The sequence below is a fragment of the Vanellus vanellus genome (genome assembly GCF_965231255.1).
Source record: "Vanellus vanellus genome assembly, chromosome: 2".
NCBI classification, from domain to species: Eukaryota; Metazoa; Chordata; class Aves; order Charadriiformes; family Charadriidae; genus Vanellus; species Vanellus vanellus.
This window is the reverse complement of record NC_138906.1, coordinates 48,884,172-49,172,529: the sequence shown is the minus strand read 5'-3', so window position 1 is coordinate 49,172,529 and position 288,358 is coordinate 48,884,172. Positions and strand designations below refer to the sequence as shown.

The following is a 288,358-nucleotide window of genomic DNA, read 5'->3' as shown; positions in this document are numbered from 1 at the left end:
TATTATATGAATTGCATAGATTCATCTTGATCATCTCGGCAAAAGTCATTCTACGTTGATGAACTGCTTACTGAAACAAAGAATGAGCCTCTTATTGAAACTCATGTAAGAACCTGAACCTTACCTAGAGAGGAAGAGGAAATACTGGGCAATCCGTCTTTCAAGTCACCTAAAAGCTTATTGGGCAAAGAAATGGAAAATATGACACCAGAAATAACTTGATTCATTGCTGTGCCAAAGCAGGATTACCTAAGATCTTTTTCATCATCTGTTGTTGAATAGAAAGACAGTATAAATACACTGTAATTGTTAATTAAAAAAAGACCTGAAGCTACCAGTATTTCATTTAATAGATCAGAACAGATAAGTTATTTTGAAAACAGATTCTGATACTCCTTTTCACACCAAATGCTAAATTGGCCAAAATTCACATAGTGCAATAACTGTAGCAGAATATTTGAGAGTACATTGGCTTAAGTACATAGCTGTCAAACTACATGGCCCTGAGTCAAGTGTACCGGAAAGTTGTCTAGTTTTTAAGGTAGTTTATGATCTTATTAGGCTTTTCTGGGACTCTGCAGTCAGCTATTACATTTTGAATTACGTCTTCACTGAATAAAGGAGAATAAAAATATTAGTAGTTTAATTCTTCCTTCCTATGAAGGCAAAGAAGTAAAGAGAAAAGCTGTGGAGAAGACTAACCAGTACTTGCCATTCATCCCTGATGGTTCAGGAGTGTTCATTATTTTTTTCTGATCTAAAGTAGACTGTAATGCATCAGCCTTCTAAATACACAAAAGCGATGCTGGAACCAATAGATGGTGTTCTTCAGAAGACAATAAAAATATGGTAACATAACACTCATACTACAGAATGACATAAGAAATTCCAAGTTTGGGCAAAATGTAATTCTCTGTAATGCAAAGCATTATTTAGCATATTTGAAAGTAACAGAAGAAATACATAATCACAGAACCACAGAATGGTCAGGGTTGGAAGGGACCTCTGGAGATTGCCTAGTCCAACCCCCAGGAGAATAACAACAATCTCAAAGACAAGAATTACAGCTAAAGACGCTGTACAAAAATGTTACAATTACAACTATGATCATTAATAGCACTGGCCCAAAATCTCTCACATTGACTCATGAGTAAGTAGGAGAGGGAGTATCTGATGCATATTTATTCAAATTCAAACAAAAAAGCTGCTTTACCTCGACGAATGACACCTTCTTGGAAAAGAGCATTTTACAAGTTTATTCACACTTTGGGGTACCACTGTTTTGGAGCTGAGAAACCAGTATCATGCCCAACAAAAGCCCTGCTTACTTCAGTGATCTCTAGGGTCACTGCAGGACCACAGAGTTTCTAATTAACCCTATTTTCTTGCTACCAAATCTTTGTCCTACTCCTGTGATCAGTCCTGTCCAAATCATTGAAAACAATTGCACAAATACACTGAACACAATTTCAACCATTAAGTCAATAGAAATATTACTGTTCATTTCAGTAAGTGATTCCCCATGGTTTTTCAAAAGTATTTATGATATAGCCCGTTTTCTGCAGTCAAGATATAGGGATAAATTACTCAATCTTGCCTTGTACCAAGTAGGAACCAGATTATCCTTTCAGCAGAAAATGCTGTATAAATGGGAGAAAATACCTCTAGGCACACCACCCTTGAGGCGATACCTCCACATCAATAAAAAGAGAAATTAAAAAAAGCCAGTTCAAAATACAGAAGCAGACAGCGAACATAAATTCAGCCATAGGACACCTCCCAGAAACCAGTAGACATTTGTGCAAAGATCCCATACCTCTGTAACATTTTTTCTCCTGCCCACACAGCAGTATGGTATCAGCTAATTTTTCTATTTCTGAACAGTATTTGTGGTGGGTACGTTATTTTGCACGATAGAGATGTTGCAGCAAAGCAGTGAGCAGCCGGCTATTTAATAACAGAAACTGGGCAACCCATCTCAAATTAAACTACGCTTTTGTTAGCTACTTTGCTCATCACATGGAGCATGCCATGATGGAGATCCAACAAGACCCCACCTCCACAGCTACTTACTGTATTTAGAAAGGGTCTGCAGTGCCAGAATGCAAAGTGGTGGATTACTTCTGACCTTTACCTAGTTACATGATTACCCAGCTGTCTGCTACAGGCAGTAAGCTCCAGTGATAAGAAATCAGCTTAAACAGTCATTTGGTGATCATGGTTCACAAGTTTTGCTGCATTTAAAACACAGTAGCAAAAAACCTGTATTAGACCTGACATGATAGTGCCACTGATATATATTAGAGTGGAGTTGTGCAGGCTCTCTAAAGAATGAGAATCTTAGCTTTTAACATCTATAAAAAAAATAGAGAGTGACGAAACAGGGATAGGAGGGAAACAAAAAAAAATAGTGGTTGTGTTTTGGTTGATTTTCAACAAACTAACAACCAACTTGCCTTGCACATCGGTAAGGGCACTCTATTAAAAGGTGCCTGAATGTTGTTAGTTTTCATGCACTGCTGACTCCACAGCAAGAAGCAGTTCAGCATGATTCCTAGTATATCTAACTTAGAAAGAAAGACAATGCCAACCTCCTATGAGAGAGATTTATGATTGCAATTACCTTTCACTTAAGGGTTAATTTAGGGCCAGACGGTTTCTCTGCTACAAAGGTAGAAAGAAGGTAGTTAAAGTAGATACACAGGAGAAGGTCCTAAGGGAGGAAATGCTGCTCAGTGATGCAATCTCTCTCCCAGGAGCTGAGACTCCTGATTTCTATTTTTGGCATTCCTGTTGTCATAGCATTAAGACCTTGGGAGGAGGACATATGATATGTGATGGGGCTAGCTTCCATGATTTTCCCCAACACAATACTTCCAGTCATAAACAGCTGCACTAATTACAATACAACTACTCACGCAGCCCTGCCTAGCATAAGTCAGACACTGCTTTAGAAGATTATTGAAAAGTTTAATTAATGCACACAAAATACTTGGAAAGCCTGAGACTTGCTTGCTGCGTCACTGCAAGGTAGCATGCCACAGCTGCAGAGCACTGTTACTAGTAGTTTGAAGAAAAATAGCAAATGATCCCCTTGTTGTAATAGATCTCAGTATTTGCTATAACCTACTAATGCATTTTACATCAGACAGGGAAAATGAAGGTGATTCAGTACAATGTGAGGTTAAACCAGAGATAAAAAGCATTGAAAAGAACATGTGGAAAAATTTCACAGCTACCCTTCCTGCAATGTTTCAGTAAGTTAACCTCTCCTCCCATAAAAACTTCTTAATTACAGTCTTTGAATATCCCCAGTGGATAGTTACCCATGTCAGATCGCAAGATATTACACAAAGAGCTTATGCTACTTGCTCAGAGCATGAAAATTATTTTCCCACCCCTTCAATGCCTTCCCCAATTCTCTCTCCCAAGCTCCTGCCTCAGAACCAAACTACAATGGCTGCGCTATCAGATTGAGCACCAGACTGGTTTTGTACTATTAGTTGCTAACACCTAAAATCACCTTTTCTTTTAAGAGGTCACTACTGGCAGCCATGCATCCAAACCTAATTCTTAGGGAGCCCTACTGGTACACTGTGCCCAACAGTTCTTGAAAACTAAACACACATTTTGGGAAGTAGCCAATTATTTATTTCTAATCTTAGATATAAACACCTATTCCTTTGACATTCTAACACTTAGTACGTTTCACACATAACGTTCATGTAAATCTCTGTGCAGCAACACTACACCTTTCAAGGTAAATACACCATTATAGACAAGGTGTTAGATTTTTAAGATGTCTTGCCATATTTGATACTGATGTGGATAGGTCCTAATGGTAGCCTTCAAATCAGTCAAGGCTAGCTGCCTAGCCATTCTGATAATTACACTGAGCAACAATATTTTTTTTGTCTGGGGTTGTTGTTGTTTTTTTTCTTGAAGATCCTAAAAGCTTTTAAAATTTGTTAAAACTTGACAGAAATAGCAGAACCATTCTCATCACCTGCATTCAGTTATTCCTTTCACTATGAAGAATTACAAGATCTTAAAAAATGGATCTTTGATACGAACACCAATTTCTCTTGGGGAACTACATTGGTTTAAAAAACATTTTTCCTCAATCCTCTTTGCTGCACTGGAACAGACACACACCTTAATGAGGCTACACCTCCAATATCAGAGTGGTTAGAAATTTTTTGCAGTTTTTTGGGGAAAGATCTGCAGAAAAATAGATAGAACAGCTTCCTCTATACCTGGACACTTCCACTGATCAGTGCAGACAGTCTCCATACTTGAGGGCGAATGCTCTAGGGAAACTTTTAAACAAAATGCCCCCAACAGGTTTCATCATATCACTTTCCTATGCCTTTTCTACTTGTGCAGGGTAAAAAAATCATGACGCTTCTTTCCCAGGAGCTGCTTGCTTATGTGAAGAGAGAGAGAAGGGTTATTTCATTAGGACCGCTTTGCTCTAATCTGCTATGTGTGCAGCACATCCCTCAGGTCATTCTATTTTGGTCTTTTATTCCTGAGGTTACTTTAAAATAAGTGGTGCCACTTACATCAGAGAGGAATCGGGCATTAGGATTTCTCAGCCTATTGCTGGATGAGCTATTGAAAATTACCACCTCTACTTCTTGCCAAAATTTCTTTAATTAAGTTCCAGGCTTGGAGTGAAGGAAATTTGGAAGTCAGGTGTCCTGAAACTTGAATCATGAGAGCAGCAACATTAAATTAGAAAAGATGCTGGATAGAACAAGACTGGAAGCTCTTAAGAGATACCCAGCAGAAAGTCACTGGGAAGTTATGAACAAGCGTGTAAAGAGCACAAAGGACTGTTTTCATATATATACATATAATTGAAGCTGCAAGAGACATGATGTTACACATGCCTGTCTAGTACGTTTAGCACAAGAAAATAGGAATGCTAGCATAATTTGCTTGTAGATGAAGGGACACAGTGTAAATCTATTCGACCTGAAATTAGATAAGATAATAAAATGCTAAAGACCAACATGAAAATGTGTTTGATTTTTTTTGTGACAGAGAAGCATAATATTTCTACTTCTCTACAGAGCAAAAGTTGAAGGGATGACAGCCCCAGGAGAGAAACACAAAGAAGATCCCACTTAATGCAAAGCCGGATAAAACCGGACTGACCACCTGTAAGCAGACAGCTAAAATTAACATGGAAACAACCAGTAAGATGAAGGAAGAATTTCAACAGCCTAAGGGGAAGGGTGAAAGATGTCAAATTCTCCAAAAGGGGAAAATTAAGGCAAGACATAAACATAGGGAGTTTAAAAGATGAAGATGTATGCTACTTTTGAGAAACAGAAAACCGAAGACTACAGTATTATTAAATTGCCAAAGAAAGTCCAAAGTAAGAGTAGTGTGGTAGTCCCTGACAATTGGTACCTGACAACCTCCATTCAGAAAGCTATTAGGTTGTGTTGCAGAATCAGGAAATAAAGTAGACAACGTGTACCTAAGACAACAGCATGTTAAGAAAGATTCTACTCAAGGACATGAAGATTACATCTGAAAAGAAGAAGCAACAACTGCAAATGAATGAGCTTATTGTAACAGGAAAAACATTCTTCAATTTAAAGAAAAGATCTGAGAATAACATTTTACATGCACCATTTTTGGTGAACAGTTGCCTCTGTCATAAGATTACACAAGAGCACCTAACAGACCAAATCAGAGAGAAGAACAGTACGGGTGACTCTCTGAAGTCATTCTGAGCTTTGGAGTCTCTTCTGGAGAATAGTGTGGAAAAGGAAAAAAAGAAAGGCTCAGCATAGAAAGCAGAGTAGCTGAACCACCTGAAGTTTACAGACAATATACCCTACCTCCAAAATTTGACTAAGCTGAGCAAGGAAAGCCAGGAGCGGATGCAGTTAAATGAGCAAAAAGTACAATTCTTCAGAGTATTCAAAAAAAGGACTGGGACAAGAATGTAACTTTCAAAAAAAGCAGACAATCTCTTCTTTGAATAGCTATAAAAGAAAGCAGAAATTACAATGTAATCAAAAGACAACCCCAACAGAGCATTTGGGATATTAAATACTAGTTCACTAGCATGCCTAGACAAAGGTGCCTGCTGATTATGTTGTTCAAACTAGACCAAAGTTATTATATAACAGTACTCTGCATTTTTAACAATCTGGATCTTCATCAACTGCACATGCATTTTTCCCTTCATTTCGTTCCCAAAGTCAAACGAAGCTAGTGCTATTACTCCACTTAACCAAAGGAAAGATTTAAGGTGGATAAATTAGGTCATTTGGCTAAAGCCATGCAAAAGAAAAACCTCAACCTTGTGGGTAAGACCATGCTCAGACCATCATTGTCTCACTTTCTAGCAAAAGAAATCACCGCTCCTTCTTCTGACAGAGTTTATCATACATATCATTTTCCCATGCTTTTTAATACACATTTTGTAAGATGTCAACAATTTAAATTTGGATGCCACACTGAAATGCATGAAAACATGCTCTTGCAGAACATTTAGAAGTCAAAATCTTTCCTGGCTTTTTAAGCACTTTGATTCAGCACTCAGTCAGCTCTTTGCAGCTATAAACAACTCTAAGTGCAAGAGAGGATGCTGGCTTTCGCTTGTGAGACTTCACACGATGTGCTTCTGCCTTCCTACTCACAAGGATTCCTTTGACTTCTTAGCACTGCTGTTGGCATACTAAATTCCAAAAGATACTTGTTTAAAAATTAATTTTATTTCGCATTTGTTTTTACAAAGGCTTGCTTTTAAGCAGTATATATCTAACTAAATCTAAGCAATTAGTATATGCATGTAAGGATGAACAAAAAAAGATGAAAACAGAAACAAAAAAAAAAAAGAGGTTGTATCACAAATAGAGCTTTAAAAATGCACTTTTAGTATTTTAACATGTAACAGAGCACAGATACAGAAATAAATACACAAGTCAGACTGTATACATTTGTAACTTTTGCTATACTGACTTAATCTCCAGTACAAGGATCTTTATTTACAGGGACCTCTTTAGCACAACAAGGTCATGCTGTTTCAGCTGCAACCTCACCTTTGCAGACAGACTAGAGTTCAAAACTTAAGTTTGGCCTCTTTCTTGTGAGAAGTTGAACTCCAAAACTGAGTCTCTCCTGAATTCCTAGAGTTTTCTGTACTCCATTTACGATTTTCAGTTCTATTCCTGAACAGCAAATAGTTGAAATGAAGCATGACTTTTTTTTTTTTTTTTACTCACTTTAAATCTGACCTAGAAATGCACAGCTGAAATTCAACAGACTGATCCTTAATCTAACTGAGGATAGGGGCGTCCTGCTCATTCTGCAGAAAGATCAACCTGCCGGTGTAAAAGTATCAAGTGAATAGCCAGGTCTGGCGCTTAGTTTTAGAAGTGGAATTTAGTTCCCTGTTTTGCATGATCCTGGACTAATCTCAGTGGTCATCTGCATGGGGGGAGGTGGAAGGGCATTTCCCCACCTCACATAGCTGATACGAGGTGGTCCTCAAAACCATGACTTGTTATGGATTGTGAGGAACCTGAGGCTAAATAAGTAGACATCTAAAAGCATCCCAGATTTTGTTTCTATATTTGGCAAGAAACCAGAGGAAGCACTACACATCCTGCATAATCAGGTAACCACTTCTTTCTTTTTTCCAGTACTTACAGACTCTCTTAGATTAGTTTCATAGCAAGTTTACCTTTATATCAGATTTCCCAGTCTGATTTTACACAGTATACCAGTTTACTTTTTATACCAGCTATCACACAAGAGGTCATCCTCACAAACTTCCTCTGCTCACTGACAGATTCCCCACCACGCTTGACTACACTTAACTGCACCCACATGACTTTTTTCATCCACATTGTACCTAACAGTCTCCTACCACCCCAAAAGAAATGTTACTACTTACTATTAGGAATAGTAATCAAACTTGTCAGGGCCAGATGATCAAGTGGAGTGAATGATGTAGATTCAATGGCATCATCATGAACAAAATGTTCAAAAACAACTGTATATTTCACATAGCCATCAGGCCATAAATGTAGCATCTCACACGCTACTTGAGTAGAGGACTATGTAGCAACAAGTGTTTAGCTACTCTTTACTGAATAGACGCTCTCCTTGCAGAAACAAATTAAAAACAAAGTTGTAACAATTCCCACTTGGTGACCCACATCAAAACTAGAAAAATGTTTTATTTTTGATTGTGAAGAGACTGATCTTGCTCCATACCATTTTCCTTCTGAGGGGTTTTAGATATAATATTCTGTGACTGGTGTCCAACATTAGTAGTAGGCAAGTACAAACACACAATATTGTTACTTGGTTCTGTTGTTACTTCTACACCTTAATGTCTGTTTTGGGAGGGCTAACTTCTGAAGCTAACTCCTTCAGGATTCAGCTCATGAAGGATCAATGGCTTTTAGCATGCTCTCAAGTAGCACCAGGGGAAAGAAACCCTTGGATTGCTAGCTGCTATCTCATCTTTTTAGTTCAGGCAGCACTGGGAAACACTGCGATCAGAACTTACCATTGGGGACAAGGGATCAAAAGGGCTGAAATTAGAAAAGACAGCTTGGCTGCTTTCAGTTCAAGTGGAAGTATTATGAAAAAGTGTTTCAAATTATGTCACACAGGGCAAGTGTCACTGCAGTTAGTAAGAACTTAACGTGCCAGCAAATGTCAGGACAAATTACACTGCAGGACAGGAGAGCTGTATGTCACCCTCACTTCCAAAAGGGAAGGCTTCCCCCCACTGCCAAGAAGCTGCTTCCATTTCCAAGTCAATTTAAATCAAATTGCTCTTATTCAAATCAAAACAGCATGGACGGAATACTATAGTGACATTATGGGCAATTCTTCATATCCCTCCCTACTTGCAGGGATGAAACGCTTCGATTCTCCACCACCTTACAACACAATCCCCTCAAAGCTATAGAGTTGCATATGTAAACAGCTGCCTGCAAGTTCCTGACACCACTCCTTACCATGCCTATGAAGAACATCTCACTGTCCCCTGCGCTCCTGGGCCTGTACCCATCTAATCTTTCTTTCCTCTTTGATCATATTTATACTCTTTGCAGAAAGGTACATTTGCAATTTATGCTGGACCCGGAGTGGTACTCGGCACAACTGGGGCCTCATCAACAGCCGGGGTCCCTCAGCACTACCAGTAAGAGTGAAACATGGGAACATCAAGTTCAGTGCACCAGAAAGGAGAAAGACAGAGCTGAGTCATAAACTATAAGGAAATCTTTCACTGAACTGTGCACTCCTAGCAAAATGAACTTGTTTTGGCTCAGCTACCCTGAAGTTTGAAAATAAATGTTTCAATTATAAGTTATCAGGACTTCACTATGGAGAACAAACACATCATTATGCTCTGCAGAGAAAAAAAAAAGCTACAAAATATTTTGCTTAGTTGAAGGAAATTTTTATTCCATTCAGAATTTTTCTAATATGCGAATTCCCAGAAGTTTTCAGGTGCTCTTCCAAAACAATTTTCATTTAAAACAGATTGCTGAAAAGAATTAACCGAAACCTGCATAGCTTCTGTTAATATCAGGATACTTGTCTTGGGTATAAACCTGAAGGTATTCTGTTCCTTGGCTCCCTAAAAGCTTTGTTTGGCATTTCAATAATTTCTCTTCCCAAACAGGATAAAAACACCTAGAAGGCTATCAAGAATAATGTCCACAAATAAATGGCAATATAAGAGTTCAGGGATTTAAGAGTGTCTTAAATCAGAGCCAGACATTACCTCCAGCTATTTATTCTATCCCAGCCACAGGCTATCATCCCAAACAGAAGAGTCTCTATAGTAGACTATCTCAGGTGCTTTAAAGCAGAGAGTAAACAGCAATGAAAGATCAATGGAGGTTTAAGTGAAGACCAAGACCATACTGAGAAGTAGCTGGCTTGCAAGCTCACATTTCCACACGAAAACTCTGCAGGGATGACAGCCTTTGGCAAATGAAAACTAACAAAGCAACTCTGGGGCTGTAACAACATTTTCACTGTGAATAAGTGCCTACAAATCCAGTTAACTAAGACACTGCAGATGCTCTGAACCTGTACATTTTTCTTAGCCCCTAGTACCAGTTCTTTTCAGAAAGGACTCAATTTATGTGCAACTCTGTCTGTCACTGACTCGTGTTCTGAATGGCTGGACTTGAGCTATGTCTGTGTAAGCAGAATTTCCCTCCATGGATTCATTCTCCACCCCCAGAACGGCTGCTGCAGGAATGCAAATCCTATTTGGAAGGATTACTTGCCACGCCACAGCCAGAGTCCCTGTCCAAGGCTGGGCTCCCTCCCATGCCAAGAAGCACAAACTCAGAAGTTCCAATTCAGATGACATGATTAAAGCAGGAAAGGTGGCAACACAAAATGGTATTCTCATTTCACATCTGCAGAACCAAAGCTGTCGCTCCCCCTCCCCTCCAGTATTTTAGGAATTTGCCTGGGGATTTCATAAAATGCAAGTGTAAAGATATTAAAACAAAAAAGCAAAGACCAGGCCAGCATTTATACTTGTGGAAGCTGGCAATAACTGGTGGCAATACAGATTCCACTGGAGCACTTGTACGTGAACACCAAGGGTCAAAGTCATCTGGAAGGGGAAATAAAACTCTTCAGAGAAGTGTCTGCTATCTAGCCCAGATATTACAGGTTTTCAAGGTCTATGTACATTCCTCCGTAACAACAATTATGGAAAACTACTGGAACGTCCCAAGTACTGAAGAGTTTGAATGTGTTCTTCCTTGTAAGTTGTATTTGCTATTGCTTATCTTTGCATTTTTTAACAGGAGTGAAATGTGTGAAGTGTTTATTTCAGCATACAAGGGAGTACCTCCTGTTTCTATAGGATGCAGTGCCACAGTCTGCTACATTCCCCATCTCAGGAAGAGGATTTCTTCAATTAAGGTCTTCCACAAAAGAAGAATGAGGAGTGTATCTCATGCTTGTGAAAATGGCAGACTGGGCACTGGTGGCCAGTATTTCTTTACTGAATAGAAGCAACAGCAGTGCACTGCCCAGACAACAGATGGTTGTCTCACCATTTAACACTGGCCAGCGAAAATGGAGAAATGAAGTGTTACACTGACTTCAGATGAAAGTCCTGCCTGAGTTAAAGCAGACACCAGCTAAGACCAGTTGTAACTGCCCCTTTTTGCAACCACACAGCTGCCTGATTTGTGCTCCTGAGTACCACAGAGCTGGCACTGTGGTTTTGCATTTGCTCTGTAGCAATCTTGTGTTGATCAGAATTGTTAGAATACAAAGCAGCCCCGCATAGCCATCCACTACAGAACTGCATCATCTTGGAAATGATAACTTTTACTTTACAATTAGTTTGTTTCATGCCTTTCTCAAGTGTTTCTACCAGTTTCAAATAAATTTTTGAAAATGTGTTTTGTACCTTCTCTGAAAACAACTTGGTAAAGGAAGCGTTCAGAATAAGTGACAGTATACCCAGGCATCAGGCAAAAGATGCCAAGAAAAACATGTAAGTTCTACACCACCTTCAGCTTTGAGCAATACGCAATTAATTTTTTTTACTAGACAAAAAAAAAAAAAATGCAGTTTTTGTAAACAGGTCATATAACAATCCCGAAAGTGAAAGAACACCAAGACTGTATAAAGAAAATGGCATAACTTGCATCTCCAGTTAGAAGCATTTTCTGGCATCCAGTTTAGAGACATTTTCTCCCGATTAAGATCCTACACTAAGAAGTACAGGTTTCAAGTCTCCTTCAATCTACAGCAATTAATAAGCACATAAAAAAGATGCCTTAGGCGAGTAGGAAGGTCTCCTATTAGCACATACTAAAAATAGACAACCTGTAGAGCTATCTGAACAGATACTTTACACAATAAAACTGAGTTTTACAGGCCCCGAGGATCCGCATTTGTCATTGACTTTTGACAGTTAAGGCCTTTTCAGGCCTGAACATAGTCCAGTTATACACTAATTGTAAGCCACAGTTATCAGCAGTGAGCCACTGGACTGAACAAGCTTTGGAGAACACCTCCATTGCCATCTGGGGCAGTGCCACAAAAGACAGTGCTGCACTGCACTGAAGACAGAACAAACCAACAGAAAAGTCCTTTGTGTGTTACCTTGTAATGGGAAGAGCAGATGCCTTCAAACATATCTATATCCATACAGTCCATTGGTTTGGATCTTCCTGGTAATAGCAACTCTTCCAGCTTTTTGTTTTCTTATTTTTAACCTGCCAGCTGGTGCAACCTGTAAATTTACAGAAGTGGGTGTGTTATTCCAAGATGTTTATTCATCTCATTTTACAAGGCATTCAATTTAAATATATGTGGCTCTGTGCCATGTGGCTCGTATCGCTCTCCAGAGTTTTCAATGTAATGGATTACAGACCACAATATTTCTGTAGGTTATTGGGTTTTGGGAATATAAGTAGAGGACTACCTAGGATGTCTTTGCAGACTTTCCAGAACACCACATTGAGACGTGATGAGAACATGCTTCTACCTTATGAAATTCAAATACTTTACTGTACAAAAAAAACCAAACAAACAAACAAACTTGCATCTCCGAATTGTCAATTTCTTTGTCAATTTATCTGTCAAAGATTGATTCTTGTGGAAAGAGGCTAAGTTACATTTAAATACTAGTTCAGGAACAGGAATGCTACTAATTTGAGAAACTGGAGGTTGACAGATTAGCCAAGATTTATGCTCAGCAAAAAAGGTAACAAAAACCAAAATATGCCTTCCAAAAAGGTGATTTTGAACACTTTTCAAGTTTTTCAGGAGCAGAGTGAGTTAGCGGGACAGTAGGAAAATTCAGTCAGAGGGATTTTTTTTTTTTGGTAGAACTACTCAGGTAATCATAGTGAGATTCCTTGAACGTATCTATAGCTGCAGTGACTTCCAGGTATTTAAATTTGGTCATCCAAACCAAAAAGACCTCTGAAACCCAAGCAACAGGTTCTTTGCTTTGGCACTACAGTTTTCATCAGTGAAAGCTATGAGGGAGTCACACATGCTTGACTCCCCATTGCAGCCTAGACAGCTTCTAGAGCATTACCTGTGTACCTGACAGATACCCCTCCCCACCCCCAATATCTTGATCCCCTATATGCAGGATCCACAAGCAGAACACATTTTCATGGTGGATTTTACAAAAACATATTTTAGTTTCACAAAAGTTCAGTTAAACAATGGAACGCAATCATCTCTTTACTGGCAGATAGACATTCCACATTAGTTCAGATCTGCTTGGCTGAGCTGTGTTCAGCCTCTCAAAGCATTTGACTGTTTCATTATAAGATTTCTTGAGACATCCCTGGCTCCAGCACCATTGCACACAAAATGGGATGTACAACACCTGCTGCTCTCTACATTTTGAATGCTGCTACTTAAAAGTTGCCCCGTTCTCTACACAAACTGTTCAGAAGTATTTAAAAGGTTAGTATAGCTTTGTGTATACACGGTTTGTAATACACACATTGTATCTAGGCTGCTCTCTCCCTTTTTTTTACCATGGAAAATTGAAGATTAACTCGCTTCAGTCAGAATGCCTAAAAATCATCAGCGATGGTATTTTATACTATGTTAACCACTTGTAGCCTTACATCCTGCTGTAAATTCCTACCACAAAAGGTGGTACACGAGGCCACCCTGTCCCTGCATGGCAGAGCTGTCATGTCACACACTGATGGCACAAGGTACATCTGATTTAATTGCCATTTAAACTCAAAACTCCTGATGGAGCCAGAAAAGGCCTTGATCCTGGGAGATGTTTTAAGCGAGCTGTGCCTACTCCTCGATGCAAACAGATCTCATATCTGGAAATTCATAAACAATTACTCTGAAGTCCTTGACTCTGAATATCCAGATAACTCCCAAACTTATGCAGCCTCTCTTCTTCCCTCTGACAACTTTCAGGACTTGATTTCAGTGAAGTACAAGATTTGTCCTTCAGAAGTACTAATGGCTAAAATGGGAGCTGGGACTTAACATGGAAAAAAAAGTACATTCACTCTTACAATTAAACAGAATGCAAACTGCTAGGAAAAAAAGTACTAAGAATGCCTCGTTATGCAGACTATCTGAACATTTCCAGACTATGCTTTTTGTCAATCCATGCTTTGGGACCTCTCCAATTAGGACAAAACCTCCCTCTTTGTGATGGTGGAGCATGTAGAGACTGGCACAGGGAATCGGTTTGCAGTGTGATTCCAGTGTATATTAAAATCATTAGATCATGCTTGTCATGTGATATCATCAAATAAGTAAATCTGGTATTAAAACATTAAACCCTCCTGCCATCTCAGACCTGTTGGATAGACCAGAGCCTCTAGGTCAGGACAGGCAGTCACTAAGTCTCCTCAGCATTATATGACAAACCATCTCAGTGAGGTGATCCATCTCCTTGTCCTGGTAGCACCAAGGACACCTAAAGCAAGGAGGGTCCAGACAGAGGTGAATGGCTGCTGTCCTTGACAGCATGTCCTTGAACCATGGACTAGATCACTTGGAAGGTAGAGGCAGCAGGTTAAGAAAAGGGACATTTGGGACATCGGCTTTGCACATGCCTGGATGCAGATAAAGAGAACTCTGATGGCTTACCAGTCCCACAACACTACTAAAGAACTGATTACAGTTCAAGGGAAAATCGTCACGAGCCAAATTCCTATAGAATAAGGACTCTACATAGGCAATCAGGTCAATTAAGTGACTGCAGGGCTAGATATGAGGTAGCCTGCATTGGAGAATAAAGAACAGCCAGCAGCAGCAAGCAAGTTAAAGAGTGAAAAGACATCTAAACCTGTTTTTTCTTGATTGATCACTAAAATTAATTACCCTCATGATGCACAGGCTGTGCTCAAATGCTGATAGAAATAGAAATGAATAGGAGACCCCCTTGAATCTACCACTATAAATAGAATACTACGGTATTATTTTGTATTCAAACCTTGGGTGTATTCTATTTCCAGTCCTTTGTATATAATACTGATACTATTTTACAGTGTTTTCCTACATAATTATAGATATTACATGAACTACAGAAAGTGCAGGTTAACTAACTAAACTCCTAGAATGTCTTCAAGTGTCTGGTGAAATGATATGTCTTTAACTATTTACTCAGAAGCTAAAGCAAAGGGAGCTGTTTGAGAGATAACATACATCTTGATTAGCTACTGTGCCGATTTCAGTTACACTGTTAATCTACATGGGTATATAAAAAAAAAAGCTGAGCAAAGGAGTATTAGCAACACGTAAAAGTGATTGCATTGCTTTCAGCTCCACTTACAGATGTTAGCTCTACCTCTTAAATTCTTACCATGTGAAAAGCTGACCTTAGTTCTTCTGTGTGCGCTCATGTACAGAGAGTACTCTACCTGCACCTCTCTAATCTGAAGTTGCAGAACACACTTTAAGCCACTGCTTTAACACCTTGGCACAGATCACATGGATCACACCTCTGAAGTCTTTGAAAAGAAACACTATTGGTCAAGCAAAATCCCTCTATTTTATGTGTCTTGGGTGACTTTAAATCTTCTAGAAGGAAAAACATAATAGGCAAGGTACACAAAGGGCAGGCAGGTACTGCTCCATTGATTTTGATTGACATTTACAGTGGATTTGGATATCTGGACCAATGATAAGGACAAAGCTGCAACTATTTCTCAGATATTAAGAACTCCCAATACACCTGTTCTATTTCCAAACATGAAAGAGTTATATGCTCAAATGTACGTGCATACATTTATTATGAAACGCCATAATCAATCCTGTTGTGCAACCTTCATCATGAAGGACTCCTAAATGTAGTTCTGCATCATCTATTCTAGAGGACTACCCCTGGATTATAATCTGAATGCTAGTGATCTTTTAAGTGACCACAGAAGGCTTTTTTCACCGCCAGTTCCCCCATATCTTCCACAATTAACACACTGTACCAGTGTCTTGTCATAAAACTACGTTTGCTCCTTTGAGGCTTTGTGATGCTTTACTTAAAGGTCCTTCCTAGAAAAGTTGGCCTTAACAGGCAGAGCTTCATAAAGCGACCTAAGTTGCCCAGCCAAACTTTTTATTAAATCATACCAAAACTGCCAGAACTATGCCATTGCAAAGACTGTTAGAAAGGGAAAGTGTCCTGGCTGCCCTGGAGGCATATATACACCAACCTCAGAACAAAACCCACACATACTTCATTAATATTAATGTCATTGGTTATAGTTGCAGGATGCATTAAATTCTGCTTAAATTACGAAGCATAGGAGCACTTGTGGACTGATATTCAAGCCTGTGGTCTTCCACCAATAGTGTTATAATGAAGCTGAGGTAAACCGGCCTGCTGCAACCTGCATGCTGGCTCCAGTTGCCTGCATTCCTCTGCACACTCCCACCCCCAAAACCCTGCTCCTACCCCTTTCTCTTCTTCCTCCCTTCTTGTTTTAGTCCTCCCTCTCCTTTTATACTGGTACAGGTTGGAGGCCAACTGGCTGGGTAAACAGCTTTGCAGAGGAAGAGCTAGGAGCCCCGGTGGATAACAAGTTGACCGTATGCCAGAGGGGAGAGTAAAGATGGACCAGACTTTCCTCTTGTTCTCTCCCTGGGCACCCCTGAGAAAACAGGCACAAACTGAAACACAAGCAATTCCATTTAAACGTAAGAAACTCTCACTGTGAGGGTGATCCAACACAGGTACAGATCACCCAGAGAGCCTGTGGAGTCTCCATCCCCAGAAACTAGAAATATTCAAAACCCAGCTGGACACAACCCCATGCAGCCTGCTCTAGATGCTTTGAGTAGAGGGTTAGACCAGATAACCTCCCGAGGTCCCTGCAACCTCAGCCATTCTGTCAGCCTGTAAACAGAGCCCTGTTCCCCAATTTATTCATTTTTTTTTCAAACAAGTATGTTACTGACATGGCTAAGTTGAAAACCTGATCCTGAACAGTGGGACAAGAATGTCATTTGAGGTCTCCACACTTTATGGATAGAATGAACTGACAAAACAATGACTTTGAAAATTAAACCAGATGTTAGAGATGCTCCTTACTCTAAGAATCATAAAACTCTTCTTGTACTTTTCTTAGAAGAAGCAGCTCCAGTGGTCATTGCTGCTTGCAGCAAGATCAGTAGTTCTGCTTGCAGCGTTTAATGCATTGCCCACTTGTGGCATTATGTTTATATCTTGCCCTTTCTATGATGCTCCCAAATGGAGACTGCCAAAGCAATTTTAGTAAGCAAATCTTTTCCTCAGTGTCGCAGCACACTAGATAAAAACCTGCTTTCTGATGCAGAAGGAATGATGAGAGAGCATAGAGAATTAATCTCCATATTAAAGAACAAGCTGAACCCTTACCCAGTGCTCAAGAGACCTTTGCAAAGTAAAACGGGTACGTTTGCCAGCACATACACTTCTTTCAGGGAATGCCATCAGCAAGCCAAAGGCCACAATGAGTGCTTTAACTATGGATTACATATAGTCATCAGTGGCAAGGACTACCTAGTATCAAGCAGAGATGCATCATGTTCTTACCCAAAGAGGTGGCTAAGTGTTCTGCATAATCCAGTTCCTCAATCAGCCAGGAGCAAGAGATAGGTCATTCTTTCCCACACCCATCACTCCTAATTGCAACAGTTAACATACTATCATTAATGATCTATAGGTAACATTTCTAACCTCAACATTCTGAGTTCTGGTGCCTCAAACTCAAGTTTGAAAAGCTTTATTGACAACAGGCTACAAAGTAGATCCAAAATGACAATCTGGTCTCATTCTTATTAATTTTGAAGAATAACTCAGTTTTCAGTCAGACAAGAGAATCAACTTTGAAGCTTTCTTTTTGTGGATGTTAAGTTAGAACTTTAGCAGTAATTCTCATTTTTCCTATTTTGTACATTTACTGTGGCCAGCACATGCCTCCAGCCAAGTTATTTGCAGTTACCCCACAGTAACTCAGTTGTCTAATGGTTTCCTTGGAGTAATTCAGGGAACGACAAGACAGTTTTTTGTTCACTTCAATTTCTACTGATTTTAAGTTAACCATCTTCAATATCACAGTCATAAATTCATATAATCATAGAATGGTTTAGGTTGGAAGGGACCTTGAAGATCATCGAGTTCCAACCCCCCCGCCACAGGCGGGGACACCTCCCACTGGACCAGGTTGCTTAAAGCCCCATCCAGCCTTAAACACCTCCAGGGATGGGGCATCCACAACTTCCCCAGGAAACCTGTTCCTAGGGAAACCTCGCCAACCTCAGAGTGAAAAATTTCTTCCTAATATCTAATATAAATCTACCCTCTTCCAGTTTAAAACCATTACCCCTCATCCTATCACTACATGCCTTTGTAAAACATCCCTTTCCAGCTTTCCTGTAGGCCCCCTTCAGATACTGGAGGCTGCTATAAGGTCTCCCCAGAGCCTTCTCTTCTCCAGACTGAACAACCCCAACTCTCTCAGCCTGTCTTCATAAGATGGCTGGAGCACCTCTCCTATCTTTGCGGCCCTCCTCTGGACCTGCTCCAACAGGTCCATGTCCTTCTTGTGCTGCAGGCTCCAGAGCTGGACGCAGTACTTCAGGTGGGGTCTCACAAGAGCGGAGTAGAAGGGCAGAATCACCTCCCTCGACGTGCTGGCCACACTTTCGCACCCTACCACTCAAAGAAGACCTGTTACAGACACCACATTGTCTTTAGTTGTGCTCCACCACACAGCTGATCTTTGGATGTAAAAACTTAGTATCTATTAATAAACTTGTTGGTTACTTATTCATTTAGTTGTTTAGTAAATAGAGCCAGGCATACCAGTTCCTATATTCCACAAACAAGGATGTCATGAAACAATTCAGTGGAAGTTTTTACACAGATCCATTAGCTCTGACCAGAATAAATAATTTGCAAGTACATATACTAGAATTTATGTGTACATTAATTGCCTCTATTTACCTGGCAATCAATCCAATTCATAGCATTGCCAAAACCTCTGGTCTAATTATAAGCCTCAGAGAAGAGTTTGTTTACTTGCAGTGAGCTAGACTGGAGCATGGGTTGGTTGGGTTTTGTTGATGCAACTGAGGTCTGTTGCACGCCCACTGAGTGATTCGGCTTAGCTAAACTCTTGCTATAGGCAGCTGCAGGCTGTGAAGAAATGCAATCTGTGCTGATTCAGCTTATCTGTTGAGGCAAAACTCAGCACCGGCAAAACCTCCAAGGGAAAGCAGCACCAGAGCAGACACTACAGCACAAGCACTTAGGAATATTGCCTCCTGTTGCCAGGAGAGGAAAGATTGCCCAGTGTTTTCAAACTTTTTAAGATAGTCAGTGTCAATACATAAAATGTTTTTAATGTACGCACACTATTGCGGTTATTTTAGCATTACATTGGCACATCAGTTTTATTAGCAGAAATAAAAGGTTTTGTCAAAAATAAGCTTGAGTTTTATTTTATTATGCTATTGTAACTGCAGATCCTGTATACAATCACATAATTGCATCTCAACCATTCTAACACTTGTAATTGCCTTCCCTCTTCCTTTAATCTCTCCAGCATAAAGACTAAAGTTCAAACTATTCCATATCTGGCATTAATCTAGAGAACATCAGTTTACAAGGGCAGAGTAAATTCCATCAGTCCTAACAGGATTAAAGTTTTTTCTGCAGTTTTCAAATCCTCGGAAGTAACAAATATTTTTTTTAAAGGAATGGTTGGTATTCACACTGTTGATTAGCATGGTCCACCACAATCAGAATAGCGGGTAAGAAAATTACCATAATAATTTCACTGCATCTGCATTAGAGATTACTGTATGATTAGGACCTACAGTAGGTCTGCTACGTAAACTAGAGGATAATAGGTCACACTGGGACAACAGCATAGCAGGCAATACCCAATTGTTCGCATGTGTAGATTTAGGTCTAATTAATATAGTTTACGTAAAGTCACTACAATATTTTCAGATACAGGGAGTGTCACTGTTACTATACTGTTACCTATTCCTGCAATTTATCTAGTTTAAAAAAATTAAATCACTCTGCAAATGTAAGAGTCAGAATTTAATATAGATTTTAACAGTTGGATCTGTTTTCCAGCGGTATTGCTGCAGAGCATTAGGAAAAAAAATTATAGCTTTTTTAAAATTTGCTTTTGAATTGCATTCCTTAATCTACTGTTTTGCCCCCCCCCCCCCCCCCCCAAAAAAAAAAAAAACACCTCATCCAGCTGTAAAATGACAGCCTCATTCATCAGAGGCACACTCCCATTGCTGATTTACCTCCTAAGGCAGTCAAAGGGTCATTTTTAAACATTAAATTGTCAATAGGATAAAGAGGGACTGATCCTACTTGCTTTAATTAGCTGCTTTTTTTCCACAGAAGCCTCTCCATATAAAGAACTCCCTCCACAGACCTTGAACGCCTGCCTGCTCTCTGCAGTTGAGAGGTGGATTTTGTCTGTTATATTATGTATTTTGTAGTTCTGCTGCACTAGCACAGACATTTATTCATAGCATAGTTCAGTTTCCTTCCCAATCTTTCCTGTAGAAGTCAGTCCTATCCTTAATTACTTATCCATAGCTGATTTCTCTCTGTTACAACCCATCTATTCAATCTATGCTTTAAAATATTTTCCCGAAACAGTCATCTGGCCCCTCCTACTATTTGAGAGAAATCTATGAAGGTTATCTCTAGTAAACTGCCTAGATAAAAGGTATCACAGTAATACAACAGGCTTTTTCAATTGTCTATGCTTCAGGACCTGTTTAAAAAAGGATGCCGTCTTTCACATAGTGTTCTACTTCAAATACAACATGCAAGCCACAGGCTCCCGGTTCATTACGATATGGAGCAGTCTCATGCCTTTGGCTGTATGTTACCAACATGCATTTCAGCAAACATATGCTCACTGGTCTTGACAAGCACCTTGTAGTTCCTGCTTTAAAAAAAAAAAAAAACAACAATAAAAAAAAACCAAAAACCAAAACCACATCCTGCCTTCTACAAGACATATGATGCTTTTCATGCAATGATAGACATTAATGTCACCTTCCCTCGCAGCTCCCACCCATTCAAAAAGAGTGGAAATAATCATGGAATACACGATTTTCACTACGTGCCTACCCCTGAAACTGCTTATTCACATACAACCGAGCCCGTTCAGACGCAGGAGGACAGTTACAACGCAATGCTTTTTTCCCCCCCAACTATCAGCGCAAACCCCCGGGCAGTTCCCACTTCAGATCATATTCCATAAAACAAGCCACAAGAAAACCCACAAGCAAACGCACCTCGGAAGCGGAGCCCCATCCTCCCCTCCCACCCCTTACTCCGGGGCTTGTGTCGCCGAACCCAAACCCCGCAGCACCCGCCCCGCCGGCTGAGACCCGACAAGAAGGAGCCGCCGCCGCCGGCTACCGCTACCACTACCGCTGCTTACCTCCGCCGCGGCGCCGGCGGCGGCTCCCCCCGCGCTGCGGAGCGAGCGGCGCTGCTGGCGGGCGGGCGGGCACCGCCGCACGCTGCTGCTCCCCCGGCGGCGCGGGCGGGGCTCCCGCCGGCCCGGCCTCCACGGGAAGGGTCCCCGGCTGCGGCGGCGGGGGGGGGAGGTGAGGGGGGAACGGGGCAGCAAAGCGGGGGAAGCGCGGGCAGCCACGGGAGACGGGGAGCTGGTGTTGCAGCAGCGGGGGGAGCGGCTGAGAGGGTGATTAGGGGCAGGGTTTTACGAGGGCTGTGCTGGATTAGCGTTAATTGCGGCGAAAGGGGAAGTGCGGTGTTTAGGGGGCCAGGCTGGAAAGGTTAAGCGCGCAACAAAAGCAGGTGATGGGAATGCGGCGTTAAAATGAAATTATAGGTGGCTGCTGCAGCTGTTGGCTCCTTCCAGTCCCTTTTGCTACAAGCAGTGGGTCGTTTGAAATCCTGACAGTGTGTTACTGCCCTTTCTTCCACCAGGGTTGGTGTGCTTCCAGGGCAACTCCTAGTTTTGATCCCCAGAGGAAATCTGCCACCACTGAATTAAGACATACCCTGTAGGCAAGGGAAGGTTTCTAGGGGTGTCGATGTGGCTGCTCCAAGAGAAACTGAGCCTCAGAAGTGTAGATTCAGAAACAGTGCCAGCTCCCAACCCAGATCCCTTCCAGTCTACCTTACCCTATGCACTACTGCTTGCTGAAAATTTTAAGCCTTCATTCCTCTTCCTTAATTAACCATAATCATTATTAATTTGTATTTTTCTATATTAACCAATGGAGGGAAAAATCCTACCTTTTTTACTTACCTTTTTGCCCTGGATTTTCTATTGCTATATAAGTACTAACAGCCAATACAAAGCTGCTACATCTGTGTTCTGCCAGCGTAGCCTATCTTGCCTTTCATTTCTTAGCACTTCAATGGAAATGTTGTGTGTCAGGAATCCAGGACTTAAGAGTGGGAAGCGGTACACGCAGTTTGAGACATACTTGGTAGGTCATAGCAATGAGTTGGATCCTGCTGCCTGGTGGCTCGGCATTTCATTCCAAAGGCTTTGCAATCTTTGCAGTCTTCCTTCTGATTAAAGGAAGAGTTGCTGTTGGTAAAATATTACCAACATTGAAACTCTGGATTATTTGAGGAGGCTTTCCTTTGTCAGTGCAAGAGCATCAACTACTGTCTTGTTTTTATGGCTTTCCCTTCTCTTTTCTTCTTTTGTCCAATATTTCCTTTGAGTTGCCACATACTAATAATAAAATGAATGTCTGAGTCCATGTCACACATCAACAACTAACAACATCTGTATTCAGTTATGTTTTCACAGCATAGTACAAATATGAAATAATTAGGCTAAATGCGCTAATTGAGCTGTAATAATGGAGTAACTCATTACTGACTAGGAAGTGTAAGATTCCCAGCCTCCTATATGACAAACATATAGATACAAGGACAGTTTCTCAGATCAACATCCTCAATTATGCCTGCCAGTTTGTGGATACTCCAGTTTATAGTGCCCAAACTAAGTAAGTTGATCGCCAGCTTATAGACTCCGTAACATAGTCAACAGCCCTTAGAGCTATAGAGAAGGAGAGAGAATTAGTGCTCCAATGTTTGGCAACAAAGGGCAACAAATATGTAAAATAAAACTTTCCATCTAAATTAAGTGTACATCTAAGGACTGTGAAAATCCTGGCTGTAAATGCTCAGTTTAGCTTTGCAATAGGCAGTGCTTTCTAGCAATCAGTAGGATCAAAGCTTCCCTGAGGAAGCTTTGCTTGCCACAAAGCTTTTAAAAGTTCCTTTTTCCAGGTTTTTTGCACTTACTGCACCTTTGCTAGCAATGAAGTTGGTAGCAGCAGGAATATTACTGGAGGTGGATAACAGAGGGCTTCATATCCTTTTCTGACAGAGTAGACCTGATGAAGAGACAGTGTTGGAGTAGCTGTTCTTAGCTCAAGAAGAACAGGTTTCTTTCTTGCTAGAAATTAAACTTCAGTCCAGATTCAAAGAGAAAAGGAGCATCAGTTTGCCTAATCTTCCTGCTGCCCTATACAGAATAAGTTAAAAAGCACCTCTGTGCACCACACAGAGGGATTTGTTTGGCAGAATGTCCATCAACTCTGATAACCTTTTAAAATAATTTTGTTCTGTAAAAGCTTTTTCTTCTATAGTTGCCTCATGCAATTCAGGAGGAAATCTCAGCTGCTGAGAAAATATTATCCTGGGGTTCACACAGACCACATAGGAAAACCATATTTGGGAGAAATCACTTGTCTGTCTATGTTTAACATACCTGAGGTTAACCACTTTAAGGCAGCTTAGCCGTTCGTTTTTAACTAGCCAGCATTAGTTATTCACAGGTTAAAAGATGTTTTCTGAAGAAGACTAAGGTTCAGCCTCTTCAGAGGTCTACACTTTAAAAAGAGGTTATGGCTTGTCTCTGGTCAAAAGCCAGAAAGCTTGGCTCCTTCAAGGCACTATAATTCATAAGTAATTATAAAGAACAAATGAGAAGGATTGGAATTTCTTTCTCACTGGAACAAAACTAATTTTGATGTTATAACTATAGTTACAAGAAGTTTTCAAAATCCTCACAGGATTTATAAAAGCACAAGACTTTATTCGTCCTTGTACCTAATGAAAAATAAAAAAGGGAGTTCCAAACCAAAATAAATGGCAATATTCAGTGCATATGGAATCCAAATTGAACTGGTTTAGATACAAAGTAAAATTTGTCTTTGTAAAATGGATGGAAGCTGTAAAGTGAGATGAATGAGAGAAAAATGCCTTTGTCCACAAAGTACTCCTTAGCACACAAGAGAACTGACGCCTGATAGATCTCCACCAGCTTCAAAGGGTCTGGATGAGGTGCCCAAGCAACACTGATCCAGTGTGAGTAAGACATTCATGTAGGAGCCAGGGGAAGTCGGATTTCTCTTCCTGAGCCTGCCACCAAGCTAGCACATTTTTCTGACAAGCCAGGTCATTTCTCAAGCTCTTCTTCTCTCCTGCTTTTGGCCAAATTAACTTCAAGCTTCCTGGGATAGACATGGTCTTTAAAAACAGCATAGAGAATCAAAAAAGTTCCCAATTTCATATAGGAATAGTAGGTACAATGTAAACAAACAACCAAAGTTACAGAACTGGAGCCAGCAAACTAATTAATTCAAAATTTTACAGTGTCCTTTTGAAAATGTGCCCCAGAGAGGTGACTCTCTTGGACAATGCAAGAGTGATTCTATTGACAGCTCTCAGAGCTACAGCCATGAGGAGCCACAGATGGGCCCTCTATGACCGTAACCTTTACTCCTTTCTGTAGACCAGTTACATGGTGGGTTACAAACATCCAGCAGGACCTTATAAACATGCAATTTTAAAAACTGAATCAGTCTGTCACTGGAAGGAAGAAGTATATACAACTTATTACACAGTGTTTTTCCACCCCCTTCATATTCTGGAAGGATTGTAATTATTCCCTGTTGCAGGAGCTGTACAGTAGTAATCCCTCTCCTCCTACATGCTTCATTTACAACTTGAGAGCTAACAGCCTATTAAGTTTTTAATAAATTACACTAAAATATTGTGACACTGTTCTAAAAATAAAACCTGGAGATGAGTTGTTAAGGAATATGTTCCTTCCATGCATAAAACTATCCCTTAGACACATAATTTTTTTACAAAAATGTCTTGGCTTATAAACATCTGTGTCATAAATACTTCTCAGAAAAGCACTGGCAGTGAATTTGTAGTATTAGAGTCACTTTTTTAAAGGAGAAAGCTTTTTCCTTTTCACTATTAATCTCTCACCCTTTTATCTCACATTTAATTCATCTCTAGGTCTTTACAAAGTCATGAAATTATTCATGTGCTAAGAAGGATAAGGTAATATGAAAGAAGAAAAGAACTCACAAAGATTTGATAAATGTAACAGTAAAAATGCTGGGAAGAATATGGAAAATACTGGACTTTCATTCATTCAGGACTGCAACATTGGCCTGAGCCATTTAGAAAGTTTTAAAAATAATACTTCTCGTTTTGTGTTCACAGGACTAATTTTGATGGGGAGCTCAGGTAACAGCGGGAAGTGGAGTGTTCTCTTCCTACCGTCTTTTGTATTTACACTTATGCTTAACATTGGGTGCCCGAATCCACAGTTAAAATATTTAATTAAACTAGTCTACTTTTCAGGCATTTTGAACATTCACCTGCTTCACTGAGAATCATAGAAGCTATAAATACCTAGCAGCTCTAAGTCTGAGCAACATTTACTTCAATCTCTATACATGATCCTGAAAGTCTAACATTACGCCTACATGCTTCAAAAACCTTCATATCTGGGGGTTTTCTATCCTTTTCTGTCTCTCACAATCATCTTATAGCACCGCAGAATTTGTAAAGAAGAGAAAGGGAAGGATAGAAGAATGAGAAGATGATCAGATATGAATGCCAAAGTCACTTACACATAGGACATGCTTACATATTGAATGGCTTGAGGAAAGTGTTTACAGATTTGGTTTTGATGCATATTAATCAAGATGCGCTCTCAAAATGTAGCTGTTAATGGGGGAAAGTTGTTCTTGTGCTGGTTGCATGAACATACCAGAAGTTTCTAAGCATTTAATTAAGTAAATAATATCTTAAAGATTGAAAAGAAGCAATATATTAACAATACAAAATCTTAAACAAAACAAAAAAAAATACTGAAGCTTTAAAAGTTTTCAGAGAGGGAAGAAAAAACCTTAAGTCATACATAAGAATTTGAAAGACTGAGAGTACTGTTCTTTGGGTAAGACTGCAGCTGTTCAGGTATTCTGCTACAGAACACAGAGTATACCATTGAAAAGAGCAAACTAGAATATAAAATTTTCAATGCTTGTCACAGTTCTTTTAGTTCAGTCCTCTAAATATTACATATCAGGCTTCAAAATATGGATGTTTTTCTTACAAATGTGCTGAAGAGACTATTCAAAACCAGGGGTCTTGAGGATATATACATACCTCACCCATATCTTAATGAAACATGTTTCTGAGGATGATCCCTGGTAACTGAAAGTAAAAATAGGGATATTTTGTTCAGCACAGCCATCTGAGAATAGTTTACATGAAGAAAAGCATTTCTTACAACATGTCAACAAAGAAATCTAGTTTAAAGAAGCCCTCAGCCATAAAGAACCTCTACTACTGTTTGAGCAATCACTACTGGCAGGAGCTGTCTCACTGAAGGGTCACTACATCACATGGACACAGTGGAGCCTTAAATTTCCATTTTACCATGTGTCTATCGGAGTCAGGAATAACAACGGTGGCACAGCAGGGAAAAAATGTAGGCACTCTGGACAGCAAGTGTCTGAGAAGACCTCCCCTCATGGCATGCCTAAGCCTTTTCAACAAACCACGCATCTTCGTATGTCCCATGAACTCAGGTTTTGTTGCTGCTGCCTTTTCCTTCATCTTAGGTGTTTCCCTAGTTTATGTACATATGGGTGACAGAACTGTTCCGTGACCACCTTTATGCTGGGGGTTCATACGTGCTTTCCAGCAGTCAAGGACCCTGGTGGTCACCTGGTAAATTTTGCTTTGCAGTGGAAACTGCTTCAGAGCATCTTTGCAGAGCTTCCACGTCACCTTGCACCCTGAAACAGCGGCTTGGGCATTTGTGTATCATTCAGCCATCCTCCATCAGGAGAGGTCTTCGCAAGCAAGTTTTCTTCATGTAAGTTTGAGTGAGTGCTTTCATTAAAAAGATCTGCATGCCTAAAAAACAGCGGACTTTTTAAGCAAGAAAAAGATTTGCTCACTGCAAGAGCTTATCAAAATATTATGTGGCTCAAATAGGTGTCATTTAGTTTTGAATCACTGTGTGGGAGCCAGATGTACACCTTGTGGAAACTTAGTGGTGTCAATTAAATTATTCTCAGAAGTATCATATGCCCAGCTCTTGGAAACAGAGGAAAAAAACATGATTGTAATGGTACAAATAAATGACTGAATAAAACTAAAAGCAACCGCATGAGAAGTTTTTATTAACTATGAAAGAATATGAGATAGAACAGTAGCAAGATCTTCAATGCTTTTCCTGTCTGTTGCTAAATAAATGTTCTTAACTAAGTACTTAATCTTGCAGTTGGGTTTTAATAAACTGGTATTAGGGCTGTTGTTATTGTGTCAGCATTGTGACAAAAAACCAGAGGCCTTTCCAGAGATCATCACCGTAACAACAAAAGGATAGGGTTTGCTATTTTCTTAATAAACAACAGATAAGATACCAACTTCCCTTGTAGTTAGAACCTCCCTCCTGTCCAGAAACTAAACTCATTGCTTCATTATAATTAGGACCCTTGCAGATTTCTTTATAATTGCTAATTACTTTTTAATCTCCCTGGCAATAAATAGCTTTTCTAAACTTAATTGATTTCACTCACAAGGACTAACAGATTACCCAGGATTCTGCTCACCATCTGTCATGTAAACACGGGTAAAGTAAAATTTTCCTTGCTTTTTCCTCCTAAATTACCTCTCTTTTCCTTTGGAATTGTTCTGTCCAGATTTAGAGTAGCACACAGCAGTTTTTGGATGGATGCATTTATTTGTAAAAGATCTTTTCAGAAATGCAACCTACAGTGAACATCAGTGACTTCCAATAAGTTGCAAAGGGTTATATTAAGCTAAAAGTTGCCCTGAAAAGATAGCACAATTCTTATTCTTAAATGTAAAAAACCCTAAAACTACAATCCCGTTCCAAACTAGCAAGGGATTGGATTAATTCATTACTATATTTCTCTGAATGAAGAAAACTAAAATAAGCTATGTTATTTGTCTTCTTCTGAACTGTGCATTTCAGGGAGAGAAGGAAAAGAACAAACTCATGTGTTTCCAAGCTCAAAGGTTGGGACTGCTTTGTAATGAAAATTAATTGTCATGTAACTTACAAGTCTAGGAAGTGAGACTTTTAAAACAGATGTCTAATCAAAATTATTTGCACTGTCCCTGATCCAATTAGAAAATTATCTCCTTGCCATTGTAGCACTATATTTCTGTTTTTATGAAAGTGTAACCAGTTAGAGCCTCCTGGATCTCTTCTTTATAGCTGGATGAAAGCATTTGAACGACTGCCTTAACAAAACAATATAATGGGTCTTTTTCAAGGGCTATTAATTCAGCAATGTAAAAGTCAGCACTTTTTTTAAGTGCATTTGGTTGCAAAACATACTGGAGGATTCTGATTCACTAATGCATTACTTGTCTGCTGGTGAGATTCCTGGAAATCTCCTGGTCAAAGCAGCTTTCCAGAAGGCTTCCACAACATCCTCCAGGTCCTGGCAACAGTATTTTCCCTCACTTTGTCAAGGAAAAGCAAAAGAAGGTCTTTTTTCTAAATATGACTTGCAATAGAAGTGGGGAAGTATTTCAGCCAAATATAAGATATGGCCAAGGTATCTGCCTTTTATTTATTATTTAAAATAAATGTCGAGTGTTGACAAAACAAAAAGAATATGGCTGTTCTGTCTGAAAAAAAGAAAATGTAAAAATATGTATTGCGCTGAAACACCTGAAACCTGGGATGTGAATTCTGTTACAGTATATTGATTTCTTTTGATTGTTTTTGTCCACAGTGTGTTATATTTTTATTTAATAGGATAAAAAATTATTTTCAGAGACAGCTTTTCCTTCTTTTAGTATCTTCCAGGGGGAAAAAACCCTCTTTGTTTTCCATCCAGTTGCCATCCTCCTTTTGCCTACCATTTGCCGCTTTCATCCCTGCTTGCAAAAGGTTTTCAGCCATTTTTACAGGGCCAACCTCCTAAACAACCTCTGCCCATCAGTTTCCTACAGGTTCAGGTGTTTGACTTTCACAGAATCACAGAATCATGGAATTTTCAGAGTTGGAAGGGACCTCTAGAGATCATCTAGTCCAACTCCCCTGCTAAAGCAGGATTGCCCAGAGCACATTACTCAGGACTGCATCCAGGCGGGTCTTGAAAATCTCCAGAGAAGGGGACTCCACAACCTCCCTGGGCAGCCTGTGCCAGTGCTCTGTCACCCTCACCGTAAAGAAGTGTTTCCGTGTATTTGAATGAAACTTCCTGTGTTCTAACTTGTGCCCATTACCCCTCGTCCCGTCACTGGGAACCATTGAAAAGAGCCTGGCTCCATCCTCCTTCAACCCACCCTTTAGATACTTGTACGCCATAATAAGGTCTCCCCTCAGCCTTCTCTTCTCCAGGCTAAAGAGTCCCAGCTCTCTCAGCCTTTCCTCATAAGGCAGATGCTCCAATCCCTTAATCATCTTAGTTGCCCTTCGCTGGACTCGCTCCAGCAGTTCCCTGTCCCTCTTGAACTGGGGAGCCCAAAACTGGACACAGTATTCCAGTTGTGGCCTCACCAGTGCAGAGTAGAGGGGGAGAATGACCTCCCTCGACCTGCTGGCCACACTCTTCCCTATGCAGCCCAGGATTCCATTGGCCTTTTTGGCAACAAAGGCACATTGCTGGGCCATGGATAATTTACTGTCTACCACAACCCCCAGATCCTTCTCCTCTGAGCTACTTCCCAGCAGGTCCGCCCCTAACCTGTACTGGTGCCTAGCATTCTTCCTCCCCATGTGCAGGACCTTGCACTTGCTTTTGTTGAACCTCATTAGGTTCTTCTCTGCCCAGCTCTCCAGCCTGTCCAGGTCACGCTGGACGGCAGCACGGCCCTCTGGGGTGTCAGCCACCCCACCCAGTTTGGTATCATCAGCAAACTTGCTGAGGATACATTCTGTCCCCTCATCCAGGTCATTAATGAATATATTAAACAAAATAGGACCGAGTATTGACCCCTGGAGGACACCACTGGTTACAGGCCTCCAACTACACTCTGTGCCGCTGATCACAACCCTCTGAGTTCTGTCCCGCAGCCAACTCTCAATCCACCTCACTGTCACCTCGTCTAGCCCATACTTCCTCAGCTTCCTAATGAGGATGTCATGGGAGACAGTGTCAAAAGCCTTGCTAAAGTCAAGGTAGATGACATCCACGACTCTCCCCTCATCCAGCCAACCAGTTATAACATCATAGAAAGCTATCAGATTGGTCAAGCATGATTTACCCTTGGTAAATCCATGTTGACCACTTCCAATAACTTCCTGTTCCTCAACGTGTTTGGAGATGACATCCAGAATGAGTCGCTCCATTACCTTCCAAGGGACAGAGGTGAGACTTTCTCCCTTGACTCTTCCAAACTTCTGGAAAGACCAGCCCATAGATCTGCAATACAAATCTCCACCAAATCCTAGATTTGCCTCATCAGTTCTGAAACACAGTAATTCAATTTGGAGGCAATCCAGACTGCACTGTATTTTGTGCTGTGTTTTGTGCAAGAAGCTTCAGATCAGTCAATGCCAGATTTTATTCATCTATTTCTATTACATGTCAATAAAACAAACAAACAAAACCCTCTTAAGCAATGTGCAAATTATGCTGTCTGAGATTGTTAATATTACAGAAGGCAGGAGTTGTTTATGGCAGGGCACGCTGGCATTGGTAGATAGCATTTGTCAAAGTGAAGATGGACTGAGTGGCAAGGAGAGGAGTTTGGTAAAGGAAACATAATAGAAGTTTTAAGCCCCCATTTACATTTTACAGATTATCCCAGATCAGTAACAACTCTAAGACATTGGCTGCTGATCTTTGTTTTGGTAACATTAATAAAAGAGGATGGTGAAAACGGCTGTACTTCTAGTGGATATCTCCTAATGTGTATGAAGCAGCTATATTAATTAACTTTGACATTAATTGCCAGACACAGCATTATGATCAGAGAAACGAGTCTCAAAGAGTGCCATTCCCTGGTTTCACGTTGGGGAGAGCGCTGAGCCCAGGTGATGTACTGCCAGGCCACTCCTCGGGGACTCGTAATAGCCCTCCCACTGTCAACCAGATGCAGCCGCAGGGTGACAGGTTTGCAGATGCCTGTAAGCAGGTCTTTAGCCTATTGGCAAGCTCCATCACCACTGAAGATACGATACAGAAAGCAAGCGCACACCATCCACTTTGTCTCGATTTTAAAGCAAGTACAAGTTACTCAGTGCATTTAGTACAGTTCCTGATATTTGCAAGAGTCATGTAGGGATTTTCCTGGAGAGGACAGATCAGCAAATGCTTTGGCTTCTTATTCACGTCCAGTAAAAAGGGAGGTCCTAAATGCAGGTGATTTTGTTTATAATGTGTCACACTTCAAGGTGTTTGGTTGAACGTTGGTCACACTCTGAAACAAACAGACTCCAATGCGGTCAGATGGCAACAGGGCACTCCTTGGAAAGAAAATAGATGTATTCAGGCTGTGAAATTTGGAGTAATGGTTCACCCAGCCTTGTGGCAGCAGTGTAAGGAGTCAGGCTGGTAGATGCTGAGCCTGGACTGATAGGAGCAGGGCTCCTTTGTCTCAAAACAACCAACCTGAGCGGCACTTGGGAATCTCTCACTAGGGTTGTTGTGCCATGCCTTGAATTCACAGGATAGACAACAAATTATCTCCATGTGTGTATTGCACACATGCAGCAGTAACGAAATGTTGTGATTTGCAGCTCAATTCCAATGTAGCATCTGTGTCCTCTTTCATCAGTGTGCCTGAATCAAGTATTTTTTAAGCATTAGTGGCAAGCTTCTCAGCTCAAAAGCAAGGGATTTTTCTTATGCCATTTAAGAGTTTCCAGTGCTCCCATCTGTCCTGTAACTTCCTCACCGCACGTGGAAAATGGAGGTTTCCAATCTATTTGTCTGGTTCTCTTCCAATACTGAATTCAAGCTTGTTATTAACCACCCTCTAGGAATTCACAGTCCTACAACACATCAACCAAGAGATCCTAATGGTTTTACAGGCCCGTGGCTATATTCTGAGACTTTGAAGTTAATCATTTTGCCTGAATGAGTACTTCAGAAATTTTAAAGTGTTTGGTTAAGAACTGCAGACATAGAAACAAAAAATACAATGTCCCTACATACCCCTTGTTCTCTTGAAGACAAAGTGGAAATACTTGCCTCATTCTTTTCTCTTCCTATGCAAATGTCTGTGGTTTCACGAGGTTTACATTATTAAAAATTATCCTTGGAGGCAAAAGTTGTAGAGCCAACTGAATGCGGCTCATTTTCAAGTCAATGAGTTTCTATTTGAACAGCCAAGTCATACAAGTTAGGATAGTGGAGTAAGAAAGCAATAATCTAGCAATAACAAAGTGGGAAGAAGTATGAGTACTTATGAAACCTCTCTCCCTCAGGACTGCACAATTATGTCCGAGTTTTTAAATATGCTGAGCTTCACCTTAAGTCATATGCATGCAATGGAGCAGGCAAAATTTTAACATTCACACAGTTAACGGTTTACTGAATTTTGCACTTGTGTAAGTAGTACTTCAGTATGTAATTTATTTTTCCTAAGCTGCCATTCAAAAATAAAATTAATTAAGGAAAAAGTACATGCAACACTGTATTCAGTCAAAAAGAATATGTATGTGTTAGTGCTGTTCTTTTTTCAATTTGCTTTGTCTTAAAGGAGGACCATGAGTAGTTTTTCCCACTGTAGTTAATGCTGGAAGGATTAAAGGAAAGAATGAAGAAATGAGCAGAAGACAAAGGACATTTGTAAAAGACCAACTAATATAATCTGTCCATGGAATTTTAGCACTCAGGCAACACATGTTTGTATTCAAAAGTTTAAATTTCCCCTTCTCTTTCTGAATTTATTTTAGGAGACGCTGACCACATTTCAGCTTTAATGTAACCATTCTCAACCTAAACAACTGCCAGCTTTAATTATTTAGTACCTCCCTGTCAGACAGCTGGATCTTTGAAGTTCACCCTCCATTACTTCTTCAATAAGAAATCTCTAAACGCTTTCTTCCTCTACCCTTCTGGCCTCCAGTGGGCCTCCTCAGCCTCACAGACTAAAGTCAAACTTTAGTCATCATCAGTTTCTTCCAACCAGTGATTTTATTTATTTGGTGCCTTTTGATTTATAATGCCATTCAGTGTGGCACCTGCCTCATCTTAACCCTATTCAACCTCCACCAATGGATTGCTGGGTACTTGTTTATTCATCTCCTTCAAGAAATGCTTTACCTAATGGAGAGTTGCAATTCTGCATTTCTTAAAGTAAGGAGTGAAGGAACCCGTTTTTCTTTGTCAGCTGCATGCACATACATATATGCACATAAAGATATTTTCATTACTCACTACAGGTTTTTCCAATCACAAAAGCTTCTCTGTCTGGCTGTCAGGAAAAATTTATGTTCTCACATTACCCATATTAAAGTCAGCTTTGAGTCGTTTGCTACTAATGCAAATGAGAACTGATTCTCTTGTTTCCTCCAGAATTTTATTTCCTATCTCTCCTAGCCAAGGCAAGAAAGAGTAAATGGGGAACAGAGTACACACAGGTAAAAGAAAATTTAGTCTAAAGAGACAAGCTTGGTCAAATGCCTGTCTGAACACCACCAGAAATTAGAAAAAACAAAGAAATTAAAAATTAAAGATACAGTCATGCTTTACGTAATGCTGATCTACCAGTATTTCTCTACTTCCATTGCTGCTACTGGCTGCTACATGACTCCACGGATCAGGAACTTTACTTCAGACATAAGTCAGAATTCTGCTTTCAAAACAATGGTTTTTTTTTCTGTTAGCTTCAAAAGGGGTTTTACCTTCTCTTTACCTGTTGCTTTCTTCCTATCTTTTTCAGTAGAATGACTAAAAATAATTACCTGGTTATTAATAACTAATGCCCCTGAATACAAGCGGAAATGAAATGAAAATTGAGAGATCTTTTGCATTAGAGCAAAACGTGTTAGGGACAGTTTCCTTGGGAGTATAATTGTAACTGGCCAACTTTATGACTTAAGGGCAGGGAAGAAATAAAAGGAAGACTTAAGAAATAAAAGGAATATAAGTCAGGCAGGGAAACACCTCGCTTTAAAGTTCGCATCTCATTTTTAAGTTATGTCTGTTTCCATGAAACAAACAGCCTTGATTAATAACTTCATAGCAGACATACAAATAATCAGGTTTTTTGTCCATAATGTGGAAAAACTGTAGAGAACTGAGCAATGAGAATCTGAGCAAATACTAAAAATAGCATGGAGCTGCTCCAGTCAGTCATGGGACTGACATAAGTGCTAAGTGGTGTACAAAAGAGTACGAAATAATTCCTTCAGTAGATGCAAATTCCCAAAAGTTTTGTAAGGTATCAGACTTTTTTGTCTGGAAGGATGTTATGCCCTTGCAAAAAAAAAAAAAAAAAAAAAGTGTTTGGTACTGGCTTTGAAGCAAACAGCTTCCCCTTGCAGAATTAGTTTTCCTTGCATTTTGCTAAAAATCAAATTTTATTTTCAAGACTTTTGCAAATGAGCAAATGTTTGTGAAACATTAAGGATGTGAATCTTTGTGTAAAAGCAATATTAATGAACAAAGAAGCTACCTAAGAAAGCATATGCTCTAGCAAACACCTTGATTATGGAATTAAATATATAAGATACAGGTCATACTAAGTTTCCTGGTCTTAGCACCACCCTTTCTAGCAACTGGGGTGATTCAAGGGGATGACCATGGAGGGATTTCCTGTTCCACAAGGTACAGTTTCTGCTAGAAGGAGGATTCTATTTCTTCCTACTTAAAAAGCTGCTCAAGTTCACTAAAATATAGATGAGTACACTTGTATTTTTCTGCACATTATTTATGTTTGAATGAATAATGTGAGGGAAGACACAATTGAAAAACAGACCTAGGTTTGTTCGAAACCTGGCCAGATTTACAAACATTGATATGAATGAGGGTTTATTTTAAAGGTTGTAGTACAGCAAGAGGACACAGGGGAGTCTAGAGGCTCAGAGTTGCAGTGTGAGGTTCTGCCTAATCGAATGTACAGTATATACCACTGGAAATAACAGCAATGTGCTGATAAAAAGAGGCGGTCTTTATGCATTTCTATCACAGAAAAATCCAGGTGAGTTACCATTTACTTCACTAGCCAGAAGCAGTTCGATTCCATCTCTCTCATCTTAACTTGTTCAGCCTGGTTGTTAGAACACAATTCTGCCCTCCCAGTCCGCCTTGTTTATGTTGCTTTAAAAGCTGTTCCTCAGAAATCATCTGCGAGGATTTAAATGTTTCTATTACTTGCATGCTTCTGAGAACGCTGCCTATTTGTCATATCTTTTAAAGATCTGGGGCAAAAGAATAGTGATACTAAAGAGAAATGGTAATGAGTTATCTCACAAAAAGGAATGTTTTTTGAAAGGAAAATAATTTCGAGGAATTTTGTATTCAAAAGGAAGATCGTTATATCAGTCATTGCTTGTGTTAATAATTTTGAATTATTTACCACACACAGAGCGCTATTATCAATTTGCTAGCTATCCAGCATGAAAGTAGTGGTAGTGAATTTCAACACATAGAGTTATGAAATCCTACTTTGAATTTACATAAACCTTTATAAAATCAGAGAGGAACTACAATGACCTCCAACTGCACAAAATAGTTCAGATAAAAAGAGGTTGCTATAGCTCAAATCCCTAATTTTCATCCACTTTCCTAAAAGGTTACAATTCTGACACATTTATTCACATTGCAAGTACCAGACTGCACATGTTGCTCTACTGTAGAATAGAAAGGCATAGTCTTGACTGAAGGCCAGATGCTGCAATGAACATCTGGTTACAGGAGAATTTTCACTAAGTCTGCAGGACCATGGTTATAAATAGGTCATGTGCAGCATAAGTCAAGCATGTAGTTTTTGCCCCATCGGGCATAAAAAGAAGTATCGGTTCACTTTATGTTCTCCATCTTTGTTTGGATAACTCACTTGTTAATCTAATACAGGCATCATGCAATTCACTGCATTTCTTCTTCTGCTCTTCTTGCTGTCAGTCCTAATAATAGAAGGCTGTGTTTTGTTGTTTCTTTGGATCATTATGGAAACACTTTTATTCACTGCTGTCTTAAAGTTGACGAACAGGTGTATTCTTAAATCTTAATTTAATTTTCAGTGAATCACTTGGATGCTTCTGAGTTCAGTCTCTCACATCCACTCCTTCATGTCACCCAAATTTCCCCTGTGCTGACGGAACTGCAGTGCCAGATTAATTACTGCATATGAGTTTGCTTTGCTAGTAAGTTATGAGTTGAGGAAACTAGGATGCATAAAAACGTGTTGTTATGGTTGTGATAAAGCAAGGACTGTAGGACAGGCACATCCTTTTATTAGATCAAATTAGCCTAACTGTTTGTCCCAACTGTATTAGCTGATTTAATACCATTCTCCAAAATCTTTGTCTCTTCGTCATACGCAGACACACACAGAGACACACACACACACAGAGTACTTCTTTGTGCCTTGCATGTTTGTTTCAAATGAGGATTTATTGGAAAGGCATTTTTGATTTTTATCTAAAAAATTGGTGGGGGGGAGAATAGGTAAGAAAAATGATCAGGAGGTAACACTGAATTTCCCTGCAACTGAGCAATAGATTTAGTTACTTACCAAGATTGTTATAGAGTAGATATTGGTACACACAACCAGCTGCTAATTTCTTTGTGAAATGACTGTGATTGAGGTCCAAATCTGTAGACCTCTGAGCTTCATAAATTGGGATCATGGCGGATTTTGAGCTGCTCTGTGCTGATTTACATTCTCTCAGGCTATTCTATTGTTGAGATGTTTAGTGCATGAATTTATTGGTATGGTGTGACAGCTGGGGAGAAATACATGGGAAATGTTGGAAATGTTAAGAAACTAGTCTGGGAAAAGACCTGTGAAGAGAGGACAAAATCCAAGGTTCTTTCTGAAGAAGAAAAGCGATAGATTTGATAAACCAAGACAAGAAAGAAGCTTGCTAAAATACTAGAGATAATTAGGGAGGCAGGAGATGGACATCTAATTTAGCTATGATAGACATACATGGCCTATTTCACAACCTCTTGCTCTAAAAGTGCTGTACTCGCAGCTAGAAAAAGACAGTAGGAAAACTGCTAGGAAGACTTGCAGGAATACTGTCTGACTATTGTACTCAGAATAGTTTTCACAGTTTTGAAGAGAAGATCCATAGGTATCTGAACTTTGTTCTGCAGAAAAATGAGAAGGCCAACCTTTGCATAACGAATAATACAAAAAAAAAAAAAAACCCAAGAGGCATATAGCTTTGCAAGGGCAAAATTAATTTCAGCTTATCACATCTGAATGAAATCACACAAGCAGAGTATCTGGGAACACATCATAAAAATAAGTGCTACAGATGTCCTCTGCAGACATTTCCCCACATTTTGTGCCCCTGACTAGGATCTGGTTCCCTGTGTATAACAATGTCCCTAAGTGCCCAGGCCTCTGCCACTAGTTGTTATTGTTTCCTTATTATAAATTCACCCTGATGAATTGTTTCAAAACCCTTTGGCCTGAAGGAACCTCTGGATGCTATATTGTATCATCAAGAGGTAAGATAATTTAAAACATTTTTCTATTAATTCTCAATTAAAAATATACCCTATTTCTGAGTCTGACTATATAAAATTCAAGAAATTTGGCTAATGTCTTACCCTCACAGTCATCAGAGAAGTTGTCACCACTGAAGGCCCACTGCTTTTGAAATGTTGACAAGCCAGTGAAGATTTTTTTGTATTTTTCAGCCTGAGACAGTGTGTCCGATCTCAATCATTATGTTTACCACGCATATTAAAGCAGAGGTCTTACCAAAGGAAGAAGATACTTAGTATGCAAAAGACTAAGATGAGTTGCTGGACCACCGAGCTGGTGGTTCCAAAGTAGGTCCCAGGTTGATAAAATTATAGAACAAAGGGGGATACTCATGATGCTAATGGAAAAAACAAACAAACAAACAAACAAACAAACAAAAAAAAAACAAACAAAAAAAACAACCCCCAACTTGGCTATTATGATCATAGGATCAGGCCAAACTATCAACTGGAAAAAGTAATTCAAAGATAACAGTTACTCTGGGCCCTGGGGAAACCAGTCTGTCTCAACTGCTGCCAGTGCCAAAAGGAAATGGCTCATCTGAGAAAACGAATGCTTTTTGTAACCAAGGTTGACATTGGCAGGGCTTATACCATCCCACAATAATGCAGTGGATATAGCCAAGATTAAAAGGATTAGTAAAGCATGATTTACATGATAGGACAATAGAAAGTGCTATTTACTGCTCACCTATTTAGCCCCATTATTCATTAGAGTAACACATGATGGTTTTTTTGAAGTCCAGAGGAGGAAGAAAGGCTTAGACAGATTTCATCAAACTGTAAACTCCCTGCCTATGTTCCATGCACATCAATGTTGCTTTCAGATCACTTCTGGAAGGCTCTGAGCACACCCTGAAAGGTGTTCCTTCCCTCCTTCCCCAAGCATACTTAGACTCTGCCTTCCTCCTTTTGCCTCAGACCCTACTATATCATTTTCCATTACTAAGTTTGTCTGCTAACTCTATGCCTTGGCAACCTTTGCAAAGTTCTCCATTTATTATTTCCACACAACCTTCTCCTTTGTGTTTATTTCTAATATATGAAGAGGAGTAAGAAGGAAACAATATATACACCATACATTTTCTATATTCTGGTGTGTTTATTGGCGAGATCATGAATTGTTGCTTCTATTCTGACCATGAGGAACTCAGCTCTTTTTTCTGTCCATTAACATCACTGCGTGTGCCTCTCAGGCCATTCATTCTGAGCTATCTGATGCTTCTCTACTTTGGTTGCACTGTTTAATGCTGATTGCAGGTAAGGAATGACAAAATTGTTCCTAAATGCTATGTCTACCGCCACACAGCAATCATCTCTAGGGAGGGACTACTGCTCCTTCATTCTCTATCCTTTTCTCCCATGGCAGACCTGAGACTGTGGTCTTGGTTTTCACAAGCTCAGGAAGATCAGGCCAGCACTGTACTTGACTGTGGGAGCTCCAGCCCAAAGCCACAGGACCTCCAACAGTTGCTGTGCCAACAGCACCTACGCAGTTTCTCACCACTCTGGCGATCAGTGTGATTGTCATCCAGATGATGAAACCAAACTGATCCTTTTGGCCTTTGCAGATCACTGAAAATCCCAATGGTTTTGATGAGATTACTTCCCGTATCATGGAAGCCCCAGTAAGTGATCTGTGCCCAATCTGTGCAACCATATTGTCATGAAGATGATGGCTTTGCATTGATAAACCAGAAATGCTGAGTCATACATGGCCTAAAGATTTTTGGAATCACTTTCCCAGAACCAGTCCACCCTGGATAATTATGTTCTAGGGACTTAAAAGCCCAACAAATTTAAAATGGCTATTTGGTTTTTTTTTTTTCCACTTCATCCTCTAAGCCCCTGTCTCCTTGCTACTCCCTACTAAATAAAAGGCCTCATATTTATGTAAGAAACATACTCAGAGACATTATACACACATGCTACATGTGTACACCTTTTTGATGTGCTTTGAGGTGAAAGGCAGTATATTAATGTGAGATTACTATCTTTTCTTCAATAAGAAATCAAAGGGAAAAAAGATCAAAAGGTAGCGATTTCATATAAAAAACACAATGAGAGGTCTCTGTCTTCATGATTTGTCTACCAAGTTATTTATAAGCTGTAATTATTACTGCCCTTTCCACGGTATAACTAGGTTGCACAGTGTAGATTATTAGAGGGATTATTCCATATTGGTCAAACCTTAAGGTCCTGATTAATTCCTAGTACAAGTGAAATGATTAAAGTCAGTCACAGTTTTATCTACAAATGGAGTAAAACCAGACTGTTTTCTCAGCACCTGGCCTACTGCTTTATTTCACAGTTCTATTGTCATCTTTATCTTCACTGCTTTATCCAACATACAGCATTTCCACTTGCTTTGCATGAGAATGAGACTAACAGAGATGTGTCATCCCTTGGAGCAGCTTTGCCAGGACCAGCTAAGAGATAACACAGACCAGCACTGCCTTTTGGTAACCACACATTGCTCCTTTTTCCAACAGACCTAATTATGAAGTATTGCTTAAATTCCTGCTTGTTTTTATCACACTGATTTCCAGGGAAAGTTGCCTAAGTAAGGGTGAAAAATGAGAACTGACTTCAGGTTCTGATCTGGCTTTCAGCAACCACCAATACTTAAGGAGTAAACTGAGAGATACCATCAACGGCAAAATGCACTGAAGTGAGACTACACAATTTCCCATGCTTTAAATTCAATACCTCTGTAGCAATAGACAAGTTTATCCCTACATTAAATATAAAGTTTCAGTTTGCATTGCAGATTCATTGAAAACGATGATCGGAAGCGAAGCATGAAAAAAATGGAAAGCAGCTAGAGGGAACTGCTTCATTTCTGGGAATCTAACAAGAGGGTACTCAATACCTACATTTCTGAATTGAAAGTTGAGGGAGATGAAGGGAGTTTGACCTGAACCAAAATATCAGATGCAAACTTTGAAACTAAATGTGATGTTTTCCCTCCGTATCCATACTTGCCTTTTACTTACAGAGTGTGCTGTTCCAGAATTCGTGATTCCAGTGTCATCATATTTCTTTGACTCATAAGGAGAGTTGGATGTGTAACCAGATTCAGATTTTTCAACTCAGTCCAACTCACAGTGCATGGCTGGTACAAAATTCCATAGAATTTACCTCTCTATTTTAAATATCTAAACCAACTAAGTTCCACATGTATTATAAGTAAAATAAGAAAGATAAGCAAATAAAATCTCAGAATTTTACTACACAGAAATACTTTGAAAAATAAATTTTCCATCTGCAGACTAGCAGGCAAAAAAAGGAATTAATTTTTACTTCTTTTTCAGTAGACGCCAAGTGTTTCATGCACTGCTGCCTATAAGCTGCCAACTTTCCCTTGGTCTACATACTAAGTGAAATCTGATCACCTTACAGCTCAAAAATATATCACAGGACAGAAATAATAGCTGTAAACCAGGACAGACGTCCTTCTGATGAAGTGATGCCAAATTATAATTCTCTCATCTCATGGTCATACAGACACTAATAAAAAATGCAATGACCCCCACTGCTGTACCCAGTAAAAATTGTAAGATCTGAACAGTCAGCAGTTAATTCTGAGCAATGCCAAGTGCTGTTTTTAGAAGATGATTATATATCGTTCATTTCTCATTCCTTGTTGTATCATTGTGCAGACATCACGGGCATTTTACTGCAACTGCAGGTTTATGCTGGATCTCCCCTAGGGATTAGTTTTAGTTATGGAGGAAGGAACGGAATCTGTGCTGAACATTTGTAACCCACTGATACAACGGATTGAAAAAGTGACTCTAACCATATTGGTTTCATCTCTTGATTAAAGGAGATTGATAGAGAAGCAGAAAAAAATCTTAGTGTATTGCACTCAGAGAAGACAGAACATGTGACTGACAATGTGACAGGAAAAGGGGAAGGATCAGTTACTCTGGAGTGCTGAAGTCATATCATCCCATATTGAACCACTAAAACATATGTATACCATACTGCATATTACATATGCGACATAAATGACAGAAAATATTTTTACATGTTCATTGCATTGTTTAGCAATCTTTTTTGGGGAGTAAAAGATTTCTCTCTAGATGCAGCACTAACTGTAAGGACAATGCTCAGGTCCTGTTCTCCAATAAACTGTAGTATTTTTCACATTCTTAAAAGTAACCTATAATTAAAACCTATTGCCTCTACAAAGGAAGGCCCTTTAATGAATGCTTTTGTACCGCTGGTCAGGAAACCAAAATGCATGAAAAATTCTGAGATTTCAGTCTTTGGCTGCTGTCATTATGACAAATTGCAAACATTATAACAGGAAAATAAGAGACATGCTGAAAGATTACTTAAGTCAAGGCAAACAACACCTTACATGTGAGAGGCACAGTTCCACTGTCCTGCCCTTCTTGAGTTGAAGAGCAACTTGAGTCTCCCATATTCTAAACAAGAGAGAAATCTAACCATTCATCACAAGGGTTCATTACTCTGATGCCAAGAATGGTGGAGTTCTTACACAAAGCAGAGTAACTGCATCTGGAGAGTCTGAGAGACTCTCGTCCTGGAAAAGCCAACCATGTCAGTGTAAGGCACTCATAGGGTATGTCAGTGCTTGCTTGAGTCCTTGCTCCATATTCAACATACCGAACAACCAGATCTATTCTTATGCCAAACATGTGCCTTGGTTAGTGGCTGTTAGCTGCTGTGGGATCTTTCTTCTCCTCATGTGCCCCTGTTGCAGAAGCCCATATCCTGAATTTAAAACACTCCAAATATTTTTTTCATCAAAATTGGCACATTTCTATTTTACTGTTTCTTTCTCCAAAAGTCAGGATTTTTAAAAAAGAACCCCTCCAAAATACAAACTTGTTGACTAATTTCAGTGATGCATTTTCTATAGGGAGGTGAGGAATTCTTTCAGCCCCCCATTTGAGCCTGGTGAGATCAATAGAGATCTAGTTTTTAGTTAGCTGTAACATTTTTAAGAAGAGGAAAACCATGAGCCGCCACTTTAGAATCCTGTTTATCTTCAGCTTTACCCAAATGTGCCTTTTCCGTAGCAGGGAGAACAGATAGTTTAAAATTTGAAGACATACTTATGCCATAATGATCTTTTCCTTAACAAGCAGTTTGAAATAGTAGCACAAATGTGAAGCAGATGCATTAGGGAGGAATAGTAGGCTTGGCACCCTAAGGCCAGCAGCAAATGTATTTCTCACCTAGTGCTAAAATTTGTTGTGCAGATTAGACAGGTAATCCTTGCAAACTTTCAAAGGTACCGGTGTACCATTAGCAAACACCATCCTCATTTTAAGAGGCTGCTTACATATCTGTGCTAGGTATCAGAGGGTTCCTGTTTGTCAGAAACATACATTTTGAAAAACATGAATGGCAGTATAACAGAAGTTAGAAAGGGAAGAGATCTATGAGCTTCTGCAATACATTCTCCTACTGAGGATTCATTTCTTTATTCTAATTTACCTGAAATGTTCAGGTGTGTTCTAATTTTAGCATTTTGAGAAACAACTTTTTAAGAATATTTGAAGAAATTGACTTGCTTTTACAACAGTGAGCTATATGAGAAGTGTTTTTCCTTAGAGACCAAGGAGTCTAAAACATCACCAATCTGTTCCTGTGTTTGGAAATCATTTACCTACCACCTGGGAACATTACAGACTGACATATGGTACTGTCATTGTCTGCCTCCTGGCAGCTAGTGGAGGGTATCTACATGAGAGCAAAGTTTAGCCTAGTTAGCACTAAAGAACTACTATAAAGAAGAGAAACATTTTTTTTTTTTTTTAATGGAAATTGCACTCTTAAATAATTCTTAAAATATTGAAGCAATAATTAGAGACCAGGAGGGATCGAGCTTGGCACTACTATTTTTAAAGCTAGGGACTTAAATAGGAAACAAAAGAGAAGGACAATTTAACACAATAAATAATTCAGCAGTGGAGCTCATGGCCACAAGAGAACACATTTATGGAGAGATTAAAAAAAAAGGACTAGATACATTCATGCAAGAAAAATCCTTAAATGGCTATCAAATATTATTACAGATGCAAACTCCAACCCAAGAGGTGCCCCTAATGTGTTGAACTCACAGAAGTTGCGAGGATGTACTAATAGAAGTGTGACTATATGCTTGTCATTTTTTAGTACTCTCTCTAAAGCATCCACTATTAGACGTTGCCAAAGATACTGGGGAAGGTCACCTTCTTGTCTGACCTGCTGTAGCTGTTCCATATAAGAAATATGATTTACAAAATCACCAGTCATCATGTAAGCTGTTAAGTCTAAAGAAATACCATGTATTTATGTATTTAGTCATGTACTTTTATTTATGTGTCTGAATACAGGTGTAAATGTCAGATTATAGGCAATCACTTTCAAAACTTGTAGCTAAATGACTTTTAAAGTATGATACATCAACTAGTTGTGTAAAAAATGGATATACGGCACCATATATGTGATAGTTATGACATAATTTTATACAGGCTCAAAATGTTATTTCAAGACCTTTTAAACATCCTGCAGTCTGCCTTTTATGTTAATCAGCCTACATCTGCTCTGGTTGCAATAAAGGAAACTTAAAAGGAGAAGGACATTTCCAATCTACAGCAGAATATATTTGCTAAGCAGTAAATATAAGCAAGAGTTCAGCTAATATCCTCTGCATCATCATCTGCAAATCTATGATAGTCACAGATAACCTCGGGGCTTTTTTATTAAACCGATGGAACTAGTTAAGTAACTTGCATACACCTGGGGAAGGAATGACATTGACAACATAGGTTTGAAGTCCAAGTGCATACTAAAGGTTGCAGTTGGTAACCTTGCAGCCAGTCTAAAATTATGCAGATGGATTAAGAATTTACTAACATTTCAAATGCGGGTAGTTTATTGATCGTGAAAGACTGGATAAAATATGAATCTGAAGATTACGTTCCTGGAACTTATGTGATTTTGTTGGTGAACAGCCCCAAGCCATGGGGCAAAAAAATACTAGAATGGAGTCAAACAAACCTTTCTGATGGGAAAGCAACCGGTCCTCATCTTCTCTTCTGTATGGCAACCCTAGGTGTCTTTAGAGATCAGAAGCCTACTAAGGATGCAGGAAAAGCTTAGTCCTACGCAATCCGAGTGATTTTTTTTTTTATTTGTCCTTGGGCTCTCAGCTCTTAGAAGGACTAATGAAATCACCATTCTTTAAAATTTTAGGGAAATTTCATATGCAATTTGCCTAAACAAACCTCTTGGCAGTTATTTTTCATTGCTGCTTCACAGCAGCAGTAAGATGGAAGCAGAAAACATAACTCCCTCCTTGATATGTAATCTCTTATCATGGTTAAACGCTAGACAGTAGTGTAGTATATCTCAGCCATATAACCCTTAATTTCGCCACTCCCCACAACAGCTCTAACTCAGCTGGTAGCTCCATATGCTCTAGTGCCCGGTGGAGATAGAAACAGTTTCTGAAAATCATACAGCAGCATAATATGGCACTGTGCTGCGTTTAAGCTGATGCAGGTCCACAGCGAGGGTGTTGAAGCTTGTATCAGTGGTCTCTGCAGCCCAGGTATGCCCTGCTCTGTTTAGTGCTTCTCACAAAGATGCCTCCATTTTGAACAGTGATCACAAACCATCTCCACTACCAGTGGATTCTGACTAGAAGCCTCTCCACAAGAAAAACCATAGAAAGCAGGGTTACCGGGCCAGTTACCTCATTGGTTTTGATACAAATAGCTCCAGTAGTGTCAGCAGATCAATGACCATTTGCATTACCAGAAGATATAGCCCACTGTGTGGGTGAAGAAGCTAGCAATATTTTCTTGGAGGGACATAGTGCTGCACATAAGGAATTTGTGGTTCCTGAACAAAGACCCAGTTTTCTCCTGCTTGATCTCACTATCCCTCAGTGCAGATATAGCCTTAGCCTGCTCCTTCATGACCATACAACATTGAGTTGGACTGGGATTTAGATTGAGAGCTGCTATTACCCGGCTCCATCAGGAAAGAGATAGGAGTCAATCAGCTAATGAATTCTTCCATTATAGAAGTAGCGCATAGGGAAAAGTATGCAATGGAGTAGAAAAATATCTTCCTGATAATAGTATACTCTTATAGGCAATATCCTGTCAAAAAGAACTAAACGACCCCAGGCTACACTCCTGAGTGTAGCTTCCCTGAGTAAAGCAATAAGGGAAAACACTGAGTTTAGAAATCACTGATGTTTAGAAAACGGGACTTTCTGTTTGAGTTTACATCAGCATCCCCAGAAAGCACTTTGAGATATGCAAGAAGGTCTTTTCCTCTACATTTAACACGTGTATTCAGCCCCTGTGCATGTTTTTTTAAGCTTGATTTTCTGTGCAGACAATAATCCAGAACATGTAAGTGAGATGACTCCAGGGTAGTAGTTAAATGGAAATGCTAGCTCATTTTTTCTAGGGTTAATAGCCTCCAACACATTCAAAAAGTTTTCCTTCTGGATTGTAAATATGGACCATTATATACAGGGTGGTTGCAGGGTGACGGCAACAAGGAAAGCAGCCTGGAGCGCAGTTAAGGGAAGTTGTCCTTATTTCTTTGCAAAAGGATTAATCTTCCTACTATCACTCATGAAACAAGGCTTTAAAAGTGGCACTGGTGGAAGGGGGAACCAAAACCATGAAGGAGTGGGAAAAGAATGTCTCTTCTTGTTAAATAAGAAATCCTTAAAATTTGCCAATGGCAGACAACCACTTTATTGTCACATTTTATTTTCTCCTTTATATTAAAGCACCAGATTTGCAATGGCAGCCGCACAAGCAGCAGATTTTATTGTGGCCTAATATTTAAATGTTGGCAATGGAAAAGCAGGTGCTGCCACAGCGCACAGTGAACAACAAATCCATCAACTATCTTTTACTTTACTAGATTCTTAGTAGAGGGCTTATAGCTGTCAGCAGGTCTCACACCAGGGAAATGTCATTGATTTCAATTAAATTATTCCTTTACTTTGGTGTAATTGAAAGGAGGCTTAGTGCCTATAATTTCCTTCTTCCATCTTGATAGTATACCCAAGCTTTACTTCAGTCTCTTGCAAAACAATGGAGAGTAAATGCATTAACATGTAAGACCAAAAGAGGGAGGTAATCAAAGGGGATGCAGGAAATAAAACCACTTTTATGCCTTTAGAATCTGATGTGTTAAATTGGGAGAGCAGTAAGATTTATTTCTCTGTATCATATCATCTAAAACTAGTGTATCTTTCTCCAAATTTGCAATTTAATGCTAAAGACGATTATTTACTTTCCACCCATCCTCATAAATAATGGACAAGGTCTAATTTCCGGTTCAGATTGCTGATGTTAAGATTAACAGCAGTTTACTTGCTTTGGTATGCGGATGGGGAAAAGCCAAAGGACTCTCGTTAGAAACAGAGATTGTGAAATCTTTTCCCTCTTGCTGTTGTTGCTGCAACCATAGCTTTGGATGCAGCCCTGACACCTGCCATTTTTTAGTTATTTAATAGCCGAACATGTTTAATTGGACACAAGATCAAATTTGACTTCAACTGTTATGGAGAAGGCAGGGAAGCAGGAATACTGGCACATGCACATCTGCTACAGAAATCCATTGCGCACAGTTGCTCTGTCACCTGAGGTGTGCAGGACTAATACTTATTCCTGACTCCAAAAAATGCAAGTAGTTCAAAGGGATTGCATGAAATAAACTGGTAGTCATGTCAGAGGACTTCCACTTATCCTCACCTAGCAAGCCATCCATTGCCAGAGGAAAAAAATTTGCCTGACTTCTTATTTTCTGCAGGAGCGGAAGGTTTCCTTAAACTCTCCTGTTCTTTGTGACACCAGAAAAGCACAGCTTAGGACCTTCAGTGCCAGCCGGTGACACAAGTGTACATTTCCATTTGATTTGTGCTGGTTTATGCAAGGAGGAAAGGGAGAAGAGAATCAAAGTTGTGGGAGGCTTTTCAAATATCTAATACAAGGAAGATGTTTAATTTAATTTAATTTACACCATTTTGAACAGAAAACTAGAGAAACAATGAAGAGTAGAACGCCATCTGCTTTGTTGACAAGACTGAAGGAAAGATCATCATATTTGACTACATTTGATGACAACGTGATTGACAGCCAATATCAAATACTAAAAACCCCAACAAAACCAAATCCTTTTCCCCCTCCCCAAATTAGAAGGCAAGTCAGAACTCTGATTTGCATTACTTTTACAAAAAGCAACGTACATGTATTACTTTCTGCAGGTTTATTTAAATGTATGTATAATGTAACATTATAGATTTGTAGAACCAGAACATAACACTCAGTGCCAACTGAAACCAACTCACTTTAGCTATTGTAAATATTCAAAGTTGGATATATGCATATATGTTCCTATGGAAAATTTCCATCTTCAAGGTTGGAAAAGATATTTCCAGGATATCTTTAGAGAAGACTAGAAATCTCTTCAGCTGGGGCTGAGTTCAGCTTGAAATGCCCCAAACCTTGACTTGAGATGTATAAATAAACTCAGCTTGCTGTAACAAAAGAGCAAATTAAAAAAAAAAAAAAAAAAAGCAAGGAGGCAGGGGGTGTATTGCCAATACACGTTTTCTTCTGACGTGATCAAAAGATTTTCCAAAATTATTGCCCCACTTACTTACATTAATTACTTTGAGAGGATATCGTGGATATCCTTTGTACATTTCAGGTATTTCTAAATAATTGTGTTTATTTTTATACTTAAAAAGAGAACAATTGTTTTCTTTCACTAAAAATAATTTATTCTTTACTTTACTGGAGAGGATTTCCTTCATCATTACGAACGTAAAGTGAACTCATAACTCTCACCAGCACTGAAATTGGTTCAGTGCTCAGTAGATCTTAACATTACTATTTATTTTGAAATGACAACAAATTTAATAACATAGCAAGGAAGAATAAACTACTAGAGGTTTGGTCATCCGACCTTTGTATATAAGAACCATTTTGGAGTTAACAAGAATTGCACAAATCACAAACGTAGTTAATGAAATATCTTCTGCAGAGGAGAATGGAGAAAATCCACCTATGCACTTTTGTCACATGTATTAGCTCAATAAACAGATTATCTGAAGAGTCCTTGTCATCTTTGTGTTCTCTTTCTACCCTCCTCCCATCCATACAAATTTAATTATTCCTAAATTTAGGTATGGACCTGGACTTTCTCATGGAAGTCCTTGGTTTATACTATAATCAAAATGCCTTAAAAATAGAGACCTCTTCCTGACAGGGCAATATGTTTGCTGCTCTTTAGCACTGCTGTGTTCTATAACCATGAAGTAGCAATACTGCAAAGTGAAAGAAAGGACCATCGAAATGATAACACATTATTAAGTGGGCACTGATCTGGACTTCCCAGACAGGTATGTGTCACCTGTCTAATGAGATCAGAGTACAAAGCAGATCCAGAAGGTCACACTGAAGGAGTTGGTCACATCACAAAAAAAAAATTCAAAGTAAGCATCATAAATGCAACAAAATTAGACAAGTGCACTCCAGGGGAACAGCTTCTGTCTGCAATAATGGAAAGATAAAATGAAGGTGAGTCTTTTAATGGGGGAAGGGACCTACATCAATAGAGGGGCGGAAGCAAACAAAACCTCACCATTTGCATTTGTCTGCTGGAGCTGATGCTTAAACCATCCCTTCCGGACTTTGAAAAGAGGCAGCAAAATGCTGATGTGTTTTGCAGTAGCTGCCTTTAGATTTCTTCAAGCTTATCTGACTGTATTCCTTCCCTTCCAAGGATTTTTGAAGTAGGAATTAAGTTTATGTTTACTTATATTTTGATTTGTTGATCTTCTGCCTGTAGCCATGTGTTCTCTTATGACAAACCTGCCCAGTGGTATTTAAACTGGCTTCCTATATTCATTTCTCCAATCTAAAATCCTATTATAATGTTATTTTGGCTTGTTATGGCCATAGAGAGGCCAGAAACTTGTGTTTCAGAAGCTATTGAGTCAGGAAACCTTGATGTCATTGCAGTAAAAGTAAAACACAGGTAGAATGGGAGCTGTCCTCATTTAAAGTTAAGCAGCTTCTCTAGTTCTCTCCTAACAATATTTTTTCCATGATAGCTCCCAGCTATATAGTCTCACCATAATTTAGAACTGCTGTATCTAAGATGTCCACTAAACAGGTGAGGGAGTACATAATGAAAGTGGATTGCTGTTACTTGGTACAAAGTACAGGCTTTTTTATGACCTCTGAGAGCACTACATTTAGAATAACAGACTGGATGGACCCAGAATGTCTCTTCTTGTAGCAACCTTTTGCCTGTTTGAAATTTCATATTACATTGCTTCTGATTACTCTTCTTTAGGCTATTTTTCACATCCTCCTTGTGTAGACTTCAAGGGGGTTTTCTGCTGTATGTATGTGTTTCGCGGGGAGCGGGGGGGAAGCATTTACTTCCATTAATTATGTAGTATTATTGCAAATCCACCCTATTTCAAATTTGTATACATGATATAAAAATATATCAATTGTAATGTACATTTTAATATGGAAATTCTCTGTACCGTGATGCCACCCGCTCAGTGAAAGGATATTGTTAGTTTACTTGTTTCACTGAGGAAAAAGTTGAATCCAACACAAAATGCATTTATTAAGGCTAGGAAATAATATTTTAAAATCCTAGAGTGGATGTTACTCACATGACCCTCCAGATTTACACTACAATCTTCTTTTCAAAATGCAACATTACTAGGTTTCAATCTTTTATATTTAAATTCTGTAATTATAACGAGATGAATATTTTATCCTCTACCATATGATCACCCTAGGCTGTTTAATTTTAGACCATGAACCATATTTTAACTAATACATTAAAATGTAAGATATCATCCAAAATTACTTGGGTTTTTAAATACAGTGATATATGGAGTGTGAACCTTAGAAGGCACTTTCACTGGACCTCCATTTAGTGTGAAATCCCAGTTCTCTCCAAGCTTATCACATTGTAAAGATACGACAAACTGTATCAACATTACATTATCACAGAGAAACCTGCAGAACTAAAAAGGTTTAATCGCTCAGAAAATATGTGCCTGTGTGCAAATGCCGCGTATTCCTGCTTCGATTCTCCTGATGTTGCTAAAATCATGTCTCGCTTTGGCAACCTCCACTATCCAAGGCGGGAAAGATAATGTCATGGAGCTGGTGCTCTTGCATCAAGACATTTAGATGCTCCAGAACACCTCCCACTACTCCGTTTTGTTCCAAGCATTGGGTCTTTTACTTCCCCCACTGTTACTTCTTCTATCTCTTTTTCCATTACAGAGGATGCCAGAAAGATTTGAGCCTCTTTGCTTGTGCAAGCTACAGCTCCGACTGCTTCCATCTCTTGTCATGGCACAGAGGGTCAAGCTCAATGAATGGGAGCATTGCTTTGACAGATAGTAGGACACTAAGGAAGACGACAGTGTGTGTGTCGTGTTCCTGATAGGAATAATTGTTACACACCTCTGCAGCTGATTGCGTTTGACTTGGAAGACTCAATACTTTCTTGCCAAGTGTTTTAAGGACTTAACTTGAGTATGTCTGCAGAGCACAGCCTCTTAGTAGTTTTAGTCTAGTCATCAATATCAGGACCTAGTCTGGATTAGTGCTCAAGGTCATCTCCATGTAGAGCCAGAGACTGCTGAGACCACATCTCACTCTCCAACACTAGTTACTTGTATACTCTCCTTGTTAGATCAGTCCTATCTTATCACTGGCCTCTTTAATCTCTGCACCTTCAGGTGGGACAGATGGTAAAGACCACTGGCACAATGGTATAGGCTTAAAGATGCCTTTCTGTGTCTGGAGTGAATATTGCAGATGCTTTCAAACTTGCCCATTCAGCACATTTAAGTCTGTGACCATGACAGAGAAAGAAAATCTGCATTCTTGTATATATATTCCAGTTGGTGAGGAACCTGGAATGCAGACAGCCAGAGGACAAAGTGCTCTCCTTGATACTGGCACTTGTGTACTTCACTGTACTAAGCTGTTTCAATGGAGTATGGCATATAACCAATATAAATTTACTGCCTGGCTGGTAATACCAGGAAAACTTAATAAAATGTTAATCAACACAATTGAATAGATGCCTTCCTCCTCAAACGCTTGTGAAAATACTTCTCTAGATTAATTTTGGAGGTGTCTCTCTACAACACAAATTTTTCAAGTCTAGACACATAGGTATGTGAAGTAATTCCCTGGGAGCTCTAGGAGCTCTGCTGCAGACTTCTGGCCATATGATCTCTCTTGGAGAGGTATTCTTTGTGCGACCTACTAATGGATTCTCAGAGCTGTGAAGTGCTATATAACACCTTCATTGCTGGCAGCCACAGTCCCCGGAGGAAACACATCTTCGCTTTAAGTTTGGGGTCACTTACACGCAAGTGCAGCCCTCAGTCATGCTTGGGCATTCCCTGCAGAGCAGTCCAGGGTACGAAAACACGTGTAAGCAGGTTATGCATGTCTCTGGGTCATCTCTGAGGTTAATTAATATCCCATAACAAATAAAAAATGGTTATTAGCTGTTCCAAGAATGCTGTCTATTCCTCACTGAAAACCTCCAAGTATGCTGCAAGTATTTGGGGATTTTAGGATAATATCCCCTAATTTCAGAAACATAACTCTGGGCAGCACCTGGAGGTTATTTACGCTGTCTTTTTAACCATTTAGCTAAAGGGTTGGGGTTCCTTACACAGTTGGTGACAATAAGGAGGCAGACTTCTTTAGAGGGAGAATGCATCCCCATGCATGAAGAGCCTTCTGTCCACACAGGTGTCCATACTCTTATGTACCTCTTAACTGAAGTACACAAGAATACTGCTTTTTCTCTTACTTGTGTGAATCAGAAGCCGGTAGTATTAACAAGAGAGAAAGAAATCATGTTCAGCCTTTGAAGTGTTCCTCCTTGCAATTGATTATTTTCTTCCCTTTTGTGTTGTGGTTTGTTTGTTGGGTTTTTTTAGTAAATCATAATCTCTTGGATCAAGATAGGAAGACACTGACTTATAGCATCCCTCTGCTTTGAAGTTCCTTTTAGAATACTACTCCGGCATGGAACAAAGACATAATTCAAAATTCAACTGGGTTTTGCTGTCATATGTTTTTTAAAAACATCCTTTAAAGTGCAATGACAGTTTATTTAAAATGGGGTTTTAAAAATTACTATTAATTTACCCCTTCAGTGTACCTGCGCATAAAATCTTCTTGCAGAGAACCTGAAGAAAAAAAAAAAAAAAAGCCAGACGATTATTTGGATGAATTTGTACGTTCATTTCAGCCTATCCTGTGACACAGCAGCTAGCTAGACTCCATGCTTTTTGCTGTGGGTATTTTTAAATGGCTATCTTCTCCACTCTGCTCTTAGCACATTTGCCCATAATGCCTCCTGTGTCTTCACAGCCACAGCAGTGAGACAGTTTCATTGCAAAGATGTTTCTCAATGCTACATCTGTGTTAGAAAATACAGGGTATTGGATGCAGATATTCCCAAATAGTAAAAATTTAAATTTTCTCATAAGTGTGCTGGTTTTAAAAGACAGGGTAGGAATCGATTGCTCTTCATGGGAACAAACATTTTCTCCTACAAATTCAACTCTATTGGAAACAAATATCAAGTGATGTACAACTAGTGTGCTGTGGTTGTGCTGCAGTTTCGACAGAAAATTTTGCGTATTACATTTCCAAAATAGCCACTAAATCTATTCAATATCAATCCTTAGAAATATAAAAAATCCATCACTGGAAAATGCTTAATAAGGCCTAATATAGGGAGAGTCTCAGAGTAAGAAAGCAATATATAAATAAGAGCCTTTAGATGTCTGTGCTGTAGCCAGTGTAATTGGAATAATAAATGGAGAACAGTATTATTCCGTACTCCATCAGTCTACTCAAAACCCAGAGGTGTTTCATAAGCTTAGCAGAGGTAGTACATACGTTGTCATTAGATTTTTTTTCTCCTGATAAAATGGCTTGGCATCAAACTTCTAATCTAGAAGTCCTTTGCTATCTATGAAATATATGGTATGCAACATAGTTGCAACTGCAACTCATTTTCAGGAGCTTCCCCAAGATCATCCCTCAAAGCTGTAACCCAAAACTCACATCATTACCACTCAGGTTCTGGGAAAATCTAAGTTATTTTAGTACCATGTTTTATATTGAAATTAATGGACCTCTTGCAACAAATAGCTCACTGTATTGGGCTTGTGTTTGCTTGGATAATATTATTAATGATTGTCACCAACATACACTTGAAAAAAGTCAATAATCTGAATAAAATTTGACACTACATAATTGGAATTGCAGATAACAATACAATTATTTTACAGAAAAAGTCCCCCCTCCTTAAGAAACAGATAATATAAAATTCAGATTCCTTAATCCAGTTGTACCAGTTAAACTTCTGACTTTATAATCTCTGTTCACAATGGAAAATTACATTCCCTTGAAAAAACTAATTACCATTTCTGAGCATTTCCCCTAGCTCCTAAGATTTATACCAAACCCTAACAAAGGATGGAATTGCCATAGCAACTGCCAATCTGCTTGCTTTTTATTGCTGTTTTTGTTTTCTCACTCAGAAGCCTACATAATAAAGCTGTTTCATCAAATGACCAGCCACGGGAGAATGAAGTAAATGTTTTTGGAGAAGGAAGTTCTTCTTTACCAGAGTAAGATGTTGAAAGAGAAAACAGCAAATGCAGGTGACCATTACAGCTCACCTGCACTTTGAAATTTTCAACAGGATGAATCTTTGTCATGATCATTGAAGTTTCCAACAACACACTTCTGCCACAAATAAGAAGCATTTCTTAGTATTACTTTTACAAGCTTTACTTTGCATCAGGACATCTTCATCAGTCTACTAGCCACTAATATGTCATGACATTGTGGCTCAGCAAAGCCACAGAATCAAAAAATAGCTTCTTGGCATGGAAGTAAGACCTTTCACCTATATTCACTTCCGCAAGCTATACCCTAAGAACACAGTAAATTCTCATCAAACATAACTGAATGGCAGAACCATATGTAATTTCTGAAAGTAATGAAATAAACTGTAGAAACGAATGAATTGCTAAAAAGGGCTCTTAGGACTCCTTACATACTTTCTTCAATATTAAATAATAGCTCTGAGAAAGCAATTAAATGTTCAAGCTATATGGTACATAACTCTTATTCTGCCTTTATTGCCACTTAGAGTACTTTTGATGAAAATATATTCTTAAATTGTACACACGTTGAGAGACGCAACTCAAAAGTCTGAAGTTTCTGGGGTTTCACTCATGGAAAATCACACTCTTGCCTTTGCATCTGAGAAAAAGGTTCACTGGTCATTTATTCAAAGTCTGTCATTCACCACTCAGAAATGAATGAAACAGTTAAATTCTAAGAATTTTATTGTCTTCATCTGTCTTAAAGTCTGTATAATTTTTCTATGCAGGATTCTTTGCAAACTTTTTTACATTATTTTCTCCCTACAAGCTTGCTCTCTCTCTTTTTTTTATATCGTGCCCAAAAGCATGACTTGTAAGTTTGTTCTTGAGAACAGGACAAATGTGGGACTGCAGAGAAATATTTCAAAAATGTCAGCTGCATATAGCATGCTATCATTTAACTGGCCATATCAATCATCTCTGCAATTTAAAGGCAGTACTGGTTTCAGTTTAGCTGACAACATATAAAAAGTTTCTGTGACCTCTTCCTGAGGTTTTGGCTCATGGTAATAGAATGAGGAGTAAGAACTGAAATACTTGACAGCATATTCATCCTTTGCCAATATTACCTGTAATCAAAGTCACCCAGCACTGCCCACACAGATTGGGTCTGGATCCTTCTAAAGCATGGCCACCCTACCAAGCTTTTGCTATTTCTGTTCTCAAATTCACCATAGTGGTGATAGAGCTTCTGATTAAAAAATAAATAAATCACTTTTAATGTCTCTGAAATTCAGATAAAATGGAATAGAATTCCAAACAACTCCTTGTTTTGTAAGTAGAGCAGCAAGAAAAAAGCACTAGCATATGCCTAACCCATCAAACATTAGTGTCTGGTTCAATATCAGAAGGAGAAAAGGCTTCCATACATATTGAAAAACTTTCCAATGTAGAAGCAATGTGACATTTGTACTTTTCATCCTAAATTTTGTTTCTAGTGTAGCTGCTGGAAATTCCAGAGATCAGCTTAGGTATTTGGGGCAGTGCTATTTAATGGATTTTTTTTTTTTTTTTTTTGTTATAAAGAGGCACATGTCATAAGACGAAAAATTAAACAAGATCTTTTTGACTCCAGAAGGGTCTCAGCTTCATACTTCATCCCTTCTGGTCCTAAAAACACGCACACCAAACTCCAGTTCCTTCTCTTTCCAAAACAGCTTGAAACAACCTCTTCCATCACCTCTCCTTTCTTTGGGAAGAAGGAAAAGCAGTCTCTCAATCCATCTTTCTTCACAGAACAGGTAAAAAATTATCTATGAAATAAAACAAAGCTTAAAAAATATTCACTAGATGTCTCTGCAGTGACCTGACTGGCAAAATCAGCCCCAGCAGCACCAGTGGTTTTCAGCAGCCCTAGTGTTTGTCTTCCTTCCCTTTTTATTTTATTTTTATTTTTATTTTTTTATTATTTTTTAGGATTTAGCATTTAGGATGCTTGAAGCTTTAGTCTAACTTGGGGTTCTATTTGCTCACTGTTGCCTCATGAGTCTGAATGCTGCTGAGGATCCAGGCTGAAAATGAAAGGCTGGATTATAGATTAATAAGCCCTGTCACAAACTGCAAAAATTTCTTTCTCTGCAAACATGGAAAAACTGCATCAAAAGCTTCTACATATACATATGGATGTCTAATTTCCCTTTTTATGTATACTGTATATACTTTTTAGGTACCTGTGTATTGATTAAAAATAGCTTTGTAGTTTCTAGTGTAAATACTCAGAACAAGTATTTTTATAAAATATAACATATTCTATGATTTCTTTCCACAGAGAAGAAATTCCAGCCCTTAAGGGAAAATACAGAACTTCAATAAAATTTACATTTAAAGCTAAATATCCTAATTCTGTAGTTCCTTAAAGTCACTTGGGTAATAGATGCAGAATTTGTTTCACCAAGATCAAACATTCTGCACTGAATCACCTTATTAGGAAATCTGCATGTCTACTTGGTACTTATTTCTTTTTAAAAAATTAAGTAGCATTTACGATAGCTTTTTGCAAATCACACTTGTAGTTGTGTTTCAATTAAGAAATGTAAATATTTTAGATCAGAGATTAATAATTGCATTATACTTCATTCCTAATTTACATGTAAAAGTACTTGCTAGCTATTAGTGAGGTATTTATTACACTAGATAGTACATAAACTACTAAATACACCAAATAATAAAATAATATACTTTTTTTTTTTTAATTCGATTTGCCCTGTGCTTAAGTGGATGGGAAAACTTCATGTACCTCAGTAAATGCAGGACCAGGACCAAACCCTGTTTCTGTTACATACAACAGAAAAAACCCAAACTATCTGAAATAAGCAATGGAATGAAGACTACACTGTATACTGTATATAGTTCAAGAGTAGTGTGATCATTGGCAATGGGTAAAGAGACACTATGATTTCACCTTATACAGTAACCTTTAAAATCACTGTGTTTCTACAGAAGAGAGATCCAATATCTCCTGAGATGCAGTGCTGCCTCCAACAAATGCACTGGCCTCTGAAGACCATGGTGACGGTTTACAATTCCCAAGAAGCCAACTGTCTTGCACCTTGTTCTCACTGAACATGCATTGCTATTCTGGACTGGCACTGCTGAATTAAGTTTGTCCCATGTGTTTTCCACAGAGTCATTAATGAATGTGAGCTGCCTGGAAGCAAAGCCTTTGGGAGCACAAAGCAAACGAAGGAACAAACTTTTAATCAAAGAATCTAGGTATGCTTAGAGCTCGGTTGTGTGAAAGACAGGGGGAGCAGAGGGTTCTCAGCACCCCACAGGAATAAGTAAATACGGTGGAAGGTGAAAAGCTTGCAGCCAGAAAGTCAAAATCACCCACTCTCAAAAATCAGGTTTTATAATGCATACCATGTCGAGAATGATTCACTAATAATAGATAATTTGCAAGAAGAAATTATGTGTGTTTGGAAATTAAAACCCTAGTTAAAACCATATTAAATTTTGAGATGTATAGAGCTGTAGTCTGAACTGTAGCTTTAAAAAGCTAGTTAATAGCTTTCTAATACTTTCCCTTAAAATGATATCAGAAATCATTTTCCCTTCTTCATGTAAAGATTTTAAAAGAAATTACATTTTGCAAATTCAGACAGAAAAATTATCAATGTAAGGGCAACTCTGGAATTTCCCAAAATGTCTGCCAATTCTTCTGTGAATTAATCATTACAAATTACAGTAAAACATGTTTTGAATCCCTATTGCTTAACCAATGTTTTGCAGTTATCGTCTTAGGTTTAAAATATTCATGTGAGAACGTTTCATACATCCAAACCCCATTTTACAATAGTTTTACCGAGGAGAAAAGGAAGGTGTAATTTCTTTCTTATCTGACTATATAATTCAGATGGGGAGGATCGCATACACCGGTGAAAACCTCATAACCCACCTAGATTAGGGTGTAATATCCCCAGGCTATCTTCAGATTTGCAAAACAGTACTCAAAGGTGAGATTTCTGCATCTTTACAGAAGACTTATTTTCACAATAACACTCTGCTGGATAAGATCCATTCAGATAAGAAAACGTTCCCAGATACGGCTCCTAGAAAGGATTATAGATCCACAGCATCATTTATCAAAAGACGTAAGTACCCTTGAAATCAAGGGCACGTGTTCAACTCTGCAGGAGCATGCCTGCTCCAAAGCCAGTTAGCTCTGCAGTACAACGCGAGTACCTAAGTGTTCTGGCGAAGAACTCCTGTGAAACCCTTTGGCACGATTCCGGGTCATGTCAAGGTCTCTGCACCGTCTCATGGACCTATCAAACTAGGCTCTGTGCAAAGCAGAAGGATACCTCTGCACTGTAATGACAGTGATGACATCTTAGGTACATCTGAACGATTGCTTAAACTAATCTGCTAATTTTAAGCTAGGTAGGAAATTTCAAAATGTGTAGCTGTAATAACACGGAGCTCAGTTTGTGCCACAAAAAGGACCCAGTAAATAAAATAAACACCTAATACGTCATTTCAGCGTTGAGCTTGGCAGCCAAACTAGCTCATTTATAACTAATTTCATTGTGTTCACAAGACCATCGCTGCTGCAATGCAAACACAGAACTGGTGCATGACAAATGTCCGCTTAGAAATTGAGTAGGTCCTGGCAAGCAGAACTGTATGGAGGCTGCAAGTGCAACATGCATGTAGCAAAGCTTTACACTGGTAAGAACCCCTGGTGTCTGAGCATCTCCTCTGAGCATCTGTGAGATGGAATCACAATCTCTCCCTTCCAGAAGGGCAAACTAGTTCTATAGCCAAGATTTTAACTCTAACATATGTATTTAAGCTATCCCAAGATTCATGTTGGGACAGGGGAGGGGGAAAGTAGCTTTATATTTGGCTGCCTGACTTAAGACATAATCTGAGGAGGAAAATAGGCCTTGTACAGGTTTTTCCTGTAAACAAGTTTATGATTTTTAATCAACTCATTCTTTTTCATTCCTATTGAAAATGCGGAGATTATGAACATCCATTCTGCTCATGTGATAATACCGTGAATAGTCTTTGCATTCTATTTTTATCAACTCATTGTTTTGGACCATTATTGTGTTTTCTTAAAGTCTAGAAATGAGAACAGGAGATCAGATTTTATTTGTATTTTGTTAAAAAAAAAACTTTAAAATTGAACAGCATAAAGATATATTAAACTAATAACAAAATACAGATATCTTGCTGAGAATTAGTGTTACACAACACCAATTTCTGCATCAGATTATTTTAATAAACATATCAAAGAGAGAAAATAAAATAGCTAATATTTTTGATGCTGAATAATAGTTCTTGTTCACTTTTGTATTTTATTTAATTACTCTGTAGCTCAGAAACTTACAGATATACCATTTTTGAAAATATATCACATGTGGTTAAAATATTAGGGATCTCTCTTATGTATACTCCTAAGATGGGTCTATCTGCCAGAATTCCTAGTTTGTTTATAACACTTACTTGAAATCCAGCATCATCTATTGATTGAAAGTAATGAAGTTTGGAATGTGAGTAGAAAGTCACTTTTCATTGGATACTGTGAACCTGTTCACTTGAAATAAATGTCACTTTCTGTAACAGTTCTAGATCTAACGTTCTAAGATGCCGAGCACCTTCCTTCCCGAGGGCTGTACACAAAATGTTTTTTCCAAAATTGTGTATGTAAACTGTTTTCCACACAAGATGTTTTCTGCTAGCAAGTTACCCCCACTTTAAGAAAGCTGTTGGCGTGGGAGGTGTTGGACCAGATGCCCTCCCAGTCTTTCTGATGTAAAATACTTCATGGTTCTACAATTTTAAAGCCAGCCAAGTTCTGACAGGAAACAGCATACCACTAGATGTGGTGCCACTAGATGCAGCGGTACACGAAAAAACCCAGGATATAAACAATTAATGCCTGGAAGATACATTTCTAAGAACTTATAAAGGCAACAGAGAAGTGATCAGGCTCAGATCTAGAAATAGGCTCTGCTGCAGGGTTCAGATACAGATACAGAATTCCTAAGTGTCAGCATCTCAAAATGCATGTGTTTGGGGTTCATTTGGACACATTTGGATTTCAGAATTATATAATTAAATGGAAGAAAATCCATATGACAAATCACAAATAATCCATGGGAAACCTTTGGTCCACATTCTGTTGGGATTTTGGACCCAATTTTACTTAGCTGTCATTCCTCTTTAGTGTCTACTTTGCAACTGAGACTTAAAGCATCGATTATCATACCACAGTGTTCTGAGGTCTGCATTGCCAGTGATTACAAGAGACTCAAAGGGTAAGGAGAAATTTCTCCATAGACTCGTGTTCTGTGGATTCATGATGACAGATCTGCCTCTCTGGCTCCCGCTTGAAAATACAAATTCAGAAAAACAAAGGACCTGGCTTTAAGCCCATTATTATCAATAGGACAAAGCCTATTAATTGAAGTGCCTGAGAAGACTCGGAGATGTCGATGGGAAATTGCATCTGACTCTGGTTAACGCTACAGAAAAGCAGTAACTAATCATGGGACAGACACTGTAAAAGCCAGGAGCCCTGAGTGCAACTCCTTTCCAGATCCTTAGTTTCTTCCATGGTAACTTTCCCTGACTGTTTTAGGTCAGAGTAATTTTCCATCTTGAACCCCTAATTCTGCTCTTGCCCCTCCCAGTGGAGCACAGAAGCATTTCTGGAAAGTCACTATGAATTTTCTAACTGGAACTGAATTCATAGCTCAGTGTGCAGACTAGATCTCCAAGAAGACATGGCCATATTCACCTGTTTGGAGTTTAGGGTATGAGGACACCTAGCATGTTTGCAGGATCTGCTATTCCACAAGGAAATCCTAACTTAACTTTTGGCCATTCTGTCCACCTACCACGTAAGGGATTATAATGCAGCTCATTGTGGGACCATGTCTTTGCTGAAAGACCATATATTTAAATATGGTACGTGCTATGGAGACAAATAACTTGCCAGCACACACACTACTTTCCAATTAGTTATTCACAGTACTTTCCTCTTTCTAGCAACAGAATGGGAAATTCTAATAAAGTTTATTAGTTAGTCTGTGAATTTCGGTCCCTTGAGAACAAAATAAGCCAGCTGCAGGTTATCTTAATTTTGGTGTGAGTTTAATTTTGTGTCCTCATTCTTAAATAAGAAATTAGTTATAACTAAGTACACTGGTCTGTAATTAAGCTGCCACAGGGAAGATGCTGATGTCTAGGAAACATCTTTACAAGGAGTCATTTGTCTTAATGAAGCCTGCCTTTTATAAACAGATTGTTCCCATTTCAGAAGGACTTAGGAATCCAGAGACTTTAAAAGTGTAGTATGGATGTTCCCAATTAATGTAATTGTGCAGTATCACACTGTTCTAAGAATTAAATATTCTATCCTCTTAAGCTCTGGACTGATATGCCAATGGGGACAATGGTAGTCAGAAGGGTGCTTGGTGACTTTGTGTGGAACAAAAATGACCTATGTAGAACTATTCTATGTCTGCCTTGAAGAAGGAGCTGCAGAGTTTTAATTCTTAATTATGAAGAGCATAATTTATATTGTTTTGAGCTTTCTCTCATCTCTCCAGCTCATCTCAGTCTCTGACAGCTTTCAGAATGAAAGATTTTTGCAACAAACTGTTTCTTTTTAAGCTCTGGCTTTTATTTCCATTCATTTGTGACCATGTTTTCTACAGGATACTGTTTTCTACCAACTGCTGAGGAATATCCTGAACTCTCAAGCACTGAGCATCTGTGTTTGTCCTGGTGTTCTGGTCCGAGATAAAACAGAACCATTTTTCTGTTCAGTAATTTTACTTTTTAGCTACGCTTCTTCCAACCACGACACCTGGTTTGAGCAACACAGGACTAATTGATCTTCTAACGCTTGGGAAAACTGCACTTTTAGAAGACTAGCAACTGAATTTGTGATAATATTTACTTTATAGCCAGCTATAGTATGTGGGTTTCAAGGTCTCAGTGTTTTCGAGTTAGCCAGGTGTGGGGACAAGGAGCAGCGAGACCCGGGCACTTGACCCAAGCTGGCCAACAGAATTATTTCATACCACGCACGTCACATTCTGTATAAATCAGAAAGTTTGCTGAGGAATTCTCTCTCTTCCTTGATGGCTGTGGTCCTGAGAACTTCTTGTCCCAGTGCTGGACCCCTGAGCCCTTCCCTTCCTCCTGAAGCCATAGTGGTCACAGTGTCCGACATTTGCTGTCCACTGCTGGGTGTGCACAGCTTCCTACTGATAGAATTGGCTGAGTATAACGCTCATATATTTTATATTGGTATGGGAATCAATATTGGTTCTTTAGTATTATTAATGTTAAATTTTTAGTCTTATTAAATCTATTTATATTTCAATCCTCAGGTTTCCTTGTTCTTTCCTGATTCCCCTTCCCAGGTGAGGGAGGGATCATCGGGTGATAGCATAATTGTCTAAATGACAATAAAGTGTTGTGGGTTTCTCAAACCGTAACAGGATTCCATCCTAGGCTCAAACGACATGATAGTAGAGTACCATGAAACTTGTTACACATTTTACAATTCAGCTTGATTTTTAATTTTGCACTTACAAAGTCCTAGAAGTTTCCTGTGTTAACGACTACCGCCTTCTAATTTCTCTATGCATGCTTTCTACCTAGGCCCAGATATTAACAATTTCAAAATCTGTTTTAAAAGCTTTCTGGTCCTCCCTTACTCTTTCTCTTTTTGTTGTTTGTTATCTTTTCATTCTCTCTCTTCCCTTTCTTTTCCTATTTTTACTCTTCCAGTAACTCCATTCAGTTCAGTGAACTTCCATTAGTCTAGATACAGGTCAAAATCATACTTCCACAAATCTTAGTTTGATACAACTTTAAATTAATGACTATCCTGCTGTGAATCCAGGTTTGTCTGCCCCCTGCAGTGGACATACCTGCAGTTCATGGCCTCTCCCAGAGCGTGGAACAGTCTATCCAGGGAAATGATAAAAGCAATTTATAATTCAAATGGCTGCAACACTGGTATTTATATGACAAGGTATCATTGTGTCTGGAAAGGGGCAAACTGACTGATCCAATAAGGTATTTCCATTCCTGATTAATATCAGAAAATCTTCCAAATAAATTATTCTCCTTTGCTGAAGTATTATTTATATTATTTTTCAAAACAAAATCTAAGAAATTCTACTACTGTTCTGGGGCTTTTGCACATAGCAACAATAAAAAAGCATGGTGAAATGCAAATAAACAATGCTATAAAATATAGTGCTGGGAAATAGTGAAGTAAGAAGTACGATTTGAATGACAAGCATTGATGCACAGTGAAAGAATAGATCTCTCTATTATCTTTCAGTCTGCCTTGCACTATTATGTCCTATGAAGAAACAGATTGCCAATTTGGCTAATTACTGATCAGTTCCAGGAACTTACCAGTTACAGTTGAAGAGGGCCTCTGACTGTTAATGGCAGGTTCCTGCCTGGATTAATTTTGCAGGAGTTCCTATTGACATTTTTATTGGTCTCATGCTATAGTTATGCTTTAGTGGTCTCAGCAATGGTAATTATCACAGATTTTCTTTTAGGTGAATGCAACTATGTAATTTCTATTATGTGATCTAATGCAGATATCCCTGTACAGTGCTGCTTTATGCTGGGTAGCTGCAGCCTTCTGGCCACTTAGCTAACCCTGGACAAATGCTGAATCTTTTTATCAAACATTACATTTTTCAGAGGACTTCTTTGAAATTTACTGCTTATGGGAGACTTCAATAAGGATAAAAGCCTCCGGAGCAGGTGAATACTAACAGAAGAGAAGCTCCTGTCTGTAGAGGCTTTGAACAATATCACAGAACAATATAATAGAAGAGAAATGAAATTGTAATGTATGGTTTAGTAATGGTCCATCATGTATGCCCCTACACACACACAAACACACACACACACCCTCTCACATACACACTAACCTTTTCAAAATGACTTTGCAGAGATTTTTCTGACCACATGCTAAAAATAAAAGCAAATAAATAAATATAGATTAGCAACTCCAAGAGGTAAAGCCAAGGACAATAGGTAAAAAAAGTGCTTGATCTCGCTAATTGAGTCCTTGAAAATCTTAAGTCTTTGAGCAGTAACTGTTTAATAATAACATTAAAATAAAACAAAATATAGTAAAACCAAAATATCTATGTGAAACAGAGACCTAAGCCATTTTCTTCTATGCTGCGTGTATGATTTGCATTCTGTTTAAAATTATTGGTGGAGGCTCTTCCAGAAAACAACTGTTGAACTAAAGGAAATTGTGAGATTTTAGAGGAATAGACTAAAATACAACCAATAAAATTAAGAAAGAAATGTAGCGCCTGCTTGGACAAGGCAGATATACTAACACAGCTAAGGATGATGTATTAACCCTGTATTAAGGGTATTGTCCTCTTCAGTACCTTGAGCAATTTCAGGGAATTACTATGTTTCCACTAGTTCTACATGGGCAACTGTCTACCATAGGAAAATCACTTATATTTGACAGGTTTCACAAGCACACTGGGACTTGGGCTAAAGTACATTACAATGGGCAAAACAACAATCACTGGGCAGAAAGGATTTCAAGTTCTTTTCTTCTCCGAGCTCTAAAGTCACAGTATATACAAATAACCAAGGGAGAAACTTCCCAGTACCTTTCTTTTTTTTTTTTTTTTTTTCCTGATAAAATGAAAAGCACAGCTATCTTCCTGGATTTTGGTATGTTAGTCACAGAAAGAAAAGTTCATCACTTTCCCCTGGAAAAAGAGGTGGGCTTCTTGCCCAGTGGGTCACAGGTCTACATTTGACCTTTTTTACAGGGCAATCAAATGCAAAATAAACCACACTTTTATCTCCTTTTCCCCTTGGATGCTTTTACATTGTTCAGTTGCTGTATCTTCCAGCAAAATTACTGTTAAACAGATGACAGTTTTAAATGCCTCTCTATAAAATGCCAGCAAAGCCCATCAGCACATCTCCATAGGTTTTAAATGATTTGGAGTTTACAGTCAAAACTGCATTTTCCAGTTCAGTGAATCCTTTAGCTGACTATTGCTCCAACATGCTTGTTGTTTCCCATCACTGAACGGAAAGTCACCATATGACTCATAATAATTTGGATTTAATTGCAAAGATATGACTTTGGTCCAAGTGGATAGTATGGGAAGGAGGGGCTGGGGGATTATTCCCTTTTTCTAAAGCCGTGATAAGATTACTTTGAAACATTTTCAAATCTCCAGCACAACATGTTCACCCCAATTCTGAAGGTCCTTATTAGATTTCTTCAAATCTAAAATATTCCTGGGGTTTCTCTCTTGTGATGTTATTGCCTAATAAATGGTGTGGAAACTTGGAATCTTTCATAAAAGCTTGAACAACATGAAAATAGTTTCCATAATGAATAGATTTCAACCTCTAACTCCCTCTGTAGAAATGTTTTAATCATGAAAGACAGAATGGAGTTCTCATGGGGCTCTTATTTAAAATAGTAAAGAAAAATATTTGCATCTACTACACAACTGTGAAATATGGCTTCGTGCTTTGTTTACAACAGGCAAGCAGACGGTTATTTTACTGAAAAAACTGACTGGCATCTTGCATGGATTTTTGAGAGGGAGTGCATTTGTGCTCTGTCTAATCCTCATTTTTCTGACAGCCTGAAAAATGATATTGTTCTCAGTCTACATCTTGATATTATTTGTAGGGGAATAGCCAGCATTTTGGATAAGAAAGAACCTTTCCATTTAATATTCCTCACGTATAGATGAAGCAAATGAATAGCTTATATGAAAACCAGGATTCTGTCAACTGCAGTGTTCTCCCATAGCTTCATGCTATTGCTGTCTCAAGAATGATGTCAGAGAGGACAGGGCATCAATCTGAATTTCTAATTTTCTACCTCCACGTTTTGAAGCACTGAAATTGGAAGGAATACATAAAGGCAACCAAATTTGCAGATACTGTTAAACATCTAAATAACACGAATCTTGACTCTACCTACAAACAGGACTGCAACAACAAAATTTCACTCCAGCTGCACATCCTGCATTTATTAGCAATTAACACCATTTTGATTTAATTTCTAGCTTCTTCTATTCCTTTTTACATATGCAACATGTACCACACAAGAATTTGAGTTTAATCTTCTAGTGTGAGTGATAAATATGGATGTGACGGGAGGTTCATGACTCCATAAAAAAAAACTTCTGGGATTTGATTTTATGTATAATTAAGTAATGAAAATATTAATAAAAGATATTATATAACTTCGTTACTAATCTGTTATCAGATGCATAAGAAGGGAAAGAGTGACAATAGCCTTACTGACACATATAGTTCCTTGTGATCACAAATGCCCAGAAAAGTACATTGATTCTAAGTGGTTTACTGGATGATAACTTTATTAAACTATAGATAAGCTTGCATGGGAAGAAGTAAATTTACTGCAATATTTACTTAAAACCAGTATTCAATAAAGCCTTCAGTTTGGGTGAATTTTATTTTTCATGTTAGAATAATTTGCCCTGAATACAGCAACACAATTATATTTCAAGGAATTGTTTAAAAAGTTTTCAAGATTCTCCCAAATCAATCAGCAAACAGATCGTAACATGGGGTAAGCAACAACAACAAAAAGAGAATAGATTCAATTTACAATGGAAACCAAGCATTTGCCTGGAAAAAACCCCCGAACACCTTGAAAAACTGTTTAATTCAGAAGTTCAAAATAGAATATACTTGTATCATTAACTAAAAGCTCAGTGAGAGCAGAAGCATTGCCAAATAAATGCAAGTAAGTCAAAATTTAAAAAGTCAACTTTGCTAACCACAGCTAGAAAACCATCAAAAGCCAAGAGCAATAAGGGATTTGATGTGTTACAAAAGATATTTCAAGTATAAGGGTACACATATACTGCAAATGAATCAAGATTAAGACAGCATCTACCAACCCAGGAATCATTCAATACTGTCATCTTCTAGGAATATTTTGTACCCATTTGTCTCTATTAATAGCACTTTTCTAAAATTTATGAACATTTTCTCCTTGATTTTCTCCTTGACAGTACATTTTGTTATTCAAACACATTAATATATTTTAGTGTTGATTGTGACTATATCTTATAGGAGAGACTTATACAATGCCATTTAGAAAAATATAAATTTTCCATGGTGTCTTATCCTTTTAAATTGTTAACTAAAGTTCATCCAAAAATAAAGGGTTATTCTAAGCACAACTTAAAAACCCACAGAAAAAAAAAGTCATGTTTTAATAAGAGAAATATGTTTTTAATAATAACATACGTGGAGGCCTACTGGTTTTATTTCTATTAGCTTGCGTAAGATTTTCCCATTAGGGTAGCATATTGATCTCCTATCTTCTGTTAAAGTGTTGCATGTTACTATATTGACAGAAAAGGCATCGGGATAAAATGCTCAGGAACCTCTGAGCTAACAATTCTGAAGAGCTCCACAAGGACCTATTATAACAAAGCAATTGGATGATATGACGAGCAGATTAAATTGAATGTAGAAAATTGCAAGGTAGTGCACATTGGAAAGAACAATTTAAACTACTCATATGCACTGATAACTTCCGAATTAGTTATAAAATCCTGGTGAAAAAAATGAAGGAGTCATCAAGGAGAACTGAATAAAGACATTTGTTCAATATGCAGCCAGTACCTAAAAATCATGGTAAGACATTAGGTTGCATTAAGAAGGAAATACAGAATACTATTAAAGCTATAATGTTAATATCTAAATCACTGGTGCATCCTCACTTGCAATATTACATGCAGGTGTGTGATCTCATCCCAAAAAATGATATAGTAGAAATAGGATAAAGAAAAAATATGACTATGCCTTAGAGACAGGTAGAGGCTGTCACAGGACCTTTCTTAACAATAAGAACCTCAAGAAAAAAAGAGTTAGGGGTAAAGAAAAATAAGAGTCCAAAATGGTTCCCAAACTTTATAGGAATACTCGAAAGAAAAAGGCCAAAGGGATTTCACTGTATGTAAAGAGCCAGTGTGGGAGGAGGAAAAAGATACAAAGAGACTATGCCAGAAAAATAGAAAATAAGACAAGTAGGAACATCAGCAGATCTTCTAGTCCATCCCTCAGGCCCTAGACATCAAAAAATACTGAGTCTATCCCTCAGCCCCTGAAATGAAGGTTTGTATTTCATGCTTTCCCATGACTTGTATTTCACAGCAGTCCCAAGGGCGCTAACACGATGGTAGCGATGGTTTAGGCCAGAGATGTGCAATCTTCCCATGGAAACCAACATGGGGAGAGGATTCCATTGCTCCTAGTTCTGCAGAATCTACCACGTCTAGATCTTTGGGTAAGGTCATTGTTTGGACATTCAGATACAAGTCAATCAAAAGCAGTATATTAGGTTATCAAATGTTCAAAAAAGTCCCGATTAGTATGTCCCACAATGTCAAAACAAATAGCAGGTGCTTAACAACATTTTAAATGCTTTATTTGTATACACACTGTATTAACTAGTGCTACAAGATATTACCAAAGCAGAGAGTCTGGTAAAACTTTAAAAAACAACCATGGCGAACCAGGTTGTAGTAAATAATCAGCAACTGCAACTTCTCTACTACCTTGGGTGAGCACATCCTATTCCACAAGCCACTTCTCATGCAACTGGCATTTTTTTCCTAGACAAAGCAACACATTGCAGGAAACAAACCCCGGCATATTTCAGTATGCATTGTAGCAAATTGCAGGCTTCTGAGCCAGGAAGAAACTTCTACCCAAGTGTGGAACTTCCTTAGTCACTTTTTGAGGTAGTCTTAAGATACCACAGTGCCAGGTACATAATAAAAGCCTCAGAAAATTAGGTTAACCAAAAGATAGGTCATTTTCTATTAAGAAATATTTTCACAATCACCTGAAGAAAGCTACAATTTCTACTTAATCCCTTCCAAAGAAAACAACTGAATTGTAACAGATCACAAACAGTACAAAGACGACATGATTAGTTATTCTCATCTTGGCATCTTCACTAGGGTTCTGGTTTCCTTTTACCATCATTTCTGGAAATACATGTTGGAAGTAACAGTGTTCCATGTTGTTTTGAGCTGAATGGGAGAACATGATATTGTAATTCCCTTCTGGAATTTATTTTGTGTTGACTGCTGACCAAGCTGTCTGAATCTTAACAATAGAAAGACAGGAATTACTTAGTCACTGTCTCTTTTCTTCTGTGTCTGTTTCAATTCCAGACATCTCTGCATACACTGAAGATGAAAAGACATGCTCATTTTCCTGCCTGGATACAGGCTCACAGTTTGTACCATATTTGTAGACATGTAGACATATGGGTAGTTGATCTGTTTTATAAGGAAAAATAAGCAGCAAATGTCAGATTCATGCCAATTTTATCGATATGGGATTTTAAAAACCCCAAACATAACAACTACAATAAGAAAAGTTTGCTGGAAAAATTATGTCCAGACTCTCATCTGTTGCTCTTGTATCAATGGATTTCTGACAATCCATTGTCAGAGCTTGGGGCTCTGGTCACTTCTATACTACTACTACTTTACAACTCTTCTTTTTCCAGGATTCTTGATTCTCTCTTTTCCTTTGTTTGCAGGTTTCATGTTCACAAAAGGATTTACTTCGCTGTCTGATATGAACAAAAGAGACTGTCAACAAAGAAAATATTAAATGTGATGGAACTCTTAAACTGTCCCTATACTATTGTTAGGGCAGAAACAGCACCTAGGGGAAGGAAAGACCTAGGTGCCACACAGGGAATATCTGTTGATTTATTTCTTCTTTACAAACTGATTTGCATCTGGGCATTTTTTGTCAATTTATTTTATATCTCAAGTATTTCTGAAATAGTAACTTGAAGAGGTGAAAAAAGTGAAGTAGTTTGGGGAGAACTGAAAACACTACATCACTGAAGTTTGACATCTTACAACAAAAAAGGTTGCCACTCTAATGAAGCCCCAGATCCTAAAGGAGTCTGTATAAAAGGGAACAAATATCGAAACGTTGAGGGAGGCAAATGGAAGGCAAAGGTTTGCACAAAAGAAGCAACAAATGTCTAATGCAACTAAATGAGTCATTTCATATTCAGCACTTTTTGGTCTAAGTAAATTTTGGTTTCTATCTATCTTCATTACTTGGTTTATATGTCCCACTTATTTTGACAAATCAGCCTCTTGGTCTTCAATATTAGAGCTTTCTGGATTTCCCAAAAGGCATCTTAATTCTTATTTCCTTTGCTGGCAACCTGGCTAGCAAAAACTTTTGTGCTTTCCTCTAGGCTAGTATAATGCTGGCAGAGAAGGCACTCCTTAACTTTTATTACGCTGAAAATTACAGTTAGATTTGATCTGCGTGAGGCCAAAGAGAACTTTCAGTAGCTATGTTACTTGGTTGACTGGGGAAAAAATGTGAAGATTAGCTCAGAAAGAAGACAGTCGAGTTATCTGTGTTGATGACAGGAAAGCTGACTTGAAAGGCTAACCTGGAATATATTTTCAAAAACTCTCCCTTTCTTTCTGTGGGAAACTGATACTATTGCAACCATGTTTCTACTATCAATCACAGATTCTCTGTCTTCAAGGTATTAAAATTGTGAGTGCTGACTAGCATAGCATCAAAAATAAAGACAACTTCACTCAACTTTAACTCCTTTAACTAAAATAAAGTTTTCCTCAAGCTGGCAAATTACCATCTTAACCATTCAAATATTTGTATAGACAGATTCAACTGAATACAGGAATGAGGTGGCAAAGGGATGGAAGAAATGCAAATAGAAATGACCGTGTACATGAACATGAAGGTAAGGTCACGTTTCCAAACAGCATACCAAAACCTTAACAGTGTAATGATATTTACAGCCAAATTCAATGGCACTGTATTAATTTCGATGGAATTGTACCCATTTACAAGAATAGAAAATTTGATCCATCCATTTACACTGTCAGCATTTTTCAGTTTAAAAGAGAAAACTATAACTAGTTCTGACAGCTGAAAAATGAGACTAGAAAATTAAGACCGGGTTGTTTTCCCCACCCCTTGCTGATGCTGATTAGTTGCAGAGCAGCCTAGAGAGTGTGGAAAGTTCCCCGCTGTTACAAATTTTGACTACAAAATAGCTGGCCTCCTAAACGGACTTAATGCGTGAATTACTAATTGCAGATTTATTATCTCTACTCTGCAGTGCGAACTGTTAGATCATCCAAATGCTCATTTTGACTCCACAGTCTAAGCAGCTAATCCTGGAAGCAAGCCAACAAGTAGATACACACATTTTCAATACGCCCAATACTCCCTTGAATGTAATTTTTTTATGTCTTCTGATGGCTTACTATTCTTGATGGCCTGATCAGCTGAGCTACTAGTAGAAAACTGTCTTGGAATACCTGGTCACCAGCTGGTCAGGGTCTGATTCAGGTTACTGTTGCCCACTTCTTGGATGAAAGAGTTAGACAATTTTGACAGATTTCAGATTAGTCCCTTGGAGAGGAAAAGCTGATAATGGAAGGAAAAGGTCTTTAATGTAAGCTTGTTTATATACAACAAGAGTATAAACTCTGTTTCCCTGAACCCCAGAAAGGAACTCCCTGCCTTCCTGCAGTCAGTACTCAACCCAAGACTGCCTCTCCCTTCATTTCTCAAAGGTCATTGTGATTTTGGCTTCTTTGTTTTTGATTCAGCTGCATTTCCTTTTCCTTCTCCCCCTTCTACAGTCAATCCTAGTTCCTGCAAGTGCTTTATCATTTCCCAAGAAAAGGCTTTAGCCTAAATGTTTTCTGCTCATTCTTATCCAGGCCTGTGTTCAGCTTCTACTATTTTTGCTATGGCTGAACAAAAGGAAATTAACTGCTCCTTCATTTAGACTGAATGGAAGGACAACTGCTTTATACAACAGCTTCAACCCAAACCATAACAAGAATTATTTCTTTGCACACACATAGTTTTCCTTTAAAGTTTTTTTTTAATCCTCTGTTCCATCTATTTTGCACATACTAGATTTTGGAACAGATTGATGACTGATGGAATTATGCAATCCCCATTGTCAGAGTTTAAGAAATGCTTGTATAAGCATATGGTATTATTTATAATAATTCCATCAAGGCCTTGCTTCTAGCATTAACATGCTGCATAACAATAAGGTAAATCTATGCAGGACACATGGCTGCTACTAATGATATTTTCTGTAATAAAAGCAGAGTTATAAAAAGCCAATGTACAGAGCAATACGCAAGTATGAAGTCACACTACGTGATCCATTCTGCACAACATGGATTTCACTGAAGACCAATACTACCTGGCAAAAGAGCCATGGGGAATGAAAAGGATCAACACCAATATGACTCTAAAAAGTGATTTATATAACTAAATAAGAAAATAATCATCTTTACTAGATAGCATGTTTCTCTCTTTCTGCTAAAACAACGCTGTACACATATTACTTCAAAAATAATTCTAATAGGAACTTTCAATGAAGGCAGGATGAAAAAGCTATTTTCTTCATTGCTAGTTTAATTCAGGTAAGGTACATATAATTGTTAGATGTGATTCAAACCAAAACCACTTTGAACTTCTTCAAAGCTTTTCCATTTAATCTTCTAAATACATCCACCACCAAACACATAGCATGACTGTACTTCCGAAGAATGTGAGACATTTATAATGCATTCATTGTTATATGCCAATTAACACCACCAGATAACAGCATGTAGCCTTTCCATACACTGTGATGTTGCTCAATGGAATAGCTTTTGCCAAAATTATTACAATCTTCAAAGTGTTGTCTTCTTACCCCCATAGTACATGGGAGGCAAAGCTGCTGTTATTTCAGATATGTAGATTGTACTCTTCTCATTACAAAAACATTCACATAAAAAGACAAACCTGTGTTCTGAATATAGTCATATATTTATTATTTTTTAAACAGTGACACTAATAAAAATTATAGAAAATATAGGCCAAAATCTTCTGTGCTGCTTACAGAAATTTAAAAAATCTGATAGCGCTTAGGGTGCCATACCTGTGGCTAAATTTCTGAACTTTCATGAAGACATGTATCTATAGCTACATCTTTGCTTTTTGAAAAAATATAAAAGCAGCTCACCAAGTTACACTGAATTTGAAAAGCATGAAAATATTGAACTATTGCTTCACAATTAAAAGTATAGCTAATGTTTTCAGCATTCGTGCAGATACAGTTTTGCTACTGAGTATCAATTCTGTGATGGACAATATAAACCAATAACTTTAAGTATATTTCTTCCACTCTACTTGATCATGTCTCATAATGACAATATATCTCAATTATAACAGCTATTCTACTTTTCAGCATTTTAGCAGAAATCTCTATATTTGAAGGAAAGTGGGAACAGTAGAAATAACAGTAAATAATTTCAGCAGCCTGTTACAGCAATTCTAAGTATATGGCAATCATAAATTTATTTTTAGAAATTACATTTTTGGAAAACAGATACTGGGAGGATACAACAGAAACCACAATAAGCAAAATGCCTCTAGATTAGTCCAACATCGGAACATGAAAATGACAGTCTCACACAGCTGGTTTTACAGACAGCAACTGAAAATACCCTCAAGCCAATTGCACAATAAGAAAAAAAACCCTGCCTGTCTCAAAGAAACCTGTTTTCCCCAAAGGTTCTTGCAATGAAGAAGCAAGGAGTGCTGGAAAAGACAAAAGCGCAAACAAGCTTTACTGTCATACCTTTCAAGAAATCTCAACTAGATGTTCACCTGGCAGTCTTTAACAAGTCAAAAGTGAACTGACCTAAATAAGGGCGAAATAAAAAGACACATGATTTTTTCACTGACAGTGTTTTTCAGTGAAGCTCACTGAATAAAATACTTATGAACCACTGAAAAAATTACTAACAAATTCATTTGGAAATAAAATGATACTTCCAGGCTTATGAAAATACAGAGGACAAGATGATGCATAAGATATTTTGAGTGTCTGACTTCTCTGGAATGAAGGGTGGGAAAACTCAAAATTATCTTGGTTTTCCAACCAAGGAACTACTTGGTGAAACATAGCATCATAATGTGAAAAGAAATGAACACCACTATGGAGACATATTCATGCCTGGTTTCCTACAGAATGCTTGGAGAGTTAATGAGCAACTGGCGTTCTACACCACTGTTCATCCCACCAACTGTAATTATTTTATTATTACCTGGGTATGTGTTGCATCTACTTATCAAATGTTTAGAAAGGAACATCTCTGGACACTGGAAGTCTTCTACATTTTTGTGTAATATGAGTTGTGTCTATCACAAACAAGCCCTGATTAGCAACTAGATCTTCAAGTACCCTGGAATAAAAACTTCCAAAGTAGAAACTCTTCCTTCCCCCCGATCTCTCTTTAATATCCATATCATGTATGGCCAAATTTTCAGCTCAAAAGATAGAGAGAAGGGAAAACTTGTAGCTTTGGGAGCTGGAATCTAACTTGTCAGTAATGTAAGAGCAGGCTTTCCTGTTGCCTAACATTTAACATAGTCAGCTATATCAGTGATGAGACTTGAAAGACTGTATAAACAGAATAGTGTATTTTGTAAAGACATTACTAAAACAGGACCATGGCACACATGCACAAAGAAAAAACAGGCAAAAGGAAGGCTAGCCCAAAATAACTTTGATGCATTGAACAGAAATAGATTCTGTTTATTTTTAAAACAATCATAGATGGTCATGTTCATATGCTATGAAAATGGATGAGAGAAAATGGACTTTGGGGGATTTAAATGTAGAACTTACAAGTAGAAAGAAAAATGTGTGTTCAAGACATAAAGCTCTTTGCGGCCAAGGCCTGCAAACTTTTGGGTACTTGCAAAATCTTGTTTCTATTAACAGTCGTACCAAGTTTGAAGTGTGAAAGCTGAAGATTCGGTATTTGTATCTATAAAGTTTTTAAATGGTTATTAATGTTTTAAGTAATATGATTGAAAAGCAAGAACAAAGAGTTCTCAGCTTAAAGGCACACTTTAAACAGAGGTTTCCAGCGACATGTGTCCCTGCAGAAGAACCATCAGATTGGCAACTATGTAGGCAATTCAGTGTAATTTATGGGAAAAGCTTAAACTTAGTGTTCTATCTGGCCTCAGAAGATCTTTAAAAAAAATGTCTGCAAGACAGACTGAACAAATTATACCCAGCATTTCTGGATAATATTTTTTTGCTATTTAAATTGTTTGTATCAGACCACTTCTCTCAAAGCATGCACAGGCCTTGACCTTACCTCTATGAGTAGTTCTTGAATATGTCAATTATAATGGCACTATTTCAACAGGATTATGATAATGCTAACGAGTTAGTTACTTCCTAGAAACTAAATGGACTAATTTTCTCCCAGCCCATATTTTTCTCCTTTTCCACAGCTTTTGAGAAAGTTGTGAGAAAATTGAGATACACTTACAAGAAGTGTTTTTTCAAAGCTTATATTGTCATTCTTAATCCATCATATAGAGTGCCCAGAGCACTCAGTGGATGGCTGCCGATGGATTTTAAAAAAACTAGAAGAATAACAAAGAATCAGATACCTTCTGTAGGCATTATACATACAGACTATTCATTTTCTATTCTTACTGAGCTGACCTGCTATTAAACTGGGTTAAATATGCTTTTTCAAAAAAATTTTCACCTTGAGCATATACGTCTCATGCATCTGACCCTTCAAGGTCTTTCTAATTAAAGACAGACTATATCATCATTTGCTAAATGCACTCAGTTAATGTAATTTACCATGGCATTTCTAATAAATTACAAGACATTTTACTTGGATTCCAGTATGAAATAGAACTACTACCAACACAATGAAATCATTACAGCAATTAACAAAAACACAGTTGTATAAAATCCTGACCCTCCCTGCAGCAGAAAAACCTGAGTGGGATAGTGGCTAAGACAAAGGAGAGTGAGCACTTTCATCAAAGCGGAGACAGGCACAAACGCAATCTAGCAAACAAATGGTACCAGGGTTAGGGAACTTGGCACTGTCCCAGTCTGCTACAGAGCTTAAGATCACACAAACCTCATCTTCCACAAACTCATTTAAAGTGGTCTCCCTGGGAAAAAAAACTTTAGGGCATTCAACAATCGATATATTTGATATGCTGCCCTATCCTCCACCTATTCCAAATTCCTAAGCTATACCAATCCTGTAAAAACAGCACGGTCAGGAAGAGAAGGAAATGTGCATGTTGACATAACTAAGCAATCATTGGTTGCAGATTTACTAAGCAAGGGAATGGCATACTGCTGTATATGTAGTGTGCTGCTGCAAAGGGATAAACTTGATAGAATGGAAACGTCCTGACTTACTAAAACACTGAGGCTCTCACACTGATTACCCTGAGCAGCTTGCACTCTTCATCTACAGTCATGAGTAAGCCACTGCTCTGCATATTGTGTTCACACCACCATTACCTAAATAATTGCATGAATTCCTTTAAGCATCAACTCTATCCTTGACTGCTTTGAGTCAGTTCATTTCAGATTAGTAAAGTGGTTGTCTAGCTGACTTTGCCACTCATGTCATCTGCTCCCACTAAAGCTAATGCAGTCTGCTGTAGATTTGACCACTGCTAAATACAATGCCTTCTCCCTGTCTATTCCACTTGTAGCAGAGACTGAATGTCAGTGAACACTCTTCTGAAAGTGATGTTGAAAATTCTGATGATGCAGGTGCACAAAACAAAAAATAAAATAACGATGCTTTAATATCAAGCTCTGTTTGAAATGGGAGGTGGTGATTAAAAAAATATTTCTGATAAATATAAAATCATTAGTGAATTCTTTTTTTCTTTCAAGCTCAGAAACCATTTCCACAAATTATCAATCAATAAAAAACTCAAATCCCTTAAAAATTTTTCTCTAGCTATATCCTTTTGATGCTTCCAATACACTTTAAAAATATTCAGACAACTAAGAAAAGCATATTCAGGGCCTTGCATATGCCATGATTCCTGCAGTTTAAGACCAGCTTCCTGGTGAGTAAACAGGTCCTGCATCTAAGTAACTGATTAAAGCCACTAGCTCCTTAGTGCTCCTACTAAGCCACTAAGGCTCCTTAGATGCCTTTTTTACTGTAAGCAATAACTAAACAGCTGAAAACTAGAGGCCGTGAATGTACTGAACCTTTGCTGCATTACACTTGGGGTGTATCTAAAATGCAGTCACTGTGCCTCCACATACGGGAACTAGCTCAGGCACCAATAGTAGCACAAAGTGACTTCATGTGCAGTATTTGGTGAGGAGCTGGGTACACATTTGGGCTTTTAGACAAAAACAGAAACTGCGCTGTCAGTACCAAAATTAGCTAGTATAAAGCTTACTTGTATACGACTGCATGTGCTGTAGCTGACTAAGTGCTGCAGGTACTGCAGCAGACAGCATTGGCCTGGGATGGAAACGGAACAGGTAGGATGAAATGGAAGATGGAGAGAGACCAGAGGAAGAGGCAGAAAGAAACTAAGGGGCTATAAAGACAAAAAGGGAAGCAGGCAAGACAGACCAAGGAAAACAAACGAGGAACAATTAAAGAATTTTTGTCAGATTTCATATAAAAATTATTTATGTGCAATGACTAAATAACCACAATGTCATGTAGAAATAATTTGCAAAGTCTCTGCTACTCTGAACCTATAGCCCTCAAAGTACAGAACCTACACAGAAGGGAATTGCCAGTGATGAAGAGGTGGCTCTACACCAACTTCACGTAACAGTGAGTGGCCAATGAAGAGACATCAGTATAGACACTTCTGGCAACTGAATCATTAGCATGGATGTTAGGCACACAGGTGCAACAAAGAGCAGATAAAATATCCCCCAACACTGTATTTTTATTCTCTTTAGACAGTGAGAAGATTCAGACAGTAGAACATCCTTTCCGATGCACTGCCAGCAAAATAAAGCGGGGGCCAGATAAAATAGATACAGAGCAGATCTAAAGAATGATTTTCTAAGTTGTAGTTTCGATTTCTGCACATGAAAAGCACCTGCATATGTACAGAAAACTGTGGCCATATGAATAGTGACACTATTTTTAGCAGCAAGTATCCAATGGGAAATTCTCACATGATGAATCCTAGATTATTTGAGATAAGGGAATTAGCTCTGAAAACATAATAATTATAAAGCTGCCAGTTTCTAAGGGGATTAATATCAACTCATAGTATTACTGATACATACAGAAACTACATGGAACTATCCCACCACAAGATGATGAAAAAGTACCTAATTCTTGACCATAACCATAGTTTAAACGAACTATCTAGGTGGCTGAGCAGGTATAACAAGCACCAGTACTCTTCAGGAGGACAGTAAGCCGTGCTCCAGTACCTTATAGCATGTGGCAATCTTTAAAATAATCAGATGTAGAAAATCAGACATATGGTCTTGTGTTGATTGCTGAGTAAAAATATCCCCTGATAGATTGTACTAGACTTCTTATTTATAATCTCAATGAGATATTCCTTTGTTTGTGTGAAAAATATGACAAATCTCTTACCAACACATATTAAAACCTGAAAAGCTAAAATAAATTTCAAATTGTTCTACAGTGTCAAATGATTTAAACTGTTGCAATGCTCCATTTTTTTGTTTTCTGCAGGGAACAATTTTCAATATTGGAAGCAAGCCAAAAAGCCCAGCTTGGTCAGATAAAAAACATCTTGAAAAATATCACTTTCTTAATTCGTAAATTAAGGTATGAAAACAAACCTGGAAGACACAGTAAAAAATATTTCAGTCCCTGTATAAGAAACTTTTATGAATCAAGAATTAAATAACAATAGCTAATAGAAAAACAAACAAACAAACCACCCAACTTCTACAGCACCACTTGAGCTGGATGCACATATTGTCTTATGCATCAAAACAAAAGTTTGTGCCACAAGCAATAATTTGTACCTGCAAGAATCTATGCATGTGAAGAGAGGTATATAAAAATATAAGCAGGAAATTTGAGTTCCTGGCCACAGAACCATTGCTTGAACGAGACAGCTAAAGCCTAAGGCTTATATAAAGCCATACAAGCAGAGCATACCTTTGTACAATGTGGATTTCACCTCCAGCTATCTATACCTTGTCCACAGACCCAACTAACACCTGGAGAAGATGCAGCTGAAGGACTAGTTGTCATAAGGCAGGATTTTTTCCTTATTTTGCTCTTTTTTCCCATCCTACTCCCCTAGTAGAGATTTATTCAGCAGTGCTTTGACTGGAAGCATTAATGTCTACCCTGATCCTATACAAAAGGTCCCACTAAGTTATGCAAGTGGAGACGCACATCAAATAGCTTTCATATGACTAGCTAGTGGATGAATTAAGCAAAGGTGTGGACATGACTATGAGTTACACTGCCAGTCACCTATATTAAATGAAGACTAATAAGATAATGTTATTTACTTGCAAAGCTGTAAGAGAGTTTAAAGAAGCATTTCTGCTTTTATTCTTAAATTGCATCAGAAGTATATAGCTGCTGGTTCATTTTCTAAAACTGCAACATTTTCCCTTTACTTGCTGCCATATAATATTTATAAGGTACCCACACCTCCACCCCTGGGGTGCTTCATGAGCAATTAAAACGCAATCATCATAATAAAGAAATAAATAACCTTAATTAAAACATTGCACAGGAACCTTCCTCAGATGCAGAGCCAGTGGGGAGTTGTCTGTCTTCATGAGATTTTACATATCTGCCAGTCAGACTGAGATCCAAATGCAACATCAGGTTTCATGGACTTCATCCGGATTTATTATATTCCCTGAGGGCCATGGATTCATACCCCAACAAACAGATGATACTTAAATGTAGATTACTTATTTGTTAGATAAGATTTTTTAAATTGGTTTGTTTAATTATTTTTTTTTAAAGAGTTTTGAGTTCCTGGACCACATACAATCTCCCCTACTCCCCTGCTACCCCTCTTATCCTCTTTCTTTCAAAAACAAATAGAAAATCTCCAACAATATCTCTTCCTGCTCCTACATTTTCTTTTTCTACTCTGGGCTGTTATATTATAACCTTTGGTACTTCCTTCTGTGTATTGTATCTATCATGCTGTGTTTACCTGGCCCTTGTCATACCAGGCAAGGAAGAAATCTGAAGAATATTCTCCCCCTACCTGTTACCCATCAGCAGGCCTAGATTGTTCCCAGTTAAATTGGTTTAATCCTCAATTTTTCAGTGTAATATTCCCCAGTGGGAGCAGAGGATCACGGCAAAAGAATTCTTCTGGTCTGAAGTACGGTCGCTTTCAAAAGCACTACACAGACCTTTTCTGGTTATTAAAACTTCAGAACTGAAGGAGACGAATAAAAAAGAATTGATTTATTTAAAGTGATTGAACACAGAATCACAATTCTTCCTGGGTCAAAACTCTTATTTGGCAATATAATTTACTCTCCAACTCCAAAGCAATTTTCTGTGCTTTGCTTGGCATTTTGTTTAAAATCTTCACATATCCATCCCTTTTAAATATTTTGATAAGTATTAAGGAAATTCTGAATAGTTTCTGATTCATGATGTCAAGTCTGTGACTTTCACTTTTATACACAAGCTTACCTGCCCCAGAATATGTGTCTCACTCATTCCTTCTAGCATAACACCAGAACATGTAAATGCTCTGCCAATTTTGAAGAGCATGGTGGCAACAACTGTGACTCTAGAATGTCTGTGCTAGAGATACTGACTGTGCTTCCACCCTCTTACACTTTTCATTAAGAGTCCAGGCCCTTAAAGATGGTCACATGCTCTTTTACAGCTGTAGCAATGATGATGTCTCTTTTCAAAGTAATCAGTGTGGCTCTTCCTCCCCGGACCACCCCCTCAACTCCATCACGCAGTTGCAAATTCAATACAAATAGGCAGCTAAGTTCTCATGAAGCCATGGGCCTAGGTGCACTACTGAAACAAAGATATCCCCCGTTTAACACAGAGGCACAGAGATTAGTAGAGATGGCTCTTGCCTCAAGTGGTACATGGTTTCCACAGACACATGGAAAGAGGTGTATGTCACCGTCTTCCCAAGCCTGCCACCTTTCTTTTTGTTTTGATGAAGAGAATCCAGCTAAGAGCTAAAATCATGCTGCTGTGTTCAGCTAATTCCATGTTTACAACTTACTGTAAGGTTGCTAAGCTGTATATATTATACATATTGCCTTTCATATGCTTTGAATATGTTGGTTTTTAATTGTATCTGTACCTACTGGTATTTACTGAGGACCACGTGGACTCATGGCTCCGAAGTTTGGTATTGAAGCATTTAGATTCTGACTGATGTATTTTAATTGCAGGACACCTCTCAAGTTCTAGGTAGGTTTCAGAAGAGTGAAATAACAGGATAACATTTTCTTCTTTTACAGGAGGGATTCAGGATCTCTCCTTGCCTAAGGCATTTACCATTTATTTTCAGTTAATTACTGGAAGGGAGCTTAAACATCAGGCTTCCCCCTGTTATAACTATAGTCAGAACATATTTGCCTTTTCTGAGCTGTCTTTTTATATATTAATTCCTCCTCTTTTGAACTAAAGGGAAAGGAATTATAAATAGCTAAGAAGTGGCAACACACATAAGGACAATATGAATACAGGCAGAACTTTCATCATATTGCTTTGAAACAAAGCAGCTTTGTATGCAGTGATCCACTTAATTTAGTGTAGAAACAACTGTTCCTTTCACAGGTCTTCCTGCAAGACGCTTGTGATCTACCATTGCGCTCAGGTAAATACAGCTAAGAACTACATGCTGCTTTCTAACCGATAGCTGCATTTGGCATCTCCTGACATTGCTCTTAGGACAGTTTTACAAATTAAAATAATATGCTGGATGAATAGAAGGCATTATCATCTCAAGAGGGTGTCACATAACTCTGCATTTCATTTCTGATGTTCACGAGTGCATATGGCACACACTGTCTCAGTGCAGGCTTACTGTCTACATCCCCTCTGAAACAGCAATCCTAAATCCCACCAAACCTCATGTCACCATCATTATTATCTGCAAGCCCTCCTGTCACCTCAACCTGAAGCAGCTGCAAAGGCTGCAAGCAGTAACCAATCCTTCTTTCTTTGTCTTTATTGCAGATACAAACATCCTCCTCTCCTTTCTTTCTGAGAGTGTGTTTGTAAGGATCAAAATCAACACAGTAACACTGATGAATGGACTACAATTGTTTTTATACCATTTCATACTGCACTGTTGTTCATTGTTAGAAATAATCAACGTGGCTGCAAGAAGAAAAAATAGAACTTGTATATTGTGCATCATCTACATAGCCTAGATTATATTTTTTTTCTCTAGAAATTCAGTATGTTAGTAAAAGATGACCTTAAATCCCATAGCTTTTTCTTTAAAATACAGAATTCTTCCAACAATAATTCTAAGTAAGTACAAGAGAGCCACACATTTATGAGAGACTTAGTATTTGTTTATTGCCAACTGAATAAACATTCCTGGGAGAAGAATGTGTTCTGGATTACTAAAAATTATAACCCAGATCACATTAGAATTGAGATTAGACTGAAGATACACGATGTGACTAGATTTTAAAAAAGTCAGACTTTGATAGTAGTTTAGACCAGCCTTTTTGTGTAATTGCCTTTGTGAGAGAATGAAAAGAGAGCTGGAGCTAATTTTGAAATTAAAACATGACTAAAATTGAGCAACTGATACGGACGTACATATATCAAAATGGATTTAATTCTAATGAGAAGGCAGAAATTCTTTTAACATCTTGACATTAGGGAGGAAACATGTTAAAACTTTAAATTATGTCTTCTTGGTATAGATAATATCTTATGTAAATATAAAAGAGTATATATGTGTATATATGCATATTTATATGCGCTATAAATATGGTGTTGGTATACATGATGTGTAATCTATGTGAAAATGGCCAGAATTTTTATAATTACGGTATTTGCATGAACAGAGATGGGTTAAATGAGAGTAGCCATCTTTGTCTTTATTTCTGTGAAAGCTCATGGAGTTGTAGGAAGGAGATGCAAGACTCTTTTGACTTGTAAATTCTATTTTAAAATGCACCTGAAGGTGGGTGTTTTGTTCATCTATAGCCTTGTTTAGATGAGGAAGTTAACAAGTGAATTTTAAATTCAATAGCTAATACAGACTAATTTCCTGTGTTAACACTATTTCCTGTATTAACACTACGTATACAGAATCAGTAGAATAAGTATGCAGGATAATGTTTCACGCAAAGTAAAGAGATGTTCGTACTAGGAGACAGAGTAGAATTACAATTTAAAATTACACTTACTTGTACAAGGGAGAGGGATAAAAAGAAAATTATCCTTTATATATTTTAATGGCAGTCGAGCAAGTTTCAACACAGTATAGTTTCAAGATTGCCATCTCACAGGGATTTATCTCACAGTAGACTGACGAAGAGAGTTTAACTGTAAGAGAAGCTAGAGGCTCTAATCTTATAAGTGATATCTAGATCATTTTAGTGACTGAGCTCTTAAATATCTAAATATTTGGTGTAGGGTTATATTACAAAAATTGTAATGAAGTCTTTATTGCTAATATAATTGTAAAGTAATTACATGGTGACTACATTTATCTCGTACTTTTAAGTCTTAGAGTTCTTTTTAACAGTCATTACTTAATAAAAACATTGTAAAAACATTGCTAAATCCAAATCTAATACTTTTCTGAATTAAAGGCAAATGGAAGTAATAATTTCTATGTTCCCCATTATTTGTATTGTGGAAGCTCCAAGCATACCAATTGGTTTGAAAATACCAAAAATTCTTTCCAGTAGGATAAATGCTCCATTATACCATTATACCATATACAATTTTACTCATGACAGTTTCTTCTCAGCTTAAGTATTCCTTCAATTAAAGAAGTATCTTATAGTTAATACTAAATCAATGTAAATAACAAATAATTGCTTCTTAGATCCGTACACAGCTAAGGCTTTTAATTCACATATGAAAATCAAAATATTGTTGAAAATAAGGTTATATCCTGTTGCTGTCCTGCCTAACATCTACATATACAAGAGAACTCCAAAGGATGAGTAGAATGCCCTTTTCATATTTTACAACTCTCATTTTTTTCCAGAAAGAAGATAAAAAGCATTTTACATTTCATACCATGGTTTGTCATAAGTAATTTATTTCCATAAATTGGGAGAATTGCAAAGATTCATCTAAAGATCATCAGACAAATTATGGGTTTAATTTATGCTGTAATTGAATTACTGCAGCTATAAAGTATATAATGTGAAACGTGAAATAAGAATTCTGAATTTAAGTTTTAGTTCATGTTAATGTCTTAAATTTTGCAATGTAATACTTGAGCCATAGCTAAAGTCCCCATCCAGACAACTATTTTATTAAGGCCACTTGTGATACAGGTATGGTCATTTTTCTCATCTCACCTGCCAAGAGAGATGTTCATAATTTGTTTTACTGAATTCGTCTCCATTGACTTGAAAGTTGCTCTGACTTTCAAAATATATTCTTGCTTAAAACAATAGCTTGTTTACTAACACTAGAACCGAACAATTTTGGTTTTAATTCTCACCAATGAAGCCTATTTTCAAGCATGCATCATAGGAACGTACCAAAGAAATTTTCTTTATCTGTTTCCCTTGTAATAGATTTGAGTTTCAAATCTCAAAGTGCTAAAACGATAGTTTCACATGAGTCTGGAAAATTACTTTTGTGTCTTCATCCTTCCAAGAAGCAAAATGGTGATGAACATAGTTGCAGAAACAGAGCAATAATGGGTTTGCACTCACAACATCATAGGGAGCATATAGCAGTCAGCCTAGAAATATATTATGAACCAAAGTGACGCAGAGGATTAATTTCACCATGCAAGAAAGAAGTCTGATCATTGAGAAGTGGTATTTCCCACCCCACCCCCCAGAAAAAAAATGAACCAAGTTGGATTTTTTTTCTGTTGTAATTAATAGACTGATTTAATTTCACGACTGTCATTAGCTTCAGAAGACAGTAAAATTTAAGGACTAAATTCTGCCTTTACGTTGTTGCTGCAGATGGGTAACTAGTGAAGCAGCTAAGATGTTGATGGCAGTACCCATGATTAAGTTACAATCTGATGATGATTTGCCACACTGCTTGAAAAAGAGGCCTTACATCCACTGCATTTGTAAAACCGCAGTCTACCAAAACACAATCACTGTGTAAGTGAAAACTGCAATTCCATGAGACAATTAAAATAAGTCCTATCGTTCTACCAGAAGCCAGAACATAGGATTCTCTTTTTAAACAGTCAGTGCCATTTTTAAAATGGCTCTCAGAAGGACAAGAATTAAAGTGAGGACTAAATGTAACAACTGACCTTACAAAGAAAATTTGCTGTAAACTCTTGAGCATATAGAAGTTATGGATCACTGTCAGACATGGGGCCAATTTCAGTAGCAATGTAAATTCCTAAGTCAATGCAGTTACAGTCTCTTACTTATATCCAATTATAATAATCTACAAGAGGAGTGAAGCGTTTTATATCAAATGACTCATTTTGTAGTAAAACTGAGATCATCACACAAATTATTTCCTGATGGTTTACAGAAACAGGGAGAACTCTCCCCTGTCTTCCACCAATATAACTCTGTAAGTAGGAGCGCAGCAATTCATTCACTTGCTCACAGGAAACATAAAGGGGTGACAATATATTAACGTGTGTGGGATAGATGGAGAGCTACATGAGGAACTGAATCCTTCCAAACTACAGCTTTGTAGAAACAATCTTTCAAAACAATATACTCTCTTAGATCACAGAGACAAAATATTGCCCCAAATCGGAAAGCAGACAGGGGATGAGGGAGAAGGGAAGAGAAGCTGAAATATAAAACCCTCCAAAATTTAAGCAGTGGTGCAAACATGCTATTTCCTTTAGTTATTACCTAAGAATATACTGGAATGACAGAAAACAAGTAACTGCTTGCTAAAAGTCAATAATCTCCTTTTATAACACACGTACATCACGGAAAATTTCTAGTCCATTTACTTTCTCTCTAAAACCTTTGAACTACATCTCCATATCTATAAATATATGGAGAATATATATAATGAATATCTAAAAGGAGATTTCCTGCACACAAATGAGATAGTGGAATACCAAGTACAGAATAAACATGAATATTTTTTTTTATCTGTTAAAAATTTACTGGCAGTTAAAGTATAAATGAGCAATGAGGATGTCAGATCAAAACAGACATAATATATCTAAGATATGACAAAAAAAAACATTTGGCATGTGTTGTAGACATGGAAAGACAAGGACAGTTTCTTCATAGGAAATATTATAGGATTATATTTGGATTTGATTCTAGTAATTCACTGGATTCTTCAGAAAATACTTATCTGCTGATGCAGAATTCTGTTCATCACTAAGCTTATGAAAAGAAAGCAGAGAGCCTGAAAGACTGACTGTAAGGGAGCAATGCTCTTTAAAAGACATGCGTTCTGAGCAGCTAGATAGCAGTCCACAACAGCCTTTTCACATCTGAACCAGAAGATTAATACATCTGTGATTAATGGGTATTGGTACCCGGAATAAAGATCAGTGAATACTCCGGAATAGTTAACAAAATATTTCTAGAAAGTCAGACAAGAAGCTGGAAATAAAAAGACCACTTCTGCAGTCACAGGAGAATAAATTGTGCCTCTTATTTAAACTATTACAAGAAGCAAGTGCTTTCCCCTTGTGAAACTTAATTATGAATATATATTACATATATAAGTTGTCCTGTACAGGAATACAGGGTATTCAAACTCAGTAGGACACCATTAGAAGAAAGCACTCAGAATGTGAAGGTCAAGGGGAGTGACAAAGATAGAGTTATCCTTGACAGTTATTGGACAGTTGCCTTGAGCCATCCAATAATTATCATTAGTCTACAACAAGGTTCCTGGATGAAGATGAATATCCTCAATAACATTAGCTACAAGGATGTTATTTATCTATAATACTGTTATTATTTTTGAATTTTAGAGAAAATGAAGGTTACTCTGAATATTTGTCTGGAGAGCACTTTCTTTGCAGAAGTACAGGTGAGTCAGACACCTTGTACCGTAATGGCCTAAAAGTGCTCACTAAATACTTTGACCAGAGTTCATCAGTCAAGCAAAGCCTGAAGCAGACTAATCCTAATTGCCAAATCTTTCTGCTCCGACTGGACTTCAATGGGAGCGGAGACCTCACTGCACTCACAGGTATTTGTTTCCAGCCAAACCCCACCTAACTTTGAGAACTAGGAGTCAGATGATTTCATCAGCAATGAAGTCTGACAACACTTAGACTGGATAAAATGGGTTAAATTTCTTTAAGTTGTTTGGGATTCTGATGCCCTGTAATTACTGGGAGTGCTCTCTCAAATGGAAAATGTCCAGCAGCTATTAAAAATAGCCTTATAACAAACTCAATTTAATTGTCTTGTGGATAGCATGAAATTGAATACACTAAGGTCATTAGCCTCCAATACTCAAATTCCGTTTTTCTATAATTATGTTTTCTGATCACAGGAACCCTGCATATCAGAGGCAACAATACATACATTACAATACTAAACAAAAGTTGAGGCCCCAGGGTCAGTTGACCTTCATATTTAACATTCATAGACAAAAATACTTTCTAAAGCAAGCATTTTTTGTTTTAGACTACTTCCCCTGCTGATAGACATAATTCTAAACTTAAGAATTATGCTATTTTCCTTCCTTTGGCATGTTTTGTCCTTAACTATGTAATAAAAACGCTAGTGCAATTCACATTGCATGGTAGATATTAGCCATTTTATTGCTTATGTTACGTTTGGAAATAAATATGTACAAATTCAATTTATTCATCCTATATGTTGCAATCTCACAGGATTATAGCCCTTCATTTAAAATTCTGGATGTAGTTTATAGAGTAATAAATGCTAGAAAGCGTTGTATTCTTCATGATCACACTTTCAGAACATGAGATATCAATTCTCACCATGACTTCCAATGCATTTACATCTAACTTCTTCTTTTGTAATCTTCCTTTACATTACAATCTCAGCACTTGTGGTATTTAGTGACTCCTTATAAACTGTAGTACTTACGGGCTATTTCAGAAGAAAATCTAGTCCATGGAAACAATTTATTTTCTACAAAATATTGTGAGGAATGTGCTGCTCTCCTTCATAATTTGATCTTTCAAAAATCATATTGTAATCCAGTTTTAGTAACAGCTATCCAATGTGATAGGAAAAAGAAATACTCCAGCACAAATGGCTGAAGATGAAATGAGAAGGACAAAAGGAAGAAACGGCACAAATCATTGATCGTCTTAGATGTCTGCATACTAAGGGAAATAACCAAGAGGTGGTAGAAATCTTAAAATATAATCAGGGGTGTGAAATAAATGGCAAAACAGAGATCCAATGGTATAACTCAGTTAGTTGCCCTGCATTTAATTTATTTTGTTTCAGGAAGATAGCAGACAGAAAAGATAGAAGGTGATGTTAGCTTGCACATGAAAGATTTGCTCTGAAGCCTGGAATGTGGATTAACCCACTGAAAGTCTAAGAATGAACAGAAAAAAGAATAGTGGATCTCTTCTGGAAAGCTTACTCATGAAACCAAATCAGCAAAATCAGATAAATCAAGATTTCTGCAGACCTGTTGCAAAATAATTCAAAACAAACTGAGTGGTCGGAATGAGGGATGTTAGTTGTCCAGGTATCTCTTGGGAAGGAACATGTTTTGTCTAGTAAGCTCTTGAAATGCATTGGTCAAAAAATACTCCTCAATATTTGTTTCTAATAATAGGAAGCAGCTGCTGGAGAAGACTGAACTAGAAAGCATCTTAGTCTTCACTAACTTCATAGCAGAATATAAAGGGAAAAAATGTCCCCATGAAGGCAGTCAGACACTGAAAGAGGGTGCTCAAAGAGGCCACAAAATCTCCATTCTTGGAGATACTAAAAGCTGGACAAGGCCATTAGTAACCTGATCTAAGTCGGTGTTGCTTTGAACAGGGGTCTGAAGCAGTGAGACCTCCAAAAGTCCCATCCAAGCTATACTGTTTCTTTGATTCTATGATCCTTTATGAAATGGCAGTGTTCTCAGTCCTCAAAAGGGAAAGGAGAAAGAAATGTAAATATACACTGAAACTGAACCTCAGTAAACTTAAGAACCAGACCAATATATACCCAGTTCAAAATCCCACCTCCATCAGTGGCTGAACTGTTAACTGAAGTAACTATGTTATTTTTGCATGAGAAGAATGGAAGGTGGATAATACAGCACCAATCTTTAAAAAAGGGGTTGAAGGGGATGCTCAACTTGCAGCAAAAACAATTCAGCTTAGGCATTAGGAGCAACATTTTAGCCATAAAGGTAGTGAATCAATAAAAAAGACCAAGTAGATACGTTACAGAAGCTCCAACATTGGAGACTGTTTAAGAATATATTGGACAACTGTATACTTACTAAGTAACATTCACTAACATGAGTTATACTGAACGACTCAAATGCCTCCTGTCTCACAGACATCCACTCATCAGTATGATTAAAACTAAGACACTCTTACATTTTCTTTTGATCTGTACCTTCTGTTTCCTTTACCAATCACCAAATCTCTCTCATCAGTATTCATATACAACATCTGATCCCTACTTTTGAGTTAGACTTCTCTCTAAAATCCTCACACCCACATTACATCTAAATCTCAATCAAGTTAGAAAGCTGCATTCCACCTCTAAGATTCTGTACATGCTATCTAGCTGTAGGATCTGGATTTCATTACCTGTTATTCATAATACTACAACCTCCTTTCTGTTGGTCCTGATCAGCGCAAGATGGCTCTGCTCGTACATATCCAGAGAGCTGCTGAAAAAGTAATTTTCCAAGTTTATACTGCAATGGCTGTCTCCTTGCATCCTTCCACTGCCTCCCCTTTTTTATTGCAAGCAATCAGAAAAGACTGGTATGCATTTTCAGAATGAGCACAGGCATCTCTACCCTATCAAACAATTCTTAATGAGATGGTGATCTGCCAATGCTGAACTCATTCTAGTCTTACTAAACATACAGGCAAGCAAGCAAACAGTAAAATAATTTGTGCTTCCTTCCCTGCTGTACCTGACACTTTGGTCATCTGTTAACATCAACATCTCCACAGATGCCTCGTTATTGTCCTCACATCTGTCTTCGCTCAGGCACCCTTCACAGAATTGCAACGTTAGTTAAATTGCTGGTGTGCTAACCCAATGGGCTATCAGACTGACTGAAACCAGCCCTCCTCCCTTTTCAGCCTTCATTTACATCCATTTTATAATAACCTGATTTGTATTTAAGATTTAATTGGTAGTATAAAAGTACAGTTTTTCTTTTCTGTGTGCACAGTACCTAACAAAATGAGTCCCATAGTGTAACAACATTCTCACTACCACAACCTGGCTTCTCAAAGGTACTTATGTCTGAGGTTCTCAATCTGAAAAGCTATAGTTCCTTTTCTTAGTGTTTAATGTTACACAATAAACATAAGGCCAGCCATTTTCTAAATGCTCCTTTGTATATGGGGAAGCTGCTGACTCTCCATCTCCCCTCTGCAAATAATTACACTCTTCTGTACAAGCTATGGTTTTAAACAAAGGTAATTCAATGTTTCTCTAAGCTTAGGTATTGTAGCTTACTGCTGAATACACATTACTTATGCTATTTGAAGCCTCTTTTTGTAAGAACATTAAAGGCAAGTGTAGATAAACAAGACATCTATGTGGCTGAACCACTGGAGCACAGTAAAGCCAAAATAAACTATTTCTTGAGGCACATGGCAAAGCGCTCAGTATGTCTTCCTTCAAAGAGTAGGGGCACAGTTCTGCTCTTAGGTACAACCTGGTAGATTTCATCTGCCTGCAGATGCAATTGCCTACTAATCATGATGAAGAAAGAATATTGTAAGAATGATCACTTCCCTCTCTCTCTCTCTGCAAGCAGAAAAAGCAACATACGAATGGTGATACTGAAATCAAGCACAGCATTGTTTTAATTTCATTATTGCTTGAACCAAGATTAAAAACTCTGTTTCACACTGACCTTATTTTTTTAACAGGGCTATTTTTGTGATATCAACCCTTTCTTTAACCTGCACTATCTTTGTGAAGTATATCAAGACTAATTTTATTCTGTTAAATTCTTGTGATCTTTTAAAATAAATAGACCAGATTATAATCTGGGACAGAAAAGCACTTAGGTGTGTACCAATGATGTAAAAAGGATTCTTCACAGATACAGAGATCTGAGCTATCATACACCAGTTACGGGTCAAGGCCTCACTTTTGTAATTCCACAGGGATGCAGAACAAACTTTGCATTAACAGCACTTGCCTTACTGGAAAGGCACTGAAAAGAGTTTTGTTTCTCTTTTCTGTGCTGTGTGTGAATGTTAAATTGCAGCTCTCTCTCTAAGTCAGACTATTTTTAAGAAAACTGAAGGCACTGCAATCAAATGGCTGCCAGTCCATCTAATGTATACCGTTATTGAAAGACTCAGCATTTCAAAATATTGTAAAATTGATATTTCTTTTTTTATAATTAAAAAGGTACTTTATTAAAATACTTGATCCCTGTGTATCAAGGGGACATATATAACACGGTAGCATTTTTTATATTTAGCATATATTATTTAAAGTATTAAATTGGACTGTTTATTTCAACTAAAATACTGTGTAGTGAAACATCACAGCTATCATATCAAAACACAGGGCTTCAGTACATGCAGAATAAAAATTAGAAGATGTGCAAAAAATTATTCAGCGTGATAGAAAGCATAAGATTTTTTCTTTTGGTAAACTTTATCTGCCATTCACATCTTTCTCACTATACAATGCCACATTAGGAGGGAAGTATTCAGCCTGAAGCTGTCTCATTGCAAAAGAGGTGCAAATATTCTTCAGAAGTCTTTCAACATCTTCTGATAAACAGCACTACAAGTTTGATACTCTGCATGCCCCTCAAAATTCACTTTTCTTCTCCATTTGAAGCCAGCAGCCAAGATCATTGCGCTTTAGAAAGTGCAGAGGGCTAAAGAACTGTTCATAGGGAAGAGTTCCATAGTTCATTTTTGTCTTTAAACAAATCTGCTTTTAATTTTGTGTTATCCATGGTTGTATGCCATTCCAGGAGGTGACTGCTGCCTAAAATATTTGGTTGGGTTCTTCTTTACTGGCAGTAAAAATCAAAGTAAAATTAGACCTTTTTCCTCCAAAGCTTGTATGCAAATGTTTCATTTTACACACTACAGACAGTCTCTATGTCAACTATTCCTGTCCCCTGGGCAGTTACGTATGTGTATAAACCTGAAGTATAACAGTGCCCTCGTACCTTCTGTTAAATGCTTGCTATTAAATGTCTCAATTGAGTAGAAAAGCTAGAAGCTTCCTGTACGTGGCTGAACTCTTCTTCTTTCCATGCAGTTAAAAAACATAGAAACAAAGTACCTTGACAATCAGTCCCAGAGATTGCTTTTGTTCCACACAGATGGGGAGGAACAGTTTCCAAAAAGGATAAAGTTAGCAGAGTGCAACTGTCAAAACTCTAATATGGTTAACCAGAGATACAAATTTGAATCTATGGAAGTACTTGACAATATTCCTTTAAGTAATACTAGAAAGGTTTGAAAATCACACTGTCCTTGACTGTGGTCAAACACAATTAATCTTAAATTTGAAAAGAAGAAAGATGCCTAAAAATATGATATAATTTTTTATTGCTGGCACTTGGTTATGTAGGGCTATCATTAATATTTAAAGTCTATGCAAATCAGGAAACTTCATTCTCATCAACGAAGAAAAGCTCTCAGTATTCAAACAATTTTAGGACTTTGAGCCATTCTTCTTAACCAATGTAGTGACACAGTTATTTGGTGTCAGTTAGCCTATGCAGTTAAGTTAAGCTGTTTTCTCAGTAGTCGACATTGTTACAAACTACTGCATAGTGGGGCTGCTGGCATGGTCTTCCATGGGTTGAAACGATGGTCTACATCCTCACCTGCCTCCAAGTCGCTGACACCCTAGAAATCAGTAGGACAGGGACACACATGAGAAACTCACTCCTTAGATACCAGCACTTGAAGCCTTTGGAATTATAAGGAGTTTTAAAGAAACTGGTTTTGGGCTGGTTCATCTGCCCCATAAAGAAGCAGCAGTGTGACGGCTTCTCTTTCTTGTCAGTGCCTTCAAATAACTTTTTTTTTAAGTTCTTTTCATCTTTGGGTACCAATTCTAGGGCTGATATAACTTGTAGCTGTTTAACTCATTGCAGTTCATTATTTCTCGCATGATCGGTGATTGTTCATAGGTCTTATCCCAGGTGGATTTGATTCAAAACTCAGAAATATCTGGACAAATTCATAACCAACTGCTACCCAAATTATCAAATAGCCTTTTGATGCTACCTAGAAATCATAAAAACTCCAGATTCCAATTTACTGGAAACTTTGGGAAAAAACAGCAGTTGATATGACTCCAAAAGCAGAAGTTCAAATAATATATCTCTATTCAATTAATATATTTCTATTAATATATGATTGGAAACAGAGTAATTGAACTATTTTGTTGTCATTGTGTAGCTATTAATACTAGAAAAGAAGCCAGCAGATAGTTTTTCTGATTCACTGGACAACTGAATACATTGCCATTCCTTGACACAAAGGAAAACAAAAAAGTATTTGATAGATTTTCCCTCAGTAGAATTAACTTTTACAGAACTCTGTGGTTAGCATACATAAAAGTAAATGAGCTACTCAATAAGATGGAAGCCTCCATCTATGATTTCATAACTTTTTCACTGAGAAATCAGATGAGTGTTTTGTAAAACCAAGATCAGTCAGTCGGTCAGTCACTCACTCACTCACTCACTCACTCATTTTTTTCCCCACATTACTGTTCCTCTTCTTGCCACCATCTGTCAAACTCTTTGGCCAAACCCCCAACTTAAACTGAGACATGGCTGGATTTAAGTCAGTGAAATAATGACATTTTATATCAGCTAGAAATCCCTTTATAGAAATCAATCTGGCACTATGATGTAGCAGTGTTTGCCATCGGAAGAAGTGAAAGAAATCATATGAAATATACAGCTGTTATGTGATCTAATGACAAGATCTATTTATAGCTACATGGCATAGTAACTAAGCTGATAAATTTAATTTTGCTTTGTAGAAGTAACTGCATTATTCAAATGCATTTCATAGCCTGTTGGCCTTCAGAAACTTCTTCATTTTCCTGTCTTTTGATCAGTACCAGGCAAAAGAAAGATGGAACCAATCCAGCTACACTGGATGGAACCAGTGTACCTGAGAAGTTGAAGGCTTGGCTACCGAAATGCAGAGCTTGGTTCTGATGAAAACATGCAATGCAGCAAATTCTTCTTCAGTCAGCTCTGCCCCTTGTGCTTGCTTTTGTGGTCCGTCAGATACATTCTTCTGGCTTTCTTAAACTGCATGCTCATCTACGTCCTCCTTCATCTTGTTTATATTATCCTTTTCTCCTTTCATACCATTCTGTCCTCTGCCTTCATTTAGTTCTAACTTCCATGCCTGCGCCACCTCCCCAGCCCCCTCCCCCTTTTTCAAGATCCACTGTCCATGCAGAGAACAATGAAACATTTCAAGATCTGAAAAGAATTTACAATCATGTAACCTGATACTAAGATTAAAAAACTAAAATAAAATCTTAGGCATTACAGAGCAGTCCTTTAATCTTGCCCAAAATTTTTGGTTGAAAGAAATTAAATGATTAAAAGAAATCTAGTGCTGATTGAAAAATTTGAGTGATGCAGAAGTTGCCATCTTAGGGAACACAGTTCTGATGTATTTATGTTCTTGCTTGCAGGAATAGGGTCCAAGTTTATCATTAGTCACTCTAAAAGAGATTTATAAGCATATACGCTCAAGATGATGAAAAAGAAAGATATACTCACAAGACTTTGGCAAACACAAAGAACCTGACGTATGAAACTTGCAAAAGCTCCTTTTGGAATACTTAAAATAACTGGTGCAAAGTCTCCTTTGCAGAACGTCCTTTTTTTTCTGAGTTTATTCAGGGACATAATAAAACTCCAAAAGAGGTTTTTGGGTTCAAATCAAACCTTGTAATATCAAGTTAAAGAAGCTGCATTAACACAGGATTACACTTTCTTTAGAAAATTTATGATGTGAACTGTGTAACTGAAATAATCTTCCTTTTTCGTTTCGAAGATTTTTATAGGAGAGAATTTTTACTTCTGTTTTCAAAGAAAAGCAGTTCTTTTTGTTTACATCATTTATTGTATTCAGTGATATTTCTAGTGGTTCTAGATATTTTTGCAAAAAGTTCTAAAGTTCTTCACAAATAGCTTTTATTTTTTTTAATCTGCTTTGTTATGAAACATACATTTGTTTGCAAAAGGAGTACATATTTTAGAGGAACATTTAGGAGTCACTTCTTTAAGATTCAACTTTTCTTTTTGGATGTAATCTATATGACTGTATGAATAGTGGGTTTAGAAATGTGATGCAGCACATTTTTCCACAAACATCAGTTTTTTTGAGTCAAAATATGACTAAGCAAAATGGATATTCAGCTATGCTTTTTATCCCAATTCAAATATTTTAACACAGTTTTTCTTGAAAGAAGCAGATAAATAGAAGTATGTGGTTTCCTAAAGAATTTTGAAATTTGATGAAAATGGTGCCATGCATGACACTATACTTTCATTTTCATCCCTCCCCCAGAATATGTAGAAGAGATATTTACATCCAGGCTGTGCTTTTTCTCTGCAAAAGTGGAAACATAAACAGTAGAAAGTCCTTTCCTGTCACAGCCACATTCCAAGGTGACACATCCGTTCTGGTACTGTTTGGGTTTGGTTCTCTCCTCACAGATTTCAGGCTAATTTGGATCTGCATGAATTACTCCTGCATGAAGAAGACAAGAAGGCCTAAAGAGTGAAGGCTGTGGACTGCCAGCACTGCTAACTGTACCAGCTTTGCAGAAAAGACATGGATGAGTGATTCTTACCTATATGCATACACAGATGCTTCGGTAATGTTTGTACTAGATGCAAATGGAGAAAAACAAGAGCTGTTGAAACTACATCTGAAGTGGATGTATTTTGTCTCAGGACCAAAAGCCTGGAATAGCAGCTCAAATCCAAATATTACATAATCTCATAATTTTTTATCACTTTCTTATCCAATATATTCTGCCACCCAGTAAAGACATGTGTCAGCAAACATCTCTTTACTGCATTTAAAATTTCACCATCTTCCTAAAATCTTCCAAATGTATTCCATTTTTCAATTTCAAATCTATTTAATATGTATTATTTAAAAATGATTAGCTAAAGCATTATAGCAAAGTAAAGCAAGAGTGACTGAAGAGAAAGAATAAAAGAAAACCAAGTAGTGCACACACAAAAAAATTTCCTTTCATCAAAAGCACACACAGTATTCACAACAGACATTAGTGAATAGTTAAAAGGTAAGGTTCTGCACTCTAAGTAGCGTAAATTATCATGTAGACTTTTAAGACACAAAAATAAAGAATAGTCGGCTCAGTGGTAGTGTTATGCCTCTAGGAAGGAATCATGTTTTAAGAAAAATCATTCTTCAGGGCACTTAATATCTTCCCCTTTGGTTTCTCCTTTACACTTTTAGTTAATTTCCTACTTGCCTCTGCCAATACTACTGCTTACTATTCAGCTTCACAAACCAGACTGAATGATTTAAGGGAAGAGCGTAACAATAATATTTCTCATTTTCTACCCATCCTAAAAAACGTAAGGATTCTTTAAGATAAAGAAATATGGGTACACTGACTCAAATAGAATTTAAGACCAATTCAATATTGTTCTAAGAAATCTGATGAAAAAGTAAGTTAGACTTCTAAGTCACCTAGAAGCTTTTTTAATATTTTATCTGGTGTTTATTTAAAATATCACAACTCAAGTAGAAAGCAAGGCTTTGCTTCATTATGCTGTGGCCTGGAGTGTATCTCTGAATGAATCAGCTCGAAGCTGTAATAGGAAAACGTGTTTTTGAGAAGAGCAAGCACACAGCTGCTTAACCATATGGAAGTGTAGCTGCATGAAGCTCTGTTAATATCCACTTCTCACCTCCTCACTTACATCCAAACGTGTTGCCCCAGGGCAGGCTCCTACTTCCACCTTCAGTACCCTGGAGCCTCCTACTCTTATCATCCTTTTGTCCTGCCATAATACCTCAGCTGTTCTGAGAGCTCTAGCAGGTCACCCAGCCACATGAACTTGAACAAGCATCCTGCCAAAAATACCAAGTCTTGCACAGCTTATTTTAGATTAATATTAGATGTGTCTGGTAACCAAATATACATGCGTTGCTTACTGGAAAAATCAATCAAAAAATTTCATGTCCTTTCCACACAGCTGGAATCCCACAAAGTGATGATATTGGTTTGCAGGGGTGTTATGGTTTGAGAAACACACAATTTATTGTCGTTTAGACAGTTATTCTATCATCCGATGATCCCTCCCCCACCTGGGAAGAGGAATCGGGAAAGAACAAGGAAACATGAGGGTTGAAATATAAATAGATTTAATAGAATAGCAATAAAAAATTAACATTAATAATACTAAAGAACCAATATTGATCCCCATACCAATATAAAATATATGAGTGTTATACTCAGCCAAGTCCATCAGTAGAAAGCTGTACACACCAAGCAGCGGACAGCAAATGTTGGACACTGTGACCACTACAGCTTCAGGAGAAGGGAAGGCCTCAGCGGTCCAGCACTGGGACAAGAAGTTCTCAGGATCACAGCCATCAAGGAAGAGAGAGAATTCCTCAGCAAACTTTCTAATTTATACAGAATGCGACGTTCATGGTATGAAATAATTCTGTTGGCCAGCTTGGGTCAAGTGCCCGGGTCTCGCTGTACCTCATCCCCACACCTGGCTAACTTGAAAACACTGAGACCTTGAAACCAACATACCATAGCTGGCTATAAAGTAAATATTTTCACAAACACAGACACTAGAGTCTTCTAAAAGTGTGGTTTTCCCTAGCATTAGAAGATATCTTACTGAAAAGTAAGATTACTGAAAGAGAAATTATTCCTGTGTTGCTCAAACCAGGACAAGGGGATATATACTGCTTTTTCAGTCATTTGTTATGTGTAGGTTTATAGATTAATATGATTTGATCCTCTTCATTCTTAAGTTTGCTGTATCAAAACTTTACTGGAAGATAGATGGGGCCCAAGGTACAGAATTCTATGCTTTCAAAAACTAGATCGTAAATTATGCATATGACAGCTAATGAAGAGCAAACCTATAAAAGGAGTTAAACAGCTAGATTAATATCAGAAGCAAGAACATGTCTAAACCAATTATCTTTACCTGATAAACTTACTGATAGGTTTCAAGTTAACAAAGAAATAATTTATGTACCACACACAAGGGCCATTACTTTCACTGTTGAATTTGTCATGGATATAAGTAAATTCCCCATTTATTAGCAAAGAATTGGAGAAGGGAACTTTTTATCACAGACCTGATTGCTTACTATACCCATTTTTCACCAGTTTGTTTTAAATAACTGACAAAAAAGACTCTAATTCTTCTCCCATGGTGATAATAGAAACATACTATAAGAGAGCAAGATACTCAAACATTTAGCATATGAAAATTTCCCTAAGGTGTTACTAACTAAACAGGTAGCTCCTTGAACGTCATCAAAATTCACATGACTGCACTGAAATACAAAATCAGAACCCGCTACCAAGCACATAATCTCTACCCGACCATCATCAAAGAAAATGCATGCTCAATTCTGTTGCTTGTTCCCTGTGGGCTTCAGACACTGCATCCCATCTGTGCTCTCATCATTTTTCCGTGAGCTGTGTTCTTAAACTGGTATTCTGCTTCCACACCCTTCTGAAAGCGCCTGGTGCCTAAGGAGAAACTTCGTATGGAACATAGAATTTCCTATGCTCAGAAAAACAAACCATGCCATTTAAACACCATTCTATATTGCAGTCTGGCCAAAGACACGTTGGCCTTTGAAAAGATGAATCCAAACGCTGCAGCATCTTTTCCAGGGTAGCCACTCACTCTGCATTAATACCATGCCTTAAACAGCAACACAAGGAGGGCAGAGTCACAGCCTCATTTCCTTAGCGCATCCTGCACAGAACATGGCTAAGGATCCTGGAACACAATTCCCAAAAGGCATTGCCACTTTGCCAACAAAAAGAATTTGGAGATTAGTTTCTGAAACCAAGCACTTGAGTTTGCTGTTTACTAGATATGAATACCCACCTCAGTGTTCCTGATGCGCTGAGGAAGCACTGTCACGACACCTCAAAGCAAAGGTACGCCACTTGTGCCCAGTTCATTTGCAAGCTATTCAGGTATTGTGGGGCAAAAGAGAAGCTCATTGCTACCTGAGTTCCTGACACAAGCTGGCCCTCAACCCAGAAACTACAATTAATTTCTTCCATCATTTGTGTACACAATATAAGTGCAGCAGGAAGAATATGGGTTGCCCTTACTCTCAATTTCTCTTCCATGAAGATTAATTTTCAAAGAAAAATCTCAATGTTTCAAGTAGCCTTGGGCTTTTCTTTAGCAGGTGCATGAGAATAAAGTGACAGGCTTTAGGGAGGATGGGGAAAATAACATTTTGAATGTTTCCTTTACTGTTTGATATCAGTAGTGTTTATTCTAACGTATCGCCTAATCTCAAGTCATGTCAATGAAAAGGCTTCACCAGAGACTGCAACAAATTGTTTACTCAATAAAGGTCATTCAATTGATGCTGTTCATCATTTAGTTCCATTGTGAACATAAGCCCAGCTCTGACATTTAACAATTTAAAGCTAGATAGGGTTACTGTTTCCAAGACTAGTCTCATTGCCAGACAGAATTCTAGTAAAATTGTTTTGAAGATGCAATGTGAAATGTTTCTTCTGATTTAAAGGCAGTATGGTTTTTGACATGTTTAAGCCATGCATTTAGTGGCTTTATTTACCTTGTTTAAGAATAAAGTGACAATTTGCTGTTTATAAATACATTGAAAATGTGTTTTGTAGCATATTTGTCCTCTGAAGTCAATATAAAAGGTCTTTAAAAAACAAGTAGAAAAATGCAGAAAAGACTTTGCCTGCTTTGTTTTTGTTAGAAACTGCTCTGGGGAGTTAGGTCTGTCTTCTCATTGCAGCATGCTCTCTTTGTACAGAGCAGAAGCTTTATAAAAGAAGTTTAGCCCTTGTGACTGCAAAGACAGCTCTCTAATGTACTTGAGATACCGCAGGTATTAAAGATTGTAGCTCACACCAAGTACTTTGCATTGTCTTTTCCCAGTGATTTGTAGCACCTATGCTCTGCTTCCTGCCACAGAGGAGATAATAAGAGAGACTGCAGTCTTCCAGTTGCTAGAAGATACTTTCATCTATGTTGGCCCCAAACCAAAAAGATATTTCTTATCTTTTTCCTCTTCCTTTACCATACGTAATGTATCCTCACACAGCACAGTTGTGGGTTTTCTTTAAAAAGAAAAAAATAAAGAGAGGCAGAAGACTGAACTAGGAGCCAAGGGGATGAAGTGCAGACAGCAGTCAGATTTGTCGAGCAGAGCAATACCTAAAGGAATGCAGAGAAATGTCTGTCTGTTGCAACGCTTGTACTTGAGTAGCAGGAGTGAAGAGTCCCTGCTCATAGCTATCTGGTTGTCTTACTATTCCTGTGGCATGCGCTGAAAGATGGTGAAAGGTGGAGTGGGATGGGAATGAAGCCTGGCAGAGAGAGAAAAAATGAGTTTGTGGAAGGAAAAGGACAGCATGGCAAAAAAAACTTTTCAGAAATGAAGTAACAATTATGCAGTATGTCCCATCTTTTGAGGTCTTCAAGATATCTTCAGTAATGTCTACTTGTAATATCTTATGCCATTGTGAAATGCCTCTATATGTACTGCAGAGGAGCTGTGGCTCCTGGTACAGAGCACATACAAATAGAATTGCTATGTAAAAATGGAGTTGCCATGTTTCCAAGACACAAGTACTATGGACACACTGTGCCTTGTAGAGCATGTTCTGTAAATCCAGTATGTATCATATGGATCAGATCCACTGCACTTGAGCAGAGAGAATCATAGAATCATAGAATAATTTAGGTTGGAAACGACCCTTAAGATCATTGAGTTCAACCATAAAACTAACACTGTCAAGTCCACCACTAAACCATGTCCCTAAGTGCCACATCTACACATCTTTTAAATACCTCCAGATATGGTGACTAAACCACTTCCCTGGGCAGCCTGTTCCAATGCTTCACAACCCTTTTGCTGAAGAAATTTTTTGCTGAAGAAATTTTTCCTAATATCCAATTTAAACCTCCCCTGGTGCAACTTCAGGCTATGTCTGCTCATCCTATCACTTGTTACTCAAGAGAAGAGACTGACACCCACCTTGCTGCAACCTCCTTTCAGGTAGTTGTAGAGAGTGATAAGGTCTGCCCTCAGCCTCCATTTCATCAGACTAAACAATGGCAGTTCCCTCAGCTGCTACTCATAAGACTTGTGCTTTAGACCCTTCACCAGCTTTGTTGCTCTTCAGATGCACTCCAGCACCCCTGTGTCTTTCTTGTAGTGAGGGGCCCAAAACTGATAATCTGTACAATGGATGCATGTTGAGTTGACACTTCCTACAACATCAAACAGTTCACAGGCACAGTGGAGCTGATTAGCATGTGCACGTGTCCTCAGCACGCCTTGCTATACAACAACTGGTCGGACCTACCTGATAAGAACTTTTACCACTTGACACTGCAGAGATACTCCCCAGATACTCTCCAGAAGCTCACAAGATTACAACCACATTTCCTATCCAATAATGAATATGCTCTGTTTCCAGATACATATTCATAACTCATAGACTGAAGCCACTCCAAATGTGGAGACACAAGGTAGCAATTAACATACCACAAAAAACTCCACAGGTGCACATTTCTGCTGTATGCACTACAGACAAGTCTTTTTTCCTTCCTCTCATTCTCTCTGGTCACAGTTCATTGCTACAAAACTCCTGAAGTAAGATGAGTTGTGGCATGAACCTGGAATGTAATCACAGACCTTTACACCTTCAATCTAAAGTACTCCCTGAAGAGTTAGGGTAATGGCATGCCTCACATGTTTCAGAGAAAAATTATCTAGACCTTTTGCCATATTATAGCCCATTGTTCTAATTTCAGCAATGCCACAACATAGCTTCTGTGTGATAAAATAAGCTGTAGCTTAATTTAATATATATCTCACCACAAAGCCTTTCTTCATTCAAGTCACATTTTTTAAATGACATATCTTTAAAGGAGTATTTGCAGCTCCACTGTTCTCCAGCAATTCCTATAACGCACTGGTTATCTAATCTCTCTGTGTGCCAGTCAGTTATAGCCTCAGGACATTCAGAATCTGCTGCAGTTATAAAAAGAAAAACTTCATTTGGTTTCAATACACGTCTCATATATAGAATTTAAACACAATAAACAATGAAGTACTGAAAAACCTGCTAGCCCAATAGCCCAAGAAATTTTTTTAGTAAACTACATAAACTGACTCCACAAATATGCCACATAATGGGTTAGAGATAAAATTCTACATCATGTGGTTGCCAGATTCAGCTCATACATGCAGAATTAATGCAGCACACAAGTAACTACACAATCTTTTTAACAACACATACTCCATGGAAAATACCTAAGCTTCTTGATTCCAAACTCTTAAGTCTCTTGCCCTGATAGTGTAATCCGTGACTTTAAATGTTCTCTAGACACTGCAGGGCAAGAGTCACACTTGACCACAGACAGAATACTGAAGGACAGAGATAATAGCTACCTAAAGGAATGATGAAGAATAGGTATGTTTTATACCTGGTCACTCTTGAGGTCTCATGTGCCTCCCTGAATCGGACATCTAAAATGAAGTAAGAGTTCATTTCAACCTCATCTGGGTATAGCTGAGTACATCTGGAGACAGAAGACTTTTTTTTTAGTATGCTGGAGGGGAGGAGTCCTAATGACTAAATTAGAGAATCATGACCCTTATAGTTCTTCCTCTCTGGCCCCATAAACCATGCAGTCTCTGCTGTATGACATTCTAGTTCTGCCCAGACAGTTGCAGAAGGTCCAAGCCCAGTCCTCCCTACAGCCTCACGGTCAGGGCACCCTTCTGGGAAACAAAAGATGCAGGCAAGTTCTAATTGTTGTAGGCTAAAGAAGCCAGTGAGCCCAGTTAGCTATCAACCTTTTGGATTGGGTGGCAGCACCATTTCCACATGTTTTGAAAAAAAATTTGTTCAGATTTGCCTAATTTGCAAATCCAGATCAGGATAAGCTATTGGGGACACTCAACTCTGCCAAGAAGGCAGATGTTCTGGGTATGATCAATACAACATGAAAGTAATCAGGAAATTTCACTTGGGTCCTATTGAATTTCACATTCCCACTAGCACAGGGAGGTTTTGTAAAGGGCACTCATAAGTGATCTTAAAAATTATAAGGTGCGATCTTCAGCATATTTCTTCTATATTCATCCCTTGTTATGCACCAGTGTGGTTTTGTGGCTCTAGGCTGAAGCAATAAAGAGCTGGGCAGCAGCAATTGCTTGTCATCAGTATCTCTCAGTTTTGCTGTTTAGTTGGACATTTCTCTCCCTTTCACCTCACTTTTCTGGTGAAGAAGGTAAATTGTTCCTCAGCATTGTAACCACACACAATATTAATCCAAATGGCCTGGGATGAAATGTCCATGAGACTGCAAAATCTGAGATGTCCTTCTCAGTTCAGTGATGATTCAGTAGTGATAAAATGGATGTTCAAGAGCTCTCTTCTTGTTAGGATTATAACTCATTGTGGAATTTTCAGTTAAAACCCAATTCCAACTTATGACAAACTAAGGTAGCTTCAAAGCCTTGTTTGAACTTTTAATGGAGAAATATCACCAAGTGACTTGCCATAAAGATTAAAGAAGTTTATCTTGTCTGACATACTGAAGCCATGAAGGTGAAAAGTTTGGTTCTGATTATGAATTGCATTGTTCTGAATCCATTTCCTATAGCTTATGTTGAAACATTTAATGAGTCCTTGCATTATAAATTACAAAGATAAATACGGTTAAAGTAATAGATAGGTGAGGTGGCAGAAGATCATTTTCCAGTGGTTTCAGACTATTATTTCGATTCTAAATAAAGGACTGTAACAACCTTCCTACATAAAGGTATCTAATCCCTTCAACAAAAATCAGAACACCTACCAGTTATTTAAGATTGCAAAATAAAGCCCTATTCCTACTGAAATCAATACAAAACTATTCGTGAATTTAATGGAAACAGTATATGGCTCTCAAAACTAGTTAGCATTGTGCTTTTCAAATTACATTATCTATGACTGATAGGCAAACCATTACATTGAAACTTCAGCTTTTATTTATCCGTTTCCTCTGTATTTTATCTTGAAACACCTTCCAAAATTGTCTCACTTCTTTAAAAAGCTTGATCATAGCTAGAAGCATGTAACTTAACTAACACTTTCTTAACTCTTGCATAAGCAATTTCTCTCCTTTTCTTCAGCCTCCTCACACAACCCCATTTTCCTGAGGTCTTGCTGTCCTCTAGTGGCAAAGGGCTATGACATGTAAAGTTATGGGAGCATTTAAAAGTAGATATCCCCCCCTTCATTATGATTTTCATCATCTCTGCTCCGGGTAATTTTCAGGTCTCTCAGCAAATGGATTCTTAAAAGAAGCCAATGATCTCAGCTTGGCAGACTGTAATAAAATTACTGAGTGAAACATAGTAAATTCAATAGCTATTTGAGCTTAGAACTATAACCCGAGGTTGAATTTGTTAGGTAGTTTACAATTAACCACCTGTATGTTCTATTATTTTTAGCTTGAAAAGAAAAAGCAGATGCATTAGAGACTCTCATAAAAACGCCTATAAAAATAAATTATCTTCAAGACTTAACATGGGGTTTTCAGCACATTTCTTCAGACTTCAATTGTACAGTCTTACTTCTAAGTTCATGACAAAGTCTTGCTTATGAATGTAAACTTCTAACTTGTTGATCTAATGATCAACTATAATCAGTTTCTGAATTATTCTGTCTCCTACACTCACTAACAACACCTCAAATTACTCAAATCTCAGGTACGCAACTTTATGTCGCACCACAGAAAGACTGAGCATAGTTTAAGTCAGTCATAATGATGGATATAGCCCCAGCCATGATGGGTCACACGAAAAAGGGAAGACCACCTCTACCTCCCCACCATCTAGAAGACATTCCCTCACTTGCACACAGCTCCAGAACCCTACACACCAGCCATAGTGGCTGGTGAATCATGGAACTGCTGCCACTTAGCATGAAGGTCTCGGAGGAGGACAGAGACATATGGCTTTCAGGCAGATGAACGAAATGCAGATGTCACAACAGAGCAGAGACAACAAAGTGATTCTCCTGCTCAGAGCTAAGATCTGCCAGGTTTTTTGATTCTCCTGCTCAGAGCTAAGATCTGCCAGGCTTTTTGGAACAACTAGAGTGCCAGATTCAAAACGTATCATCTCAATTCCCCATGACTTCATTGTGGTTTACATCAGGCTTCGTGTTATATAAAAGAAAATAGCTAAGTAGATCAGTCATTTGGCTTATTCAGGCTTGCACTTACTGCACAGGGTAGGGTTATTGGGAAAAGCCAACAAATTAATAAAGAACAGCCCAATAGCAAGCAACCTTTTAGAGCAAAGCCTTCATCATCACTAAAAAGAGGGAAGTAGAATCATATATAATCCAGGACAAAACTGATCTTTTAAAAATTACCCCACTAGATCTTCTCATTGCATGTCCTCAGTGGAGCTCTCTTAATCATATTCCATCAGACACAGACATTTTTGAATAATTAATGAGATAATAAAAAATTATCAACTTGATTCAGTCCAGGCACAAACAATATAATAGTGTTTTGTGAAGGACTTCCAACACACTTTGCTTATGCCTGTGGTATACAGCTTTAAAAGTCACTCCAGCATCTGAGATAACAAAAAGGACATTGTGTAGAAGTTTGTTCAGCTTCCTTTCATTTAAAGCATCTTCTGGTTTCAGGTCATTATCAACATTCATTCTAATCATAGCAACTCTTATTTTTAATGGGTAGTCAATCTGTGGCAGCCCATAATCACCAAGTCTTCCTCAGCTTGCTACATCCTGACTTTGTACGCTAAATTTTACAGGGATAGATAGGTAATAACGTATCAGCTATATTATTTTGTAAAATTAACATCTGTTAACTTGAAGCTGAACCAAATAATGCACGTAAAAAAACAACCTTCTTTCAGAAGGCTAGCTCATGCAGCTGTACTTTTCCCTATGGGACAGATATTTAGACCATAGATTTTGCTCGTTAACCGTCACCAATAACTCCTAAAATGAAATAAACTCAAGAGTACGAACCTTCAACAATAAGTCATGTAGTAATACAGTGGATATATTAAAGACAAAAGCAATACCTCTACAGATGCCACACGAATGTTTTTAAACTGTAGCCCAGCAGATTTTAAGTAAAAGCAAATAAAATATTTAGAATGTTTGCACAAAATTGTCTAAGCCATAAAGCACAAAAGTCTATGGGCTTATAAGTAACACACACAACAAAACCCCCCCATAGCCTCAGTAGGAGAAGAACATTGGCAGAGTAGTTGTTCCATTGTGGATCAGGAGTACACATTGCGTACTGACCCCAAAGGGGTATTTACAAGAGTAAATTTGTCAGAGGACCAGCCAATGTACGGCATTCCTCATTATGTAGATTCAGGGATGGAAAGTAGTCTGGTTCTGCAACAGCTGAAGTCATGAAGAAGCTTTACAAAGCGCAGGTCCTCATCTGACAAATACATCTGTACTATGTCTGGCTGAGATAGAGCTAATTTTCTTCATAGCAGCCTGTACAGTGCTGTATTTTAGATTTGTGAGTAAAACAGTGCTGATAACACACCAGTGTTTTAGGTATTGCAGCACAGTGCTTGCTCAGCATCAGGGCCCTCTTTGCTTCTCACTCTGCCTGCCAGTGAGTAGGCTGGGGATGGGAGAAAGTCTGGGAGGAGACCCAGCCAGGACTGCTGACCCCAGCTGAGAAAAGGGATATTCTGTGCCATATAACATGGTGTTCAGCAATAAAATTCAGGGTTAGTCTTTCCAAAGTAATTGTTTCTTAGAGACTGCCTGGGCATCAGTCTGCTGGTGGCAGGTGGTGAGTGACCACCTCTGCATCACTTGTTGGTTTGTTGTTGTTGGGTTGTGTTTGTTTTTTTTTTTCTTTTCTCTCTTTCCTTCACTAATTAAACTGTCTTCTCACTTTTGCTTTTCCAATTCTCTTCCCCATCCCACTGGGCTGGAGTAGTGAGTGAACTGGTGGGTGCTTAGTTGCTGGCCAGGGTTAACCCACCACATCTCATGTATGGATTGTCTTAATAACCATTCTAAGTTAGGTAAATAATAGCAATGTTAAACATGAAGCTACTCAAGTATCTCAGATGTATTCACTGACTGGTGAAGAACTTTATGGCACAATTCACCCAGCATCAATGTCCTCAAAGGGCTAAGGATTGGGCTGCTCCAACTGAAGCTTAAAAAAGTGATGTAACACATCAAGGCAATTTTTAAAGAACTTGATATTTTCTCCACCGATTGATTTTCTGGGTCAATCCATTTTTGAACATCAAGACAGTTCATTCTCAGATACTCTGAGACACTGTTTCCAACATCTGTGCAATAAACAGTTGGATTTCTTTCTGAATTGTCCTAATCGGTGATTTAAAGCAATCTTTGTTAGTTTACAAATTAGATGTTGAAGCAAGCTATTCTAATCTCTAAACATTAGGAAAACCAATCCATGAAGCAACAGGGAAGCAGTGTAATTTTTCTGTTTAGAAAAGGCTGTGTTAATGTGGTCTCTACTATCCATAAAAATTCTGTAATGCACCCAGAGGCAGCATTAGAGAAACAGGATCTACAATTCTTCCAATCTATTTGGTAATGTCAGGTGGATTATTAGAAGGAATCCAGAAGCTCTTACAATACTATACTTCTTATTCTAGGCTTAAAGCTTGCAGATTTTGACTTCACAAACTCAGAATATGAGAATAATTCAGTAAAAACATGAGCATGAATGTATTTTTAATTATTCCCAGCGCTCAAACAGCAGTGAAGTGGAGAAACAGCCTGATACCAACATGCAAATGAAGAAACCAAGAGCCTTGCTTTGCTACAGAATTACAGGCTCATACTGTGCACACTATGTTATTGTCGATATTGTGGAAAACATAGTAGCACCCTTCCTCTTCCCACAATTGTCACATATTCTTTATCCATCTTTTTCACTGAACCAGGGTTTAACTGGAATAGGTCACCAATGTAACCATAAATTATATTCAGACAAGAAATTATTTTTTCCTTGTGAAAACAAAGGGCTAAAGTTAAGGTAAACAGCACATATTCCCAAACTCCAGAGTTTTACTCAGGGAAATAAACCAACACTTTTCCTCTGTTGTACACAAAACTAATTTTCCCCTCCAATAGATTTTGAAATTTGGGTATGTATCATTGGAAAGACATTTCTAAGGTATATTTTTTTCTTCCTGTTAAGAGGAAATAGCTCCCCCAGACATGGCTAACAAACCTGGCACATACGTGAAGTAAAATCTACTTCAGAGTAGTGACATTTTTGTTTTGCATGCCAATGGTAGGGCAGGTTCTGAGATTTGGGAACAAACGTGCGTTCTCCTCAGCCTCGGGGGATCTGCTCCTCCAAAACCCCCAGGACGAGTGAAGGAACCAGATGGAGTTTTGGGAAGAGGCAGAGAGGGATATGGCATAAGGATAATTTAAGGGGCGGTTAAACTAGAACTACTTTATTCCTGAAAGAGAAGGCCTTCAAACAGAGAACTGACAAGTCTCAGGCGAGGGCAGGAGGCAGCACAAGGTGCAGACACTGAACTGGGGCGCAACACAGCACCATTACCCAGCACTTACTTCTTGGTAGACCCACTACTAACTCTTCTTGGTTCTTCTCCTTTGGCGTGCTGCCAACCGGTTTCAAAGGTCACTCTTTTTTTTTAGGGTGGTGAGAGACAATTCCCCCAGGAGGTCTCTACCACACAAAAGCCTGTGGCACTCTACCTCAGCTTGAGGCTTCCCCCGGCGCTCGCTGAGACGGTGCCAGTGGGAATGGGAGGGTTAGCCGTGCCCTCAGGTTAGCTCCTGTTTTTAAAACAAAACTAAAAAACAAAACCAAAACAAAATCCAATCCCACTTTTCCTCAGAAGAGCAGATTCCCACTCACCGTGGCTGCGGCCCCGCCTTTCCCCGGCCTTCAGGGTCCGTCGTGCTCCCCCTCCCGGGCCGCTCCAGCAGCGCTCCCCGGGACGGGACGGGACGGGAGGGGGAGAGGGCGGGAGGGCTGGAGGAAGCCGCCCCGCGGGCCGCCGCCCTCCTTTCCTTGTCAGGCCGGGGCAAGGAGCGGACCATGGCCCGCCGGCTCGGAGGGTCCTGCGGCTCGGCCGGACCGGGGGAACGGTGAAGGGCGCTGGCCGGGGCGAGGCGGGGAGCAGCCGCCTCCGGGAACGCTGCGCCTCAGGCATGTCCCCGCCGTCAGGGCCCGCCGGAGGCACCGGCTCCTCCACTCGGTGTTAAAGCCTCGCCCGGGCAGTAGGACGCCCGGTCATGGGGACGGCGTCGTCCCTGGTGAGCCCGGCCGGCGGGGTCGGAGAGGTGATCGAGGACACTTACGGCGGCGGTGGCGGCGAGGCCTGCGAGATCCCGGTGGAGGTGAAGCCCAAGGCCCGGCTGCTGCGCGGCTCCCTGCGGCGGGTCGGGGCCTCACGGCCCGGCGGCCTCATCGGCGCCAGCTTCAAGTCGACGGCCTCGGTGCAGGAGCTGGAGTGCGTGGCCGAGTACGAGCGCCTGAAGAAGGAGTACGAGATCTTCCGCGTCAGCAAGAACAACGAAGTGGCCTCCATGGTGAAGAAGGAGGCCAAACTGGACAGGGAGAACAAGCGGCTGCGTGCCGAGCTGCAGGTAGCTCCCACCTGAGGGGGGCTGAGTGGCGAAGCCTCATGCCATGAGGCTGCGAGGGGCTCGTCTCCTGCTTCCCAGAAAAGCTGTGGCAGGGGGGTGATGGGGGTGCTGGGTACACGGTGCGTGCCCCGGTGCCATCCCGGTGAGCCGTCAGGGTGCGGTCAAGGTGTGACTCTGGGGATGGGGACCACACGGTGTGTGGCCGTCATCCTTAGAGTAAGGACAGAGATGCAGGGTGCTGGGATAACGTTGTATTCAGACGTGTTTTTTCACTAACTGAAAATCTGAAGCCTTTTATCAGCAGTTGCTTTCACTCAGAAAAATGGTGTATTGAATCTTTTCAGGCACTTCAGAAAACTTACCAGAAAATACTTAGAGAGAAAGAAAGTGCGTTAGAAGCTAAATACCAAGCCATGGAGAGAGCTGCTACTTTTGAACATGATCGAGACAAGGTCAAAAGGCAATTCAAGGTATGGCTTGACTTGACTTTTCCCGGGAAAATCACCAAAAAGAAGACAGATGTCACTGGGTCACATTCCCCCAGTGAACTCTTCTCTAATAACTTTCATGAGGACCTCTCCTTCTTAAAAGAAATTGGAATATCATAGCTGTAGCTGCCTATGTCCTTTAAGGTAATCCTACCAAAACTTCTCTGTAAAAATATGAGAAAAAAAATAGAAAATAACTTTTTAAATATTAAAAGGAGAATGTGCAGTGATGCACCTTAAACTAAATTCCTGCGTTAATGGAACACAGAAATATATTCATATTTGAGAGTCACGAGAAAACATGGACTGCTGACACATGCTCAAGGAATGTATAAACCCAGAGTTCCATTACTTCTGAATAAATTTTGTATATAGCATTGTAAAGTTTAACATTTCTAGCTTACATTAAAGAAAAATGTGTATAGATGCATCTTTTTTGGCTGCTAAAATACGATAGCCAGTTAAAGACAAAAGCATTTGCACTTTCTGGAGGGATGACTTGAAAAGCCAAGCTGATGCTTCTGCTTTTCCCTTGCTACAGATGATGATGATACTTCTGCCACCCATAACAGGGCAATTGGTCCTGGTTTTACATTTTTTGCAAGATTCTTGCTATCTTTAATTGTAACAAGTGTTAATGGTTGGCAGATATATAAAAGGAGGATTGATTTTGACCTTATTTAAGAAAATGAGACATGAAGAAGATTTCATCTCTTTGAATTCAAATCTAGGTTTGTGTGTTTTTCCCCAGATGATGGTAATAGTTTACAAACAGGACAGCTGGAGATGCGTGATCATTTTCTGTCTTAGGAAATTTAAATTTCCGCACAGATAAAAAGTAAATACAAGATTATATGTAAATGTGAAAAATACTCAGAAGAATAAAAGGGAACCTTTGAAAAAATTATTACATTTAGTGATTTTAGAAGACAATAAACTTTAAAAGGTGAAGAAAGTTACTTGCCATTTTTAATGACTTCCCATACTAATGTAGACTTCTAACTTCCAGAACAGTATGCTAAGTTTTAAAATGGTAAAATTTAAAAAATAGATAATTTTAAACTATGTTTTCATGCTCATTTATAGGTTCCTGATAGCTTCTTGTTCACATTTTCATGCCTTTCCCTGCTAAATGAATGCTGAAAACTTTTTTTTTTACAATTGAAAGCAGATAACATGAATTCAGGAACTGATACTGATTTTTAAAAGATTTATGGCTTGTATGTCTTTCTTTGTCTTTCTTGCTCATAGATTTTTAGAGAAACTAAAGAAAATGAGATTCAGGACTTACTGAGGGCCAAGAGAGAGCTAGAAGCAAAACTTCAGAGACTCCAGGCCCAAGGAATCCAAGTGTTTGATCCTGAAGAGTCTGATTCTGATGATAATTGTACAGACGTTACAGGTGAGAATTTCATCCCCAGCATTTTGTGTTGGAAAGTGACTGAAATCTCTGAATAGTAAAGCACAAGACAAATATTTATGTTCTTTTGAAAAAAGCTTTATTAATTCAGGTGAAAAGCAACATAAAGTAGCTCAAAGGGTAAAAGCAGCTGACTACAAACTCGGTTTAGATTGTGGGAACCCCACGTTTCTGGTCTTATGAATGAACAGATGAAGAAAATAGACCACTGTCTAGACACAGTGACTGGGAACATATATTTTTTTAATTGTTCCATGAACAATTCTGAGTTTTCTAGTCTCTTCTGAGGTTTTTGGTTCTATATCTGAGAGGTCATGTTCCAAAGGATCCAGAAAGCACGCCTGAAACTAGAGGGAATCTTAGATGGACTTACTGTCTATGGATGGTGAAGTATGCCGGTCTCAGCTGCTTTTCTTTTCAGAATAGCAGAGTTAGATATTTAACAAACATAAACTGACTGAAAGAGTCATTTTTATTGAAGAATTTTTTGAAAGGGAAGCCCTAGCAAACTTAATGACATAAAAGGCAAAACCTTGTATATACTGTAAGAGAGGTATTTGATAACATGGGAGGGATTCAGATAGGTATGTGATCAGTCCACTGACTTTGATTCAAAATAGAGGGGTAGTTGTAGCTTGCAGACAGCACCTTGACACTCTTATGGATGGCTACCATTACTTCTTGCACATTGAAGGGTTACTGAGGAAAAACTGCATTGAAGTGCTGTTGCTTAATCTTTGTTTTGCTTTTTGAGATAGAGCAACAGTCACATCTTGGCAGGAGCATAAATATGCAATCTTTAAAAGTAAAAATGTTTCAAAATGCAGTGAAAGGCTTTTTGCATAGTAATTATGCATTTGATGAACTTTAGTGGTACAGATAGTCTTAGATATTTCAATCCTGACCTACAACCCCTTTATGCTTTTTCAGTGCTGGAACATTCCTGAACAAAAGTTGTCAATTTTGTGATGTGCACTAATGACTGCAGCAGTACTGTGAACTGTTTTCCTGATTTGTAATGCAAGTCAGCATTTGAACCCAACTGATGTGAGCAATCTATATAATAACAAATACTAGCAAATAACCTCTTCCTTTAGCAGCGTGGCTTCTCATTAACTTTGGACAAGCCCCCATTTAGAACTACAGCACACAAAGGTGCAAGCAAATCCGCTAAGGGAGAAAAAAATTATGATCAGTGGCATGTGGCAGTAGGTTTCAGCTGGAGTATTTAATACTGATAATTTACCTTGTTTAGTGACAATTAAAAGTTGGTTGTTTCTTTTTTTCCCAATATTAGCTACTGGAGCACAATCTGAATACTGGAATGGAGGAGCTTTGGGAAGCGAGCCATCCATGGGTAGTATGATGCAACTTCAGCAGTCTTTCAGAGGGCCTGAATTTGCTCATAGCTCCATAGATGTTGAGGGACCATTTGCAAATATAAACAGGGGTAAGTAATAGTGGTTTGTTTTAATGGGATTATAGGTGTCTATGTCATTTTTCTATCCATTCTTAAGTAATTCTGTTCTTTCTTAGGTCTCTTTCTGTCCATGGGTTATTTGGAATTCTTTGAAAAAAAAAAAAAAAGATAATATGAATGATATGTAAAGATAATATGAATATATTTAACACTGTTGTTTTACCACATTATCAAATTATATGATGTTATCAGGTGATATGGGTTCTCAAAATTAAAATTTTTAAAATTAAAATAGTTGAGTAAAAATGTTACTACTATTTTAAATAAAATGTAGTGTAGTATAATGTTAAGAGGTGATGGCTTATCTGTTACACAGTTTAAGCAGATGTGAAGATCTCTAGACTTCATTTTGCTTTTTTTTCATCGGCAGATGATTGGGATGCTGCTGTTGCCAGTTTATTACAGGTTACTCCTATATTTTCCCACTCTCTGTGGAGTAACACAGTACGATGTTTTATTATTAGTACTGATGAGACTCAGCCAGAAGTGGACATCTTCATTAGAGTGAGTACTGCACAAACTTATGCGAACTTATATGCTGTTTTATTTCCACTGTGATACTTATTCAGAAATTTGTCTAATGTTTCTTGAAAGCTTATAGTAGGTGTAGCCTGATTTCAGTGAAGTCAGTGAAAGTATTGCTAGGGACTTCAGGGGAAGAAACTGCATAGAGAAAAGGAACTGAGATTTATCTGGTAAGTCCTTAGTGCTATGCAGATTTAGTAATAAAGCACTGTTATTCAAATTTGCTTTCAGAACTACTCACCAAAACTTCAAAGAATCTGTGAAACTATGGGGTACTTCTTTCAAGTTGTTAATTTTTCAGCAGAAAATGAAAGGCCCATTAAGGATGTAAGAAAATGGGAAATTGAAAAAAGTTCATTAGTTGTTTTGCTCTTGCATTTAACTTTGCCAAGGTAAGTATTTTCCAGACTGGTAAAGCAAATGCAAACTGGTAATTTATGCAGAATGCATAGCTTATTAAAATGTATGATTGCTTTGCTTGGTACATTTCCTAAGCTACTATCTTCTAAGTGATAGTCCTTCAAACTTCAGGTTTCCTAGTGCACACAGTTAAAAGGATACATCAGCTTTGTATAATTTCCTTTTTCTTGTAGCTACATATTCTCTTAAAATACAGCATGAAAGATGTCTTTATAAGACAGAAATGCTTTGCTTTCCAAGGGCAGCTCTCCGTCATGTGTATGGCTGGAGTCTTAAGATTCAAGGTGGTTGGTGTGAATGTCCTCAGTTGTTTTAATTTGCTTACCTAGCTTTACACCTGTCTGTAGTATTTTTATTTTCTTCTGTCACATACTATTTTCTGTCTTTGGCTATTTTTCGGACTGACTTCATCACCCTCCTGTGTGGTACCTTATGCTAGCTTTCTACATTTAATTTACTCAAGTTGTGATGTTTTACAAGAAATGGTGATGCAATGTGTTCTGTTTGTTCAGTGAGTAATTTCCCAACCTTCTAGAAGAAGAAACATGATATTAAATGAAAAACACTGAACTAGGTATACTTTTAGAATTGTGTTAGAGCTGTTCCTGTTATGCATTTGGGAATTTTGGCAGAGTTTGGTTTTGATGTTTAGAGGAGGGAGGGATGTCCTCTTGCTGAAGAAGAGAGAAAAAGGGATTAGAAAAGATAATATTAAGGACCACAGAGTGGTCATTCCAAAACATCTGTATGAATGGAAAAATCTGAAAATACTAGTATGCATTATGTTTCATATTAGGTGTAGATTTTGAACTCTAGGGATTTCGGATATTTTTGTATTACTAGAGCTCTTGTATTAACTAGACCTCCTGTTTCGGTAAATAAAACACCTGTCTGTGGAGAACTGAAGGCTGGTTTAAGACACTAGTAGCTAAGATTTACAGCAGTGGAGCGCTTCAGGGAACAGCCAGGTACCACAGAAGATGTTGATTTGTTTTCTTAGAGGAGTTGGATTACAGCTGCCATACATTTATGCTCTTAGAAAGATACTGTCAGCTGCTGAGGGTATATTGACACTCTGAGGAGATGCCGTTTCCAAATAACCCAGTTTTATATATGTGAGTCGCAAGTGCTTAAGAATGAAATACGCAAGAAAAAGAACAGGAAGGAGTATTCCTGCCAACAGTATTCATTTAGAGAGTTTCTAAAAACTAGAAACTTGTAAACATAGTTTAGAAAAACTATGATGAAAATCATATAAAGATATTTGAGAGATCCTGTCTGCTATTGTCAGCATCCCCAAGTTGTACAGTTCCTTCTGTGGAACAGCAATAGATTGCTGTGAATGATATCCATGGATATCATTCACATATATAAATACAAAGTGCTTTTGAGTTTGGAGGTGTGTAATTCTCCTTTTCAGCTACTATAAATTTAAAGACTATCCTACGTCTGACAAAAACTAAAGGCGTTTTCCTAAAAAGGTCAAGCAGTAGAATGGAGCCCTCCAATAAGTGATGGCAGAGCATGTATATGATGCTTGTTAATTGTGTGTGAATCCATGTTCTTTCCGTGCAAGGCAATTACCTTTCACTCTACATGTTGGTATGACAGGAAGGTTGATTTTTAATTTACAAAACGATAATTATAAAAATTAATAAATAGTTTAATGTTTTTGGTACAAGTAGCATAAATTTCTCTCTTAGCTGTTCCTTTCTTCTGAGTTTATCTTAAGTTCTCTGCTGAAATATTTGCTTGCCCTTTGTTGTAAATAGATATGACTTTTGAATTAGATTTTGCAGTGAAACCCATCTTCGGAGCTTGTGTTGATTGAAGTGTTTACTACAGCAGTGTAATATAGCACAAGAATGCTGATTTCCAATCTAGTTGTTTGTTGGAGGACTGTGAAGAAGCCTTCTTGAGAAATCCAGAAGAAAAACCCCGGCTAATTTACCACAGAAAGGAGGATGGCAGAGGCAGTTCAGTCTCAGCGCAACGGTTAATTGAGCAAATTTCTCACGTGAACAAAGCAAAGGTAAGGCACTTTAAAGACATTAATTTTAAAAGGCTTACTTTCCTGCTATAAACAACATTGAGCGCTAGCAGTCCCAGATTTTAGGAGAAATTGCATTACACTCATTGCTCTGGATGCTCATTATATGAGCAGATTGAAGCTAAAATTTATGAACATTATGAAATTTTCATTAGCAGGGGAGAAAAAAAGCCACTGCATTTTCACTGAAAAAAAATCCCTATGCCATAAAGATAGGATTTCTCACCTGTGTTTAGCCATTTGAACAGCAAAGTTATTTATCTAAGGTCCCTCTGTAGCCACTGAAGAGCAAGAAATGTACCTCCAGGGAGATTTCCTCCCATCTGAAAATAGATCAGTTGGCATTTATTTCCCTCTACAGAGAGAACTGTTGAGAACAGCTGAAACTAGATGTCCAACTTTTAAAAGCTTAGGCAAAATGAAGCCTACCTAAGGAATGCAACAGAAGGGAATTCAAGCGTGTTCCAGAATGTTGTTGTTGGAAGTGCTAAATATGGTTCCCAGTTGAGTTCAGAGTTGCATCGTGCTTTGCCATTTACTTTTTCAGATGATTGATCATACTGGAAGTGTGGAGGAAGGAGCATATCAAATCTATAATTGTGTGGAAAAGATAATTAAACAGGTGGAGTACATGATGCATTTCAGGTTTTTCTGTACCTACTCTGATTTCTGATTAATGATGTCAGTGTGATTACTGTATGCTACTTAGATGTAAGATCTTTTTGTGTTTTATCATTAATATCTGGCAAGCAAAGAAATCTGCAAGTGGAAAATAAAACCCCAAACTGAGCAGTGCTTTTACGGGCAGAAGCAGAAATAACAGAGGAAGGGATCCATCAGTGGTCTAAATTATCTTATAATTTCTCTTTATCCTTATCATAGGATAAGGAAAGATTGTGTCATCCATTCTGTCCTTATCCTTCCTTGTGGTGGGTTGCCTCCACTATGCAAAGACTAAAACCAATGTCTTGAAATCTGAAACTTGGTTTCATTTAATTCCTCATTTATTTATGTTCTCAGCTAGCCTAAAAAGAAATGAGCATATCAATGTTAGTAGAGCTGCACTCGTATACAGTAGAATTGAGAATCGCACCAAATGTGCCTGCACTGTTAAGAATTATAGTTGCAGTTCTCTCCATGTAATTTTCTTTTTACTTAGGATATATTGGGATGTGAAACAACAGAACTAGAAGGCAAGGATTTGGGTAATAAGGAAGAGTCCACTGGTCCTGAAGAAGTTGTTTTTGGTGATGTGTTGTGGGATGCACATGATGAACAAGAACAGATGGAAGCTTTTCAGCAGGCCTCTAATTCAACATGTGAGCTGGGATTTGAGAAAGTAAGTACATTGGAAATGTATATGGATGAAGAGAAAGTCATCACTCATTTCCATCTCTTGTTAGACAAGATGTACTTCTACAGAAGAAGCTTTGTCTGAGAGAATTCTTGAGGCTATTGCTCCTTAGGCTAGTAGAAGCCATATGTCTTATATAGATGGCATATTTATTTTCTGGGAGAGATGCCAGTTTGTGTGTTGTTGTTGTGTGTTGTTCATCTGTTTGATGAAGAAGCAGTGGTTGTTCCTGCACTGGAGAAAAGTGCTATAACAGTATGCCAGAAGTAGGGTGTCCTCTTAGATTTTGGTTGTTAATAGAAAAGTTTTTTTGTCTTTTTTTTTTCTTTTTTTGGTGGCTTTGAGGAAATCTGAGCTCTGTCTTGATGTCTTGACACCTGGGGTCAGGTCTTTTGGAGATGACTGAGGAAAAGATTCCATCTGCTCATGCAGCCATACATATGTGAGAAGAACATAAATTAAACACAGTTCTATGTTTAAATTACAAAGCAATACTCATAAAAATTAATAAATGTTTTTAGTGGTTTTGGTACAAACAGCATAAATTTCTCCCTTAGCTTTTCCTTGCTTCAGAGTTCCTAAAAGAGCTGAGTTCTTAAGAGAGCTGCTGAATAGCTCAGTACTTACTCATTCCTTGAAATAAAATTTTTAAAACATTTCAAATTGGGAGTATCGGGAACAGTTATATGTAGGGAAGGTATAATGAATGTAAGAAGAAAAAACATTAAAGTAGTCATGGAAGGTGATGCGACAGCTTATTTGGGCAACGTTCCTTGTTGTTGTAATGTAACATAAGCATGCAGTTTCTGTGTTATGGTATTTAAGTCATTAGTATCTGTATATTTTATTAGCACAATTTATTCTTTTACTTCCTTACTCATATATTGGCACAATCCTCCAAACCATTGCCATCTTTACTACATTCTAGAACAGTAAAATAATACAACATTAATAGAAAAAATGCCTATGTATTTCTTAATGCACCTCCACCTCTTTTTTGCAGGCAAAATATTTCTCCCAGGTGGATGAAGGGTGTTTTTTGGTTTTGTTTTTGTCATCCTGAACTCTGCTAACAACATTCTTGGGCATTCACGTGGTGAAAGATATCCTTTCTTTCGCATGCTTAGTGCCTCAAAATACCATTCATGGCAGATGCCAACTTTGAAGGCAACCATATCCAATGCAGTAGAGTAGTTGGGGGAAAGGAGGGGAATGAGGAAGCCTGAACAAATGTAGTACCCAATTGCTTTACTGTACTAACACTGATTCAGTTTATTAGCGATGAAAGTTCATTTTTAAATAGAATTCTGAAAACATTTATTTATTTTACACTTTCTTTAAAAGAGAGAATAAATTCTGTAGTTTAAGTGTTTCATTGCAAAATTTATTTCCATTTGTATTATATGGCATTTCAGTAGTTATTCCTTTACCTTAATAAATCTCTACATGCATTTTGTATCTAGATGGTTTACGATACCAAACACTATATTTCTCCCTTAAACAGTGAAATATTTGTAATGATTGTTTCTTTTTTTTTTATAGTATTTTGAACGTCTAAATGATCTAGTAGCAGCACCAGCACCAATTCCACCTCTGCTTGTATCAGGAGGACCAGGCTCTGGGAAATCTCTCCTTCTGTCAAAATGGTAGTTTAAACTACTTTTTTTTTTTTTTTTAATCAATGAAATTCAAGAAAAAAGTTGCCATTACATTTCAAACATCATTGTATTGGTTTAATTAGAGGTAAAATGGGAGCATTTACAAAGCACTGAAGTTATTGAAGCATCCTGGAAAGATTTATAATAATTGAGTAGCTAATTCCATCTGGATGGCCTTTAACATCTCCCTGACTCCAGTTGCAACATTCTACAGATCTGTCTTTGCACAGTGTTAATAAGCAGTTTCTGTAGCTCACTAGTGTTGCCCTTCTCTGATACACAAGAGGGGTCCTTTGGAGTCTTTTTAACTGAAATAAAGGAAAGATCAGACCTAATAATTTATCATAGAAATGCATTTTATGGTCACTTGTAGGCTATAGCAAACCTTGTTGGTGTGAAAATAAATTGATAGTGTCATTACTTCTTAAAAGTTTAGTGACATGAGGCTGTCCAATGCCAGGAAAGGCACTTGTTAATGGCTATCAGTAGTGGGAAGAGCAAAAATGAAATCTGACATAAAAAGTGCAATCATAGCTCAGGAAACGGCTGTCCTATTTTGTATTTTGTCCTTTGGCAAAACTGATAGTTTTTAATTGAGATACATTTACAAAATTATAGCCCTTTAAGTGCCTTTTTTTATTTTTTACTTCTCTCATTAGGATTCAATTGCAACAGAAGCATTCACCAAACACTCTAATTCTTTATCACTTTGTTGGGAGGCCCATGTCTACTAGTTCAGAATCTGCATTGATAATTAAACGCCTTACTTTAAAGGTATGCTGTGTTATTACATATCCTGCATTGCAAGATGCTTTGGAAAGTGCCAGTGTGTGTGTACATGTTAAAAGATAAAAATTTCTACAGGTTTTTCTACATCAGTTAAGAGTAATACAAAGGTAAGGCATTATATATATTATATATATATTATATATATTATATTATGGGGGGAATCTGATCTTATACGTTGAATACGGATCAATTAAATAGTATCTCTGGGATATTCATAATAGATAAGCATTAGCAGTTATGCTTCCAGTGACCTATATTGATGGCTTATAAAACCATGCAAGCTTCTTCCAAAATTTCCTGCCATCTGGCCAATGAGAGAGGCAGGTGGTACATCTTCTGTCGATGTGTTCAGAAACCTGAGGCTGTATTCACCAGTTGGCACCATATTGTTCCTAGACTAGTCTCTCTCCTATGTTAATTTATTTTTTAATTGTGTGTTAGGTATGTGGGGAATAAGTGAGAAGTATTTTTGTGCCGAGGTTTGAGCTTTCTTTTTCCTTCACAGGGTGGCACTAAGGACCTCACAGGACTAAAACCTTTAGAAAAATGAAACAGTTGTGTTGTCCTTGCAAATTTCTCATGTATCTTAGAAGTCTGTCTGTTTAACCTGTGCAACTTTTAAGTCTCCAAATTCCTTGTCCATTGTGTAAACTCAGGTTATCTCTCTAGAATTTACACAATTAGTTCAGTAAATATTCTTTGTTCTGCATATGCCACCTTTCTGCATATACTAGAATGAAAGAATCCTGCGTGAATAATCACCCCAAAATCACATTTTGGGTTGTTTTCTTCCTCTTGTGTCTATAGGACTTCTTTCAACTATCCTAGTTGATTTTTTAAGGTAGAATTTGTTATATATATTTATAATTCTGCAGCTTATGCAACACTCGTGGTTAGTGTCACCTCTGACCTTGGATCCAGCTAAACTTCTGGAAGAATTTCCCCGCTGGCTGGAAAAGCTTTCTGTACGTCATCAAGGCAGCATTATTATAATTATTGATTCTATTGACCAAATACAGGTATGTTTTCGAATATTTGCCACTTGCCAGTCTAAAGGAAACCTTGACTATTGCAGTAGACTCAGTTATATCTGTGTAACAGAAATACTAATGTTTGCTTTGCTAAAGAGCACATACAGAAACTAATTTTGCAAAAAGTGCAGATGAGTTGTAATAGTCTTTAATTTTTATAGATAGAATTTATGTTGGGTGGTTTTGTTTGAGTTTTTTTGTCCTAAATTTATTTTAACACCTTAAATTTTGAGCAGATTTTATTTATCCAAACTTTAGTTATCCAGAGGTTCAAGGCTGTGAGCTGACTTACTGGGCATGTAAATAGCCTAGTCTTTGATGTGAATGTTTCAACAATAGTGTTCTATCTGTTTTGTTTAATGTACAGTAATGCTGATACATATCAATGGATCATTTAGTACTGTGCCAAGAACCAGATCATGAACAATTTTTAAGGACATTGGACAATTTAATACTCTCTTCACTGAACTGTGCAGTTAATGAAATGTATCAACTTCTGGCATTGTTTTGCGCAACCTTTGTATTAAGTAACCAATTTTGTTGTTTTTAAGCAAGCTGAGAAACATATGAAGTGGCTGATAGATCCACTGCCAGTGAATGTGAGAGTCATTGTGTCAGTGAATGTAGAAACATGTCCACAGGCTTGGAGGTATGTTGCATTTCTGAGATGTTTCAAAGTAGCCTGGGTTAGAATTGTTGTTTTAAATTACAGTGACTGATTGAGAGCAAACTGCCATATTTATCAAGACCTGGAGATTTAATAAGGATATGGTTTTGCGATCATTGAGGACAACGAAAGCTTCTCTATTGTAATTGTAACGAGAACAGGTTTTAGCTTTTTGTTTTACTGTTTTGGATCTATCCACATGACTATATAAAAAAGGATATTAAACGCGTTCCGATGTGTATGAAGAACCGCAGTACTGTGATGTAGATGCAGGATAAGGCTAGAAGTGGAAATTTGACTTGTAATGACTAGGATTTCTTAGTAGCCAGGAATAGCTTCAATTACTGCTTTGATATAAATCTTTAAAAAGCTCTGGAACTTTGATGTCTTTATTTCCTTTTGTGTGCTATTTAATAAGGTCTGAATATGACTTTTCTCTTACCAAAGGTTGTGGCCCACTCTTCATCTTGATCCACTGAATTCCAAAGATGTTAAATCTCTCATTAATGCAGAATGTAACTCTGCAAATGTTAAATTAACTAAAGAGCAGGTATGTCTCTTGCAGTTCTTCTAAAGCACTTTACTCCAGTACAACTTTTAGTGAAAACATGGAAAGATGAAATAAGCCCAGCTACCAAAAGAAAGTATTATATTTAGCTAACTAAATACTACTGGTCAAGATAACATGCAGTTTGAGTACACCATGGCTTATAGCAGTGAAACACAGATGGAACAGCATAAGTTATTAACACAAACCCAACTGCACACATTGCTGCAAAAATGCTCTTTTGTTTTAGAATAATAGAAGGTTTAGTATTGCATAATACCATAACAATGATTGGCAGAGTGGGGAAAAAAGTATTTTACCTCTTTGCCTTGGAGACTGATTCTGTAAGGTAGTCCTCGTCTTGAGAGATGTGATGGCTAGACCCTAATTCTTTCGATCTTAAGTTCAAAAGGAAACTCACTCATATGCTCCTATAGCTAGAAAAACATGCAGTATTTTGGGTACTAGTTATCATATCATAGTCTTCAGATGTTAGAAGTAGAAGCATATCTAGAACTTTTATTTTCTTTTCAAACAATGAAAATGTTATTGGTATGATTAATTTCATCTTGGCTCACAGATTTTCTTTAAAATGTTGTAGGAGAAGAAGCTCGAGAGACATTGTCGTTCTGCAACAACTTGCAATGCTTTGTATGTCACTCTCTTGGGGAAAACCGTTGCTTGGTAAGTTGAGAGGATCTTGAAATTATTATGCTTATCATTAGATTAAGAGACTTCAAGTAGGTTTGTTAGCATTTTGAAATACATTGATTTAACATAGAATGAATTTTGTTAAGAAAAAAACACTGGAGCAGTATACAAAGTTTTCCCGCTTCACTGGCGGAATATGATAGGAAGACAAATCAGAGAGTACACAATCACCATTTTGATACTAGGTGAATCCAAGCAGTTGCATCTGTCTGTTTTCAGTTCTCCTGTTTTTATTTTATTTTTTATGATGTTCTGCTTTCTGGGTATTTCAGTTGCTTCAATGTTTTCTAAAGGTATTTGGAGAATGTTGCTATTGTTTTGTTAAACAGTTAATTCAAATCTGTTGTATTTACTGATGTACCAGATAGTTTGCCTCACAGATTTTTAAGGCTAAAAGGAAGTTCGACAACTGCTTAGTTTAACAACTTGCAGATGGTACTTTGCCCTACAATTCCTGCTGTGGAGAAAATTTTCCTCTTGTGCAAGAGAATACTTAATAAGTGCATTGGCTTATTATTAACCCAGACTTCGTCTTGTTGAGAAAGATGCATTTTTAGTTTAGAGACTCCCGGAAGATGATACACTGATTGATAATTTACTCTGGGTGACTGATTTTCATTATTTTTTCTTTCTGTTTTATGTCCTAGAATGCTTAATTGCTCCTGAAAACATGCTTTGTAAATGAATTAAATGAAACAGCAGCACATGATTTTATCTTTATCCAGCCTGATGTTCTTATTCTGTACTCCCGCTGGAGGAAAGAACACTGCAATGTACTTTTTTTTTTTTTAAAATAAAAATGTTGCAGTTATTTAGAAGAATTGAACAATTTGACAGAAGGTGGCTTCAGGGATTGACCTCTTCTGTATTTAATCTCACCAGGTGCTGTGCACCTTTTAAACCCAATAGGAATTCAGAGCAATTTTGAGGTGGAGCTCTTCAGTGGTTTCAATTCATCTTACTCAGCCAAATTTAATATGCTAAACCATGCCCTTTTTGTCCTTTTCTGCTCAGTGTTGGAAATACAGGAAATATTGATGAAACCCTTCAACAGTGTTTCCAATGTCAAGACACAGTGTCACTGTACAGGCTTGTTCTTAGATCAATTCAAGAATCATTGCGAAGTGATAACGAGAAAGCTCTTTTGAGAGAGGTAAGCAAGACAATGAGTCACTGTTCCTACAGGCAATGTATATTCTTTCCTGTAAAGAGTTTTTCTTAAGTTAAAAGTAAATATAAATTTAGTTTGGTTCATATGTATGATTCAGAGATTATTGTACTATCAGTATAGATGGGACAATCTTATTAATCTAATTATTTCCATTGCATAACTATAGAACATATAACTGCTTTGTTTTAAATTCAGCTAAGTCATTCTCTCACAAAACACAGCATTTCCGCTATGATGGGATATAGAGTTAGCACTTCCTTGCTAATCACTACCCTGATCCAATGATTAACTACCCTGAGCATAGTAAATGTAATCAAAACATGGTATCTTGCGAATACAGGGCACCACATATAAGATTGCTGATTCCTCTTCCTACCTTTGCAGAATTTGCCTGTTGTGTGGAACGTTTTTTTTTATTAGGACATGATACTCAGTAACTGCTAGAAGTTCTTTGGTGCTGCCAGCAGACCTTCAGCATATTTTACTTAGATAGAAGTTCCTTATGATAATGTAGTTATTTTCCCCTGGTGTTTTAGAGGAGTCTGAGGAGCTGTTTGTTTGTTCCAGAGTGCTTTATCTTTTAGAATATTAATCCTTTAGCACTGAGGACTGTTCTTTGAGGACAGAAGAGGGAAAGGACTTGTGTAGGCAGATTTGTTTTTTTTTTTTCCCCTTGGTGTATAAAGTTATACACAGTGATACACAGTATTTTTCTTGGAATTCCAGTGTAAAATAACTATCTGCTTTGTGTAGATACTGTGTGTCATCGGTGTTAGCCACAATGGTGTGAGTGAGTCAGAGCTGATGGAACTTTATCCTGAACTGTCTTCTGCAGTGTTAGCCTCGCTCATTCACAGCCTGCACAAAATGTGTTTGCTGACATATGGCTGTGGTTTGCTGAAGTTCCAGCACCTCCAGGTAATATATATAATAAATATATAATACATAATTCTAAACATGCACCAGTGAAACTCCACCCCCCTAAGCCCCTGCTGTTTTTCAGATAAGTTCTGTTGTTAACTAGGTAGGCTGTGATGTGTTTGTGTTTGCTCATCCATTTTCTTTAACATCTGGTCTGATGTTAGAATCACCTTGAAAACTACTAGAGCTGTGATACCAGTATCGGTCAGTAGTGTTCAGCAGTTGAAAACCTAGCATTTCAAACCTTTGGAAATTTCTGATCTATTAGTTGTTGACTCTGTGTGTCCTAGAAAATACTGGTTCCTCAAAAAACAAGCAGAATTGAAGGAGAAGGGAATATTATCTGAATAACCAGAGCTTTGGCCTAATATAAGACAATCTGTTTGTAGTGCATTTGTCATCAAAAGATTTTCAGTTCTACAATATAAGATGTGTTTTATAAAGAAATCTTGCATAGCGGTCTGAGTATCATGAGCACTTAATAAACAAATGCATTCTCTTTATCTCAATTATACTCTCTTTCAGGCTTGGGAGATGGTGAGACTAGAGTATATGGAAGAAGGTGAAAATGTTATTTCTGCCTATAGACAAAAACTGGTGGAGTATTTCACCATACAGCTAAGGTAGGTCAGAATTCCTTGAGATGTGCTAAATGGTAGGCTTTGTGCCTCACGGTTATTTTTGTTTTCTTCATATAGCTTCTTTGACTCAGTTTAGTAAATTATTATGGCAAAATAACTCTGCAAAACACTAGTTGTCAGTTTAGCAGTTTGTTATTGATAGGTTGCTTTTTAAACTTGGAAAAGGTTGAGGACTATGGAGGGGAATGGGCTTATAATAAATTGTAATGTTAAAAGGTAGGACATGAGTTTATACCGCATCAGTTATTTTGTGGTAATTGACCTCATGGATTTTTAACTCCCAGTAAATGCTTGGAAATTTGAGGTTGCTTGGAACTTGAAGAAGCAGCAGAAGACCACTTGCGTTCAGCAAGCAATCAGCACATATGCAAGAGGAGGTCCAGTAGGACAGCTGAAAAGCTACAAGTTCACATCCAGATTGAAAACTGATTTGCGTTTACAGTCCTGAGTCAGTGTGTCCCTCCCAGCTGTGGGCTACCGATTACCGCTCCTCAGAGCATGCACTGTTTGGTAGCAGAAAGCCAAGAGGGCCACAGTATGCCAGGCAAAGGAGGCGCAAAGAGACAATGGGCTACTGCAGGGCTTCAGTCCTGGTGGCAGGCACAGATCAGCCCTTAAGGGAGGGAGAAGCAGCTTCCTGTGGGGTAACTGGGGGTTCCAGCGCTTTCTGAGGTGAAGTTAAAATGAGTATGTGTGAGAATGGAGTACATAGGTCTTACAGTAGTCTGTCTGTTTAAACATTCAGGTATGGCAATTGTATGCTTGCCTAGTTTTCACATCAAATTGACAAGTTCTGTTAGGCCTCTCAGAGTTTTAATTTTGATTTGCTTTTCTTTCAATAGTCGAGACCGAGTGACTTGGAGAAGCGCAGATGAACTTCCTTGGCTCTTCCAACAGCAGGGTGATAAGCAAAAGCTGCACAAGTGTCTTTTGAATCTCTTTGTATCCCAAAACCTTTACAAAAGGTACAAAGGTAGCCACTGCTTTGACAGTTATAAAAATTTCAAACTAATTTTTTATCAATGTAATTGGAAAATGACAGATAAAGATTAAATGAATTTAAATAGTAAATGCTAAATGCTGTTGGCGTATAAATCATCTATTTTTTCTGTTCTGTTACACCTGGGGGTTGGTAAAGGGACAAATACTGCTGTTGAACAGCATTAGTCTTCACAGATTGTCTCCGTAGACACTGTAGCATAAAGAAAAATTCATGCATATGGACCTTTTCTTCTAAGCTAGCATCAGTCTGAATAGAGGGGTATCAGAGATAAGATGAGCTTCTTGTTTCCTTGTTAAAACAGGGGGCATTTTGCAGAATTGCTGAGTTACTGGCAGCTGGTTGGGAAAGATAAGAGCTCTATGGCAGCTGAGTATTTTGACTCTCTGAAAGAATACGAAAAAAGCTGTGAGGGAGAGGAAAGTATGATCTGCCTGGCTGATCTTTATGAGACCCTGGGACGGTTTCTTAAGGACCTAGGTCTTCTCAGTCAGGTAAGTACACTCAGAGATTGTTGTAACAGCAAGGAGGCAAATTAAGCAGAGCTCAGTGTGTGATTTCTGTTGCAGTTGTTAAATTATCGTAGCATACAGGATGCTGCCTGCTGCCATCATATTCTGAACTTCATTGTTACAGGCTGTAGCTCCTCTGCAGCGGTCTCTGGAGATTCGAGAGACTGCGCTGGATCCAGACCACCCAAGGGTGGCGCAGTCGCTCCACCAGCTAGCAGGAGTTTATGTTCAGTGGAAGAAGTTTGGAAATGCTGAACAGCTGTATAAGCAGGCACTGGAAATCTCGGAAAATGCTTATGGAGCTGAACATCCTCGGGTAGCCCGTGAACTTGATGCACTTGCGACCTTATACCAAAAGCAGAACAAGTAAGATTAACTACACTGCCGTTTTTCTTTCACGTGGAGGTGATACAAAAATAACAGCAGAGATTTTTATTCCTGAACCTAGAGTGTTTCTTTGGCTCTTTTTTAGAGTTTCATAACTTCCAATGCAACCATGAGCATCCCCTCTGTATTCTTGTAGGGGACAACTTTTGTGCGTAGTTTAACAACAAACTTCTAACAAGTTAGAGATAAAGGAGGAGCATTGTCTGGCCCTTAGAATTTTGGATATTTTTATCTTTGACAAGTGTGATATTTATTTTTTTTCAAGGTTCTTAAATTCTCCTCAAACTTGTACACTCAAGTAACTTAGAAGCTTTCCAGAATACTCAGTGATGCTATGTTTGGCACTCTTCTAACACTGTAAATAACTGTTTTCAGATATGAACAAGCTGAGCAGCTGAGGAAAAAGTCCTTCAAAATACGCCAAAAAGCAGCAAGGCGGAAAGGCAGTCTGGTAAGGAAACTTCTAATATTTAAGAAAAAGGTGCAGGGCATGTTGGGACTCTGCTAAATAGATGATAAAGTGTGCCTGCAGAGCTGACAAAGCTCCAATTTTTTTTCATAATTGAGGGCATAAGTAGTGAAGTAGCTTAGCAACAGCTCTGGTTACTGCCCTTTAAACTCTGCTGGAAGTGAAGATGCATCAGTACAACTGGTATGGAGTTGAGAGAGGTAGAAAAGAAATAAGTAGATATTTATGTTTCATGGGTGCAGAATAAAATTGGTGATAAAATTGCTGCTGCTGATAAAATTGGCTGTCAAAATGGCAATAGGAAAAGGTGTTCTCTGGAATAACTGAGGCATTTATCCTACAAATACTAGTGAACACAGTGCTTACTGCAATGGATAGTCTCAGTGCCACACTGAGTTTTTCCTTTTTTTTTTTTTTTTTTTTTCTCCCTTCTGTGTGTTTCAACTACAGAGTCTTGTCATTCTTGAGCTAAGGGTTTGTTTGTCATGTACTGCCTATACTGTAAGAGTTGAGCTAGTAACTCCAGAGCTCTTGTAACTCTAATGAAAGTAGTGAAAAGCCATCAAAATGTTGCCATTTCCACAGTGCTTAAATACAAATGAATTTGAATCATAAAGGTTTTTTCTTTTTTTGTAATGAGTTCTGCTGCACAAATATTTTTATTAAGACTGCAAAGATAGGCAGAGCGTGTAACAAGGCTGCACTTTTTACTTGTAATTAACTTTGCACGTAAGCATTAGCTTGGCAGGCTGTTTTACAAAGGTCTATGTAAAGCCTTTCGTAATACTTTATTTGTATATTGCATTTAGGATAGGCGATTAACTTGATTTTAAGTTTTGAGCTTATAAATTTAAGAAGTTGATCTGAATTGGCTATTTGAACTGTGGAGTTTAGGCAAATCGGCATGTATGATACAGAGAAAAAGGGAGCTGTACAACAGCACAATATCTTAAATTTCCTGGAAGCATGTTTGGTGAAATTCACTGTTAGATTGTAAACAAACAGAATACCTATGTGCCATTTAAGTTGAAAACAACTTAGGTAGGATTATTGTGCTCCTTTAGCACCAAACTGAGTCATTTTTGATTTTCTGTCTTCAGTTGTAAACTTTAAGTGTAATGGTGATTGGCTTATATTACTGTGTGCTTTGCTGTAGTGTGGTTTTGCTCTCCTGCGTCAAAGAGCCCTGCAATTGGAAGAGCTCACATTAGGCAAGGATACACCAGATAACGCTCGAACCCTCAATGAGCTTGGAGTCCTCTACTACCTGCAGAATAATCTCGAGTAAGTTGTATTAATTGTGACACATCCACTGAGTATTCTCATAGAAAATGGAAGCAAAGCGTTGAGAACTACCATGTTAGCATGTAAGTATTTACCAAATCAGTGCATTTCCTGCATTCAGAGTTGGTGTTCTGCAGTTAAAGCTAATTAGCCTTTGTTGCAAATAACCAGTTGTCTCTGGAAATTTGTGCCTCCTTTACTCAACTTCACTATTTTGTGACCATTCTTTGTAGTGTTCCTCCTTGAACAGCAGGATTGTTCTCTTTCTGTGAAAAACACTCAAAATGCCAGTATTACAAGAAATCGTGAGTTAAATATTTACAGTGCTTGTAATCCTCAGGCTCTTACCCTGCTGACCTTTTTAAGGGGGAAAAAGAACAGAGCAGAACAAATGTATTCTAGAAGCAGATAGAGATAAGCAGGGGTATTGAATAAAAGGTGCAGAACAGTTCTGATTGCGTGGTTAGCCACTCTTCACATCAGCTTCTTCAGTCCACAGAGTAGTCTAAAACCGTGTGTTGTGAGGGAATTGTAAAGTCACCTTGAATCCCACTCTAGTGAACTGAATCTTATCAGAAAAGAAAGAAAGGGCACAGCAAAAAAGCACAGATTAAGCTCTGGAAGTATTTTCATGTTCTTCCTATATCTGATGTCACCAGTAGTTGGATGACTACAGAATCTCTGTTGAATGCAGGACCTTTACCGTGAACGAATTGATTTTTAACAGTTGTTGGAAATGTGGTGGTTTTCTTCAGTTTACCCTCATAAAGTCATGTCAAAGTGACTGATTATAGAGGAGTGATATCTATCTAATCTCATACAAGATAATTTTATATTCCACATTATTGATATGTAGTTCCTGTCCAACACAACCTACTTCTAGAGTAATTGTGTCTCCACTACTTCATAGGTGAGCAAAAGTATAAACTTTGTTCTAGTGAAGGTCTAAGTAATTTTGTTTAATGGTTGTCGTGGCTCTGTTCTGAATCAGCAAGTCCAAGAATGAATTTTTTGATCATTTGATGCAGTTAGGATGAAATCAACGGCAGAAGAATATGTCACTTTATTAGTTGTTATATCACACATCATCCTCTAGCCCTTACAAAGAATGAACACTTTTTGACACTTGTCTAAGAGCTCCAGAATTGAACCTACAGTCCTGTGTATAGATGGTCTTTTTTTTCTCTAATGTGAAATGAATTTTTCCAATTTATTAAGTTGACCTCTTGGGAATAGCGTCACACAGAATTTGTGTGTATGTCAGGATGACAAACTGCCTAGTTATAGGGGATGCTCCCAGTGTTATGTGGGGATCACATAATTGTTTGTGATAGAGGAACTGCTGTAAATCTGTAGTGGAGTAGTAGCATGCTACTCTAGTGAGATAAAATATGCCCTTTTGATAGGGAAACGCTTGGATGGTGGTATTACACAGAGTCTTTTCCACTTTGTTACTTCTAGACAGATTCTACTATGAGAATCTAGCTCATGACATAGATAAAACCTGTTCCAGTCTTACCCTCTTGGTATGAAAGCTGTCTGCTGAACCCTGTAATATATTTTATTTTTTATAGTTACTTGAAGAATGCATGGTGTGTTCTGAATCTTTACTGAACCTTTACCTTGCATTCCACACCTGCTTTATCCATGGAGTACATGACTGCTATGAGGAGTTGCCCAGAAGTCAGTAGAATGTTTTGAATAAGGAAGGATTAATTGCATAACTGAAGATTTAGGTTGAATTAAAGAAAAGAGCAGCTGTTGGGGTAGTGTAATGTTTGCTGAAATCTACTAGACTAGCATTTCAGTCCTTTACAGGGGGGCTCCAAGTTTGCACAGAAATATATTAGTTAGCTCTCTTATCTACTTTCTTATGGTTAGCCTGCCCAGCAGAGGACTGTGTCTGCGAGTTATAGTTCCTCACTGCATACATGAATTGCTTATCTGGCATTTGGTTATTCCGAAGAAAGCCCATTACCAGATGTCAGTATCTGCAATTTCCAAGTCTGAGTTTGTTCTGTTTCAAACAGGCACTTCAGCCTGTGCAGATGTTACCGGCTTTAAAATATTGCCGAACGAATGTGTTCTGCAGGACAGCAGAGCTTTTCCTGAAGCGCTCCTTGGAAATGAGAGAGAGAGTCCTGGGACCTGACCACCCAGACTGTGCTCAGTCTTTGAACAATCTGGCAGCCCTGTACAATGAGAAGAAGCACTATGATAAAGCAGAGGAACTCTATGAAAAAGCTTTAGACATCCGGAGGAGAGCACTGGCTCCAGATCATCCCTCCTTGGCTTATACTGTGAAACACCTGGCGGTGCTGTACAAAAAGATGGTAAGCACAAGCCTGTTGTCTTTTCTCATCACCTAAATTAACTACAATGCCTTGCGTTGTTGTAGTCTTCAATCCAAAAGGAGTGGGGCATGGGAGTTTTGTCAGCTATTGGTGTTCTACACACATGCATAAAAGATGTAGCCAAGCAGCCTCAGTCTGTGTCCAAAAAGCCCAGTAGTGTTTTCACACCACACTTTGCTTTAAGGAAAGCTATTTATGAATAATGTCTTCGTTGTCCTGCATACTCAGTATTCACCATGAAAAAGTTCTGATTTGGTTAAAAGCTAGTGTTTCGGCTGCAGTGAGGGAAGTTCTTCCCAGCTGTGTTGGAGTTCTCCACTGTCTGCTATGTGACATCGACATACAAGAGTTTGGTCAGATGTGTCTTCATGGAAAAATCATGTTTTAGGGTGTAGGAATAGTTCTTCTTACACAATGACCTTGAACTTCACAGTCAACTTGAGAGTAACTTGAAGGCTCAAGAGGGAGATAGGGCTTTACAAATAAACCGTCTGGCTGAGCCACCCCCATATTATGTTGATTCAGTGAAAGGTGAGACTTACTTCCCTGCAAAATGCACTACAAGGAATAACGTTAACAGTAGTATAAACTTCGGTGTTTCAACATTTCAAAATGTTTTATGAATAATTGCGTTTGCAGATGTTCATTCTAACCATTCAATACCACCAATGTAAGAGAAACGTAAGGTTTCTAGCTGTTGAACCAAGATCAAATTCAGAGGATGACAAGAATTTTTTTTTCTTCTATGTTTTCAAATTTTACCGTTCTTCAAAGACAAAAGATTCCTTGAAGATAATCTCTTGGATCAAATACTGCTATATTTTTGCTCAATAATTGTTACCTGCTATTATGTGCATGAAATTATTTTGGGTCACATAGAAGCTGAAGTGAGCAGAGAATAATTTTGATGCTTCTAGAAACTGCAAAAGCACTCAATATTTGCATCAAACAGCTCTTTGCAAGTTTGAAGGGGCATAACTTAAAATCCATGGTAAACTAGTAACACGGGGAAAAAGTGGAGGAAGACAAGGGACAGGAAGCAGATGTAGAAAATGACAGTTATTTATAGACAGGTATTTATTCCAGATGAATTACTGATCATATTCAGACTGTGGTATGGTAATGCTTTGAAATAGTAAGGAGAAAATTTGATTTGAATTTTGCAGTTATAGTGAACCATTATGCAATGGATGTTTGCAGTATTTAATTTCTAATTGCTATTAAATATGAAAATTCACATTCTAATAATAGAAGCCCAAGCGTACTTCTGAAGTACATTCAGTTAATGTGTGAGCAGATTTAAATTTGGAGGAAAACAGATTTGCTGAAAAAATAATCTATAGTAAAACTAGTTGGAATGTGAGAGGGGTATTTTAGAGAAACCAAAGTCAAGAAGCCAAAGCCTCAATATGGTGAATGGGAAGCAACAGGTGCTTGAAATGGCACTGGACACTACTGTTCCAAAGAAGATGGTGCAAACACCCCTTCAGTAAGCAGAAAACTGCTCAAAAGTTAAGGCAGCTACATTCCATTCCCGTATCACCAGTAAAACTTAAGCCCTTTTGGACAAAAAACGAGCTCTCTGCTCTTATTTATGGCAGGATGAGGAAATGCAAAAGGAGAAAACTATTTGGATAAAAGTACAACTGAAAATTCTTTTTAACAGCCTTCTCAATGAGACACTTGTGGGGAAAAAAAATAAAAAAGAAATAAACAAACATAGCTAAGAAACATATTAACTGGGAGTTGGATATGCTCAGTATTCTGGAAAATTAGGTCTTAATAAATATTCATGATAAACAATATGTGCAGACTGTAACTATGAATTAACCAAAGTTAAACCCTTATTCTGGAAACAGTTATGTCTTTTCCAAGGCTTTTTGTTTCAAACAGATTTCACCGTTACCGTTTTGACACAAGAGAACTGAATCACTTTTCCCCTGTTATTTCTAGGGAAAACTTGACAAGGCTGTTCCTCTGTACGAACTAGCGGTTGAAATCCGACAGAAGTCGTTTGGCCCCAAACACCCTAGTGTAGCGACTGCTTTGGTGAATCTGGCTGTCCTTTATTGTCAGATGGTAAGTTCTTCATGTCTTACATGTTTATTATTCCTGTCTTAGACTTTTTTATGATTTCTACCTAAATGATATCAAAGAAACTTCATCACATTTAAAAGGGAAATTCCTTATGAGACTTGCAAATTCTCAGGTTCCATCTTAAAAATTGAAAGGATATTTGGCAAGGAGAATGTGTGCAGGGAACAGATGGTTGCTGTGACTAGTATTTTACAAGGGCGCTCAGCCTAACTTTTTTAGGTAATTCAAAATGCCCACATGCTTTATAAGACTACAGCTAGAGTCCAGCATTTTCAGCGATGCAGCAGTTATCACAGCATGAGGGAACACAGCTCCACCGCTGACTTGGAGTGAAGCATAATCCTTTGAAATTTATGTCCGTGAATGAAGAGTACCCAACCTGATCAACTGCAACTCTCTGTAACTAAAAATCTGAGAAGGTAGTAGACTTTCTAGTATAAAACTTATGAGATTCAAAGGAGATGCAATCAACTTGCTGAATTCCTAACTTAGCATCAATAGGAGTGAGCTGTAGACTGTTTTCTTGTTTTCTGTATTTCTGCAATCTGCATATCTGATTTTAAACAGGGATTAAAGCTGCCTCAGGTAAAATTAAAGAGCATTTGGTAACTCAAAACTTTCAGGACTGAGATTTTCAAACTGCCTGGGAAGTTCTCAATTATTATCCTCATCTGTCAACAGTATCAAGAACTCAAAATGCCTTTTTGGTTAAATATGCATGACTCTGTATCTGGGATGTGTTGATAACTATGTTGGAAAAAAGAATAGCAAATGTAATCTACGTCAGTAACAAATAACTTTCTACTGTTTGAAGAAAAAGCAGACTGAAGCTTTACCTCTTTATGAACGTGCATTAAAGATTTATGAAGACAGCTTTGGTCACATGCATCCTCGTGTGGGGGAAACTCTGAAAAACTTGGCTGTGCTAAGGTAAGATTATATACTTTAGTCCCATAAAAGCAAATTCCTATAAAAATTACTGGATGAAACAAACCATCCTGGACTTGTGTTATTAGGGAAATAGAGAGCCTTAAGTACACTTTGTTGATAGCATGGTGTGCATTTCAATTTAAATTAACTTGAGAGCCTTTTTATATTTGCTTGTTTCAACTTTGTTTTACTCTTGTTTAAAGCTACGAAGGGGGAGACTTTGAGAAGGCAGCTGAACTTTACAAGAGAGCTATGGAAATAAAAGAAGTAGAGACTTTGTTGATAGGTGGAAAAGCAACTTCTCGACACTCATCAAGTGGAGACACATTCAGCTTAAAAAGTGCATTATCACCAAACATTTTCCTGGAACATGGACAAAGGTGATACAACATGCTCAAAGAAAAGGTAGTCTCTATTACTATTTTAAAGCAGACATAAAATTATTAAGAAAACCTTATTTTTTCTGAGATAACATACTATTTTGGGACCGACACCTGTCTTCATGAATGACAGGGAAACAAATGTTTAAGCTTGAAATCCTTCCATGCTAACTTTGCAGACTGTACGGTACAAAGCGAGCTTTATATATAGATATAGATATGCATATTAGTTACTAGCTTAAATTATAGCTAATACCAAAAACATTTGGATTTGATATCTCTTAGCCTAAGTGCCAGGATTATAACAAGTTGAACCAACTGTATATACTCCATCGGGTAGTTCTTACTTGTATGTTGTAATAGCCTGGCTTAGAGGATTTGTGTATTTTTGTTTCATCAATCCTTTCTACCTTTTCAAAAGCTTATAAAATTGTTTCTAAAGAGATAGTAATTTTGAAAAAGTCAAAATACTGTTCCACCCAGAGTTTCACTCCTGCAGGGTGATTTCAGCTTTAAGCAAACTTACATTCAAGGGTCTTGTGCAAAAAAAAAAAAAAAAAAAAAAAAAAAGGTTAAAAGGTTTTCTTGGGAAGCTAATATATCTAAATATGTCATCATCTACAGTTAAAGCTGTTGTCAGATTCAACTGTGTTCAGTAAAAATACTTCCCATGAGGAATCAGAATGAAGATGATTATGACCTGATTCCCTGTTGTTAACCCTTTAGCATTACTGTCAGTATTTATCTCATTGAATCCCTTAAAATACAAGAATGTTTATATTAGCTGGAAAAACCTAGTGATGCAAAAATAGTTTGCCATCAGATAAAGAGATGCTAATCAAATCTACCTGCCTGTTGCATTTGTTAATACCCTAATCATCTGGAAGAATCAGTTTGAAGTCTATTCTCATTTGGGGTGCATAAATCCATGAATCAATTTAAATACATGCTACAAAAAGACTTTTTATAAAAAAATTGAATGTAAGTGAAGAATTAATTGAAACCTCACTAAAACATTTCAGAGGCAACTGATGTAAAGATCTATTTGATCCAGTTTGAAAAATGCAAATGGCCTTTACCTCAGTCTTTTTTCCCTTTTAGAATAGAGTAACTATAACCCCTTTCAGCACTTGTTCTGGTTGGAAGGAATTTAATATTTTTGGTAAGGCTGTAACTTGGCAAAAGAAACAGATCTACAACCCAAATATTTTTAAAATCTAATTGGAAAAAAAATTAAAAATAGCTCTTGATGGTATTAACAATACAGCAAAGAGAGTTGACGCTTCTGTAGCTCTCTGGATATTTTCTTCATACTTCAGAAAAAGGGGTTTTAATCAAAGCAAGTTTTCCCACTGTATTTCAGCCATCTTGAAAAACTGAAAATTAGAAAGTTTCTTTGCAGGACTGTTACCGAGTGAGGAGAGGGGTGGAAAAGAAAAAAAAAAGAACAACAGCAAACAAAAAAAACACCATAAACAAACAAACAAAAAGCCCAAACCCTCACCCTTCTCAGCTTGTATCTGTTTCTGTTGCCTGCTCTTCTCAGACCTGTTAATTCCCTCCTCTAAAGCCAATGTTATGAAGTATCAAATGCCTGGTCTAGCTTGTCACCTCTGATTTTAACATGTATAATAATACATCTTGTTCTCCCAAATATTTTTCGTTAATGTCGCTATAGCTTAAATAAGAAGCTACTTTCTAGACCTTCAGTGTTGTATCAGACTTTCCCCATTTAGTGATTTCCAATCCTGAACTGTTAATATTCTTCTCTTGAGTCATTTCTCTCCAAATTACTCATAGGTTGCATGGTTGCTTTCGGAAGAAAAATTAATCCCTAAAAAGTAGCAGATCCCAACCATCCATGGTCCATTAGCAAAGACACCAAGGAAACAATAGCTTACCCTGTCAACCTAAAGAAACATCCTTTATCTACAGAAGGTAAACCAGGATCTTGAGTAACAGTGGAGGGTCTGGCAGGCCGCATGTTGGCCATAAGCTTCTGCAGCGATAGTCATAGCACTCTTAAGACGATTGTTCATGTATTTATAGTTGTACCTCATGGACATCAAAGAAAGTAATTTGTATATCTGGTGCATGCCAAGTAAGACTTCTATGTAGGAAAACTCCACCTCAAAACAGAGTGTCAGCAGTTTCAATGGAGATTTAATCATACAGTTGTAATATCAACATCTCAATAACATTCATGATTGATACACTGTAAACACTGTTTCTTTTATAAGATTGCCAAATAAACAAAGCTGGACTAAACCATTGCAATATGCTTTAATTTGTTAGTTCATAACAAAAGAAGCCATAAATTTCCCATTAGGTTTTACAGTCAGAGTAGATTATACTTGTAAATGCCTTTTTAATTTAAAAGTGATCCTTAAAACTGCTTTTTTTGATGCCGTTTACTTTTAAATAATTTTAACCATTGGCACATATACTCTTAAAGTACTTTCTAATTATTTAAAATTCTTCTTGTATATACAAGATGAAAGTCTGAGAGTAACAGGAGAACCATTTTGTATACGCTGTAAGTGGGCATACAAAAAAGTATGTTAATTTGCTCATAAAACTGTACATGAAGTAAAATGGTAAACAGTTGCCTCTTGTAAAGCTGTCAATCATGTGATAGCAGCCATTGCAGCCAAATAGTTAAGAGTCAAGATTAAAAGATCTGTTGTATAAATGAATCAACCTTTTGCCTCAGAATCTCCAGAGCCAGGTGTGTGCCTCACTTTTATTGTTCCCAACAGAAAGGTAAAACCCCAAAGAAATGTAAGTAACACTTAAACTGACACTTGGATCAAGCTAACGTAGACTTAGTGACACAGATTCAAGTATGTACTTTTTAACGATCTCATTGTTCTACTTCCTTTCCCTCTTTACAGTTCATTTCTAAAATCTGTTTTCTCCAAAACTGAACTCAATAGAAAAAGAATCCTTCCATTTTACAGTATAATGCACTACAGACAAAACCCACCCAAATCTCTCTCACTAGCTTCAGAGATTACTTTTATGTAAATAACATAGTCTGGTGTCAGCTGTGAAGGAAACAGATTTTGAAGTTTGTAACCCTTGCTTAGAAATCAAACATTTTTAAACTAAGTATTCATTCAGCTGCCCTAAGAAACAGAAGCACCTCTACAATATTACTCTCTTTTTACATGTTGGTTGGATACTGCCACTACCGTTACTAGCTGGTTCTGTGTTGGCTGCATCGTGCTGTGGAAAGGTTTTTTGAACAGCCCAAGCTGGAAATACTTGTATTAAACTGCTAAGGCCGAAATTTACATTCATCTAAGCCAAATCTAAATAATGATCAAGTTCTGGATCAGACACCCACAGCAATTAAAATATTTGAAATTTATACTTCCAGTTCTGCAGGGTACCGGCACTACAGATCGTGTACATTTACAGGTCAGTTTAACACAGGATAATTTAAAAGGTAATGCTACTGTACTAGTATTATTTACAAGACAAATACAATAGCTCTGCGACTGCACCGAAGATACTTGCAACACTGAACAGAGTTTGCAGCATGTAATTTCAGAAGTTTTCCTATGCAAACTCAGGTAAAGTATATTCCTTAATATGGCCTGTATGATGGGGATGGATTAGAATTATAACTAAACTTTTAATAACCAACAAAAATATAATGTTTAGGTTTTCAAAGACATAGACAAAATCTCCTGTTTTTTCCAATGTTGCTGGTAATTCTTAGATTTTGTCATGAAAAGCATCTGCCAGCTGAAATAGTGACATGCTAATAACCAGTCTCCTACTATAATTATCTACTAACAAAAGACTTTGCCTTGTTGCAGCATACTCAAATCCATTATCACACACAAAACATATAGGCAGGTATTTAAGAACAAGCAGTAGTAAAACATGGATAAAACCAGGGAAGTTTAAAAAAAATTCCATCCCAGAGATACTTAAGGCAGATGAAAAGGCTAAAATGTTCTATTTACTCAGAAAAAGTAACCACAGTATGATCCACGCTAAGAATTTACAGACACCAGTGAACAAGGACGAGCACAAGTGCATGGAAAATCAGCAGCAGCGATGAGTGAGGCACGATCATCTGCCCTTGACCTATTCAATCTGCTCCAGATGATTTCATCTTTCACTTGTTCTATACTACATACTGTTCTCATCACATGATACTGCATATGATGTGCTATGCCTGCCTTTGTTAGTTGATCCATCTCGCTTTCTACTGAACATCTGGACACTGGCAATGCTGAGAAATTAGCACAACTCCGTATGTTAAAGACGTGAACAGACATCAGAACATAAACAAGGTAATTCTGTTTCCTTCCTGCCCCAGTAACAGTTTCGTTTCATCAGAAACATAAAGATAAGCTTCAGTGGAGGTAAAAAGGTGGTGGTGGGGGGGAAGTAGTCTGGTCTTCTCAAAACCCAATGTCAATCCAAACTCCCAAAAGTTATACTTAATATTTGTTTTGCTACATGTTTCTCATTTTGGCCATGAGTTCTTCTAGGCTTTCTTCAGACTCAGCCACTGTTTCCTCAGTTATCAGATTCTCTTCCTATTAAGAGCAGGAAGAAAAGGTTAGCAACAAAAATAGCAAACAAAAAAAAAAAACACACAAATGAGTTTTGTTGCAATTATACCACACCATTTTCCTAGAACCAAGCACTCAATTGCAAGATTAGGCCTAAGTGATTATAAGCTTAAATTGTAAGCTATTCTGACTAGGAGTTCAAATGTTCTGGCTGTAATACACACAGATTCTCTGTTCCTCGGGTATACTAACTGCTCTTTGACTACATACAGCTTTTACAAGATAAATATGGTAAAAATTAATTAGTCACCAAGATATCAACTGAGAAATTTGTATTTGTTTTCCCTCCCCTGTCCCCCCAAATACATTCAGTCCTGTCATGTCAAAACTACATTCACACTAGTATTCATACTTAAGGAAATATATTTCATAGAAACATGAAACTGGACCATAGAAGGTATCAATCACGTGTACTGAGGTACAGTTTTACTGGAATTGTTCAAGATGGAATTTTAGTTTAGGTTTAAAGGGTAACCAAACTGGCTGGTGTTACAAATTATATCTACATGTATTTCAAAAATTCTATTACCTTGTTTGGGATAGTATATGCTACAGTAATTCCCTCAGGAAGCTCAGGTACAGGGCCAGAAGCAGCCTTCAGCTCATCTTCTGACATTTCTGATACTAATTCGATGCCTTTGCATTAAAAGGAATGAAGAACTCCATTAAACGTTAGAAGAAAAAGTTCTTTAATCACTATGTTATCACAGTAAGAGGAAAACTGCAGCTACTTTTCTGAAATAGAAAAAAAATTTAAAGCAGAAAGACCTTTGATTTCAAATACTTCATTCCACTATTAATACAAAATATTTTCCCATTAACAATATATGAAATGATTCCATACAGGCAACTAATGGACAAGAATGACACATCTCCTATGGGACTTCCTTGTCCTTGCCATTTAAATTTGATCATGAGGACAATTCTCCCAAGGGTAAGCTAAGATTAGTTTCCTTATCATGTAATAGCCACAACATACATATCTGTTCTTGAAATGGTTATATAAAATACGCTTACCATTCCTTCTAATTTAAAGCCCTCAGAGGAATATAAAAATCCATGGGATACCTTAGCACAGTGGTTATGGAAGTGAGAAATGCTCTTTAGTTACATATTTAAAAGGAACACATAGTGAATACATCTTCTCACATCCTTCATATCTTCAGACTATCTTCTGAGAAAGATTTTATTCAAACGTCATTACATTTTGAGCCTAAAACCTGCACGTTACACTAAAAATACATCATTGAGTTGTGGTCATGTCACTGTCAAAACCTGTGAAAAGCCAGCAGTGATTACGCAGTAGAAGTTACAAAAAATAGGTACAGTCTACAATGACTTTAATTGAGTCTCAGTACTGGGAACATCATTTTGCCTCCAGTTGATTACTTACCCCAGTCGTTGTCTTCGTGTACTATTTCTTCTTCCTGTTCAATCACTTCTTGTTTTGGTCGTGCAGCTTCTTTTTTCTGAAGGAAAAACACAAAAAAAATAAAAACCATAATATATGTAATAGTCCAATTTTCATCAACAGCAATGAAGACCCAATCTAATATTCACACTTCTTTTAGTATTTAAGATACACAGTCACCATTTAGAACTTTGTTATGCATAAAAATGCAGAACACCTGCAAGTCAAAAATACCCAAACCCACTGACACTCAAAAAAATATGACTGCCAGAAAGGTTCAGCAATTACTGCAGAAAAAAATATTATCTAACTGAATGCAAGCCATTCTGCCTACCCTTTGCTTTAAGATAAAAGTACTGTATTTTTAGAAACACATGCAACCATCTGAAGACAAGGCTCCTGAAAATTGCAGTAGCAGTGAAAGTTTTCTTTTACTACAGGTCTGTAGCTTGCTTTGTTCTTAAGACTTTAAGAAAGGAAAAAAAACCTTAACCAAAACATTTTACCTTATAATTTTCTTGCTGTTTTCTGCAATTTTGGTCACTACATTGTGGGTTTGGCTTCATAGACATAGTTGGAAAGAAATCCTGCATCGCATTGTAACCAAGGTAATAACTCACAGTACCAAAATTTAACAGGTATCTAGAAGCACAAACAGAGAAAGCAGGCTCTTATATACAGGTGCAAACATGAAAATACAGTTGCTCAAGGAATAATTTTTCCTCAAATAACTTTTAGAATACACTTTCACACCAGTGAGTTGTAAAGAGTTACTCTAATTGTCTTAAAATCAGCTGTAGTCACCTGACAACAGCATAACTGCATCAGTGGAGAACCCGGTCCTCTTGTGGTGGAAGTGTGTGAGAACAAGTCAGCTACAGTCTCAGAAAAAATAGTTTAGTAAATAAGCAGTTTTCTCTTGTGCCTTAATCTATTGCTTGAAACACTCAGGTACCCTGTATTACCACGGGAGAGTTTTCAACAACTAATCAGAACCAGTTTAATCATCTTTGCTGTAGGGTCAGATTCACAATGAAAATAAAGATTTAAATTAAGCTGCAATGTTTGCATTCTTCATTAAAGAAAAACACATGTTGCTATGCAATTTTATATAATACCTCTCTGCACAACTGAAAACAGAGCTTTGTTGTTTGCAGGCACACTTGCAAACAGTACTTTTATTCTTTGTAACTAGAAATTTTTGGATAACTGACAAAACCAAGCTAAGGCTAAAAACAAGCTAGATAAGATCCTAATTCTCAAAGATGCTTGTAAAAGAGGGTGTGTCATTTTGAAACCGAGTACAAAGTTGTTAAAAAATTTTCTGTGCTGATACGTGCAGTTCTTTTAGCAGTTGGAGTCATATTTTAATATTTTCTAAAAGTATTGTCAAATGTCATATTGCTATATAACTATTTTAATTCATATCAGGTTTTTGGAATACAAACACTGCAAGAGAAATTACTTATTCTTTGTCCATGTACAAAATTTCAAAGACAAGTCAGCACTGTAGCGTTTTTGTGTATAATTTAGTGAGGTCAAATAGGAGCATGTTTAAATGCATAACTAAGGGGGTGAAAAAAAAAGTGTGTGAGTATGTATCCAGTAAGAGAAATTCTTAGGAACACTCTGAAGACTCTCCCTTACCCCTGAAAAGTTCTGTTAAAAACAGTGGCTCCAAGGTAAACATGCCAGTGATTCAAGCAGTGTGTATTTCAGCCCTGTCCAATGATGCCAACACCTTTAGGAAACAGGCCACAAACGTATAGAAAGAACCAGACCCATCATTATGAAATGTTCCTTCAGGTTTCTTTTTCTTACATTCTATATTCTGTACATTGAATAGCAACAACTGAGTCACTTACTTCAGAACGTTTTGGACGAGAATTCCTGCCACAACACCCATAGTTGTAGGAAGACTAGCTGCACAAACTCCTTCTCGTTTTAATGTTTTCTCATCAATATTTGCAGCAACTACAAGCGGAGGAGCACACTGAGGGGAAATAAATTCAGTTTAAAAAATAGTGTTAAAAAAACCCCAGCCAGCTAATCATCATACTCCCCATCCCACAAACAAGACAAATGAACAACTCCACAGAGCACTGCATACCGCAAAACAAGCAGATTCACCAGGTATGATCAGCTGTATATGTCCTGATACTGCATTTTCACTCACTCCAGATTCCATCCAGATTTGTCCAAGTTCATTGCAAGCCTTATAAACACAGAAACACACACATCAGCACTGCAGAAGTACAATGGAGAAAAAAAAAGTTGTAAATTGAGAGTGATTTAAGACACTGATATTCCTGCTCTAAGACAAAAAGGCTATGATCTGAAGAAGGAACATGAAAAGGTAAAATAGAAATTGTTTATCAGAGTCCGAGGACAAATCGAAGAACAAGTTAAAGTTGCCCTCATGAAGCTCACCCATTGTGCTTTGCTGACAACCTGAGACTTTTGAACAAATACAGGCATTAGCAATCCAGCTATTAGATGCACACTACAGAATCGAATTGCACAAACTGCTTTTAGTGGTGTGGATTCAGCATGTCTGTGTACCTTCAGTCCATGCAATTTGCAGATCAAGTTAGCTGAAGGACAACAGAAAACATGCATTTGGAATGTATCCTACATTGGTTGCTACTATAAAGAAAACCAGTTTGATTAGGTACACAGCCTTAAGAAGACAGTTTTAGTATACAAAAAGCCATGTGAAGTATACAATTAGCTATACAGTCTTTTTTAAAGAGTTTGTAAGATTCAACATGCCAGGCTTTGATAGTATCTTTATATAAACAGGATAATTTGGAAATACAGAGAGGGCTTACCACACTTAACTCTTTCACTAACCGTTAGCTGCTAGTAACTTAAAAGTCTATAGTTATATTTACACACATAAGATGTGTTTTCCAAAAACTGGGTAAAAGCTCAGATTCTGTTTCCTTAAATCAAAGAGGAACTTTCTTAGAAGATTCTCAGTAAGTTCCTGTCTTTTCTCTAGTCCGCATAATTCCTAACAATATTTATAGAAGAAAATCAACCTCCATAAGCTCATGCCGTAGATGGCCTTACCGTGTTAATTGCCATGCGAGCTTCAAAGTTATCCACGCAGCTTAGAACAAGATCAACAGGCTTCCCTTCCTCTAGCGCACCGTTACTGAAATAAGTATCAGAAGTTTACATGTAATTGGTGGCAGGACAAAATACCAACATGGCAATTAACATGCCTCTTTAGAGTACAGAAGCACACGGGAAATGTATTCCTAACAAAACTTGTGCAAATGCAGAACAGCATCTTAGATCTACAGTAGAAACAAAAGCATGCTGAAGCTGGGATTTAAATACGTGCACATTTTAGATTAAAATAAGTTTTATATAGTATACACTCACAGTACAAAGTATTGGAAAATGGTATCTTTGTACAACATAACTGCAAATGGGAGAAGTTATTAGTGGATCTCACAGAGAAGTTCTGAAATAACTATTTTCTTTCTTTATTCTATAAAGCTAACCTGAAACTACTCCAGAGCAGTCAAAATATGATCTGATCTGTTTTCTGTAATGGGAAAATCCTGTAAAACCTGAAGCTTTGGTTGGAAAACTAAAGATGCACTAACATAAAATATAGCTATGTAACAGTAGAAATAAATGCCAACTCTAGAGAAAAGGTCTAGGCAGAAATGTCTTCGCATATACATATTTCCCACTGATTTTCAATTGAAAGCCATTAAATTGGAAAAAAAACCCAAACAATAAAAATGTGAGGCTGTACAGACCACACATCAGCAGAAGTTAGCAATATGCTTTTGTTGAGATATTTTACCTTATTCTATCCATGAAGTGTTCAAAGTTGTCCAGTGTTGTGATGTTGTAGTTATGTACTTCAAATTGAACATCAGGATTAATATTCCTCATGGAGGAAATAATATGAGTCAATATTAATAAATACCATGATAACTTGCATTCTACTCCCTAAGTTCACAAGTATTTCTACAGTCTTAAGCTTCCAGTCTGAAGTCTAGAATACACCCATATTTGTCAAAAATTCACAGATTAGATGAAAAAAAACCCACAACATATTGAAGTGGCAGAGTTTACACCAAACTTCTGAGCAAAATTAGCTATACTTAAAAAGTAGACTCACTGGTTTTTTTTAGAAAACTCACTTTTTTTAGACTGTAATGGTTTTGGTCAGTACAAAAAGGTCCTTAAAGTATCAATCATTCCCACAACTATTTTATACTCAAATTTCCAAATTAGGTCATGCCACTTCACAAGTGATTAAGAGTGAAACATCATTTTTCTGGAGCAGCATCCTAGGTAAATACATTTTGATACCCACTTCTCTAAGTTATACCTCAAAGTATGCTCTGCTGCTTGCACTTTACTTAATCCAGCTTGATGAGGTTGGAAGAAGAGTCTGTTCATGTTTGCCAATTCCACTTTGTCATAGTCAAACAGAAGCAGCTACAATAAAGATTGTATTAACATATGTGAATCTCCAAAGACTCTGCAATCAGAGCACTATGGCAAGCCATTTTAAACAACAAAACGCATTCTAAACCCAACAACAAATAAAAACCCAACCATAGAACCTCCCCTACCCCCCACCATCTCATTCAGTTCACATACAAAAGGTACCAACATTGTAAGTATGTGCGAGACTGAATTCTAACTGCCATTCACCAGGAACTGATTCCTTAATTCATGAAAACCACTCTTAATAAAAAGCAATCTGTTCATTTGATCTAAACTAAGAATATTCAATAGATTATCTACATGAACACTATCACCTCTATTAATCACACTCCTACTTGTTGTTATGGCATTAACTAGAAACGTGTAATTTGTTTCACTTGCCTTGGCATGTAATTCTTCAAAACCAATTCACTTAAAATACCTACATAACACATAGACATGTTGATTATTATAAATTCTGAATCAATTGTCTAGTGCCCTTTTCTATGCCTAAGATGCTGGTCAGGAAATGCTCCTTCAGAGAAAGGGGGAATAAACTTTGCAATAAAAAAAATTGCATCAGCTCTGTATTAATAAACTTCCTAAGTTCCAAGAGTAAATGGTCAGGCTTTGCCTAGAAATACAAACATCTAAGCCATTCCCCAAATTTCTTCTTTAAAGAAAAGTCCTGTTCTACTAACTCTGGAGGTTCTTGTTATCAATACACACATCAAATTATTTTTAACTGCTGCTAAATTTTTACCTCTAAGTCTGCCACATGAGGAACTAAGGTTTGTGATAAAAATGTTTGAGATCTACCACATTTCAATTTCATGAATATCGACTTGTTCTCATAACATAAGATAATATTCTATGCAAGTTACCCCCTCCTTTTTATTTATTTTGTTTTCCTTTTGCAGTAGTCCAGTATGAAGGTGAGATAGATGGGCTGATGTAAGGGCACAGAGAAGACAAGCATCCTAACAAGAATCATCCATATGATACAGCCCTAAGTAAATCAATTCTACTAGCATTAGAAAAGTACAGACTCTTCATTTGTGATGTTTACGCAACCGCTGTTCTTGAGTACCTTTTTGTTTGGGCAAAATCAACTAAATGAAATCGAATCTAACTCTTTATGAAGAAGACTGGTCCATCTACTATAAAGAAGTAGAAGAAGAAAACTCTCATTACCTTACCAATGCCACACCTTGTCAACATTTCAGCAGTCACGCTGCCAACTCCACCTACACCTACTACTGCAACTGTAAAGGAACGGATTTTCTGTAGAAAGAAATAAAATACAGGTCACTGTATCAAAAGTGGTCCTCACAGGGAAAAAATGCAAGGCTGCTTTTTAACACAGATAGAATCCTACCTCATAGTCTTTGACAATTCCCATTCTTTTTAATGCCATCAAGCGACTACAAAGAAAAACAGCAACATTATACAAAAAATGCTCTCTATGTTTCTAATAGCAATTTTGCTTTTCAGATATTTAAAATCACTTTTGCTTTAAAAATAACCCCACCAAGCATTAAACTCAAGCCTCCTGTTTTCCCTGCAGTTGTGATTGCCAGCTAGATACAGTCTAAATGAGCTAGTAGATACTTTCCTATTAGCAACAGCAATGGAGTACTAAACCTGCAGAAATTCACATACTTATTCAGTTGATATGAGTAACGTCAATGAAATCAGGAGGACCCATAGTTAGTTTTGTAAATGAATCCCTGATTTACAGAATGAAAGCCTACATTTTTTCTTTAATGAACCATGTGGCAGCAGGTCAGTGAGAACTCTTCCACTGTTTTCTGATCAATTTGATTAAGGTCAACATAACATTCTAAAAAAATAAGTTAGCAAATATCAGGTTGTGAGCATAACTGGAAGAATTTTAAAGTAATATTTTATCATGCTATTGCATTTTTCATTGAAAGTATAAATGAAAGCACAAGTATCAGCTTGTATTAAAGCAATTAATCCTGAAAAAAATAATGCATCAGATTTCCAGAACCTCTGAGCATTAGAAGGGGCCCCAGATGCTCAAGACTTCTCTAAACCAAACTCTAAAATAGGTAAATTAGAGGAATGAGAGTAAGACCCCATGTAATACCAAAAACCTGTGCCATTTATCAGCAACTTAACTGAAAAACTCACAAAGTTTCCTCTCTCTCTCCTCCTGTACAGTAATGCAAGCTAATGTAAAGTGATCCCAATGTACACTCCTGCCAGCCCACTCAGGTGGAAAATTGGAGAGCATCTCTCCCCTCCTCCCCACAGAGCACCTGCCTTCAGCATTGCCCCAACACCCTCCTCAGCACACCCAGCCCCATCCCTTAGCCCCCTACCCGGCCTAGCCCATGTCCACACGCCTTCTCCCTTTCACCCAGACCCACAGTCCTAACCCACGCCTGACACCCCACAGCCCTCCCTCTTCCCCATCCCCTACACCCCGACTCAGCCCCTGGGCCTCCTCCCCACGGCTCAGTCCTGGCCCCCTCCCCATAACCCAACGCCCCTCTGCTCCCTTCGCCCCGGGCCTCACCTGTAGGGGTTGGAGTCCGTCACCTCCGGGCTCATGCTCTCGATGCGGGCCCGCGGCGCCCGCCGCCCGCCCTTCTCCTGAGCCAGCTCCTCCTCCAGCTCCCGCACACGCCGCTCCAGCTGCTCCACCCGCCTCGGCTCCGCCATGGCAGCGCTGGGCGACACCGCAGCGACACGTCTCCCCGTCTGAGGCAGCTTCCGGGAGCGGCAGGCAGCGCCCTCCCCTGCTCGCGCCGGCGCCTCAGGGAGAGTTCCCACCCCGACGGGGACGGGCGGGCGGAGAGGGGTGTCTCCCGCCGCCCCACAGAGGGCAACGGGCGGGCTGTAGCAGTGACTGGGGGAAGGTGCCAGCCGGGGGGGGGTAACTACCTCTTGGGATTCGCTTTCCTCCAGCAGAAGCCGCCCGGCACCGAGAGGCCCGCTGGCCCGGCGCCGGGGACGGCTTTCCCTGTCGGACCAAGCCGCCTCCGGTTGCCGCGGCGACACCGGGCGGGGCGGGGCACCTCCGTCAGTAGCGTAGCGGCGCGGTGGGCGGGTGCGGGGCGTACGCTGTCGGCGCAGTGTGAGGGGGGGACATGGCGGCAGAACCGGGTACTAGTGAGGTGCGGCGGCAGCACCGCTTCGACCAGGGGAGCTTGGACCGGTACCTGTGCAGCCACCTGCCCGGCTTCCCTCGGCAGCCCGCGGGGGCTCTGGCTGTCAGGCAGTACAGGTAAAGGGCGAGCTGTTCTCCTGCCCCGAGAACGTCTGTGAGAGGCGAGTGGCGGCCTCCATGGCTGACAGGGGCCCTCGCCCGTGGGGCGCTCAGAGGTGCCAGAGCTTGGGGCCGAAGCATGGCTCTGCGGGGTGAAGAGAGGGGCCACAGCTCTGCTCGGTGCCCGGCTGGAGAGGCAGGCAGAGTTAGGGCCCTTTGCCCTGGTGATGGTGGACAGTGGCCATCAAGGGAACGGCTTGTCCCTTGAATGGCTGGAGAGGTCAAAGTTTGTAGTGGTGGCGAAGGTGACCTTTGGCACAGGTGGACCCTGTGGCCCTCCACAGGCAGGTGGTGTGTTGGGTGGACTTACCGCTGTCCTCAGAAAAACATGCATTTCGCCCTCCATGGCGCACTCTGTTGGAGTATGTGCACAACTGTTTTCATTGCCTACTCATAAATCTCAGTTTATCTGATCACTTTTTAATTGCACAGTGAATAGTAATGTTCAGAAACACATACATGGCTTAAGAAATCTATTTAAAAAGCCTTAGGCTATCGCCACGTAAGCAAACCATGAGAAGAGCATAATGCTGTGCTGAGATTCCCATTAACGCCCTGAGAGCAGTGCATTGCGCGTGAGGTGCTACACCCAGGCTCCAAAGCCAGTTGCACAGAACATCTAGTTCTTTTGCATTCAACAAATTAGCGTTGTGTGACTTCAAATCAGGAGCTAACTATTAGAATTTAAGTTATTCTACAAGTATGTATTAACTCCTTTGTAAACATGATCTTGACTGCTTTATCTGCAGCTATCAAAAACAGTAAACAACTTTTCATTGTCTTCTGATGCAAATATAAAACATCCATTGGATCCTCAGCTGTATGCTAGTCCTTGTATGTACTTCAATTAAGGAGACTTTAGGAGGGGCCTCAGGAGAGTAGCTAATAGTAAAATCTGCTAAAACATTGCTGGTATTTATGCTTTTACTACTTTGTTTTTTGGTTGAGCTTCAAGGCTTCAACCAATCTAAATCTCTGTTGTGCCAGGCAGAGTATTTGTCTGTGCAGTATACTTGTTAAATTATATTACAGACTATGCCTTAACTGCCTTAGGGAGAATGGAAATGTCACAGGGAGCATGAGGGCAAAAGTTCACTTGATTTTGATTTTTGGATAGTTGTCTAATCTTTTATTTGACTACATCAGAATGTGGTTTAAAAATGATCCAGAATGAGGAGAGGAAGGCATGTAATTTAGTACAGAGCCTTAGGGAAAACAAGGATCAATGAGCTTGATTGGCATATGATGGGCAAGGTGTTATGAAGGGTTTAACTAGGTCATCCTCTTTTGCACATGTATGTGATTGAAATGTCAAATTTCTATGATTCTTTTTTACTGTAACATTCATTCTTTAAAACTTTACTGGTTTATTATAGGCAGTCCCTTAAGCATAGCATGTGTATGTGATGATCAGGCTAGCATACAGTGGGGCTTGGTAGTAGAATTCATCAGTTATTTCGAGACCTTTCTCTACACTTACATTGTTCAAAATACATCTCACCAAAGGACAAATACAAGCATGGGCTAGTGTGAATTCTGCTCTGTTTGATTTCCTCCAAATTGGAAAGCTTTAAAGTTAGTATCTATTGCATACCTTGAAAACACTAATGATGTCTCTTTAGGGAGGACAGGTAAATGCTATCTCCATCTCTCAGGAAAACAAGTTGAGCATCTGTGACCTCTCCACAGTGAAAGGAGACATCTTTCTTATAGGTAGGAATAGAGCCTCTGGCTTTGAATTTTGTAGACTATATTACTTGCATTCTTGTAAGACTATATTTAAAAAAAAAGAAAAACAAGCCCAACTCTTGAGAAGAACCCTTTCCTCTGTCTTGCCATTTTGTTCAGGCCAAGTCACAGCGCATTTTGTGTCATTTCTGTTTAGAGTTTGCGAATTTGTAAGTGCTTGAATTTGTAAGTAATTACAATCTTTCTCTTTGTAGCTCAGGCCAGTCAAATCCAACCTTTTATCTTCAGAAGGGTGGGCAGGCTTATGTGCTGAGGAAGAAGCCCCATGGCCCTCTTTTACCTAGAGCTCACAAGGTAAGTAACATTTTTCATCAAGCTCCAAACACTTTGTATTGCAGGTGGCTAAGTCCTATACATGATGGTGCAGTACATTGTTGAATGTGTCCAGAAATGCAGTGAATTGCGGTATCATTTCTGATTTTCTGTGCTATACACGTAACTGAACATTTAAGGGGATACATTGTCATTCACTGTACTCATTTATGCTTGGGAGCTTTTCATTTAACCTAAGTTTCTCTGTGTTCTTCAGGTTGATAGAGAATATCGTGTGCAGAAAGCCTTACATTCAGCTGGATTTCCAGTGCCTCATCCCCTGTTGTATTGCAGTGATGTTTCTATCATTGGAACAGAATTTTATGTAATGCAGCATGTGCAGGTTGGTCCTCCAATGTGAGAGATTCTTTCTTCTCCCCTACAAGCTGCTTTTAAATTGTTTAAAAACTTTCTGTTAGAGTATTATTCAGCATTTAGTAAGTTTTGTGATATAAATAATCCTCTGATATTTTTAAGAAATGCTAGTTATCAGAGATTGTCACTAATTTCAGTTTATCCAGTACTTCTCCCATTTTGTTGAAATTTTCAACTCGGTATTTAACCTCTTGTTCTCATTAGAGCTCTTAGAAGGATGTCTTGAAATAAGGCAATACTGCTTCTGTGAAAAGCATATACGTAAGTCAGAAGGATTAAAATCAGGCTATGAAGTTATACTAGATGCTTGGACATCCTGGGACCTGTTTAGTAATGAAGATAGTAATCTACATACAGTCACCTTTTCTTGAAAAGCAAGCAGGATTCCAGTTCAAGCACTACTTTCAGAAAGAACATGGCATAGCGCTCTCTGTGGTCTGTCACTCTGGAGGTGCTGTAACTGAGTTGATACTGTTTCCGTTAGATTTTGGTGATTCCGAGTGTAAGTCTGATGTATCAGGAGGAGGATTTGAATTCAGGCCTCTTCCCTCTCATCACATCCTACTCTATCATCAGGTTCACTAGGAAATTAGAAATGTAAGGCCAATTCCTGGAGATTAAGTTAAATTTCCTGCAAAAATCATGAATCATCATGTCAAAGCTATGAAAAATTTGAAACAATTTTCTTATATTAAAGATGGAGAATTTTTCTGGTTTTGACTAGAACAAAGTGGTTCCTTAATGAGAAACCTTGCTACTGTTTTATTTACATTTCTAAGGATGTAAATTTATGGTCTGTCCATTCTAAGAGGGACAGCAGTGCATTGTTTTTAACAAATACATTGTGTATTTAGAAAAAAATCATACATTGATTGTGTTGAACAAACTATTACACAACACAAAATCTAATCTCTAGATTTGTTATGCAGAATCTTTCAGCAAAAAAGCTGTGTAAATATATTGAAGCTATCATGCGAACCAGTGAAACTGAGGAACTTCGAGAAGAGTCTGTTTTTTCTTTTCCAGTCTGTTACTGGCAGGGTTAAAATTAAGGGAGATGATAGTGGAAAAACACACCCATCTTCTACACCTATTAAACTGCTTGTAAGGACAATGCAACTGAATTTCTTTGGATTGTTTGCCTCTTTGTACATACCACCCACCCATTCCTCTTCTCTCCCTGCCCGCCTCCCCACTTCCCACCCAGGGTCTTCATTGATAGTTTTTCTGGAAGTTAGAGACAATACAGTACCATGTTTGATTTTTATCCCTGGTACTTTCAAGCTTGAGGATATCTGGATTGAGTGCTCTAATTAGGACTTTCATCTACTGAATATATCTTTTATTTTAATTGCCTTCCAATAGATATCCTGTATGCTAATAATCTGAGATTACTGTGAATCCCTTCATCCGTCCTGGGTAAATGAGGAAGGCATTTTTGATTGCATAGGGAGTGTTGGTTCACTGCATTTGTTTTTGCTCCTGAAATGTATAGCTTTATTTCTATTCCTCTGATGCATACATACCACCAAATATCTGATTTACGATGTTTCTAGGGTCGCATCTTCCGAGACCTCTCACTGCCTGAAGTGGGCCCAGCAGAGCGTTCTGCTTTGTATATTGCAATGATAGAAACTTTGGCCTTGTTGCATTCCTTTGATTTACAGTCCTTGGGCCTCCAAGGCTATGGTAGAGGACCAGGATACTGCAGAAGACAGGTACAGCTCTTCAAAAAATTCTCTTGTTTTGTCAGGTTATTGAAGACTTATTTGATTTGCAAGCTAAATTGCTAATTATTAATGACTTGTAAAAGTAACCATCATAATTTAGCTATTAAACACAATCACAGTTCAATTATTTGTGCACAGTATAAAGTTACTGCTACATTCAGATCAATTCTGTAATGCTATATTCAGGGAATTATATTCATTCTCTTTTGGAATAATATTAGATTTGGACTATGTAAATAGAATTGAAATAGAAAATAGAGGTAGTCTTCATTGCATCTGTTGATCTCGGAGTTCACATTTGCAAATGCAAAGATACCAGGTTTTGCAGAATTTACAGGTAACATGGTAATAGTGAAAGCCCAGAAGCATGTGCCTTCAGAATTTTGTGCTCTTGAAAAACTTGTGAATCAGTTGGAAAATCTGTTAAAGCATTTGTATTTCTTTAGGTATCAACTTGGAAAAGACAGTATGATGCAGCTGCTCATACAGATATTCCTGCTGTGAACAAGCTGGCTGAGTGGTTAGCAAACAACTTGCCACCTGATGATAATAAAGAAAACCTGATTCATGGGGACTTTAGAATAGATAACATCATCTTCCACCCAACAGAGGTATTTGAAACATATTTGTACATCCTTAGTTGTTTTTGGTCCTCCATTTGTTTGTACTCCTACCATGTAATGGGACACTTAACGTGGGTGTTTTAGTGCATCTTTGAAAGGAACAGCAGAGTACTTAACTCTTCTCTGTACTCCTTGTATGCTGTTTAGGTACCTAATACAGTTCTGGTTTTCATTGCAGGAGCTAGTTACTCAATTTATTCATTAGCTCTAGTCCCGACTTCAAAGTCCAGGAACAAAACATTTTATATGCGTAAATCCTGTTGAATACAGTGCAACTTAAGGACATACTGGAGGCTCACTTCATTAAGCTGCATAAGTATGTGATCCAAAGCCCATTGAATGGTATGGCTTCAATTAACAACAATGACTTTTGGAACAGGATCTGAATGCATGATGTGGGATACTAGTGGAAGTAAAGAAAAATCTGTCAAAGCTGCTTAGTTATGAAGCGCACATAGATCAGAGAGAACCTGAAAGTCCCTCACTTATCTTTAGGAAAAAGGAAGGTTTTTTTTCTAGTTTGTGGAAACAAATGTGTGTTGCCTATCTATCAACACAATTGCATTTTCATTATTTTTTTTTCCACACTATTTGCTGTCTTGTGACCAGAAGATATGCCTGGGATTTTTGACCAAGACTCTGTGATGCCTGCTTCACAACAAAGCAACAGCTCCCAGCTATTCCCATTGTTGTACATAGTTCAGTTGATAGATACTGTTTGTAGGTTTAAATGTGCTGATTGACTCCCTGAGCAGAGAATCTGGCAGTCTCAGGGACTCTCCCAGCTGTTCCTGACGTAGTTGAAAGAATTGACCAAACTGTACGTAGGTATTTTTAAATAATCTCTGGAAACTGTTCCTGTCTATGCAGGAATGACCATGTAGGAAAGTCTTTTGTGCATAATTCAAGTATCCATGGATCATGAGGAGGTTGGAGGGGTCGTTCAGGATGACAGGCCAGCTGGATTATAAGAATTTATCAGAATGACAGTGTGGGGAGTCTCAACCCATCCAGCTGAGGACACCATTGCAAGGATGCTTGCAGCAGAGGCTCATGTCACTATCTGGGCAGTGACTAACTGTCCTGATTAAGAAATTCAATTCTCCGTGTAAGATTTAATCTATGCATAATATTGTGATAAATTAGGTTCTTTAGGGCATGGTCTGTCTATGAGTATTTGTGCAAAAGGACTGTGCAACAGCATTTGGTCAATAGGACTGGAAACAAAAAAAGCCCAACTGTCAATACTACTGTTTGTTAGGATATTTTAATTCAATGATATTTTGACTAGAAGAGTTTAGAAGTTTCTGACAGGAAGAACACTACTCAAAAATGTAGAATTTAAAACAGATTTTTATTGGAAAAATGACTGGGTTTTGCCACTATGTGAATGTTATTTTTCTGCAGATCCTTACATAGTGCTAAAAGGAACTGGTTTTGCTGTAGACAGGTACTGTGCCTGTTTTTAATTTTAAACACGTAGTAACCAAATAAAGCTGTTGGATGTTAAGTGGATTTTGTGTGTGTGGATGGAGAGAATTTATCTTCTAGCATTCACTTGAGATTTTTATTTTTATTTTAGGCTCGTGTTTTGGCAGTGCTGGACTGGGAACTTTCAACTACTGGGCATCCTTTAGCAGATTTAGCCTATGCCACTCTATTCTACTTTTGGCCTACATCTATTAAGGACTTAGGTCAAGGAACTGTCTTGGGTTTCAAAGACACCATAGGTATGGAACTGTAATATTTTTGTTGAGTTGAATTGAATTCTAGGGTTCATTTCTATTAGATATGTTACCTTTATGAACAGTAATAAAAAGTTAAATTAACAAGTACATCATTTTGTACATGAAAAGAACTTTTCTGTGGTTTTCTTCATTGTAGGAAATGTGCTGATAGTGAGGTTTAAGGTAGTCCTGTTTGAATAAGCTGTGGCTCAGCCAGAGTGTGCTGCTTCTGTAAAAGTTATTTTGAACCTTACTTAGAGATAATGGAAGAAAACTAAAATTTAAAGGTACATTTTTCATTTACTTAAAAAAAAAAAAAAAAAAAAAAGGAAAAAAAAAAAACCATGATGCAATTAATTTCCTGACTGGAGTGGAGGCAGGGAGCGGTAGGAAGTGTTATGCTTATCTGGAATTCTAACATCTCCTATTTCCTTTTGGGTCTCCAAATCACACTTAGGTCATGAGAAATGATAAATCATGTTTTTTTACTATGTAAATGGAATATCTCATAAAGCTGAAAAGTTGTGCAAATGTTTGAAGAATAAGGTGGAAAAAAATCAGAAAATGTTGACTATTCTAAAATATTCTGTTGTTTTTTTTGTAGAAACTCCTTCATTTGAAGAACTGGTTTACATTTACTGCCGCTGCCGGGGTATTAGCACTACATTATCCAACTTTAATTTTTTTCTTGCTTTGTCATATTTCAAAATGGCAGCAATATCCCAGGTAATACACTCACATTTGCTGAAATGCCACATATCTTTATTATGAGTATTTGTAGCTTGGTAATACATGTTCAAAATATGAATCATACTTAAAAAGAATTGTAACCATTGTATTTCATTTTTTTCCTTTAGAAGCCATATCTTAGATGCTCATGACTGATAAGTCTCTAGGGTAGAATTCTTGCTACATAAAGTATATTGTGTTAGATATAGCTAACTTCTTAGGAAAGTAGGCTAAAAAGGAGATATGTGGATATATGGATTTTTTTCTTATTGATGTTCCAGTATGCATGCAATTTTGTCATTACCTTTTTGGACTCTGGCTAATTTAAATCCTGTATTACAGAGAAACAAAGGTCTTCCTAAGTTTCTGCAGCTGCCATGAAAGTAGATAAGATAGATAAGTAATATCCTGTTGGTGCCACCCACGGATGAAAAAGGGTGTGTTGTTAACTCAGCTTATTATGAGCATAGGAGGCCCATACTGAGATGTGATTATAGGAGAAAATAAGTTTAATTGATTCATTATTAACAGCATTAACTGTTTAATTAAACATACAGCCATTGTAAGGCATAGGTATATTTTCATGAGTTGCAACATGAGCTCAGCATACCAAATGTGGGATAAGCTACATGGTATTAATTTGGAGTAAGAGTATATATCCGGGTAGTTAAGTAGTTGTGGATAATAATCCTACATGTATACTGTTTTCAGTTGGCTTAAGGGACAGACTGGGCTTGCTTGCAGTATGGTGTGCAGACGTATTCTTCTTTCGTTTTCTTTTCTTCTCTACTATTTTTTGTGATTTTTTTCATTTAGTTTAATTTAGCTGGGGTATGTTGTTTTTCTCTTGTGTGCCAAGCATCTCCATTATATCAGAAATGGACCGAACCCAATATTAACATATCCCAGTAAAATCTTTCTGGGTACTGATTTTTTCCTATTAAGAATATGTGCATTTAAGTGTTACTTTCACAATTGAAGGAGTAACCAATCTAAAAAAGGAGACAATTTTAAGTGCATAATTACACCATATATGCCTTTCTTTTGTTTTTAGGGTGTATATGCTAGATATCTTATTGGGAATGCTTCTGCAGAGAATAGTCATGAATTTGCTAAGATTGTGAAGCCTTTGGCAGAGAGAGGGTTAGAGCTCTCAAAAAGGTAAGAGTGGTCTAAACTACTGGTCAAAGGCAAGGCAAAGCTTTTGCAATGTCGTAACTTATTTAAATGTCTGTATAAGGCAGCTTACATTATTACTTGTTATTGCACTGAATGTTCTTCTTTAGGTCATCTTTCAGCAGCACACATCACGGCATTTCTGGAGAGTTGTTTCATCAAAGTAGGAAAGGCCAAGAAATTTTGCTGAAGGTCAAGCAGTTCATGAAGCAGCACATTTATCCAGCTGAGAAGGTAAAAGCTCTTAGTAGACCTATTTATAAATGAGCATGTTATGGCTAGAGTTTATAAAAACGTAAAACTGTGTATGAAGTAGTGTCCTTTTTTTTTTTTTTTTTTTTTTTTGCAAAACAGCCTTATTTTCACACAGTGATGTTTGCGGCATTGCAAAATATTAATAGAAACCATTATAATCTGCATTAATTTTTTTCAGAATTAAAATGCTGTATGAATTGTTACTGAAAGGGGACTGACTTTTTAAGCTTTTTAAGAAATACTGTTTTTAAAAAGAGTTACTTTTTAAAGCTATTCTTTTAACACTAACAAAACCCCAGAACTCCTATGTACTAAATGCAAAGACACTTAGCTAAAAAATGGAAACAGCTGTTTTTAACCACGCAAATTTGAATGTTTCTGTTTCTTACCTTAATTTTTAAGGTATGACTTTTATCACAAAAAATGTGGTTCCGTAGTGTAACAATTTAGCCTCCTTCTGAAATGTATCTAATACCAGTTAAGGTTTGAAATCAGATAGTGAAATATCCACAGAAGTCGCTAATTAGTGGAAAGGAAAATGAGATGAAGCATTTTACTACTTAGCCTAGGGAGATCAGAAATTTTCCACTTAGAATTTGGTTCAACTTTTAGCCTCATGGAAGCACAAATGACTTTCATTGCAGAATTGAGGTTTTTGTCTTTTTGTGGGTTTTCTGCTTGTGGGTGTTTTTTTTTTCATTGTAATCAGGGAGAAGTATAGTAATCTAAAAGAGAGAGCATAGTAATCTAAAAGATTTATGAGTCCATCTTCCTATCACAAGGAGGGGTTGAGAGCAGAAACTCTTGATATGCAAAGTTTCTTCAAAGTCTATCTATACGTAATTTTGAATTGTCCATGGAAGCCAGCTTTGATGAATTGCTGTGCCTCACTAAAACATGTTGTGGAAATAGTAGGAGTACTGAGTACACAGTTTTACTTAGTACTAATCACTGGTGCTCAGAATGATTGTTTATATAATCTGTTAAGGAATTGTTTTGACAGGAAAAAATGTATTCTTCGTGATTTTTTTTTTCTCAGTTAAAAAAAATATTAACGGGCTTATATATCTCAATGTTGTGATAGGAAACACGAATCTTAAGTATCAGTACGTCAGGCTTTTATTTGTTGTTTTACTTCTGGGTTCATGCCTTTTGTGCATACTGTTGGTAATAGTTACTTGTACCAAGAGGAATCACTAACTTTCTACTGTCATCATCACATATTTTATACCACCCCAAACCATTTCCATGTATGAAATAAAGTACTGATTTGGGTTGTCTCCATGACACATTTAAAGTCTTGCAAAATTAATAGATTGTAGTCTGATTTTGAATTATATTTTTAATTTTATAATGCAACTGACTATATAATAAAAAGCTGTGTTGAATGTTATTTTTTTTTATTTCTTGGGGTGTAGGGCTGGAAAAGACACCATATTATTACTTGTGTTTGTTACATGCATTCTTAATTTAAACAGCAACTTTTTAATTGTTTCTCTAAGGAAATATTAAAATACTATTCTGGACATGCAAATTCTGAGGAAAAGTGGAAGAAGCCACCAGTGCTTGAGAGACTGAAGGTATGAGATAATAAATATTCTTGAGCATTCTAGCAGTAAAAGAAACAGGCACTGACATAGAGTGTAAGAAAGTGTGGTGTATGCTGCTGGAGAAATTACTATGAAAGGAAAGGAAAAAGGAAGTGTGCAAAAGGAGGTAAGAGATATGAATGAGAGGAGAAAAGCAAAAGTGACTTCTGTGAGGGGTGTGTCAGAACTTTATACTGTAGCTCTTGAAAATAGCTATGGAAAAAAGGCATCAGATACACTGGACAGTATGTTAGGCAGGAAGGAAGAAAACGGACAGCAAGCCAGAATTATTTTTTTTTTTTAAGGATTTATTGTTAGTGTTTTTCCCTGTTGATTCTTTCAACAGGAAATGGCTAAAGCAGAAGGTCTGTGGAACCTTTTTCTCCCTGATGTCAGTGGTCTCAGCCAGCTTGACTATGCGCTAATAGCTGAGGAGACTGGGAAATGCTTCTTTGCTCCTGAGGTTTTCAACTGTCACGCACCAGGTTAGCAACCCTGTCCCGTAACTACAGCACTGAGAGCATTGAGAAGTTGGGCATCTTACGCCTTACGAGTTGTGTGTCTCAAGAAGTAAACATGACTGCTGATTTCTTACAGACACTGGAAACATGGAGGTCCTGCACATGTATGGGACTGAAGAGCAAAAGAAAGAGTGGCTGGAGCCTCTCCTAGCAGGAAAGATTAGTTCTTGCTTCTGCATGACAGGTAATTTTTTCTCCGGAAGAAAGTTAGAGGCAAGTGGCAGAAATTTCACATGGCACATGCAAAAATACAAAACTACAGGTTGTTATGTGTTAATGAATTAATACAGAAATTTCCACTGTATCTGTGAATGTGTTGGAATATGAAATCATCTATGAGGTGTGAGAGCAAAGTGCAGCATTCTTGCTGCCCTTCCGCAATAGTTACCATTTGTCATGGTTACAATAATTAGTATTTGCTTTCCATATATTTTCAAGTTATTTTTAGTAAAATACATTTTATTGTACCAAACAGATTTAGAATAGAACTTACCCTTTTTTGTAATGTGCTTTGGGGTTCTCTAGAAACATATGTGTAGGTAGAAGTATGGTCATTGTGGTTAAAATTGTGTACTTCTGCAGTATGTCAAGTATGGTAGAGGTTCTAAGACAAAACCTGAAGATAACTTGTAAAACATATGATGCAGTTCCTTTATGTCTGTAGCTCAGCGTTATATTAATTTTTGCTCTTGAAAGATTGTAGCATTCAGCATCTGTGGAAGGGCCTGGCTGTTGATTTAGGAAGGTAGCTTTTGAACATGTGATGTCAAAATCTTGATCTTCGTATGTCAGCAGGAGTTGATAGAACTCAGTCTTGCAGAGCTGGACCCTTCTTTTGCAAATTCTGTTTCACCCTGTTCACCAATAGGAAAGAGATGCTTTTGCTTTAACGAAGATGGCCTATAAAAGAAGTTAAGGGCAATAGGAGAGAGAAAGAATCTTTCCTGTACAAGCAATACTTGATGACAGTTTACTGGCAACTGCTTTGTGTAACTTATTTCATAAACCATCACAGAATTAGTTTAAGTCTCTCTTATTTTCACTTGAGAAGAGCCTAGGGGGAAAAAGGCTGAGGAGAAATATGGCTGTTATCTATAAGTACATCGGAAGGGAGAAGGCTTTAAAAATATCGGGGAAGGAAGAAGGCTGTTGACTATAAAGAGTAGTCTGAGCCCGAGAAGCGAGTTTAAACTGGCTATGACTAACAGCTTGTTAGAAAATAGAAAGCCTTTGACCAACAGCAGAACAAGGTTCTGAAAACATCTTTTCTACTGGGAGCAAACCAGTGTTACTGTCAATAGAGTATATCTAGATCCCTATATTTGTGGTGGTAATAGTACCTGTATATTTAATCCAGTGGTTTGTGGTTGTTTTTTTTTCTTTAACACAGAACCTGATGTGGCTTCAAGTGATGCCACCAATATGCAATGCAGCATTGAGCGAGATGGAAACAGTTATGTGATCAATGGCAAGAAGTGGTGGAGCAGTGGTAAGTACGGAAACCCTAAATAAGAATGGCTAAGTCTAAAATTCTTTCCAAGAACTGATAAAGCAAAAATATTTGTGCTCCATTTCTGAGATAGAAACTTGTCTCTTCTTGGGTAAAGGCAGTAGAATGTAAAACAATGGAAGGATCTGAATTGAACTTTTGTTCTATGAAGCAAAGTTCAAGACTTGAATTCAATTGGGGCCCTTTTTGGAACCTCTGAATTTTGTTCACAGAGTGAATGCAACTGTTGTTCTTTAAACATTACCTCTTTCCATCAGGTGACTTACACATTTATGGCTGTAGCCTTTAAACTTTGTTTTTGTGAAGCTGTCTTTGGTAGCTTGTGTGTGAGATTTGAGTACACTGTGTAGTTAGAGTAAAATTTAGCTGCTTTTTAAATTAGCCTGTGATGCTACTGGACTGACTTTTAGAGGTCATTTTCTTATACTGTACTTCCCAGAAAAATCGATGGATTAGACTGTAAGTGCTAAATGTCCCTGATATTGTAGTACTATTACTTTTTTACCAAAACATACATGATGGCAACTTGAAAATCATCATTCCCAGGGAGTTTGGAAGCCAGCTACGTAAACTGAGTTGCTAACTGTAGTGAAACTTGAATGTTTAATTTATGTATCTCTGAGCGTGGCAGCTGCCTACTGATACATGCTTGTGCAATACCTGGACTCACCGGAAGATAGGGCTCTCTCTCTTTTCTAGTACTGCAAAACTCGCGGCAAGAGGAGGCACGGTATCTTGTCTCTTGACCTGAGAGTCACAACTGCTGCCTGCTACCTTTGCTCTGGGTCAGCGTGACTCAACTGTGCATTGCAGTTCCTAAGGAAGTAATGGGAAAGTTTGTAGGAGGTCACACACACAAAATATTATTCATAAAATCAGTTACATGAATTATGAAAAGCAGAGTAAACATAAGAGAGTAAGCATGATTTGGTTTGTCTTATTTCTAATAAAAACAATGCGGACAGTCAGATTTGCGTAAAGACAGATGCACAAAAGGCATAATTTCAAGAAGTTTGAGAAACGCATATATGCAGTTCTGCCTTAGTCAGAGTCTCCTTTTCTGCCTGGTTGGTTTTTGGAGTGGTTTGGTTTTGTTTGGTTTTTTTTTTGTTTGTTTTCGGTTGGGTTTTGTTTTTTTGGTGTTCTGTTTTGTTTGTTTGTTGTTTTGTTTTTTTCTTTTTTACTCTAAGTGGGACATTAGGATTTTGGATGTTTGGGAATTCCAGAAGCCTGACAGTCTGGTCAGAATGTCGCTCTGGGTGCAACCACTCTGTATTTGAGAAGACAAATCATAAATCACATGCAAGGAGTCAGTTGCTTTGTGGAAGAACTGGAGTTTCTTACCAAGGTCTGCATGGGTGCTTTGCATGTCTACAGTAAATCCAGTATGACTTAAATATGTCAGATTTATGGTGTATGTGTAGACCATCTGTAAAGCACTTCTGACTTATCCATTCACGCCCTAGTATTTCCCAAAATACTGGGCAGAAGATCTGTAAACTTTTGTCATCCAAGCAGAGAAGAGGCCTGTGTCTTGTTTATGCTGCTGTTGTTTCTTGTCTGTCATTTTAGAGCTTTTTCTTCCAGTTCATAATTGTGTAACTAGGAACAATGTCTAAAAATGACATATTCTTGTCGGCTTTCATAAGCCATAGGTCAGGCATTTTGTCAGAGCCCATGGGATGTTTGAAGGCAGGGACAGTATGCTGTAATACCACTTCTTTCATTTTGAAAGCTAGTATGTCAACATATTTGAAATGCTTCCAAAGACTCATGTGAAACTGCTGTTTTCCTGGAATCCTCACCAGCACTGTGGCGGGGGACAGCTTTGGTACCTTTCCATGGAAAAACTGCAAATCTCACTGACTGTGAGCTCCATATGGAGTCAGAACTTCTCTCATTCATCAAGGCCTCTAGCCTTGCTGGTTGATAAATACCTATGATGAGACATGTCAATACCTACTAAAACAAAACAAACATAGAGGTATGAATAAATGACAGCCAGTGCACTTTTTGTATTCTTTGGTTTTATTGTATCTCGATATATTTTAGCAGATATTTGTTGCATGTTTGACTTATTTTACAAATTCTGACTAGAAATTCCAGGCCCTGTATCTGAAGATTAACTTAACTTTTTTTTCTTACATTCTGCTAATGCTTTTCCTGCCCTACTTTGGCATTTACATTTGACATGACATTTACAGAGATCTGGAATGTACCTCCCACAGGGCACCGGACTTATTGAAGTTTAGGGTGAGCAGAAAAGGAGAGGTGAAAGGTCATTTTTGGTAGCTACAGAGAAGGAGTTACAGTTTTTTGTGGAGGTTGTTGCTGTTGCTATACGTATGTGGAAACACATAGAGAATACCTCTCAGCAGTGAACTCATTTCAAGCTGCAAGGGTATCTATGGAATGATAGCTGAGGAAAAGAATTGGAACTGACTTATTAGGCAAATGTTCTAAAATTTTACAAAGAAGTTGGAGAAACATGAGATTATTAACTGTTGGTACAAAATTTCCTCTACTGTGCTGTTATTGCTGATGGTTTCTTTTTCTGTTTTAATTGGATGTTTAGACATGTACAGATTGTTCATTACACAGCTATTTAATTGCCTAGTACTGCAAAACTTTTAAATTTGAATCTTGGGTTTATTTAGGTGTTTGGATTTTGTTGTGGTCTTTTTTTGGTTTTTTTTTTGTTTGTTTTTGTTTTTTTTTAGTAAATATCTCTCGTTGTTTCTAGGAATTTCAGTATTTAGTTCTTGCTTGATGCTTAATTTTGATCAACATGATCCACTTTGAACTGCACTGTAGTGTCTTGGCTAGTCTGCAGGTTCAGAAATGAATCTAAAAGTTGATTTGTAGAGAAACAGCTGTTGAAGCAATACCCCCAGAATTAGTAAATAATTCCCTTGGTTATATAAGATAATGAAAGTAATGGAGAGTCTATATAGTGAAACTAATTGTTTCTTCAGTATGGTCTTCATAATTCATAGAAATTTCTTCGGGTCTTCTGTTCTGTTGTCTTCTCCAGTATCCATAATTTTTTGCGATTTTCATAATATGCATTTTAAAAGAGGCACCCAGAAAGGCATAGAGAAGAGGGTTCAGGCAGGTGTGAAACAAAGCTATGCTCTTGGTGACCTGGAGTGCAACGTCTATGGTTTTACTTGCATCACAGTCAGTAATCAACATGTAGATGATATCTATGGCTCGCCAGAACTTAACAATGTTGTAAGGTAGCTGGGTAATAATGAAAGTAGCCACTACTGCCAGCAGAACTATGAAGGGTCTAGATTTTTTAGTATTTGCAGATCTAAAGATTGCTCGAGCGGTAGCTGAATAGCAGATCAGCATTACTAGGAAAGGAAGCAGAAATTCCAGGATGATTTCCAGGATTTGAATGGTTGCTTTTAAGAGTGTTTCCATGTTCACTGGAAATACAGGAAGGCATTCATTCCTGTCATTGTGTTTCTTGACTTGATTAAATATCAGTTCAGGGATACTGAGGAAAACGGCAAATAGCCAGACACAGATGCAGGTAACACTGCAGTGTTTACCAGTTCTTCTGTGAACCCGGGATTCAGAAGTGGCCCTGTATCTATCCACACTGATACAGGCCAGGAGCAGCATGCTAGAGCTGAAATTCATGGTGTAGAGAGAAGAAGTGAGCTTGCACATTGAGTTTCCAAGTTCCCATCCTTGCACTGCATTTGCAGCCCAAAAAGGGAGTGTAAGGAGCAAGAGTAAATCGGCAATGGCTAAATGCATGATGTACACATCCGTCTTAGTCTTCGGTTTCTTGCAGTAGGCATAAATTGCGACGACTAATGAATTTCCAGCGACTCCAACAGTGAAAGCCAATGCATAGAACACAGGGAGGAATAATTTCCTGAAATTTCTTACATCGCTTTTTTCACAGAGAAGCTCATATGTATTGTAATCTATAACAGAGTTGAGATCAGCCTCCTCATCCTCAATCCAGTAATCAGTTGAATTATTCATATCCCAGCCCATGGCAAAGCTAGAAGACACGAAAAAAAAAAAGGGTGAAGAAGGGAACACCAAAGAAATAATAATGGTTTTAAGTTTTAAAATTTATGTTGAAACCTAAGCCCCTTGCTCAGGGTTGCTTATACTTCTCAAGTTTAAGGAATTTGGATGTTGAGAATACATTTTTAAATAATCAAAGTAGGGCTAGACGGTGATGGAGGCAGAACAGACCATCTCAAATGCTCACATGAAATGGGTAACTGACTGCATCTGTGTGTGCAATGCAAAGTAAAATGGATTCAATTGAAATGCTTTCATAAACATTTGAGATTGCAAGATGCTTGGAGTGCACCTCACTGGTTTCCACATTTCAGTTGAGGAGCTGTCATTGCTTAAACTGCTCTGACTCGGTTACATTTGACGCTATTCCATTGCAAAATACATTTGTCTGTACCTTTATAGGGTTGGAATTATACCTTCCTCTCTACAGCCTCTGCAAAGCAAAGGAGTACCAGTTGAAGGCTGTAAATGCTGTTACAATAGAGTGGATAAGGAATACTAACAGGCTAAAGCTGAGAGGCAAGCAGTAGTATTCTGTGCTTACTATCATAAATTTTGGCAGCTTTGGGATATGAGATATAGGGAGACTGTGCTTGCTTGTTTCTCAGGCACACATACCCATTACATAAAGCACAGCAGTGGAGTCAGTTGCTGAAGAGCAGTAGAACAAGCTTAACTTAGTCTCTGTCCCACACAGCGAGCCATGCCCACGTGGAATTTCTTACAGAATCAAATTGCTGTGGGTACACTGCGTCGTACAGCTGGAGACTTCTCAGGATGTTATGACAGGAAGGAATCTTACCACATACAAAACTGCCCACAAGTACCCAAACAGCTCAGAAGTTCTGCTGTTTTTCCAAGTACTATCTCATGACAGATTTATTCCATAAACACTAAGGCTGTATTCTAACTGCCAGCTTAGGGTTGAAGTTTGAGTGTTGGTATCTTCATACTGTGTCTTAAGCAAGTCATACCCTACATTATTTTCTTCTTTTCCTGTAAACTGTGTTTATTGACTAATTTGCTGAAATTCTTTATGTTGTGAACTACAGTCCTGCAATGCCCTGTTTTCTTGAAATAAATGGGATTAAGGTTTCTTAGCAGTAAGAAAAAATAGCTGAGAAAATGAAAAACATCCCCATTTCTCATCTGCAGTGTTTCAGAATTTGAGACCAGTGATACCGAAAGCAGATTCTTATCTGATATTCTGCCCCAGAGTTTTTTCAAGCTTGGCTTTTTCAAGATTGAAAAAAATCCAAATACCATTTCTGGTTTTAAGACGAGGGTTTAAATGAAGGGTTGCCAAACCTTTATTATAAGCCGTAGCTCTTAAAAAAAACTTTAATGTATTCTGTCCACCAGGAAAAGTAAGTTACTGATTCATATTCAAGGATGCAAACCAATTAAATAGAAAGAAATTAATAACTTCTATTTTTACTTGATTATTTTTTCCAGTGAATCTGCTATCTAAATTGTTTAAAATATGTGTTAGTTAGAAATTAACTATTTGGTTTGGCTTTATCCTTAATGACTTTGTTGGATTATTTTGTTAACATTTCAAAACAGTTCCTCTTAAACTTTAAGCAATGATTACTCTTATTTTAATTCTTGTAATCTGTCATTTACTCTTCTCTAAATGAAGTGTGCAGAATGGAAAGATACGGTAATTCTATTTATTAGTTCCACAAGGGATGTCTGTTCTATGCCTAACAAGCTGTGTTAGCAGGATTTTTCAGCAAGGGTAATCTTTTGCAGCTTTACAGTACTTTGAGGAGAGATTCAGACATCAGCAGCAAATGTGTCTTCTTTTAGTAGATGAGAAACTGCTGCAGGGAGAGTTTAATCCGCTTAGCCAAGATTAGGAAAAAATTAAAAGTCAAACTGAAAAGATTTGGCTGTGGTCTAAAATGCTTATTACAAAACCCATCTGGGAATGCTTAATCAAATTGGATCATTGGCAAATTTGTTTGAAAGCAAAACAATAAACATTTCAGTGCAAACTTCAGGAAGTCTGTGTATCACAAAGCAGCTTGGCTGTTACAGGGAAGATGCTCTGCTGCCTGATACGCTTTTGGCTGACCTGAGTTCTTGACGGAAACAAAGTTATCTAAAATGCAACAGTTGATATTCCTCCCTTAAAAACAGTTATGTTTTGGCTAACATACCTATTCTTATTTGTCATTCCTGTTAATGTTGTTTCTCAGGCGCACACGTGTACGTGCCCATTACATAAAGCAGAGCAGTCCCGTGGGACTCTGTTGCTGTACAGAATAAAACTGCTGTGGGGACACTACATCTTACCAGCTGGAGACTTCATAGGATGTTACGCACAGAAAGGGATCTTATCGCATATGGAACTGCCCACAAGTACCCAAACAGTTCAGAACGTCAGCTTTGTTTTTCAAGTACTGTTTTCTAGTAGGTATATTAGTAGCTATATTCATAGACAGCTTTGCATGTTTTCTTGCAGGATTATTCCAGCCATCCATTTAGATACAAATTTAGTGCTTCTGTGTGTTTAAACTTGACACGGGATTGTATGAATGCATGTTGAATGAAGTTAATATCCCCAGTTTAAACAGACAGATATTTTCTTTAATGAATTAAGCAGTATTCTGTTCTTCTACTGAACAAATCAAATTTTAAGACTGGAAATAAGCATTTGCTGTACTGAAATGATGTCTCCCTGTAAAGCCAACTTAAGAGTAAATCCTAGCTCATCTCTATATAAATAATATAAATATATCACACTTAATATACAGAGCATTAAATATTAAAACAAAACTAACCTTCTTTTGTCAGCAGACTAGTAGCAGGTACTGCAACTGAGATGTGCTTCAGTGAAATGATCTGAATTGGTCTGACACGTTGCATTTTGTCTTTAAGCACCACACCCTCATCTGGAAGTTCGTTGTGCTTTCATTTTGACTTGCCAGTTAAAAAAAAAAAAAAATCCTGCTTTCCTGGAAATTTCTCGTGTTGAACATATATGTTTCCTACATTCCTCCCTGTTCCAACCAGGATGCCAGTGTTCTTTGGAAGGTCAAGACTCTCTTATGATTTCATGGTTGTTGTTGGTTGTTTTATTCCTGGAAGTCCAAATGTGTGTTTTTTACATAGTTAAAAGGCTTTTATGAAATCACACATTTAAAATTTGAAAAGGAGAGAACGAGGGGGAGTTCTGCCAGGGCAGAGTTACCTGTAGGGCATCACTATGTTCTTTCCTCAGGACACTACTGTGCTTTTGGTGGCTGCCTATATAAGGTTTTAAGGGATCCTTATAGCCCCTTTTTAAGTAACTTTTTAGGGGATACAATAGAAAGATGAGTTTGTGTTTTGTAAGAGGTTGCTCTTTGAGTGTGTAATATTAAACAAAACCAGGCAGATGATAGGGAAAAAATGCGAAAGCAAGTGGTAAATTGTCAACCAGAGTAGAAGCAGATAGTCCTGCACCCTGGGGGAGAGTTCTCAGGGACTTGAATGTTACCAGTCAGACTCATAATCAAGTTAAGTATTTGACAATATTTCTACAGAAACTGCAATCTAGGCAGATACTGTAGAAGAAAAATAAAAAGATGCTATTGCATCCACAAGGTTTCTTCCACTTGCAGTGTGCTGTCTGCATTATAGAGTGATAACTTTTACAGGAAAGGGAAGATGGAGAAGTTCTGCAGTTCACACACAGACATTAATATTTCTGAACTGAGGCATGGACCTACCTCTGCTAGGAATTCCTAAAATGACTGGGTCTTGCTTAAATTTCCACGATCTCTAGAGCTTCAAGTTGGTCTCATGTGCAAGAGCACCTTGTGGAGAGTGTCAGGAGCCTTCCATGATCTTCCAGAGCCTTTATTTTGTTTGAATGATCCTATAGCAGTCTAATAAGTTTCAGTACATGTAATATTGATGCCAAGCAACAGAGAGAGATTTTGAGCAGACCAGAGGTCAGGTTTTGCTTTTTGGCACGTTGACTAAATTGATGCACCTGCCACGGCTGGATGAGCCATCTGTCTTCTGTGCTTCAACTATTTTGGAATATGTGAAAGGAAAGGTTTTTCAAAATGGGCAGCTAAGAATATAAAGGGCAGATGTTTTCCACATGCTTCTAGCTTCATCTGCATTCACAACGAGAAAGAAAAATGGGTTGGGAGAGGAACTGGAGTCTAGAGGAAGAGTGCTGCAATATTTGTGTGTATTTCTGCAACGTTTTCATCTTGAGTTATCACAGCACTTCACTGGTGTTCTTCACAGTGGGAGATAAGACATTTGGGTTGCTTCCAGCATGTCTGCTTCTCACAAGTGATGTCGTTGCTTAGAGGCCTGAGCTGTATCTCTTTAAAATAAGTGAATCTCTCAGTTCTGAATGGGCTTTGTCTCAATATGGTACCCAACAAGATAGAATAATCAGGGTAGAACTGAGAAAGCTCCCAGGGGAGTATCTCTGTGTGTTGCCTGCAGAAAAGATGGTTGTGTTACCAGTGCCTAAGAGGTCCTGTGAGCAGGCTGTAGGAAGGCAGTTCATGTAAATCCTATGCTGTTCGTTGCAGTACCTCAGCTCCTCGTAACTTTGCAGGCTGCAAGGAGGACAGAACCTTCAAGTCAGGGTACAGAAATAATACTGTCATGTAATACTAGATTTCAGTATGGCCCTATAGGCACAGAAACAACAAAAAGTATTTAATAAGTAAAAGTGAATGCAAAATGACAATGGATCTTGTTTAACTAAGAAGCGCTTGTGACTGTGTAAAAGTGGAATGAAGGTGAGGAAAAAAACATTCCTACATGTTGTTGAGAGCAGCTGTTCTCACCGGCGCCATCTGAGACTGTGAGCTCTAGCTGGCAATGACTAGCAGCCACATTCAGTGGCAGGACGGTGTAGCCCTTGCTGATGCGCTGCAGAACTCCAGCGTTGTCTGTGTCTTTACTGGTTGTTGCCAGTTTGCTCACAGCTACATTATATCTTCACCATGCGTGAACCAGATGCCCAGTAGTGTTGTCTGGAACAGATGAGATAAAACTATGGAACACATTGTGTTAGTTAGAAATTACTGCAGGCTCTTGGGGAGGTCCCCGTGTTACAACAATCAATATCACATTGCCATGCACCCTACTCAGTCCAGTTTCTTCTTGTAGGAGAGTCCAGAACATGTGTTTGTCAGTGCCTTTCTGGGAAGCTGCCAAGTCTGTAATATCACGACAGACCCCTTATCTTTAGCAGGGAGAGGTAACCCACCGGGCTCACCGGTGCAGCACCCGACGTGGCAACAGTCGTAGGTATTCTGGGCATTCAAGTAGTAGATTATCCTGCCTTTGTCATTTTAGCCAAAAATTTAAAGACTGGACACTGAAAAATAAATAACTAGATTGCAGGAATTAAGTACTATTGGCTTCTGAAACCAGGCTTATGGCAGCCTCTTTAAGTAAAGGTTGTATTGTCCATGTCTGTGTCACATTTAGTATTCACCACCAGAAAGAACCTGTATAAGTTAATTGTGTGAAGGTCAATAATCTTAAGCACGTTACCTTCTAAGCACATAATTGTCTTTGCCTATGTGAGTGACCTGAAGAGTTAAAAAATATAATACATTAGTTAAACTTACGATATTTCCCAATGTAGCAGTGTTGTGGTTTAAAAGTTTTGGATAGTTTGTGCAGACGTATATATATGAAAAAGCTTATTAAAAAGCTTATCAATATGGAAATATGCTTAAAACTGACCTTCTAAAATCTCTAATTCTATTTTTTCAATTGTGAGTTTCTGGCAAAACTAATTCTAAATCCTGCCAAAATGGCAGGCTTCTCAGACTCTTTCCCCCATCCTTCAGCAGCTTCTTTGTATTCTGTAAGTAATGTAAAAATGCTATTTAGAAATGAGGGATTTATTCTGTCCAGACAGTCTGCATTTCTTCCAAAGCACTGGAGTCTTTCAGAATTTTGCATTAGAACAGAACTTCTTTCTGGCATTTCTGGGTCAAAGTTGTGTAAAATTTGTTTTGGGTTTTCAGAACTTCAGACTCTAAGTGGAAAGGCCAGGAATCTGCCTTCCTTTGCTGTGCTCAGATGGGAAAAAAACACATATGAAATGGAGGTATTCATTTGCCTTCCAGAAACTTGTAGTAATGATTTAGAGCATCTAACCAGATGTCTAGTTCTCAGTGAACTCCTCACAAAGTTCAATATGAAAGCTTCTTCTAATTTTTTTTCATGGTAAAATTTGCGTTTTTTTTTGAAGCTGGGATGTCTCTTGAAGATTGTTTACAAAACAGTTTTTGTAGAGATTCCAAAAACTTGAAATATCTTTTGTCATAACCTCACTTCAAGAAAAATGTGGTTTAGAAAATACCACTTGCGCAATTCTTTACCTCCTGTGGAAGAGTCACACACCTCGTAAGAGTATAGTATTTCTCTTTTCAGGGGAGTACATTGCAAAGCATATATTGTGTTATTTTGGGGTTGGTCATGCTCTTGTTTCAGTTGCCCAAATGAGCCAACTGTTCAAGAGCTACCTTTTTTTTTATTCCACAAGCTGGTTTATTCCACCCCACCTCAGGTTTTCACTCAGATATTTTAGCTCGTTAGTGTTGTACAGCTCATGGGCCACAAATACAACCCCACTTTGAAAACAATGGATGAATAGCATATTGCAAAAGAGCAAAGTAAACAGCCAACAGTCTGGCCCTCAAAATAGGCCGTGTTTATCAGAATGAGATAAATCTCTCTCCCACTTCCTAGCCATCACAGTGGCTGTTCTCAGGAGGAAGTCGCTCAGCTCAAAGCCAGGTGGTTGTATTGTCTAGACCAGAGGCTCCCAAACCTTGTGATAACAGCTGCCGAAGAAGTTAAAAAGTCATCTTTGTTTCTGACCTCAAAACAAACCGAGTTGATACGGATCAAATCTTGAATTAATTCTCTGTTAAGCTTGTCTTCTGCATTGAGATAGCAATAAAAAAATTACTGATTGTTATATACATCAGGTATAATCCTCCCGCCTTTTCCCTAGAGTTATTGTCTGTGTGAGACTGAAAGGAATGAGAGCATGCTTTGGTACTAAGAAACCTTTAAAGAAAAAGATGTTGAGGATTAAGGCTCTTAAGAAATAAGATGTCATTTTAATTAATGGTAGAATCTTCTTTTGGACTTGTACATTAAAATGCTAGCTTTGTGCTACAAAGACACGCCCCAAATAGTGTTATCAATGTCTTGAAATGCTAGCAGATTATTTTCAGGTAATGATTTCCACTCAAATCTTTCTTTGAAGTGCAGACTAAAGTAATTTGCATAAAGGCGGGGGGGGGGGGGGGGGGGACCGACGACACACACTACACGACCTTCAATTCCAGACAAATCGTGCTGAAATAGTAGCAAAGTCATCATGGTAACCCTTTGATAGCCTTATTTGTGTAATTTGTTTTAAATGTGGTTGGCATTTCATTCCTGCATAGATCCTCTGGTCTTTATAGTTTAAAGAAGTTTTACTTTTGAAAAGGCAGGATCTTACCTTTAGGTGTGCTTTTGTATCACACTTATGTGCTTAGCTGTGTTGGAGACACAAGTAATTAGATTGCATTTCAAGTACCTTCTTGTTCTCTTTTCATAGGAATAGATGGTGGAGCTGGATCCGGGGGGGTTTGGATGTTTGGCTTTTCATTGTTCCCCTCTGCACAAGTCAACGCCCTTTTACATGTTAAGCAATAAGATGTATTTTGTTTCAGTCTGATTACTCAGAGTATAAACACCAAAGTAGATTGCATGCTTTTGCTCCTGTATCATGAAAGGAAGAGAGTAAGATTTATTTGTATGAAACTTTGTTTGATTCTACATTGAGATTTTAATATTGAAAACTGTTTTTGTGTTTGTGACCTTTTTAAGGTGCTGGGAACCCAAATTGCAAAGTTGCAATTGTAATGGGCAAAACCCAAAACTCCTCAGCATCCAGGTAAGGATTCCTAGGAGATTCAAAGAGTTACCTAAAACTTGTTTCCTGGAGGAGTCACTGCTTGCAAAAATTTTGTTGAGTGAAATGCCATTAATTGCCTTGATCAGTTGGATGTGCTCATGAATTACAGGGGAGTTTTTGACCTATGAATGGGTCTATTTAGAGAAAAATGTTGCTGCCCAAGCTCCTTTTTTGCTGTCAGCTGCCGATGACTGAAGCCTTCCAACCTTTTCAGCGTCGCCAGCTTGCATTTGCATGCTTCCTCCTCTCTACTGCACTAGCTCTACTGTTGGGTGGGATGAATTGAGCAGGAAATTTTGGGGGGTTCACTAACTTTATCTTGGTCACATTAGTTTTAGTCTGCATCAGTTATTCAATCAACAACTATGTCTGGCTTCCAATTTATTTCATAAGTATAGTATATAAAACAATTAACAAGAGTAAGAATTGCTTGCTTAAATGCTAATAAAACCAAAACTTTTCAGAGCTTCCCCGAAGAGAATGAGTACAAGTGTCACAACAGACACCTGAAGTTATCCACTAAGTTTTTCACAAAGTTCTCTGTAGCTGTAGAAAGTTAAGTTTGAAACATGAGATGTTTGTTATGTGGACTTGTGTGAGCAGAAAGCATTGCACATCTTTAATCAGACCTACTCATTCCATTCCTTTATGTGTAAATATCATTTTACCCTCTTCTTGTTTAAAATAAATATGTTTAACTCTTATTACCAAACTAAAATTGCCTTTTACAAAAACTTACCCAAGTGATGAATAAAATTCTTCGTGACTGATTGCATTAAAATCACACAGCTTGTAACACAAAAGAATTGGAACATTTATATCTCTAAGTTGGATTTTAGCCCAAATTCCACTGAGTATCTTAAGTTTTTAGATTTGGCTAAGTTCCGTTGAGAAGTAAACAGTAACTTGCTTGCAGCATACAGGATGGTTTGTCCAACGGCTCTGCAGACAGTGGCATCCGTTGAGCTCTTCGAAGCTGAGCAGAAGTTCATGCTAGGGGATTACGTGATACTGCGCTTGCTAGAACTGGAGACTAAATTCAGGGGTGTCACCTCCAGTTCTGTGTGACTGCTAGCTGACCTTAAATATTCAGAAGGAATTTAAACATGGGGATTCTTTTCCTAAACTATAGGCAAGCAAAGATTATGGTGGTGATAAACATGTTTTGAGAACACAAAATGCCAGAGGGGGAGGAAATGGAATGGGTGATACAGAACTACTTGCACGCAAGTGACAGAAGTAGTAGTTTTTCAGTCATGGTGTCTTAAATGCTAGTAGTACATTTTTACTTGTTGACTAGTGCTTCAAGGAGCGTCGAAGGATGCACGCCACGCTGCATGCAGGCAGGATGGCGGCAATCGGTATAGGTATATCTCAACATTGGCTTTATGCGAATGCTAAATTGAGGATAGAAAATAAAAAAAAAAAACGGAGGGAAGGGACAGAAGGGAAGCTCAAAGTTAATTGTAACTTGTGCATTATGCCCTGATCAGGTACGAGCAGCACAGTATGATTATTGTTCCCATGGACACTCCAGGGCTGAAGTTGATAAGACCTCTCTCCGTGTTTGGTTACCTGGGTAGGTGATCATATTTATCACCTGTATGTATATTAATTTCTTAGGAGTCTCAGAAGCTGCAGTAATACTAATAAATATCATGTATGAAATCAATCTGTAAAACGTATATATAGAAAAAGGGTTAGAAATTGGAGGCCTGTGTTTTTATCATCCTTCATTTTACCCTGCTGTTGTGTTTTCTCTATCCCTGTAGATGAGATCCATGGAGGACATTTTGAGATACACTTTAATGATGTGCGAGTACCTGTCTCCAATATAATACTGGGTGAGTTTCTGTATTAATTCCTTTTTAACACATACAGCAATGAACCAAGTTTTATGAACCGGTGGTTTATTTTATGAGTCACCATGTTATTGTAAACAGCTATGGTCAGTTGAGCCAGGGGCTCAAACGCACATAAGAGGGAGCCCACTCTTCCTTTAGCTGTCTACCTGCTGCTTGAATGTAACTTGTTTAGAGCAGAAAGGTGATTGAAGGAAGCAGGGCAGCTGTAGCTGTTGTCAAAATCACTTCCCTGAAGTAGACCAAAGCAGAAACTGCCGGTGGCATTCTTTCCCCAAAACCAGTTTGCATAGATTTTACAGACTTCTAAAAAGAGTGTTCTGCTGCAGTCCATGGCCATCCAAGCCTGGGTGCCTGCAGACTTAGCAGAACTGAAAAAAACAAACAAAAAATAGAATGAGCAGGTCAGCACTGTGACCTTCTGCAGGGAGAACTTTGCTCTACTTCTCTCACTTACTGTAAATCCTGATTTCTTCTAGTTCCTCTCTGCTATATTTATTTCGCTGAAAGAGCTTTCTCTCTTGAGTAGTCCTAGGACCTGGAAACCTAAAAGTCTTCCCCCAGATTCCCATACCAAATCTCATAAATGTATTTTTCAATGTAAGATTAGCGATGCTTAAATTACATTAGGTAAATCAGACCCTCTCAGAAACCATCTGAGAGTGTGATTTGTGCTGTAAGCATTATTAAGAGTGTGTCAATGTAGATCTAGTTGGAATACACAAGCAACGGGTCTGCAAAATAAACTTTTAAGCAGCTTCTACTATGAGGCCGCTTCTGCTTAGAGCCATGGGTCATGTCAAGAGGGAATCAAGGAGTCTGCCCGTGCCTGTTTTTCTTTCCAACCAGGTGAGGGCAGGGGCTTTGAGATAGCTCAAGGTCGGCTTGGGCCGGGCCGTATTCATCACTGCATGAGGTCCCTTGGTGCTGCGGAAACTGCTTTACAGATTATGTGCCAGCGTTCAGCACAGAGAGAGACTTTTGGAAAGAAACTGTATCACCACGTAAGCATGTTCCCTCTTTGTCTCAATGCACATGCTCCAGATGTCACCCCTTGTTTAGCCCGCACAAAACTGTGTGACTAATAATGGACACAGTAATAGGTGTGTCCTAACTTTGAATTCCTATTCATAATGCCTTGGGTGGCAAAGGAAATAATCCCATTGCGAGGCTCCCATTTTCCACTATAACCTACAAGATTATTTTTTTCCTTGCGAAGAACTGGATATCCTTTGCTGGATTTGAATACAGATTTTGTCACCATGATTTTTTTCTCTGCTTTCACTGATGAGTTTAGACATATTTTTTCAGACATACAGTTTATGTTTCTGTAGTTACAATCTGAGTTCACCATCTTTGTGTATCAAATTTGTCACCTAGACATTTCTGTTCATTATAACTGGAGACACCCAAAGGTCTAAATTTGACTAAAAAATTTTACTTCTCTGATCAATTAGTACATACTTGTGAAAGTACAGACCAAACCAAGGCCCTATTGGGAGTTTTGGTCTTACCTTGCTCTGGAATTGAAATACTGTTTTGGAGAGAGAGTTTGCTAGAATAATAAAAAGATGACAGTCTGCTTTTTATAGGAACCATCAGCACACATTTTAAGTGTGTCTCACTCTTATCCAAGAGATAGGATGACTTTATTGGAAAAAACAAGTAAAAGCAATGGAAAGAGGAAACTGAGTTAGTGTCTGGCACAGGTTATAGAAAATTGTTTGTACAGATCTAGAGGGAATAATCTTACATATCCATTTTCCAGTCACATCATTGCCAAACTTCCATTCACGACCATAACCTAGAATTAGTTAAGAGTTGGATAAGGCGTACTCTATTTCTCAGAAGCTTGTTCAAGTAAAACTGACGTTTGATGAAGCCACGGGCAAGACCTGGGGAACAGCTGCATAGCCAGCCTAGCTTCTTCACAGCTCGGGGATAGCTAGGGAAGAGGTGAGGCTGACCATCACCACCACCCACATGGCAGTTAGTTACACCCCCAGGAGCTGTTGGCAGCAGCAGTGTGTCTGGACACCTCCACCCGGGTTCAGACCACTTTCGCTGGCATGAGCTAAGCTGAGCCCCCAGACTTTGGGCTGAAGCGAGTGCTGCATGTTTGCTCATGCCTCCTGTGGCTGCCAAGGCTACAGCATCCACTTTCCAGGCAGGAGTGCGTGCCTGAGGCCAGATCATGCTCCAAATGGCTTTTGCACTGACAAGCATCACATGAACATATTTTTTTTTTCCTACTTTGGTATGTTGGCTGCAGAGGGGAGTTAGCTAAGAGGAGCAGGGAAGGGCTTCCAAGACTGTAACTCTGATGATAAATTAGTAGCTCCCTTGATCCAAACAATGTGAACAGAGAGATGCAGCAGGCACCACCTTGCAGCTGCTTGCCTGTGTGTGTAACACACCACCACCAGGAATTTAAGAAAAACAGAACTGATTCTTCTCCTCTTTCACCCCCTGCTCCAGCTTTTATATACTGGGGCATGTTACACAGAGAGAAGGTTGAGAGCCCTGGTAGCAGGTAAAGGAAAGCAGGAAGTACAACACAGGCTTTGAAGGGCTTTAGGAAAATGGCTAGCAGGCAGTGGGTCTGACCAGGAAATGAGAGTGTGCCAGAACCAGGAGTTTTTTCCCCTTTTCCTATCAGGAAAAGAACTGCTCCGTCTTTAGTATTTCTGTTAGTCAAGTGTTTGCTTTTGTTTTTTTCCTCATATTAGATTACGTGCATCAGACTAGCTTTAATTTGCACAAGAGGGTCTCCAAATGAACATGCACATGCTGAGAAACAGGGGCGCCTTCCTTAGGGCAGGCTTACCCAGACACGCTATGCAGCATTAACTCACTTTTCTCCTTGGTGGCTTTGGTTTCTGCAGGAAGTTGTTGCCCACTGGATCGCTGAATGCCGCCTTAGCATAGAACAGGCTCGACTGCTTACGCTAAAAACAGCCAGCAAGATCGACATGTCAGGCAATAGAAAAGCAAGAAAAGAGGTAAATTTTTCTTTGCCAGCTTTAGGCTAGGACTTTGAGGTGCAATATCTGTGCATTCAACTGGTTGAAATATAAGCTAAAATGTATTGCTAAAAGTTATCCTTTTAATCACAGAGCACAACTTCATGTTGGAAATAAGATGGCCTTAAGATGTGCTTTTGCTTGTCATGAAATTGGGAAGTGTTCTTAGTAAAAGCTTTGAGATCAATCTAATAAAGTATTTAAAAATTAAAGTTGCTCAAATATTGCTCATTTGTCTCAACACAATGAGATAAGTTTTGGGCGATCATCTTTCCTGGAAACAGTTTTACCTTACCCAGGGAACAGGAACTGCAGAGCATAATCTCATCCAAAGCAGAAGGAATGTACTTTGAGATACCAGCCTTCAGCAGAACTGTTAGATAAATATTTTCAGTTCCTTATGAAACTATTCCTGGTAATGCAAGTTCTCTTCTAACTACAGGTAGCCATGACCAAAGTGGTTGTCCCTCGAGCTGTGCTTAAAGTGATTGACTGTGCCATCCAAGTGTGTGGTGGAGCTGGAGTTTCCCAGGATTTCCCTTTGGCTTCTATGTGAGTAAAGAGAGACTTAGCTGTAGATTTTAAGTGTTCTTTTTAAGATAATTTTACAACAGCAGTACATGCTGTTTCACCTCAGGTAGCCCAAAATAATGGCCTAATGCCTTTAAGCTATACAATTTAAAACAATTGCTTTTACAATTCAATTCCAATGCAATTGCATTGCTTTACCATTACAAAATAATAATAATAAAAAAAGCAAGCATTGGCACCAGACCTAAAATTAGGTCTTATCAGCAGCACAGAGGATGTGTTTCTAAAGCTCAGTCTTATCCCTTATGGCCTTGGGGAGAAGCAACCCTTCTGAATTTCCAGCCCACGCATCTCAATCCCACCAGGATGATTTTGCTGCAGTATATGCCCTGTGATAGCTCTTTTCAAAGAGACTGTTGTTAAAAGGACAACTATAGCAAAAATAGTGCAGAAAACTGTGGTCAGACTGGCTTGCTGTTGTGGCAGGATTGGAAATCTCCCCCTAATTCAGCTCTTCTGACATAGGTTTGCTCTTATACGGACCTTGCGCCTGGCAGATGGGCCCGATGAAGTTCATCTCTCAACAATTGCAAGGTGGGAACTGCTTGACCAGTCAAAGAAGCTAACTGCAAAAATCTAATGTCAGCATAAAGCCATCTCAAATGGATGGAAGATTTAGGAAAAGTTTTGTTCAGTGCAATAATCTTTAAGGTAAAATTGGATCAATACAAAAACCTGATTCTAGCTTAAAGCAATACATATTCTCTCAACTTTTATTTGTAATTATAATTAATCAGAGGCTTGCTTTTAAAAATTTTCAGAATGCCAAGTAAATACCAGAATTTGTCTGGGTTCTTCATAACACTAAATAAAATCTATTTTCTAACAGGCCTGAAGTGCTTCATTTGCTCTGAGCCATAGCCCTCTTTATCCTTTTATTGTAGGCAGTAAGTGAGCAGTTTTGCCTCAGCTGTTTCACCCAATTTAGTCCACTGCAAGCTAGGATAAAAACTTTTAATTATTGGTTAAATGACAATTAAACACTTAAAGTAATGCCTTTCTTATCCCTTTCCAAAGCTCAGCCGCATCCAACCCTCTCTCTTCCCAGTTCCTGCTGTCAGCTGCCCTCCTTTTCACTAACACTACCCTCAGTCCTTCCCTCACCTCCCCTCAAATGAGGCTGGGGGCAGTGTGTAGTGGTTTGCCTGCTACTCCTTGCTTCTGACTCCTCCACTTTGTTTCTCCAGATGAATCTCCCCAGATTTTTCCTTACAGGTTATAGGTCTTCCCTTACATCTTTCCTTCTGTGTCTCCTTTTGTACATCCTCACAAGCCTCCTCCTGGCCTCAGCTGCTCCCACCCTTTCTTAAATATGTCTAAGCATAGAGGTTCCACCTTCCCTTCTGAAGAGTTGTTTTGGCTGGAATCAGCAGTGACTGGCACAGGGCAGTTCCTGGCTGCCTCTGCTACCAAAACAGGCTCTGCTGCTTATGCCCAATACACCTTTGTGAAGTTCTCAAAGGTCCAAGCTCCTCAACTCTACTTCTGTAACAATCCTCTTTGATATTACTTAGTTACAAGAGAAGTTGTTTATACAGTAACAGAACCAGGAGCTCATAGCATACTGTGCCAGGGGTAGTTCTGCTTCCTATAAAGTTAGAACAATCACTGTTCAACTCATATAGGGTTGATCAAGAGTTAACTTTTTTGTTTACTTTTTGCATGAACAAACAAACCACCTTAGCATAGCCCTGTTTGGCTCAGGCCTCAGGATGAGACTGCAGCCATTTCTGTCCTTGAGCCCACAGTCGAGCCTTCAGCTGAAGGATATCCCAGCAAAGGCTGCTCCAGTCAGGGTGGTACAGTTTCAGAGTTCCTAGAGCTGGAAGCTATCCACGGATAAGTTTCTTACCTTGTATCAATTCATTATGCTTAAAACCAAGATTATCATCCCTCTTGAGAAAGCAATAATTACATCCACCTTAGTTTCCTCTTGCTTCCCTGCCAAGAATGTTTCCTAGGAAGTTGAGAATGTCAGCAAGTCAGTGGCTGAAATGTGTTTCAAACACAACACAACCTGCACTGTACCACTGACTGTGGTTTAGTTCTGCTCCAGGCTGTCAAAAGCTGCACAACGTGTTCTTCAAGCAAGAAAGCCCAGGAACCCTATTTAGCCACACTCAAATTAAGGTCTCTACCCACCCTCATTTCCCACACCTTCAAAGAACGGCTACATAGGAACACCACCTTTATCTCATTAACAAGGCTCTTAATTCCCTTTATTTTAAAATTTTATGTACATATGAATGATCTGTATAATGTACACTCAATATAGAAAGTTTTTATATACTGGATAATGTATAGAACATTTCACAATTACACTAATTTCTTACATAACATGTCAACTTTAAGGGTTTTTTTTTTTGCTGAAGCTTTGTCAATTTGGTCAAGCCAGTTATACATACGAATGTCTAATGCTGTTTGATTTCAGGAAGAAGATAATGTTAATGATTAAGGACATCAGTGAACTGGTGCAGGGACAAACCCTTTGCAAGTCATGTTCAATGGGAGTGATCACATCAGACCAGGAAAAGAAGGGATGCCCTTTCAAGGGGGGTGTGAGGTCCAAGTGATTTTAGCCCAATTCCTCTAGACTGTAGCTCAACTCCAGTCATGCTAATTCACAAAATATAAAAACTAGGAAAGTTTGATTCACAGTCTTGTAAACAAATATAAAGGAACAAAATGTGCTTACATACAACAAGAAAAAAATTCTTGTGTACCCATTTCAGCTGATCCACAGAGTGCTTTCTTGTGTTACAGTGTGATAGTTAGAATCACTGACTTTTTCCCTAAAAAAAAAAAAAAAAAAACACCAAAAAAAAAAGTCATAGAAAAAGGAATAACACTGTCATTAAACATTGGAAAGGCAGTAAGTTCACTTCAATGTGTTGGAGGAAAGTGCTTTTCCTCGTCACTGGCCAGTCTGCCTTTCTGTCTCTTTCACAAGAGTTTCCAGTCCTTAGCTGACATCTCCCACTTCGTTGTCTACCGGGGGTGGTACATTAGGCATTACAGATGATGTCGTCCCTGCAGTAAGGTAACCGGCAACTCCAGGGCCTTTCAGGAAGAAAACAAAATATTGGCAGTTAGTTTTGATTCTAAAGAGGGATTGAACAACTTTATTCCCTCTGGTAACACTCAAATACATCATCCAAATCAACCAGACACCTTAACCAAGAACATTTAAGAGTTTTCGTTTTGATTCTTTGGACTCTAGGAACACTAGGAATTAAGAAATCTTAGTCCACTAAGTGGAGTTGCTTGTGGAGACCAGTCTCAGACTTGCTCAGCATTTTTTATTCTGATGTGACAAATAGGTTACAAAAGAACCCCAACCACCAGGATTATCCATCTCACCTTCCACCATGGAAGCAGCAGCAAGCAGAGGAAGGCCACCCCCTCTTAAGGAAAGGGCCGGCTGCTGAAGTCAAGTGAGTTCAGGCATGTTCAGGCATCTGCTGGAGAGGGTCCAGCAAAAGGCTACAAAGGTGATTAGGGGATTAGAACATCTCTCTTATGAGGAAAGACTGAGGGACTTGGGTCTTTTTAGTCTAGAGAAAAGAAGATTGAGGGGGAATCTTATTAATGCTTACAAATACTTATAGGCAGGGTGCCAGGGGGATGGGAACAGTCTTTTTTCAGTGGTGCCCAGTGATAGGACAAGAGGTAATGGGCACAAACTTGAACATAGGAAGTTCCATCTTAACATGATGAGGAACTTCTTTACCTTGAGGGTGGCAGAGCACTGGCACAGGCTGCCCAGAGAGGTTGTGGAGTCTCCCACTCTGGAGACATTCAAAACCTGCCTGAATGCCATCCTGTGCAACCTGCTGTAGGTGACCCTGCTCTGGCGGGGAGGTTGGACTAGATGATCCCCTGAGGTCCCTTCCAACCCTGACCATTCTGTGATTCTATGTGTTCCACTACTGGGCTCCACAGTTATGCTTTTGGTGTCACAAAGGTTTTTCCAGTTGCGTATTTAAAGGAAACTTGACAGGCTGCCATGCCATGTGGACAAGGAAGAACTGCCTTACACTTGTCTAGGCAGCTCTTCGTGCTTTCAGTTAGAAAAAGTAACAGCATTCTGGCAAAACGAGCTCTGTATCAGAGATAGAGAACTCTTTACCATTAATAAATCTCTCCATCACTTACTATAGGGGCAGTCAGTTTTGCACTGCCTGGAGTTTGAATTTAATCATACAGAAACTTTCAACAAATGCAATAAAACCTCATGTTGGAGCATGAGGTGATTCAACAGCAACTCTCTTCAAATTAATGACTGTAGAAAAGTGCCAACCCTCAATATCCTCCTGCAGCAATCAACTTGGTATCAGACCTTCAGCCTACACTGCTAATCTTCAACACGGTAAGTTCTGTTGGATTCTTTACTCTCCCCCCTTAAGTCTTCCTCAATAATTTCTCCTAAATTTACTATTCCTTCATGCCCCACCCTCCCCCTTCTCACACTACAGCCTGGAACCAGAACATCAGGGTACTATTTGTCTCTTTGCAAACAGCCCTACACCACTGCCACAAGCAGGACAGCGAAGCAGTGCCTTTGGAAAAAAAGCTGCCTGGCTTCAGAAGGGGACTTTTTTGCCAGGCCATCAGTGGCACCTGCCAAGAGCCAGACACACATTTACATGTCCTAGTGCAAAAATTCCACTAGTTCTCTTGTCCATCAACCTTTTCAGTGATGGAGGATTCCTAAGACACTTCAGAAGTTAAGTTCATCTGTAGTACCAGCAGTAGTATCAGCCAATGCAGTTAGTTTTCTGCTGCTGCGTGCTTGAAGGCAGCAAGTTTAATCTGTGTTTTTGCAGTTTGGGACCACACATTTGTTACAGTTCCATGACATGCATCTGTTACTGGGAATGCAGCAAGTGCAGCGTGCATTTTGCAAGATGGTATCTACCTGCTTTAGAGAGCTACACAGAAGTTAGCAAGCTGCCTGGCAGAGCAGATCTAAAGCCCACTTCTCAGGTGAAGGGGACTGCTGCCAGTTAGGAGGGAAGGAGAAGAGACACCTGAGGGAAGAGAAATAAGCAAGGGAAGTTTCAAGGGAAGTGCAAATAGCAAAGCAATTTGAAGCAAGAGATAGATAAGGCAGGTTAAAAACAAAGCTTGTAGTTTGGTTTCCATCTATACTTTGCATTTGTACAGCATCTTCATTCTACATTTGCAAACACTTAAACATCAGGCAATTTAAATGCAGCACAGGGATAGCTATTTTGCCCCCAGTCTCAAGGCTTACCATGTCTGCTAGAGCTTCAGTTCTTAGGAACTAAAAGCTGGCTGATTGCTGGCTATTTCTAATTTATAGTATATTATAGTACCATGAAAGTTTGGTACCAACTGAATCAAGTGTTCAAGTGTTCTTTGTTAAAGTGGCATTAAACAGTGCAATAAACAGGAAACTCTTCAGAGCTAAAGCACAACGCATCAAGTGTTGCAATATACCTTCTCTCAAAATATTAAACATCTGCTTCTAGAATGTCTAATTCCTGGCTTGAAAGGCTCTTGCTTCACTTTCTCAAAACACATCTTGCAAGAAAAACTTTCCTGTCTATGCGGCCATCTGATTTATACCTCATTAATTCAGTTACGCTCAAAAGCTTTACCAAGTTTCCTATATTGGGTTAGATGAGCAAGTTCCATGCGGCACATGGAAGTGTTCATACTGACTTGTCACAAAGAACTTTAAAATCTTACCCGGGAGGCTAAATTTTTAAGTCCAAATGATTGTTTATTTGATGGCTATTGATGGGTCAGAAGTTTGCATCATGTGTTGCTTTAGGCAAAGTTTGCTACAATGTCATTACATGAAATATTTTCAGATACAGCAAGTAATCTGTGAGAGCGAAGCTTTGGACTGTGATACAGCAGAATGTGGTCATTAAAGATATGACTATCAAGTGCTGCATGGCAGAAGAACCAGAATTTTATTTGCTATGATGTAACTCTTCTAGGATTGTGTCCACATCATGCCATTACCAGCAAGGAAGTTCACGTTAGTTGCTGTCCTTTGAATGCATGCAGCATGCATAGCTAGAATGCTCCTCTACACAGCTAGTTGGACTGAGGTGGCACCACTGTAGTGCCATTTCAGTCTTGGTGGCACCAGCAGGGGACTCACCCAGGGCAAACCACAGCTGCATTCAAGTATATGCCGCAAGCTCCAAGTACAGGCATGAAGCCATTCCCAGCAGAGAAGGGCCCTGCCAGTGCACCGGGACTGACTGGAACATGGCTTCACACTCCGAGCTATTAACATTGAAATTGTTCCAATATTACAGCTACATGTCTAACACTAAAGCAGCATAATTCACATGACAATTAATACAGACAGTCTACGTGATTTTGAAGAAAGTTTACTCCCCCCCAGCCTTGGAAAACATTCTGTTTTAGAACTAAAGTAGACTGATCCTGAGAAAACATGGAAAATTACTGTCAGTCATTAATTCTGATTACCTCTCTGCTTTATCACTACAGGATACTTGCAAGACTTGCCAGTGTCCAGATTCCATTGCTGTAATACTTTAGAAGTAGATATAGAAAAGACTATCCAGAGACATACACTCTCGACCGTGAAAGTCTGGCTTTTACTAAGTGTTTCAAAAACTTACTGTACTTTTACAGCATTGCATGTTCAGACCACATGATGGCACTAGATCCTGAGGATAAACACTATCTCCAGCATCAAGTCTGACAATTAAGTAACAGTTCAGTATGATTCAGGACATAAATAGGTAAGGGTTGCTAACCTGTGAGGTATCCTGCTGTTTGTGTCTCAGAAATGAACAAGTCATGTTTCTGATCCTTGAAGGCACTCCACACAGAAGAACGAGACAGAATTTCATTTACCTACAGTATTTGAAGAGATTAACACAGTGAGCAAGTGACATTTGTAACGATCTGGGGGAACAAACTCCTTTTCTAGAACCAAACCATTTTGAAGGGATTACCAAATAGCATGGCTGTAGGTTAGGCTGCAATACGGAATCACACATTTCCAAGGAGACAGTAGCAACTTGCTTTTCTGTTTGAATTGTGCAGCTGAATACAACGCAGAAGGCTCATAAAGAAAAGTCATTTAGCAGCTTAACTTTCTCCCTCAGTCTCCAGTTAGGCAACAAGGAAAAGCAACCCTGCAAGAAGCCACTTGCCATGCATCTAGAGCTTAGGTAGAAGAGGACTTTTCCTGTACTATAGCAAGATAGGGGCCAACTCAGAGGGAAGACCAATACCATGTTTCTCTCCCTTTGAGAAAGTTTTCAACACAAGGGTAAGAGAAAGGCACCAAGAACTAGCACAGTTACTGAGACAAATTTTACCAAGGTGAATATACATCTATAACACCACTACAGTTGTCTACAATAGTATTTATTCCAGGAAACAAAAAAAGGCATTTACATCTATAACAGAAGTTCCGAAGAATTGTCAGTAGAAGCCTACTAGCTTACAGAACATTTCTGCACTAGGGATTTGTCCATCTTTAGTGCTTTTCACATGCATTAAACCAATGACTTCTCCAGAAGAAAGAGATTGAGACATTCCAACCCATGACGACTTTGTAGTTACATGATGTTAACGTTTTAGGTGGAACGATACACGTGACAGCCATAAGATCAAACAAAGGATGTTCAGAGTTTGATCTTCTAAGTGTACAAAGCCCAGTTAAGTCAGTACTTACCTGTTCTCCGTACTGCAGGCTGCGAGACATAGATTTCAGAGTTTTAACAATCTGAGCTTTTGTTGCAGATGGGCTCTCCAAGTTCTCAAGACCAATACCTTCAAGCAGCTTTAGAAGGTAAGGGACCAAATCTGCTTTCAAAGCCTGCAAATACACCCAAATAAGTTGTCTTGACATGGACTCAGAAGTTCCATACAGATGTTTTACATTACTAGGATAGTGTGAACCAAAAGCACCAACAGCTATTACCAAGTATGTTTAGATAGTCAGTGTTTCCTGAGTTCTATGAATACATTCAAAAGCAGAGACACTGTCCACCAGTTCTGCTCTAAGTGTAAACTCAGTTAAATTAGCTGGCATTCCTATGTTATGCCTTCTCGGCAGACACAAGCCAACACTATCCTATGCATTAAGCTTCAATGCTCAGGTAACATCCTTGAACAGGTCTGCATTTTGCATAAAGGACTGACTTCAGACTGCCCCAACATGAAAAGCACATTAGTTAGATGGCTTCTGGGAAGCCTCCTGGACACTTAAGTTGAACAGTGTCTCTGTTCTTATGAACAGTTTAGATACCCAAATATATCACATTTTTACAGTCTGAGAACATACTACTTACCTGGGCTACTAAGTCATTTTGTTCCTTCTGAAACATTCGATTAAGTGCTTCACAGGCTACACCAACTATATCCGATCTCTTTTTCATTCCATTCATGAGAGGGCTAATGGTCTCTAGTGATGCCATTGCTCGAACACAAAGCTGTAGAGAGACAGAAACATCCAGAGTACTTTAGTTTATGCTAAGCTTAACAGTTATGGCAGACGTGGTCAGCCAAGGCCATAAGTTTCTCAGTGTCTTTAATCTATCAATTCCCTATTAATTAAGCTGTAAGTCCTTGTTTATCTGATACACACTATTTATAATTAGAATAATGCCCTTCTAAGAACACTACTAAACAACACAAATAGCTCCAGTAATGTTTTTTTTCCTCTCCTTGAGCACTTAAATGATTCAGTACCTCATTGTCAGACAATATGTGCATGACACGGATGGCACTTTTAGGAATGGCATTGTTCTTGTGATTCATAGCTTGGATTATCTTGTGAAGATGACCAAGCGGAGGAACTTGATCAGCTAGCTGAGGCTGGGCACTGAACAGGCACACAGTTGCTGTGGTAATGGTTTCTAAAGTTTCCCCCTGCAGAAAACCAAAAACCAACAGAAAATATAACTCAGTAAAGCAGTATGTATCACCATAATAGTAACATTTCTCACTTACTCAGCATTATAGATTTTTTTCCTTAATGCTTTAATCATGTCACTTTGCTTTAAACTTCTTGTTTAAACAATTTCAGAAGAATGTGATCAGTTCCAACAGCAGCAGATATTCACTAGTTCCAATGAACACAGATCCCACAGAAGTTTGAGCTGTTTCAAGTATCTAGAGAAGCCAGTGTCTGGCTGCAGCCTCTTTGTGCACAGCAGCACACGTGCTGACTTGCTCAGTGGAAGCACGATAGCATGGACGTTTAGGCTGACCACCTGAATGCCTTAACGGGTTCTGCAGTCTGCGCAGCAGCACTCGCCACGCTTGCTGTGTTCTGCATGCCTCTACAAACTGCTGTCACATCTTTATTACAAAGATGTCTGGTTTATTCAATGCGCAGGTTAGATGCCTCCCTGCAAATCTAACCCAGAATCTGTCTGAACACTTTAAAATTCAGTTTTTAGTAGTATCATTAAGTTACTGACTTGAACGTTGTTCTCATTTGAACTGCAAGACATTAGTTCTACCGCATTACACAAATCTTTACATGCAGCATTGTACAGGTCGCATAATTTACACCAGAGTGGGAAGTTAGAGTTGCAGAAGGACACTAGAAGTGTCAAGAGCTGAAGAGTTTTAGGCAGTGTAGAACAAGTGCCATTTTCTTAGGCTGGTCAATGATGGGATAATTAAAGACACTTCATTTGTTACGCCTCATCTCTCTAAGACTTACTGAAGCTAGTTCTGTGGCTTCAGGGACTTTAAAACCACTGACTCATGTTCAGAAGTTGCCTAAACATATCTACATGCTTTTACAGAGAGTCAGAAAGCAAGCAAGCAAAAAAAAAAAAAAAAAAAAAATCATTCGTGTTGGGAAGAAAGCGCGAGAATTTATACTAATCAGATACTAAAAGACTAGTAGCTTAAGGCTGCTAAGCAAATTCAAAGAGCAGAATCAGAAAAGTCATCTTACATGGGGGTTATTTTTCTCCAGTAGTTCAGTAAACTTTTCCAACAGTGCAATGAGAAATTCTCTTGGTTTCCGTAAAACCCAGGCCGGCTGGGCAATAAAAATCCTTAGGAAGACTCCCCCCACTGAAAGTTCGCCTTCTGCCTCACCATACACCACAGCAAAGTCTTCAGGCAGCTGTTGAATTGTAAAGTAGGAGGAGTTATTGGCAAGGGTATTTGAGAGCTGTAATTGCTTCTCTAACATCATGACTTTAAGTAGTAAGGGTCACTGAACTAACTGTATTCTCCGAAACAGAGCTATGCTAGATCAAACACTTAACTCTCAAAGAAACATGAGGCAAGAAGTGAGAGGAGAAAGAACATCGCAGGCTGTACTACTACAGCAGACTTTTCTTTCAAAGAACACAAGTAACTGACTCTACAACTATACTAGTGGTAAAGACTAGTTGAGGAGAAGCACCAGCACCAAGGCTGATAAAATAACCCTTTCCTTTCTTTCTTGCACACATCAGGGGAAGGTTTCTCACCATCAACCTAGGGAAGTTTCCAGTTCACACCTGCATCAAAATAGCCATCCCGAATGTGTTTACAAGTTGTTTTAATGTTGAACTATACACCACTGTTGGGAGGAAGTCACGTCTGGCCTTTCACAGATACTGTGAAATACTACAAACTGAAACATCTCACCGATTGACCTGGTGCGATGGAATGGCTCAGGATAGTAATTTTTGAGACTCAGTGGCTTACTAACATTCCTCAACACTTACCAAGAACAAGTTTACTACAGCTATGTAAGAAGTGACATGACTTTTTCCAGCCAACTAGTATCCTCCTTTGTTGCTGATTTTTGATAAGTTTTAGAATGACCTGAACTATCAGAAAATTCATGGTATTACTGACAAAACCACTGTCAATAATTGAGTGTCTGATTTCAAGGTACAAGAAGTACCAAAAGCATCAATTCAACATTAAAACAGTTATGTTAGCACAGCAGTGAGTTCCTGTTGGTACTTAGAGAGCAAAGCCTGTCACCGTTATATCCATGCATATATTATCAGCTTGCTTATAGCCTCCCTGGACACACTCAAAGCAGAAACAGTATACTTTTACCTTCCAGTTAGTGTCAGGGTTGTCCCTCTGAAGTTTAAAGTGCCTTTAAAAAGAAAGTAAGTTTTAACAAGCAGTAAAAGAAGCAGTTGTCTTCCCTTCTTGACACCTCAGTCTCCCTCCATCATTGTGAAGTAGCTCCAGTTTCTAAACCCTATTTTCTCCTCATTGTAACCCCCTCCCAAATCTTATAGCAGTGAGCAAATACCTGGATTGTACACAAACTGCACTCATGTCACCGAGCAACTGGTACAATATACAAACAACGAACCAGTTTCTTTTCACTGAAGTCTGGCTTACAAGGATTCTACCTTTTACAGGCAGAGCTGTCTGACAGTTTTTCTATAGCAGCTCTGGTTTACTGCCACTAAAAGTGTGTTTCAGTTAAGGAAATACTTAGCCAGTAAGTCTCCACATACTCAAGCATCATTTCTCGAACTGTTGTTGATACTCTCTCCCTGGAGTTGTCATTCCAAATTAACTCAGGATTTTCATGAGTACCCTCAAAGATATGAACAGCAGCTTCAGGGTTGTCTCTCATGGCATCCATGAAGACTCCAGGTAAAAATTTCATTAGCGTAATTCTAACCTAGAAAGGATGAACAGAATTGACATTTAGTACACCAAGACAAATAAATAAGACAAACTGACAGGCAAAAAAGAGAGAACTCCAGGAAGTCCAATTATTTGTAGTGCTATAATGCCAACTGCTAGAAGACCACCACAAAATAGAACAGTGCTATCATTTTAAATAGCAATAGCCATTAACAGGTCTGAAATCTAGGTATCTAATGTTAAAGGCATTACAAATGGAAACCAAACTGTTACAATAAATACAACTGCTTCGAGAAGTCTGCTCACAGATTAAAAGTTAACTATTCTGAAAAAGCCAGATTGCTCTTCACACGAATGTTATCATTCACAGTCACAGAAGAGGGTTTTTTGTTCCATCTTTAGACAGAAGCAGGTAATATCGAGACAAGAGTTCCAACAAGAGCTGTTAAGATTCTTACCTTTGGACCCACCAGCTTATCTGCAGTCATTTTGGCAAAGAGCTCTGCTGTTTGGGCTCGGACCTGTGGATGAGTTGAGTTGCAAAACATATCTAGTAAGTAGATTAAAGCACCTGTACAAAGAGATAGGAAAACATTCACATTTTTATCTGGTCACAAGTAGTATAAATTCACCAATTCCAAATTGATTGTTTTAAAGGGAAGAGTAAGATTTGGCTGTTGTATTTATATCCAGTGTTGCAGAAACATTTGCTTTCAATATAGCACTGTACCTTTTGCCATCGCCTCTTTAATTATTTTTGTGCTAGATGTCAAAGCATACAGAGTTTCAAGGACTAGTTGCCGACCTGCCAAAATAAAACATGAAGAACTTTGTGCCTTATAGACTATTAACCTATCAAAGATGAACTAAACTGATCTTAACAGAAAGCTGTATCAATACTGCAATAAAAACTTATGACAATTGCAAGCTTAGGGATTTTTGGCTAAATTCAGTTAGCTAAGGAATGTCAAATCAATCATACATTTTAGTACAGCATAACTTCTTAATTAGATGTTTACCACCTAAATTCCCTAAAAGAATTAGTCAATGAAATACTACACAATTCAAATACCCGCAATTCATGTGTTTCAGCTCACACATTTAAGGCAAACAGGTTACATAGCATGTTTTTTTTTTAATCATCCCCACTGAAATGTTCTTTTAACCTAAAACTCCATAGTAAGCTCAGCCAGCTGGAGTCTCATTAGTTTCTGAGTTGGAAACCCTTTTCCTTGCAAGACTAAGAATTATATGGTACATACTTGAAGGTAAGGAATGCAGGAGTGCCAGTAAGTTAGCAAGAACCATTGCCTCAGCAATGTTGTTAACACATTCTTGGTTACTTGTTACTATGTTCACTACCTGTAAAAGATCAGAAACAACACTTGATTGTATTCTAGCTGTTAAAATGTTGTCCAGAAAATGCAGTGTATGATGAAGAAGTTGGTCACCTCACTGGCCAATATAGCTAATATTTACAGTGTTTATTCCTGCCACCAAATTGTCTTGTCACCCCAGGGAAGAAGGAAGCCAAAGACACAGGCAAGAAGCTATCATTTGTTCCTGCAAGGAGGAACTGACACCTTGGAAGCCCAAACTTGATACTTTTTAGGTGCTAATCCAACAGTTATGCAGTCAGATTTGTTTATACTGATTACGTAAAGCATCCAGATGGGGGAAGGGGGGGGCAGCAGTTTGGTTGGGTGGTGGGGGTTTTTTGGGGTTGGGTTTTTTTTTTGGTTGGTTTGAGTTTTTTTTACCTCCAGAGCCAGCTGCTGCACCTGGCCAGCTCCATGAACACGCAGAAGGGAGAATATCAACTTAAAGTGACCTATGCATTCACACTCAGAACCTGCAAGAGACCAAGTTAGTTATCCTCTTCATGTTAGCCAAAGCATTCATAGAAGGTCATCCCAAGCCCACATTTCACTATAGACAGATGTTAAAGACTGTATGTCTGTATATAGTCTGCCACAGTAGTTATAACAGGTCCTACAGGACAGCAGCTGCTCCAGAATTATAAAATTATGAAGTCCTGTCTATTAATCTAGCTCCCACAAAGTTTCAGGTCAACAGTATTTCAAAAGGAGAGGATACTTCCTCCCTCTAAGGCAAGCAACTGGGCTAGTTCTTGGACTACCTAGTTACTTGCATTCTTACAAAACAACTAAGCAAGTCCAGGTATTTTATTTATCATTGGTCATCAGTACTTGTCTTCAAATACACTTGTCCTTTCTGATTCTCCTAGCTCAGAACAGGGTTGGTATCTGCAGCAATAACAGCTGCCTTCAGGGTTATAATTGCCAAATACAGAGAATGCAGTCTGAGAACAACCTAACCAGCTATTATCAGAAGCCATGATAGTAACGAGTTGCTTTTGGAACTAACATAGTGGGAAAACATCATAATCGTGTGTCTCAGGCTTTTCCAGTCTGTACATTGATAACTGCTCATAAATCTTTCCTGGTATTAGCTGCCCACTCTCAAGAACATCATCTCCTCCTGCTTTAGTAAGGCACTGAAGTATGTTTAAGTATTTACCAGTATGCAGTACTCAGACAAAGGGCTTTGGTTGGTTTTTTTGCTTGTTTGATGCAAGAAAATTTAAAAGTCAGCTAAAGATTCTCTGAAGGATTACAGAAAGTTTCATTCAAGAAGTTTAAGTCTTCCTGGCAACAGCAGGCTAGAATTAGAGTTAAAACCCAACGTTTCAGAGAAGAAAATAGATAAGGCTTGGATTTCACACAAAACTAATACATCTACTGATAGTGTTGTCCAGGAAAAAAAGTGCAACCCTGTATGGCTTATCAACAATACTAAAGTCTGCTAGCCAGCAAAACAAGCTTCCTTCTCAATGGAAGACAAAGAATACAGAGGTCTGCATTTTTTAAGGTTGTCCACAAGAAAGCCTATCAGGAAAGTTTAAGCCTACCTGGGTTGTGTTTTATCACGTTTCTCAGAGCCTCCAGGGCCATTTCAACTCTCCGTAACCGATCTCCATGTTGATTGGACTCTACTTTCCCAGTCTGTGTTATTGCCATTAGCGTATGAAGGTACTGTGCTTGTGAGCCTATGTAATCCAAGAGGCTTGCAGCAAATGCTTTAGGAAGCTTTAAATTAGAGATGAGAGCATTTTTAGCTGTGTGATGCAACAGTATTCACACTAGAAGGAAGTGTATCCAAATAACTTTCCCTCCCTACATTTCACATAACCCTTTCTTCCAGGCAGGGAGACAGGAAACACTTTTCTACTATGATCACTATACCATCTGGAGCACATTAGCCCTCTTTACATCTAAACATACCCTCAAAAAGCTGCCACTTCAACAGTCCTCTTAAGGTGTATGTTTGTCCATATATACATGTGGACAGCAAAGCCACTAGGCAGAACCATTACCTTCCGGAATTACTGAATCAACCTGAGTGTTTGCAGTGCAAGCTTGTAGAGAAAAGTTAAGTCATCCGAAGCAGCACATCTTATGACAAACTCATTGTTCTTTTTAATTTATTCTGTTCCAATAGAGAGATATCCCATAACATGCAGATCACGTTGAAGGAAATTTCCATAAGATTTTGTATTTTCTCCATTCTGTTTGCACTGACAGATAGATAAAGATGAAGAAGTAACATTCCAAATACTAGTTTCAACAGGAAGGTTTTAGCTACGTCTCACCTCTAGTTGGAAGGTAGGGACGTCATTGTAGACTCTCACAAAAATCTCTCCCACAATAAGTTCCTTTGCATGGTCACTGAAGACAAAATCAGATCCGTAGCTCTTGTCACAATCACCCTTTAAACAGAGATACACAGCACAAGCTCAGACAGAAAATAATCTTGTAGAAAGTGTAAAGCTATAACCCAATAATGAAATAGACAATACTTGAACAGAAAACTTAAAGCTTTAGCAAAAGTCAGAAGCTCAAGACAGACTGAAACATTACAAGAAAAAACCCAAGCAAACACTTAGGTTTTTTGTTTTCTTTTAAGACTACTGAATGAAGTGACTTAGGAGTAGACAAAAATGGATACTTATATTAACTATACCGCTGCAGTACAAGTGGATGTACCAAAACATGAGAGAGTTTAAAAAAAAAATAATAGTACTGGAATTTAGAGTGTCTTACTCTCTTAATCATGCTTTCTTGTTGAGATTCCAAAAACTCCAGTAATTCAGCTCTTGTCCCGTTGTTCCAGATCAAGTAGGGGTTCTCTGTGTTACTGGTAAGCATCTTCAGAGTCTAAGAAATATGCAATTTACATGACATAACAAGTTTGCAACAGTTTTGGATCACCAGGTACAGTCAGTGTGTTTCATGATATTAGTTAATCCAATCTCATTAACAACTAGAGCAATTTCATAAGCAAGTTTAAAGTGTCATGTTTCCCACATACTGGGCAAAACAGTATGTGTAAGTTATGTCATACAGTACAATCTATATTTTAGTTTTTCTTTATTCTACTTTGAGCCACACTTACTTCAGATTCTCCTATTTTTGACAGTGAGCAGCAACTACCTGCAGTATCTCTTTATAGCTGACTTCCTTGGCACCATTTTTAAAGGGAAAAGTTTAGCCTTTGCTCTCCATCATCATTATATCCTTAAACCTTCAACAATTAATTCAACTTCTTTGCTCCCATATTTGTTTGGCAAATATTATTCTACAGTGTAATGTTCCTGTCTATAGTGTTTGAGGCTATACCAGTTTATTTTCCTTGCAGTTACTCCAACTGCAAAGAAAAAAAAAACCAAAAACATTGCACTGCCATTCTCTCTATCAGGTTGGTTTAAGAGAGTTCAGTTTTTCAGAAGTGACCAGGTAATCCTTCCATAAATCACTAGAGAAAGTTTTGGCCAACAGATGCTTACCTCAGTAGGACTGACCACAGCGAGTTTCCTTGCAATATAGGGTGTCAGCATTCCAGCCAAGCTTTTCCTGATCGTTGGGTTTTCAGGTGTAGCTTGTTCTTCAGAAAGATACCCTCCAAGGCGACTCAAGGCCAGGAGACTGAGCTTAGCAAGGCTATTTGCTACCTCCTGAAAAATACAAGGACAGTTATGATAAAAAACTAGAGCTTACTGAAGAAATATTAGAGTAGCTAGAAAGAGTTTTCCAACACTTATGCACCAGAATGAACAGAACTGGTATGCCCTATTTATCTGCATCGCTAATTATGCACTGATGTTTAATAAAACAGTAGGTGATGCAGAACAGCACAATATGATCACTGTGTTGTGGGCTTAATAAATGCAGTTATACACAAGCACTGATAAGTAGGAAAAACCGGGGCACCAAGATGAGCTGAAAGCTACAGAAGCTATTTAGTGTAATAGCTTCTGACCAGACAATAGTTCCTGCTAACACGGTCATTATCGGCATAATGACCTTTTATGACAGCAATACAAGAGTTAGTAACTACAATAGACTGTTCAAAGCTCATCTCATCCAGTAGCTGAGGAAGAAATGCCATACTTCAGAACCTCACGATTTAAGGAAATGGAGGTGTGAAGCCACTTACACAGCCCTGGGGCAAAGGGAACAATATAGCTCTAAAGTAGAAATTTCAGATAAGGTCATGGTACCACTAGACAATTCCTTCAATCGAGCCTCAAGAGAAAAGAACTTTCTTCTGATAGCATGTTTACTTTTTTACTGTTCACTATAGATAAAAGTCTCCTGTATTAAGTCTATTAAAAACTACAGGTTTTGCAGCTTTAAAATTTGAACTCATAACATGAGCTACTCTTTAAAAAAAAAAAAAACAAACTCAAAAAACAGTATTTACACTACTACACAAAAATCCCATTCAAAAACTGCTCTGTTAACATTACTGTTCACGTAATTCAAGGACTCTATCAAATATTTGAATACACTTATTTTGTTAATAAGAGATGGCAAGCAACAACTGTTGGTGTCTGAAAGCATACACCTTTGTTAAGATTACCTGGTGATTTGAATCTTCGCTTTTCTGAATTCCGCTCTCTTCTAGCGTATAGTCATAGTTGAAGAGGTAACCCAGTAAGTACCAGAGAACTCCAGCTTGGAACAAGTGTGTTTGTAGCCAGTAATCTAAGGCAAAGGAGCTAACACACTCTACTCCCAAAGAAGCTACTCGTGGTATGTTCTGAGGGAGGAAAAAAAGTTTGCCTTAGTACTTGTAACCAAAGAAAGCCAACTGGCTTCCTTACCAAAGACTTAAAGCCAAAACTTGCTAATTCTAGAGTACGATCTAAGCAGAACAGGGATGAAAATTGAAGTAGAGAGAATGAGATCTGCAGTTGAAGTTAAGTGTCTGGGTAATCAAAAACATGGCTAATCAGTCCACATCCTTCAAAGAAGAGTACTTGAATAGTTATTTCATATGATGAGAAAGAGTATTGAAGAACTGATGGAAAAACAATTCAAGAAGGTGGCAGAGATTCCCAGGTGAGCTTTTTATGGCAATACGTGTGTTCTGCAGACATTAAAGAACACAAACAGCTACAGTCAATTATTATAATCTTAGTCTTCTTATTTCACGTACCCCATATGAAAAGCTCAAGACAAGCTTTCCTTTCTTGATTCAGAGTTCAACATTTATGACATGAGACAATTTCTAAAGAGGTAAATGGCAAAAAAACCTTCTTGAATACTGTTCCCAGAGTTTATGCTGATATAGGAGTCTATCTGCTTACATAACATCTAGCTCTACTACTTTTATCTGCTGATTTAGTAAACTAAACCAATCAGCTAGACAAATCAGTTAAAATGCAATCACTATAAAGTTTCAGATACTTCTGCCTTTTAAGTCCACTAAATGGATTCAAATACAAGTGTTGAGAACAAGGCAATAGAGTTCTGTATCCCATAATGATTAGCTGGGATCTTACAGAAGCATTTGATTAGCCTCTGCAATTGTCCTGTTTCCCTTAAAAGCAGAACATTCCCCTAAATATTTATCAGCTAAATACCCATTTAGGCAAAGGAAAGGAGCTCTTACCTTGCCATAATACAGTAGTCTACAGAGGTCCTTAATGATGTTAGGCATTTCAGTAATCTTCTCTCTGCATTCCTCAAACTGAGCTGCTACACTGTAACACTTACTAATATATCCACATACCTACAAAACCCAATATTTTATTGGTTCCATGTGGAAGGAAAACATGTTTACATTCCCATTTTTTAATATACATAATAAACAATATTTTATATTATACACACACTTATATTTATTATCATATATGATACGAAGGCAGGCTGAGAGAGTTGGGGCTTTTCAGCCCATAGAACAGAAGGCTCCGGGGAGACCTTATGGCAGCCTTCCAGTACTTAAAAGGGGCCTACAGAAAAGGTGGGGAGGGACTCTTTATCAGGCAGTGTTGTGATAGGACAAGGGGGTAATGGTTTTAAACTGAAAGAGGATAGGTTTATATGAGATATTAGGAAGAAATTCTTTACTCTGAGGGTGGTGAGGCACTGGAACAGGTTGTCCAGAGAAGCTGTGGATGCCCCATCCCTGGAGGTGTTTGCAGCCAGGTTGGACAGGGCTTTGAGCAACCTGGTCTAGTGGGAGGTGTCCCAGCCCATGGCAGGGGGGTTGGAACTCAGTGGTCTTTAAGGTCCCTTTCAATTCTAACCATTCTGTGATTATATAGTATATACACACAGAGTATTATTTAAATAGTCTTCCGAGAAACTGATTCAATTCATTAAGGTTGCTGCAACTTACCTGTACAGACATATCATCTGGTTTACTAGAACGAGTCAAGACTGCTACACAGCGATTGAACGCTTCTTGCAATACCTGTGAGGATTGGATGACGCATAAGTTCAGTCACAACAAAAACTGATAAAAGGCTGGGAGAAATAAAACACTAACTGGTAAAAACATTTTTAATGGCTGAACGGAAACGTTTGACAAAATCTGCTCCTTGCTCAAATAGTTTGTAGGGGCAGGATTCCTAGCAAGTGCTGGTACTAGCCTTTGGTGCTTTAGAGTTGATAGGATTCTCACATGTGAGCTAATATGTGCAATGAAAAGCCTTCTGCTCGAGTGACTTGTTCACATTTGAGAGCTTCTGCATGTGAAAGAATAGATAAGAGTATTGTAAAGAAGTAGAGAAACATCGTATGTAGTTTGCTTATCCACATTTCAACAGACAAGCCTATGTCCAGAAAGGGGTAATACTCTGCAGGAGGCTTCCGCTGCATCCAGAAGAGAGACACTAAGAACAGACAAGTGTCTCAACAAGACCAAAAATGATTCTCAGTTGCATCTGATGTCCTGTTCATTGAGGGTCTAGGATTTTTAGCTGTGGAAAAAGTTAAGACTAAAAAAACTTCAGTTTCTTTCCATTTACCTCAATTCCATTTTCTCTTCTCAGTTCTTCTGCGTTTAATGCTGAACAATTGACAGTATGGAAAGCAAGTTCTGTAGCAGCGGGCAACAGAGGAGATTCTTTGGAAAACAAAAGATCATCTGATGTTTCAATAGTTATAGTCTTTATCAGCATAGGATAGCCTGCATACTTGTAAGGTTTCAACTCTGAAAGAGAAAAAAGTCAAGGTTTACATATATGTAGAGTCCAAGCAATTTAAACCACTGCCTAACTATCAATGGAAGATATCTAAGGAGTCAAAGAAAGCCAACACCTGGGAAAATTGGAGCAAGACTGAGCAGTCCAGAGAATCTTACTCTTTGTCACGTAAAACTGTCATGCTAGAAGCTGACAGAACTTCATGGAAAGAAACTCATTTAAGATTAAAAAGACTTATCTCCAGCTCAGCAAGCTCCCAAGCTCAGAGCGTTCCAAATGATGCTTGCTTCTCTCCAGAGAAATATGAGTATAGCCTTGTTTGTCTTAGGCCAGGATTGTCTAACAATAAGCCTATCGGGCCCTTTTCCAGTTTGACATGGCAATCATATTTTAAACAATTACATTTTTCATGCCTTTAGGGTTCAGCAGCGATAAACGATTTCATCTTGCAGTCTGGAGCCCATTGTGAGCCACTCGATGTAAGTCTACACTACCATTGTCACTGTCTCCACACAACTGACAAGAGCTATGATTACACATGAAGTTCTTAGTTTACCATTATAATGTAAAACTTACATAGCAAAACATTGTTGACTCTCTAAGACTTGGACATGCCAGCAGCTGCCAGCCAGGGACTGTAGCTAGAGCCAAGGGTTAGGGTACTCTGGCTATCCCTCCTTCCCAGTTGGGCTGTGAAAGAGGTAGTATTGCAGCACACTCACCAGAGGACTCTAACACTAGTCAGAATTTCTGCAAGATTACACTCATGAGGCTATCGAAAATGAGATGATCTCATTTATACTTGGAATCTACCATCTGGGTGACTGAGTACTAGTGAGGACTTTTCTGCATAGACAGAATTGTAACTCTAAGTTATATACAGAAGAAGATTCAAACTGATTAGTATCAGAGCAAGGAATTTCAAAAAGCTATTAATGCTTTTTTGAATTATGTTTTACTGCAGATGAATTTATTTTATGGAAGAAAAAGTCCTATTTTGAAGCCCTATACCGTAGCTAGCCAGAAAACAGAACACAGACTCAAGAACAGAGAAGATTAAAACTGACCATACTGGCCACTAAAGAAATGAATATAAAACATTATTCTGAGACAGTATGCTTACCTTCCTTATGCCTGTTGAAGAGGATGCTTTGAGTTTTCAAGATCAAAATTATGTTTTCTGGATCTGGCCCATCTATCACCTTGGCAGACTTGGTGCATAGAAATTCATACGCTTTATTAACCTTTTCAAACATATCCTGCAAATAAAGAGAAACAGTAGTCTCAAGAGTTGCTAAGAAGCCCTTAAATTACTACAAGTCTGCAACATCAGTTTAGATGCAGGTAAAATAAAGCATTGCAGGTTATCAGCCACAACATTTTGTTGACTTGTTACGTTTCAGAAAATACTCTGAATAACCTTAAGAACACTGGTTCACAGATCAGTTTTCTTCTGTCTCCTAAACTCTGCCATGGGCAAGGGGCTAAAACTAAGTCAGTTCCACTATGGCAAAAGTAGTAAATACAGTTTAATTGATTGTAAGAATAACCAGAGGATGCAGTCTGTCTTTGAAAAGGAGCAATTCGCTTATTTATGTCCTGTGTAACTCTTAAGCCAGATGATTTCTGCAGTGTGGGTCTGACCTGATTGCATCAGTTGACTATAGAAATCTTAATATTCCTTGATTGACGTCAGTCAAATTACTCATCTATAGTATTAATCTGTATTCTAGTATTCACCTAAGGCATAGCATTTAGAGGGGCAAAAAAATTTAGAGGGGCAAAAAAATTTAGAGGGGCAAAAAAATTTAGAGGGGCAAAAAAATTTAGAGGGGCAAAAAAATTTAGAGGGGCAAAAAAATTTAGAGGGGCAAAAAAATTTAGAGGGGCAAAAAAATTTAGAGGGGCAAAAAAATTTAGAGGGGCATATCAGAATTCTTAGTACACATAATAGCTGAATTTGTCTCCACTTCATTAACACCATAAGTTTGTGTTGTACATACCCTGCCTTCTGGATTCTTGTCTGGGTGATATTTTTGTGCCAGCCTGAAATAAGCTTTCCTGATCTTGCTTTCCTCATGCCTATGAGAAAACAAGTCTCATTAAATTAAGTAACATTTAAAAAAAAACACAACAGAAAAACAAGCTGGATTCTGACAACTTTACTAATAGTAACTGCAATTAAGTGAAAACTACAAAGCTCTTGTATTTCAATTTGAAAATCCTGCTTCATCAGCAGACACTGAATGGGGGTAATCATGTGGCCAGAGAATAGAAGGAAATTTCAGAAATAGTAAGTATTTTCGTATGTCTTGTATTGAATATACTAACCAGAAGGTGTTCAAAGTCCCTGAATGTTCTAAATGAAGAGTCTAAATGAGCTATAAGTGGTAAAAGTTAGTAGTTCAAGATTTGTAATAAGTGCACTGTTCTTGACACAATTACACAAAAAATACACAAGTGCTATAAGTTCCCTTTTAGAGGCCTAAAGTAAGAAACTAGTGGCAAGATAGGAAATAAAATCCTAAGGATACTATCACCAAAAAAAGAGGAAAATATTTGGCAGGGGGAAGAAGGATGATTAGAGGTCAAGTTCCACTTTGAACATATTCAAGTTCTGCCACATTCTTTGCTCACTACGGTTGAGTCTAATGCTTGTCCTGTAAAACAGCCTAGTGAATGTTTTGAAGCAGAGCTCAAAGCACTTCTTTCCCCCCCAAGTTTCCATTTATCTGAACACTTTACAATTATTCTCTCAAACACTGGATATGGATTCTCAAGCTTTGTTTCTTTTTAGATAAAGCAATCTTCCACTGTGAAAGAAGAAGGTGCTAGACATAACTGAACTGGTACCACTGATCGGTTGCGAGTACCGAGATAAACTTCAGTTTGTCAGTGTACAGAGTTTATGTAAATGTAGTTATACAGCTCTACCAAAAACAACTTACTGGCCTTGTCCTTTGGGAAGGTTAAGGACTTCATAAGCATCATCTATTGACATGGTAGGTGGCTTCTTTTCTACCTCCTTCTTCCACGCTTCTAGTGTATCTTTCAACAGTTTAACCTAAATAATTACAATTTATTAGTGTTTCATTTATACTCAAACCAGTACATGTCATCTTTATTTAAGAAGTGCTGCCTTATTAATGAATCCTTATCACCCATCACCCTAAGTTCACAGGGCTAATCCTTTTATTATGGTTCCTTCTCCAGTCAGGAAGCGATTAAGACTTTGCTGCACCGCAGTGCTGTATTTTATTCAAGGTAAGAACACCTTATAATTAAAATGTCTATGCAAGAGTCACATTAGAAGAGGGAGAATCACTTAAGTGATATGCAGTTCACATCTTGGTACTACAAAAACTGCAAAGCTGCATGAATAAGTAAAGCTGCTTAGACAAATCTAGTCCACAGACTTGTACCAAAAAGATCTCACTAATTCAGGTAAAATACCGATACCATGTTAGTTCAGTTTCTTGTCCAGCATGCACAAATAAGAACACAGAACTGATGAGTTCTTCCCCCCGAGTCATCCCCCCTCTATCACTTGAAGTCAACTGAAACACTATCTGAAGTTTCTTGGATACTTTATTTTGCTTTTCTAGTAATCACCACAATCAGGACATACTTAACATGTAGTTGCTATATGGCATGAAGGCTATTCTGTTTCAAGATAAAGAAGTGTTTAACATATTTGCATTATGAACTGAAAGTCAGGATCAGTTACTTGCCACAAACCTAGCATTTGATTTCCTTAATTTTTTTAAAAATACCACTTTTAGGACTATGAAAGGTAAGAACTAAACAAATCCAAAAATACTTCTTACTTACCGGATCTTTAATTGGCCAGTCTGGAAATCTGAGTGTATCACAAAGATGCTTGAGGTAATAAATATTACAGAACAGCTCATTTTCCAGTTGTGGATAGTTGATAACTGGGATAGGACAGTATTGGTAGAGTGCTCTGGTATTGCTTTGAAGACGAGGGGTGAAGTCAGCAAGATGAGCAGCAATCTTCTCTATCATAAGACGCCTAAAAGTTACAAAGTTTGGTTTAACACTTGCCAAGCAGTCCTCAATCCTCAGTGACTGTACAAGTGCATTCAATGATTTCTTCTGAAAAGGTTTTCCCTAGTAGTTTACCACGTCAGAAGGGATTCAAAATGGGACTCAGTCCTATTCTGTTGTAAAGCTATTTCAATGTCGTGAAAATTAGTTTATTAAAACCAATGTAAAGTGACATTTCGCTCTCCCTCAGCACCTATTTATATTCTTAGGGCCTCCCAAAAAGTATTATAATATTAGACATATCTCCTAGATAGGCGCTGTTAATAAGTGAGTACAGCAAGTATAAAGTAGTCCACATAAATAGTGGAGACTCCACTATTTGAGGAACTTAAATCAAGTGTGATAGAAGCAGATGTAAAGCACGTTGTCAGATCTTAAGGGAAATATTCCACTCCCCACTACCAATTCTGCTCCTCCCCGCCCTGTTATTTTTGATACAAGTACAGGGCAATGCAGGACATAACCCTTGCAAAAGGCAAACAGGGAAGCAATGAACCCATGGAATCCAGGTATTTTTGGCATTCTTTAGAAATGTCAAAGACAAGACCTCTTCGGCATAAGATGTAGTTCAGATTTATTCGTCCTTCTGACGGAAAACAGTTACCTCATTTCATTGCTCCAAATTGCTTCTGGAGTGTCAAATTCTCCAAGGAATATCTCAGAAAATTTTTCTGGTTCATAGTTTTCTAAATAACACACCATTGCTTCAGGAAGAATATGTCCAAGTATACTTCTTTGAACTATATCTTGACCTTTTGTCTACAGAAGAGATCACATTGTCATCCCAAAGGTAATCTGAATTCAGTCTTACTAAGCAACTTGAGATCTAAAATACCCTCCCACTTTTCCCTGATAATTCTTAAATTCTAGCTCTTGAGAACTTTGAAAAAGAGCAAGCATCAAGTATTGTTAAAACAACTACAGGTGGTTTGCAAAACTATTTGGAAACAGAGGCAGTTACTTGGCAGTCTACTCACTTCTTCAGACTTGAAGGCTTGTTTTGTATGTGTGTATTTCAAAAACCTAGAAGAGAAACAGCAGTTATTTTCTCTTTAATTGATAGTTAAGGCACCCTTGAAAGATAAGCAGACCAATATAGTCCAGCTGGCAAGTCTCATACATTTACTTTGAGATAAAAGAGTAACAGCAACAACTGAATGAAACTCTGTACAAAGTCGATCAAATCCTTGGGAACTCCAACAAGTTAAGCATTCCCATGTTATAAATGTTGCTGTATGTTCATCATTTCAGTTTGAAAGTCTTGCTCCTGAAAGCTTGTTTTCTCCAAACACAAAAAAAAAAAAAAAAGCAGCTGATAGACAGACAACCTTTCCCTACAAACCCCTCCCTGCACCATTAGATCATCATTGCAGAGATGAAACAATATGATCTTACACTAACTGCTGACAGTCCTGTTACACTAGAGTCATCATATAAACATTTCCCAATGCATTTTGATGTAGAAGAGGAGACTTAACTGGAATTGTAAGATAGCTTTTTATGAACTACTGAATTCAGAGGAAAAGTACTGGAATAAACTGCAATAGCCAACTGCATGTGCAGTGCATCTGTGTCAGGCAGTACAGACTGTTTTAGGCTTCAATACTAAAACAAGCTATTAGATTTTTCCACCACTTTTCATAGCTGCTTACTACCGAAAACTATATTAGCATATCAGTAGCCTAAGAGTATGACTACTCATTTAGTGCCTGCAATGATTTGTTCCTCTACAATAAGCCATACTTAGTTGTACTGTTAGAACTATACGATCAGACACACTCTCGTTTCCTCCCTGTCAGGGTCATAAGCAATTCACTTTAGTAACTGACTAGACCATGTGATAGCAATTCTTCTAGAGGGTGTCTGCTTGCAATCTTGGGTTGGTTCTAGCAAGCCACACTCCCTGGAGCATTTAGAGCAACAGTATTTCTGAGCATGACTGGTCAAGAGGTATTTTTAGCTATTCTTTTTCCTCACCTTGCAATAGGAAGTACATTGGAACCTGTGTACATCATGATAAAGAAGAACACTCCACTCAGATAAAAACGAGGTAACTGAGGGTTATCTTGCATGACATGAAACAGCAATATAGCAACTTTTTCCACAAGGATAGGATCAAAAGTCAGTAATAGCTGAAATCAAACACAGGCATTTATATTAGTGCTTGAGTAGCCCAAGTTACCTAGCCAAAACTGAAGTTTTAACTCATTCAGTATTGGGACAAGCCAGTAAATTTACAAGAATTGCAGTTAAAGAATACTTCAGCCCAAAAATAACAAGTTCAAATCACAGAATGTTTAAAGTTGGAGGAGACCTCTGGAGGTCATCTTGTTGAACCCCCTGCCACAAAGCAGGGTCACCTACAGCTGGTTGCCAAGGAACATGTCCAGATGGCTCTTCAGTATCTCTAAGGATGGAAATACTTATTAATGAGATATTGGCTGAAACAACACGAAATTTGTAACACCACCCAGTGAAATAAACAACTGCTTGTCCAGAGATCTGCAGGATGTTACAAGTGTCATTTAATGTGTTTGTCCCACTTAAAGTATTCACACAGGGAAGATGGTAGAATAAGTCAGACTTTTACTCATTCAGATACATTTTTGAAGAGTTGCTTACCTGAGTAATATGAGGAAGGCAAGTACTATCTGACAACAGCCTCTTCACTCTAGGCAGAGGTCTTATAATAGCATTGTCTTGATCCCTAAAAAAATTAAATGTCACAGCAGTGAGCACACATGTGCTTTTTCTCTTTCAAGAATGAACAACTTCATTAAGCCGTAAGTATCAGGCTATTGAGATCATATTCAGTGTCATTATTTTTTTTGTTAACTTCAAAGTTTGTTGTTAGACTTGATAAGTGTGGCTTAATGTCATGCATTAAAACCAGCTTTGTTTCCAAGTTAAACAAGAGCCTGCCTGCAAGAGTAAGACTATGCTGCTGTGCATTAGAAACACATATAGCTTGTGCATTTATTCTTGCAGCCCCTTTCACAATATAAGTATTGTCTCATGTACAAACTCTCTATTTGCCCGCAGAATTAATTATTACTATGTAAAAGGTGCTTTAATACAGTTCATTAGTGTACTATTTGGTTTCTAAGAGAAGCTTTAAGATAGAATTTATGAATTTATGCATCTGCCAGAGAAAGTTAACCACTTTTGCTGAAAATTAGCATTTACCTGCTGGGAAAATATCCACACATTGTGATGAGCATGTTGAGTACAAGTGTGGCAAGGTCAGTCTCATTCAACACAGCCTGGCCACTGGCAAGCAAGCACCACTTCAGCTGAGGGATGACCTGTAATGGTCGCCAGCCATCCATACCTTGAGCCCAGCAACGTGTTTTTGAAGTCAGTTTTCCACTGTTCCATAGTTCCTGCATCTATTGCAAAATTAGAGATGAATGTGGTTGATTCAGCATTCAGAGATACCTTTGCTCCTAAACATTCACACTCAAGACAAGCTTTTAACTGCTATATGGCAGACTACTATAGTTGCATGAAATTCCAACACATTTACAACTCTGTCAGGAAACACAAAGTAACCATTGACAGCTTAATTGAGGTATGAAGGGGTAGGCAGCCTTACCAAAAAGGCTGTGGTTCTTGGCACAATATCAAGTCTCTCATCTAGCTTTAATCTTTAAATAAAGAGTTATACTTTGAGAATACAATTTAGCATTGTTTGCAGATTTCCCTCTCACTGTTTGAAACACACCCAGTCACCACAATGGAAACAATTTGTCAAGTTTGAGTTTGAAGCTGCCAGGTACCTCTTGAAAGCTGTAAGGACCACTCCTTTCTTTGTCAGCATTGCCAAAGTACCATTCTTTCTCGCTCTCCCTCTTCATATCAGGTGCCGCTTCAATCACATTGCTCTAGAAGTTGATGTTTATAAGAACAGCTTTAGCTTCACTGCAAATATCACATTTCTACAGGAAATGTGAAGAGGACATTGATTTTTTTTTTTTTTTTTTTTTTAAGAATCGTCCTTTTAGCAAACCAATGTATGAGTAGAGTAAGAAACGAAGGCCACATACCTGCAGAGGGACTGTAGCTCTGCTTGTGTGAAGATGTGCCAGAGTAAGCAGATCCACAAGGATTCTGATGCCATTTGAATCCATAAGGTCCTTCACATTTTTCTGTGAATGGATGAATTGAGTTAACACAAGCATTTTCCAGATAAGAGTTGTTACAAGTACTGAACAATTTTATTTTAGTAAGAAGCAACCATGAGAAGTGTCAAATCATTCTCTAAAGGGACTAGAATGGTCCAATCACCACAATATCTACACGTTTCCTTCACCTTTCTCACCAGTAAAGAACAACTACCACATCCCAGAAAGCTGTATCAAACATTGTTTTCAGACTTCCTCAAGACTTGAATTTTTGCTGAGGTTAAACCCGAAAGACTAGTTCAGACCATTTTATACAGCTGGAAGATTGATAAACTACTGCTAAGCGTACATGTCCACCTTACCTTATTAAGGATCAGCTTGTTGAGAAACAATATCAATCTGTCCCGCTCAAGCCTATCAGTGCACTAGTGCAGCAGAAGAGAACAAATTAGTATTTGATAGCACATATTAGACATCACCTTCAAAAGTCAATATAGTAGCACCTGCAAAGACCCATTTACTTTTTTCATGCCCAGGATAAAACTGATGACTATGAAGTGTCCAGTTTCATGCACAGCAAATAAACGCAGCTTCCTACCACTGAGGAGGAAAGGCCTTGGTTCCCCTCCATCCTCTTTGCTGCCCTGGGTCTGACATTCAAACCCACTGTTCTGCTAAGTCTACTGTTCTAAAGGGACAGTGTTTGGATTCCCTGGTGAGCTGGTTAATACAAATACAAGGGGAAAAAAAGAGAATCCTTTCAGCCAGCAGACAGAACAGGTCTTTTATGTTATATCTGTGGTGAGACTATCAAGACTCAAGATAAAATAACAAGACACTGCATTGGTTCAGTTTCACTTACAACAGCCGTATCTAAAACCCATACTGATGTTGGTAAAGAACCCCTTCTTTAGATGGCATGGAAAAGCATTTTTGCAAGCTGCATCAGTTGCTAGACATAACTTAGCAGACACTTAATAGGCAAAGTAGTTACCACTAAAAATCATCACATGTGCCTATCTAAGGCTACCATTTCATTAGGTCTGGGGCTGTTAATACTACTCTTGAAGTTAGTATTTTGAAATAAAGTGACATGGAACAAAGTTCTCCACTTCAAAAAGCATTATGCTTCTGCATTTTTCAAAAGCAAGAACAAGATTAATATCACACAAAATTCCTTCACACTATTTTTGTACAGCCTGAAAACCTGTTAAGGCCAACAAAATGCAGATATAAAGAGACTAGTATGAAATACCTTTATGATCAGCAGGATTTTTAGTGAAACTTCAACTGAATCAAGGGGAGATACTAGGAACACTTAGTGACAGCATGGAAAAAAAAGTATTTATGCTGCAACTTCACATTCTGTAAAACCAGAACTCAGGTTTCACAGAAACGTGAAGGATCTGAACGTATATTGGACTAGCTGTATATTAACTACCATATCAAGTAATTTTAAATAATTCTTACCCTTTCTAACATCCCAACAATGTATTTAGTATCAGAAAATGGTCCTATTTCTTCATGACATCTTCCATAAACAATGGCCAATGCTTGCAGACATAAGCATTTCATATTCACTTTTGGAGTAAGCAAGAACCGATGGTAGAGTTCATTGAAGAATTCATATCTAATAAAAAGATAAGATTTTAGTGAAGAAAACAACAGACACCTTGGGAATTAGATAGGATTTTAATAACTCCTCACGATTTTTTGATTGCTCCACTCTCTTCAGTTTCATCTTCTTCCAGTAACAATCTCAGATAATAATCCCCTATTTTTATTTCTTCAGAAAGGCACTCATATTTTACCTGTAACACAGAACAAGTTACTTAACAGTTAATAGTTTCTCTTTCATTAAGTTTTTGCTTGCATAACACTGTACTTGATTGCATCCATAAGCTCAACAAGGTTAGCAAGCCCTCCTGCAGCTTGAGGAAGACTTAAATCTGCAAGTTTGCTGTTAAAGAAACACACATCTACAAAATATACTCCAGAAACTATTGTTGCTCCCCAGAACAAATGAAGTTTCTCATCTTACTGGAATCCCAGCTTCCGACCTTTAAGTAACTTGTTTCTACTATCTGCTGGTTTTATTAACTAAACTTGGATAGTACGGTATATATTCAGTGACTCAAGCTTTAATAAGTAGTTATTCCACTGTAAGGTATTGCACTCAATGTTACTACAAGTATGAAACACAAGCATGATTTAATTACTAGTTATACTCACTATTATGCTAGGTAATAAAAGCCCAGAGGCACCAGTATACACACCAACAACCTAAAGTCAAATTGCACAACGAGCACCATCATTAACTTCAGAGCAACTACATTAAATTTAACCATATGCCTCAATGCTCAGTGGTTTTAAGCATTTGACAAGCACCTCATTTAGAGGTACCTCTAAGATACTACAAAAGCCACCCCCTACAATGGTTTTCTTATCTATAGTTTGCAAGCCACTGTTATGAGGCCACAAAGTTATCTACAGATCTCACCACAGCACATGATACAAAGAGGGCCCACTAACTCATACACGTCCAGAGCAATCTCAAGCCACCATCTCCCTTGGCAAAGTGACAGGTTGCATAGCTGACAGAGAAGCCTTTGTCACTACTGCATAGTTAGTTCAAATGCCTACAGCATAGCCTGATAAAGTATTCATTTAAAATCAAATCTCCGAGACAGCAGGAGTTCAGAGATCGTGTTACAGAAGCCCCCCTCAAACCAGTCCCAAAGTATCCTGGGCTGTAACTGCAAGAACGCTCGTGATACATTCCAGTAGTATAAGCCACATAAGAGTGCAAAGTTCAGGTGGGAAGCCTGTTTCAAATCTGTACTTTTGATTCTGCACCAGTTAGCACCTCTAAAGTACAGAGACAGAGCTGCAAGAGCAGACACTGTGGCACACAGAAGTCCTGTGCCTGACCCATACTTGAAGGAAACTTTGAAAGCTAAATGCCAGTGCAAAAAATGCCAATCCAAACACAACTTTAGCTATTCACTGCATCGAGGTAAGAAGTAATCTGTAGCTGTGTGATAGGGATAAGTTGTGTAAATAAAATAGTTCTTTCTCCTAAAACATTAGCCCAATGTCTTGCAATTTCTGATTTGCCAGAGTGGTCAACTAAGGAGAACTCCTCAAAAGCAGCGGTGTACTCTTGTTTCACTAGTAGTCCTCTGCTCAAATTTAAACTAGAAAGTTGTACTGTGACAAGGATGGCATTGGGAATATTTAAGAATATCTTACAGTTGAATTCAAGCGTGGCCTTGCTTTGATTTAGCATTATACAAAATAAAGCTGTGTGGAATCATAACAATACTGGAGATAAGACTAGAGTACAGGAAGAGTCTGTTAAACACATTACTTGAAAACATCTTGCAAGTTGTTTTGGGAAAGCCAATTAAGACCACATCAATTGCTTTGGAGAAGCCTGAAATGCTATTTTGACTTTAGGTACTGCTGCTCCCAGAATGTGAAAGCAGTATCTTCAATCTATAATTTAGAGAGCAGCATGGTTTTAGCCGCATAACCTATTCATGGTTTGGCAACCCAATATTTAATGGCCTTAGGATCACTGAGACACAATGGAAATAAAGACAAGGAACTTGCTATCAGGAAGAAGTGACTTATGAAACTACCCAAAACAAGTTTGATGGAGCACATTCAAGACTTATGACTTATCTTGACAACAGTATAATACCAACTCTTCTCTTTTCCTCTTAACACAAGAATACATCAAGGGTTCTGATCAATGTTTCATCTCTACAGTGCTATTTGTCAGGCTGGAGAGCTTTCAGTTTTGCAGAGTAGCACAGGACAATAATGCATGTCCACAGACTCAAGCCTTAGCAGCATATTCTAGAACCCCAGAAGAACTCTACCTTGGAGTCAGGGATTGTCAACACAAGATTTACTCACATAGTTAGATACATAAAACTGACATTTTAAGTAGACATATTTTACATACGCAGTTTCTCCTACAGTGGGTCATTTACCTCAAACTCCTGATGGTTCCATGAGATAACATTAGCACTACCAAGTTCTCTGTCAATATTAAATGCTCTCATCTCAGACTCAAGAGTATCTCTCAGTTCTTCCCGTGTTTTGAAGTTCCAAATCAAGTTTGATCTAGCATGATCCTGAAGAAATCTAAGAAAGAAGTTACATAGTTTAAATCCCTCAAACATTATCTGAAAAGCAGACAAGATTCAGCTGACAAGCTAGATTAGCACTAGTGGACCTTAATTAGAAGGCACCGAGTCTCTAGTTTGTTACAGTAATTATGGTCTTTCACTTGCATAGTGTTTCCACAGTGATGGAGGTCAGCATAGACTAAAGCATGCCTGTTGTCATCCCTTTTGGCTCCATTTATTATTTGCATATAGCTGATGAACAGAAGACTTGCAAGCTATTCACTGTATCTGCCAGTAAGGGCTACAAGTGAACAATAATGCAGGGCAGCAGACATGCACATACCAAGTGTATGTTTTCAACAAAAGAGTAGTTCATGCAGGAAAATAGAAGTCAATGTCTCAAGTGTCACAAGACAGTCAGTGGACATTCTTCAGTGATAGTTACAAAACAGCATTTGGATCCAGAGACCAGCCAAGAGCAGCACTTTAATACTTTAAAGTTTGGGAGCATGCAACTCTTCCTTTCACGCAACATTTGTGCGGAGCGGACTCTACGTGACCTTTAGAAACATTCAGCACTGAATCAAATAGTTAAGTTTACAGAATTTCCCCAAGCTTGCTTGCATAGAGGTTGTCAAACAGTCAAGCTTTATTAGTCTGTGGAGCATAACACCCCAAGCCAAAGTAAAAGTGATAATCTTTTTTCAGATGGAGGCTCCTCTGTTGTAAACTTTGACAGTTATAAGAACTCACAGGTAATCAAGTTGCATTTAGGACCTGTGGCAGTATTTGAAATCCAGTATCCACGTGCGTTCTCTTTGCCTGCCTTAAGCTCATTTTTATTCCAATTCAAACTCATAGAACCATAGAATCATTTGGAAAGGGCCTTAATGATCATTTAGTTCCAACCCCCGTGCCATGGGCAGGGACACCTCCCATTAGACCACATTGCTTAAAGCCCCATCCAGCCTGGCCTTGAACACCTCCAGGAATAGGACATCCACAACTTCTCTGTGCAGCCTGTTCCAGTGTCTCACCGCCCTGACAGTTAAAACATCCTGAGTAGCTTACAGGTTGATGCAAACATGCTACAATGCTTTTCAGTGCTACTTTGCTTAGCCTTCAACATAATGGAGACCTGCACCTGCAGTTTGTTGCTCACTCTTCCTCTTGATTCAAGGGTAAAAAGGATGTAGCTTGGTAAAATTTGAGAAGCTTTCCAAATTCCCCCCTTTCCTAAATACAAGCTAAATCCTTAAACATATCTTATGAAAAATGAAATTCTAAGTTCCTGTTACAAAGCACTTGCACTGTTTCAGGCAAGCAGAAATTGGAATCAAGCCAAAGCAACTCAGAAAATATTAACAAAAAATATCCAGTCAGGTAATAACTTGTATCATAGACCATCATATTATCTTAGGTTTTTACCTGTAATAGAAGAGATCCCAATTTGCTTCTATTTTTATTCTCTGGCGTCGCTTCCTTAATATCACTGGCTTTTGAATAATATTCTGCAAAAGAGCCAAATTTAAGAAGTTATTAGAAATGGATAATCCCCATTTTCCATTTTCAAAATATAAAGCTGGTGGTTTTTTTTTTATTCCTTCAAAAGCCACACTAAGTTAAGTCTCATTAATAAGGTCTCCTTTTCTAGCAAGTAGCAGCAACAGACTTTCACGAGTGTTATTTACACAAAGTTAAATCATGCCAGAGAAACTTTCAGCTGTTTAACAAGTCATTAATTTACAAACAAGTTATACCTGAGAAAGGCTTAGTTCCCATCACCATAAGCACTTATCAGCTCCAAAGCTGATGGAGGGGAAAACCCACAACAAGAATGCTTCGCTCTTGAAAGAAAATAACTAGAGCAAGCCACAGAAATAAGTCACAAACCTGACTTGGCCACTGAAAGGTTCCCTAGTTTGGTCAAGTACGAAATCACTGTTATACGCTACATGAAGTACCACATGCAAGCAGAAGTCTGAGCAACATAATCCACACATTTAGCAGAGATACACAGACTCACCATATTGTTTCTGTCCTGATTGTGATGGAAAGTTGGAAGAAAAAGAAAAGGTACATTTAACAAGCCACAGACACTGAAGTAAGTCAAAGTGGTAACACCGAACTTGCTACTACCCTTTCCAAGTTACACTTGCATACATTTACTGTGAAATTAAACAGCTGAGAACTCCAGATAGAAAAATGGTTGTTTAAACTTCGTATCTGGACAAGATGTTTAAAGTGCAATTTGCCCTTTACCACTGTTCTCCACATTTCTCCATTAATACTTTGTTTTGAACTTAGTTCACAATTTATTCTGGAAATATTACTTCTCAAAATTCTGCACCACAGTCCACAAACTTGAGCTAGATTTTACCAAGTTAAGGTTTTCCTAAATTAAAGCTTATTGTTATGTCAAATCAACTACAAATACAGGCATTTTCAATACTCTGCATTGCTCTTTTCATCATTCCTTGCATATGTAATAGCTTGTTTCATTTTCAGAATACAAGACGACAAGCTTAGTCAGGAGACTAAAGAAAGTTAAGGGAAATACCTTGTGATTCAAGAAGTTTGTCATACAGAACACGACAAAAAAATGAAAGGAAAAAAAAAAAAAAAAGACCAACAGTAATAATACAACCAGTGCTTCAGCTATCCTCTTCTAACATCACATCAAAACAATCACTTATTACTTCAGTCTTAACCATGGTTTTATGTATACTCTTATGTTGCAATTTAAGTACTAAGATACCTACATTCAAGGTAATACTAAGCTTCTTCAAGCGGCTTCCATAACTAAAATACCACTAGCATGAAGTGCACTAGCATAAAGACTGTCCATGGTTTCTTCCAAATGTAGTTTAAAGATTGGTTTTGCCACATTTCAAGGAATTTCCTATTGTCCTGTATAGTTATCTTGGAAGAGATGCGTGTAAGCTGCAGTCCAGTTTGATAAGTTTGGCTAAAGCAAGAACATGCTAAAGCTTCATACATATGCTGAATGAATCCATTTACCTGCTTTACATTCTCCCTGGAACCCATTTCTAACCCAAGATGAAGATTATTAAGAGGCAGAGAGTTTACTAAAAGGAAGAACTATGAAGTTTCTCACATTCCTGCACGTCTATTACTGTCAACGTTCCCTTTGATTTCATAGAGTTGTAGGTGTTCCTCTCTACTCTTAGTCAAGTTGCTGTAAAAAAGAGCTTCAAATACTTTTACCTCTTTTTGAGCTATGCCCATTCTATCTCTCCAGTGCATCAAGACAAGATCCACCTTCTCTTTTGCAAATTTTTCAACTTCCTTCGCAGCTTTTCCAGCCAGTCTCTGCCACTCCGGCACTTTATTAAACTTTCCATACTGATCCTGCAGAGTAAATCCTATTAGTTATTTGCAGTTGCAAATACGTATCAATACGTTTGATGCAGGTCAATGCAACAAGAAAATGTCTGTACTAGAAAAGTCACTAAGACTGTACATTATTTAATGGAGGAGGTAAGACAGCCACATTTACTTACAGTTGCAATTTTTAAATTATCTCTAACATGCATCCTATCAGCATCTTTTTCAGGAACAGGATCAGCACTGTCAAGGTATGCCAGCAAACCTGGTGGCTAAAAACATTTAAAACAAATGTAAACACACATGTGGCTACTGGAACAGAAGCCATCACATCAGGTAACAAGATAATTTCTTTAAATTAGAGATTTCAAAACAGAATTTATATTCTACTCTAAAGCAAGTATGTAAAGCTACAGCAGCTTTTTGCTTTTATTAGTGAAATCCCACCATCCTCAACAGAGCCATTCAATAGAGGCACATAATTAGCTTCAGTACAGCAGAGGTCTTGCCTATATCCCATTTCTTAAAGGAGTGCTTCACGAAGCTAAGGAGTGTAGGAAGAAGAGAGTTGATCCATAGGAACTAAGGGGGATGAATACTGTAACACTAGAATCCATCCATATCCTCCGATATGGATTGGACATTGCATGTGACATTAGAGATGAGATAGTCTTATTTGACTAAGCCTTCCGGAAGACAGTGATCAAGATCAAGACAGTTTGCTCTGCCAAAAAATGAAGGAACTGCTATTTTGAATTTAAAAGTTAATATTTTTTCCAGATTTAGTAATTCCTTACACTATTCTTTGAACTAGTTCCACTGAAGTAACTTAAGCAAGAACCTTTCAGGAGGCTGCAACAGTGAAAGAACATGGCAAGTATCAGCTAATATATAAATTTAGCTATGTTATAAGCAAACAAAGTTGGACTGGCATGAAAGCATAGACAGAACTGCTGCCTTAATTTCTTACTAGCACTACGCATTAGAGACTGTTTATTACGCCTCCCACATTTTTACCCTTTTAATAAAGACCAAAAAAGGTCAGACACCTTATTTTTAAGTTTGTCTCATACATCATTTTTAAAAGTGGCAGGAAAGTAACAGAATACTTTAAGAATCTGAGGTATTTTGTACTAGCCATCAATATCCTTCAACTAGCAGATGCCAGACTGCAAATCTCCCAGGCTAGACTTCCCTCTTGGAGGGGAAAGAGAATGTGTTTATTATATAGACCATCCCAAGTTCCCTAATACTACAGGGTTTCAGATTTTCTTTCCCTACTCCAGACCCCATTTTTACTTACCAAAATACGTTTCAACAAGTTCATAGCAGTTTTGTTCTCAGCTGTCCAGAGGCCAACCAAATGTCTACTTAATTGCCTGAAAAAGCCATTGAAATTAACAAACCGCAAGTTAGTATTTTAAACACATTTTTAAACCACTGACACCCCTATCGTGCTGGTGAAATGGAAGATGAGCAAAAGCTTCGTGCTCTTGAGTGTGTAAGAGCACAAAGCATTATGTTGTTCCAGTTCAATTATACACTTAGCATGCTTTAGAGTGTTGTCTTTAAGAAATTCCAGTGAAGTTAGTGGAACAGTAGCAGCACATGCTTTTTGATCTGGACCTCAAAAGAACACTTGAGCAATAGAGCAGAAACTAAACATCTAATAACCAAGTGTAAGTTTATCCAATCAATCTTAAGTTACAGTTAAAGTTAGAGTCTAGAAGCCATCAAGAACTGTTAACTGCTCTACTTGAAAGTCTTAATACCAGTTACTGGCTAGGAAAGCCTCTTTGGGAGCCTGCCTTCTATGCCAACTGACACTTTCCACCAACATTTGTCACTAGGGTTCTACTGCATTGAACTGAAATATTGTTTGCAAGCAAGTCATTAGTAGCTCCAAACAGAACTAGTATGACAGAAGGTTTCATACTAGCTCTCTCCTGAATGACATACAGAAGCAACAAGTTCTACTTGTCACTACATTGCTTAGCAACTCTTTAAGTGCTTCAGGACCATGCAGTTAACTTCTATAGTCTTGTATTTGGCTGGAAATAATTGAATTATCACTCATCTTCCTCAGCATGCCCTCAGGCCCAGTCTCAAGAGCTCACAAGTTCTACTGACTGCTAAATTCATGGAATGATTTCTATATGAGGAGACTTCTCTTGGAGGGAATGGGTGGCCCTAACTGCAAGATGTCTGAGGTGTGTACACCAGGATTAATACAGTTGTATAATAACGTTAAACCTTTTTTCAATTTCCATACATTCTACTTGGCTTTTCTCTCCCTGAATATTATCAGGAAAAAAAACCAAAAAAACACACACAAAAAAAAATCAAAGCTTGAGCTTTTAATGAGTAACCAACCCAAGTCCCATTTCAGAAAAAAAAAAAAAAAAAAAAAAAAAAATCACAAAATCAAAGGTTTATTAAGTGGCTGCAGACTCAGCTGAAGCTTGCTCTACTTAAACATACCAGCTGCTGAGGAAAGTATCCTCCTAAAGAACTGCAAGTTTTCCGCCCTGACCTCCCGGTGTGTCTAGTGTTAGCCAAGCCATTACTTGAACTTTTTTAACATAATATATCAAGTGCGACTGACATACCTATTTGTAAGCATCCTCTGATCTGTGCTTATTGTAAACATAGCAGTGTGCAAGTGACGAGGTAAGGCACCTTCACTGAGGGCAAGATCTTGCATTTTGGTAGCAATCTCTTTGTCTCCTTCCTTTGGAAACAGGGCAAGATGATTACTAAAGAAAGAATCTTAGTTAAGCTGCTTTTATTTTAGTCTACAGTTCCAAGGCCTTCTTGACCATCAATTACGTCAACTAATATCCAAAAACTATAGTATGATGGGCTTTAAGTGCAAGTTTCAACAGCAACTTATCAAAGTTGTAGTAACACCATGGACCGCATAACTGGTAGTTCTACCTATGAGGGCAATAACAGGATAGGGTAAGATGCATGCCTCCCATCATAGATCAGGAGGCTGGCAGTACATTCATAAGTACCATTTCCACTGTACAGTTGCAAATTAGGGTTAAACAAAGAATGACAGCCACAAGTAATTGCTTGCTGCTTGACTTTGGTCAACAATAACCATTTAAGAATAACTGGTGCTGTTCAGTTTAGACAGCCACATGGATAAGCCACATGATATTGTATCTTGACTGAGTGACATGAGATGCAATGAATAATTAAGAAAAAGCTTTCGCTGTAGTTCAAGTGACAGGAGTTGTAATAAACAGCATAGCAACTTTTAGCTAATGTTATCAAGTGTATCAATGGAAACTTGCTGATTTATAGTATCTCTATTTCAAGTGTTCATTCACTTCCATTCCAAGAAAGTACTAGATGCATTTCAGATGCATAAGCCATTGTGACACAATGAGGCACTAACTTAAGCCCTGAATTTCAACACAGGAAGTGTCAAGAGTCAACATCACCCTGCAACAATCACAAGCAGCCCTTGAGAAGCATGGACATGGCCCATACATCATATGGTATGGAAACTAACAAAGCCAAAACATCCTTCCTTGAAGCAGAAAGAGCAAGAACAGGGGTTGACATCACTAGCCTGCTCTGGGACACTACTGCCTGCTAATCCCGGTCCCATCCCATCTGGCAACGCATCCCAAGAAACATGGTCTCTTCTCCTTGAGAGATCCTCTTTAACATGCAGAAGTCTGGTAGCTCTGAGGCATGTGACTAAGCTACATACAACATTAACAGCCAAATTTTGACTGCAGTATGAAAACATGCAAGGTACTACCTAATGGCCCAACTCACATGCCTTCCAAACCCTCAAGTGTAAAATAAAGCAAGTTGCCATATTAAACCACCAATAATTAAGCAGGTGTTGTTCCTCACCTCCCCCCTTACCCCTCTTCCCCCCCCACCCCCCCAAGAGAAGCTAATACAACAAACTTCCATTGGTAAGCAATTGCACTTCTGAAATAGACAACACATATTTAGTATGCTACCCCAGGTAACACTGATAAAATCTCACCTCTATTATTGCCTTCATTACCAAACCTGCTCCTTTGACAATTGCCATGGAAGGGTGCTAAAATAGAATATTGACAAAATAATTATCTGAGTGCAATATTTGAAGATTGGATTGCCTGTCATTCAGTTTCCTTAACTCATCTACATGGCTGTTCTACATTCAGTTCTGGGCACAAGTTACTATTTCAGTTTTGTGAAAGCTAGCCCCAGGAAGAGTTGCTACCTTATACCTTTAAACAAGAATCTCTCATGTGATTATCAGATGGACTTCTTGGCTCTGAACAGCAGTATATACCAGAGAAGCTGGAATAATGCTGGGGACTGACAAGCTGACACCAACCAAGAAGCAGAAGAGTATACTGGTTTTACAGAGAGAAAGCATTGACATTTTAGCTAAAAATTCTAGAATTCTTACAGGTTTGTTACTGAAGAGGGTGCTACTCTTGTAACTCAACTCTCATTTACTGAGAGAGAGATAAAAGGGTGTCAGATTCTACAAAGAGAGGAAGATCTGTGCATCCGCTAAATCTAGCTTAATATTTAACTAGTGTTTCTAGAAACAATTCTTAGACAGTCTATTCTAAAATGATTTGGCATATCATTCACTATAGAATAACCACCTCAATCTGTTACCTGAAAGGAAGGCAATAAGTCACTAAAAACTCACCAAGATAGAAAAGGTTTAGGCATGTTAACCAGCTGAACAGTAGACAAATTTGTCTTTCAGAAGAAAAAGTTCATGTTCACTGACTGCTTAAGGCCTCTAATAACAAAATTATGAAATCTCACCTGAAAAAGCTTAAATAGTGTTCTTCCATTAGATGCCACCATTTCCAACAACATGTCAAACTGCTGCCCCTCAGTAGTCTCACTATATGGAGCACATAGGGCAAATGTCAGGAAGTCCAGAAGTGAACTAATTACTAGGGCACCTGTCCCATGATCCTGAAATTAGGAAGACAGGTATGTCATGCAGATACAGTGTTTCTCTCCTGCCCAAGAGCATTCACACAAGTTTTAATCTGTACCCATGACTCTGAAGGTGCCCTTCCCTGTCATACCACGAAATAGACTGCAAACAAAAATTATAAGTTTAATATAAGCCACTACTCTGAGTATGGCAATACTCTGGTAAAGTATTGGCTCCTAGAGCATATTGGAGACTCATGACCTCATATTGGTGTGCTGCAAATTACTTTTTCTGGTTTTAATCCCATAAGTATAGTTTCTTTTTAGGTAAAAGGAACATCAAGTTTTCATATTAAACATGCAAACATTTGTTGCATGATGCTCAAGTTCTGCACTATAGACAGCTATGTTTTAACCTGTCAAGAGCCAAACCTATTTAGAACAAGCTTCAGTGCCTGATACAGCTGTATTTTCTGCACTTCAACTGCAGGTACGAATACATTCAGAGATATACCCAAGAATGTCAGAAGTGTTTTCATAGCAATTAGGAAAGGCATTTAAAAGAAGCTATTTGTTTTTGAGATTTGACTTACCACATGGGAATTGAATTTCTCTAGCAGATTTTCTAGAAACTTCTTTGAAGAAAGAAGGGAAGCTTTGTTCAACTGCTCCTGCCTCAAGTCATAGTCATCATGCATAGGCTATTAAAAAAAAACAAAAAAAAGATTCACTACGCAGTCACATTTCTACCCTCAGTTCTTAACAGCTATAGTCCAAAAGCCATATCTATACCCATAAAAAGCACATCCTACTTCAAGCTACTTGTATCACAAGCTATTTCATGTTTGAGCACGCTGCAAGTTGAAGGGCAGTCCCTATTTCTACATCTTTCAGTAGACTGAAGTTCACACATTCCAAAGTGAAAGAATCTGCAATTTAATACTTACACACATAAGAGCACAGAGCATGTCAATAGAGGCATGGGTTACTCCATCATTGTTCCTTTTGAGGGCTTTCACAACCTTCACTCCTAATCGTTCTCGAAATCTTTTGAAAGGAAACCAAAACCACCAAGATTAGAGAGGAAACAGAAATCTTAGTTTTAAGATAAAAGTCCAATTGGGGACCAAAAGTGGCCTGCTCCCACCGTATTTAGCAAGCCAGTACCTTGACACTTACATAAATTTGAGATTCCTTGGTTGAAAAACGTTAATATTGACTTCACTGTTAAAAATATGCACGTTCACCAAAACAAAGACATATTTCTATAGTCACAGGATAATGATAGTACAGGACACTATTCACAGAGAAACAGAACTTTATAGAGGTCTCACTCAGCCTAGGTGCATGTTACTCTTCACATCATTCAGTTGCATCATAGTCCAGAATCAGAAATATTCCAAGAAATTTTTTCATTTTCAGAACATCAGGCAGTTTTTCTGCTTCCTTATGTTATCCAATTAAGACAAACTCCAAGCAGCCTGTACTTACTGTAGGAGTACAACTCAACTTCCTAACATCAAGTTTTATCTTGTGTTGAACTGAAGATAGTGATGGCATCAACATAATTTAAGAATGAAGAACTGTCTACTTCAAGGACAGATGAAGGTGCGTTTTAGAAGTTTTTCCACTAGGAAAAATATTAAACCATGTTTGACTTCAGGCAGAGAGTATTTAGCAAAGGAAGAATCAGCTTTACATACTAACGAACATTTGGGATACTGAATTTACATTAAAGCCTAGTGACAGCCTCATAGTACTGGAATCAATCACGCGCAAAGTCTTCCAGTCTTTTTCAGAAGGGAGGCTTAACTCCAATTCTCAGTTTTAAAGACAAGACATCATCAAAAGCTCAAGAACTGCTTCCACCTACTACTTCCAAGCTTGAAGAGACTTCTCACTTACTTTGGAAGCTGAGTAAAGGCAAGGAAGCCTGCTTTTGAAGCCACTAGTCGTCTTACTGCTTGGAATTGGCTTTCAAGCTCTGCATTAGATGCTGCAATATCTCCCTCTTGCGAAAGTAATGCTGTTATGGCATTATTAATGAGTTTCTCCTTGTTTTCTGAGAACAGACCCTGGTTAAGAAATAACAGTTATTAATATCTTTATGCATTAACAACATCTTAAGAGGATGGACAGAAGATTTATTCTTACATCTTGCGTAACTGCATGTAGTACCCCACTGTAGGAAATGTTAGCATTGAACCGGAACACAGCATCTGCAAAATTACCATCTGGAAGAAGACATAACAAGAGTTAAGTGCACCGTACCTAAGACTAAATATCTGGATGCTTTGAAGAGCACTATAAAGCCATGTAATAAGCATTAGCTTACTTGGAGGAGCAGCCAAAAACCTCAGATGAAGGCTCTCTACTTCTTCATCTACAGGCATACTGAGTAATCCCCAACGCTGTCCTTTGTGTGTAGAGGTCATTTTCACACAGACATCTCTATTACCAGAAGCTCTTACTCCATCCAACAAGCTAGCCAGAAGAGAATCTCTGGGTTGGGAGAAAGACATGCAAATACAATTTAGATCAGAAAAGTGAGGCCAAAGAACCAAGTTATAAAAAAAATAGGAAAAAAAACCAAAACCCAAGCACAGAATGAAAGGCAACAATAGTTGGAATCTCTTACTAACACTGCTGCCAACAGCTACACCTCTAGAGAAGTTCACTAACTTTGAAGTGTTCCTTTATTCACCGTAAGGGCAGAGCTATCTTATACCTTGTGTAGCCAGCTGCAGCATTTCACTAAAGGGATCAACTCTATATTAGCTGTTAATGAGTTACATATGTTGCAAGCCAATTCACCCCTGTGCTTTCTGCAAAGCCTCCCTTAGCAGGATTAGGCTGCATTACAACTGCAAGTACACTCGGGGCCTATTCTGTTGGTTGTTTTAAATAGAATCAACTAAGACCATCTCAAGCAGACAGCTCAAAGGGTTTACAGCCTTCACATTTCCTTATCACTTAAATTGTGCTTGCTTTCTTTCTCTCAGATATACTGCTTAACCAAGTACAACATACATAGAACAACATTCCTTATGAGAAACAGGCTCTATCTAACTGTCCAACACCCTTACACATTCATCAGAAAAATTCTGGACAGGTTTCCTTAAACTTGGTGGGAAGGTAGAGGGATGAGATTTAGGTCCTGTAACAAAACTTGATTTGTAAGTGGCAGACCACTACAACAGCCAGGCTTCAAGTTAATACTTCCAAGGGTCAGAGTTTATGGAAACTGAGAAACTACAATGGCAACTTCCATTTGAATTTTCCATTCCATTTGAACTCACAGGAGCTCCAGTTACCTTTCTGTTGAAGAGTATTTCCGAATTTGTCCTTTGATAAATTCAATGGTAAAAAGCTGGGGGTTTTCACAGTCACATACTATTGCAAATACCTAAAAATAAGAGATAAGGATCACATTAATGAAGCAGCATTATTTATCTACTCCACAAATTGAGGCCGTCTTATGTATACTACCGAATTCCTACTATTACCTTTTAAAGCTTCTATTTGAAGAAGTGGTACTGAGAAAGATTGCCTCTTACCTCGCCTAAAGGTTTCAAAGTTGCAATGTTATAGGTAGCTGGATCCCGCTCAACTAAGCAAGCTTCTGTAAGAGCTAGTACTCTTTTCACAGGTTCCTAAAAAAAAAAAAAAAATAAATAAGAGGCAGCACATTAGGGAAGAGAATTCTTAGCACTTAACAGGAACCGAGTAAATTCAGTTTGATACACTTACCAAGTGTCTAGGTGTTATTTTTTGAACAACAAACTCAGCTAGAGATGTTACAGATTCATCATTGCTGTATTTTCCAAAGCGAAGATTCAAGTATTGCTCAAATTCTAGGGATTCTTTCCTTATCCGTAGAGAGATACCTATGAAGTTGCCAGCATGTTCTATTGCACTTTTGATAATTTCCTCCCTCTGCTCAGATGCAAACAGGTGCTACAAGTTTTGACAAGAAAAAAAAAAAAAACAAAACCCACCAGGTAAAGAATAGGGCATATCCCAAGAAATCACAGTTCCATAAATAGTCCTCCACTATATGCCTAACAGTAGAGAACCTTCTCAGCAGCTAGGCTTGCCTTTGCTAAGTGCATAGTATAAAGAGAAGAGGTATTTATTACATAAGAGATCCACTATTAAGTTTACATTTCCCTTTAAAAAAAAAAATAAAATCTATACCAGCTATTCCTAAAGGATACCCTGCTACACATTAGCATGCCATTAAAGTAAAGGTCTGTATGACCTGCCTGTCCACCCTTGGCAACAGATCCTGACAGCCTGGCAGGAGTGAGGAGCCACAGAACCAGTGGTAGCCCCAGCTGCTACCTGTAAGAGCTGCCATCCAGCCCTGCTAGACAAGGTTAGGGCAGCTCTAGAGGATCAATTATACACTGCTAGTTTTATGCCAGAGAAAAGCATGCTGCAGTACAAAAGATGCAGAAACCCTGATCCAGAGAGTAGACTCTTACTTTGTTATTAGTGACTGAGGTAGCTACATTTACATTACTAACCATGAATTAAAGATCCATTTCAGCTGCTTCCAGTACAGTACACAGAAACCCTTTTAAGATTTTGAAACCAACATTACACTGCAGTATTTCCCAAGCAAAGCTGCTGAATATCAGATCACAGGGCTAAAAAGGAAGCATCACCACTGATCAATTTATTTCTGAATAGAATCCCTCCATCAGTAAGGTAGATTAGCAACACTGCCTGTCACTTCTGTAACTTTGAGCAGTGTCATGAAACTTCATGTCCCCATTGCATTCGTGTTCACTATCAAAATATAAATAACTGGATATTTTATGCTCTGTAGTTTTTAAACATGCAATAATCAAAAAACTCTACACATCGCTCTCAAATGTTTTAACTAACTTCCTGTGGAAAAGAGGTTTTAAGCCTGTCCACAAGCCTTGAGGCTCCATGGCTGGGTCCTAAAGATGTGTGCTTGTATGCTCAAATTATGTTGAACCTTCGTTATTAAATATGCAGCTATAAACATCCTAAGCAGCTATACCAAGATGTTTTGTTTTAGTACTCACCAATCTACTAAATCCTCCATAGAGGATACAGAAGCCTCCCTGATAGCCAGCAATATCAACAAAGCCTTCAACGTTTCTGTAGTCATAGGAGCACAGGACTTTATTTGTTGCAGGATCAATTTGGTCAATACCTCCAGGAGTCACCTCCAGAATCACAGGTTTCCTCGTATCATTCCAGTGATGTTTATAGCAGTTATACCTCTGCAGAGAGCACTACTTTTAGACATGACATATACACACACACTCCTTTACTACACAGCAATTGTTCTTTTCCTATCTAGTAAGCAGCATGGGTATAAAGTTTAAAAAATTATATCATCTCTTTTAATGCTCTTACCTATGTCAAGAACACTGTATCAAATGAAGCAAATTAAAGTAGCTTCCTACTGACAAGGAAGTCACAGCTTAATGTATTTTGAAGACAGAACAGCAAACCCAGAACGGCCACCCAAAACGGGAATAAGTTTCTCTTGCTGCAGAAGGTGGCCCACTCACAGACCATGTGCACTGAGGTTAGAGAAGGAAATAGCTCTGTACACTGCCTTGCTTATTACTGTATTACCAAGATTCATTAAATAGCAATCTTGTCTTTAATCGAACCTATAGAAATCCTCCTGGGAAGCAATATTGCCACATGAAGTGTTCGAGATGTTATGCAGAACACTATTTAGAATTAAAAAGTAAAATGCTGGACATAGTAAACATTGAATAATGCACCAAAGCTTATGTTTTTCTTCTTCTCTCCAAATAAGAACTCCATGTGGCAGAGCCCTTTATTTCAGCAGTAACATCCAGAGTCTTTAAGTGTACCACCATAAAGCTAAGGCCAAGTGAAGAGAACTCAAATATTCTACTGTTGAAAAGGTTCCCATTGCTTTTGAATAAATTCTTAATTCTCCCTTCTCAAAGACAGACTTCAGAACCAAATTTACAAAAGCTATTTTTAGGTAGTGCATATAGCACAAGCATAACATACGTGAACACAGAAGTCGTCTTTAGATCATTTCATTAAACTGCACATGATCCAGACAAGCCAGACACTTACCCGTCCTGTGATTTTTCCTTCCGAGAAGTCTGTCCTGAATCTCTGTTTTTAAAAAAAGTTAACCATGAATGAATGCCAATATGATAGCCAATCTATCCAGAAAGCCTATGTTTAAGCTGACCCTGTTTTAAGGGACCTGAGCTAAGCCTCCTTGAAGGCTCACCAGTCCACTGCAGTATGATGTATTCAATATTTTCAGCTTTGCTTGCTATTTAAGAATCATGCGTTAGTTGCTGCAATTGACACTAGATGAAGTACCTCTATATAAAAAGCTCAAGACAACTTGCTTTCCTACTTTTTATGTAAGGAAAGAAAGCATAGTAAGTTACCATAAATGGTAATGATAACCAAGTACTTACTGCTTGCAGGGGAAAAAAAAATAATAAAAAAATCTTACCAGTGCCTCTGTAAGGAGTTCTGTTCTGTGCTCTGTGGAAAACTTAAGAGTTTCAGACTTTTTTCCACTTCCTTTGCGAAAAGTGAGACTAAATTCTGTTCCTTGTCCTTTTCCAACAGGAGAAATACTACAGATATCTCCATAAGGCCACTAGACAATTAAAAGTAATTAGGTTATACTGTTAATAATTTTAAATCTACATCTCCACTCAAAAAACCTTAGTACCTATAATAACTGAGCAAGTTGCTGTAATGAGACAATAGCGAGCATGCTATTTGACAGTTTTAGCTTGACCTTCCTATTTGATACTCTGCAAAGTAAATAAGTGTCCCAACTCCCTTCAGGGATGTAGCCTTACAGTGATCAAACTTACCCCAGTTCATTCAAAACAGCACACCCAAAAGCAAACTAGTATTTATTGGCCAATAAAGACAAATTGCCTAAAAGTACAAGAACTACTGGATATTTGTAGTTAATGAAGGCAACACCAGTTTTCTGTTACGTGTGCTTTTGTAGCAGCTGCCATACCTTCTGGTTTTGCTGAGATCTTGTCAGACTACATAGTTTCTGAACACTGAATGCCACTATTCACTCTGTGCAGTGAGCATAAATCAGAAATCAACTCAAAATAGCCCTGTTCAAAAATGATAGTTACCTGATTTGTAACTTCTAGTGTGTTGGGATTGTATGTGGTGATGGCATGGGTTCCAACTGAGAAGACTCGCTTATACCTAGAATACAGAAGAATGTTAGTTTCTCCAGAAGTCACAGAAAAACCCTGTTGAACAGTAAAAACTATGTTAAGAATCACAGAATGGTCAGGGTTGGAAGGGACCTCTGGAGATCATCTAGTCCAACCCCCAAGAAGCTATATACAAGTCAGTGTTAGGAAACAGGTAGTGAATTTTCTTTGTTAAGTTGTTAGTTTGCAGTTTACCCTTATAATATGTTAAGTTCCTCTGTTCTATATATCCATAGAAGGGACATACAAGTTAAATACTACTAAATATATTTCCTTATGCATATCTTTTCCTACATTATTGGCTAAACCAGGACCAACGACCCTTGGAACTTGCACTGGAAGGTACCACCAGACCAGAATAAGTTCAAAAAAGACTGCACAGATTGGGGGGGGGGGGGGGGGGAACAAAAAAAAAAAAAACAAACCAAAAAAAAGATATCCCTGCAATAAACTAAAGCATCTGTCTGAAGCCGTCTCAACCAACAGTTGTAACACAAAACATTCCAATTTACACACCTGGTCACAACACTGTAAGATGTCAGTGTTACTATGGCCAAGCCTAACTTCCTTCACCTTGAGGAAAACTAGGACTATTAAACTCAAAGACTCAGATCACTGAAGCTATAGTTCAATACACAGCTAGTCATTGTACATTGATATCACAGATATGTTAACAGGATAGTACTTAAAGAACAACTGTAGCAAGGTAGCTGCATGCATTTCAGGCTTATCAGAAACAAGTGACAGTGACCTAAAGCTAAGAACTTAAACGCCTCAAGTGCAAAATGGAAACCTTACCATAGTTTCATTTCTAGACAATCTTCACAGCATACCCTGAACGAACTCTTTATATATAGAATATTTACATATTTTTGAATCAGAAAGTTTTGCAGCATAACTAGCCAGAGTTTGAAACAGTAGAGTATTACTAATCCCTTACTACTAATACAAATTTCTTGTTCTAAGGTACTTCTTTCTGGAAGCCAGAAAGTCAAGCCAAACCTGAACCAGAGCCACTTCTAGTAACTATTCTCTCACCAAAGAAAACAGGAGCTGAACATGGATGCCTTTCTTGAACTTGAACCAAATGAAAATACTTTGGCTAGCTGTCGATATTAAAACTGATTCAATGTGGCAATTTAAGTTTCAGTTCTGGGTAAACTGTGGTTTTGCTAGGAAAAGAATAGGATAGGATCAACCAGACAGCTGACTGACTAATCTGGATCTGTGCCATACTAGACACTGCATCAGGAAGCAGGTCGTTTTCTCCCCTCTTTCTTTGCATTCTTGAGTTGCAGTCCCTTCTTCTCTCTCACTTGCCAGGTCTACAGCACAAGCCATCATTTCTAGATAAGGTCAAACTTTGCATGGGCTTCAGGTACAGCGAGAGCTGCTCCCTCATGTTATTTGACCTATCCTCCCCTCTCCGATAATAGCAAGGCCAAGACTATCTGTCTGACACAGTCAATCTCAAAAACTTCATTACCTACCATTTTCTATTATTATTCAAACAAACTGGTGCAAGTTCAAGTCATTACTGGTGTAGAAGAGTTTATCTAGGAATTAAAGCAAGTGCCTATTTTGTTCAAAGCTTAGAAAAATCTGTAATACTGAAGTGACCTGCCACCTTAAAGGTGAGCGATCTAGTTGAAAAAAAACCTATTTGTTTTTCCAGATAGTTGAATTTTCCTTATTTAAAATGCAGGCCAAGAGAAGTCATAGTAATGAAGCAGAACATTTGAAGTTACTCTGGCTGCTAACTATTCCACTATATTCATTCTGTCAAAGAATGTTCCAGTCCTTAGATCATAAGGAAATCCTTTGAACAAACCAACTGTTCCCTCTCCTCTTGTTGCACAATTTAGGTAGGTATTCTGTTTTATACAATTTACAAGTAAGGCTTGTTTATGCTGTTCTGAAGAACACGAACGTATCACAAGTAATAAAACACTATTACTTAAGGTTTTGTTTAATCACTTATACTAAAGAGCTTCACAGTGCTTTGTGGCACAAACATTATAGCCCCTTTCTTTTCTCCCCTCATGCTCAAGCTAGTATATCACAGTCTAGGAAGCATATTTAGTATACAGCATTCTTACTACTTGATGTGACAAGGAACACAAGACAGAACAGCAGATTTGCCGAGTTCACCATTTCCTTCATCTCCTTTCCCTAGGCAAACTCAGAAGACCCAAGTCTTGTTGAACGAACAGAGGACACTCAGAAGTCAGCACTTATATATGGCCTAAACAAACTCTTGTCCAGAACTTCACCTTTAAATATGGAGAAAGGTATTTATACCTCCAGGCCTTTAAGACTTTACCATTCACTATCTCTTAAACTACTCTGCAGTACAGGCTAATGCCAGGCTGTTTTGAGAAGAATTTGAAGCAAACGCCCTCTTCTCAATAAAAAGGCTACTGTGAAGCTTCTAGCTTCTTAGGGAAGCTTCTAGCTTCTTAGAAATAATAAGTTATATATTTTTTAATCAGAATGAACTTGTAGACAATTTTCATAGCACAACACTCAAGAGAAAGACAATATTCATTAATTTTACAGAATTACATATCAACACTGGAGCATCATCATCTGTACTACCAGAAAAATACTTTAACTGCCATGCACACAGCTCATATTCAGCAAAATGACAAATATGAATAATGAAAGTAATTCAGGCTTATTTAGCACTAAGCATTAAGTTACTGCCTTTTTTTTCTTTTAATGTTATCCACAGATTATACTGAGAATGTATAACTATGAACTGAGTGGACTTAAGTATTCAAATACAAACTTAATAAAAGCCATATAACCGTATGCTGCAACACAACACAAGGCAACTACTCACTAAATACTCCTTTCCCTTTCATTGCGTGAAAAGTAAAGTGCCATTGAGTTTTTAAACTACACCTCTATTAGACTTTAGACTTAGTTTGAAGTTCTGTAAGACTTCATAGTTTATCAGAATACTACCATCAAAGTTCAAGATCCAACTACTCTATCTTCAACAGCTTGCATAATGTAGGAACAAGCTCTTATAATGAAAGGATTGGGCAAGAGAAGCAATCTCTTAAATTTTATGTATTTCGTTTTCACCAAGCAGCTCAAATTGTATGCACACCAAATTTGCAGATATGCCACAGGAACTTCAGAGTAAAAGACTATATATTTTCCATTGAGGGACAAAAACATCGAGAGGAACAAACTGTTCTAATGTTCTACCCCAACACCATATCTTATTATTACTTAAGGAAACTGCTTATTCACCCATGCCCACACAAATCCAAATGCCTGGATCCTAACTCAGGTAAGACTCAATTTACACAAGTATCAGCTAGATTCTAATGAGGTAAAACTAAATATTAAACTATCTGTTTCAAGTCAATCAAGAATCTGTCTTGGTAAAAGAAAGATTTTGCTCTCAGACAGCTGCTCAGTCAACTCTGGACTCTGAACTACCCATGGCTTTAATTTCTGCTGACAAAAAGGCAGGGAGCTCTTTGATTAGACACTGAAACAATCTCATGGTTCTTCAAAGCACAATTGAGAAAAATTTGTGGCTGCCACTCCTTGCAATCCCATCCTCCTTTTCTTCCCAGCATTCTTAATTTTTGATAGGAAGAATTCATGAAGCATCTATCAGCAAACAGCCAAAAAAAAAAAGCCAGTTTCAACTTAATGGTCAAACAACAGATTCAGACATTACCTCTCTATATAATCATTAGAATAAAGCAGTACTTGTGCTCCTGAGGTGTACACAACATACCCTCTTTGTTCCGTTGATGTTTAGGTAGCAAGGAAAAAACCCCAGATGAAGCGTGTTTCTAGCAACAGAAGTCTTCAGATAATCTCAGTTAGTAGTTTAACAGATAATCTATTAATCCGTTAAGTATATGTGTGAACTAGCAACCCTCATCTATTAAGGTACATAAAACATTACTCCTCCAAGAACCTGTTCCAAGAAGAAGCATTTCCACTTTAAAATTAGCACTTTATATTGTAAGTTCAAGAGACTCAGAAACTGAGTAAGTCAGGTGGTCTGTTTCAGAACTATGCTGAAGTGTGGGAACAGGAGCAGAAGGCAGCTAAGACACAATGTTTAAAATCCAAATTGATTCTAGGGAAGATACATTCAGTTCAGAGACTGAGCAGCAGGAGCCTTTAGTTCAATTTTCATCTATTAATACAGGAACTATGCAGTTAAATCCAGTAATGGAGAGTAGAAATGTCATACAAAACAAAAAAAAAAAACACCCCAAACTTTAAACTACTTACTTTCCCCTCCATGAATGTTTTGTTGTGTAGAAACAAGCAAGATCCCTGTTTTCTCTGATTACATTCATTCTGTGCCAAGACCTGAAAACAAAAGAGACATCCTGTTAGTACTCATGATTTTTATTTAAAACCGAAGTTCACTAATCATCAATATGCTTCAAGACAAAAAGACTTTGTTTTTAAATGCTCAAGTCACTGCTTTGTCAGTTCCACACACACAAAAAAATCTTAAGAATACTTATGTTTAATCAAACAATCCACAGACTAAGTTGCATGTGGAGCTGAACATGAATTAATAGTTTCCCCACTGATTGTGTTACACTGTTACTCTTTAACAGTACCAGGGTACAGTAATTTACGCCCTACTATTTGCCATATTATTGCAAATCACACTACTGTTGCTGCAACTTTGCACATTCGGATTCAAATGTATTTTATGGCATCACCAGAACGCTTAACTCCTGAAAATTTTGTAATATCAAAGTGATTCAAGTACCCTGCATCCATAACTCCAGCTAAGCCATATTACTATTGCCACTTAGAAAAGAAAAAACAGCAAAAACAAATGTGGATAGATAGAACAGCTTATTTTCCAGCCTGAAATGGAATTTGAAGTTGAGAAACTTACTTATTAGCCAAGCATTGCGATTAAAGAGCTGACTAAGTACTCTTTTTGTGCTGTAAAAGTTTAAGCAATCTCACTGCTAACATCCTGGCATGCTTATTTCACACATGAATACCTATTCCCTAAATATGTGCAGGAATTTGGTGAAACTTGCCCATTACTGCTTGACTCCATCATTGCTTTAGGAGCTGCTATGTTTTAAGGAATGCTTCTAAACATGGTTCTTGCACGACTGAAACTGATGCATGTTAAGTACTTGGGAAATTAACTTCCCTGTTACTTCACTTTGCTATTATTACACACACAAGGCACTTAAAGTGGATGTACCCTGATTAAGTTGCAAGAGTGAAGTTGTCACTCTCAGCATTAGTTGTCACTACAGCATTAGTTTTATTTTCAAATGTGTCAAACCAGGCTTCCCTGCTCTTGATTACAGACCAGTACTACTCTCAGGTTCACACCATTAATGTGGTGGCATCCCCAAAACATTACATGCTTATGAAGCTAGTCTGCAAGAATTCATATTCATAGCTTGCAGGAAGCAACACAAAAGTATTACAATCCCAGTCAGCACCCCACTAAAAGTTAAGACTACAACCCCTGTCATCTTTTTAAATTCAGCTATTTGATTTGGCAAAGGAAGATTTCTCATTTTGAGGTGGATGACTTGTAACATTAGTTCATTGCTAATTTCTACCCTCTACAACTTCAGGCAATTTTCTTTCTGAGCAGACTGCAGCAGTCATGTAGTCATGAACATGAAGAATGGATAGCCTGACTGAAATGAACTTGAGAATTCCTTCCCTCAGGTGAAAAAGCAGCACAATCATCACTACCTACTGAAGAGAACTTGTGGTACCGCCTCTGGAAAAAGAGAAAAGCAGTATTTACATATTTCAATGACTCAATCTTTGAGCCAAATTTTCAGAGTTAATACCCCATTGACTTGGGGCAACTTAAATTCTCTAAATCCAGTTTTTGAAAGCAAAGTTTCACAAGGGGCGAGATACTCAACAGCATTATTCCTGACATTCTCTATTTTACCCTGTTTAAGAACTACATTGTATTATTATTGCTGTGGATAAGCATCAAAACAGTACACTCTGTCCAAACTACATAGATCTTACTGTATAGTAGTACACTTAATGTCTCCCTTTTAAGCTGTTTTCTTGACACTGACTAACGCATTACTAAAAATAAAATAAAAGGCTTATAGCAAGAGTAGCTCCACTAAGGATGAGATTATAAAATCTATTTATCTGTAATTCCAGTTTTGCCAACACAACTACTCTGACCAGCTCTATTAAGTCTCGCAGACCTGAACACCACCTGTTCTAGCGTATTTAAAGCAAGATGTTCTCACACTTGCAAACATCTAGTCTTAATCATACAGAACTGGGAAATATTCATATTCATAGAAATACTTGTGAGCTACCAGTGGCTGCCATTAATTTTAACACCAGCATCTAACTAGATTCAGGATACTGATACATGTAGTATTGTACGTGCAGTGGAAGTGACAAATTCACTAGACTGCTTTTTTGTTTAGATTAAAACTATTAAAATCATTAAACTTTGATGCTTTACTCACTGTGCTTCTGGAAGGTGATTGTAACTATCTCTCACGCTGATAAGACTAGCACAGAGGCAATATACACCAAAATCTAGTAACAATTAATTCTTGTACACATTTTCTTGCAGTTTAACAGAGAACAAGGCTAACAATAGCCTAGTGTTCTGAGCTGCTATGTTGAAATCCAGCAATCATTTTTCAGTTGTCTTTAGTTCCCCAGTAAGAGCAAGATAAAAAAAAAAAAAAAAGATTATACCAAAGATATTTTGGAAAAAAAAAAACAAAACAAACAAAAGGTTACCTTCCTTCACTCATTCTTGCAGAGCCTGTGTGGCATCACTCTTACTATACTATCTACAATGTGGTGAAACGTTGCAATTTTAGTACCTGATACAGTATAAACATTGACTTTGCAGAACACATCAGGTTTTATTATTAATCAAGTTTATCCATATTGCCAGTGTAAGGTATAGTGGCCTGCATAGTCATATCACATTAATTTCCCAAAACAAGAGAACATTCTTATTATTGTCACCTTTACCTCTTCTTTCTGTATTTAAGATACTTTTAAAAAGTTGATTGACTTGACACAAAAATGGAGTTAAATTCTTTATTTCACTCATGAAAGTATCCAGGACAAAAAACCTCAATTTTAATTATCATCTTACCATGATGGGGTACCCGATAATAGAAAATCGCAACTTCAAAGCTTATTTCAAACATATTGCAGCACAGCCACTGGATATCCCATACTCATGGATCAAAGGTTTAATAAGAGAGAAACACCTAGTTCAGTTTTATTTCTACTGCAGCAAAGGCAACAAGTACTTCAAAAGTAGCAGTTTATAAACATGTTTCATCTGGTTGAGAGAGAGAGGATGCTGAATGCAAAGTATAGTCAAATAATCTGAGATTCCTGCAGGCAAAATATTGTCCATGACTTGCAACTTCTTTTGGGAGGTTAACTAAAGCACTCCCCCAATACCTGGATATTCTAATTAGCTTTTTCAGAAGACAGAAGTTCAACTATTTGGTTCTCGTAGTACTGTAAGTAGCAATGAAACTAGTAGCTTTTGAGGGAAGAGTTGAAACCACATTTGTGTGTGCTGCATGTACCAGAAATAGCAACCCCCAAGATTAAAGGGGCGGAACTGCTGCCAAGACTCCCCCTGCCTCAGAGTTTAAGCTACACGAATAGGTATATTACACAAGCCGTGTTCAACTTGCATACACTTCCCATTTTTCCAGGATTTTACATTTCTTCAGACAAAGTTACCACCTGGAAAAAACAGAATCTATTTCAGGAATCAGAGACAAGTCAGTCTCAAACTAACACTTGAAGAGTTAGAAACAAAGGTGTAACCTCGCAGGCATCAATGCAATAGGCATAGCTGTAATTACACATAAGTATCCCTCAGTTTAAATAAAGTCAGAAGTTTGGACATGGGTTCAAAGTTTAGTGCAGAATTCAGATTGACTTTCTTACTGATCGTATTATTCCTCTACTATTACAAAGTTTCCATATCTTTTTTAAGTGAAGGTTTAACCTATGCTAAGGTAGCACTTCAGAGCCCCAAACAGGATTATTATTCTATTCCGCTCGGGGAGGAAGAAGAGAAATGCTGATAATAAAGCGAGATTTCTTGGGGGGAGGAGGAAGAAGAATGCTGATAAGAAACTGAGATTTCTTTTTAAAAATTTATTCCAGCAAGGCTAAAATACAAGGTAAAGTTCCTGGAAAGTCTATACTACAAAGGGACAGATACTCCCATCAAGCTCAAGTGTGACTTTTCTGAGAGAGAAAAGACGTACCAAGAGGATAAAAACAAGGGCCAATTGGAAACAAGTAAGAGCCAGGCACTGAAAAAAAACCCCAAGGTTCTGTTAATCTGGAGTTCTACATAGCTGTCTTTCAGTTTAAGTCTGGAGCCTGATTTCCAGTCATCTACTCATCCATAGCTTTAAATGCATTATTTAAATAAATGAGCTATTCTGCACTGAAATATTTTAGCTGTCTAGGTTTTTATCTGCCTCTTCCACTGCTGTGTGCATTAACTGGCAGAGTTTTGCCTTCAGAAAAATTCTTTGTTACAAACACTAAACTTTTTTCCTCTTCTCTAAACAGTACTCTGCTCTCAAGTACTACAGCCTAATAAGCTGTGGAAATTGAGATTTCTTAATCTGTTGTGCAGCCCTTTTTGTAAGAGGAGAAAGAGATCAGTCCCACCAGATCCTTCAAAGATGATTAGTGCAACCTGCCTCAGTGATAGCAGCATTTCCACCTTCCATAGTCCAGGATGCAAACAGGCTGAGAATTTCAACCTTACTGCTACCAGTAATGATGGTGACATTAGTGCCCATTCTCTAGCTGAGGACCACTGCTGAGAATAATCTGTCTTCCGCACTTGTTCTTGTCTTTTCCATCTACATTAGCATTCTGCTATATCAATGAACTACTGTGATTCACCAGCTAGACAGGTGAGTATCAGAACAAAAGGGTTTACTCACTAATGCAGGGAAGAGAAAAAGTGCTCCTTTCAGTCATAGTTTAGCCATGTTGTCATATTTCTTCAGGATATTGTTCTATTTTAAGGTTTAGTAGTGAGGTAGAATAATCATTATGGGGGTTTTTTGGCATTAGAATAGGTTTTTTGGAAGCAAATAGAGAGGTTAAAGAGTTGAAGGTTAACACTTCAAGATACGGTTGACTGCCAGCTGAAGAATTATTTTATTAAGTCAGTAAGCATCACTTACTGAGCTTCAGACACAAGTTAAAAGTCACCTGCTCAATCTGAAACACAGATTGACCTTAAAACCAATCCCTAGCCTACCACTTAAAATCTGAAAATACACAGTGATTCAGTCCCTCGGGACAAATACATGTTTGGAAACCATGAAAAATACCACATGACACCCAGAGGAGCAAGCAATAGATATGAAATAAATCTTTTTAGAAATTTATTCCAGCAAGGCTAAAATATAAGGTAAAGTTCCTGGAAAGTCTATACTACGTAGGCACAGATACTCAGCTCTGAGCCTCCAAACACTTAGAAATTTGTTGCAAGTGGAAAAAACTGCCAGTAATAATGGAAAAGAGTTAGTAATTTCTGGTTAAGTATTCTGGCACTTGGCTGCCTACAGCAGGCAGGAATTAGACCAAGATGCATACCTACAAACTGAAGCAGGCTAGAGCCAAGCATAGTTTTTACTTCTATAACACTGGTCCTGTTACTTGGAACCAAGCCATGGCTGACTGTTTGAACAGCATCTTCCTAACTCAATTCAGAGATGAAACTTAAGTCACTGGCAGTCCCTTCGACAGCCTTCCACCTTTTCTATGTATCTCACTACATGCAAGTATCCTAGGTAGACAATTTTCTAATTATCAAGAAAAGGCTTTGACTTCAAATAACTTAAGTTCTAAACCAAGGAATATTTTCTGAAATACAGTATTATTTAGTCAGTGCTGAGCAATAGGAATCAAAGCAGTTATCTACTCAGCTTCATCTTCTCAAGAGTCACTGCCATAGATCTTTTTTGTGAAAGAGCACAAAAGGGGAAAAAACATTTCAGATTACATTAACTTCAAAAGCAGCCACAGAGCAGAGAATAAGTGCGTTAATAGGAAGACTCCAAATAAACTTATATACCTGTTTCCCCCCAAGCAGCATGCTCAAACATTCCCTTGACTTGAGAGCATTAAGCTGAAAACAAACATCCCCCACCCCACGCCAGGCCACTAAGACACTTTTACGGCCCAGAGCTTGGCCCTCAATAGAGACACAGCTACCAAGGTGCAAGCTCCACACCACCTGGCAAGAAAATCTATCCCAAAGACTGTTGGCAGCTCCTTGCAGACAGAAAGCCATTTAGTATGCCTACTTGTTTTGACTTTCAGAAAACAAAAAGCAAGTGAAAAGCATCCATGGAAGAAACTCAAAAGCTCTTGGAAAAATAAGCACATTAAGGGTAGATCTTCTGAAAGATACATTTAGTTCTGCTCATGGTCTTCAGGCATACTATTACCACTCAAAAAAGAAATAAAACTTCATCTCTGTGAGAGCAAGTCTCATCTCTCCCACTCTTCATAAATTATTTCCCAAAGCATCTCACGATGGCTACATTTTGACCTGAGGCCAGGAGAAAAAAAAAAAATTAAAATATCTTTTCTTAATGGACGCACGCTAGTACTCATCTAGGAAAGAGGACAGATTCTGCCCGCGGCTACAAAAGCTGCATCAGGTGCAGACCATACTCAGTAAAGCACCAAGCGGGCTGAAGCCAGAGAAAAGCCCAGCCTCCCCTCTGCCGAGAGATACGAGAAGAGAAGGGCTTGAAATAAGACAGGTACCACACCTGGGGATCAGGGCCGCACGGGCCGGCCGCTCACCGCCCCGACGCCCGCTCCTCACCTCTCCACGGCTCGGGCAAGGAGGCGGGCGGCTGAGGGGGGAGGCTTTGCCGGCGGAAGCATCTGCCCCCCGGTGGCAGAGAGCGCTGCCTCAGCCCTGCCCCCGCTCCCTCACAACTCCCCCCACCCACACGGCCCCGAGCAGCACCCGGGGCTGTAGAAGGAGGCGGGGCCGCCCCCGCCACCTCTTCCTCATCTCCCCCACCGCTGGGATTTACCTGGCCGGGGAGCCTGCGCTGCCCGGACCTGCCCCCACCAGCACTGCACTTCCCGCCGCTGCCGGCGATAAAGGCGAAGGGCCACTGAGGGGAGCCCTCACCCTCCAGCTGGCCAGGCGGCAGCCGCTACTCCTCTCCCAACTCCCTCAGAGTCTGGCGCTGGAGGCCGCCATCTTAGTTCCAGCAGCAAGACCGCCCTCTCGGCGCAGTCGCCGTCGAGCCCCGGGCGGTCACGGGACGCGGTCAGCTGATATACTGACTCCCTCCCTCCCGGGGCCGCGCTGGCCTTCCCTCTTTCCCCCTGCCCTGCCGGGAACCGGAGCGGAGGGGAGGGGTGAAGGGGGCAGGGTGGCTCCGTGCGCATGCGCAAAGCCGCCGGGGGGGTGGTGGTGTGGGAAAAGTCCGCCCCACACACACTCCCTGTCGCCTCGGGCGGGGCCGGCAGGGGGCGGGCTCGAGCGCGGCGGGCGGAGGCGGTGAGGGGAGAGGGTGGGGCCGCGGCGGGTGAGCCGAGGCGAGGCGAGGCCGAGCGCTGTGAGAGGTTCCGCTCGTCTTTTTTGCTTTCTGTTGTATTTTAACAAGAGTTTTGTCTGTTGGTCTAGGCTGGATCAAGGAGTTTGGGGCTAGTTGGTAGTTTGCTAAGTGCCCAGCTCCTGGAGTGTCATGATTGTGTGGCTTTGGGGGTATGGACGGCTGCAGCACTGCCAGTTTTCTGTGCCTTCAGCACCCCGGTACCGCGTTTTTGAGGCCTGGTACTGGTTTCATGCTCATCCCAGAAGTATGTAGCAAATCATAGAATCATAGAGTGGCTAGAGTTGGAAAGGACCGTAAAGATCGTCTAGTTCCAACCCCCCTGCCATGGGCAGGTTCACCTCCCACTAGACCAGGTTGCTCAAAGCCCCATCCAGCCTGGCCTTGAATGCCACCAGCAATGGGGCATCCACAACTTCCCTGGGTATCCTGTTCCAGTGCCTCACCACCCTCAGAGTAAAGAATTTCTTCTTAATATCTAATCTAAATACCCAGCTTGAAGCCATTCCCCCTTGTCCTATCACTACATGCCCTTGTAAAAAGTCCCTCTCCAGCTGTCTTGTAGGCGCCCTTCAGATACTGGAAGGTCTCAATAAGGTCTCCCCGGAGTCTTCTCTTCTCCAGGCTGAACAATCCCAGCTCTCTCAGCCTTTCCTCATAGTGCTCAGGTGCTCCAGATGCTCCAGCCCTCCGATCATCTTCATGGCCCTCTTCTGGACCTGCTTCAACAGGTCCACATTCTTCTTGTGCTGAGTAGTCCAAAGCAGGATGCAGTACTCCAGGTGGGGTCTGACAAGGGCTGAGTAGAGGGGCAGTAGAGGGGACCTCCCTCGACCTGCTGGCCACGCATCTCTTGATGCAGCCCAGGATGCAGGCTAGCTTTCTGAGCTGCTAGCACACACTGAGGGCTCACGTTGAGCTTCTCATCAACCAACACCCGCAAGTCCTTCTCTGCCTGTTACTAACCTGCAGTCTTCTTTTTGAGAATGGATGTCATTGAGCCATGAAAGGCACATTGGACAATCAAAATATGAAGTATGCTTTTTAGTTATGCATATTATTTGTGTGATTGTACAAATAATGTTAAACCCCATGTTAATGTTGCTGAACCACTGATCTATGTGATTGGCTAACCACCCTTGAAAGTTGTTAGGGCACTTGTAAGCTCTCCGTGAACTTCCCATACTCTGTACCAGACACAAGATTTCCCAAAGATGTTGTAAGCTACAGCAGCATTATAACAGCTTGCCATGATTTACTTAAAATGCCTAAAGATTGACGTAAATAATTTGAAATATGGGTCACATTAGAACACGTGAGCTTGCCTTTCCTTTAAAATAGTGTTCTTAAAGTCTGCAGATGAAGAGAGACTTGAGGAACAAATTATAACTGGAACTAATTATCTTGGAGAAAAAATAAGATTAAAATCACAGGCGGTATATTGCTATTTTTTTTAATATCCTTTTCATTGTCATATAAACTATCCTTCATGTCTTATATTTTACATAAGATATTTAAATACTAATAAGTCATTCTTTTGATAACTCTAGTCCTCTGATTCTGGGGCACCATGGTAAAATAGCACTAATGGGAAAATAACATTACTTTGGGGAAGCTGATAAATTACTTTTGGTCACATAACTTCAAGGGGGAAAGAAGATTTAATGTTTTATTAACATACTAGGAATTGCAGAAATCTAGTTTCAGAGGGAGGTGATATGATTCAGAAGAGTTTCTTTGGCTGAATGCATGGAAGAGTTTTTGGAGGGGCTTGGAAGGACTTTTTTCTGTTTTTGTTGATTAGTTGGCTTAGAGGATTTTTTTGTTCAGGGGGGTTATATTTTGTCTTAGGACTTTATTTGTGGTGTTAATATAGGTAGGTAAAACACCTCAGGTAAAGCAATGTCTTGTTAGATGTTTATTACTTGAAACCAAAGAATTACATTTGCATAATGAAATCAGTGTAACAAACTAGGAATCAGTATTTTCATAGCCAGATTTTAATCGAACAACATAGATTATATTTCAGCATGTTTATTCATCTGAAGCTAGTATTTCAGTAATAAACTACACATTTACCTATTTTCCTTTATATACTACCTCTATTTTTGGATGTGCTTTTGTGTAAGTAGTGATGTTAACTTTGGTTATAATGGAGAAGAATGACGAAAGGAAGGTACAGATTAAGAGTGAGTAAATATGAGAGAAAGTGGAATAATCATTTTGAAATTATTTTTCAGAGAAAAAGCAAACGAGAAAGGTGTGTTTGGCAGTTCAGACAGGAAGTTATGGTAATGATACTGTGCAGCATGGTAAAATATCTTTCAGAAATTAAAAGTAGATCAGGATTTCATAACTTTTATTGTAAAGCATGTGTGAAATTATAATTGCGTGCAGACAGCGGCATTCTAGTTTTCTGTGTCAGTTTTTCTTGTGAGATGATACTACTGGATATTTTTAAAGGTAGGGCCTTGTTTTTCTGTTTACCTAAAGGTTTGTGGAAAATCCTGGAATACAAAAATTGGATTTTTAACACCATCTTCCAATTTTAAACTTTACAATTTTATTTAAAAAGCTGTTAAAAAGAAAGCGATCAAAATTCTTACTCCATTAACGTCAATGGCAGGTTTTTTTATTAGCTGTGACACGGGTAGTGTTTCACCCTTAGCTTTCCCAATCACTGTGTGCAGGCTGGAGCCATATTAGAGCCATTCTCAGTATTAAAATAAGAATAACAGAGCACGGTTTTGATGCCTTCCTGAAAGACAAAATGTTAACTTGCTTCAATCCACTTTGGAGAAGTGAACCTGTCTTCATTACTTCTAGATCTTTCCTCTGAAGAAGTACGGAGATGTCAATCTGACCTTGTCAGTTTAAATACTGTCATTCACACAAGAGTTAAGGCCACCTCCAGTCTAGAGAACAAGGTCTCTCCTTACCATCCAGTTATTGCAATCCGGAAGGAATGAAGAGTTCCAGTCCACTACTAAATAATTAACACTCCACTGGCTATTTCTGTGATCAGCACCTAATCTGAAAAGCTGTGGTTTAGGATGGCTGAATGCTTCAAGCACACTACAGTACAGATACAGTACAGAGCCATTGCGAGGATTCTCTGCAGCAACAGTAAATAGGATGATTGTAAATAAAATCTATAATAGCAGAGCTATATTGTGGTTTAAATAATAAATATATTGTGGTTTATAGCAATAACAAAGAACAAATTTCTACCCAGCCTGCACACAGTGAGCAAAGGACAAATTAACTCCCTTTTCCAATACTGTCTCTAATGATGGGGCAGAATTTTGTGTCAGCCTTCTGGAGAAAGGAGAGATTCCTCCACCCTTCCTTGTCTTATAAGAAATAAGTTCCTAGTAGAGATGGGAATAGATACTTCACCTTCTTACTTATAACATATTTACAGTGTAGGAGGATGCAGGGCCATCCACTCTGAGACCAACTACTGTTTTTCTGCCATAAAGTGATGGGGATCTATCCAGTCATCTTAAAGATTGTATTTAAGTGGTAGACCACAGCTTAGTATAAATTTAGGATAATTAAGAGGGGAATATGCTTAATAATGGTATTTTTTTAGGTCACCAGATAACAATAACAGTAATACTTTGATGCCTAATTGTAGGACTTGATTAAAGACAGACAGATTTTTGAAGGGACAAGGAGGAGGTAAGTGTACAAGTCCCACCTGAAATCAAGAAAGTAAGATGCCTTTGGAAACCTCTCATGAACCGTGTCACTTTTACTCCTAATTTGTTGCTGATGCCAAAATACAGGTTACACGGAGGGCCTTCTGGGAATCAGACCCACATTACTGGATCAGTCTTTGTTCTACTCTTTGTTATCCCAAAGGTGTGTTAAGACTATGCTGACTATTTACTAGTAGTTCAAAGCTCACATCAAATTTTTATGTCTTCGCACTTTTTGTCTAAAAATAAATGCAGATAGTATTGATAATTTATCTTCTCTACAGATTAATTAAAAGGGTGCTTCCTATTAATAATTGTGTATTTCCTGATAGACTCTCTAAATGATAACTTGTTTATCTCAGCTAATAGCTTGATAATAACTGCAGCCTAAGATAATTAGCTTCATGATACTGTTACTGAATTTTGTTGAATTATTAATAAGAAGCATCTTCAATACAATGATTCATGCTAAACTGTGTTCATATTCAGACCATACCTTTTGGCAACAATAAGCCCTTCTCTGTTTGGATAATCCTTTCATTTTGGCATTGTCATATGTGGACTAAATACCGCTATATTAACTTTTGATCTCTTCATCCACCCATAGCTCTGTATAACTTGGTCTTTTTGGTGTGTCTTTTGAAGATAATCTGCTGATTATCTTTTAACTCTTTTACCTTCCAATGGATAGGTTTCCATATGAGTTGCAATCCAGTCTTATGGGTATATCTGACTTAAGTACAGTGGATGTAATGGATTTACTTAATATCTCAGATGTCATTCATAGTATAATGAGTCTTTTCCTGGACCTTAATAGCAATGGACAATGGCATAACAACTATTAACAGAATTACGTTGTTTAAAAATGTGTAGTTACATTTTTTCAAAGAAAAAAGTAAAGGAGAAATACATTGTTTATTGCACGTAGAAGAAAATAGCAACCCTTTCATAGAGAAAGTCTGTAACTACCTTTTCTTTTGATTGCATTTAGCCAGGTTACGTACATCTGAAAGAACTCTGTTCACACACGTTCAGTGGAAACCGTGACAAAATATGACACTGAAAATTTCCAAATACTTAGTTCATCTTGAGGAAGCTTCATCTTAGTATTGCAAGCCCATTTAAGGTAAACTGCTCTTTGGAATATCTGGCTCTTGGGGACCATTTTGTGATAATAGGTACTGAAAATGTTCCAGTCTTTTTGTATTCCCAGTGTTGACACACAGCCCATGCAGTGGAATGGCCTAAAACACAGAAAGGCACTGAAGAAGGGGTAGACTGTGAGAAAGGCAAGGGGCCTAGGGGAAGAAGAAATTGGAGCATAGGAAAAGACGACCGGAACTGGAGAGCAGGTGCTAGTTGAGGCTGATGTGGTGGGAGTGGGTTTTGCATATGGGAATCATGGGATGGATAAAGATCTTGGAACAGCTGAGAGGGCAGAAGGGGAGTGATCAGCTAGCTAGTTAGTTTCAACATTCTATACCTGGGAACTAGGAAGATAGGAAGAGCTGGGAGGCTATGATTTTGGAAAAATTTATAAAAATAGACTACAAACAGAAGAAACACTTATATGGAGAAGGGGACTTTTTATCAAGAAGACAGGCAGAGACAACTCACAGAAGAGGGAAAGTAAAAGGAGAAGAGTAAGGAGAGAAACACCTAGATCTGGCATAGGGAAACACTGTTAATGATACAAGTAGCTGAGAGGAAAGACTGGGAATGGCTAGGGAAGGACACTGAGCTGAGGAATACTGTGAAGAACAGGGGCTGAGTCAACACAGAATGCTAGGAAGATTCAAGCGTAGAAGCAAGGAGAGGGAGAAAGGGCTTATCAGAGCAATGGGCTGAAAAAGACAGGGCAAAAGAAGCAGTACCCACAATAGTCTGCTAAAATAGAACCCACTGTTTCTCCAGGATGACTCCAGCTGAGAAACCTAATGCCCAAATGTATTTAACATCCTCTCTAGTGGAGATCAGTCAGTTAATTCTTTTACTAGTTACTGTTAGTTCTCATGTCAGAAATCTGTGTTGCAGATCTGGTTGTGGTATTTGATAAAATCCCGCGTCATAATTATGTGGGTCTTTTTAATAAACCTAGAGAGTTATACATCTACACACATAAACAGCTATGCAATATTGACACTGTAAAACTGAAAGACTTTAAGACTTAGAAAATTCCAGAAGATTAGGATTGCCTTTGCAAATAGTTGCATGCTTACGTACCACTTTTTTTTCCATGGGAACTTAGCCTTACTCGCTCCACAAGATGAAAGGACTCATTGAATCAACATGTATGCGATACTGTGTTCTGTTGACATTGCTTGGTTTGCTGGCCCAAGATTTATTTGGTGTATGCAATATGAACTCTATTATTCAAGCTCCAGATTTATTAATTTCCATATTGACATTTCTGTGACATTCTTCAGTATGCTATCTGAGTGCTCCAGGAACATGGATTAATTTATTTTCACAACAACATTCTGCTTCTAATATTTGACTGGTTGAAAGTACGTTAATGTTTCTTTTTCTCTATATTCTTGTGTATAATTTCCAGGTATCCTAGCACAAGCTTTAAAAATCATCTATCTCTTAGCGAAAACACACTCCTCCTGTAAGAAACCAAAATTGCTATTTGATTCTCTCCGTGTCTCTTTTTGTGGACAGTAGAACCAGAACAGATGATAGTGTATATTGCAGGCTTATTCAATGTATCGATCTATATGTGACACCATGTCATGTCTTGTTTTACATGCCTTACATATTTGAGAACACAAACCTACCTTATGAAATTCAAACACTTCAGCCTTTGAATTGTCAATTTCTTTGTCAATTTACTTGTTAAAGGTTGATTTTTGTGGAAAGGACTAAGTTAAATACCAGCTCAGGAATAGGAATGCTACTAATTTGAGAAACTGGAGGTTGACAGAGTAGCCAAGATTTATATTCAGCAATTAAGGAAACAAAAAAGAAAAATCTGCTTCAAAAACTGATTTTGAACACTGTTCAAAATTTTTCAGAAGCAGAGTGAATTAGTGAGAGAGTAGGAAAATTCAGTCAGAGGGATTTTTGGTAGAACCACTCAGGTAATCATAATGAGATTCCTCGAATGTATCTGTAGCTGCAGTGCCTTTCAGGTATTTAAATTTGGTCATCCAAACCAAAAGAACTCTGAAAACTAGGCACAAGGTTCTCTGCTTAGGAACTGTATTTTTCATCAGCGAGAGTTATTAGGGAATCACATATATATGCTTGATTCCCCACTGCAACCTGTACAGCATAAAGAGGAAAAGTAAGTACTAACCTCTTATTCCCTAGTGTGGGGTCAAATCCCAGAATTAGAAATAAGAGTGAGATTGTAATGCCCAATGGAAATAATTGTGAACAAAGCAACAAACAGGAATTATTAACCTTGTCCACAGTGCCTCAGAGAATCAGAAAATTCTTATCATTTTCAAAGACTAATAATGTTCTTAAGAATATCCGGCCTTTCCTCCATGAAAAATTGTTCATGAAGCACAGAGAAAAACAGAGGAGACTCTGATGACATAACTTGCAGGCCAAGCCGTTGAAATTATAGCCTCATGAGAAAGAATGTGAATCAAAAGGATTCTTTCAGTTTTCCCTTTAAAAAAAAAAACCAAACAACAAAGCAACCCTCCTGTAGTTCAGTAGTATTTAGAATGACTGGTAGCTGCGAAATGCAGACTAACCATGCATGAATGATACAGCTGCAAGGTGGTTTTGCAAAACCAAGAGAATATTTTGTGGCCTAATAATGTTCCCCAACTCTAATCCATCTATGAACAGACCACTACCAATAACAGCAGCAGCAATGAAAAGACTTCAGGCTAAAAAATCAAAGTTGTGTAATATGTGGAAGTTGTATTGTTTTTATAACAGTTTAATATCAAGCATTATCTGTGTACCTGATAGACACCCCCACCCCCAACAATAGCTGAATGCCCTATATGCAGGATACACAAGCAGAACACATTTTCATGGTGGATTTTACCAAAGTATGTTTTAAATTTCATGAAAGTTTGATTAAACAATGGAGTGCAATCATCTGTTTACTGGCAGATAGGCATTCCATGTTAGTTCAGATCTGCTTTGCTGAGCTGTTTTCAGCCTCTCAAAGGATTTGACTGTTTCATTATAAGATTTCTTGAGACATCCCTGGCTCCAGCACCATGGCACAGAAAATGGGATGCACAACACCTGCTGCTCTCTACACTTTGAATGCTGCTGCTTAAAATCTAGCCTCGCTCTCTACAGAAACTGTTTTCAAGTATTTAAAAGGTTAGTATAGCTTTGTGTATATATGGTTTGTAGTATACAAATCTTACTAGGCTGCTCTCTCCCCCCATCTCATTTTTACCATGGAAAATTGAAGATTAAGTGTTGCAGCTTTGCTTTCACCTGACAGTCAGAATGCCTAAAAGTCATCAGTGATGGTATTTTAGACTATATTACCATGTGTAGCCTTACATCCTGGTGTAAATTCCTACCTGTCCCTGCAGGGCAGAGCTGGCATGTCACACACTGATGGCACAAGGTACATCTGATTTAATTGTCATTTAAACCTGAAACTCCTGGTGAAGCCAGAAAAGGCCTTGATCCTGGGAGATGTTTCAAGCAAGCTGTGCCTCTGATGCAGACAGATCTCCGATCTGAAAGGTCATGCACAATTACCCTGGATTCCTTGACTCTGAATCTCCAGATAACTCCCAACCTTATGTAGGCTCTCTTCTTCCCTCTGACAACTTTCAGGACTTGATTTCAGTGAAGTACAAGATTTGTCATTCAGAAGTAGTGGCTAAAATGAGAGCCATGACTTAACATGGAAAAAATCACAACATTCATTGTTGGAAATTAAGCATTAGAACACAAACTGCTAGGAAAAAAAATAGTAAGATCGCCTCACTATGCAGGCCATCTAAAGATTTCTAGACTGTATTTTTATTCAATCCATGGTTTAGGACCTCTCTAATTAGGACAAAACCTCTTTCTTGGTGATGGTGGAGCTTATAGCGACTGGCATGGGGAATCAGTTTGTATTGTGATTCTACTGTATATTACAAGCATTACATGATGCTTGTGTTGTGATTTCAGCATAATGCTGTATTACTCTTCTAAATCAAAATCCAGGGTAATTTCAAATATCTAAAAATAAGTAAACCTGGTATTAAAACATTAAACTCTCCCTTCATGTCAGACCTGTTGGATAGACCAGAGCCTGTATTTCAGGACAGGCAGCTACCAACTCTCCTTGGTACTACAGGGACAACAAGCTCCAGCTGCCCACAACTCACTGACCTCCTTGTCCCTGTAGCACCAAGGAGACCTGGAGCAAGCAGGATCCAGACAAACAGAGGTGAGTGGCTGCTGTCCTTTGGGTAGCGCTGTGAGGAGGGAGGCTCTTCGGTGAACCATGGACCAGATAATTCAGCTTGGCAGGAAAAGGCAGCAGATTAAGAAATGGGACATCTGGGACATTGTCTTTGGCACGTGAATAATTGCTGGTGCTTATGCAAATGATGATACAGTGGAGCCCGTGGAGCAAAATGACAGGGTTGAACCCGCGGAGGTGGGCTCACTGGTATTCCCTATAGACATACATTCTCACCCTTGTGCACAGGCAAGAGGTCTGGTTATTCATATGATTAATGTATTAAGCTCACTGTGCAACACCAGTGATCACTAGTGCTAGTATGAACCAGGATGGGGAATATCACGGGGCAACACACCCCATCGTTGGAAAAAGGCTCAGAGGAGATGGGCATAGGTGATGTGCTTATGAAGCTCATGTTATGAGCTATTTACAGTGATAATCAGATTACATACATGTTAATAACAGAAGGAGAGTGTAGCATTATACTGCAATAATGCTAAACTACTGCATTGCAAGCCGTGGACATAGAGAAGCTAATAGTTTGTTTTTCAGCTGTTATTGAATGACATCTACACTGTAAGAATGCTAGACAGTGAGTCATAAAAAGAGCTTCAGTCAGCGTAATTTTCAGGCTCTCTCCCTTTTTCTGTAATAAGCAGAAGCAAGACTTTGGATATCTTTGTTTTCTTTTGGGTTGGTAGATTTTTTTTTCTTAGGTCTTTACAGTTTCACCTTCATTTTCCTCATGCCGTTGCTGGTCTCGGTTTCCTCATCATGACTGAATCATTGAGTTCCTTACCAAATTCTCGGTATTGCAGAGATTTTCAGCAATTTCAGCATTTCAGCTTTCAGAAGTGTTGCTTCTGATTACAAAAAGGTATTTCAGCTTTAATATCCTTAAAATTGTCTGTAATCAGCTGACTGGGACATTTGGCTGAATTAATGGAAACAGAAGTGTATGAATCTGAGAAAGCACAACAAGCAAAGCGGGAATGCACACAGCAAGTTAACACCATTTCTAGCATCCATTTCAGGCAGTATATTATTCATATTCCCACTCCTTTTGCTTTGCTTTGACACAGATCGTGATCATCAAATGGTATATAAGGCATATGCTGTTGTTTTTAAGCATAAGCATATGGATACTTATGTAATCTTATTTAGTGCTAGTTTGTAATGATACTATTAATGCTTTGGGTTTTGGCCAAATTTCCCTGAACTTCTGCTGTCCCATTTTCAATGTAAGGCAAAAAGGCATTTTAGAAACTCAAATATATTCCTGTTTACACCTCTTTATTTCTGGAAAATATTGAATTATTATTGTATTATACTAATAAAACAGGGTTGGATTACATAAATGAATTAGTTATTTGATAAATTACTTAACAGTGAGCTGAAATTAGCTAGTATGGTTGTTTAATTAGTTGGCCAACAAGTAAATGCTATCCACTTGAGAGAAGGGTAGACTAAGATGATTAAAAACATTTGAGCTGTCCCCCAATTGAGGTGATGTTCTAGCACCCATGAAAAAGAACATGTTCTCTATCATACAAGCATGGAATTCTTTTGTTTCTGCTCTTGGTTCAAATTCCATTTCAAGAATTCATTGTTCGTTATTTCTCTTCCATTATTGGAGTGTCAAGAATAAAATTCGTGAATGCATAAACCAATTTTATAATTGCTCAAGCTTTTTACTGATACTTTTCCCCCACAATCTGCAAAATAAGTGGTTTGTTACCAACAAAGGCACTGAGTATGTTTAAACTGAATCTCTTACGAAGAGGTAATTATTTGCATAACACTAGCTATGCTGATTTAATTACTTCTGATGTGAATCTCATGATCTGAAGTGACATGACCCTTACAAGAAAACTTTAGTATGCGAGTAAGATTGAAGTCAAGAAAGGTATAGAACATACTCTATGCAGAAGTAGCCTAAAACTGAATTGTTAGTTTATTGCATTTAAATAAACTAAGCATTTTGGTAGTTATTAAGAGAAACTGAAGTATTTTATTTATCTGTTTTCTGCCCTTTGCTTATTCAAAGACATAATTGCTAGTGACTTTTGCATATAACTTGTTTTTCTCTCTGACCAGTGCTTAGAGATCTGGTGCACTCAGTTGTTTAGGAACACTAACAGGGCTTTTGACAGAAGCAGAGTGATGACTTGGCACCTGGCAGATAAAAGACAAACTGTTCAGTTGTGGCCCTAAATTTATTTCAGTTCAACCAGAGAACAGTGGTGCAGCGTGGACTTTGCTGATTAAAAGCAGAACTAAAAAACTGAAGCTGGATTTGGCAATGTTCCAACTTGTAACAAGCTCATCACATGTGATTGTGTTTCTTCTTACATGCCGCTCCTGATAGCTATTGGCTTCAGGCATTCCAGTGCAGAAAATTACTGTTTTGTTGTGGGTGTTTTTTCTTCCCTGGAAGGAATTTATTTCCTTCTCTCAACTTCCTAGCTACACTTAATAACCCTGCCCAAAATTTAAGATGTTTTCATCTTACTAGTTCGTTGCTTAACTGCTCATGACTTTATCATCTAGGAAAACCTGCCTCTGTGAGCGCTCTCAGTGTGAGTGATCAGAGTCAATGGAACTATGCATGTGTGATAAGTAATCACACAGGTGAGAATTTCCAGCAGGTGGCTACAGGTATATAACATATCTTCACATTCCCTTGGCTATTTTTGTCTTATGTGTCTCTTCTTCGTATGTTGTCTTGAATGTACTGCAAGCAGCATTGCTCTGTACTACAAAAGGCAACACAAAATTAGGAATCAGTTTCTGATCATTATTTCAGCTGCCTCAAGAAATGCCTTTTTTACTGTGATTACTACCATTAAAAGCCATATAAATTTGTTGCAACCATTAACTTGCGTTCAGTATATCATAATTTTCAGTAGTTACACTAGTATAATATCTTGAAGGGAAAACTGGAGGTGGGAATTTCCTTGCTATGAGACATTTTTCAAATTACTACAGGCTTATCCATTAATAGCTTAGTTTTTAAAGACTTTTTATGTTCTAAATTTTCCTAAAAGTAGAAAACTACAAAGTTTCAAGCTTGCTAGGCCAGAAAAATGTTTATAAAACAAGTATGTCTTTCGCTGACTTCTGATGGAAAGCTTGCATCTGTCTGTGACAACAGCATTTGACTTCAGATGACAAAATGTTGAAAAATCCCCAGCTGAAATTCCCAGTGTCAGATTGAGTGGTTAGATATGATGGGATGGATTTATCATTGTCATCAACAAGAAATTAGAAAATACTGGTGAAAAGTCTGTGGTCAGCACGGAGGTTGAATACAAAGCTAAGCCTGTAATCAACAGGCTCTGATCAAAGGCACTTCTCCTCATGTTCTTCCGTTTATGGATTCTGTTGCATTAGCTGACTACAGGAATTAAGCAGTTTGACTTAAGATACTTTCCCTACTATTATCAATAATTTTGTGGAAGATGAATTTGAAAATTTCAGTTGTTGATTAAAAAGGCTCCTAATGATAGCTTTCAGACATGTGAAGTCATCAAACACATTAAACAACTAGCTAAATCTGGTGCTACTGATTTCAAGCAAATGCTTTTGGGCTAGTAGTTAACATACTTAGAGTATTACATGTTTTTATTTAAAAAAAAAAAAAAAGGAAGAAAGAGCTATGCTGTGCATCTAACTTGATAGAGAAAGTAACTGAAAAAAGTCACACACCACTTCAGCAGAGTAGAAGATGCCAAAAAAATAGCACATAGCACCAGAAAGATACCGATCTATCAAGCACAACGTATTTATTCCTTCCTTTTATATAACACAGATTAAGATGGACACAGACTATCAGGAGGTCAGAAGAACGTAATCGTCCTCTGAAGTTTAGCCATTGAATATGACTGAATACAAGTTTTTGTCTGTGAAAAAAATTGCTGATTAATCCCTGAACCAAGCATATAGTGCAGTCTTATTTTCTGAGGCAGCAAGATCCATTCAATTTGACACTAACCTACCTATCAACTTCCTGCACACGTTATCTAGAAGAAAATTAACCATCTCTTTTCTACTCCATTAAAAAATAAGTTAGTTCTGGAAGGGCAGAACTTTCCTTTTAACATCCGAGATGAGTTTGTCTCCAGATTCTGAAGTATCGAAGTGATTTAAATCCCATTTAAAACAAGCTTTCTTACAATTTAGGTGGAAAGCTGCAAACACAGAGAGCTTGTATAGACAGTAGGTGGCAGACTGCTCCCAGTAATCATTAGGAAATGGTGACTCAAGCTTTTCTTATTGCCCACGGGGCTGTAGTTAAAGGTGATGTAAAGAGGGATGTACAAGTGGAGAGACTTCCTAGGGTTCAGACAGACTTTATACTTTTATAAAGCATGCTAGGGATACTCTGGTAAGGACTTGCCAGGAGAGGGGACATTGCATCTGTGCACCCTGCATTATCAGTTCCTAAAGTAACTGGCAGCTTACCCTGCCCTGCAGTAGTTGGGTGACCTTGATCTTGTTTTGGAGGATTTGCCACTGTTGGCAGTAAGTTAGTGCTCTCATGGCTTTGCCGCACCTACAGAACAATATGCCTTTAGTTTACTACTTGGAAATCCTTCTGAACTCCAGATACCTCAAGGATTTTTTTAACCAAAACAGTTTGACACATGGATTATTATGTCTGAAGATGTCTACAGATAAACTGAAGCCTCCATTGCTCTGTACATACATGTGACATAAATGATGTGTCTAAAATATTCTCCAAACAGCAGACCATCCCATTAAAGTAGCTTCTGTACAGTACCGAAAAAGCTGGGATCCGGTCTTTTGACAAGGCTTTTTTCATGCTTGCCCTTCCTTAAATGATGCTAACCTGGAACAAATCTCCTTTTCTCTATTTAGCAGATTTTTTCCAAGCTTAAATTCACCTTGAGGGGTTTCCACAATGCCCGGCTGCTAATACTTAATGCACTTAGGGAAATACATTTTCCATTAGCTTTTGTCTCATATGTTCCATCTTTTGGTGCTTCCACAAACTGTCTCTCCCATCACATTTGTTTTTCATACCATTATTTTGCTAACAGCCAAAGGCTCTATCTAGTACATACTGAGATGTTTCATTACCCACCTAGGACTAGGCTGTTGTATCGAAGTAGGGAACTGCCCAAAGACTGCTGAAAACTACGCAACCCAGTGGTTGGTAAACACTTGGGGGAGCTGCCCATTCACTAAGCAAAAAGATTGGATCTGATTTATGGAATGATATACTTAGCATTCACCAGATTATCTAGAACTAGTTTTGTCACCAGACAAGATTTAAAAGCAAAAGAATCTATAAACATAGTTTTTCTGTAATGGGAAAAGCATTATAAAACTAAAAAACAATAAACATTATGGAAATTATTATCCAGAAGATTTTTATTCAGATTAAACTATTTTTAAAATTATACCTCCTCAGCTGCCTCTGTATTGAAGTTGGCTTTTCAGACTGATCCTTAAGCTTTGTTAATGGTTACTGGGACATCACATGGGTATGCAGAAACTTAGTTTTCTTTTTACTTTCCTTCTCAGGCTATTTAACATTTTTACTGCCTGCTTTGGTTAGACCAAGATTATGCCATTAGTCTTCAAGATGCTTTCTCCTGCTTGTGTCTTCCTTAAAACATGATGGAATAACTTTGCAAATTATACATCATGAAACATATAGATTGTCTAAGTTCCTTTACGTTTGCAGTGTTAGCTTGCTATCAGTTTTGCATCATTTGCTTACCATATAAATGAAAGATTGATTTCAGAATCAAGTGTCCATCTGTGCACAGTTCCCCTCCTTCCTCCCTCATACACACTTATTCAGACTTAAAGGAAATCTTGAGCAGTCCTGTCACAGTAACATTTACTAGGGCTTAATGCACATGTAAGCACATAGTGGAAAACAAAAACATATCCAAGAATAACAGAAAGAATAGCTTCAGGACAATCCTAATAATTTCCTAACGGAAGGGCTAATTTTCAAAAGTGTTAGATTTTATTATTAGAAACCTCCCAAAATCATACTATTATATGACCATTCCTATAGTATTTCCAGCTGTCTTAAGATTTGCTTTGAACAGATTTTTTTTCTCTGTAACAACCTTCTGTCTCAGCAATGCAGTTCTTTTAAAGTTTATCATTGTTATTTCACGATATTTGGTCTCCTTGAACAGTCAAGATCTATCATCACCAAAAGCCTCATATAAATCTTTGTGTTTTCTCTGATAACAAACATGCTTAGGACTGCATTCTAAAACTATGTCCTAAAACAGAGAGGTACGTCATTATAAAATTACACACTCAAGAAGAGTCAGAGTGTGTTTGCACTCTCTGAAGTGGCAGTTACTTCACTGAAATAAAGAAGAAAGTTTGTATGCAGTGCTTAGTCTGCTTTTGATAATGCAAACTATAGTTATGAAAATCTCCTCACTTTTTGTTCAGAGATAGTTATCTGCAGAAAATAGGATTAATTCTTAAGGCTCAAGTGAGACAGTCATTAATGATATCAGCACTTCATAGTAGAGAATGGTCTTCTTTACAGAGAATTGGTGTTCAAATCATAGTGAAACATCAGCCAGACAGTGAGACCAGCAAAGACAGCTGCAACTCAGCTAACAGCTTTTTTACAATATTGATATTACTGAATGTGTGGTCAGAAAGTGAGAGATATAAATCAACAGACACTATGCTTTGGTACATAGACTAAAGTTGAGTGTGGTAGTTAGAATGAAGAGTTAAGGGAATTAAGGACCCATTTGGTTCACATCTATGACCAAATAGTTTTGGTGGTTAGCACATGTAAGAGTAAGCAACAGCAGCTTGTATTGCTCACTGCAGTTTAATATATTTGTTGTCCTTTACCTCCATCCTACCAGTAGTTCAGAGGTGAGAGCAAATAGCCATATAAGAGAAGACAACCCAATAACTGTGCTAGAGATAGGCTAGCCACCACATAGTATGGCTTAATATATCCTGTCTTTGCCAACATCATCTTTCCAAAGAGTGAAGTGACGTAAAAATTCAGCCTTCATTTGTCAGAAGATTTTCATGTGCTTATTTGAAGGGTCTTAATTTACACTTAACACTTAAGGTGTTTTTTGATCCACATCCTCCTTTACCAAGAAAAGAAGAGTCTTTGTTTCTTGTGCATAAATAGATTGATAAAGTGCTCTTCCACCAGGATATTACAGATACACACGATTCTTATGAAGGGCTATTTATATCAGTAGCAAATGCTCTCATCTTTTTACAAGTGTAACATGCTATGTTTGAACAGTTCGTTTAACTCTTCCGCCCTGGGGGAGGTGGCCTGTGCTGTAAAAGTACTTCTGTATTAATTTCACAAGTGAAGAAACCGTCATAGAACAAACAGTAATTTACTAATCATATCCATTTTAATCTTAAGTGCATGTGGTTCAAAACTTCTGAACAAGAAGTAGGCTTCAGATCTGCTTCAGCTCAAGCTGCTTCCTGAAGAGTAGCCAGGAGAAGCTCTGAAAATGCCTTAGAATGGAAAGAATGGAGGAGCTCTGCTTCCAAGAGTACTGGAAATCTCAGTCAGCTCAATAGTTGTGGGTATTACAGAATTTTGCTAGTCTTCCTGTAGTTCTTGATCTGAATGCTGTCAGGCTAGTATTTTAGAGAATGGAGGACATGTGCTTACCTATTTGGGCCTGAAGTCACAGGCCCAAATTTAATTCTTATCTTCCTAAAGAAAAGGCTTTGTGATCATCCTGCATCTTACTACCTTTCTTTCTATAGTTTATAGGGTAGATGAGCTAGCAGAATTGCTATTTCCTTTGAAGTCAAGGGCTTGCTATAGGCAGAGGGCATGATCTTTAGCTGCCATAACCAGAGCACAGAGAAATTACCTTTTTTTGACATGGATACGTCCGCAGCTAAATAAAGAGAAAGAGAGATGGATCCAGGACCATTTTTTTTTGCTGCTCTCTATTTTGAATTGATAAATGGTATCTTTCTTCTCCCTGCATATTTTTTAAAAGATAACTGGAACCTCAGTCTGCAGGATGGATAAATTTGACAATGTACTGTCAGTCTCAGGAGAGGAAGTGGTGTCATTATTCTACTTCAAGAGAAATTAGAGCAATTAGCACGATTGGACTATGGATGTGTATTTTTAACTTTCTTTCCAACTGTACCTGATCTCCTAGATGTGGTCTTGAAGGCCTTACCAGTGCTAAAATCCCTTTGGAAGGGAAGTTGCCTAGTCATAGAAGAGACCACGTAATGTAATAGTTCAAGTGGTTTGCTATTATTTCAGTAGCAACTCGTGTTTATTTGAGTGTTAATACTTGGCAACTTCTGATGAAGAAGCATTATTGGCTAAATCAATAAAGCTAGCCCTTTATAGGTGAATGTCCACCTTTCATCTCCATCTTTCTTTATAAGAAATTCTTTAAGGAGTACAGTAGTTTCAGCTATTTGATGCCAATAATACAATCTATGTATTTTGCTGACATCACCTCAACATGGATTCTTAAAGGCCAAGGTTATATGCCTAAGAATAAGCCAGCCTCTACCCTCATCATCACTCTCAAATTCCATCCCTGAAAATCTTTATTCTTCTTTTTACAGTAGAATTTTTTGCATTTTTTGTTTGTGGAGAAAAATTTAGAAACACAACCTTTGTCTTTTGTTTCATTTAATCTAAACTCAAGATTTTTTGGACTGAACAGATTTTAAAATTTTTTTTTACTATAGTGTACTTGTTATTCTCTTTTCTGTACCTTACCACACCTAAGAAAGTGTATTTAAGTGAGAAGAAATAATATAATTTGGATCAAATGTCCTTATGTTACAGGAACAAATGAACATAGGTGCTCCAGACCGAGCCAGTGTTGCCCTGGAATTCAGATAGCTATGCTGTGCTGACCCAGTGTGTGCAATATTGAGGACTGTGAATAAACAAGTTCCAGAATGAAATCAATTCAGTAAGAGGAGGTTGTTGCTGACTGAGCTGGAAAGTGCTGTGTATGCACTGCTGTCTACCATATGCACCAGAAAACCCTGCTGCAGAGGCAGATGATGTCAGTGCCAGAGGGCAAATGGAAGAGCTTGATGTCATCACTGGTAGCATTATTCACGTCAAAGCATCAATGCTTTAAAATTCTGTTCTTACAGAAGGAGCAAACCTGAACATTCGCTTTTATTTGGAAACAATGCGCACACTGAAAGCTCCATTATTTTTCATTCAAATACAACTGAAAACATTGAATTCTTTAAGGTACTTTATTTCAGTGCTACAAGTTGCTTGGAGACAAGATATTTTCTAATCACAAACAGTCTGCAGATTATGTTAAGCAAATTTTAAATATGGCTGAAAAATTTAAAAAGCCACAAGCTTCTCTGACACAACATTTTACTCCACTGGAGAAATTAAACTTGATTTAATCACAGCAAGACAAAGCGTCTTTACTATAAGTGAGATTCAGGGCCTACATTACTAATGTATTACATCTCTTTTGTACCTTCATTAATTCTGAAGTTACATCATCTGAACCTATCCATTACATTCTGTGTAACTTGTGTTTACTGGATCCTTTCTAAAAGTTCATAGACATTTTCAAGCATGACTGTCTGTTAACAAAAAGGTGTCCCTACAATAAAATTACTTCATGACAGCTCCTGCTACAGCTAGAATTGCCTCATCTCCTGAAATTCTCCATAACAGCTTAGGCTTCAGTAGCATAAACCACAAAAGATGTCTCAAACACTTCACATTTTACTTTCTGTCTGGATGTACTTCTTTTTCTAAGAAACAATCTTGGAAAAAACATGCCCCATTCTACTTCTTGTGGAGTGCAACCAACTAACTTCCTAATATCTCAAAACCAGTTTTAACTGCACATTATCAGTCAATGATACATCTTCACTTGTCGAGCATCTGACTGCCTCCAATAAAAGACATACTCAATCTTAAATGAGTACCAGCAGCACTGTGGCCATGGTAATACAGAGCTCAGCATCAGGTAATTGCTGAGTGTGTGTGTACGTATATATGCAGGAGCCAGGATCAGTTTTGCAGTTTGTCCTGAGCTTTTCCCCGCTGTGAGTACACTGCTAATAGTAACCAAGCCAGCTCAGACTTGTTTCCTAGAGCTGCTGTAATTCTTTTGGCTGCAGTATAGACATTCCTTTATGTTTTTGCACCAAGCATCAGAACTGCTAGCTACAATCTGAAGCCTGTATGTCCAAAACAGATGAGTTAAGTATAGCCTTTCATCTTTTTGACAGCTTTGCCCCAAATTGTTATACAATAAAACACCCTTACCGTGAAAGAATCAAATCCATCACTTGATTATGATATTTCCTAAAATAGATAAAATGGAAATATCAGGGATACTACTAAAAGCTTTTCACTGAGTGGGAAATACTGCTTCAAAAGGTTGACACCTCAGGAGCTGAAGTTACTGCATGAAAATGCAGTGATGTTTGGAAAGTGCTATATTCCCACAAGCCTTTGCTATTCTGTTTGATTTATGCTATTTAATATCCATACATCTAACTACATCACATTTTAAATGTGTCCATAGCTGTAATACTGAGGGCTGATCTCCAGATCCCTGGCAGGTGACCCAAGCTTCTGGTCTCCAGGTTGCAACCCACAGATGTGAGTCAAAGTCAGTCCAGAAGCAGTGTATTCACACTGATTTGATGCTATGCCTAAGGTAAGCAGCTTCATCTCTTGGTTTTCTCTAGACTTTTGCACCTCAACAGGACTCATTAGCTTGAGGACATGATTGCTCATTATATCTGTTGGGCTGGACCTGCTGTTGGCACCTGTCTGTATAGTTCTCTTGATTTTTAAAAAAGACCTCTCCATGATATTGTAATTCACAGTATCCTCTGCAGGACTACAGGATAAAAAAAATCTTGATTCATCCCTTGAAACATATGACGATAAGCAGTATTTAATGCAAAAATATTAGTGCTTATGATACTAATTTATGATACTAGAGAACAATTATGAAAAGACATTCCCTGACTTTAGGAATTTATAATCTAAACAAAACATATTGCACAGAAGAGATCAACGTAAAAAAAGCAGAATCATTGTTTTCTTACTTTCAGTGCATGTCTTGCTAACATAAGGGATTTTGAACAGAGCAAGGAGTTATTGTAAATTAAAATGAAAGATGATGAACAGAGTGATAGCCTGAGGAATTAAGAGTGGCTCAAAGAACTAAGATTATAGAAGGGACAGAGATTACAGATTATAAGAGGGACAGAGAACACTTGCATCATAGAAAAGATGCAGGGCAAAGGATCATTCATGACTGGGAGCTCAGAAAAATAGGAAAGCAGTGTAGCAACAGAAAATAGAGTTTAATGTATTTATTTATCCACATTACTGAAGTTGTGGACACTGACCAAGATCCTGTTGCACTAAGCTTCTTGCTTATGCCTGGATATGTGACAGAGCTCCCTCCAGTTTCTACTAATTTAAGTGACAGCTATAGTAGTGTAACCCCTTTGAAAAGCAGGCTGCAGACTTTTATTAGCTGAAGGCCAAGGTCAAAACTCATGCATAGATTTGCATGAATAAATGCAGAAACAGTGTGCCCAAGTGCTGGTATGAATCTTTTTCATACAGTAATTGCAGCTCCTGCTCACTGAAAACAGTTTTTGTGTGCATCAACAAAATAGCCATTTATAAGAAGTAAGGAAAATATTACAGACTGTGATTCTCAAGAAAGAGTCATTGAGCAGGTAAGAGAGAAGTAGAGGGCTAAATAGTAATAGGCAATAGAAAAAAAAACATAGGCATTAGCATCCCTTCATCCTACTGGTTGACTTAAGAAATATTAATAGTAGTGGAAAACCTAAAGATAGAAAATGAAGTAATTCCATCTTCCTACAAAAGTAAATTCTTAACAATAATGTATTTCTACAGTATTTCTCACCGCAGATGTTTAGTCTTTTAGGAGCTAGGCTGCAGATACCTCAGCCCTTCAAGTTTATTGAATATGCTTTGGAAATTAATTTGGCCAGAGCAAACTGATGGATATAAGCAACTTAAAGATTGCTTGATGTCTAGCTGCTCTCTCTTTCATTTCTTTACCTCCCTTTTAAATGTCTTGGTAATTGTTTCTGCGCCTGCAGCGTCCATAATGATAAAGGAGGTAGAGCAATACAAGGTCAAAAATGAACAACAAGCCAACAGCAACGTCAAATCCGATAAAAATATCTGTGAAAGAAAAACAATAAAGGAAAAGGGAGTTAATGAAAGGCATACAGATATATATTTTTGGATACAGAGATAACAGTCTAATTACAAACATGTACAATGGAAATATAGTTACATTTTGTTCATATTTCTGGCAAGATCACATGGCCTGCATTTACTGACATATGCAAGTATAAAAAATATACTTTGATCCTGGAAATGCACAGATAGCTTCCTGTGCATGGGTAAATCTTACTCCTAGGTTTTCACAGGGCAAGAGGGACTGTGTGCACTTAACACAAACAAGGAGTTTCATCAAGAATCAGCAAAACACTGAATATATGCAGGAAGGGGGAAAATACCAGGACTATTGGAAAGTAGCATGTGTTGCCTTGCCCTTGACTTTCCTCCTGGAAATAATATTCAGGCAGGAAGAGGTTATCAGCTGTCAGCTGTTGGTAGTCCGAGGCAAACAGCTGCTGTATCTGAGTGGATCAGCTGCTCTCTGTGTGTACAGTGGAGGTTAAGGTATCCTCAATACATAGTACACATGCCAGAAATACAGGTGCATCAATCTTACCGTGCAGATGCATCAATCTCACTGTGCATGTGCAAGCCACTTTTGCTTTGCGTCTACAGAAGGACTGATGCATCCAGCATACACAGGACTCCTTGTGTAGCACCCACACCCATATTTCTGTTACACATTTTCAGCAAGAGGAGCTCTAGTTTTGGCCATGGCCTTTAGGTAGGCCCTTATGTGAGTATGATAATAATAGCACTGCCTTCACACCGGTGGGCAAGTCTACTCTTCACATTTTCAGAGAAATTTAATTTCTGGTGGCTTTCCCTGTCCATAGTAAAGCTGGTCCACACTTACCGAAAGGACATCTACCTATTGGGTGAAAGGTACAAAGTTTGGAGCCATTGATAGAATTTCTGCCTCTATGTCTTATGTAGAAAATACAGAGATGTTACACTACCTTTCATTTTGTCTTTCTTCCCACATTCTTTTGACCAGTTTTCTGCAATCACAGGAGAAACTAGTTCAGCAAACTTCTCAAGTGGACAAGAAGAGGTGCATCCTGGCAGAGTGAGTAGGTAAGGATCCTTTGAAGAATCGTTCCGATAATGCATTTCAATGCTGTATCGCCTAATTAACAACATTGAAAAGATTTTTTTAAAACAGATTTTTAAACACAAGGTTTCCTATTTAGAGACAGAATGTTGGTAATAGGCTCTAACATCCTACTCTAGAACCTGTTCTTCAAGAATGGAGGCTTTGTGAAAGACATCTGCAAAGCCCACTTTGCCAAAGCTGGTTACATTACTGCACAGATCACCAGTCAGCTCAAAAGGTCCTTCTGAAGGCTCCTTGAATGGCAACAGCACCAGGCTCTTCTAAGCCAACTGGTTTACCTTGGGATTTATGACATGTCTTGGAAATGTTGTTGCTATCAATCATTTGAAGAAGCAGGAAAATTCATTTTACCATTTACTTCCAGCCAGTAAGGTCTGTTTTCCTCTTCTTCCTGCTTTTCAAAGCACACAGATACATGCACATCCAGCAAATGTAGTTTTTCCTAGTTTTAATATAACTTTGCACCTGTGGACTGCTCAGTGAAGCATCAGTTTAAAATGAATCTGTATCTCCTCACAATATTTGAGAGGAAAATGATTTTGGGGAAGAAGGAACCAAATTCCAAACTCTCCTTGTTCTTGTTTAGATAAGTAGATACTTGCCCACTGCTTTCTTGGTAGAGTTCAAAAAACTGGCAAGCAGCATATGGTGGCAGTTTTCCATTGAAAATGTTGAGAGCAATCTGAAGGGCCCCAACTGTGGTGTCATGCTATTGGGGGGGAAAAAAGAATCCATCTTTGAAAGTCAGTTAAGTCAACTACCATTTATCCAGAGTAATGAGACAAGAGTAGAGAGGAAGTGGAAATCATAATAAAACAAAACCTGTGTAAATTTGACAGTAAAAATATATTCTGTACATCAACTACGGGGGAAAACGTATTCACAGATTACGAAAGACAGCAGGGGGCATTTCCAAAGAGTTACTGCAGTATGTGTCCTACACCATCTGGCAGTATTTTGGAGACAAAGATACTGGGGGAAATCAAGATGTGGTCTGAGAAATAAATCTAGTTTTTCAGTGCATTTTGCTACTCTTTCCTTCAGGAATATTTTCGGTTCCAAAGCCAGATTGAAGCAGTATAGGGTAATATATCCTGTGGCATTTTGAGATACAAGTACTTTTTTTTAGATAGATAGATACCCGACAAATAGTGTCATACAAAGACTTTTCTCGTCACCTCTACACACACTCCAGAAGTTTTTAAATTCCTGGTCCTTCTGTTTGGACTTAGACAACAAAATATCAATTTGGCTTCTATTTTGATGGAATCAGTTACCCACCCACCTGCAGTCCCTTCCTCTCCCCATTATCCCTTCTCTTGTAGGGTATCGCAGGAGGAAGGGTTGAAGGAAGGAAGTCCAGACATCTTGATGCCTAAATTTTGCAAGCATCTCTATACACATATTTGATAGGCTTATTTATATTATAGTCTAACAGCTATGCTTTAATTATTATTCAGGATCTGGAACTTTTTAGACTGATGACTTTCAAAAATAAGAGTATACTTGGCCTCAAGGCATTAAAGCAGCAGTGAAAATGCTGGATGCACTTCTTCCTTTTCAAAAAGAATACAGTAGGGCTAGAAAACACATGGAAAACGCAGCAAGAAAGATTTAATGTATTGAGCGGTTGCTATATGAGGAAAGATTAAAAAGGGTAGGGCTCTGTCTTAGAAAAGGAAAGATAAAAGAGATGTGACAGAAAATAGTAAATCCATGAGTGACCCAGGAAAAGTGAATAAAGAATGACTATTCCCTATTTCTCACAATAGAAATGATAGAAAGGAGCTAAATCACTATAAAGTTTAAAAAAAAAATAAGGAAGTACTTTTTTTATTTTAACACACAAGTCATTGCCACAGGATGTTGCAGAGGCCAAAGTATAAACGCATTAAAAAAGTGCTTAGATAAATTGATGGAAGAAAGTCTGTCAAGAGCTATTAAACACATAGATGCAGATTCTATCTCAGGAAGTCCCTAAGCCACAGATTGCTGGAAGGTTGTATCAGGGGAAGCATCACTCTGTGCTGGCATTATTCTCACATTCTTCCCTGCTGTTGGCCATTGTTAGAAGCAGGATAATGAATGAGCTAAGTGGATCTTGGCCTGACCCAAATGGCTCTCTTCATCCTCTAAAATAAAATATATATGAAAAAAAAAGAATCCACAGCTGTATCACCCCTTTCTAAGGAGAGGAAGGGTTTGGAGGTGCAGCTGAAGTTCTGCTACATGCCAGCATCTCTGGGTTGGGAGCACTTAAGGAAAGATGCAACTTATAGAAACTGCACCATTAAGTTGCTGAAAAAATGGATGACAAAATACATAGTTTTCTTTACCAAGTACAGTTTTTACTGAAACTGAGGTGAGATCCATGCTCCTGCTGTGTTTTTGTACAGACTGGTGTTCAGCTTGTTAGCTGAATTGAACTGTGTTATATTATTCTTTCATTTAACTTACAGGGAAACTGTGATTATTCTCTTTAAGGATCTTTTACTAGTAAATCATAGTAAGATTTATGAAAGGTGAAAATACTCACTGCAGAGTAGACCTCCATTTTTCTTTGTTTTGAAGAATTGGCAGCTTGTTTCATACTATTTAAAATAATATCCACAAGGACACCTTAAACAGATGGGAACAAGGAAGAGGAAAATGAAGATATAACATTTGCATAGAAACCAAGAGGGCAAAAGATTTTGAGCATCAAATAGAAGACTCAGGCCTCATACTCATTTTTTTAGCTTACTGCAAGTTCATAACTAAAGAGAAGTTATTACAGAGGGGAAGTATATCATTCATCATCCAGGTCAAGTGAAGTGGCACGATTTACAGGAAATCATCTAGAACTATCCTTAGAACTGGGACTAATGACACTTCCAGTTTTGTTATGCCAAGACCTCCTCTCCTTCGTCTGTTGTCTGTTTGCAGTATTGCAATAATGACAGCTGTGCTCTAGACGTAGAAGAAATATTTTTAACTGTTTACTTCCAATAAGTCACACAGTATCAATTCTGCATTTTTCCAAAGCTCTTTTGTACTCCTTCTCTGGACCAGAGATACTCTAAAGCCAATGGGTTAAGGGCAGCAGAGATTCTCTGTAGCACAATTTATACTATTCTAGGGAAAGAGGACCTAACTGGTATGCCCATGAACACTAGAAAAAAAGTCCTGACTGCATGATATGGCCAACTACCAACTAGTGGACTTCACTGCAGGTCTGAGACTGTAATTACTATGTGGCTTGATCCAGTGATGTATGTGCCTAGACAATGAGGCTGTTAATAATTCTTTACCTAGGTCTAGACTGCAGGGTAGGTGCATTAGAAAGCCTAGCCCTGAACAGTCCAACCTGCAGATATTCAAGCTCACTTGTTTGGGTTTCCTGCTCATGGACACCTGGGGATCACATGTTAAATGCCTGGGTTGTGTCCTGAAATAGTGTCATACGTGCATAGCCTGTGAGCCTCAATTTTTGAGCTAGGCAGTAGTCCCTTTTCTTGCAGTATAGGCATAACTTGAATCTGTCATCTTCTATTCTGATCAGACTGTTTCGGAGCAGCTTTATATCAGTCTTTAAGAAATCTACCAATGTGTTGCCAAGGTTTTGGCACAGCATATAACCAGTATATCAAAGGGAAAAACAAAGATCAGGAAACAATTAGAATAAATATTGGAGAAACAGAACTTAAACTTAATCTAACCTAATGTCAGGCAAGTAATGATCATGCCCATGAAGGCTTGATTTTTTCCCTTGGATTTCCATAATCTTTCTTAAAATCCTAAAGACATTCATGTTTAGACCTTGTTTCAATATCTCATCCATGCAAATGCCAGCATTCAGCACATATTTTCACGCTTAATATGGCATCTCATATCCATAGTTACAAATCAAGGTTCTGTATCAATATTTTTGCATAAGGTGTTGTATGTTATCATAAGCATCGTCTCCTACTTTCTGAGATCTTTGCATTTGTTTATTTACCTCCTTGTAGTCGTGATTTCTCTTCCGTTTTATAAAGCCCAAATAGTGACAATAAGGACAATTCTGCCAGTTTTTCCATCTTGTTGATTACATCTTTGGTGGCCCATACAGGGAGAGTATAATTGTGAATATCCTAGTGACAAAGGAAAAGAAAATAATGGGGTTTTCTTCTGTTGGTTTCCATCATACTGTTGCCCAGCCTCACACTACTACATTCAGACTCTCTGAGGCTGCCCTGCAATTCTTTGCCCGGTGTGGTTTCACTCATCAGCATGCCCTGAAATACCCTTTGTGGGAGTGGGGATCAACCTGAAGTGGATGAATGGGAAGAGGGGAAACACCTGTGTGAAGGGAATCCCTTGTAGGTATAATGTGTTCTTGCTATAGAGGTATATGGTTTTGGTTTTTCTAGTGTGAAAGATTGCAGACATGTCTTATCCTCTTCCCTTCAGGGTCTTCAGGGACCTAGCTCCAACTTCTCCTGCTTTTTCCATACAGTTGTCCAGATACCAGTTCCATCACTGGCCATTTACAGACAAGTGTCACTCTCCAGTCATGCTAAGACCAAGTGTCTTATAGTGTCTAGGTTGCTTCAGTGTGTGGAGGATATATTCAACAGCCTTCATGTGCTGCTGACAATGACTGGGGCCAAATGGAATCATCCCATGCTTGGGCTGGCCTGATTATATTCATGGATAGAAATCATCATCTTCTAATTTTCTAACTGATAGATTGTAATCTTACCTCTCATTTTCAACATCTAAGTATTTTGATGTTTACCTGTTGATAGGTTAAAGCAAATAATTTAATTTTCCTGTTAAAAATCATAAATATGTCCTAGGCAGCATGCTCAAATGATTCTATAGCAGCATATTGGGAAGGAAAATGAGGGAATAAAAGGAATAGATTTCAGTAGCTGTGCTTCAGAATAAACCTTCAAATGGAAACAACAGTTTCCCAAGTTGAAAACCATGTTTTTGGGTTATCTTTTACCAATGCATTAAAGTAGAATCACAGAATTTTCAGAGTTGGAAGGGACCTCTAGAGATCATCTAGTCCAACTCCCCTGCTAAAGCAGGATTGCCTAGAGCACATTACTCAGGACTGCATCCAGGCAGGTCTTGAAAATCTCCAGAGAAGGGGACTCCACAACCTCCCTGGGCAGCCTGTTCCAGAACTTAGATTCAAATAATAATAATTAAAAAAAAAGGCAAATCCAGGAGAGAAGGCAACTCATTCCTATGAAACCACATTGCTATGGTTTAATTGAAACCCAACTTAGGAGTTATATTCTTTCCCAACCTCTATTGCCTTATTATTACCTCACAGTGTAGAGTATCATATGTATTCCAGAGTTGGAAATTGTCCAGTATTTTAAGATGATTTAATTCAAGTCCTGTGTTAACTGCCATAGTTTGTAAAAAATCCTGGGGGAAAAAATTGAAGAGTATACCACAAATATTCAATACATATGGAACATATATGCATACAGATTCATTAGCACCCAACCTGGCAACACAGTAGTGTTTAATTTTACACAGGTGAAACCCTTGTAGTGGAAGATTTTGGTTGCAGATTTCATTTTGTAACCATTTCAAAGTACTGATCTCTGTTTCAGACACTGCTTTTTCTCAGCCCTGCTATGGATCAGTCTGGTGCTCTCTCTGCTGCACTCTTCACTTGCTCTTCTGACTGCTCCAGAAGGCTACCTCAGTCACCTCAAGCCTTCAGATATAAGGAAGAGGAAGGCACTAAGGGAAAAGGAACATGTGAACAAAGATGAGGAAAAAGTAGAAAATTAAAGAGAGCTGAGGCAAATATTCAGGATGAGGCAAAAAGAAATTGAAAAGGAAAATAGATTTTCCTTCTGCCATTGAAGGGGAGCTGAATATCTAAGTAATAGTTCCACAATGATTCTCATGGGGGATTCTTGCTATGTGCTACCGCAGAAGAATAAGGGGACTCCTTAATATCCCTTAGTCCTATGTTACCTATTTCATACTAGTAGCTGAGAGAGAGGATAGCTATGAAGTCATAATTCACCTCCCACTGCAGATGAGCGGGGCTGACCAGAGTAGCTGAGCTAGCAGAAAGTTAGGAATAGACAAAAAAAGAAAAATGTTGGGTTTAGCCCAAGCAGTAAGCCTGAAGTGACTTTGAGAGAATGTGTACAGGTGCGTTCAGGGTACAAAGGAACACAAGACCCCTGCTTTATTTGTGCAGTAGTGCTATTGCAAAGCGCATGCTAGGCAAAAAAAGAGAGCAGCAGTAACCACTATCCAGAGCAATTATTATCCACAAGAACACGGTTGCTTGAGGCAGGTATACCATCCATGTACCTACATCCCGCTGCAGCACTGGAATGGGAAATTTTGAATCTCTGACTGTGAAGATTTATGTCAGGGCCAAAAGAGAAGCATGTCTTGTGATGGATCCAAAATGCGTCTCAGAGGAATTTTCAGTCAGAGTGTTTGCCTGGTTCGACTTGCTTTAGTTCTCTGTTGTAGTGTCAACTTCAGAAAGTCACAGCAGGAAGGCATAAACCTTCCCAAGTTTCAGATTTATCAGATTTTTTAGAATTGGTTTTGTGCTACTCTGTAAAACTGGAAATTGTTGTATCCAGAAATTTCTTCTCAGATCATGGAACTTTAGCTATATGCAGCTCTAAATAGTATCAGAAGATTAATGTTAAATTCACATTTTGAAAGGTTAATATAGAAAAGTATGAGAAATTCATAAGCAGAACAGACATACTTTTTGATCGTATTGGCCTAAATTTCTGATTTTAAGAGAGTCCTCAGGATTTGGGTTTCAGGGTTTTTTTTTGCATTTATTTATTTTTCCATTTTAGCAAAAGGAAAAAATGCAATTCCATAGGTTCTACATCTTAGTTACTTTCCTTCTTCTTATATTTTGTTTCCCTCTTTATTTTTTCTTACCATGTATGGTTGTATTCTATTTTGAAATTCACTAGATGTTTGTGTTTCATTCTGAAGTTCATCAAAACGTGGACAGCCAGTCAGAGGAAAATGCAGCTGCTGAAACAAGAGAAATAAAACTTAGAATGGTTCTAGAGTTAAACAACACACCTCTAGTTTTTCTGTTGCTGAGATTGCTGATGTAATATTTGTTAGACAGATTCATGGCTGTGCTACAGCTACATCAGGGTCCATGATCAGGAATTTTAAAAAGCTACTATTTCCCTCTTAATTCCAGAATTCCCCCAGAGCAGCTTGACTCCAGCTGGTACTGGAATCTGAATTGCTTCTGCATCTACACATCCTGCTCTCATCACTTTGGAGGTAAGCAGTGTATTACGGTAAGCTTTTTAAGTACAACTTAACAGACAGAACTCAAAACAAAAGTGACAAATAAATTGTGCTCCTGAAATATCAAAAATCTATGAGCCTAGTGGCTCTGTTCTTGTTTAGGGGTATGTTTCACTTTTAATAACTCCAAGTGTATGCATTATGAGGTCACCTGATACATATTTGATCTGAACCATGTGTAAATACATATGCATCCATCAAACTGTGCTCTGGCAAGTATGCTTTATTCCAATTGCAGAAGGACGGATGATACCTGAACCAGCATAAAGTGTCAGTAAAAAGTTATGATGAGCAAAATAAGCTTGTGCTGGTTCAGCGCTTTATGTCCTATCACTAGAGCATTTTTGACCCAGTACTAATGTTATCCTATAACGATACAAATCATCTCAAGGAGAAATTAACTTTAATATCTATGGCTTATGTATGTGCAGAAAGGCCTACTCTGTCTTGTGGTGAACATTTGCAGACTGCACTTCCAGTGCTTCTCTTTTCTCTTTGATTTATCAACACGAAGCTTGCAGCAGCCACCAACTGACACTAGTACACTTTCACTTGGACACATTTCCAAGCGTGCATTTTTTCTGTAGCAGCAGCACACTGGAGGGTGAAGGCTCGAAGCTGCAATATGAAACTGGGGAATGTTGTTTAATTACTCAGTAACAAATGTTTCTCTTGCTCTATGGCTTAATTATCGTCCTCTAGGTGTTATTAATCAAGCCACTCCCTTTGGCCTCATTAAGCAGTACTCAGTACTGTTGTCTGTCAGGTCTTGATAGATCTCAGTGGCTGAAAAATAAACTCTGATTAGTTTTTTTTACAAGACTGTACTTGACCTCAATTTCCCACTTTGTGTTGCTTATGGCTTGAAAATACCCTCAAACATCTGCTTAGTTGAACAAAGGAGCAATTTTTTTTCCAGGTGGGTTGCATATTTAAGAGGAATTTTGAGTTGTTGCTGAGTTGTATTTCAGTCAATCGTCAATACCCACTCCTGAAGCAGCTGCAGAAGTGATGTTGTACTAGAGATTCCTGCAAATGAGCTTGCCTTCTCCAAACAGGCCATTGCATTGCACTGTGATTCCCCTAAGGGCTTTGAGATATTATTTGGCCAAAGCTCTGACCCTTTGGTGCTTTTTCATGTCTTCTGGTGAAAGAACTTCCCCTAGTGTTCCACATTTAAATAACAGTGACATTCTTTTGTTTAGGGACAGAGTCAGGTTTCAAGCTGAATCACATTATGCGTAATCTAGTTTGTGGAAACTCTTTCTCTCTACCTGCTTTCAAGCATGGCCTCCAAGAATGGAGGAATGCCAATGGGAGGCAGGTGTGGCCAGCCACTAATGACATGGTCCATCCTCTGATGTTGGTGACAGGACAGGCATTTATTTAATAAAGTTTTTGTATATATTTCCTTAAAGTCAACATCTGTCCTCAAAGGCAGAAGAAAATTAGCTTTTCTGTCATTTCACTGTATAACTTTTTGTCCTTGTTCAACACAATGTTCCTTACACAGTCCTTGTTACAGGAGCCAGTGAAATTAATACCTAAACCTGAGTCAGTCAGGGAGAGCTACCTATAGTAAAGCTTCTACAAGACCTAACATTCAGGTAGGTCTGCTCTTATTATGAACCGCAAGGCAAGTGCTAGGGTTTCATTAAACATTTGTATAGCACTAAGCATAAAAGGGCCCTTGTCTCTAATTAGGGTGCCTAAGTGCTACCAGAATAGGAAAGTAATAATTGAGATGTCATTACAGTGGCTGGTGAAAATTCCATTCCTTGAATAAACTATGGAACAAACTTGCTAAGGAGAGGTGTTCAGGTTAGCTGGTTGGTGCTTAGAAAAGCACTTGTTCTCTCTAAAGGTTTCAGGCAGCTTCCCTACAATACTGTCCAAAAGTGTCCTTGCCAAGAGAAATGTTAGAGCTGTACCTTGAAGAAAATGGTAGTGTGGATCACAATTCAGGTATTCTGCAACTATAGAAGGAGGATTTTCATGCAGCTATTACGGTTGACCTATGACACATTTGTCAGCCAGTAGCCGCAGTAGATGTTTTCTATTAGGTTGAACTCAAAGAGGATAGAAAATATTTTTTAGCTTTTTTCCCCTTTTTAATTTTCTTTGCTTCTGAGAGAGTTTAAGGCATTACAGGAATTGTCCAGCTAGTACTCACTTGGTCTGTTGATTTTTGCAAAACGTGAACTGGGATGGGCTGCCAGAGAAGGTCAGGGTTCCAAATTTGGCTGCTAGTTGGTGGAAAGAGGCCAGAAAGGTATGACTGGGCACTCATAATGGTGCGATCATAATCTGTACTTTGGATATAAAACTGAAGATATAATGACAAAGAGTTAAAAATAAAATGGAAACAATAAAAATAATAAGGAAATTTTACCCAACACATCAATCCTGGCTTCTTGTTTTCAGTTTTATGTTTTTGCATAAAGTCAAAACGGTGAAACCATAACTCAGCTTTCTAGGGCCCTACTTCATTTGCATAAACGGAATTGCCAAAGCATCTCTCAGTTTGGAATCTAACCTTCAGACTGAACTAAAAAGAATAAGAAAGAATTATTTAAAAGAAAGAAGCTCTCCATCTTCTGAATCTCAGACGAACACTGATATGATTCATTTGCTATACCTCAGCACTTAAAACTGTAAACCTCTCTTGGAACCATGGAAAAGCTATAGTCTTTTATGCCTTCCCATCAATGTATCCCCAATGTATTGACCAAAATGGTAGAGATATCTTCCCCACAATGGATCTGTACTATATGACAAGGACATCCAAACAATGGTTAGACCTCTCCTTTACAAGATAAAGTATGTGAGCATGGCCCATCACATGGCAGGATACCTTTTCACCTTTCAACAGGGTAGAACAATATTGAGTCACTATGTATAAATTCCCAACTCATTCAGTGGTTTGGAGCTGTTCACTCCTGGAAAACTGGGCAGTGGAAGATCCAAATGTAGGAGCTGAGAGTTAGACTTTAGTCTACGTTTTTACCTTGACGTAAAAGCCTGACTTTCAAAAATGTTCTTCTATTACCTTAATTTTTCCATTAATGAAATTAATATGATGATGTGCTTTTACCTAGCACAAGTCCATAGTTCTGCTATGCCAGAGAAATGTCCTCCAGGCAGTTCTGCTACATACCTCTCGCCGGTTGTATGTGCTGTTCAAAAAGTTCAAATATCTTTCCCTCATGTACTGTCCAAGTTCGAATAGCTGCTGCATTCCAGTCTGTGAGGCAAGCATGCAGATGACTATTAGATTAAGGTGACTGGAGAATCTTAATGTAGAAGTTTCCTTTCTATTTTTTTCTGTCTTCAGCAATCAGTTTTTAAGTGATCATTAACCATTTGTATAATGTACTGTATATATTATAGGTGATCTAGAATTTTTAATAGAAATACTCAGTTATATCTATGAAAAAATGACACGTTCTGAAATGCTAAGACTCCAACATCTGCTACAGGAAAGGCAATGCACCTGATTCTACACAAATACTGTTTCCACAGCATTGTAGCTCTGCAGATGCTCCTGGAGTTATTCATGATCAATATTGTAAAGAGTATGTCAGTTAGTGTGACAGCTGAGAAAGGATGATTGATAACCCAGTATTTATTATTGTCATTGCTCTGCTATTTGAACAACCTGATAAATTTGTGGCTTGCATTTTATGCCTTAAGTAATATTCTTCCATCTTTGCCTGGGTGCACCTGCAGTTGTCTTAGACTGCACACTGTCTTTTCTGTTATTCATTTCCAAAGCTGTGAGCTGAACTTTTTAACTTTTAGCTCTTAGAGAAGTACATTCTTACTACTGTTGCTAAGAAGATAATAAAATAGCAAAAAGCTCTCAAAAAAATCTGTGCCAAAGCAGAAATTATTTTCTTCTTACAACATAAGCTATGTATCTGTGGATAGTAATGTGTTGTCTGTGTGACTGGATTTTACAGATCTTTCAGCCTCACTTCAAACACTAAATGCTGAATTGTCTCTGATTCATACTTCTACATCATGATGAAGTATTATTAGGAAATGCATTGGCCTGTCTTTGCTCCAGAATTTCATATGTCAAATACAGTTAAAGAGCTAAGGCTTGATGTTGAAGTTGAAAGTAGGTTCAGTGCACCCTAGTGAAACTCTGTGCTGAAAGCAGCCTTATTAGAAGACACATTGTCCCCAGAGAAAGTCTTCTCCTGCAAGACTTCCCTTGTTTTGTGAGTAGGTGTCTGCCAGCCAAATGATGCGATGTGGACTCATCCCTTGAGCTGATGGGCAGATATCATTCTTTTACCTTGTTACAGGTCCCAGTGCTTATTGGTCATTAGAACGTCATCAATGTTAAGAGTATAGACATTGTTTAAACTTGCCATTTATTTGAATGCAGACACACTATGAGGTAGCTGTTGCTTTTAGGAAGGTAGTTGTAAAGCTATGATGAACAAGATTTAAATTTAACAGTAGTTGGATGAATAGTGTTGCAAAAATGTTTATGAATTATGGGGTATTGCTAATACCAACTATCAGTATTTGGGATTTGCTAGTGTTTCTGAGACAAACATAAAAAAATCTGTCCACTTCCTATTTTAGTAGCATACATAGTGCTTCTAACAAAGTCAACATACCTTAGTAAGTTGTCCAAATCCCTGGGGCCATTCACTTTCTTTGTGTAGATCAGTTGGAAAGTTTACAATTGGTGTTCGGTCACCATGTCGAAAAACCTAACAATATTACAGATAAAAAAATTGAGTTAATTACTGTTGACATTCCTTTCTTACCTCGCTAGAAGTCAAGCATACGTTATACTTCCAGTGCTATTTTTCAAATGAAAATATTGGACAGTCTGCAGAAACCTAGTCCAGTAGGATTGGAGTACATTCTTTACACACAAGAATAGGTATAATTAAATAGGAATTTAGTGGGCATGAACCTGATGATTCTTCGTCCTAGAACATGAAGTTAATTAGCCAAGATGTTAATACTGAGATTACATCCGTAGCTAGGCACTTACGCAAGAAATCTGACTGCATTTTGGACACCCAGCACCTCTGAATATTAAACCAGTTACTGATGTGCTCATATGAGTATTTAATTACTTTGGCATAGCCATTTGAAACTTTTGGTGACTGCTTTTTTTATATCAGTATCTTTAAAACTAATTTCATGTACACATGGATCTTATGTTTGATTTCTCAATCATCCTAAAATATAAAGATGAAAAAGTATAAACATTTACACTTACTTAGTATGTATTAATACTTTTCCATACATGTATGAAAATATTTTTGAAAGCCTGTATGATTTTTTTTTCTGTTACATTCAGTGAGAGCAAAGGGTTTGGTTGCTTTTCTGTCCTGGACACGCCAGAATGGTGACTATTAGTGTGAGATTCAATCATATGATTTTTACATCAGAAACTTTAAATGAGCCTTTTTGTATTTTTATTCCAGCATACAAAGAAATTTCCAACTGTCAAGTAAATAAAGTTCTGAAAAACTCTGAATTATCCTCCCTAAGTATGTCATGTGTGGGCTTATTAAAAATGAAGTCCACAAAAGTTTCACATGAAAGGAAATGCTGGAATACAAATTCATAGGGCTCCAGACAATCCTCCAGGATACTGATCCAAACTGTTGCAAAAGTTACCTTTGCTTGTATCAATGTTCACATAACCAACCTCATTCCCAACTTTGTAGAGTAAAATGACAATGTGGAAGTATGGTATATTTGTTCCTAAAATGACACTTATTCCATAACACCTCACCAGTATACAGCTTGATAATGATGAATACTCTCCATTGCCTGATTAAGCCACATCATTCTTGCCGAAACATCAGAGGTTTGTACACACTAGTTAGTTTGCCACTCCCACTGGGAGGTGTTTTATGTTTATATTTTTCAAAGTAAACACAAGCCGTATGGCTTAATGTTTTAATTACAACACACACCCTTTTCATCAGCCTTCAGTACTAATGTGCACAAACCTGTGCTAGAGCAGGTACTTCAGAGATGAAAAACACTATCCTTTAAAGGCAAATATAATTGGTTTTCTCCCTCTGTTCACTTCCTACAATAAACAGCAAGGTTTGCTAGAGTAGATATTACCATTAGACCCATGTAGAGAACTGCCTATTATTTTTTTGCTTTGCTAGTCAAATTTCACTGAAGATGTGGCCAACCTGAAATTAGTGTTTCTCAGGAAATCAAGGAGGTTCTTTCACCATCATTAACATGTTCATCAACATGAAATCACACAGTTTCAAGAAAAAAAACACCTTTTTTGCCTGAGTTCAAGTACAACAAAATAGTCCATAAAATCTTTCTTAAATATTTTATTTTTGTTTCTCTATGCAATTTTTAATTCTGTACATGTCTATTCATACCAGTCTGGAATCTCTGTCGGTTCTTTATAATAATTTCTCAGTGCACCTTTAGTGAACAGGAGAATGGGTAAAAAGCTACATTGTCTGGTGATTGATTCAGTTGCATGGAAGAAAAATGAGTGAGGAGGACTTTTGTGTCACTGCATATTTCCTTGGTGTTTTGACATGATGACATAAATAGGTGTCAGGTGGGATTCATCAGCTTTTCTGGACAAGCTGATGCCTCTGTAAAGAATGAAGGTGAAATTCCCAATTAAAATGTAGCTGCATACTTTCTTGTTAAGTTATCCAGATTCACAGCAAACCATTTTATGAGTTACTGACAGTTTCTCAAACTGACTGACATAACTATGTTTTTAGGCAATATGTAGCAATGGATCAATACTTGGCCAATAAATAGTGCCCTTTTATTACTGAAAAATTACTGAAAATTTGTTTGATTTTTAATACTGGTTTATGATGCTTTATACTTAATGTGCAACATAAACCTCCATGTATATTTCACTGTCACAACAGTCAACCACTAAAATCTTTCAATAGGCCAGGACAGAGTAGCATTTTGCCTGAACAGAGGTGAGAGGGCAAAGAGATAAAGATCAAAAGATATTCAAATATACTTGGGAGCAGGAGATGTAAAGAAAAATATTTTCTCATTTTGTAACCTTAAGAAATGGAAGCACTGGAGTGTTATCTTCTAAAAAGCAGCACAGCTTCTTTAAGTCCGCACAAAATAGAAAAAAGTTCAGTTCCTTGTTTGTATTTCTGCATCTTTGTTGCACCGAGACATATAAATATTAACACTAATTTGGAAGTAGCAAGGAAGAAACAAATACTTATAAGAGCAGAACCCTGTTTTTAGGAATTGAAGGACTAAGCTGCTTGGCCAACTGATTTTTGTTTGTGCTCAAAAGTCCTTCTTGCTTGCTACTTCTGAAAATGACCTTGCTTCAGTTGCATTTGGAAATGAAACAATGACCTTATGAACAACACTTAACCTAAAAGGCTAACTCATTCCATCATAGTCAGCTACATTTTAGGAGACTTTTTTTAAATGTAAAATGTAATGTAATGTGTATTTGAAAAATTGTCTTTTTCATTAGAACACCTGACACTGTAATGTATCCCTGGAAAGCTTGCCTTGCTCATCAATGTGTATTTCTCAACAGTCATCATTTCGATTTTGTTAAAAAGGAGTTAATCCTTCAAATTGATTTTAAAATGTGTGCTGCAGCATTTATTACTCCTGGCCTACAGATTGTCTTCCTGACCTTTCAGAAGACATAGAATATGGCAGGATGAGAGAAAAGGAAGAAGGAGGCATCATAAAAGGTGAAAAGACACAAGAAATCAAGAAGGAAGGGAGAGTAAGGAGGATGCACAAAAAAAGAGCAAAGCACCCCTGTTTGGTATATTCATTTCAGCCCTTCTACCTGAAGCGCTGCACCTTAGCTCTCAAAAGGAATAGATGGTTACCAAATACCCTCTCCTTCAACTCTAATACAGCTTGAATCTGATTTGGTGTCTGGGTTCTCCCATTCACTCTTTTTAACTTTCTGACGATGATCACTTCAGATCAAAACAGCTACATGACTCAGACTTTGGCCAGCATTTGCTTCCATTGTTGCCAGGTGAAAAATCATATTGGTGTGGAGGAGAGGGTGAACTGAGAATATGGCGTGTGTAGTATATATAGTATCTTCATTCAGAAATGACATGAATCTCAGTGAATTATCTGTCTCTGAGTAGTAGCAAGCCTCTTACAGACATCTTTATTGACAGATTCAACTTCAAACAAAACGATTTCATATTTTGAAGCCAGCAATAGGAATGAAGAAACGAGAGAAATGGAACCAGTCATGCGGCCAGTTCAGGGAAACTGTAGGTGCAGAAATACTGAGCACGTTTAGTCAAGGTTTCAAATGGCTTGGCTTGATTATACAAATAGATAACATGCTCAGACAACACTTCTATCCCGAGTTACAAGTAGAAAGCCATGATGAAATCACACTACCTCAGAAACCACAACTCTTTGTATATGACAGGTGAAATGAGTGCCTGTGTGGAGGCAGAAGTTACAGGTCAGAACTTCTTTATACAGAGGCAATAAATCAGTATTTCATTTCTACTTGGATACCCAATGGTCCTATGTATTTCCTATTTTCTTCTCTTAAGTCTAGTTTAAATCCAGTGCACAAGAATTATGGTGAAGGCTAATGTTTACATGTGAGAAAGAAAATTAAAATAGTATTTTGACAAACTGGCTTGGATTAGAGCGTTTCAGCCAAAAGGACTTTTGGCCAATAACCAAAGCGCACAGAATCAGCACAAAGATGAAAATCATGAGGAGAGAGCAAGATACCTTCACAGAGCATAGCACAATTCTAGAAGTGAACAAAAGGGAACATTTGTCTGTTTTTTTTTTTTTCTCCCCTGCAGATGTATTTTATATTGTGCAATTCTGGTAAGAAAGTTTTAAATAGTCATTATGACACATTTTCACAATGCAGTAATACGCTCAGGTGAAAACAGCAACTTACAGAGTACAGCTGGAAAATGCCTATTGAATTATCTCAAAAAGATGCCTTTTAGACTTACCTTGACTCTAGCTCTACCCTCATTATATCCCATTATAGCAGTGAAATATTGAGGCCAATTCCTACCCTATTTATTTATGCTAGCAATTCTGTCCCATGAAAATTCAATTAGTGAGTTCAGAAGGCAAAATTCAATCGAACACACAGAAACCATGCCTTAAGAAAAGAGATGTATGTTTATAATAAGATTAAACATATTGCAACTTTTTAGGCAGATTGGTCAGTCTAAGGAAAAGTATCAGGGGTCAAATGAAGACAGTTTAAATGAAATTTACTATTATTTCAATATTAATAGTGATAAGTTACCCTACAAATAAATCAAGTACTATCTTTTTTCTTTTTTTTTTTTGGTATGTGGGGAAGATGGCTGCATAGCTGTGGCAAGCAAGCTGATTTTGGATAGGAAGCCTCTGTCTTCATAATGGTGAGTATTTCCTGTAATTCTTTAAGCAAAACCATTGTAAGAACACAAAGACAGCTGCAATTCAATAAAAGTCTCCTTCCCTTCAAAGAGTTAATTCTCCAAGGCTTGCTGACTGCCTGGTTTAATCTGTGTGTCCAGTTCTCATTTTTATCATTGAAACAACATTTAAGTTTATTGCTATACACAGAATGTTACTGGAATTAGCATTGAGTGCCTGCTGTGTGTAGTGTCTGATAGAGCAATAAGCCTCAGCAGGAGTAGGAACTGGTTTTTCCTGTGCGCTCTGGCCTCTCTCCAAGTGGTGCATCTACAGTGCAGCCAATAGACAGCTCGATATGAAAGACTTTATCTAGAGCTAGGTGATATGTTTTGGACCCAGTACTTCTGTCTGTTATCTGTATGTGCACATAATATCTCAGATAGCAAAAGGTGGAAGAAGATGATCTTAAAATTCCTATTTATAAATGTGAATTCTAATCCCCACAACTTTATATTGAAAATATCCCTTTAGACTACCTATTCTTTATCAGTATACCTCTTATTAAAAAAAGAAATTAGAATGAAAAGGACTATGATGCAACCTTCACAATCCAAACTATTTCATTGAATTAATCTCTCTGAGCTCTTGGGGAAAGTGACACTGAAGTAGTGTCTAGTTACTTTAAAATAAGAAATAGCCCAGTAAAAAAACAATTACAGTCTGCTTTCAACCTAACTGCAATTAACGCAACATGTATCTCAAATCTCTACATAAAAATGCCCTTTTCTGTTTCTCAGTATATTGCTGTGCCAATTCAGTTATTCTGAAATGGAAAATACTTTTGTGTGTGTGTGTGTGTGGTAACTTCTGTAACATCATAAGCTTCAGCTTCCAGGCACAGAGGAGGTAGCCCATAATCGCCAACTCTCAGACTATGTATTACAGTGTCAGCAAAATTAAGCAAGAACAGGTAAACCGGACCTCCGATCTCTTAACTCCTGTGCACTATGTATCTACCACAAAGCTAAGTTGTTTGGTTATCTTGAAACAATAACTAGTGGTTAGGAGATGAAAATTCTTATAACTAGAAGCATATTTATCTTAAGTTACGTCTTTAAACTCAGTAAGCAAAAGAGCAGCAGTAGTTACCTCTATGTCTAAAAAGACGCAAAGCAACCGCACAGCTTGTTTGATTCAACAGCCATATCAAATTCCCTGTATTCCCCACAACAAAAAAGAAGACAAATCTACTTACTACAACCACAAACTTCAGTTCTCTTTCTGCAGTTGTCTGTTGAAGCAGAATGAGGATAATATGAAAAGAAAAACCCAGGATCCTAGATGGGTTAGGAAGCTGTATCACTCCCATCGCGGCAGACGATGAAAAAAGACTTTGTAGCTCCAGCAGCTGCTCAGGTGGAACAGCCCGGACGCCAGGCTGTACTTTCAAAAGGGGTGGAACTGCTGCCGGTGAATTTAACATCCAAGAGGAATGTTGTGTGACTACGCAACAAATTGAATCGCCCTTTGTTTTCAAATTACTGTTTACATTCTCTTTAATCAAATCATAATTCAGTTCCTTTTTCTCTATGATATTTTTCTCTTTTGGAGTGTAAGGACAAGGTTAAAATATGAAGGAGTTGCTAAGCTTTCCTAATGTTTCAACCTACCTGTTCTGTTTCCACTTCTCAGGGCTTGGATTTTTTCCAGACTATAGCATGGCCACGAGGATGACCTTGGAACTGGGGAACAGGCAATAGTGTTTCTCTTTTCTCATTGCCGCGCAGTTAGTCCTCTTTTCAGCTTCCCTCCCCTGCTTTTTTCTTTCCTCTTCTCCATTGTCACTCTGAAATGAAAATAATTATTTCAAACAACACTTCATGTGGGTTAAAATTACCCATCTTTCAAATAAAATAGTTTAATAACCTTGCAACAAGTAAGTTCTTCAAGCTCCTTGCTGGGCAGTTATTTGCTCTTCAATTTGTATGTGTTGCTTTTGTTTTCCCTTGGAGTGTATCTATACTTCCCCTTTCGTAACTGCTTATGTCAAGTTCTTTTTTTGGCCTCAGTTCTTTAAGAAATTTCTTGTGAACAAGCACCAGAACTCACATTTTTATTGTTACTGATTAAAAACATTGTTTCTGACAGTAGCCCACTGGCTTTGAGAAGATTGCTGAGCTTGCCTCTGCTGACTTCCTCTCTATAAAATAAGAATAACGATACTTCTAGACTTGATTTTATAAGGATTTTCTGTGTAAATGAATTACACTTTGCAGACACCTATAAATAGAGTTCTCTCAATGTTAGAACTTAAGATCCTCTGTGAATTGTCTGAGTCATCCCATTCCGGTCATACCCAAACCTGTCTCAGGGTCTTCTGTTGAGCTCTCTGCAACAGTATTCTCTACAACTATTTTACCAGAAATTCTGTCTCCAGGGCTCTAAACCCCACTAAGCCTTCTCTTCTCTGAGTTGTATGAATGACCACTGTGTATTCATTTCCTCTGATGGATGAGAGTGGAAGGGAGGAGGACCACAGCTCCCAGATTTCCCCCTCTCTCTTGTCAATACATGCCCAGTTTTCAGCACTTGAACTTCTTTCTTCCTCCCCTGTTATGTCCCCACCCTCCTTTTTGGTGTCTCCTGATATGATTGTGCCTATGCAGAAGGTGTAAGAGAGTAATTCATGCTTCATAAATATATAATACTTAGTCTTTCTGAAAACAAAGATAAGCTAATCATCTTCCTCTATTGTTTAAGAACGCAGGTCATAAAATACACTTTCTTTGTATTGTTTTAATATGCCTCAAAAATCAAGAAAGGATGTCCTACTTTTTTAATCTATATAGCTTTTTAGATAGGTGGTTCTCAACCTTTTTGGATCAAGGAATCCTTGTTGGCTCTCAGAATTTTTTCTTGTCCTTCCTAAAACCTTACCATGAAATTCACAACTGATTAGTTTTTATAAGATTTGCCATTTTATTGTGTTTCTTTGATGAGTGACTCTGACTAATGTGGTCTCATTGTTATGGAACCCTTATAGTAACTTTACTTTAGATGTGAACTCAATTTTTTTGTGATGGTGGATGGCATCATTCAGGAATGTTTGAAAATATAGAACAACCACATTTTATAGAAAATCTTTGCTAATACCACTTTAAAAATGAGATTTCAACCTAAGACCAAGCATATGATAAGTTCTGCTTTCTGTGACTTCACTCTTCCCTTTGGCATATATACTTCACTAGTGAGATTTTTTTCATGTCCAGAAGAATGCGCACCACGACATCTTAAATAAATCTTTACACATTCCAAAATAGAATACCCTCATTCATGTGACATAGGGGTTAAGATAGGGAATTCTGCAGGAATCTGCAGGATTCTGTAGGAATTCTACAGGTAATGTTGGTAGCATATATTCAATTTGGAAATTTCCTTGCTTGTCTTGTCTTGTCTCCATTTGTATTGTACATTTGGCAGCTATAAGCTTGTCATATTCTGCAACAATTAAATCATTACCCCTTTCCAGGAAAAGTTGCTTCAAAATAAAAAAAAACATTCTGAAATCCATCTAGTTACAGTTGTCCATTATGTTACATCATAATGCAAGTGGACCTAAACAATCTGAATCATCTTTATGTTAATTTGGCTCATTGACATATATTTTAATTATGAAATGATGGCATGAAGTAGAATTAGCTTAAATGCAGTTGTCCATTATTTTAAGTGCACATATCTATCTTGAAGGCTTGCTGAAGCATAGCTAGATTGGCTTTGAAGGGGACTGGTTGCAAAAGAATCCATGCTTTAATGTACACAAGGGTTACCTTAGGTAACTGCTGGTGATGGAGCACAACCTTCACACTGAAAAGGTGTAAGTCATTGCAGTCAAGACAACTGGCTATGAAATAATTGCCTCGTCTCATGGACCATGCTACTCACATAGGGAAACAGCTCAGGTTCTGTCACTAACTGAATTTACAGATCAGCGCTTAACCTAGTTTGGATTTATCTGCAATCATTTTTTTCAATTTTTTTTTTTTGAGCTGAAAAAAGGAAAGAAGAAAAATTTTGATTGCAGTAAACAAAGACACATTTTGCAAGCACAATTTTGAAGCACTTATAACAAAAGCAAAAGGCTGTCTTGTAGTCCCATGTTGGGGTGATTTCACCCAATTGTGGGGAGTGGGAAAGCACAAAGGATTTTATTTATGACACAAGAAGAACTAATTTACTTAGGCTGGTGACAGGACATGAACCTATATCTTGCACTACAGGAGAAAATGCCCTAATCACAAAGTTACTATTCTAAGGCAGGCAGGGGGAAGAAAGTCTCTACTCAGTGTCTTCTAATAATTTCTTAGTTTGTCCCAAATTTGTAATATTCACCTGGTTATGGGGCACTTGGAGAATTTCTTTCTGGCTTTATGATTAAGATGTTTGCCTGAGACAAAGGAAGCCTAATTTTGCACAGCAGGAGGGTGAACCAAGTAAACAGCAGTGAGAAAGGGGCAGAAAGCACTGTTCATCTTCAGTTTCCCCTCTGAAACTCTGCAGGCAGGTGGTGACTTTCTGGAAGATGTAGAGTCAGATACTTTTGGTAGAGGAGGGATTTGAACTTATGTATGCCACATCTCAGATGAGTATCCTAAGCACTAAGTAAAAAGAAGGAACACCTACTTGTAACACTCCTGTGAGATGAATCAAAATTGGTGAATGAATTTGATCCATGTTTGTGAATTATGCAGAGTTTGAGTTTTATTCTTTCTTTTTTGGTAGTCACTCAGCTCCGTAAATAACACAAAGAGAAAAGGAGGAGGTGAAAACAATGAAAATTATAGTCCAGGCAGTCCAGTGACACATTTCCCAGGCAACACAAGGTTACTGTTGCTTTTCTGTTGTTGTTCATTCCCCATCTTGCTGACATCATTTCAGTGTATGACAGGAAAAATAGTGAACATCTCGAGCTATATCTCATCTATATTACAGCATCTATGACTGTTCAGGTTATTGTAGTGTAGCAAGTCTTCTTTAAAATATGACTGGACTGTCTATGCATTGTTTATGAAAGAAGGGAGGGAGTTGCATTTTATGTGATCCTGCTTTTACAACGTGATATAAAAAAAACCCATCTTTTCCTTTAGATTCTAAATAATTCCAAAGCTGAACTGTAATTTTTTGCTCATTTCTTCTTTAAGAGGAACTGAAATGAAACTGTTTATGATTTCATACCTGCAAAAGACTATGAGACAGATTTTTCAAATGGAGTCAGCTGGTGCAGTTGTAGAAAAACATCATTTAGAGTGTTTTATTATTTGTTCACTGACATCCCCAATTTATATTTGTACAACGAGATCTTGGCTCAATGTTTCAGTGTTAATGAACACTGATGTTTATTTTTCCTTGGAGTAAGCAAGGTATAAAGGCTTCCTTTCTGTGTTTCTACAGTGATAGACCTAAGAACAAAAAATCTTGTAAAGAATGTGTGTGATAGGGTTTCTGTTGAACAGGGATTAGAAGAATAAAATAATTTACAAATATCTTAATTTGGAAATTAAATTTGAGGTTTAATTTTGCTCAGCAGAAATCAGAATGTTCAAGGTACGTTCGCTGGGGCATGTAGCAGGGAAGAAAACATGGTCTGATGACGTGATGGAAAAGGAGGACCATCTATTGGTGTTTTGTGAGGAATAGCCTCAGCTAGGATGAACTTCCATGGCTGAACTGACGTGCTGAGGCCAGGGTCCAGTTTCATGAGCTCCCATACCAGACAAATCTGTGGACCAGAAGAAGGGTCTTCATGCAGTTTTGAGAATTTTTGAGATATGGATTTGGATGAGGAAGAAGGGAGAGAAGCTGGCACAAGTTCAGAAAAAGGAGAAATAGGAACAGGTTCAGAATAGGAGAGACAATGCCTAGAAATTGTTTTTGGCAGCCAAGGCTTGTTAGTGGTCTAATACTGATAAAGGTGAACTCTTATATTTTCCTCTCTATTTGTTTTCTTTTAGCAGTTTCTTTTTTAATTACTTCTTGTTAAGGGAGTTGTGGTGATCAGCTGCGTGATTTTGGGATGAATCATTTAAATAGCTTGCACTAACTATCCTATGAGGGCTGCCAGACCTAGGAAGGCTTTCTGCTGGTGTCCATTATGGACATTAAGGTAACACAGAAAAAATAAGCTTGTTCTTCTTTTCATTCAGAAGCAGCTAGAACTGGTTGTCTCATGCTGTTGGAAAACATTTTTACTTTTGGTTGGATGCTATGGTAAAAGGAGTTGCATTTTTTCACTAGAGGAAATAATTTATTTTTATCTATGTGTTTGAACTTCTTTGCTGTGAAATCTAACTACCACTCTTGTTGAACTGTGTTTCCTATGCTGGCTTAGGAAGCACAGGTATTACTGCTTGGGCTCTGCTGAGAAGAGAATGGGCTTTTCCAGTGAGAATTCTGAAACTTATATTCTTGCTAGGGGGGAAAGGGATCTTTTTATTTTTTTGATTATTTTGTAGCTTATGGAGTAGCAGTTATCTGCTTATGCTCTAGTTCTAAAAAGGAATATACTTTTCATAGGCTTAGCATGCAATTTAAAAACCTGCCCCAAAGAAAGGAAGCTAGAATGTAAAAATTTTCTGCATCTCATCTATTACTCTGGTTCTCTTTGAAATGACCTGCAGACAACAAGGCTGTTGACAAAGTTCCTATCTGCTGTGAGAAAATAAAAAATAAAAAATAAAAAAGTCTAGTTCTTCAAGCAAAGAAGTGTCCACTATTTTCAGAAGTTAGTTGTGTCTGATTGTTCTTATGCAGCTTTTGTAGGAGGAACATGAACTGTTTTCTCAATAGCAACATTAGAAAATGTAACTAGTGAAGGATTGCCCAGCACGTTCTGCATGTCTTAATTAGCATGTTGCTCTGGATTTTTTTAATTTATGTTGCCAGTAGGATATTTTTGTTGTTAATGTCAAGAACAGCATGGACTTACAGACTTCCCTGAAGCACAGACTTTATGTGATCAGATGAGGGTATATAATCAAGGTAACATAACAAAAGGAAGGTGTTTGAAAAGCTATTTGGAATCACAAATGATTTGTCTTTCAAAATTGACACTTGGCCTTACTGTCTTTTTGGAAAGAGATAGAATGGCTCAATATCTGAAAGCCTTGTTGGGTCAGCAAATTATTGCCTGCCAGGTACTCACGGTAGCCAGCCTGGCTGTTTGTAGGTTTCTCTTCAGTCTAGATTCATGGTCTATTTTTTCGATAAGTCTCTACTCTCTTCTGTAGAGAAGTGGGATATTTGAGCGTGTATAAGACAGAGAAATGAAAAAGAAAGACATCTCTTAGGTAAGTAAACAGCCATTATCCTAATTTTTGTAGCTTCTGGGGTGTTTCTGTAAAATGCTTCATTATTTCTTGAATAAAATAAAGTATAATGACTCCTCCTTTTGGGGGCTTCTTTTGAAGCACTGCTTCCCTCACCAATTCCGGAAGTTCTTGTCTCATTCTTCAAAAGAGGGCAACACTCCTTCAGAGGTGTTTTCCAGTTTTCCTGTAAATTAAGGCTGTAGCCCTTCAAAACACTGTAACTACAATTACATTATTGAATTCGTTCTGGCAAAGTCCTTTGGAATGAATAGATCTTGAAAAATTACTCTGGTTTCATATTGCACTTGGGTTTTGCCACTTGATAAAATAAAGCAAATATATGAAGAATAAATTACCCCTTTCTATAATTTGTTTTGTTGTACTGAGGAATATTTTCTTTTGATAGAGATCAAAAGACTGTTGGTCATGCTGATGGAAGTTAATGAGAAATGTTAGACTGTAGTCACATCACAGTGTGGGAGAAGTTTTCTCATAAAGGTCATTACGCTGAAGATCACGGAACATCTAAAGGTAAGACAAAAAGAGAGAATCATTCATAGCATATGGCCTCATTCTCCAAAAACACGGCAAATCTGTTAATAGTACCTCAACAAGCGGGTAGTTTAGACCAAGTGCAGAAGAGTAACAAATTTTGATGGAATTAGGAAAAGCCTGTTGAAACAGTGAGCCAATCTACACTGAAACCTTCCTGAGAAGCCAAAAGAGCACAGAGAAATGTTTTATCTCCTTCCCAACTATGCTGAGCTGTCTTCACTTCCTATGTTCCATGCTGTGATCATCGTCATGTAGAGGAACTTGGCTCTGATTTGTACCACCCTCAAATACTGCTACTCTCTTGTGTGACCTGTAATAGCAATACTTGCCTAAGCCCTGTATTACCCTGTACTGGGGACATAAGTCATCTCCATGAAACTTCAATTAAATATTTTCTGGAAACATCTCTATGTTTGGGGAATGGTGTCTCCATGTAGAATAGCTATGTAAGGTGAATTTTTAAGCTCAGTCACACTCCTGGATTTCATTCCAAAAAATCACATTTATAGGCTTTTATTCATCAAATACTCTGATGCATGTATAATCAAAGTATTAGCATATGCATTAGCAAAGGACGGTATCTGAGATGATTTTTGACAAAGCTGAAAACAGCTGAAATCAATGATGTAGCTGTGTATGTTAGGTGTAAATGTGACCTGTAAACTCTTTGCATCGCTCTTCAGTTTGGTTTAGCTTCCTGGTCTTAAAGATCAGTTGTTCCAGCCTATCTGCATTCACTAAGAATTGGTAATACACAGTGGTTTCGCACAGTGCAGTCCCTCTGCCAGCGTGCTGCACTGTGTGGGCTGCCGGGCAGAGTGCCTTGGCTTTTTCCCAAGTGCCACTCATGTACGGCAGAGAGTTTAAAACTTCTGCCTGCAGGAAAACAGTTATGAGCCCCAAAATTAGGATCTGGCCCCAACAGTTACTGAAATGGAACCATTCTGAACTAGGGTAAAATATTGGAAAGTGTCAAATTTTGATATGAAAATATAGCAAATATTTTGATTGGAGTGTCAGTTTTGGTTGTAATATCTTTTGAGGTCCATACGTGTTTTCAGCACTCAGGATTACTAATGAAGGCAGTTGTGGGCAGTGATTCTGGACTTGCTGTAAAATGCCTGAACACCATCTAACTTCTGCTTAAGCAGAATTTGAGAATTGAAAAAACGTGCAGTGTTTGTGTTGAACTTAAAGTCTAAATATTTGTGGGTTTATTTATGCCAAATTTTGATTATATGATAGATTTTTTTTTTGTTTATTTACTCAATCAGTTACACAGTTTCCTTTGTGAAGGAGGGGAACTAATTTCCACAAAACTAAGGGTATTAAGCACCACAATATAAACATGAAGTACTTATCACTATTCGTTGCTTGGCCAAAAAAAAATCATCAGAACCAACCTCCCCCTCTCCTTGACGAAGTACCTTTTGCTATTAAATGTGGTCATTTCCTAATATGTTCCCTGAAAACTTGTGAGCAATGAATATAGTGAAGAAATGCATTTAGTGAAATAGTAAAGAAATTTGTTAGTGAATCATTAGTCGCTAATTATTCATTCATTCTGGCTAAACAATTCCCTGTCTCTTCATGGGTTCAAAATACTTAACAGGAAATAATTTGCAACCAGGTGAGTTGGTTTGCTGCATTCTTCTTATCTCTTCTTGTGATCAGTGATTCAGAAAGCCATATGAGATTTTTAAATGTTAGGTACAACATTTGATGATAAAAAAAGTGGGGACACTTTCGAATCCTGGGTCCTATTTGCTTTTCTTCTCCCTTAAGGAATATAGAGCTAGACACAAGAGAGACAATGTAGTTCTCTGCCTTCATGTTCCCTCTTCCTGCAAATGTAAATATCATCAGAGGTCCAAATGGAATGTTAGACATCGTAATATGGAGATTTCCTACTAGGGAACGTGTATGCCAATGTGTGTCTGTACGTGTTTGACATTCTGGTAAGTACCAGTCTAGTATGCTATTCAACATTCATCTGTTTTGATCTCTGAATGTCCTCTAAAATCAAAG

General features: G+C 38.3%; 6 protein-coding genes across 6 annotated transcripts; 2 read left to right on the top strand and 4 right to left on the bottom strand.

The window, feature by feature from the left end:
• Positions 1–110,308: 110,308 nt before the first annotated feature.
• On the top strand, positions 110,309–139,640 carry NPHP3 (nephrocystin 3). Its single transcript, XM_082478980.1, has 27 exons — positions 110,309–110,858; positions 111,203–111,328; positions 112,598–112,748; positions 114,064–114,216; positions 114,617–114,750; positions 115,003–115,163; positions 117,076–117,223; positions 117,789–117,863; positions 118,401–118,580; positions 120,138–120,241; positions 120,913–121,027; positions 121,918–122,061; positions 122,625–122,722; positions 123,188–123,290; positions 123,889–123,971; positions 125,013–125,151; positions 125,923–126,087; positions 126,616–126,713; positions 127,574–127,696; positions 128,036–128,225; positions 128,368–128,609; positions 129,006–129,081; positions 130,256–130,383; positions 132,476–132,716; positions 134,691–134,816; positions 135,649–135,764; positions 135,968–139,640. The coding sequence occupies exons 1-27, from the start codon at positions 110,505–110,507 to the stop codon at positions 136,146–136,148; spliced, it is 3,954 nt and encodes a 1,317-aa protein (XP_082335106.1). The 5' UTR covers positions 110,309–110,504; the 3' UTR covers positions 136,149–139,640.
• A 909-nt stretch (positions 139,641–140,549) lies between these two features.
• Positions 140,550–149,334, bottom strand: UBA5 (ubiquitin like modifier activating enzyme 5). Its single transcript, XM_082480126.1, has 12 exons — positions 149,157–149,334; positions 147,990–148,035; positions 147,806–147,895; positions 146,511–146,620; positions 145,977–146,063; positions 145,226–145,310; positions 144,261–144,365; positions 144,016–144,143; positions 142,657–142,792; positions 142,133–142,208; positions 141,269–141,375; positions 140,550–140,703 (listed from the first exon to the last, which is right to left on the bottom strand). Exons 1-12 carry the CDS (start codon positions 149,300–149,302, stop codon positions 140,620–140,622), a joined length of 1,200 nt encoding a protein of 399 aa, XP_082336252.1. The 5' UTR covers positions 149,303–149,334; the 3' UTR covers positions 140,550–140,619.
• A 396-nt stretch (positions 149,335–149,730) lies between these two features.
• ACAD11 (acyl-CoA dehydrogenase family member 11) lies at positions 149,731–180,521 on the top strand (the record flags this gene model as incomplete). The annotated part of the gene is made up of 20 exons (XM_082499651.1): positions 149,731–149,867; positions 151,853–151,952; positions 152,188–152,313; positions 153,902–154,063; positions 154,522–154,686; positions 156,281–156,428; positions 157,030–157,151; positions 158,209–158,315; positions 158,441–158,564; positions 160,088–160,165; positions 160,521–160,659; positions 160,772–160,879; positions 162,086–162,184; positions 174,128–174,194; positions 175,709–175,794; positions 175,988–176,059; positions 176,927–177,081; positions 178,963–179,079; positions 179,543–179,652; positions 180,157–180,521. 20 exons carry the CDS (start codon positions 149,731–149,733, stop codon positions 180,269–180,271), a joined length of 2,337 nt encoding a protein of 778 aa, XP_082355777.1. The 3' UTR covers positions 180,272–180,521.
• ACKR4 (atypical chemokine receptor 4) lies at positions 164,252–166,222 on the bottom strand (the record flags this gene model as incomplete). Its single annotated transcript, XM_082499652.1, has 1 exon — positions 164,252–166,222. One exon carries the CDS (start codon positions 166,220–166,222, stop codon positions 165,152–165,154), a length of 1,071 nt encoding a protein of 356 aa, XP_082355778.1. The 3' UTR covers positions 164,252–165,151.
• Positions 180,522–181,898: 1,377 nt separating the features above from the next.
• DNAJC13 (DnaJ heat shock protein family (Hsp40) member C13) lies at positions 181,899–232,122 on the bottom strand. The gene is made up of 55 exons (XM_082499313.1): positions 231,923–232,122; positions 227,564–227,639; positions 226,909–227,058; positions 226,512–226,553; positions 225,467–225,667; positions 224,157–224,363; positions 223,964–224,059; positions 223,721–223,812; positions 222,742–222,908; positions 222,561–222,640; positions 222,312–222,481; positions 221,354–221,453; positions 221,000–221,107; positions 220,287–220,442; positions 219,499–219,555; positions 218,093–218,214; positions 216,787–216,862; positions 215,660–215,755; positions 215,364–215,507; positions 213,564–213,646; positions 211,998–212,151; positions 209,704–209,807; positions 209,467–209,626; positions 208,359–208,421; positions 207,919–208,020; positions 207,652–207,756; positions 207,059–207,261; positions 206,495–206,579; positions 205,850–206,004; positions 204,850–204,895; positions 204,477–204,631; positions 203,636–203,837; positions 202,753–202,868; positions 201,808–201,886; positions 200,928–201,063; positions 199,628–199,812; positions 198,997–199,071; positions 198,268–198,387; positions 197,233–197,412; positions 196,157–196,324; positions 195,414–195,527; positions 194,963–195,079; positions 194,222–194,399; positions 193,050–193,141; positions 192,552–192,651; positions 192,020–192,094; positions 191,748–191,860; positions 191,154–191,323; positions 190,738–190,780; positions 189,629–189,802; positions 188,407–188,586; positions 188,007–188,147; positions 187,388–187,531; positions 186,459–186,558; positions 181,899–182,751 (listed from the first exon to the last, which is right to left on the bottom strand). The coding sequence occupies exons 1-55, from the start codon at positions 231,988–231,990 to the stop codon at positions 182,654–182,656; spliced, it is 6,723 nt and encodes a 2,240-aa protein (XP_082355439.1). The 5' UTR covers positions 231,991–232,122; the 3' UTR covers positions 181,899–182,653.
• A 28,352-nt stretch (positions 232,123–260,474) lies between these two features.
• ACP3 (acid phosphatase 3) lies at positions 260,475–279,780 on the bottom strand (the record flags this gene model as incomplete). Its single annotated transcript, XM_082479387.1, has 11 exons — positions 260,475–260,593; positions 261,556–261,725; positions 262,316–262,422; positions 264,250–264,332; positions 265,693–265,825; positions 267,015–267,119; positions 268,632–268,730; positions 271,195–271,347; positions 272,179–272,265; positions 273,656–273,751; positions 279,667–279,780. 11 exons carry the CDS (start codon positions 279,778–279,780, stop codon positions 260,475–260,477), a joined length of 1,266 nt encoding a protein of 421 aa, XP_082335513.1.
• Positions 279,781–288,358: the final 8,578 nt, after the last annotated feature.

Coding starts and splice junctions, on each gene's coding strand:
- NPHP3 (XM_082478980.1), top strand. CDS start 110,505: ATGGGGACGGCGTCGTCCCTGGTGAGCCCGGCCGGCGGGGTCGGAGAG. Junction 115,164..117,075: donor TTGCATTTAACTTTGCCAAG/GTAAGTATTTTC, acceptor TTTCCAATCTAG/TTGTTTGTTGGAGGACTGTG. Junction 117,864..118,400: donor TGGAAAAGATAATTAAACAG/GTGGAGTACATG, acceptor CTTTTTACTTAG/GATATATTGGGATGTGAAAC.
- UBA5 (XM_082480126.1), bottom strand. CDS start 149,302: ATGGCGGAGCCGAGGCGGGTGGAGCAGCTGGAGCGGCGTGTGCGGGAG. Junction 148,036..149,156: donor ACGGACTCCAACCCCTACAG/GTGAGGCCCGGG, acceptor TTTTCTTTGTAG/TCGCTTGATGGCATTAAAAA. Junction 142,209..142,656: donor AACAGCAAGAAAATTATAAG/GTAAAATGTTTT, acceptor TTTTTCCTTCAG/AAAAAAGAAGCTGCACGACC.
- DNAJC13 (XM_082499313.1), bottom strand. CDS start 231,990: ATGAATGTAATCAGAGAAAACAGGGATCTTGCTTGTTTCTACACAACA. Junction 223,813..223,963: donor CTTTGAAACCTTTAGGCGAG/GTAAGAGGCAAT, acceptor TCTTATTTTTAG/GTATTTGCAATAGTATGTGA. Junction 188,587..189,628: donor TGGAGAAAAATAACCCCCAT/GTAAGATGACTT, acceptor GGTTTTCTGCAG/GGGGAAACTTTAGAAACCAT.